General features: G+C 55.8%; 8 protein-coding genes and 1 non-coding gene across 38 annotated transcripts; 7 read left to right on the top strand and 2 right to left on the bottom strand.

Annotated features, from left to right (window-relative positions):
* Positions 1–41,504: 41,504 nt before the first annotated feature.
* On the top strand, positions 41,505–86,377 carry SFSWAP (splicing factor SWAP). 7 transcript variants are annotated; one of them, XM_055146745.1, is made up of 20 exons: positions 41,696–41,834; positions 42,118–42,254; positions 42,637–42,759; positions 43,389–43,520; positions 47,030–47,115; positions 51,823–52,048; positions 52,610–52,722; positions 53,433–53,616; positions 60,190–60,430; positions 60,934–61,065; positions 61,644–61,737; positions 62,874–63,045; positions 70,113–70,343; positions 71,208–71,398; positions 73,899–74,164; positions 79,624–79,767; positions 79,922–80,047; positions 85,310–85,465; positions 85,902–85,974; positions 86,134–86,377. In XM_055146745.1, exons 3-20 carry the CDS (start codon positions 42,750–42,752, stop codon positions 86,197–86,199), a joined length of 2,643 nt encoding a protein of 880 aa, XP_055002720.1. In that variant the 5' UTR covers positions 41,696–41,834; positions 42,118–42,254; positions 42,637–42,749; the 3' UTR covers positions 86,200–86,377. The 7 variants fall into 7 exon arrangements, with proteins under 7 accessions (XP_055002719.1, XP_055002715.1, XP_055002716.1 ...); XM_055146740.1 differs by lacking the exon at positions 42,118–42,254 and having other exon boundaries at positions 41,506–41,834; positions 42,637–42,806; positions 79,627–79,767; XM_055146741.1 differs by lacking the exon at positions 42,118–42,254 and having other exon boundaries at positions 41,506–41,834; positions 42,637–42,806; positions 85,313–85,465.
* Positions 86,378–88,949: 2,572 nt separating this feature from the next.
* On the top strand, positions 88,950–101,764 carry MMP17 (matrix metallopeptidase 17). 3 transcript variants are annotated; one of them, XM_055146766.1, is made up of 10 exons: positions 88,950–89,115; positions 93,211–93,343; positions 94,034–94,166; positions 94,621–94,904; positions 95,334–95,510; positions 95,857–95,971; positions 96,742–96,824; positions 96,914–97,066; positions 99,721–99,978; positions 100,067–101,764. In XM_055146766.1, the coding sequence occupies exons 1-10, from the start codon at positions 88,984–88,986 to the stop codon at positions 100,372–100,374; spliced, it is 1,776 nt and encodes a 591-aa protein (XP_055002741.1). In that variant the 5' UTR covers positions 88,950–88,983; the 3' UTR covers positions 100,375–101,764. The 3 variants fall into 3 exon arrangements, with proteins under 3 accessions (XP_055002741.1, XP_055002742.1, XP_055002743.1); XM_055146767.1 differs by having other exon boundaries at positions 88,952–89,115; positions 95,872–95,971; XM_055146768.1 differs by lacking the exon at positions 88,950–89,115 and adding an exon at positions 89,185–89,735.
* Positions 101,765–116,749: 14,985 nt separating this feature from the next.
* Positions 116,750–130,436, top strand: ULK1 (unc-51 like autophagy activating kinase 1). The gene is made up of 28 exons (XM_004611018.2): positions 116,750–117,200; positions 117,864–117,956; positions 118,040–118,081; positions 121,685–121,717; positions 121,842–121,878; positions 122,034–122,207; positions 122,297–122,370; positions 122,848–122,949; positions 124,063–124,121; positions 124,213–124,295; positions 124,415–124,465; positions 124,551–124,639; positions 125,072–125,222; positions 125,547–125,607; positions 125,726–125,815; positions 126,127–126,252; positions 126,359–126,507; positions 126,586–126,669; positions 126,735–127,003; positions 127,226–127,419; positions 127,513–127,622; positions 127,706–127,843; positions 128,057–128,244; positions 128,323–128,492; positions 128,564–128,682; positions 128,775–128,932; positions 129,029–129,164; positions 129,272–130,436. Exons 1-28 carry the CDS (start codon positions 117,093–117,095, stop codon positions 129,325–129,327), a joined length of 3,144 nt encoding a protein of 1,047 aa, XP_004611075.1. The 5' UTR covers positions 116,750–117,092; the 3' UTR covers positions 129,328–130,436.
* A 1,821-nt stretch (positions 130,437–132,257) lies between these two features.
* On the top strand, positions 132,258–136,302 carry PUS1 (pseudouridine synthase 1). Of its 2 annotated transcripts, XM_055147038.1 has the most exons (6): positions 132,258–132,312; positions 132,440–132,596; positions 133,210–133,347; positions 134,018–134,120; positions 134,563–135,236; positions 136,063–136,302. In XM_055147038.1, the coding sequence occupies exons 2-6, from the start codon at positions 132,450–132,452 to the stop codon at positions 136,108–136,110; spliced, it is 1,110 nt and encodes a 369-aa protein (XP_055003013.1). In that variant the 5' UTR covers positions 132,258–132,312; positions 132,440–132,449; the 3' UTR covers positions 136,111–136,302. The 2 variants fall into 2 exon arrangements, with proteins under 2 accessions (XP_055003013.1, XP_004611175.2); XM_004611118.2 differs by lacking the exon at positions 132,258–132,312 and having other exon boundaries at positions 132,319–132,596.
* A 4,826-nt stretch (positions 136,303–141,128) lies between these two features.
* On the top strand, positions 141,129–221,799 carry EP400 (E1A binding protein p400). 14 transcript variants are annotated; one of them, XM_055146690.1, is made up of 54 exons: positions 141,129–141,254; positions 154,157–155,494; positions 157,051–157,161; positions 167,620–167,713; positions 169,634–169,741; positions 170,270–170,649; positions 173,612–173,908; positions 174,635–174,820; positions 175,251–175,391; positions 176,246–176,324; positions 176,434–176,483; positions 176,887–176,944; positions 177,235–177,324; positions 178,368–178,475; positions 179,394–179,584; positions 179,684–179,861; positions 184,104–184,240; positions 185,400–185,569; positions 185,682–185,856; positions 185,940–186,076; positions 186,767–186,953; positions 188,684–188,850; positions 189,788–189,957; positions 190,611–190,850; positions 192,541–192,705; positions 194,790–194,939; positions 195,262–195,356; positions 196,219–196,433; positions 197,634–197,836; positions 197,929–198,098; positions 198,479–198,675; positions 200,245–200,356; positions 200,481–200,624; positions 201,657–201,785; positions 201,902–201,985; positions 202,232–202,366; positions 202,730–202,774; positions 202,851–203,004; positions 203,130–203,371; positions 203,457–203,630; positions 204,046–204,182; positions 204,275–204,331; positions 205,509–205,587; positions 205,672–205,929; positions 206,361–206,409; positions 206,476–206,585; positions 209,987–210,194; positions 210,315–210,526; positions 212,896–213,111; positions 214,283–214,478; positions 214,808–214,932; positions 215,670–215,816; positions 219,029–219,106; positions 219,840–221,799. In XM_055146690.1, the coding sequence occupies exons 2-54, from the start codon at positions 154,193–154,195 to the stop codon at positions 220,110–220,112; spliced, it is 9,315 nt and encodes a 3,104-aa protein (XP_055002665.1). In that variant the 5' UTR covers positions 141,129–141,254; positions 154,157–154,192; the 3' UTR covers positions 220,113–221,799. The 14 variants fall into 14 exon arrangements, with proteins under 14 accessions (XP_055002665.1, XP_055002666.1, XP_055002664.1 ...); XM_055146691.1 differs by having other exon boundaries at positions 167,617–167,713; positions 203,136–203,371; XM_055146689.1 differs by having other exon boundaries at positions 167,617–167,713; positions 206,364–206,409.
* On the top strand, positions 198,159–198,286 carry LOC129399033 (small nucleolar RNA SNORA49). The gene has a single exon (XR_008626880.1). It is a non-coding gene; the product is annotated as a small nucleolar RNA SNORA49 (small nucleolar RNA).
* Positions 221,800–222,238: 439 nt separating the features above from the next.
* On the bottom strand, positions 222,239–226,817 carry DDX51 (DEAD-box helicase 51). Its single transcript, XM_055146668.1, has 14 exons — positions 226,364–226,817; positions 226,105–226,255; positions 225,853–225,998; positions 225,692–225,763; positions 225,506–225,612; positions 225,321–225,429; positions 225,097–225,242; positions 224,827–225,019; positions 224,642–224,757; positions 224,437–224,553; positions 224,262–224,363; positions 224,124–224,187; positions 223,915–224,049; positions 222,239–223,831 (listed from the first exon to the last, which is right to left on the bottom strand). Exons 1-14 carry the CDS (start codon positions 226,772–226,774, stop codon positions 223,805–223,807), a joined length of 1,896 nt encoding a protein of 631 aa, XP_055002643.1. The 5' UTR covers positions 226,775–226,817; the 3' UTR covers positions 222,239–223,804.
* A 33-nt stretch (positions 226,818–226,850) lies between these two features.
* NOC4L (nucleolar complex associated 4 homolog) lies at positions 226,851–230,719 on the top strand. Of its 5 annotated transcripts, none has more exons than XM_055146673.1 (15): positions 226,852–227,042; positions 227,132–227,252; positions 227,625–227,731; positions 227,823–227,930; positions 228,020–228,169; positions 228,248–228,347; positions 228,426–228,460; positions 228,725–228,775; positions 228,848–228,959; positions 229,066–229,126; positions 229,235–229,345; positions 229,419–229,579; positions 229,649–229,731; positions 229,807–229,920; positions 229,999–230,719. In XM_055146673.1, exons 1-15 carry the CDS (start codon positions 226,926–226,928, stop codon positions 230,113–230,115), a joined length of 1,548 nt encoding a protein of 515 aa, XP_055002648.1. In that variant the 5' UTR covers positions 226,852–226,925; the 3' UTR covers positions 230,116–230,719. The 5 variants fall into 5 exon arrangements, with proteins under 5 accessions (XP_055002646.1, XP_055002645.1, XP_055002648.1 ...); XM_055146672.1 differs by having other exon boundaries at positions 228,245–228,347; XM_055146671.1 differs by having other exon boundaries at positions 226,851–227,042; positions 228,426–228,775.
* Positions 230,720–231,364: 645 nt separating this feature from the next.
* GALNT9 (polypeptide N-acetylgalactosaminyltransferase 9) lies at positions 231,365–261,565 on the bottom strand. Of its 4 annotated transcripts, XM_055146676.1 has the most exons (12): positions 261,215–261,305; positions 254,103–254,191; positions 251,642–251,822; positions 246,854–247,020; positions 244,906–245,080; positions 244,102–244,299; positions 241,134–241,251; positions 235,132–235,317; positions 234,185–234,322; positions 233,234–233,329; positions 232,050–232,217; positions 231,365–231,968 (listed from the first exon to the last, which is right to left on the bottom strand). In XM_055146676.1, the coding sequence occupies exons 4-12, from the start codon at positions 247,008–247,010 to the stop codon at positions 231,822–231,824; spliced, it is 1,383 nt and encodes a 460-aa protein (XP_055002651.1). In that variant the 5' UTR covers positions 247,011–247,020; positions 251,642–251,822; positions 254,103–254,191; positions 261,215–261,305; the 3' UTR covers positions 231,365–231,821. The 4 variants fall into 4 exon arrangements, with proteins under 4 accessions (XP_055002651.1, XP_004611074.1, XP_055002652.1 ...); XM_004611017.2 differs by lacking the exon at positions 254,103–254,191 and having other exon boundaries at positions 261,215–261,558; XM_055146677.1 differs by lacking the exons at positions 251,642–251,822; positions 254,103–254,191 and having other exon boundaries at positions 261,215–261,291.
* Between the last annotated feature and the right edge of the window lie 15,173 nt (positions 261,566–276,738).

Raw genomic sequence — 276,738 nt, 5'->3', positions numbered from 1 at the left:
CGGCCCCTCTCCCCAGACCCTGACGCCGTCCCCGGGGCTCGGGCTCAGGTGACAAGTGAAGGACACACTGGCTATGGGAGCTCCCCAGGACCTGGTGGGATGGGCCGGCGGCTGCTGTGTGCCCACTTGGCTTCACTCCCAGGGTGCCAAGAAAGGACCTAGACCTGCCTCAGGAGCCAGGAGCAGGGAGGGAGCGGCCGGGGGGGTGGGCCTGCCTCCCTGTCAGAACTGCTCACTTAACTGCAGGGCCGACAAGTAAGTGCCACCTGCTCCCCGCCGCAGGCTGCCTCTCCCGGGGTCTGGCTGAGGCGGCTCCTACCCGGCCTCCATTTCCCCCCGAGCCCCCAGCCTGGCCTTCAATGCTTCCCGAAGCCTCGGGGGCACCAGAAGCTGCATCACTGACCTGGGGTCCACCATTGTCCCCAGGCTGACCTGGGCCACTTCCCTCAGACCCGGCCCTGAGCCAGGACCAGGGTCACCGGGCAGTGGCCACAGCTGGGCCTTTAGGGTGGACACACAGAACAAAAGCCTCAGAGCCACACAAGGCAGCCTTGTTGGGAACTGACCCTGCAGGGAGGCTGACGGGAAGGGTCAGCGGGTGACAGGCTGTGGGATGAGGCAGTGCGGAGGCTGTTTCCGGCCCAGCAGAGCTGACAGAGCAGGAGACTCCACTGGGGCTGCCTGTGGCCAAGACCCCCTGGACGGGACTATCCTGGGGAGGCTGAGGGTCCAACTGGGGGGACGGTCCTGTGGGGACAGAGGGCCCAGCTCGGGGGACAATCCTGGGGCCATAGGCCCCCTGGAGACAATGTGGGACCACGGGTGCAGGGGACAGCTGAGGGCACCTTCAGTCCCAGATGCTGACAGGCGGTTCCTGTCCTCCCCTGACCCCAGGGAGTGCGTCAGAGGTGACTCTACAGGAGGGGCGCGCCACCCCTTCCCACCACATGGGGGCGCAGTCGTGCTTCCCCTCAGACCAATCCGTTTTCTGGGAGTCAGTTTTGCCCCCAACAGACCTTTGCCTTGTCTCCATCCAGACCCGCCCCTCCTCACTCCTGCTCCGGATATCGGCCAAGAGCATCCATATCTTCCCTAGGCCCTTGAACACACAGCTGTTTGGTCCCACACCCGCTCGTCCCTGGCCGGCCCCTGTGGTGTCCCCCAGCCCCACCTGAGCAAGTCCTTGTGGGGACACAGGAGGCGCCTGTCACCTGAACCCAAGCGTCAGTGGGGCTTGGGAACTGTCTGCGGACTCTTTCCCCGACAAGATCAGAGGAAATGACCGGGGACTTGTCTGTACTGCTAAAGAACACCCCAGCTGACCAAGCACAGCCAGACAGGTACAGCCCGGGGCAGATGGACAGAGGCTCGTCTGGAGGACAGGGACGCTCAGGCCACAGCAGAGGCCCCATTTGTGCGGCGTCCCTGAGCTCAGACTTCACAGCAGCTCTGGCGGGAGACAGACGGCTCCAGCCTCCCGAGTGCCTCGTGCAGTCCCCGAGGCTCTGTGGTTAGCGGAGGGTGGGGCCAGGCAGAGACACTCGTTTTGGTTGATTAGACAACAATTACCGGGGTGGCATGTGATTAAACAAACATCCGACTCTATTAGCCTGGAAGGGAGTTTGGTCGGGGCTGACTGGCATGAATATCCCTTTATTCCTCCAGGTTCCTCCAATGCAATTTCCTCCAAGGTAAGAAATGTACATGGGTCAAATGATAGCAGGCAGATGCCCCAAAAATAGGCCCTTCAAATCCTCTCCCAAGAATGAGTTGATAATGATGTGCCAAGGCTTGATATCACACAGGGAACCCACTGGAGAATGGCTGGCCAGCTGGAAATGGGTGGGATAGTGAGTGGACACGAGGCTGGACGGGTGGGTGGGTGTGTCGATGGATGGTAGAAGGATGGGTGGAGGGATGGATAGATGGGTGCGTGGGTGGGGGGATGGATGGCTGGATGATGAGTGGATGGATGGATGGGTGGATGGATGGGTGATGGGTGGATGTGTGATGGGTGGTTGGGTGGGTGGTGGATGGGTGGGTGGATGGGTGGATGATGGGTGGGTTGATGGATGGGTGGATGGTTCAACCAAACACTTCTTCACGAGTTCATCTTCCTGCCCTAGGAAGCAAAGACGGATACAGCTCAATTATAGTAAATGGGGACAGTTCCCCACCTTCCCACTCTTCCATCAGCACATCTGTTCGTCCATCCACCCTTCCTCCCATTTGGCCCTTACCTGGCCACAAAGCCAATCACCCACCCTTTTACAACCTATTCTTCCAGCCAGCCCTGAGTGCACCTATTAGCTGGCCTTCTCTGTATCCTAGAAAACTCACCTTCCGAGAACTGGTACCTGCTGCAGCTGAAACAAGAGAATCAAAGTACTTGATTTTATGCCAGCTTTCAGTAAATTTTAATTTTATTCTCTGTCACATCCAAAACCTTTTACTTCATAAATCTACTTCTAGAAGAAATTAGTCCTACAGATAGATTTCCAAATGAACTCCAATAATTATGCAAATGATGTTCGTTATAGCATTGTCACTTTTAGCAAAGCCTAGAAACTACCAAACATCTATCAAGAGGTGATGGATTACATAAATTATTGCGTGTCCGTGCACAAATCTCTGCACAGTCCCTGGGGAAAAGGAAGCTGCGTGCTGGAAAGAAGTTCCAGGCCCTCCAATGTCAAGACTGAGAAGAATCAGTTTTGTCATTTCTGTGTTTTTTTTTTGGCTGGGATGGGGGTGGGGTGCGGGGCGTCAGGAGCTTGGGAAGCTTGGCGGTTTTATTTCTTTGCTCCTCGCCACCGGGCCTGTGCTTAAGTATCGCCTCTTCAGAAATAAGGAGCTCTGGGCTCTGGTTTGCCCAGGGAGCGGGAGCCATCTTTGGAAATGGGTGTACAGAATCTCCCCAGCTGCAGCCGGGGCGGTGTGAAGCCCGTGACCCCGAGTGTCCCCGGGCAGGGAAGGCCCAGGAGTCGGAGGGTGGTGAGAAGGAGAGCGCCCAGTTCCCTTCCAGGACCGGCAGGAAGGTCCAGCGGCCTCTGCAGCACGTCCCTGTCTCCCGGGCTGGGAGGAGGGTGCACCCAGCAGGGTCTGGCATCTGCAGACCCCCCTCCCAGTCTTCCGCCACACTCCCACACCCCTGGGGCTGGACTTAGCAGCCGTCACCGCGAAAGGAGAAAGGGAGGAAGAGGAAGAGAACAAAGCACCGCATAGGGCCCTCTCCAAGGCCCTGGCTGGTCCTGCCCACAGAGCCCTGCCCTCTCCCGGCACCCTGTGGGCCGTCAGAGCCCTCCACAGGGGTGAGGCGTGCTGGGAAGAGGAGACAGGAAGAGACAGGGCAGGTCAGGGCACGGGAGAGGGTCCACCGCTCGGGCACTTCTGTCTGCTTGCGCCTTGGTGCTTCCTGGGGTTTGTCTGCCCCGTCTTCTCTCTGCTGGTTGGTGCTGGAGAGAAGCTGGGGGTGACCTTCCTCAGCGGAGTGCCCCTGCCTGCAGCCCACAGACCTTGGCCTGCGGGAGGAAGCCGGACGCTTCAGACCCACCGCTGGGGCCTCTGCAGCTTGACGACACCCACTAGGCCACACACGGCCGGGGCGAGCACGGCCCAGACCCCACCAGGACCCCGGGAGGGGGGAGCCTCTGGGCGGAACAGGCAGAGCAGAAGGCATGGAGACCCTCTCCCTGCACCCCGACCCGTCCAGCACTGCACCCGGAGACCCCCCAGGGCAGGGGGGGTGTCCCTGGGCTGTCCTGGGGCTGCTCCTGTGCTGGCAGCCCCTAGAGGGTGGGGGGGGGGGAAAGAGCTGAGGCAGCTTGTGACTGAAAGGGGCCCGGCCTGGTGGGGCCACACACTCCCCTCCCCCTCCCCCCTTCACTCTTCCTCACTCAGCCACCCTCGCCCACTCGCTGGCTCCCTCACCCCACCACAGTACTAACCACGGTGGGACCATGGGAGCTAAGAGGGGGCCTCGCTCATTCTCTCTCTCCCTCCCACTTCCTCTCCAGTTCACTCATTCATTCTCCCCCTCATCACTCACTTCCTCCCTATCCATTCACCGAGTCACTTGCCCATACATACCCTTCCTGGTCCGTTCACTTATCCCCTCCCCCCACTCACCCACACCCACTCCCTCACTCCACCCTTTCTCTTTCATTCCTTCCTTTACTCCTGCGTCCACACAATTCACTTCTTTCTTCCCTCCTCACTTTCTGCGTTAGCCACTCCCTCCACGCCTTCCTCTGCTCTCTCCTGAGCTGTGGCTTTAGCCTTTCTCTCCCCCTCATTTGTCCCTGGAGAGTGTGAAGTGATTACTCTGCATGATTTTGATTTACACTCGGTCGAGGACTAATGGTGTCGAAGATCTTTTTGAACTTATTGCCACTTGCATGTCTCTTTTTTGAGAACTATGTACACAAGATTTTTCATCATTTTTTAGGGCTGGAGCGATAGTATAGCAGGTAAGGCGCTTGCAGCAGCTGACCCAGGTTCGATCCCAGATGGTCTCCGGAGCCCTGCCAGAAGTAATTCCTGAGTGCAGATCCCTGAGCATTGCTAGGTGTGCCCCCCTAAAAAAAATAGAATTTTTCTCATTTTCTTAATTGGGTAGTTTGTCTTTCAGTTGTTGAAGTGTAGAACATATTCTTTTTATTCTGGATATTAATTCTTTACCAAAAATATGATGTGCAATTATCTTCTCCCATTCTGTGGGTTGACTTCATACTCTATTTATAAAACCCTTTTTTGTATGAAAGGTTTTAGCTTTTTAATTAATTTTAATATATCAAATTTTTTTGTTTCCTACACATTTGGTATTATATCTAAAGAAATCATTGCCAAACCCAAGATCAGATAGATTTTCCTTGGTTTTCTCCTAAGAGAAGACCATTTAGCCCTGAAAATTTAACCCCCTTTCCATTTATTTATATCTGTTCTGTGAGGTCAGGGTTGGCCCTCACCATTTTCTGCTGTCTCCACGAACCTATCCCACTCTGTCAACACAGTTTCTCAAAGACGGTTCTCTCACTGGTGGATGCGTCTCATAGCAGTTGACCATGGATTTCTGAGACAACTTTTTTTTTCCCCTCTTTTTGGGTCACACCTGACAGTGCTCTGGAGTTACTCCTGGCTCTGCACTTGGGAAATACTCCTAGTGATGCTCGAGGACCATATGGGATGAGGGGGAATGAAGCCAGGTCGGCTGCGTGAGACAGCTTCAAACTCAGTCCACCTCAGTGGGCAGTGGGCCAGCTGTCCTGCCCACCCGCACAGGATTTCTCTAGCTCTGCGGCAGATATGATATTGAAACTTTGATTCATCCAACTTCAGATTGATTGTTTTTGCCGACTATTCTGAGTTCCTAAATTGCCATAGAAATTTGTACACATTTTTGTTTCTTTATGGTGTCAGGAATCAAACCCAGGGCCTGACAGGTACAAGGCAAGCGCCTTACTGCTGAACCACCCAGCCCTTTCATGGGGATTTTAGAATCAGCTCGTACATTTCTGTGAAATAATATTTGAAAGATTGATAGGTAGTTTGCATCAAAGTTGCATTTTAACAGCTGCAGGCTCCAGAAGCAAGTAAGGTTCTCTCTGGTCATGAGCAGCTGAGGAACTGTTCCAGCAGTGGTGGTGTGACCTCACTTGAAATAAAGAATGGGTCGCTTGGGAGAAGTGGGGATTCAATTCAGGAGCATGCTTCATACAGATGGTGAGGCAGCTGGCTCTGAGTACCTATAAACTAAGGAAAAGTTTGGGATTAAAAAGGAACTCAAGTCCCTCCTATTCTCCAATCTCTTTCTGAACCTACTCATATGTTGAGACCATTGAAAGGGTCTAGGAAGTGCCTACGAGAGCACGGTCCTTAACTAGAAACCAGTAATCCCTAAGAATGGGGTACAAGGTGGGATGGGATGCAGAGAAATTCCAAGTTCTTGCTGTCGATGACAAGGTGCATGCTGAGATATCACTGTATCACTGTATCTCTGTCATCCTGTTGTTCTTCGATTTACTCAAGCGGGCACCAGTAATGTCTCTATTCCTCCCAGTCCTGAGATTTTAGCAGCTCTCCTTACTCGTCTTTCCCAATGATTGGAGGCTCTTTCAGGGTCAGAGGAATGAGACCTATCGTTACTGTTTTTAGCATATTGAATATGCCACGGGTAGCTTGCCAGGCTCTGCCTGTGCGGGCAGGATACTCTTGGTAGCTTGCCGGGCTCTACGAGAGGTATATATTATAATATAATGCTGAGATAATAATATTATGATATTAAGATAATAATAATAAGATAATAATAATATTATTGGGCTGGAGCGATAGCACAGCAGTTGGGCTTTCGCCTTTCACGCGGCCGACCCGTGTTCGATTCCTCCACCCCTCTCAGAGAGCTCAGCAAGCTACCGAGAGGGTGGAACCCACACAGTAGAGCCTGGCAAGCTACCTGTGTGTATTGGATATGCCAAAAACAGTAACAATAAGTCTCTCAATGAGAGATGTTACTGGTGCCCGCTCGGACAAATCAATGATCAATGGTATGTCAGTGACAGTGAATAATATTATTATGCTGAGATAATATTGATTATCAGACAAGGAAAATACAGCACAGATTAATCACAGTGCACGTGGATCAATCATAATGGCATATACAGGCACACAGAATGAGGCATGGATCGTCAGAATAGGGCAGAGGTCAGAATGCAGCATGGGCCGATCCCAACGGAGCAGATACTGATCAGAATGGAGCACAGTGAGAATTCACCCATTATGATGAACATGAACCAATCACAGTGGAGAGTGGGGCAGACATAGTGGGGTATGGACCAATCACAGTGGAGCATGGGTCATCACCTCGGAGCATGCGTCAGTCACATTGGAGTATGGGCCAAGTCCAAAGAAGCACAGACCAATCCGAATGGCGGAGCAGGTGAGGGGCTCAGAAGGGCCTCTCCTTCGCCCCATTTTCCTGCTGAATGCCCCCTGACTTAATCCATCTCAATTCCTTTCCTTCTAAGTCACATCTCCTGTCTAGGACGGAGCCCCCGCCCAGAATATAAGGACAGGTGCCATGAGCCACACCCACTTCCCTAACAGTATCACCTGCTGTGTGGCCCCAGTGAAGGGCAGGTGACACACCAGGCTGTATCCAGCCTGGTACTGCCCCCTGCCCCGAGGTTGCTGGTCAGGAGTCAGGTCTTGGGGCCAGCGCCTGCTCTGTGTGTTCTGGGGAAACCAGTTTGCTGAGGGCTTGAGTCCAGCGGTCGCTGGGGGCTTCAGCTTTGAAAACAGTTTGGCTTCGGCAAATTACTGTTTTGCACCAAATGCTAAGTGCTGAGAGCCGTGTGGCGGGAGGGTCACATCCAAGGAGACCTCCTGGAGAGGCGTGTGGCTGCACCTCCACGCCAGGAGGCGGAGGTTCCCCGCCCTCCACCGAGGGTCAGCACCATACGAGATCTACAGCCCTCACATCTCTAGGGCCCTCTCATGAGCAACTTACACACACACACACACACACACACACACGATCACACTCACATGTCACACACACATTCACACACAAGCTCGCTTACACACTCACATAGTCACACATATCCTCCACGGAGGGTCTCCAGGAAGCCCCTGGCCCCCGAGATTGGCCAGCAGGGAGGAGGCACCTCCAGCAGGACCTCAGGGCCCCTCGACCCCTACTGCTGAGCAGAACCCCAAGGGCCTTGTTGGTACCAGGGGGGCTGGAAGCTGTTCAGGTCTGCCAGACTGCAGGGGGGCTCTAGGGAGAGGCTGAGGGGACCCCTGGCAGCTGATGCTCTGGCCCTGCACCCCTGTTGGGACACTCCAGGATGCCATCTCAGGCAGGGGCCACCAGGGACAGGCCGGCACTGAGCGCCCACACACCTGTGCTGTACCTCCCCCTCAGAGGTGGGCTCTGGGCGCAGGATGTCCCAGACAGGGGCTGGGGACAGTATGCTTGGAGGCCTGGGGCCCACAGTCACCTGCACCTGAAGAGAATGCTGCCCCCTCCTCCGGGCACACACCTGGGTGTCACTGCATCTGTTACCATGGTGACGGACGCCATAGCAACCCGGTCCCAGGGGACTCAGGTGCTTCCTGCCTGAAGGTTGATCAAGGACACAGTCGCCCTGGAGACAAGGATCTGAGCCACTCTGAACACGGGCTGAGACTCCAGGGTGCTCTTGAGGACAGAGAGGAGCTGGGGTCCCAGGCGGCTCCTGGGGGGCAGAGAGGGGGCAGGGTGGGTGGGGGGCAATGTCCACCCTTAGGCCCCAACAGGCATCACTCATCTGTGAGCCAACAGAGGACGGCTCTCTGCCCCTGCCCCACCCTGTCCCCCAGCCGTTCCTGCTGTTCCCCACTGATGTGTGGGCAGCATGGCTGGGTGGGTGCTGGTGTCTCATTAGGCAGGGGAACACACCCTGTGCACCCTGGGGCTGGGAGGCAGAGCCGGAGCGGTCACACACACACACACACACACACACACACACACACACACACACACACACACACACATGCTCCAAGGCTGCAGGAGGGACCTGTTCCCCACAATGCTGCCAGTGAACAGAGCTGACAGCAGGGGGCGCGTCAGAAACAGAGTTCTGAGGAATGAGAAACACCAGGGCCCCACCCCCATCTCCCCCCACCCCGCATCTTCCTGTGCAGGCCCTGTGTGCCCACGTGGACCCTGTGTCCCCCCATGGCCCTGTGTCCCCCGTGGACCCCACTCTGCTCCTCTGCCCTGTGAGATTCATGCTGGGCCCCAGGAGACCACCCGCTCAGCAGACTTGCAGTGCTGGGACCCCTTCCTGCTCCCGCCTCAGGGTCGGCCTGAGCGTGTGCTGAGGACCGCAGGGATTTGTGACCCAGGCCTCCATCGGGGTGCAGCCACCAGCCACTTTGCTTAGGGCACAAGCAGCTTCCAGCTCTGCCCCAGCCCTGGCTCTGCCCTGCCCAGCCCTGGCCTTTGGCGGGAAAATGGGGCGGGCTGGGGGAGCAGAGCAGAGCTGTGGTGTACAGTGCGGGGTCCGCTTCGCTGGCTGCCCCCAGCCACACAGCCTTTGCCTGTTCTGGTCAGGCGCCAGATCACCAAGTCCCCAGACCAGCACAGGCGGCACCTTGGAGTGGTGCAGCCCCTTGAGGATGGACGCCCCACCCTGTCCTGTGTGGACAGATGAAGGGGGTTCAGGCGGCCTCCTAGTCCCCTCGGCCCCCTGCCTCTTGCACACCCTGATGTCAGGCCGAGGGGCTGCAGGTTTGCACGGGCTGCACCGTGGAGCTTGAAGGCCCGGAAGACAAGGAATGCAGCCCCTCGCCTCACGGCCGACACCCCTGAGGGCCGGGGAGCCGCAGTCTGCACGGCCGGAGGGTCTGTCTCAGGCTGTTTCACATGGGCCCACCCCACCCGGCTCCTGCTCGGCCTGTCCCCCTGCATCTCCCGCCATCACGTGTCCAGGACTGGGCCTTTTCTCTCCTCGGGGCCCAGGAAGGGGTGCAGGCAGCGTTCCGGCATGAGAAGAACATTCTGGGGGAGACTGACCCGCTGCTGAGGTGGACACACTGCCCAGAGCCATTCTCCCCTCGCCCTGCGTGGACGGACAAGGCCGGTGTGCAAGGTTTCTCCTCTCTGGGAGACCACTGCCGAGGAGTCCCCTCCACAGGCTGGCCAGAGGCCTGGACAGCAGCTGAAAGGACCGAGGGGCAGCCAGCAGAGGGCGGGGCTGAGGGCAGAGGAGGCAGGTGGGGGCTCCTGGGCTTATAGGACACAACATGTGGTGGAGCTCCTCGGCAACTTTGACCTCAGGGTCTCCCCCTGCCAGGCGCTCCAGGACCCCTGGGGAGGGACCCTGGCCCCCCTCAGCCCTCCCGGCCCCCTTGGGCCCCAGGCAGCGAGCACGCAGTGCAGAGCTGCCCACAGGCGGAACCCTGACTCAGCGCTGTGTCGGTCAGATGTGTTTGCCCAGCACGTCCTTCCAGAAACCCTACTGGATGCCGTCAGAGCTGCCTGCCAGATTTATTTATGATGGGGCAGAGCTGTTTGTGATGCTGGGAAATTGGAAAGAATCTAGTTAGTTAATATGAGGATGCATTCTATAAATTACCGCGTGGTATTCCAAAAGCATGCCCTGTGGGCAGAACACACCCGTAACGTGCACATAATGAATATCTGAGCAAAGACCAGGCTTTCTGCTATTTGTAATACGGGACGGAGATAAATGTCTGTGATCAGAACTAAACAAATGGCTGCAAGTGAGTTTTGGAAGTGATTGTGGAATAAAAAAGGGCGTGTGAGTGTGTGCGAGTGTGTGTTAGTAATTGCACAAGTGCCCTATGTATGAGCGCATACAGTGCCATGTGTGTGTTAGTGAGTTAGTGAGCGCATGTGAGTGTCGTGTGTAAGTGTAACCAGTGAATGTTCACAAGTGCTATGTGTTAGTGTGCACGAGTGCCATGTGTTCATGTTAGTGTGCTACTGCACAAGTGTCATGTATGTTAGTATGCACAAGTGTCATGTGTATGCATGTGTGCTAGTGCTCATATGTGTATGAGTGCACATGTTCATGTATGTACATCTCACTGCATGTGCTTGTGTGTAGGATCATAATGGTGCGTATGCGTGTGTAACCCAGGAAGTATATGTGTTCATGTGTGTGCACGTGAGTACATGTGTGTGCCCTTGGCATAGATGCTGGCAACACGGAATAGCCCTGCTGCAGAGGTGACTGGGTGGTGCTGGGGTCCCTGTGACAGGGAAGAAACTTTGTGTCCCCAACAGGTCTGCCTCAGACTTTGCAATTGCAGCATCTGTATCTGTGTCAAGGGCACATGTGTGTCATGTTAAAGTGTGCGCATGCATGCGTGTGTGAGTGTGAAGGACATATATGTGCCATGCGAGAGCGCAGGCAGCATGTGTGTGTGTGTGTGAGGGGCACACATGTACCGTGTGAGAGTGCAGGCATGCATGCGTGTGCCTTCCCTCGGGCCCCAGCCGGGCCGGGCTTTGCTGTGCTGAGGGAGACCTCAGGGTCCTCCTCAGTGTCTACAGAACAGCACAGAGAAGCCACGAACAAGCTCCTGCACGCCTAAGGGACAGGGACGGGCACAGGCCACGGACAGCCACAGGCACAGACACAGGTTGGCGAGCTCGTCCTGCAGGGCGTGCCAGCCCTGCTCCGTGTGCTGAGGACAGTGGGCCGTCACAGCAGTGGCCCTGGCCACAGCTGCCCCCTGCAGCCCATAGTCCAGGAGGGGAGCGGCAGAGAGAACAGCAAGGACCAAATAGGACCCAGCTTCCTCCAGTCTCCTGGGACCCAGCGTCCCCCCTCTCCCCAGGACCGCCCGGGACCCCGGCTCCTCTCTGTCCTCAGGAGCACCCTGGAGTCTCAGCCCGTGTTCAGAGTGGCTCAGATCATCGTCTCCAGGGCGATTGCGTCCTTGATCAACCCCAGGCAGGAAGAACCTGAGTTCCCTGGGACTGGTTGCCACAGCGTCCGTCACCATGGTAACAGATGCAGTGAAACCCAGGTGTGTGCCCGGAGGAGGGGGCAGCATTCTTGTCAGGTGCAGGTGACTGTGGGCCCCAGGCCTCCAAGCACACTGTCCCCAGCCCCTGCCCGGGACATCCCGCCCCCGAGCCCACCTCTGAGGGGGAGGTACAGCACAGGTTTGTGCACTCGTGTGTGGGTGCTCAGCACTGGCCTGTCCCTGGCGGAGCAGCACCCCTAGGTGCCCTCCCAGGAGTTCCCGCTCCTCTGCCCACTGTGGGGAGTGGGGGGAGGCCAGTGGTTTCCTCTGTCTGCAGGGAGCCCCGTCCACCAGCCACCTCCCTGCGCACCCAAGGTGGCCAGGTGGCCCCTGCTGAGAGCTGAGAGCCCTCCCAAACCCACACCTCTCTGAAGTTTGTCTCCCATAAATTAACTCCTGCCAAGGATTCTGAGCCCATAAGTATAGTCTAGCCCCATCAATGGTCTCTCAGAAGAAAAAGTTCAAGAAAATAAGGAAAAGGAACAAGTTTGGTCCCCGCCCGCAGCCCCAAGGGGCAGTGTCGGGAGGGGACCTCCCAAGGCAGGACCAGCACAGGCTGTGAAGTCCTGCTGCTGGGGCTCAGCTGGGCCAGGCCCCGTTCCCAGGCTGTGAGCCCCTCGCAGGCGTGACAGACCTCAGACCCCCCAGTCCAGCCCCGTTTCTCTGAAGAATACCCCTGACAGCTCTCCCTGGACCGCTGGGACCAACCCCAGTTAGCCGAGCACTAGACGGTGGCACAGAGCATGGCAGATGGACAGATGCAAAGGACAGGGACACACAAAGGACAGGAGAGGTCTCCATGTATTTGGCGTCCCGGAGCACAGACTTCTCCCATTCTGACGGGAGACAATGGCTCCAGCCTCCTGGTTCTCGTGTGCCTCATGCAGTCCCCCTGGTCTGGTGGTTAGCAGAGGGTGGGGCCAGGCAGGGACACTGGTTCTGGCTGATTAGGCAACAGTTAACAAGGTGGCATGTGATTAAACAAACATCTGATGCCATTAGCATGGAAGGCAAGTTCAGTGGGGCTGACCGGCATGGACTTTGCCTTCTCCATGGGCTGTTTCTGAGGGGTGCCCAGGGCAAATGTGAACAGACACCCACAAAACAGATGTACCAACTCTCTCCAGAGGAAGCCCCACAAGTCTTTTGGGGTTTGGTCACATGCAAATAAGTTGCTGGAGACCTGTGGTTGGTGATCATGGGCACGAATGGGCAGGTGGACCAGTGGGTAGACAGATGGATGTGTGGATGGATGGATGGATGGATGGATGGATGGATGGATGGATGGATGGATGACTGGCTGGGTAGATGATGGATGGATGGATGGATGGATGGATGAGTTGATGGATAGATGGATGGGTAGATAGATGGGTGGATGGATGGATGAGTTGGTGGAGTTGATGGATAGATGGATGGGTGGATGGATAGATGGGTGGATGGATGGATGGATGGATGGATGGATGGGTGGATGAGTAGAGATGGGTGGGTGGACAGATGGATGGATGGTTGAGTGGATGGATGGATGAATGAGTGGATGGACAGGTGAGTGGATAGATAAATGGGTGGATGGATGTGTGTGTGGGTAGGTGAATGGGTGGAGAGGTGAATGAATGAATTGATGAATGAGGGGTGGGTGGGTCATAATGAATGGGTAGATGGATGGGTGGGTGGGCCAATGGATGGGAGATTGCCTTATCCAACTTTGCCTCCTTTAAATACTGGAGAAATTTTAAGTTATTAAATATTCAGTTCCTTCTCAGAGAACCTTCATTTCCTTTATTTGAGGCATTTTTGGAATATGGTTCCATCCAGAGGATACCAGATTTCACATCAGCTATCAGTAAAGTTGACATACAAATAATATCACATCTCCTCAACTTAAAAATCACTGACTTCACCAACTACTTCTGGGAATTCATTCCACAGTTAGACTCCCAAGCGTACTCAGAGAATTATATCAAAGATGATCTCTAGAGCAATATTTGTGTTCTCAGCATCAAGAAACTGCTAACCCTCTGCAGTAGCTGTCTGACTGGGCCGTGCTGGGGGCTCTCTGACGGCCCCCGGAGCCCCTGAGCTGTGGGCTTGCTGGCCTGCTGTGGTGGCCACCCCAAGCCAGAGCCCAGCAGAGGCGGATGTGGGAGCAGGGCACTGCCCAGCGGTGGCTTTTCTTAACTGCCGCGTCCCACGCTGCTGGCCGACCACCTGGCTCCCTGGCAGGCATGGCTCTCCGTGGCTCTCCCTTGCTCCTCAGGAGGCCCTGGGTAGACTAGACGCCCGAGACTGCTCAGCGCTGTGTGACCTTGGCTGGAGTCACACAGTGCCGGACTGCCTGCTGCAGCCCTGGGGCCCTGGGCAGCTTGTCTGCCAGGCCGGCTGGAGACCCCAGACACGCCTACAGGACCCCGTGCTGCTGCTGTGGGCGGGAGGTCTGACGGGGGGGGGGGGACAGGTTCCCGACAAGAGAACAAGGAGGACAGGTAGCCACATGTCCCTTTGAGAAGTCTAGAACTTCCCAGGAAAGACAGTCCAGAGAGTTGACTCCTGCCTTGCACACAGCCAACCTGAGCTCCACCACATATGGTTGCCCACGCCCCAGCAGGGGTCATCCCCGAGGCCCTGAGACCAGAGCCAGGAGTAAGCTCTGAGCACCGCTAGTGTGGCCCAAAAAGCAGAACAAAACAAAATGCTTCGCTGCTCACTGCCTGGAAGGGACGTGCGATGTGCCACGTGCTCGCCAGGGGTCGCCTCCTGCCTCCGTGAAATGTGCTCGTATCCATACGTGAGTAAACACGACTATAAGGTTAACCATTTTCACGTTACAGATTTGATCTACTGACGTGGTTTTGAAGAATTGTCTGATACTTAAAAAGATGCAGTTATAACTCAACCTGGAAAAAAAATTTTATCATCTGGAGCTTTTTGATGCAAAATTTATTTTCTTTGCATTTCAAGCATAAATACCACAGAGACGCTAATGTAGCGATCAATCCGTGCTGCTGTGCTCCTGAGAAAGCGCCTGGATGGGGCTGAGCGTGGCAGGATGTAAATCTCCGCTGGGCTCTGCAGGGGACGCGGCCCCATGAGGCCGCTGCCAGCAGCAGGACCTGCAGCCCCACAAGCTCCATTCCACAGGCTTGTCCTCACGGCCTGAATTGCAAAGCTGGGCACTGAGTTTGAGGAAGACAAAGTGGACATGGCTGCGGACGTGGGAACGTGGAGACCCCAGTCTGCAGCACAGAGAGGCCCCGGCCACTCTTGCTCCCCTGGGGGACAGAAGCCCGGTCGGGAAGGGGAAGGTGCCCTCAGCTCGCCACACAGGGTCAAGGGCATGTGGCTACCAGGTGTGTGAATTGTGACCCACATCCCAGCTCCACGGTCCCCTGGGGGCAGGGAGGCGGTGGCTACTTGGCCACAAGCACCTGGTCAGGGGGACCCCCAAGTGCACATGGTCAGGGTGGGCCGGGAGCCATGTGATCAGTCTCCAGGTGGAACGGGACACAGGACACAGACTGTCACGGCGGGGGGGGGGGAACCACTGTCCTCCAGGGGCATCACTGCCTTTGAAGCCAAGAGGCCTCAGGAGACCCCTGAGCCATCAGCCGTGACAGGCCTGTGGACTCGAGAGCCAGCTGGGCTGCCTCCAGAACAGGAGGCCCCCTGGAGCTTCCAGACCCCTGAGGGAGCCCATGTCCTCCCAGTCTCTCCAGCCTGACCCTGAGCCGGGACCAGGGTCACTGGTGGTGACCCGGGTGGTGGCCACAGCGGGACCGTGGGGCAGCAGCACAGACAAAGGCCTCAGAGCCACACAAGGAGGCCTTGTTGGGAACTGACCCCCAGAGTCCGCCCCCCGGGGATGGCGGGCTGCCCGGAAGGTCAGGAGCTACACTGGGGGGGGGCTGTTTCCTGTCCAACAGGCTGATGTGGCTGGACACTCCCTTGGGGCTGCCCCAGGCCAAAAGCTCCAGGGAAGGGACAGTCCTGCGGGCAGACTGAGGGCCCAGCTTGGGGGAACAGGCCTGGGCCCTCAGAGAAAGAAGCAGGAAAGAAAGACAGTGAGGGGCTGGAACAGTAGCACAGCAGGGAGGGTGTTTGCCTTGCCCCAGGCCGACCCTCGTTCAATTCCCAGCATCCCATATGTTCCCCCGGGCACCGCCAGGAGTAATTCCTGAGTGCAAAGCCAGGAGCAACCCCTGTACATCGCCGGGTGTGACCCAAAAAGCAAAAAAAAAAGACAGTGAACACAGTTACACTGGGAAGTTACAACAATCACACAGTCACTCAGACACATACAGAGACAGATACACCCAAAGACACATGGAGACACACACAGAGGCACAGAGACACACACAGACACATAAAAATGTATAGAAACACACACAGACACACAGAGATGCATAGTGACACACAGACACACGGACACACAGACCCACAAACACGTACAGAGACACATGGACACACACAGATACACAGACACACAGACACACACAGAGACATACAAACACGTACAGAGATACACACATATACAGAGACACACAAACGCACACAGACACAGAGAGTTACACAGAGTCACACACACAGAGATACGCAGACACACTGGCACACACACAGACAAACATCCCTGAGTCCCCTCTGTTTGCAGAGGGGAGAGGGGGCAGTGGGGGGCAGGGCGGGCACCCCCTCCTGAAACTCTGAAGGGGCCAGGGGCAGGGGCTGCCCACGTGGGGCTGCGGGAAACCCCTTTTCTCAGCGTGAAGATGTGCAGGGCCTCAGCTCTGAGAAGGGGCTCCCCCCCATGCCACTCCCTGGCCTGGGGCCCTCGGGCCAGGGTCCAGCTGCCCACTAGGAATCTCGACGTGGCTCTGGTGTCTCTTCTCCGCCCTCCTAGGCATCCGCATGAAGCAGGGCACGTCCAAAGAAGCTCATGTTTTCTGTGGGCACTGGGGGCTCCTGAGGGCAGTTGGGTGCTCTGCAGCCCCCCCCACATGGGGAACCCTCAGGGCCCCTATTCCCTCCGCTCTGCACTGTGTTGGGGTGTAGGGACTGTGCCAGCTTCCGCCACCCGGCACTTCGCCCCATCACCTGGGGGCTCAGTGCACATGGACTGCAGCCCATGGCCACGAGGGCCCCTCTCAGCAAGGACAGGGCACGGCCTCACCGCTGACTCACCGCTTTGCCGTCACTCATGGGGACGCGGTAATTCACAGAGATGCGTCACTCAGAGAAATACGGTCACTCAGAGGAACGTGGTCACTCAGAGGGATGTGGTCTCTCACAGGGACGCGGTCCCTCAGAGGGATTCAGTCACTCACAGGGTTGCGGTTACTCACAGCAATGCAGTCACTCAGGGGGACACAGTCACTCACAAGGATGCGGCCACTCACAGGGACGCGGTCACTCAGAGGGATGTGGTCACTCACAGGGACGCGGTAACTCACAGGGATGCAGTAACTCAGGGGGACACAGTCACTCACAAGGATGCGGCCACTCACAGGGACGCGGTCACTCAGAGAGATGTGGTCATTCACAGGGACGCAGTCACTCACAGGGACGCAGTCACTCACAGGGAAACGGTCACTCACAGGGACACAGGAACAAACACCTGTGACCAGTTTCCCTGGATGTGGCTCACTGGGCGTCTCCAGGACCCGGCCAGTTCCGGAGATCCGGCTCCAGCTGTGAGACCACAGAGCAGCACCCAGAAGTGCTGGGGCATGTGGTGGGGGACACGGAATCAGGTCCCCACGTACAGAGCACACTGCCCTCCCTGGACTGAATTGTCTGCTGCCTCAGTTTACCCCTCAGGAAGGCCTCGAGGTCACACTGCTTGTCAAATGGCGCTCACGGGCCTGCGTCCCTGCTGCTCTGACTCCTTCGGCTGGCCGGCAGCGGGTCCTGGGCCTTCCCTCAGGGCCGTCCTGGACGGCGTGGCTCCAGGGCCCACGTATCCCTGAGCTAAGGCGGGTCCACTGGGAACTCACCACCAAGCCTCACGCCCTCCTTTTCAGCTGGGCTCTCCCCTCCAAGGACTGCTGAGGCTGTGGGCCTCCCTCTGTAATGCCCGTGCCCACTGCTGCATTTCCAGAACTGACCAGGCACCTCCACATCCTGCCCTCTGACCCTTGATGAGAGCCGGGTCACCTCTCGATTGACTTGCCAGGAGCACGAAGAGGAGGGTCCGGGCCGGTGGTGGGCTGAGCTGAGGCTGGGGGTCCTCTCCATGAGGTCCCGCAGAAATCCCCTCCACAAGGCCCGAAGATGCCATGCGTGCACAGACAGCCACCATGAAGAGAATGTGTTGCCAGGGGGGTGCTTCGGGGGGAGTGAGGACGTTCCTCGTTCATCTCTGCAAGGTCAAGGGCAAACGGAGCAGAGCCTTCAGCCGAGAGAGCTGCTTCAGAGCTGGAATGAATCACTGCCGCCTGGCCTGAGGCGACGATATTCAACTCTTTCTCACAGCCCTCTGCGGGTGCAGTGCCCGGGTCACGCTACCGTGAATGTGCATCATCTCCCAGCGAGCTTCTCCCTGGCCAGTTCCTCCCGAGTGCACGGCTAACTGTCTGGGGCGTTGCGGCTGCAACTCAAGGGGCAAAGCTCAGGTTTGCAAAGTGCCTATGACTAAAGTTATGGTTTCATCAAGATGGTTACTGAGGGGACGCCCCAGCATCAGGCAGACGCAATGACGCTAAGGAGCCTTTGCAGGGAACTCTGCTCCCACTCATTCCTCCGTCTAGTCCGCCTCATCCGTCCATACCTGACACCCATCATGTGGCTCTCCCTTCCTCTCCACCTGCTGTTTCTTTCTACCCACCTGTTCTCTCCCAGCCCACCCTTCCCACCCTTCTCCTCCAGCCATCTCGCCCTTCGCACTGGACTCTGTCCACTCCATCCAGTCCATCCCGTCTATTCCTCTCCTCCTGCCTCTCTCACTAGGGTTATTAAAACCCTCCCAGATGTCCAGCACGATATGCATGCAAGGCATCCCTTTCCATCTTCACAGTAATTACCTTTCCAGCCCCATCTCGAAAGGAACCACAGCTGTTGTTTTAGTCCTACTTCCTTCGAGATTGCTTAGGGACCTAAATAAAGAATAATTGTCACCCTGACTTTTCCAGCCTCCCTGTGGGCCCGTCTTGAGAAGAAAGCACCTTTCTTTCCCAGGGTGCTCATTTCAGCTCTTCCTCTTTTCCGCTAAAAAAAGCATTAGGCCTCATAAAATTGTTGGCAAAGGGTCTCCTTACCTTCTATTTCTGGAAAACATTACTTTAAATTGATGTTAATTTTTATTTAAACATTTGTGGAATAAGCTTGCCTAGAATTATTTTTCAGTAATTGCTAATTATGAATTCAATTTATTTATAATTTTGGGAGGTTGATCAAATTACCTAATTTTTTTGGGGGCGAATTGCAGAGATTTGTGCTTTTCAGGAGTCTGGTTCATGTAGTGCAGGCTGTGAAATTTCTGTGTGTGCTGCTTTGCACACATGCTTTTCCTCTCAGTCTGAAGCCTTCTCTTCTTACTTCCTGGAGCTTGGTGGGTGGAAGATACAATGTGAACAGAGTCTCGGTGCTGTAGCAGTGCCTGACAGGGAGATCCACCACAGAGCAGAGCAGTGCCTGGCAGGGGATCCACCATAGAGCAGAGCAGTGCCTGACAGGGAGATCCACCACAGAGCAGAGCAGTGCCTGACAGGGAGATCCATCATAGAGCAGAGCAGGCCTGGCAGGAGATCCACCAAAGAGCTGTGCCTGACAGGGAGACCCACCTGAGCAGAGCAGTGCCTGACAGGGGGATCCACCACAGAGCAGAGCAGTGCCTGACAGGGAGACCCACCTGAGCAGAGCAGTGCCTGGCAGGGAGACCCACCTGAGCAGAGCAGTGCCTGACAGGGGGATCCACCACAGAGCAGAGCAGTGCCTGACAGGGAGACCCACCTGAGCAGAGCAGTGCCTGACAGGGGGATCCACCACAGAGCAGAGCAGTGCCTGACAGGGAGACCCACCTGAGCAGAGCAGTGCCTGGCAGGGAGACCCACCTGAGCAGAGCAGTGCCTGACAGGGGGATCCACCACAGAGCAGAGCAGTGCCTGACAGGGAGACCCACCTGAGCAGAGCAGTGCCTGACAGGGGGATCCACCACAGAGCAGAGCAGTGCCTGACAGGGAGACCCACCTGAGCAGAGCAGTGCCTGGCAGGAGATCCACCACAGAGCAGAGCAGGCCTGGCAGGGGATCTACCAAAGAGCTGTGCCTGACAGGGAGACCCACCTGAGCAGAGCAGTGCCTGACAGGGGGATCCACCACAGAGCAGAGCAGTGCCTGACAGGGAGATCCATCATAGAGCAGAGCAGTGTCTGGCAGGGGATCCACCAAAGAGCAGTACCTGACAGGGAGACCCACCTGAGCAGAGCAGTGTCTGACAGGGGGATCCACCGTGAGCAGAGAGCAGTGCCTGTGGGGGGCCAGTGTGGGTGGGCTCTTGGGGTCTCTGATGGGGACTGTGGGCACCGCAGACTTTACCCAACGCTTCCCTCTTCCTGCTGTGCACTGTCATTTCCATGTGTGTGATGTGCATGCCTGTGTACATCTATGTACAGGCATGTGTATATGGGTGTATGCCCTGTGTGTATTGCAACTGTATTTATATGTACACGGGCATGGTATGTGTGCCTGGTGTATTGTGTGCACGTGAGTACAAGGATTTATATCATGGGGTTCCCTCTCCACCCTGGAGAAGCCCATGTTCTTTCTCTCCTAAGCATTCTCTCTCTCTCTCTCCGCCCCACCCCCACCCCCTCAAAAATTCCAAATGAAACCCATTTTAACCTCGGTGCTTGTCATCTCCTGAACTTTTCTCAGAGAAAGGCAAGAACAGACGCCTGGGTGAGGCCTAGGCCTGACTTTCCTTCCCTGCAGGAGAAAGGGCAGAGCTCACAGTCGTAGTGTCCCCAGCTGATTCCCTTCGTGAGGCTGCCTCTTCTCTCCTCCCCATTTCACACAAGTCATCCAGGGACCCCACTGGCATCAAGCATATCATTGTGTATGTGCATGTATATGTGTGCGTGTATGCGCCTGGCAGCATGTGTGCATGGGCATGTGTGTACATAAACATGTGTGCTGTGTACATGGATATGTCATTTGTGTACATGTGTATATGCATTGTATACATGCATGTGTGCCTGTGCAACTGTGCAAATGTGTACATGCACGTGCTGTGTACTTGAGCACACTATTGTGTGTATATGTGCATATGTGCATGTGCGTGTCTGTGAAGGCATATATGTATGTGCTTATGTGTGAGTGTCAGCATGCATGTCTGCATGCATAGGGATACATACATGTCTGTGTACATGTACCTGCATTTATGTACGTGTGTGCCTGTGTGGCACATGTGCATCGAGCTACTTTTCTTCAGACTTACTGTTTGAGGCAATCCTGCTTTCCCAATGTGCTTTCCAATTCCCAAATATTGGGGGTTTTCCAGACATCCCTTTCTGGTTCAATTCCACGTTGGTGCAAGAAAATTCTTTTGTGACCTACAGTCTCTTATTCCTACAGACGACGAGGTGTAACTGCCTGGGAAAGACACTTGTCCATGTCCCTGGGCAGACTGAACAGCCGGATTCTGCACCTCCCTCCCTCCAGGGGCTCTTCTGGGCAGGTGTCATTGTCCTTCCCCTCTTCCAATGGGCTCCACATCTTCCACGCTCCCTTGTTAAGGGCCCGGAATGGAGGTGATTGTTGCCCGAGTAGGTGCCCTTCATCTGCCACCTCTGTCCCTGGGCCCTCCGTCAGGAAGTCACTCGCCCCTCCCTCCCCCTCCCTCCTTCCCCTCCCTGCCCCCTCCCTCTCCTGCTCCCTCCCTCCTCTCTCCCCCATCCTTCCCTTCCTTCCCCTCCTTGTGTCCACGTCCTCCCTCCCTCTCCCTCTCCCTACCTCCCTCTCTCTTTTTCTCCTCCCCTCCCTCTCCTGCACTCAGGGCCCAGCTTGCTCTGTGAAGCCTGCACTGAGAGGAGGATGTGATGGTCATCCGCAGTCTGGCCTCATGTCTTCCTGCCCGAGTGCCAGTTGCTGCTTCCAGATGCACATTGTCTGGGTAACTCTGGGAAACCTGGAACTCGGCTCACTCACTCTTCAACCCAGCACTACTCTCCCTCCAGTGCTCTGCATACTCAGGACCAGACTTTAGGGTGGTCTGTGACTCGTGTGTGGGAGTGGGGCCCGTTCCTGCAGGTCGCCTGGTAGAATAAGACCGTGTGAGGCTGAATGGGGCTGTTTCCCCGTTAGCTTTTCCTTGGGTGGCATTGTTGGTTCTGAGAGAATCGCCTTGTCTGTGAGAGATGGTTCTGCTTCTCTCACTTCCACCTCAAGGCTCTGATGCTCCCTCGAACGCCGGCTGCTATGTAACGGGCGAGAGGGCTCTGCCGCCACATTCTGGCGGGGGTGGGGGGGGAGTGTCCACCCATTCACAGTAGCCTGTCCTGGGAGGGTGGGTGTGCACGTCCACCATCATCCAGTTCAGTAGCTTCCCCTGGCCAACGTGTGCGTCCGCCGACTGTAGTCATGTCAGCTATGGGTTCTGACTGTCCATGGGCTTGTCTAGTTCCGTCAGTTGCTGAGGCGTGTGGTATTTGTTGGTGTTGGTCACATGTGCTGGGCAAGATCACGCAGGCTTGGGCAACCTTGTACGCTTCGGGGTTGGGGGGGCAGCACACACAGGGCCCGAGTGTGGCCCCGTCACAGCACTGGACTGTCTGTCCACACAGCCTGGCCAGGGAACGGCCCCAGGACCCGCAGAGAGGACACTTAGTTCGCGTGTTCTGTGTCCGGGCTGTGGGTGGCTTTGCCTCGTGGTGGGGACGCTGGTTCCAGAACTGACCCTCACTCTGCTGCTTGCCTTCGGTCTGACGGGCTGTGCAGCAAGGGTCCCTTCCCCGCAGCCTCACTGGCCCACCCCAGCTGTCCCAGGCTCTCCCACTCGAGACAGCACCACCGGGCCTCGGAGTCACATTCTTTCCGTGACTGGAAAATTCCAGCATTAACATGGGGGAATTCTCGGGAGGTGGCTTTGCTGCAGGGGCGGCCTTGGAGGGGACGTTGGGTGGGCCCAGGCCCAATATTAATCACTTAGAACCCCCACAACCTGCCCCCCACTCCCTCGCTACTACCAGGCCTGGGCTCCCTTCCCTGCAGAGTGGGTGCGGCGGCCTCCTGCCAAGCCCAGACGGGCAGCAGGGGCCCTGCACCCCAGGAAGCCAGTCTCCCAGCAAAGGAGGCCCCCGAGAGAAGCAGAGCCCCACTCCCCACCAGCTCTCCAGGTTCATTACGATCCACAAACAGCTCCTGCAGTGCTGATATTATATTTTAATAAGATGATCACCTGCCTTGATGAGGTAATTAGCAAAAACACCATAATTACACACTTAGAGACTGAAGCACTTCACGCACGGCCTGTCAGCTGAGCATAGCTTATCATTTCCAGGCTCACGCCCGGGAGGCAGCTTCTAAATGGGAGTTTGCAGCTTTTGCGCTCCTGGAAAACAAGTGGAACTCTGGCTTCAGATCCTAGACAAATTGAAGCCCAGCTCTGCACCGTGGTCACAGAGCACAGGCCCACGGAGCCCCTGGGAGCCTTCCCTTTCGGGGGCGGGCAGGGGGCTTTGTGCAGGTTCCGGTGGGCGTGGTTGTGAGTGTTCAAGGGTTTCTGAGTGTTATGTGTGTCTGTGTGTGGATCTACTTGTGTTTGCATGTCAGTGTGTGCACACATGTGTTCATGTGTATGTTGATGTGTACATGCATGTCTGTGTGTATATTAGGGTGAGTGCCACCTATATCCATGTGTGTGTGCAAGTATTGGTGTGGGTCTGAGCCCATGTGTCAGTGTGTATGTAGTGTCACATGTGTATCAGTGAGTGTGAACCCAGTGTTTGTGTGTGTGTGCACGTGTACTCCAGCACAGAAAAGTGTGTGCACCTCTGCATCTGTGTGTGTGCATATTTGTCTGTGCAGATAGGTGTCAGTGAGTGTGCACATGTGTATCTCTGTGTGCATATATATCTATATGTGTTCCTGATTGTGCACACGTGTCTGTGTGTGCATGTGTACATCAGTGTGAATCAGTGTGTGCACGTATGAATCTATATATTTTGTGCACATGTGTATCTGTGTGTACACATATATGCCAGTGTGCACACATGCATCTGTGTGTGCATGTGTATCTGTGTGCATATGTTAGTGCATATGGCTCTGTGCATGCATGTATGAAGGCACTTGCAGTTTACACCTCTCCTGCAGGGTACAGTGGCCTCAGGGAGCTCAGGGGCACTAAGGGAGGAAGCAGGCCTGTGATGGGGAAGCAGGGCTCCTGGTTTGGGGGGGATGGGAACGAGGGTGAGCCCACAGGGGCGAGTCTACCCTGATTGTGGAGGGTACTGGCTGCCCCCGGGTCCCTCCCGAGTCCTGTCAGCTGAGCAGGGAGGGGCCTGCAAACCGTCCAGAACCAGACTCCAAGGGTACAGACCGTGAGGTGCTCAGCCCGGCTCAGCCTGCAGCAGGGGGTTAGGTGGGGTCCCCAGGTGGGGGGGCTGCTCTGCCTCTTGGGGTCCAGGCACCACCTGTGCTGTTGGGAGCTCCCAGCGAGGACAGCCCCAGGGTCCCTCTATAAGCCTGAGGGGAGCGAGCTGGGGTCAGCCCCCCGACTTTCCTACCCCCGCAGCCCCACAGCACAATAAGAAGGGGGCAGGCTTCAGGAGAGACCAGGGCCCCACCAGGAAGCAGAGCTGCCACCGGACACCACCTGCTGCCCCCCACGACCAGAGCTGGTCCCTCAGAAAGTCACCGCAGACCCTCGGGCGTCAGAAAGCTGCCCCCAGTCCCTGGATCCGCCTAGGAAGTTGCCCAGGGCCACGTGCGCCAGTCACGGAGAATCTGGGAACCCTAGCGTGACCTGCCTACATTTCCCGGATACACCAGGAGAGGCTCGTGTTTTACATAAAAATGTAATATTAATATAAAGGATTGTTAAAATTAAGACTATTTCTTAATAACTGAGTGGAATGAATTTAAATAATTCAGCAGGAAGCTTGGGAATCAGACTGGAAGTATTTCTACTTCAGGACAACACACTTAAAGTCTTATGGATTATTTATTCTCTCCTCCCCGCTCCAGTGCACACATAAATCCATATTATTAGAGTTTTAATGACTGCTAATACTGCAAGGCAATATGCAGATATTGATTCTCATCCCCCCTAAGTTTGTGGAGAGATAATTGACAGCGAACGCTGTGCACGTTTGAGAGGCATAAGGAGAAAGTGATTCCTGAAAGAAGGATGACGAGAACTTAGCCCGGGCCAGTGCCACTGACCATCCACGCCCTCCTCCCCAGGGGAGCGTCCTGCACCCCTCAACTGTAGGGGCTTGGTACTGTACCCACTGATCTCTGCACTGTCTTTTTTCATGTTATTTCTGCCCTGATTTTAGTTTTCTGTTTGCTCACCCTGGTCCCGGGCTGGAGCGATAGCACAGCAGTTGGGCTTTCGCCTTTCACGAGGCCAACACTGTGTTCGATTCTTCCGCCCCTCTCAGAGAGCCCGGCAAGCTACTGAGAGTATGGAGCCCGCATGGCAGAGCCTGGCAAGCTACCCGTGCATATTGGATATGCCAAAAACAGTAACAATAAGTCTCTCCATGAGAGACGTTATTGGTGCCCGCTCGAACAAATCGATGAGCGACGGGATGACAGTGACAGTGACACCCTGGTCCCATGTGTTCTTTTTTAGCCTCTGTAGGTACAGAGATTTTTACTTCAACTGTGGGTCGGGGGGCCATATCCCACGATGCTCTGGAGCTGCTCCTGACCGTATGTGGTTCTGGGGATTGAATGGGGCTGGCTGCTTGCAAGCCTAGTGCCCTGCCCATTTTACTCTCTCTCCAGCCCTGCTTTAGTTTTTTAGCTACATGTGAGTCCTCATTACATAACACATGTCTGTTGTTTCAAACCAATTAAAATCTGGGTTCATATTGTACTCAGCAATAAAGTAACAAAAACATTTTGATCAATCTTGCCCCCTGTTGCTTTGTTAGCAGTGGGCCGTGAACATCCCGACTTCCCCCCAGCCTGGGATGGACCACACAGGCGCTGCAGAGTCCGCTTCACACCAGGTGACTCCACACTCGCTGAGGCCCACAGTCAGAGCCTAGACCCACCAGAACTCAGGGGGTCTGGGTAGAGTGAACTCCCACCTGCTGGCTGAACTAAGGACTCCCCCTGGCCTTGCTATACTGAGGCCTGGCGCATCCCTGCCCTGGGGGTCCCGCCCCGTGCAGGTGCTATTGCTTTTAGAGCACAAAACAGAATTCAGCTGCACTACTCCCTGTGGGGCCAGTGGGCAACAGAACAGGACTGGGTTTGTAGGTTTGGATGCCCTACCCAGCCCTGGACCTGCAGGTACGGCTATCTGGACACGTTCATGCAAAACACATGCAGACACATGCAAGCACATATGCACACATGGGATCATGGGTGCACACACTTGAGTATACACACACACACACACGCACATGCACACACACACACACACACACACACACACACACACACACACACACACTGGGGGAGCCCTGTGGAGCTCTGCAAGAAGAACCTGCCAGCAGAGAACAGGTGAGAAGTGGGGATTGGTGCCTTTGGCAGGAAGAAGCAGAGGCGTGGTCATTTTTCCCTCTTAACATCATTGTTGCAGCCGTTGGTGAAGGATTGATCGGATCAGACCCCTAATGAGCAGTCAGGAGACTTCGCTTGAGTGAAAAGCCTCTGGCAGCGGAATTTAATTTTAGAAAGTGCCAGCTCTCAAGACCTGGCTTCCCGCAGGGGACAGCTGGTCCACGGGGAGAGAGGGCGAGGAGAGGTCCCAGGGCAGGGGAGCCTGAGGGGCAGACTCCAGGTACTGCAGGACCGGCCAGTGGTGGCTTCAATCCGGGCAGAGGGAGGCATGGGCTGCATCAGGGGCATGTCCCACGTGTGGCACCTCCCGTCCTGGCGAGCGCAGGAGCAGATAGGGCAGCAGCAGAGATGTGGCAAGCAGCCTCATGGGAACCAGGCTGGCGTAGGCCCTGGACAGTGACAGCAAATACTGGAGTTCAGAGTAGGGGGCCTAAGGGTGGCGGCTGCCACAGGGGAAGGCAGCCTGCTCCTCGGGCAGACTCCTGGCTTGGGAGGCCTCACCCTGACACACTCACAGAGCAGTGCCCCTCAGGCCTCACACACACACACACACACACACAGAGCAGTGCCCCTCAGCCCTCACACACACACACACACACACGCACACAGAGCAGTGCCCCTCAGGCCTCACACACACACACACACACAGAGCAGTGCCCCTCAGCCCTCACACACACACACACAGAGCAGTGCCCCTCAGCCCTCACACACACACACACACACATACACACACACAGAGCAGTGCCCCTCAGCCCTCACACACATACACACACAGAGCAGTGCCCCTCAGCCCTCACACACACACACACATACACACACACACAGAGCAGTGCCCCTCAGCCCTCACACACATACACACACACAGAGCAGTGCCCCTCAGCCCTCACACACACACACACGCACGCACATAGAGCAGTGCCCCTCAGCCCTGACACACACACACACCACACACACATGCACACACATGCATGCACACACACAGCAGTGCCCCTCAGTCCTGACACACACACGCACACATGTGTATGCACACACACAGCAGTGCCCCTCAGTCCTGACACACACACGCACACATGTGTATGCACACACACAGCAGTGCCCCTCAGTCCTGACACACACACGCACACATGTGTATGCACACACACAGCAGTGCCCCTCAGCCCTGACACACACATACACACACACGTGCACACACACACACAGAGCAGGTGTCCCTCCCCCTGACACACACACAGAGCAGGTGCCCATCAGCGGCATTCAGGTGACGTCACAGGGCTGCCCAGCCCTCAGAGCAGACGTGCCCCTGAGGACAGGTGACAGTGGGGGACAGGTCATTTCCGCTCCCCACTCACTCCTCACGCACCGCCACCCCATGAAGATCCAACAGACCCTCCCACTGGGCGACTGTCCAAGCCCTTCTCTGAGCACAGTCCAAGTCCACCTGTCACTGGAGTGGGGCCCCCAGAGGGTACCCCGCAGCCCCCAAACCTGCTGTGTCCCCAGATCCCACAGGAATCCCTGAAGCAAAGCTGCCGCTCATCTCCAGGAACGTTCCGGGCCCAGTGTGACCCTGCATGGGGGGTAGGGGGACGCGTCTCCTCGCCAAGGGCCACGGGAAGCTTGCAGTGGATGCTCCCTTGGCAGCTGCAGGCCTGGGGCTCTCCCGGGCTTTCCTGGTGGTGGTCCCTCGTGGACACAGGCACCAAGTGAACCCCAGTCAAGGTCGTGGGCGGCAGGACTGGGTGGCTCGGCTGGGTTCAGATCAGGAGCTCCTGCCCGAGCAGCATCCTTCAGGTCTGCTGACTACTGGCTTCTCCGCGGGATCCCAGGGTAGCCCGTCTGTAGCTGTATTTCCAGTCTCTTCTCAGGATAGAGAAATGGCTTGTGGGGCTGTGATGCTGCTGGGGATGGAGGGGATGGTCTCTGCTGGGCTGCCAGGAACGGGGAGAAATGACCACCTGCCCGGTCACACCAGCCCTGTGGTGGGCACGCCAGATGGCGCTGCAGATGAGGGACTCCATCCATCCATCCATCCATCCATCCATCCATCCATCCATCCATCCATCCCTCGAGGGAGTGACCTTCAGCCTGAGTCCCGTGACTGGACATGCCTTGTGGCAGGGTTAAAAACTGATTAAACAAATTCTCTAATAACTGCACCATGGAGCTGTCAGAGTCCTCTCATACTGGGGGTTCAAATTGTCCCATATAAAACGTACACCCCCCCTTGACACCATTAATGAAAAACTGACTCATAGCTTCATTAGACGAAATGAAACAATAAATATTCAGGCAGGAACTCAGGAGGTCCCAGACCTGCATCTCGGTGCAGAGGTAGGAGGAAGTTAAAGACAGGTCCGGGAGCACCACGGCGCCGGGATTTACATAACCTTGTCTTGCTATTCCTTCACCTCTAGTTTCTAATTCTGTGTTGAATTATAATAGAAAGTAAAAGACACAGATCTGAGATATCCGAGGCCAGCAGCTTGACAAACTGGGCAGAGCAGGATCAAGAGCAGAGGGAGGGGACTGTCCCCCAGGGGCTCCCCTGCCCCTACCTCCCCTCCCCTACCATCTACACACACATACACACACACACACACACACACGGGAGCCTCGCCTGCTTCTAAACCAGCTACACTCACACGCACGCGCGCGCGCGCGCACACACACACACAGGAGCCTCTCCTGCTTCTAAGCCAGCTACACACACACACACACACACACACACACACACACACACACAGGAGCCTCTCCTGCTTCTAAGACAGCTACACACACACACACACACACAGGAGCCTCTCCTGCTTCTAAGACAGCTACACACACACACACACACACAGGAGCCTCTCCTGCTTCTAAGACAGCCACACACACACACACACACACACACACAGGAGCCTCTCCTGCTTCTAAGCCAGCTACACTCACACACACACACACACACACACACACACACACACATGGGACCCTCGCCTGCTTCTAAGACAGCCGCCAGCAGGTGCGGGTGATGCCTCCTCTCGGCTTCCTTTCCTCCAGGGCAGACACACCTCCTGCCCACTGAGGACCCCTAGGACCCCTTCCCCGCACCCTGGGGTCTCACCCAAAGACCAGGAGGCTTCGAGCCCATTGTTGGCTGAGCCCTTCCCTTTCCTCCTGCGCCCAGCTGCTCGGCCCACCACCAGGCTGAGCCAGCAGGGGCAGCTGGACATCCTCTTTCCGGGTAGTGAACTACATTAACAATGACCACACAGCCTGGAGAGCTGAGTGCACATGGTCACTCAGAATAGTGACTCAGGCTACTGTGACCACACGCACATAGTGGAACAGCATCCTGTGGGCACACGCACGCATAAAATGGAACAACGTCCTGTGGGCACACATACACACACAAAATGGAACAGTGTCCTGTGGGTGCACATACACACACGCACACACATAGGAACAGAATCTTGTGGGCACACATACTCACACACACAAGAGCAGTGTCCTGTGGATGCGCGCACACACACACACACACACAAAAAATGAAACAGCATCCTGTGGGCCCACACACACACAGGAACACTATCCTGTGGGCACACACATACACAAAATGGAACAGTGTCCACGCTGCTCTCTTCCTTCTGTGCAGTTCTGGCGCAAAGTCATTTCTCATGTTGAGTTCTCGACCCAGGTACACATAGCTGCTGCATTCAGAGATGTTTGTTCCATTGAGGGCAAGTGGAACGTCAGGAACTAGTTTGTTTTTCATGAACATTGTCTTGGTGAGAATCAGCTGCAGCCCGACCTTTCCACACTTGCAGTCAAAGTAAGCAAGCATTTGTGCCGCTTGGCTAATGTTTGGTGTTATTAGAATGATGTCATCAGCGAAGCGGAGGTAGTGTAGTTGCCGACCGTCTATCTTCACTCCCGTTCCTTCCCATTCCAGTCATTGCATGATGTTCTCGAAGTGTGACACTGAAGAGTTTCGGTGAAATGGTATCACTCTGCCGAACCCCTCTCTTTACATCAATGATCACTTCCTTGTAGAATGGTGAGATCCTGGTGGTGAATCCATAATACAGCTCGAGGAGGATCTTGATGTATGTAATATAGCTGACGGAGGATCTTGAACGCCCTGTTTGGCTAGGGCTTCGATGACTGCCTCAGTCTCAACAAAATCAAAGGCCTTCTTTAAATCAGTGAACGTTAGATAAAGCTGTATCTTGAACTCTCTCGAAACTTCAATGAGCTTGGTCACTGTGTGGATATGGTCGATCGTGCTGAATCCTTTTCGGAACCTGGCTTGCTCGCATGGTTGTCCTTCTTCTAGTGTTCTGTCTATTTTTTTCAGGATGACTCGAGTGAACAACTTGTAGACAATGGACAATAGGCAGATTGGCCAATAGTTGCCGATGTCATGGATGTCTCCCTTCTTGTACAACAGAACAGTCCTGCTGATTTTCCACTGGGATGGAACCTTGCATTCAGACAAGTAGCGTGTGAAGAGCCGAGCCAGTGTATTGACAAGTACTGGCAGCAGATTCTTCAGGTGTTCGGGTCTGACCTTGTCTGGACTGGGTGCTGTATGCATCTTTACCGACAAAATGGCGTGTCGGATTTCGGAAGGGAGGACGTTGGGAACGACATATCCATCCTGTGGAGTTTGGTATGTGGGCAGGTAGACGTGGCTGCTGAAGAGATCCGAGTAGAAGTTGTGAATAATCTTCTTCATTGCCTTTTTTTTTCTTTTCTTTTTTTTTTTTTTTGCTTTTTGGGTCACACCTGGCGATGCACAGGGGTTATTCCTGGATCGTGCACTCAGGAATTACTCCTGGCGGTGCTCAGGGGACCATATGGGATGCTGGGGATCGAACCCAGGTCGGCCGCATGCAAGGCAAATACCCTACCCGCTGTGCTATCACTCCAGCCCCTCCATTGCCTTTTTGGAAGATGTGATAGATCCATTGGGACATCAGAGGGCAGTCATCTTGGTCTTGTAGTTGGCGAAGGACAGTTGAGCGTTGCGAATACTTTTCCCTGCTTCTGCTGCATTGGCCAATACTGATGCTCTTCTCTCTTTGAGGTCTTCCTTTATCGCTTCTCTGAACAGCTTTTTAAGCTCGGACATTAGCTTGTGGTTGTCTGAGACTCGTGCCAAACCACGTTGGCGAATGAGCTCGAGAGTTTCCGAAGACAGGCGTCTGTTTGTGGCTTTCCCACTCTCGGCACTTTTCTCGAAATCATGGAGGTGCTGAACCAGTTTATCGTATTTCTCCTCGATGTTGTCAATGGCGGCATCTTCCCATGTTGCCGCAATACTGCCAAAGAGCTCCCAGTTGGTGGTCATTCTGGGAGTTCTCTTCCTAAACTTTGCAGTCCTTTCTCCCTGCTCTGTAAAGTAGAATTTTGCACGAAGGAGATGGTGGTCCAACCCCGTTTGGAATTTTGGGACAACAGCGACATCAGTCAGGCAAAACCTTCGATTGAATATGATGTGGTCAATTTCACTGTGGAACTGTCCACTGGGAGACTCTCATGTCCACCGTTTATATTTGGGCTTCTGGAACTGTGAGTTACCATGGATGGTCTTGTTGACATGATGAACTCAGACAGTCTCTCACCCTGATTGTTCCATTCTAGGCCATGGGTCTCAATGTGGAGTTCTTCAGGCAACCCTCTCGATCCTATCTTGGCATTAAAATCACCGACAATGATCTTGTAGAAGGTGTGGTCTTCTTTACAGAACTTCTCCAGCTCCATGTAGAACTTCTCAATTTCTTCTTCATCGTAGTTGGATGTTGGTGCGTAGATGACGAAGATAGAAACTGCCGGCAGTGAGCCACATCTATTCAAGTGTAATCGTCCAATTCGAGTTGTTAGGCATTTGAATGAATCAATGCTCATGGCTAAGTTCGTGTTGACAAGGACACCGACGCCACCAACGCCTCTGTTGTGGCATGTTCTGAGGAACAGTTCTTCTCCAGTGTCAAAAATGGCGTGATGTGATTGATACCTTCTCGTTTCAGTCAGACCAATGATGTTATACTTGATCTTCTGTGCTTACACCATCAGGTCCTCGATGGATTCTTCTGATGCCAGTGTACGTGCATTGAAAGTACAAACAGTCATTTTAGTCTTTCTTCGTTTTGGCAGTCTAGTTCGTCCCTGAGATTTTATCAGCCTCTCCTTGCTCATTCTTCTTTTTTTTTTTTTCTTTTTTGCTTTTTGGATCACACCTGGCGATGCACAGGGGTTACTCCTAGCTTTGCACTCAGGAATTATTCCTGACGGTGTTCAGGGCACCATATGGGATGCTAGGGATCGAACCTGGGACAGCAGTATGCAAGGCAAAGACCCTACCCGCTGTGCTATCACTCCAGTCCCTTTGCTCATCCCTCTTAACACTGCCGTATTGGTGGCTCTTTCAGTGTCAGGCAAATGAGGCCCATTGTTGTAACTGTTTTTGGCATATTGAATACGCCACGGGTAGCTTGCCAGGCTCTGCCGTTAGGGCAGGGTACTCTCAGTAGCTTGCCGGGCTCTCCAAGAGGGATGGAGGCTTTTAGGGAGGCCTCCAATCACCCTTACAGGTGTCCCCATGGTTCATACCATATTTGAATCCCATCAATATGGTGTGAAAATTATGGAAAATGGGTATTAAGTGTCCTATGCTGGGTCCGGGTAGGGCCTGTAATGTGGCTGTGGGTGGGTAGTGGAGGTAGGTGAGATATTTATCTGGCTCCGGTAGGGTGGGTCATCTGGGTTTGATCCCTGGGGCGGGGTGACGGATATTGTAGGAGTTTCCGGGTCTCGTTGAGCCTGGATACAAGGTCGCAAAGTTCTGCTTTACCTGGTTCCGTGGGCTTCAATGTCTCTACAGCCCAGTGAGACAAAAATCTGAGCCCAGAGTGACTAAAAAGTCAGGAATGTGGGTTCAGGGTCAAGACAGACTCAAAGGCTGAGCAGATTATCTGCATGGCCTGGTCTGCATCGGATCCCTAGAGCTGCCTGATTCTCAGAGCACCACTGGGAGCTGCAGACACACAGAGCCAGAAGCAGGCCCAGAAAGGTGCCCCCCCCATAAAAAAGAAGGTACAGTTAAATTCCTAAATCAGATGCACACATTATCATGTAAGCTGGAATCTAGAAAACAGAGATAGAATACTAAAAGCCAGAAGAAGCAAAGATAAGAAACAAGGACAGGCGGGAGCCAGTCTACAGCAGGGAGAGCCCTGACCTTGCCCACGGCCAACCTGGGTTCAATCCCTGGGACCATATGGTTCCCCGAGTCCACCAGGAATAATGCTGAGTGCACAGCCAGGAGTAGCCCTGAGCGTCACTGGGAGCAGTCCAAAAAGGAGTGGAGAGAATCAGAACTGCCATAATCAGGCTGCCATAATCCAAACACACGAGAAATTGTTCAATAGGGATGGTCTAAACGAGGGTTTGTGGACCACGGCCAGGCTGGAGTAGACACTCTCCCCTGCTTGCATACTGTCTGTGGCACCTGGAGCAGGACCTGCAGAGCCAACGCGCTGTGCACGGCCTCAGAAAAGCCGCAGCCCTCACAGGAGCAACGGGAACGTGGCTAAAGAGTCTGGACTCACTATCTCTTAGTCTAGACATGAATAATGAGGTTTCAGGGAAGCATCTTTCCAAGTGCAGCAGCGCGCTGAGCCTCTTGAACGTGATTTTCCCCCCGGGAACTGGATGAGGCATGGGTCTGGCCTGGGCCTGAACTGTATTACAGCTGATCCTCTGCAGAAGTGGACGCTCCTGCTTCCTGCCACCTGTCCTGGCTGAAGCACAAGGGGATGTGCCACCCACGCGGTCGCACACCCTGTCATGACGGAAGCGATGGTGGTGGCAGAGGCTCTGACCCGCCGCTCAGCCCTCACCAGCATTCGTCGATCTGAGCCAGAGACCCTCCTGGGCAGGGGCAGACACGGAGCACTTCTCCAGGCTGGGCTCGGGACCACAGTGGCACGGGAGCACGGGGGTGCTGGGGCAGGCTGGCAGCACGGTTCTTCCCCGCAGTTCTAGAGACAGAGAATCTCCACCCGAGGAACTGGAGGGGCTCAGGGCCAAGCCTTGGCCAGGGCGGCTGAGTCTCCTGGTAGCACCGGGGAGAGCTGCGTCGTGCAGAGCACGGAGGAGTCTGGCAACGAGGAGCACCACCCATCGGAGCCTGGGCACGACAGGCTCTTCCCTCTCCCCGAGTCCAGGGCAGGTGGTTTAGGACATGCACACTCCGGGCCAGCTGCATGTTGATGGTTGACAGTTAAGCTGCTGATAGTTAAGCAGCAATTACTTAGCCTTTCGGGACATCTCTGCAGACCTGTGCCAGTTCCTGGTTTAGAGCTGTGTGGTCCAGGGCACAGCATCGCCCCCGGCATAAGAAAAGAGGGCTTCTCCTGGACGTCCGCGGTAGTTGCCTCCTCCTCTTGTTCCGACAAGGCCACTTGAGCTGCAGCCCTCACATCTGCGTTCCAGCCTCAGGTACTCCCCAGCCATCAATCATCCCTGACTCTGAGCTCTCCCAACTGGTAATTCCCTCAAGCTTGGGGATCAGCTTCCCAGGATCCACAGCACTGCAGCTGCAGCCTGGAAAGTAGGTCATTCTCCAAGGCGGGGCTGCCGGGGAGCATTTGTGCCCCCTCCCCCAAAGCGCCTGCTCTGTGTCCTCGTGTAGAGCCACCAGGGAGACAGCCCTGCTTGCCGTGAGGGCATCCCTCCAGCCCAGGGTAGAGAACAGCGGTTGGAGCCGTCTGCCAGCCCGGTGGCAAGCCCAGCTCCTGGCAGAGGAGCAGAGGAGGTCCGGGAGCATCCTGCTATGCCAGCCGGCAGGAGCTGGAATCCTCTAAGGTGCAGGGGGGAAGGAGAGAGCAGCCCTGGGCGCCCCACTGCCTCCTGCTCAGGCACCCTCGTCTCCACTTGCCTTCCCTCCCCCCGTTGCACCCTCTGCTCTGCCGCCTCGTGGCCTGCACCACCATATTCATGGGGGTCCTCCTCCTCCCTGTGGTCTCTCCCCCACCCGCCTCATCTCCAGTTCTGCTGGGACATGCAGATGGGCCCCACAGCTCCTGGGCACCATGCACAGTCCCAGACCAAACATCAGGCTCTCGCCACAGTGCCCAAAGGAGCTTCAGACACGAGACCTATAGGCAGTCTGGCCTCGCGGTCAGCCAGAGCTAAAGAAATGGCAGTGCTGGGGACAGACTCAAAAGTCCCTGTCGTGTGCACTTGGGACATGCAAGTGACAGCTGCCCAGAGCGGGAGGGGCAAGGGGCACCTGGGCAGAGGCGGGATCTCTTGGCCCGCAGCTGATGTCGTCTGTGCTGTGTCCCTGAGCCTAGACGTGAGCTCCCACTGCCCAGAGTGACCCTGACCTGGCAGAGCCAGCGGTCAGCCTGGCCTCTCACCCAGCCCTGTCCAGGGTCCAAACTCACACTGTTCACCAGAGCTGCTGCAGTCCCGTGCCCAGCCCTGTCCATGGGTCCTGCCCTGCTCGTGGCCCCATGAGCATCTTCCCACCCCAGGAGCAGCTCCAAAGTGTCTCCTGAGACAGGAGTCCGGCCGCCGAGACGGCTTGCCCTGGCCCCATGTCTGGAACTCGCTGCAGAATAATGATCTCATCGATTATGCTGAGGACACATTTACTGATTTTCCGCTCAGATCAGAGAAGACAGAGTGGAGCGAGCGGGACTTCTATCACGCCTGCGCCAGGGCACCAGAGGCGGGGCCACGAGGTGCTTGTCCCTTTCATTCTGGGGAAATGGCCATCCAGGGAAGAATTTGGGCGGCCCAGGGCCAGCCATCAGGGAGTTCCCTCTGTCCCCTTGCTCCATCCACCCCACGCCAGCACCAACCAGGACCGGGGGCCCTGGGAGCTCCCGGGGCTCCTCCGTGTCCCCTGTCCCGGAGCGAAGCGTCTCCCCCAGGAGAACCAACGCTCAGCTGCTACGTCTCCAGGGTCCAGGCCTGGCTGGTCGAGGCTGCAAGCCCCGTGCACCTCCGAGGGGCGGGGTGTGGGTAGTGCCCCTGGCCGGTGGCCCTGAGCCTCAGGTCCATGCTCATGGCACCTCCTTCACTCTGGGTCTGCTCCCCAGCTGGGCTGGCCCCCGAGTCCTTCCCCAGATTCATGCCTCGTCCCATGGGACCCATGACCGCCCACTCCCCACACCTGTCCCCATCTCTCATGGCCTGCCCGGAACCTTGGGGTCCTGATGCCCCTGGAGCCCAGCCGCTCTCCAGGGTCCTGAAGGGAGCTGACCAGGAGGCCTGGGGGTGTGACCGCCCCTCCCCCTGGGTCCTGCACTGACCTTCTCGTCCCGAGAGATCTGAAGCTCGGTCCCTGCCCATCCATCAGTGTGGGCACTGCCCCCGCGTGGGGGGAGGCCAGTGCGGCCTGGGCCCTTTGGAACAGTGACAGGCCAGAGGAGGTGCCCCCAGCAGAGCTGCTGCCCTCTCACACCAGGGCGAGGGCAATGGCGAAGCTGAAGGACAAGGTTCGGTGTCTCACAGAGCCAGGACAGGCCCCTTACTCCAGGGACAGTCCACGTGGGCCCTAGTCCCTTCCCGCCCCAGCAGCTGTGCCAGGGCCCTGCTCTAGGGCGGCCTGGTGTCACCACTGTCCCAGGTCACTCAGCAGGTCCCCCGGGCTCTCCCACCCCTGGTGGGACTCAGAAGTGAGTAATTCAACTCAGTCTCCAGAGCTCACCCGTTTCCCTCAGGCTTCCGGGACCCAGGGGAAGGGCACTCGTTACCCACATCTGGCCATGTCCACGCCCTGCTGAAGAAGTGTCCATTGGGCACCTCTCTGGTAGCTGCAGTGTGAGGCCAGTGGCCACAGGCAGCACCCAGGGGACCACAGTCCTGAGAGTCTGCCTGCAGAACTGCCCCATGGGCCTGCCCCGTGGACCCGTCCCAGGATCTGCTCCCAGGATCTGCCTTTGGATCTGCCCACACTCCTGCCCTGCCCGCAGGTGGAGGCTGGAGAGCACAAGCCCCTCTTGTGAGCCCACCCCCCCTGCGCAGGGCTGCCTCTTTGCCCTGCTCCAGAAACGGAGTTCCCTCACCAGCTCTCTCTCCCTGCTCTCCCGGGCACAGCCTCCCAGAAGCTGCACCACGTGATTGCTTGCTGGCGGGAACAGCTGAGCATGGCCGGACCCGCCCTTGGCCCCTTGCAGCCACCTCAGAGAGCCTGGTCCCGCCTGCGCTCCCTCCTCTGCTCCCCCCAGCCCTGCCTGGTGCCTGCACTCAGCTTGTCACTAACTCCTGCAGCCCCAGGCCCCTGCAGGCTTCTCTCTTCACTGGAGGCAGCCTAGGGGGTGAGGCGGACGGGTGGGGGCTCAGGACCCTGTGGGGTCGCGGGGTGAGGACCAGGCCCCTGAAGATGGAGGGCTCTTTCCCAGTACCGCAGACTGGACCCCAGGCCGGTCAGGGTCACTGGGGTGGAGGAGGGGCAGAGAGGGGGCTGGCAGTCGTTGCCATGACAGCAGAGTAGGCCCCGCCCCCAGCCTGTCTGCAAACTCAAGGACAAGCAGAGGACAGGACAGGGCGGTCATGCAGAGAGCCCAAGTTTCAAGTGAGGGCCACTCCAGACTCTGTGAGCAGTGTGACGTCACATCAGAGGCAGGACACCAGGGCCAGCCCCTGCAGAGGGCAACCGGGGGGCTTCCAGGTCAGGTGGAGGGGAGGACAGAGGTGATGGCTCACTGGATGGACACACAGCCAGTACAGTTGGAGGGGACAGCATAATGGTCACTTCCTGGCTCAGTCCTTGTGTGTCCACTGATGGTCGTTAGACAGAGAGCAGAGTGGGGCCCAGAGAGGAGCATTGGCAGGGGCCTGGGTGGGCAGGGGAGAGCAGAGCCTGAGGGCCTGGGGACTGGGGCCTGGCCCCCTGCTCACCCTGCATCCTAACCTGGCTGTACTGGGTGCTGGCCAGGCGAGCCTCATGAGCCTGTGTGGATGGGGTCCCTCTCGCTTACCGAGAAAAGATGCCCAGAGCAGGCCACGGGAAGGCCACCCCAGCTGTGGCTGCTTACGCTGCGCTGTCCTCAGCACAACCCACCCCTGTCCACTCCCCGATCAGCAGACGTGACTTGCTTCCTCAGAGACACCCACTGGGTGTCCGGCCCAGGGTGGCGGGGGTGGTCTTGGGAAAGACCCTCCTATCCCCACCCCTTAGGACTCTCTCTCAACCAGGTGCTGCTGCTACTGCCCCCGACTCACAAATTCAACTTCCTGCTGAGACCCTGCCGTCTGCCAGCCCCCGAAGCCCCTGAGCTCCCCCACCCAGGTCTCCATGCTGCCCTGTTGGCTGCACCCACCAGCACATGGCAGAGGGCAAAGACCCCGCACAGAGGAAGGCTCCCAGCGCAGAGCAGATGCCAATGCCAGGGCTGGGGGTACTCCAGGCAGGTCTGGGTGGTGCATGCCCACTGCATGCCCTGGAAAGGTGCAGAGGAGAGTGGGCAGAGGGGAGTGGGCAGAGGGGAGTGGGCAGAGGGGAGGTGGATAGAGGGGAGGCGGCAGAGGGGAGGTGAGCAGAGGCCCCAGGGTGGGACTGCTCCTGGCAGAGCCCATCAGCTGTGTGGAGGGGTCCCCCATGCCTGCTGCAGACCCTGGACTCGCTGACAGTAGCCAGGTCGCCATTGTGATTATGTGCCCTGGTGGGCACTGAGGGTGAGGGGCTGCAGGGGACGCACATGGCAGGGATGCCCTAGAGTCCTGCCTGATTCTACTGTGAACCAGAAAGTTCTCCACAAAGAAGCACGTGTGTGTGGATGTAAATCCATCCCCTCCTGCGCCCCCACACACACGGTGCCTGACACAGCCCTGGTTTCCGGGGCTGCTGTCTGCTCCAGCCGGTTTCCCTGGTTCCTGTAGCTCCCCGAGGAACCGTCTCTCCAGCACCAGCCTTTGCTCGCCCTGGCATCTGCTCAGACTCCTGGTCGCAGACCTCAGCCTGACTGCCTCTGCCACGGGCCACCCACAAACCTGTGTGTCAGAGAAACACCCTCCACTCTTCCCACGGGATACCCTGATAGCGCCAGGCTGTAAGCACCCCCGTAGCAACATCCTGCAGCCTCTCAGTGCTTCAACAGGACCCTGTGGAGGTGCGAACTTTGCCTGCTTGTTTATCATGGTACCCTTGGCCCCTGGTGCAGGTACAAAGCACCAATCCATCTGCCAGTAAATAGGGAAGGGTGCTGCCTTCTCCCCGTGGCACTGCTCCTGTCTCTGTGGCCACCCCAGCTGCACCCCCAAGGTCCCTTGGCCCCACTGCTCTGAGTGGGGGTCCCTCTGCAGCATCTGCCCAACCTACTGGAGCTTCCTGAGCAGTGGGAGGCTGAGATGGGGGCTGCAGGCAGTGTGGGACTTACGGGCCCTGGGCTCATGTCAGACCCTGCGCACATGCATGCACGCATGCACACACCCACCACATCCACACACACATATCCTGAGTCAGAACCAGGGTCACTGGCAGTGGCCACAGTCGGACCATGGGGGTGGCCACACAGAACAAAGTCCTCAGAGCCACGCAAGACAGCCTTGTTGGGAACTGACCCCCACAGTGAGTCACCCCGGGGGCACGAGCTGCACTTTGAGGTGGGGGTGTGCTGTTTCCCAAGGCAGGAGGGGGGTGGGGAGGGCTGTTTTTCCACCCAGCAGGAGTTACGAGGCAGGAGTCTCTGCTGGGGCTGCCTCTGGCCAGATCTCCTGGGAGGGGACTTCCTGGGGAGGCTGAGGGCCCAGCTGGGGGGACAGTCCTACAGGAACCAAGGGAGGGCCCAGGGAGGCTTGTGGCTGCAGAGCGGCTGCAGTTCTGCAGCTGCGGTGGGACTCCACGGCCTGAGACTTCCCCTCCTGATCCCTGAGGACAACCTGCTCCTCCTCCAGGGACCTGGTGGCTGTCTGGGCAGGAGGTGGTCACCACACCCTGCTCTCACCCCAGCTCCCCAAAGGGCTCAGCACCATGAGACCTACAGCCCCCACATCTCTAGGGCCCTCTCGTGAGCACCTTACACACACACACACACACACACACACACACGATCACACTCACATGTCACACATTCACACACAAGCTCGCTTACACACTCACATAGTCACACATACCCTCCACGGAGGGTCCCCAGGAAGCCCCTGACCCCTGAGATTGGCCAGCAGGGAGGAGGCACCTCCAACAGGACCTCAGGGCCCCTCGACCCCTACTGCTGAGCAGAACCCCAAGGGCCTTGTTGGTACAGGAGGGCTGGAAACTGTTCGGGTCTGCCAGACTGCAGGGGGGCTCTAGGGAGAGGCTGAGGGGACCCCTGGCAGCTGGTGCTCTGGCCCTGCACCCCTGTTGGGACTCTCCAGGATGCCATCTCAGGCAGGGGCCGCCAGGGACAAGTCGGCACTGAGCGCCCACACACAAGTGCTGCACCTCTCCCTCAGAGGTGGGCTCTGGGCTCAGGATGTTCCGGACAGGGGCTGGGGACAGTGTGCTTGGAGGCCTGGGGCCCACAGTCACCTGCACCTGAAGAGAATGCTGCCCCCTCCTCCGGGCACACACCTGGGTTTCACTGCATCTGTTACCATGGTGACGGACGCCATGGCAACCCGGTCCCAGGGGACTAAGGTGCTTCCTGCCTGGAGGTTGATCAAGGACACAGTCGCCCTGGAGACGAGGATCTGAGCCACTAAGTTTTTCAGTTGTTTTTAATGGTTTTTTTTTTTTTTAATTGAGGGGGTGAGCCACACCCAGCTGCACTCAGGGATCCCTCCTAGTGGGGCTCAGGGAACCATACGCTGCGCTGGGGGTCCTAGCCTGCTCTAGGAAGAGTCAAGAGGGAGAAGCTTGCAGAGCGAAGGGCCAGGGCGTGGCCCAGATCAGGAGACAAGCGCAGTGGCACCCGCCTGCCGCTCATCTGCAGAGCCCAGGGGCCCGGGGCGCGCGGCGGGCTCTCGTCCCCTCCCCCGAGGGCCGGGACCCCCGCTCCAGCGCGGCGGGGGTCTCGCCTCACGACGCCCTCCGCGGTCCACCCGGGGACCGTCGCAGGAAGGGGCAGGCAGGTCTGCGGCTCCCCGCCGCCGAGACCAGGGGCACTCGGCCCCGGCAGGCAGGGGGTCGCCATGGCAACGGCGGGGGCGGCGAGCCGAGCCCGGCGCGTCGGCGGGCGGGCGCGCGCGCCGGAAGTCGCGCGGCGGGCGCCGGAAGTCGCGCGGCGGGCGCCGGAAGTCGCGCCCCGCCGGAAGCCGCCCGGCCTCCATTTTGTTGCCCGCCATGGCGGCCGCGTCGCGGTGGGCCCGGGGCTGCGGCGCCTTGGACTGAGGGGGTTCGGCCGGGCGGAGCGGCGGGGACGCTGTCATGTACGGCGCGGGCGGCGGCCGCGCCAAGCCCGAGAGGAAGAGCGGCGCGAAGGAGGAGGCTGGGCCGGGCGGCGGCGGCGGCGGCGGCGCGGGCGCGGGGCCCCGGGTGGAGCTGCTGGTCTTCGGCTACGCCTGCAAGCTGTTCCGCGATGACGAGCGCGCGCTGGCGCAGGAGCAGGGACAACACCTCATCCCCTGGATGGGGGACCCCAAGATCCTCGTCGACAGGTCGGTGCCCCCGCCGCGCGCCCGGAGTGCCCAGGCGCGCGGGGCGCCGAGGGGCCGGGCCGGGCCGGGCCGGGCCGCGCGTGCCTTAAGGAGGTTCGCGGCCGACGAGCCCCGGGCCGGAGCCGCGGCGGGCGCCGGGCCGGACCCCGACCCGAAGGAAGCGCCCCGGCCGCACCCGCCGGCGTCCCGGCCGTCTCCGGCGAACCTCCTTAGGCTGCATGCCCATGTCACTGTTCCTATGTGTGTGTCTCTCTATCACGTAACCCAGCGCTTATTTCCTCAGCCAAGGGGCTAGGGGCCAGCCTAGCCAAGATTTTCCCTCCCATGGACGCACGTTTCTCTGAGGAAGATCTCTCCTGAGAGTGCGGGACTAGCAGAAAAGAAGCGAGGAAATTTCGACCGTTTGGTTCTTACGGATAGGTATTTATGTATTTGGTTTGTGTGAATGTAAGCTATGCTATTTGACTTTGCAGAACCACACGTAGTTTTTGCAAGTGGCATTCGAGTGGGTTCACTGAGCCGCGGCCGGCGTGAGCTGCCCGTGCGGTGGACACCGGCGCCGCTCTTAAATCGATGACTTTAGCTGTAAACTCTGTGGCATCGTAGACGTGAGTTTAGAATTTGTTGAGATAACTTGAGCTTAAAAGTAGGTGACCTGTGACTAGCCAAGTTAAATTCTAAGTCTGAGAAGTCTTTGCTTTAATTACTTTGTTTCTTTAATTGGTAAGTATGTGTATCAGACACCACACACAGCAGCCTAGGCGTTAACTTCTTCCCGCTGACCACTGTGTTCATATTACAGATACGATGGGCGTGGTCATCTGCATGACCTTTCTGAGTACGATGCTGAATACTCCACGTGGAACAGAGATTACCAACTCTCTGAAGAGGAGGCACGAATAGAGGCCCTGTGTGATGAAGAGAGGTATTTAGCCTTGCATACGGACTTGCTTGAGGAGGAGGCAAGGCAAGGTACTGCTCAAGAAAAACTTACTTAAGACACAAACTTTTTACAATTTTTTAAGTATTTTAAATTTACTCCCATTCATTTTTTTTATACTCACTCTTTCTGATGTTATCTTGACAGTACCCAGTGGATTGGAAAAACAGGAGTCTTTGCGTTCTGAGAGGACCTCAGGATAGTTTATATATAGAACCACAAAGAATTTTCCCAGCTTTTGAGGGCAGACTGGGATTTGAAAAAAACAAAAACCAAACTCTTTAACTGTTCTTCTTTAACAGTATCGTATAACTTGAAATTGATGTTCTTGTCATTGCCATAACAATCTTTAATACAGTTCTTAATCCCTAAATTTCTCAGCAGGAAGAAATTTTCCCCAAAAGACGTGTATTCTGCTGTTTGTGGGTAAACATGTACGGGCAAAAGTACATATTAATAGATGTGAAGTGTAAATTTTTGAAAATATTTGCCTCAAAAAGAGGTTGGAGAGAGTGTGTTGTATGCTTTACTGATAGCTACAACTTTAGAGACTTATGAAAAGAATTATCAGTAAATTTCTCTTTTTGTTAATAAAATTCTTGTTTTTATTCAAGAGGAAGAATACAAGAGATTGAGTGAAGCACTCGCTGAGGACGGCAGCTATAATGCAGTGGGGTTCACTTATGGCAGTGATTATTATGACCCATCAGAGCCAACGGAGGAAGAGGAGCCATCCAAACAGAGAGGTGAGAGCAGAGCAGCCTGGGAGAACTTGCTGAGGGCCCTGCCCTACTGGAGTAGTGGTGGGCAGGGGAGGGGGGACTTGAGGTTGTGTTTGGACACTATGTATCCTATCTCACAGTGACATAGAGTATAAGTGGTATCCTTCATGTGGTGAAACAGCTGGAAACTAGAAAGCAAGTATTCATAGAGCTGGAAGAGGCATTCACACTTGCCTTTACCATTAACTCTAGTGGCCTTTGCATCATTTCTCTCTGATTCGGCAACAGGAAGTCACCCACTCCAGTCTTTGTTTCTGGATAATTTTGTGCCGTCGTTGCCAGTGATCCCTTGGCATTGAAAGAATCGGCACTGGGTTCCATCCTGTCAGATGCACTTGTGTCCTAGAACAAGAGGCCAGGGGAAAGGTGTCTGTGGTTGGTCATTGCAGGCAAGGACTTCTTGCTAGGCTCAGAAGCCCAGGACACATAGGCTTACACATAGGATTTATTTATTGGGTCAGAGGAGCTCCCAGTTCGCTCAAGGGGCCCATGGCCAGTTCTCGGCTATCTGTGCCAGTGGCTTGATGCCAGGGCCCCGTAGTGTCTTGAGTTACCTGGACCAGCTTTGGTGGTACTTGAGAGCTTGGTTGATTCCAGGGCTGCACCCATCGATGCTCGGGACCTTTTTGTACTGGGGACTGAATAGTCCAGCCATGTGTAAGGCATGTGCCCTCATCTTTCTCAGCCCTGGTCCATTCTTCTCCCCCACCCTCACCCCCTGTATTTTAAGATATATATAAACCTTTAGAATTTTCCTGCATTGATGCTAGGAATTCTGAATGCTGAAGTCAGCACTAAGTAGTGGGAAGGTAAGAGTGATTGTCCTTAATGGCAGGCTGCAGCCTCTCCATTGCCATGGAAAGACAGACGCAGCTATAGGGTGTCATCAGCTCCACTGCCCAGACTCGTGCACACACACTGTTCAGGCCTCAGAGAGGACATCCAAATATTTGTTCTGACACCCATGTTGAATTATAACCTGAGTGTTTGATGGTGACTTGAACCTAACTGCACCTTAGGTGAGGGATGTACTGGGGAAGTTCTTGTAGGTCTAAAGGGTAAGCACTCGGGGGCTGGAGCGATAGCACAGCAGGTAGGGTGTTTGCCTTGCACGCGGCCAACTCAGGTTCGATTCCCAGCATCCCATATGGTCCCCTGAGCACTGCCAGGAGTAATTCCTGAGTGCAGAGCCAGGAGTGACCCCTGTGCATCGCTGGGTGTGACCATAAATAAAGAAGTAAGTAAGTAAGTAAATAAATAAATAAATAAATAAATAAATAAATAAATAAATAAATAAATGGTAAGCACTCACTGATCCCATGATCCAGACTAAACCAGTTACTGTTTCTGGAGAATTGTGTCCTGTCTGGATCCTGTGCGTTGTGTCCACTCCTCACACATGCATCTGATGACAGTGAAGCTGTGCCTGCTCTCACCATTTCACAGGTGAAGAATGAAATAGGCCAGAGGGGTTTTGCAAGGTCAAACAGCACTCTGGAAAAACCGTAAGGTTTGTTTCTTAACCTTCTAGATGAAGGGTGGAAAAATGATGCTCCCCAACTCAGTGGTGGGTTTTGTACCTTTGTTGGCATGCAGCTCATGCTATGTTCTCTCTCGTTGTACTGTTTTTGTACCCCAGTCAGAAATCTTTACTCTGGCCTTTTCAAGGGAAGAGTTTGCAGGATCGAACCCTTTTATTGTCATCAGTCAGTAGTGGAGCCTCACTGTGTCACTGTCATCCTGTTGCTTACTGATTTGCTCAAGCAGGCACCAGTAACGTCTCCATTGTGAGACTTGTTGCTACTGTTTTTGGCATATCAGATGTGCCATGGGTAGCTTCCCAGGCTCTTCCCTGCGGGCGGGGATACTCTCGGTAGCTTGCCGGGCTCTCATCATGACTTAATTTCTATGTTGCAGTGTGCTTATAGTGGCGTGTGTGCGCGTCTCGGTGTTTTAAAATGATTTTTCCTCTCTGTAGTTGTTTCTATATGCTGATGGGTATTTGGTCGGAAGATGGGGAGATTGAGGTCACACCCAGTAGTGCTCAGGTCTTACTCCTGTTTCTGCACTCAGGGACCACGTGTGGTAGTAGGGATTGAACTGAGGTTGGCCACATGCAAAGCAAGTGCCTTAACCTCTGTACTAGCTCTCTGGCACCTGTTGATTAATAGAGTTGGGCCAATATGTAACTTAAATTGGACTTTTTATGGTTTGCTTTTTGGGTCACTCCTGGTGGTGCTCAGGGGACCATATGGGATGCTGGAAATCGAACCTGGGTCGGCCGCGTGCAAGGCAAACGCCCTACCCACTGTATTATCGCTCCAGCCCTGGACTTTTTATGGTTTAGAGGCTCTAGTTTGCTTAGGGGCTGTTTCCAACTCTATGTTAAGACGCCAGTCCTGATGGTAGTCAAGACCCTATGCTCCTGGGGCTTGAAGCCAGGCCTCCCATGTACAGAGCTTCAGCTCAACCCTTTGCGCTCCCTATGGCCCACATCCAGGTATTGAATAGAATTCACTTTGATGCCTAGCACCATAAACAACCAAAGGTTATTTTTAGTAGTACATCATTGTCTTTTTCCTTTCGTGTGCCCTTCATAATGCTCCTTGTTCCTTGATTTCTTACTCTTCTCAATTACCGTGTCAGACTGGAGATTGCCCAAGTGGGCCGCATGCTGCTCTGAGTTGGGAGGCTTGGACCTGCCTCCTGTTGTTGCATGGTCCCAAGGACTAGCTCCACAAGCACCAGCATGTGTAGCCCCACAGCCAACAGGTTACTGCCTTGGGCTCACCTTTGCAGCATTTCACAGACTGAGTGATAGCTGGAAGTGTTTCAAAGAACCTTTCTTTCTTTGGGTGACGTCGCCATTCCTTTCTGACCATATCCAGTGGTGCTTGGGGCTTACTGCTGACTATGCTCTGGGATGACTCTTGGTGGGCCTCGGGGGACCATATCTGATGTCAGAGATTGAACATAGGTCAGCCGTGTGCAAGGCAAGTTCCAGGGCTTGAACTTGGGTAGCAGCTGGGACTGCTGATGGGGTCTCTGGCTCGTGCTGTGCTGGCCCCTGGGATGAAAGCTCTGGGAAGGAGGTATTTGCCATGGCAGTACCAGAGCACATAGACTAGGGAGCCTCAGGGTTGCTACAGCTTGGCGTGAGGACACACTCATGTCACTTATAAGCCCTCCTGGGCCCCAGAAAGAGATTCTGCCTGCCAGCGCTGTTCCAGTGGGGGCAGCCGATACCCAGCGGAGGTGCACTTGGCCCTGCTCTTGAGTTGCTGCCCTCTGGCCCCAGTGCACATGCCCCTGGACCCCAGCACATAGAACAAGAGACCTGGAGAGTTGTTTCCCCTTGAATGAGGGTAGAAAGATCAGGAAGCAAGTGGGCACTCATTGCCCTACCGCTTGTGGCTCTCTACTGTGGACTATTCCCTCTATCACTCTGATCTTCTGTCTTGTCTTTTATACAGAAAAAAATGAGGCTGAAAACTCTGAAGAAAATGAGGAACCTTTTGTTGCACCCTTAGGACTGAACGTGCCATCTGATGTGGAGCTGGTATGTGCGTTTCTCCCATAGTGCTGGGAATGATGATTGCTGGTTTTGTTGTTGTTGAGTACTGCTTGTGTGAAAACCCAAAATAGACATAACTACTCTGGGGTAGATGATGCTTTAAAACAGTTCCAGAACTACTCGAGAGAAACTGCGCCTGCTGTGTACCTTTGAGAAGTTGGGAGTAGGACCAGAAAGACTGCTCCCTGGGGTGATTATCAGCATGCAGGAGACCCATGGTCTTTGGTACCACATGGTCCCCCAAGCACCGCCAGGTGTAGTCCCCAGTCCAAATGAAGGAGAGAAATAGCAATTCCAGGAGAACAGGGGTGGGGTAGAGACAGAGACTGGCCCTCAGAAATCAGGGGGTTTGGTTTCCAGATTTTGTCCAAATGGGAAAACCAAGTAAGAATTAGTGAAGGCTAGGCTCTTAACCACATAGACAGGAAAATAGCCATGCTCAAGGCAGCGTGACCTCAAGGAGTGGTTGTGTTCTGGTTCTTTCTAGGGTAATTACTCTGGCACATAAGATATATACCATTGGGGTCTGAAAGATGGCTCTGGCTGAAGGCATTCGCTCTGGAGCCCTGTCCCCCACCTCATGTCCTTGAAGGGCAGCGCTCTTCCAGCTGTGGGAAGATAGGGCGCCTCGCAGTTTGCCTGTTGCGCACTGTCTGCAATCCACATTCTCTTGCAGAACCCCACGATGGAGCTACTGTCCTGGCCCCTGGTCTCTTACACCTGATCCCACAGATTATCAAAGGCAGCCATGGGATGGGGGTGCTGCTGGTTCATGCAGGCAAGGAGTCGAGCTTCCTGGGTGCCCTCACAAGAGAAGCCCAGGCTTTGTGGTGCTTTGGTGGCTGTTAGGTGGGTTTTTCTTTTCTTTTCTTTCTTTTTTTTTTTTTTTTGGCTTTTTGGGTCACACCTGGTGATGCTCAGGGGTTACTCCTGGCTCTGCACTCAGGAATGACTCCTGGCAGTGCTCAGGGAACCATATGGGATGCCGGGGATCAAACCCAAGGTAGGCTGCGTGCAAGGCAAACACCCTACCCACTGTGCTATGGCTCCGGCACCGGTGGCTGTTAGGCTTGACATCTAGCTGCATGCAGGTGTCATGAAAATCATTTTCTCTGGCACGTGCCCGCTGGCTCATAGGTGCCAGACATGGGAGTAGGTAGGTCCCAGTGCGTCACTGACTCCTGCGAGCATGCACTGCCCTAACAGAGCAGGCGCCTTGTGCTGCGAGGGGCAGCCTCACACTGACCCTTTCAGGCTGTGACATGACAGTAGAAACTGGGGACATGTGAGGGCAGTGTGGGCTGTTGGATCCCAACAAACCCTTCACGCAGCAGCGAAAGGGGCCCCCTTACTCCTGCCTCCTCCCCCAATCCTTGTTCTTTGTTTGCCTTTACCTCTTTGTTTAATAAATGTACGTGGACTTTCCAGCGTGGAATTCCTGTTTGCTTCCCTGTTTCCACATTGATAATGTTTGCTGTGGTAGAAGCTGGAAGGTTCATTGAAGATGTACCTAAAGCTTGTATGGAATCCATTTTCTATGTTTCATCATGCCTGGGGTTCTTGTTTATTCTGGAATGTGCTGTTTAGTCTGTACGGGAGGCTCTTGACAATTGGGGTGCACCTTTGCCTGTATTTCATGCTCAAGTAGGCGTGTGTGCCTGAGAGCCACATCAGCCAGGTGCTCGGGAGTTATTCCCAGCAGTGCTGGAATCAGGCCCATGCCTCCTGCGTGCAGAGACTCTGCTCGGCCTGTTGAGTCTCTCTCAGGCCCTTGATGCTTTTATTTCTGCTAGGTTAGAATTGATCTTAGTCTTTTATATTGAAGGTTAAACTTCCGTGTTGCTGTAAGCAAGGTGTGATAGTTTGTTACTTCCTCTCCTTCTCATGAAATGTGTTGCTGCTGAGTGTCCTTGGCCCCTTGGTTGCTAAGCTGTGGTTAAGCTTTGCCCTGGTGCTGAGAGTTGCCAGGGTTCAGCAGTGCTGCCTTGGGGTCCCACCAGCCTTCCTATGCGTGTCCTCACCCACGGCAGTTTCCTCTGGGAGTGCCTGCGGGTGGTCAGCGTGGTCGGGGCCTATCAGTGGCAGCTGTGTGCACTGCGGTGCCTCACAGGGAGGTGTCTGCGTGCAAAAGTGTGAGGCAGAGGACTTCGTCCTGCAGCTGGAGCAATAGCACAGCGGGTAGGGCAGCATTTGCCTTGCGTGCAATCAACCCGGGTTTGATTCCCAATATCCCATATGGTCCCCCGAGCACCGCCAGGAGTAATTCCTAAGTGCAGAGCAAGGAGTAACGCTTGAGCATTGCCAGGTGTTATCCAAAAAAAGGACTTCATGCTGAGCTTTGTTTTGGTTCCAGTAGCTGGCTGATGTCCAAAAGGATCAGCATTGCCTTGGTGGCTGGTGAGGGGCATAAGCACTTGATACACAAGTGGGGAGTCAGGAGTGGTGGCAAGTGGCCCTGTCCCTCTGATGGGCTCGCACAGCCTGTGGCTCAGCCCCTGAAGAGGCATCACACTCCTTTAGCTTTCATAGTGGTTGTCAGTATATATCACGGGAAGTGAGGGCCTCTTCCTTCAAAAATATGTGACTGGTCTTGTTCTTCTGAGGATCGAATGACCCTTCTCAGGGAATGGCATCATCTTGGTCACCACAAGCCCACAGTTGAGCTTTGCCAGGAGGGCTTAGCATGGGGCCTGCCCTTCCGTCAGAGGCTGGGAGTACACTGCCCAGCACACATGACTGTGCTTAGGCCCAGGGTCACCACCAACTGACCAGGGACTCAGGGCCCCAGGGAAAACAGGAGGGACTCAAGATAGAGTTGGCTTGGGGGTGTAGCCTTCGTTCTCAGTGCTCGAGTGGCATGTATAACTCCTCATAGTCCAGTGCTTGGTGACGGGACAGCGCCTTGATGGACAAATGATTGCACCTGCATGCCTGAGGGTCTTACTATATCTGGAGGTGTAGTCGAGCCTCTACAGCATCAGTTATCTGTGTGATGTCCCCACTGCAATGGCAGTCACCAGGAATACTTCTAGGGTCTATTAGGCCAGATTGGATGCAGGTCAATATATATTTCCTCTGGGGTTGCTGTTTCTACATTGATCAGACAACTAGTGCGTGTTTCCACAATCAGACTGGAGAGACACTGGAAAACTGTTTCAGGAGCTGTACTTCAAGCTCAGTGAGTCTTTAAGTGTAAGATAGTTTGGGATCAGTAAGGAACTACAGCAGTGGACATGTGTTCTTCTAAAGTGTAAAAGACATTATTAATTAGTTCAGGAATTTGAGGTACTTTTTTCTGTTTTATGAAGGATGCAGGCCTAAAAATTCCAATGAGCATGTTGAATTATTATTTGTGCTCGAGGCTTATTCTTGACCCTGAGCTTGGGAATCACTCCTGGCAAGACTCTGGAGACCATATGTGGTGCCAGGGATTGAGCCCAAGTTGGCCAGGTACATGGCAAACACTCTTACCTATTGAAGTATCTCTAGCCCTGTGAATTCTTAACTATCTGGTGATGGGGGTGCTGCAGGCACACCTAGTGGTGCTCAGGGATCACACTCTTGGCAGGACTCAGAGGACTCTTTGGGGTGCCAGAAATCAAACCCATGAAGGCTGTGTTCACGGCAAGTGCCTTACCCGTTGTACTATCATTCTGGCCCCTTATGTGTTCATTTTTAATGACAATTTAGGAATATTCTGGTGTTAACATCTTTGCCACTGTTGAAAAGTTTTGTCTAGCCAGGAAGGTGGTTCACAAGGTCCTGGGTTTTATCCCCTGGTCTCTCTACCCCCATCCCCCACAGCACCACTGGGCCTAACCCCTGTAGAAATAAAGTGTTTCAGATTCAAGGCCTCCAGCTTTCGATCTGGCCCCCTTCCTCTGCAGGGAGGGAGGGCTCGGTGTCATTTGGTGCAAGTCACTTGTCAGGACCTCTTGCCTTGATACCACTGGATCCACCTAAGTGAATCCCATATTTCTTGAGCCTTCTTGTTCTCACCAGGCTACACCCATGTGGGCTTTGGTTTGGGCCTCTGTACTGGTTTGTTTTGAGGTCATACCCGGCGGAGCTCAGAGCTTAATTCTCAAATCTCCACTTCTGGTGGTGATATGGGGTTCTGGAGAATGAAGCTGCTTCAGCCATGTGCAAAGCAAGTTCCCAGCCTGCTGTTCTACCCACTGTACTACTGCTCCGGCCCCTCATGTGGATCTCTGTACTTTAAATGGCAGCCACGAGCCACTTCTTCCTGGGAACAATGGGGAGGAGGGCAGACAGCGCGAATATATGGCTTCCTCGCTTTGTTCGGGACAATTTTCCAAGCTTTAAGACTGGTCTGGTTAAAGAAAGAAGCAGGAGGAGTGATGGTTGGTTCCTTGAGAGGTTTGAAGCATCTCTTTCTCCCTAGAGAAGTGCACATGTGCTTCATAGACTCACCTCATCATGGAGCCTGGGGAGTGAACCCCTGTGCCGTGGAACTTTGTCACTGCAGGACGGGAACAGCCTGCCTCGGTTCCTGGTTTTCTCTCCACAAAACATGTTAGGATGCAGGGTCGTGTCATCTGGCAGCACCAGGGGCCTGATGGCACTAGGCTTCTCCAGGGCTTTGTCCTGTGCACCAGGGTTCCCTCTATTTCAGTGGTGCTCATGGCTGGTGTAAAGGGGAAGATTGCTAATGTGACTCTGTTCTCCCAGCCACCGACAGCCAAGATGCACGCTATCATCGAGCGCACGGCCAACTTTGTGTGCAAGCAGGGGGCTCAGTTTGAGATCATGCTCAAGGCGAAGCAGGCCCGCAACTCACAGTTTGACTTCCTGCGCTTCGACCACTACCTCAACCCCTACTACAAGTTCATCCAGAGGGCCATGAAAGAAGGCCGCTATACGGTCCCAGCGGAGCGGAAAGGCGAGGAGAAGAGGAGTACGTGCTTGCTGCTCGGGGGATAGGGGTGGGGCTTGTGGTGCAGGATCAGTTTCCCCAGAGGCGCATACATAATTGGGTCTGACCTTAGATAGAGCCTGCTGGTCCCCCTCAAGTGCAGAACTGAGGTTCGTAGCTGAGTAGGATGGCATTGACCGTCCAAGCAGCCTGGCTGCACACAGCAGGTGTGGGTGTAGGACAGAGCAATAGTGATGGCCACGTTTTCCCCTCTGGAGCAGTATCCACACTGGGGGGAGGACAGTGGTCTCCTGAAGAACGAGCAGAGACAGCCATCTGTCCCTTCCGGGCCCAGCTGCTGAAGCCTGAGTCTCAGTGCTGGCCACATAACCATCTGCAGATCTCCACTTGTCTATGCTTTTGGTTTCTGAACTCTGTTGATGTTCTCCCGCCTTTTCCTAAAGCATTAAATCCCAGCATCTTGAGCCTCGTCGCCTGTGGGAGTCGACAGCAACCCCCAGGGGAGTTCCCAGGTGCTTTGGGGCCGCACATATTTATTGGTCACCCATCCCCAGAATTCTGAAGTGTGTGCTTTTCTCTCAGAGTCAGGGGCCAGCTCTGACCATGACGAGGATGATGATGAGGATGATGGGGACTACCTGCACCCATCTCTCTTTGCCTCCAAGAAATGCGACCGCCTGGAAGAGCTGGTGAAGGTATGTGCTTCCTCAGCTGCTCTGTCTGCACCCAAGAGCCCGAGCTGGCTGTCTTGGCCAAGTATTAACTAAGCCTCTTCTCTCGTGTTGGCTATGGCTCTCATTCTCGACATGTGCTGTGCCTTTCTCTTTGTAGCCTGTTGCACGGTCTCCCTTAGTTCTCCAGAGCTCATTTTGTAAGCGTCACAGTGCATTATTTTCGTCTTGTTCTAATCTCACCATTTGAGACATCTCTCGCCTGGGAGCAAATGTTTTTCTTCCGATCTTTTGCTGACCTGTTAGAAAGGACTTGCCCAGCCTTGCCAGGTGGTCCCACCATATCTCCTGCCACTGTGGCAGGGGGCAGTGGCCCCTTAGACCAGGCATGCCCATCAGCACCTGGTGTGTCTGGAGGACCTGGACTTGGTTCATGGGACTTGACGCCTCCTGGTGACAGAAGCTAGGCTATGACTGAGTTTTGAGCTTGGGTGCTCACACTTCATCCCAAGTCCTGCCCAACCCTTTCCTTGGTGACTTTTAAGGAGCACAGGAGGCAGCTCTTGACGCATAGCAGCACTCCCCCTGCAGTGGCTGCCTCTGTAGTGTGTGTGCGTGAACATGCATGTGTCTGGCATGTGTGCTTCTATAGTGGGGCCAGGCCTTCTTGCCACGGAAGAGCATCGCATCTCAAACGTGGAAGTGGCGTGACCATGTGTCTTCTTCGTCTGCAGCCTCTGAAGGTGGTGGACCCGGATCACCCTCTGGCTGTGCTCGTTCGCAAAGCCCAGGCCGACAGCCCCGCCCCCACCCCACCTGCTGTGGAAGGCGCTGGCACCGCCACCACCACCACCACCACCACTACCACCACCACCACCACCACTGCGCAGCCCTCCCAGGTGGAGTGCGCTGCTGACTGTGAGTACCTCGCTCCAGGGCCCAGGCCCTTCATGTCTCTGTCTGGCCCCTCCTGTGCTTGTTACCAGTGTTGGCAGGAAGGTTGTACAGGAGCAACATCTCTGCCTTGACAACACCGAGGTTGAGTCGAGACTGCAGTGGGCTGGATAGAACTTTGGTGCATCTGTGCAGTGCTCTCTGCCTTGGCCAGTTCTTTAGAAGACACACTTAGGATCGTGTCTTAGGTACCATAGAAGTTGCAGCTCTTCTTTCTCTTGTGGAAGTTCATCTATTTTATAGCCACTTAAAGGACTATTTGTGGACACATGTCTTGAACATTTATTCAGGAAGTCACCATAGCACAAGTGCAGCGGGAAAGATACTACCTTGCACACGGCCCACCTGGGTTTGATTCCCAGCACCACATAGAGTCCCATGAGCACTGTCAGATGTAGCCCTCAAACAAAACAGAACTCAAAAAAAACATTTAAAAGTACTTGTATTTCATTGTCAGGTGTTTTGTTGCCCTTCTGGTTTTGGGGCCATACCTAGTGGCAGTATGTGTGGTGGGGGGCATCCCTGTGACATGGGATGGACCCGGGCCTCCAGTGTAGAGCCTGTTCTCCAGCCCTGTCAGCTCCTGTTATGCCCGTGCCAAAGGTGCTAACGAGAGCAAGAGCACCAGCTCCACTGTCCGGTATGCTTCTGCAGAAACCTAGCTGGAGAGACTGGAGTAGAGGACAGCAGGGCACTTACTTGCACAGGGCTAACCCTGTATAATCCTCAGCACCCCCATACGGTCCCCAGGCACCACCAGGAGTAATCCCTGAGGACAGAGACAGTTAAACCCTGAGCATCACCAGGTGTGACATCCCCCCACCCCCCACACGCACACTAGCACCACCACCAGAAAGGGGAAAATAAATATCAGTTGTAAAGTGTCTTCTGAACTAGGGCTACGGACCTAGGAACGGTCTGTATGTGATCTGCTACTGTCCCAGTGATCCAGTCCTGGAGATCAGTCACTGTGGAACTTAACACACATAACTGCAGATCATTCCTAATAATGCAGATCTTTTCTGTAAAGGATCACATGAAATTGCACCAAATGCTTTACGTGTTGGAAGTCAGAGGGAATGTGGCATCTCCTTGGAGGCAGCTTTGGTAGGTTCTGCAGCTGGGATGTGAGTCCAGAACAAATGGACAGTCCCTGCTTGAGAGCTTGGGCCTTAGCCCTAGTGATGAAGAGGCCAGGACCCTGCCCAGTGAATGCTGTGAGCTCCACTTGGGGCCTCACACATGCCCGGCTCTGGCCACTCCTATAAGCTGTGCTCCCTCGCTACATCGCCTCAAGGGAAGGCAGTGCCTGTGTGTGTCCCCTATCCTCCTTGGTGAGCTGAGCTGTCCCAGCGGTCCTTACTCTGGGCTCAGTGCAGAGACCGCCAATGGTCTGCCCCTTTTTCGGGGCAGTAGCAGAGGGGCTGAGTAGAGGGGGCAGTTCTTCTCTGCGAGGTGGGAACCAGGTGCTATCTGTGGGAGGCCGGAGGGCCAGGCAGCTGCGGGCAGCTCATAACAGGGCACCTTGATCTTCTGCTGCTCCCGTTTCTCTAAACTTCTACCCCCCAGAGAACTCTTAACCTTGGCTGCACACCAGCCGCACTTCTCACCCCTGCCCCCGGTATGGCAGGTCTGCTGGCCCCACCACCAACTCTTGGTTGAAGAATGACCAAGTAGAACAGGGATTAAGGGCCCATCCAACACTGTGCCAGTGGACATAACATTTGACGTGTCAGTGATGGTGCCATCTATTGAAATGTCCCTGCGAACTGAGTCAGCAGGGGCAGGCTGAGCCCATGTGAACATCCCTGGCAGGACCTGGGGAGGGAAGACTGGTGTGCTTCCTGCCTACAGCTGCCCCTGGGTCACCATGACAGCCACAGGGAGGGAGCTGAAACTTTGGGTCCAGAAGCCAAGGAGCCCTTGGGCAGTCATCCCCGTGGTCAGGTGTGTGTCTGGGGCTCCATTCTCAGGTGTCTAGATCAGGAACCTGAGTCTCTGGGAAAGTGGCTAGGTGGCAGTTGACCCCCAAACCCTGCTGCGTGTCCACGACTGTGTGGGGACCACTCAGGTGCCTTCACTTGGAGAAGCAGTGAGCTGCTGGAGGGTGTTTGCATGTGTTTTATTTCAGTACCTAGTGACAGACGTCTTGCTGGGAAAATGGCTGAGAGAAAAACTCCGTCAGTAAGAGTGAACCAGCCTACCTGGAGAAGCAGCTCTGCCCTGTTTGAGGTTCTCACCTTAGGGGGGGCCCTGCTGCGTTGGATGCAGATGACAAGGGACAGGAAGGGCGTGGGGCGTGGCACCCAAGGAATAGGGGCCTGAAGAGCTTCCAGCGTGGAGGCTGGAAAGTCCTTGGAAATGCTAGCTCCCAAGTTGACCAAGAATTGCCACGCTCGAGCCAGTAGCCCACATTGTAGTCCACAAGTGGACAAAACTAAGCCTGTTGAAAATAAGAGACTGGCACACGGCGTGGCTTCTGCAGTGACGAGGCAATGGGAAGAAGTGCAGGGGGCCTTGCTCTCTTCGTGCCTGTGGAAGTGCACACGGCAGCCCCCTTGGCTCTGGGCTGTGGGGACTTGGGGACAGTTGTGTGCTTTGCCTGCCGCTGTGGTGCGAGTGGCACCATCTCAGCAGTCTCTGGGGCGAGGACAGGTGGCAGCCTCACTCTGTGGGGTGTCTACGGGCTGGGCTCTGCAGAGCCCCAGAGCGTGCCTCCTTGGAAGGACTGAACAGGTGCCCACCTGCACTTCTCTAGGGCTAATGCCAGCCACATGGAGGAAGGCCATGCAAGGCCCCTGTGAGGGATGGACGAGAGTTTGAATGCAGGCAACTGTCACTTGGAGAAGCAGGTGATGCACATATCAGAACTGCCGCACGCCCTGGTTGGCGCTCTGGGCTTCTGTGCTGCTAGATGTAGTTGGTGACAGTTGCTGACTCCTGTGTGCTCTCAGGGCCAGGGATGAGGAGGCACCCTTGTCACACAGGCTTGTCTCTGGCCGCTCACACTAGAAAGGGAGCTGCTGCCGCTTTTCTGGAGCTGGGCCGCCGTGCACGTTTCAGATGCCTCCTGAGTCACCACATGCCCAGCTGACTGCTCCTTTTCTCCTGGAGTGTAACAGCTGGTGCATGCTTTCGCTTTGCAGTTGTCATGACTTGTGCTATTGGGCCTCACAGTGTAGTCAGTTCCTTAGGAAGGAGCAGTAATACCTGCCTTTGCTCAGGTTTTCTGATAGTCTGTGACATTGTGTTGCTGGACTGGATAGTTTGTTGACTTTATCCTCACTTCTTAATGTGTTTTTCTGTTGTTAATATTCATGGCATAATTCCATCAGGAAAGGGACAGGCCCGAGTGACCCTTCATCTCACCTGGCCCAGGAACCGAGCTGGGCGGGGAGTGCCACCACCACGTTCCTCAGATCTCGGCTTACGAAAAAGCTACAGACTCGCAGGGCTGCCCTTGGCGTGGGTCAGCAAACTTCGCCTCCAGTTTTAACTTGAGATTAGGTCAGCTGGGGCCGAGGAGCGTGCAGCAGGTTGGGTATTTTCTTGCTCACAGAGGACCTGGGTTTCATCTTGGGCATCCTTTGTGCCCTGACCACAGCCAGGAGTGAGCCCTGAGCACCCCCAGGTGGGACTCAAAATTGAAAAAAAACGAGAAAAAATCTTGTCCCAGAGGCCTGAGAGGAGGCGTGGTGACAGTGGTCCTGCTTGCTGGCAGGGGTCTGAGTCCTTCCCTGGACTACATGGGCTCCTGAACACAAAGTTGGGAGGAGCCCCGAGACCCCCAAACCAAACAAGCAAATATCAGACGGGTGAGTTGCTCAGGGGAGGGCTTGGAGGGGTCACTGCCTTAGACACCCTCATTCCGGGGGTGTCAGCCCCAAAAAAGGCACTTTGGGGGCAAACATGTTCCCCCCCCCCCGCCCAGATCAAAACTGGACCACACTCAGACGTTAGGGTCTGGGCTCCCCTGGCCACGGAAGGGGCACATGGGCTGGGAAGGCACCCCAGGGCCAGGCTAGAACTGGCAGAATGCCGAGTTCTAGGCCTCGCTTGGGGGTGGGGACTAATTTATTGGTGGCAGGGGACAGAGGAAGGGGGAGGGGAGGGTCTGCTGTCCCCAAGATTCACTGTCCTGTTTGCACTGGGGTTGAAATAAATGGATGTGGGTCCATTAAAAAAAAAAACATATATATATATATTCATGGCATAATTCCATACTGTTTTACTGTGGGGGGAGGGCACACCTGGTGGTACCCAGGCACTGTTTATGACTCAGGAGTGACCCTGCTGAAGGGACCATTTGTGGTGCCAGGATTGAATAGGTTTGGCCCCTGAGTTCCTGGATTGAGTCCCATGTTGCCTGGAGGTGCTACAGCACCACATTCTTGGCCACATCATTGAACCATCCCCCTGTGTGGCTGAGAATCTTCAGAGGCCACCCCAAAATAGGAGCAATGTTGGCAGTATTTCTGTGAATTTAGGGTTGATTTGCCTTTCTCTCCTAGAGAGCTAGCTGTTGGTGCCCTGCTCTGGCAGGAAGCAGCTAGCATGGGTCCTTGAAGAATGTCTGGAAATGATCTTGAGTCTCAGAGGTGAAACCAGAAGTGTGTGTGGGTTGGGGGGGGGGCAGCACCTGGATGTGCTCAGTAATCTCTCTTATGTTCTAGGAATCGAACATAAGGTGCACTGCATGCAGTGCTAGTATCTTACTCACTGTACTGTCTCTCCAGCCTGAAGCCAGAAATCTGGAAGACAAAGTTTGTGATCAGTGGAGTTGGCGGGCAGGGTGGGCTTTGGAATCCCTGGGCCAGAGGGGTTGAGTGTACTGTTGGCTGTTGACTATTTTCTTAGGGAGAGGTGGGCACTATCTGCAGGTTCAGGCCATGGGAGCACCAGGGGCCAGAGTAGGGCTCTGGGGTCAGGGCGGAACCTCCCCCCCATCATTGTCACCCTGAGAAATCAGTGTGGTGGTAAGGCATGTCCAGGCAGCTTTAAGAAGAGGCTGACTTGGAAATTGCCCAGAGCCATGCTTTGGGATGAGAAGTGGCGAGGGGGCAAGGCTCTGGAGCCTAGCCTCAAGTGTCTCCCTCAATGGGCAGGCCTGCAACACCCCCAGAAACACCATGCTTGGCGATCAAGCACATTTTCTGCCATTGACAAGTGCAGGGCTGATTCTTTGTCACTTGATGCCTCCGTCTGGCCTCTTGGTCCTCAGAGACTCGCAAAGGACTCTGGTCTTCATAGGAAAGTCAATCAGCCTCTGCTGATGTCAGCGTTCTCGCTATCCTTCCTCCTCGTTATGTGATGGTCCTCCAGACTCAAACGACACCAGTGGCCAGCCTGGCCCACTGAGCCATTCAGTCTGCTAGTGCAAAGTGCCCCCACCCTCATGCAGCCCCTGTCACCCCTCAGGCTCTCGGCTCCACTGCTGAAGCTGCTTCTGTTTCTGAATGTCTGAGACTCACTTGTCGTGGCTGCAGTGTAGCATGGTTTTGGACAGGACACTTAACTGCTCCATATGTGGATCTTGGCTGCACTGGGCAGACCCCTCCCATGGGGAGGGGTTCCCTAGGGTGTTGCCCTCTGGCCTCCTGGAAGCAGCCAGCTCATTTGATTGTGCATCCTGTGAGTTCTGTATCCCGATGGCATCCTGTGTCTAGCTAAAGCAGGCATTTCTGGCACATGGTGCTGTGACAGTCGTGCTTGAACCTTGGGCTCAACTGGGCTGTGTGAGGTGTACTGGCCAGAGGGACCCCAGCCTGGCCCAGACTCACACACATGCTCCCGGCTGCCTTCTGCCGAGGTGGGGTTGATTGCTTTGTGCCAGCGCTCACGTACAGAAGATACTGAGGACTTTCATTTGGAAGATTGGGGGCTAGAGCATGGTAGCAGCTTGGAACTGCCCTGACAGTGGTGGCGGCTGGGGGCATGCTTGCCTGGCTGCCAAGACTCACTCCGCTATGAGAACAGGAATTCTAATGGAAAGCTTTCATCGTCTCTATTTCAGAAGAAATTCATTGAAAGTCAAAATAAAACGCTTTAATTAGGAGAACCGTTTCCCCAACCTCTACTGAAGTGAAATTGAAGCTATGTGGCCAGAGCCTGTTCCTTATCTAGAACAGAATCTTAATTGAATCATTGAATCTTCTGTAATTTGGTGGTTTTGATTATTTCCTCCCAAAAGATGAGTAAGCCTGCAGGCGTCGCTTGGTGATGCCTCAGCTGCTGCCCTCGGTCGACTCGCCTGCATGCCTGCAGCAGACAGGACGCTGTTTGCTCGTCCCCTCACGGGCCCTTCCCGCAAGTACAGCCCAGGGATCTGCCTTGGTGGCGTCCACACTGAGTGCTCAGAGGAGAGCCGAGTGAAGGCACCCCCCTAACGGGGCCACGCGGGCACCCGGTGCTGCTGGGTTTGCCCAGACAGCTTGTCGCCTGGGCAGTGTTCCCAGTGCCACACTGCAGCCGGCAGAGGGGCACTGTGTTGGGGCACTGTCCCTGCTGGCTGCTCTCACGCCCCCTGTGTCTCCACAGCGACCGTGGCGGCCATGTACTACAGTTACTACATGCTGCCCGATGGCACCTACTGCCTGGCCCCTCCGCCTCCTGGGGTGGATGTCGCCACCTACTACAGCACTCTGCCCGCCGGGGTGGCTGTGTCGAGCTCCACTGGGGTGACGGCCACTGCTCCACCCCCTCCCGGGACCACACCACCGCCACCTCCGACCACAGCAGAGACGAGCAGCGTGGTGACTGCCACCACCATCACCACAAGGTGAGCTCGGGGCTTTGTAGCAGGTGTATCCTGAGCAGGAGCTTGGGAGCAGGGTGAGCTGCGCTGAGTCCTGTCCAGAGGGCCTCTGAGCAGATTGGCTGGGAGTCAGGCATCCAGGACAGTCCCCACTCGGAACCACTGAGGCCGTTGGCTGTCACAGGGCGGGTGGAAGAGCTTGCAGACAGTTTTCCTTTTCTTTTCTTTTTTAATTTTTTTAATAAACTAAATAGTATTTGGTTTATCGTTGCTTGGTTTTATTCTTGAAAGGAAACATTAAGTAAAAAGTGAACAGTTGGCCTGACTTTGTAGCTGCCTTTCAGTGAACCTTCATTCTTAGTGCTTGGGGGGGGGGGTTTCCTGCTTTCAGTGGGTGACTGCTATTTGATTTCCCATGGGACAAGCCTTCCCCGGAGGAAAACCCACTGCCCGCATCTATTACAGGGCATGCTGCTTGAAGGAGGGGAGGGGAGGGCCTGCAGGCAGTGACCCAGCTCTCTTCACAGTGCCCTGGCCCCGGGGGCAGCCATCATTCCCCCACCGCCGGACATCCAGCCCGTCATTGACAAGCTGGCAGAATATGTGGCACGGAATGGCCTTAGATTTGAGACCAGCGTTCGGGCCAAGAATGACCAGAGGTGAGACGAAGGGTTCTATGTGAGTTAAACAGGTGACTCATGCAGCTCAGGCTGGAGCATGTGCTTGATGTGCGGGATTTTGGTTTTGTGCTTCTATTTTTTTTACTCTTTGGTTGGTTGGTTGGTTTGGTTTCCCAGCCATACTCGGTGGTACTGAGGTTTCACTCCTGACTGCACACTCAGGGATCACTCCTGGGAGCCTTGGGGGACCATGCAGGCTGTTGGGATTGAATCAGAATTGGCTCGTGTAAAGCAAGCACCGTACCTGCTGTGCCATCTCTACTCCCTTGTTTGTTTAAGGAAGAATTTTGGAGCTGCCAAAAATTAAAGGCTAGATAGGATTCATTCTTTTTAAGAATCTGCCGTGGAATTGTATGCACACACCTGGGTGTTGTTTATAACATTCCTTCCCTTGGGTGGCCAAACATAAGATATGGCTGCGTTTATAGTGTGGTCCTTGTGACCCTGAGCCGCCTCTGGGACCAGGATGCAGGTTTCAGAGCAGACCCACCCACTGCAGGCCAGGGGTCATTGTGTGCTCTGGTGGCTGTGTCATGCTTTCCCTTCTCCGTTTCCAGATTTGAGTTCCTGCAGCCGTGGCACCAGTATAATGCCTATTACGAGTTCAAGAAGCAATTCTTCCTCCAGAAAGAAGGCAGGGAGAGCACCCAGGTACGCACGCGCCTGGCGTGGTGTGAAGATTCGAGCATGGGTGGCCGCCGCGTCCTGCTGCCCTGTTCTCGGACAGGACTGTGCACTGTCTGGTGCTGCCCCTTCCTGGAGGCGCGATGGGGGGGGGGCTCCTGAGTGATAGTGATTTTCCTTTTTTTTTCCCCCCTGAGAGAGGGCGGAGTAAACCAGATAAGTTTGCCAGGCTGAAACATGTCATTAAATATGTGGAAACTTCTCTTTCACAATTTTTGATGATCTTTTGCCCAACATGTTTTAAACAGAAATTCCCTTTTTCCCTAAACTTGATGTTCTGATTGACTCTCCTTTGGGGGCTGAGGAGTGTGGGCCACTCATGACTCTGCAAAGGGGTCAGTCCTGGCTCGGGGCTCATTTCTGGCTCTCTGGAGCCATCTGTGTTGTTGGGATCACACCTTGGCTGGCATGTGGGTGCGAGGCAAATGCCTTACCTACCCTCTGTGCTCTGCTCCTGCCCTTGGCTCCCCTTTTCACAGCTTGGAGCAAAAGCTGTCTCTTCTCCATCTGTTGTCCTGCAGCCACCCAAACATTGCAGCAGTGTTTCCCGCCTTTTTCGCCCCGGGAAAGTGCAGACTTGGAGACCAGGAGTGAGCGCGTGATTTGTGCCCCTGGCTGTGGGTCATGTTCTATGCACTGCCATCTCATGCTGGAGCACTTACTCTGCCCCTCCTCTTTCTGGTGCTCTGGACACTCAATGGGGCTTGAGGGGAGAACCCCAGCCTTGCTTTGCAGTGGGGTTCTCCAGACTGGATCTCGGCTCACTGACCCTGGGTGACGTGGGCCCGCGTCTGCCGGCAACGGGGAACTTGGGGATTCTGAGCAGGTCTCGGTTCTTTGTCTCCAGAGCGAGGGTGGCTAATTGGTTCCCCAGGCAGAATCAGAGCTCATGGAGCTCAGTTTCCCCAGTAAGGAGACCCTCCTCCCTCGAAGCCTCACGGACCTTGGTTCCTCCAGTGGGGTGACCCTCCTCCTCTTCAGAGCCTCACAGAGCTTGGTTCCCCCAGTAGGGAGACCCTACCGCGCGGAGCTGAGTGCCTGCCACAGTGGCCAGGAGTGTCTTAAGTCCTGTGGGCAGAGCTCGCATCGTCTTCTCTGTCCAGGCTGCATCAGCCCCGGAGGAGGCCCCTGCGCAATCTGTGCCTGAGAATCCCAGTGAGGCTGGGGAGGATGGCGTGCCTGAGGACACCGTGGACGGGGGAGGAAGAGGAAGCTCCGGAGGGAGGAAGGAGGCAGCCTCCGGCAAGACCCTGGCCGACGGCAAGCTTGTGAAAGGTACAGAGTGGGCCTGAGCAGGAGCAGCTGGGGCCCTGAACACCGGAAGTCGGCAGCCTCCCTTCGGGCATGTTCTGAGTTACCTTCGCTCCAGGGCTACCAGGCTGCTTCCTCCTCAGTGGCCTGTGCAGCCTCTAGTGGAGGGACTGGGGCTTTGTTTAGGGAAGTCTGTTTTTCTGGGCCTCACTGGGTACACATTGGAGGGTCCTGGAGTTGCTGGTAGGTAGGAGAGCGCCGTGGTGACAGTCTGACAAGCGAGGGAAGCTTGATGGTTTGCACAGAAACATTGGCACCTCATCTCAGACTGCCTGGACTGGTAGCTTAATCGCTCTACCCCACCAGCCTCCTTTAAACATTTTTTTTTTCCTTTTGAATCACACCCAGCGGTGCTCAGGGGTTCCTCCTGGCTCTGCACCCAGGAATTACTCCAGGCAGCGCATGGGGGCCATATGGGATGCCGGGGACCAAACCCAGGTCAGCCGCATGCAAGGCAAACACCCCTCCGCTCTGTACTATCACTCCAGCCTTTCCTTTAGATTCTAGAGGACTGTGGTGATTGGAAAATGAAGTCATTACTGGGGCCAGGGAGGTGGCTCCGTGCCAGAGCACCGATCGCACATGTGTGAGGCCCTGGGTTCTATTTCCATTACAGCATGGTCCCCAGGCACCTCTGGAAATAGTGAGCACAGCCAGGTGTGGCCCAAAAACCAAGATAAGTTCTTTAATTAATTGCTGCAGAAAGGGGAGTTATTTCTGTGTCTCAGGAGGATATTGTGGCACTGGGTAGTGACCCAGAAGTAACTGGCAGCCCCAGAGATGGCAGGAGCCGTGTCCTGCCTCAGCCTGAGCTGTTGCACCCACACCTCCCAGCTCTCTGGAAACAGGCCACCTCCACCCGCCCGAGGAGTACCTGGGAGTGCTGGGCGTCTTGCGAATTGGAGCTGCCATCTGGGGAAGAGTGTGGAGAGATGGAGGATGCCTGCCTGCATGGGCAAGGCCACGTTTAAGGATCGAAGGCAGGTGTTGAGAGACATGGGGTGCTCTAAAAATCCATTCAGTTGAGAAGGTAGGGTCAGACTTTCTCAGGGCTGGGGATTGTTGCTCAGCAGTGGACACTTGGATGTGTGCGGCCCTGGGTGTGATCCTTACACTGCTAAGAAAGAGCAGATGGGGGCCGAGCCATAGTACAGTGAAGCCTTGCGTGTAATCAACCCAGGTTCGGTCGCCAGCACCACATACAGTCCTTCAAGCCTTCCAGGAGTGATCCCTGAGCACAACTCAGAACACCATAAAGCAAACCAGAAAACCCTACAAACCTCAATTTTCAAACTTTTCCTTTAGTCGCCAAGGAAAAGGGTAGAAGGCAGGCCTCCACACAGAAGGGGCCTCTCCTGCTGAGAAGAGGGCAGATGGGTGGAATCCAGCCTGCCTGGCAGATGGACACAGGCAGAGCATTGAGAAGATTTAGATTTACCTTACGGTAGTCAGGAAAAACTTTTTAAAGCATAGAAAGGCATAAACGGAAAGAGCAGGGAGTCCGAGTCAGTTAGACTCAAGGCAGGTGGGCCCAGGGTGCTTCCATGGCAGAGAACCTGCCTTGAGGTGGATTTGAGATGAGGTGAGGTCCCATTTTGGTGGTCCCAGGCACCTCTGCTGGCTGGGACCCCTGTGAGTACCACAGCTTGTGTGTGGCCCAAAAGCATCCATCAAAGAGGGCCACTGAGCCTGTGGGTGTCGGATGCGAGGAGCAGACAGAGGCCAGTGAAGCACAGTGACTAGTGTTTGGGGAAAAAATGAACATGCATAAGAGCTGAGAAATAGCGGTTTTAAATCAGAGAAGAATGAAACTCTACATTTGAGTGAATCTAAAATGGGTTGAGAAAATATGAATTGGCTAAAATTGCTTAAAGAGAAGATTGTATTCTGAACCTGAATGTTTTAGAAAGCATAGCTCCATCTCTCACCAGACAGTAGTCACCTCTGAAGAGAGAAGGATCCTCTTCTGAGCACCAGGGAGGAGGAGGAGGCCTGCAGAGCCCAGCTCTGGGGCTTGGGAGCTGCCGCTGTTAAAGAGAGCCACCAGGTGTTGACCTGGCCGGGACATACGAAGCTGCAGGTGCAGGCTGGGCTACATCCCCGGGAAGGGGCTGTTCATGTTCTAGAGTCACTGCTCACAAAGCCATAGTACATTGAGGGGACACCTCCTAGCGTCCCCCAAGCACCTCCAGGAGTGATTCCTGAGTAGTGAGGAGTATCAATTGAGTATTGCTGGGTGTAGCCCCAAAACAAAAGCGTGAATGTGCCTGAAGTTTGTTGGTGAAATTTTTGTGATATCACAGTTGTTTGAGGCTGGAGAGAGCACTGCAGGTAGAGGGCTTGCTTTGCACGAGACTGACCTGGGTTTGATCCTCAGCACGCAGTAGGGTCCCCAAGTCTTGCCAGGAATGATCTTGAGCACAGAGCCAGAAGTAAACCCTGGCACCACCAGGTATGACCCAAGAAAATAAAAACAGTTGTAGGAGAAGCCTCTTTGTTGTGGATTTAGGGGGAGAGGAGGGGGGGGAGAGAGAGAGAGAGGAGTTGGGGGTGGGGGCCGGAGTGGCAGGGGAGAATATAAAAAGACTTAAGCATATCTGGTATTTACTGGCCGAACGCATGTTTAAATGTGAAATATGTACCCAAGGACCTGAGAGATAGTGCAGGGTTAGGGCACCTGCCTTGCGTGCAGCTGGCCCTGCTTTGATCGCAGTACCACGTATTGTTCCCTGAGCACTGCCAGGACTCATCTCTGAGCACAGTGCCAGGAATAGCCATGGATACCACTGACTGTGGCCCAAAAACGAGTTAGAGTTTACTGAATAAAAGCAAAAGCAAGAAAGTGAGGACCAGAGAGACAGATGGAAGAGGGGTCACGGTGCGTGCATGCCTTGCTTAGGGCTGACCCCAGTTCAACCCTCAGCATACGTGGTTCTTCTGGAGCACCACTGGGAGCCACTCAGAGCACAGAGACAGGAGTGGCCTTCAAACACAATCAGCTGTGGCCCACTGTGAAATCTCCCCCCCCCCCCAAAAAATGTAAGAAATAAGGTCAGGAATGTGGTAGCTCCATAGAAGGCAGTGGTGCTAGGAAAATAGATGGACATGAGAAGATCATTCACAGAAGGGAAAAAACAGACACCAGTACATCCTTCCACCTAAGGTCTAGTGACCCCCTTTTTTTTTGGGGGGGTCACACCCGACGATGCACAGGGGTCACTCCTGGCTCTGCACTCAGGAATTACCCTGGCGTTGCTCAGGGGACCATATGGGATGCTGGGAATTGAACCCGGGTCGGCTGCGTGCAAGGTAAACACCCTACCCGCTGTGCTATCACTCCAGCCCCTAGTGACCCTTTCTTAAAGCTTGATGGAGTAGCTGGGTCTGGAGCAGTAGCACAGCGGGTAAGGCGTTGCCAGGTGTGACCCAAAAAGCAAAAAAAAAAAAAAAAAAAAAAAAGAAAGCTCGATGGAGTAGCACAGTAGGTGGGACACTGCCTCGCAAGCAGCTGGCCCAGGTTGACACCCCCCCCCCGCACCCCCCCCAGCACTGCACACAGTCCTCCCGAGTACTGTCTGGAATTATCCCTGAGCATCACTGGGGGTGGCACAAAATAAGCATATTTCCTTAATCCACCCCCAGGTTATCTCCTGCTACCTTCTCTTAACAGCATGCATATTAGATCCACCTGCCCTTCTCCCCCAATGTGGCCCACAAGTGAACCAAATAAAGAAAAAGAGCGTACTCAACATATTTTGCTTCTCAGGTGGATCATTAAAAATACGGCGTAGGGGGGCTGGAGAGATAGCACAGCGGGTAGGGCGTTTGCCTTGCACGCGGCCAACCCGGGTTCAAATCCCAGCATCCCATTTGGTCCCCTGAGCACGGCCAGGGGTAATTCCTGAGTGCAGAGCCAGGAGTAACCCCTGTGCATCGCCAGCTGTGACCCAAAAAGAAAATAAATAAATAAATAAGGCTTAGGGGTCAGAGCAATAGTGGATAGGGCACTTGCCTTCCATGAGGTTGACTGAGGTTTGATCCCTGGTACCCTGTTTGGTCTCTGAGCATTGCCAGCTGTGATCCCTGAGCACAAAGCCAGGAATAAGCTCTGAGCACCGTCAGATGTGGCTCCAAAATAAACACATTGAGACAGATATTTAAAATTGTATTTATTTTTCAAATGGGCTCGGTGCAGAGCTGGGCTAGCTGCTCCGGTGACCTCGCAAACCAGCTCTACCCTGCTGTGTCATCTTGGGTACCCACCTCCATGAGCATGTCTGTACTGGAGGGTGCTGAGGAAGTTGATCTGCTATCTTCCGTGTGACCTCCTTCACACAGGAAAGGCATCATGGGCGTGTGCCCAGGGACGCATTGCATCTGAGTTATGTTTTGGTGATGGTGTGTTCAGAGCCTTTGGTCTTGCTAAATGTTTTGCGACTCCACATTGAGTTTTGATGTGCACATTGTTTATGTGTGTATATCAGCAGACCACACAGCTTAGAAACTAAAGCTAAAAGTTGTACCTTTGGTTTTTTTTTTCCCTGGCTATTTTTGGGCCATACCCAGCAGTGTTCAGGGGTTACTCCTGGCTCTGTGCTCAGGGGTCACTCCTGCTGGGCTCAGGGGACCTTATGGAATGTCCGGGATCCAACCCGGATGGGCCGTGTGCAACGCAAGCATCCCACCCACTGTACTAGATTCTCCAGCCCTAAAAGTTCTACCTTTTGCAAACTGGGATGGGGGGAGTTTGGGGTGGGCACCGACAATGGTTGTGTTAGTGTGTATAAAACAAGACATCTGCAGCCTTTCTTTGGACTCTATGGTCATCTCCTGTTTCTCTTTTGGAGGTTGACCTGGTTTTTTGTTTGGGGGCCGTACCCAGCCTTGCTCCTGGCTTACACCTGGTTCTGTGTTCAGGGATTACTCCTAGAGGGACTCAGGTGGACTCTGATGTGCAGCAGATTGAAGCAGGGTCTGTCTCCCTCACAGCAAGAACCTTAACCCCTTTTGTTCATCGCCAAACCCCTGCTTTTCTTTTTGAAGCAAGTGGTGGCCTTTGATAATTACTCTTAAACTTTTGGGGTGTACAGCAGGGAGGTATTTGCCCTGATGCACCTGACCCAAGTTCAATCAATCCCTGTCCCCCGTATAGTCCCTCAAGTGGAGAGCCAGGAGTAAGTCCTGACCATCACCTAGTGTGTCACAAAAAGAAAAACAAAAAATGGGAAGGGGGATCATACTTTTGCTCCAAGTTAATTTGAGTGATTTTGATGAACATTTTAAGATTCTCTCTTTAAAAAACAAAATAAAAAGTTTTGTTTTTTGTTTTTGGTCACCGTGAGTTAGGAAGTTATTTGTGATTGGGTTTCAGCACCAGTTCCTTCACAAATGTCCACTTTTAGCTCATTCTCTCCTTTTTCAGATTGGATCACTGAGTATAGAAAGTTGGTTTGGTTTAGCTTTTTGGTCTTGGAGAAAGTTCAGGTACATCGGGGCCAGAGAAATAGAACAGCGGATAGGACACTTGGCTTACACACACCGAATGCTGGTTTGATCCCGGTATCCCATATGGTCCTCCAAGCACCGCCAGTAGTAAGCCGTGGATATTGCCAGGTGTGGCAAAAAACATGGGGGAAAACAGACGGTGCAGGCATGTAGAAAAGGCGTGTGTTGTTGCCTGCCTTTTAGAGCTCTGCCTGCACTTCCAGAGAACTGGGCTCTGGGTGTTTGGGGCTAGGAGAAAGCACAGCTACTCTGCGGGCAGCACCGTGCCCGTTGGCCTTGGAAAGTGACAGCTTTCCAGGCACCTCACAGAGGGGTGTGTGTTGTCTCCCTGGTGCCTACCACACATCCAGCTTGCATTGAGAACTGTGAAATGTGAAACCTGAAGATCTTCAGGTCAGCTGGTCAGTGCAGCTGCCATCTGGTCTCTGAGCAGGGCCAGGCCTTCTCAACCCTTGGCTGCCCAGAAACGACTTGGTTCTCTGGATTCGTAGTGTGCTGTGCTCTGGAAACCTCCCTCTTGGGCTGGAGCAGTAGGCACAAAGAGCACAATACTCGTGAACCTTGGTGCCGCCACATTCTCAGGAAAAGTAGAACCACATAAGCACACAGCCTGCCCGGTTTGATCCCTGGCACCCCCTATGGCCCCCTGAGCTCATCCGGAATAACTCCTGAGTAACCCCTGAGCATCGATCGGTGGTGGTCAAAAACAAAAACCAGAATCTCCTTGTTGGTTAACTTGAATAGCTCCATCAGCGACAAATGTGGCAACAAGTGGGGTACCCTATTCGGACCAGTCAGCCTCCATTCTCAGCCTGTGGCCTTCAAGTCCTGGTGAGAGCACAAGTACTGTTTGCTCTTGAACCTTTGTGCTGCCTGAAATTAGAAACCCAGACATTCTCGGGAGAAGTAGAGCCACATAAGCATTCGTGGACTAAGTTCACATTTTCACACAGGCTAGAGGTTCCCCAGCTGGCAGGCAGCAGGCACACAGTGTACAGCCTGGAAGGAGCCAGCGCTCTCTTGTGCTTTGCAAGATGGGCTACATCATGGAGCCAGAGAGGTAGTATAGCGGGTAGGACGCCTGCTTTGCATGCAGCTGACCCGACTTTGACTCCTGACATCTTGTTGTCCCCAGAGCACCACCTGAGCCCTCAGTAATTCCTGAGTGCAGAGCCAGGAGTAACCCCTGAGCATCACCGGATGTGGCCAAAAACCAAAAAAAGAAGAGGCTACTATAGACTCCTGGGGTCTCTCAAGACTCCTCTTCATGGGGGAGCCTGTCATCTGCCAGTGTCTGCAGATGCAGCTCTGCACTGAGCCCAGAAAAGAAAGCCAAGCAGGAAGTGGCTGTTTCAAGAGGCAGATGGCCAGCCTTGCACTCGGTGTGCTTGGCACGGTCAGAGAGGAGATGTGGTCGGGTGGGCTCCAGCCGAGCCCCTCTTCCTCGATGGCCCGCCAGGGAGCAGGGCCTGCAGGCTGCTGCTCAGGCCTTCTGCCTCCTAAAAGCGTCTCCCCTTTCTCCGTAGCCTCGTTTGCTCCGATCAGCTTTGCCATCAAGTCCAAGGAAAATGACTTACTTCCTCTGGAGAAGAACCGAGTGAAGCTGGATGATGACAGTGATGAGGACGCGGAGAGCAGGGAAGGGCAGGAGAGTGTGAGCAGCACCGCCACCCCACACCCTCCCGTCGCTCCGCCCTGTGTGGCTGTGGAGGAGAAGAGGCCTCAGCTCACTCAGGAGGAGCTGGAAGCCAAGCAAGGTCTGTCCACAGGGTGCGGCTCATGAACCATGTACTGAAAGCACAAGGAGCAGACTGAGTGGCCACACCGGGTGTCCAGCTGGGCTCTCAAGGAGCAGAGAATATTTGCCGCAGGGGCCTGGGGGCAGCCTGGGCGTGTGCATCCACCCAGGTGGGCTTCCCCTGCAGATCGTGGACCCGTTCGGGCCTGTGTCCATGGCCACAGCCAGCTTCCACCCTGCCCAGGAGTGCTTGTCTCATTGGCTTTGCGGTTGCTCTTGCTGTAGGCACAGCACATGGGGCAGCCTTTCGGAAAGGGTGCAGGGCAGGGCACTTGCTTACATGCGGCTGACCTCGGGTCAATCCCGGCACTCTGAATTGTCCCCTGAGAACACAGGGGGAAGCCCTGAGCACCACTGAGGCGCTGCTGGGCCAGGGAAATGGCATGGGCTGTGGCCTCATGCAGCTGACCCCAGTTCCATCCTTGGCACCACATACAGCCTCCTGAGCCCTTACAGGAGGGTTTTGTGTCCTTGTGCACCTGTCTGGCAAGCACACTGGGTGCTCTCAGGCTAGCTTGTCTTCCATCTGCACGGGACAGTGTTGCCAGGCAGTTTAGGGACCCTTCGGAGAACACCTCTTACCGTAGCTGTCACAGCTGGCAGGTTCTGGACTTGGGCCTGCAATGGCCACCTGGGGCCTATATTGTTCCAGCTCCCGCTGTGGAGTCCCAGCAGCTGAGTCCGTGGGAGCGTCCGGGGCAGCTCGCTCAGCTTGCAGGTTCATCTCCCTGAATGTCTGCGTCACCAGCTCAGATGCACAAGTAGCCAGAGATGGGGCTGTGGGCCCGAGGCTTCACCTTTACTGTCTCTCTCTGTCCTTCAGCAAAGCAGAAGCTGGAGGACCGGTTGGCAGCTGCCGCCAGGGAGAAGCTAGCCCAGGCATCCAAGGAGTCCAAGGAGAAGCAACTCCAAGCTGAGCGGAAGAGGAAGGCAGCTTTGTTCCTGCAGACCCTCCGGAACCCTGTGCCGGAAGCTGAGGCCAGCAGGACAGAGGAGAGTCCCTGCAGTGTAGAGGTGAGTGAAGGGTTCCCCTGCACGGGGACTGCTGTTCCTGGAGGGAGAGGGCACATGTCCTGGTCTCAGAACTTGGCCCCGGTGTCCTTGCATATCTCTGGCTGCTTGCCCCCTTGAGCCTCGAGCCCCGGGCCATTGTTGGAACGGCAGGTGGCTCAGTGTCTCTACTTGGCCCTTGGTCTGACTCACATGGTGCAGCCAGTGCCTTGCTGCTCACATATGACAGGCACAGCAGAAAGAAACCCTGGTTAGACGAGGATGTTGTCTGTAGGTCTGTAGCGTGGGTGCTATGTGGGGTCACGTGGCAGCAGTGGACGGTGTCTGACACACAGCACCAACCATTAAGAACTTGTGGTTTTCTGGGAGAAGAGGCTGCCAGAGGAAGTTCAGGGGCCCTTCTTGGAGGGGGCCAGTGTATGCAAGGAGGAGCAGCCGACTGCACCAGCACACCCCTTGCCGCCACCTGCTGGGCTGTCTGTACTGTCTGTTGGGGTGTCTTTGTGGGACCTCGGCATCCTCAGGACCTGCAGGTGACTGGCTGTGGGCACTCCCACCTCCCTTACGCATGTGCTTTGACTGTCTATTGTAAGCAGTGTGGTCATCAACTTACATGCTAGTAGATTGTAGCTGTTAAACTCTTCAACACAAACAGAATGTAAGTAGCAGAATAATTACACTGAAACAGTCTTGAATTGACAGTTTTCACAAATGAGATTCTCGTTTGGCAGTACTGCAGGTTGGTGACCCGGAACTGTCCTCTGAGTTGGTGGCAGTTCAGGTTAGCTGGACTGGCCCCCATGCCAGAGTCAGGAGAGGGGGCAGCCTACTTGGGAATGGAGTGATACCCCCCGCCCCCGCCCCCCAAGCAAAGGAAAGTTTGAAAGGTGGTCTTTTCCATCGAAATAATTGCATTTTATTGTATAGACAGCCTCACAACTGACCATTATCACCTTTGAGTTTTTCGTTGTGTGCGCTGCTGGGGTAGGAAGCCAGGGCCTGCCACTCTTCGAGTGCCAGGAGATTTTTGTAGCCCTGAGTCTCCTCCCTGGACCCTTCACATCTTCTAGATATGCAGCCGCCCTGTCGTCTTTCCAAACGCTCTGTGCAACTACCCTTCCACAGCCGCATGCCACCCTCTGCTTCTCTCTGTTCAGGGACTGCCTCTGGCTCTCCATCCCCTAGGCCAGGCTTGCAACCTCCTGCTGCGAGCGAGCACCATGCCAGGGTGGGCATCAGCCTCACTTCACTGCTCATGTGTCGGGGAAAGTCACCTTTTGGCACGTCACAGTGGCCCTGCCTGTGTGCTGTACAGTGTCGAGACTTGGGGAAGGTCTCGGGCGAAGGGCACTCTGTTCTGTCCACCTACCTTTCCACCGGTCCGCGCTGTGGGCTCGGGGAGCCCCCATGTGACTGTGGAGGCTGCGGGGGCAGCATGTGTGCACTGCTGGGGTGCATCCATGCCTGCTGTCCCCCAGCTTGTGAAGTGGTCTGGAGTGGTTCCACCCACGTTTCTGGTGCACTTCTGTCTTGAGGGCGCCCTTTGTTAGGTGCCTGTTGGACTCCGGCCTCTGTGAGGAGAGTGGGCTGCTTGAGGGGTTATCTTTAGCAGCCCGCATTTGGGTGGACGTCCTTTTCACCCGGAGTGAGAACTGCCGAGCACCTGCACGCAGGCGAGCCCTCTGACCCCAACCACACCAGGCACGCACAAACAGAACAGCTCAGAGTCTTGACACTGGCACCTTTCCGGCTTCCAGGAGTGCTGCCTTAATGATAAAGACTCCAGGACATTCTCCGTGTTCTAGTAGTTCCTTAAAGCTAATGATCTGCAGGTTTACTGCTCCTACGAGTTAGAAAGGGAAACGAAAATAAGAATCAACGCGTGTTTGTTGAACCTGTGAGAAATTTAAGTCGCTAAGCTGCATAGAATTGTGATTTCAGGGTCTGTTTCTTACCAGCTACCGTAATACAGAACCTGTGCTCTAGGCTTTCCCACCTATGGCCCCAGCAGCCAAGGCCTGGGCTACTCCTGGCAGAGCCTGCAACTGGGATGGCTACTCGGGGGGCTGCAGGCTTGTGGAGGACGCAGACGTGGAACCCCATGCCATGAAGGAGGACGTGGGCAGATGAGCAGATAAGAAATGCTCTTCAGAGTCTGGAATCCAGCTCTGTCACCAGGAGTTCTGGGTGGCGAGGCCTGTTTGAGGGGGAACGCGTCTGTTCACATTGCCATCTGCCTTGTGCTTGCAGGATGTCCTGGCCTGTTCCCACTGCAGGGTCTGGCTGCTGCTCTGAGCTGACGTTTCCCACATGGGCTCGGATTACTGTGAAATCCTCTCGGTGACTGGTGTTCTTTCACCCAGGTCCCCAGCCCCCCCACACCCCCCAGACCTAGGGTGCTGTCCTCGAGGGAAGCCTGGCTGCTGCACGTGCAGGCTCACTCCAAGACGGGTCTGTGTACCCGTAGGCCTGTGTGCTGAGGGTCTCGTCTCTCTGTCCCCAGGAAGCCTCTGCAGTACCCTGTCCTCTGCTTACTGGGGGGCGGTCTCTGCCGCCAGTGGACATGAAGTCCCCAGAAGGACCCTCGAGTAGAAGCAGAGACCCGCCCAGGGAGGAGGAGAAAGAGAAGAAGAAGAAGAAGCACAAAAAGCGTTCTCGGACACGGTCGCGCTCCCCCAAGTACCACTCCTCGGCCAAGTCCAGGTGCAGGTCCCACTCCAAGGCCCGGCACTGCCTCCCTAGTGCCTACCGGACGGCGCGGCGCTCCAGGTGGGGGCCGGTGTGGGGGAGGGGGTGTGAATGTGTGTGTGTGCTCGTGTGTGCGTGCATGTGTGTGTTTGTGCACTTGCAGGGCCACAGCCAGCGGTGCTCAGGGCTTACTCCTGGCTCTGTGCTCAAGCATCACTCCTGGTGGGGCTCAGGAAACCATTTGGGGTGCCAGGAATTGAACCTGGGTCGGCCGCATGCAAGGCAAGCGCCCCACCCACTCTGCACTGTCGTTCCAGCCCCCAGCTCCCAAGTTTTTTAAAGACAGATTTTTTAAGTTCTCGCAGATCTTGGAAGGAAGCCAACCATACACACTTCTGTGTGAAAATGGACGGGGTCGGGCTCTTGCTCTATGGGGGCAAAGGGCTGCTTCCCCACAGATGCCCTCCAGCCACCATGAAGAGTCTGGCTGAGGGCTCCACTCAGTCTTGCAACAGAAGGGATCAGAGTACAGCCTCGAAGGTCTCGCCAGAGAAGCAGCAGCTTCCGGCCTTGACGCCAGTGCCCTGCCTGGTGTCCCCAGTGCTGGTGGCAGCGGTTATGTGGCCATCCCCCTTGAGAGCCTGGTGCCACTCTTTGCTCCAGGTTAAAGGTGTGGGTTTGGAAGAGTCCTTTGAAGGGTACCCTTCCTCTGCCCAGACAGGCCTGCTGGGCCACCACACCTATGAGGCTGGTGTGCCTCGACAAAAGACACTCGTCTGGCTCTCTGCATTTTGGCTAGTTTCTTGGGTTCTGTCACCCTTAAATACACAGGCACACACAGTCTTGGTTTTCTAGTCAGACTGAACAACTTGACTGAAACATTTTTTATTTTGGAAGTCCCCACCAGTGTGTCTGGGGTTTGTTTTGTGGTGCCAGGGAACAGACCTAGGGCCTTTCACTTGCTCTCTGTCACTGAGCCACATCCAGCCTTGTTGTGGCTGTGCTGTACCCACGAGAAGGACACGCCCTCCCTGGTCTGGGTCCCTCAGGATTTCGCTGTGCTCAGCCTGGCCCCCGCAGCACATCTCTCGGTGGCATCTGCTCACACCTTGGCCAGGAGTCCCTCCAGCTTAAGGGTGCTCAATGCTTGGTGCCAGGTCACGTGTCCGCCCCTCTTCTATCCCACTGGAATCTGCAGAGGTGGAAGCGTGTTTCTGATGGGAAGCCTCTGGACCAGCGTTGCTGCTGGTGCATGCATGGGAGCGAATCCTCCCAGACTTACTGTTTTGGGTCTGGTTGGAAAAGCAGCTCACGCCACCTGCTCAGGAGCTGGTGGACAGTGCTGCTGGCTCAGGAGACCCCACCCGGGCCTGCAGCTGACTGGCAAAAGACAGAGTGCTTTCCTGGCTCTCCTAGCCTTTGAATCTCACTGACTGAATTGCTGTTTATGAGGTAATTTTAGTTCATTTTAGTTAGAACAGCTGACTTTGAGTTCACTCAGATTGTTAATGTTGGGTTTTGTGTTTAGGTGAAACATTAGAAAATGGTATTCTGGAACATTACCTTCAGAGCAGTTGGCCCCCAGTTTCACCCGTTAAAGCTGACCCTCTAATCCAGACTGAGAACTGAGAAGCTGGACTGTGGCCAGCTGGGACCCAGGGTAGGGTAATGATTGGGGTGTTGGAAGGTAGTAGTCTTGAACCCCGGGAGGGGTTCATAGTCTGGAGGTCCAGAATAGGAAAGAGTCTAGAACCTGGAGAAGATTAACGTTCTGTGTCTGGGGTGGCCTAAGGCTCCTGGAACTTGTGGACAGTCACAGCATGTCAGGCATTGGGTATTCCTTCTGGCATGGCGTCCTGATTTGTGAGCTACACCTGCTTTCCCATCCAGACACTGCCAGTGCTCACTGGTCCCAGGACGGACCTATCGCCTGAACAGAGAGTTATAGCAGACAGAGGTGAGGGGGCCAGAGAGAGAGCACGACATCGAGTCCAAGGGCGTTTGCCTTGCACGCAGCCAACCTAGGTTTGATCCCTGGTACCCCATACGATCCCCAGGAGTGATTCCTGAGTGCTGAGTCAGGAGTAAGGCCTGAGCACTGCCAGGTGTGGCCCAAAAAAAAACAGAAAGAAAGACACAGGTTAGGGGGGCGGAGGTTAGGAGAGATAGTACAGTGGGGCAGGTGCTTACCTTGCACATGGCTGACCTGGGTTCAGTCTCCAGCACCCCATATGGTTTCCCAGAGACCTGCCAGGAGAGAGCCCTGAGCACTGCTGGGTGTGGTCCAGAAACCAACTGAAAAGAGACAGAGGTTAATGTTCACAGTTCCATGAGTTGCTGGAATGTAAAGAATAAAATTCAACCAAAGTAATTGAAGTTGTCAGTGATATTGTCATGACTTTCTCATTGACTGCCTTCAGCTGGGAGAGCTCCTTAGAGTGACCCCTCTGGTCCCAAGGGTTTTTCTCATTCCTTCCATTGGGGCAGGGCAGGCAGCTGTTATGAACATGGTTCGTTCTTCTTAAGTGAGGATGGGGGCAGCATTTATGCTGATAGAACTAGTCACTGTGGCTGAAGTCTATTCTGCCACCACATCTGAATGACAAGTGACGCTACATCTCCCACGGTGAAAAAAAAAACTTTTTTTTTTTTTCAATTTATTGAATCACCTTGAGATACTAAGTTATGAAAGTGTTAATGATTGAGTGCTGTGAAAAATCTTTGGGGAAACGGGCTTGTTGCTTCTCCGGCAGCAGAATGGTTCCACACGCTAGTGTTGGCGCTAGGGTCCACCCCAGTGAGAACTGGAAACGTGGCTCCTGGTGGCAGTATTTATGTCTCCTTAAGGTCTCAGTGGCACGGGCAGTTGGTTGTCTGAGGTTAGAATTCACCTTGAGCAATTTAGTTATCTTACATGACGGAAGGTGAACTCTCTTACAAGATTTTCTTTGATGTTTGTTTCTGTGTCACTCTGTTTAAGAGGTGTCTGAATGAAAGAAGGTTCTAGACACCTTTGTGTTTCAACCCTCTATGTTGAGTGAGGAGGGGTGACAGTTGAGTATGGTTGACTTGGTTTTTAATAGTCTTGGGGTAGAGTACACCCACCCCATGGTGCTTAGGGGATCAGTCTGGAGCTCCCACACACAGCATGCGCTCCAGCCTTTCAAGCATCTCCTGACCCTTAACAGTTGTTCTTGTTTGTTTGAGACTCACTCCCGGCAGGCCTCAGGGACCATACTGGTGTCTGAGATCAAATTGGGGATGGCTGTGTGCAAGGCAAGCTTAACACTTAGAGTATAGCTGGTGAATTGAGGTTTCCCTTTCTCGTGTAACAAACCCCAAAGCAGACTGGTGCAGGAACTCTCTGGCCCCCTGTTCTGATGCCTTGAGGAGGAGGGCCGAGTGAGGTTCCTGTGTGGGAGTACCATCTGGGGCGTAGCAGGGCTGGAGGCTGCAGACCCTGAGGAAGCTTCATCCCAGTGTACATTTAGAAGGCTCAGCCGGGGAGCCTCACATCCTCAGGCCTTCTGCTCAGAGCTGAACCCTTGTTCGGCTCCCTGGGAAAGCAGGGAGGGGGTTGTGCATAGGGCCATGGCTGAGGATATGGGGTTGGGTGTGTGTTGTATTGGAAGCAGCTGTGGGGATTATTGGGAGAGGAGGGAGTACCAGAGCTGGGCTGTTGGATTGGAATGCTTTGGGGGTTGTTCTTCCCCCCCCCCATTTTGGTTTTTGGGCCACACCCAGTGGTATTCAGGGGTTACTCCTGGCTCTGCACTCAGGATTCCTCCTGGCAGTGCTGGGGGGACCATATGGGATGCCGGGATTGAACCCGGGTCAGCCGTGTGCAAGGCAAACGACCTACCTGCTGTCCTATAACTTCAGCGCCTGAGCTGGGTCTATTTTGATGCAGGCTGTTTCATCCTCATTTCACAAGATCTCTGGCCCCATCATACAGGTGGTTTGCTTAGAAAATGGGACTCTAGGCCGGAGAAATAGTACGGTGGGTAAAGTGCTTGCCTTGCACACTGCCAAGCTGGGTTCAATCCCTGGTACCCTGAGGATCCACGAGCACCACCAGGAGTGATACCTAAGCACAGAACCAGGAGTGAGCCCGAGCATCGCTGGGTGTGGCGGGGTGGGGGGGACACTTATTTCTCACCCTGTATCTTTGCAAGGATATTAAGAGCCTAATTAGTGGGGAAAGCAGAGAGCTTCTTGATAGAATAAAGCCAGAAGCGTTCACTCACTTAGCTGACAGCCCCAGTTCTGAAGTGGGCGTGTTTCCACAGAGAGCTGCCATCTGCTGGGAATAGCCTCTGCACTCTGCCGCAGTCTAGAACCAGCAGGCACTGCCATGCGACCCCGAACTCCAAAGTTGGGGGCTCTTGGGAGTCAGAACTGATTTTTCTTCCCATGTTTAGCTGCTTGTCGGATTTGTGTTGAGCATCCGTGAGTGTGGCAGCTCGACAGAGCAGACCGGCACTGGCTCATTCGAGTCTTCGGGTGACATGGGGACTTCCACATCCCTTTTCGAGCCAGGGAGCCCCATGGGGTCTGACATCTGGGGAGCCTCACTCCCATCACTGGTGACAAGTCTCAGGAAGAGTCTGGGGCACATCACGTCTTTTAAAGTTGACGGAGAAAACTCAGCACTGATTGCTTCACCCCAGGCAGCTCAGCCAGGCCACACCTGTTCCGGGGCCGACACGGGTAGGGGTGAGAGTAGAAGCTGATCTTGGAACAACGGTGATGTGACTGTTTCCAGTTTATTCATATTATCCAGGTAGTTTTCTTTCGGGCTGCTCTTGGTGTTTGCGGGTCTGGGTTCCACACTGGGGCCACAGCTCGGTCGTGAGCCCTCTGGCATAGTTGTAAAGAGCTGTCATCGAGGGGGTGGGGGTGAGGGTTGTCCAAGACCACTGCCAGCAGTACCTGGGCAATGCGTCGTGGCGCTGCTTGGGTCCTGCTATGCCAAGACTGGGGCTCATACCAAGCCATGCTCAGAAGCCTGTGCTGCCCAGCCGGGTCACCCTGATGACTGAGCTCTCCAGCTCCTGAGTGGGGTGCCGTAGAAACAGTTTAAAGGAACTGCGCGCCCCCTCTCATCCCCCAATGTTTCTGCTGTCTGTGGGTCTTCCTGAAATAGTGGCTTCATGCTGTAAATCTCAGACCTGCTCTGGGAGGTGCAGTTGGGAGTCCCACACTGAGCACCACCCCTGGTTGCTCGGGGGCGGGGGAGGGCTGCGTTCTGGCTAGGGGCTTATTGCCCCGAGGATCTTGGGGCCTTTCCCAGACATGTGAGAAGGGAGGAGGAAATACTCTTGGGTTTGTACCCCAGCATCTCCTAAGCCTGAATGGTTTAGCCTGAGCTCTGCCTGCTGTCTGGGACTCGTGGGCACGGCCCTTCGCTGTCCTCACGCCATCGCACGCTTCCTTCCAGCACCAGGTTCCGAGCAGGCGGAGACGCCCTCGAGTCTCGCCGGCTCTCCTTACCTGATTCTCACACAAGTTTTGCTGAGCTGAAATTTCTTTGGGTACAGTAGACGAGGCCAAGGCAAAGGGGAAAGAAGAGAACCCTCAGACCTGAGTTTGCCAAACGCACCGTCAGCCCTGGATCAGAGAGGCGTGGCCGCTGCTGGCCGAGGGACAGCGTCGCGGGGCTCTGGCCCCAGAAGCTGCTGTGGGTGCGGACTGGGCTGGGTGTCCTGGTCGGGGGGAGGCGCCCTGGGTCGGACGGGCAGCCATGGCCTGGGCCCACACTCAGACCCATGCTCTGCCGCCGTGCGGGTCCCCTGCTGGCCAGCAGCCTGTTGAGCCATCTCGTCCCCCTCTGCCCAGGTCCCGCTCCCGGTCACCACGGAGAAGAGCTCACTCCCCCGAGAGGAGGAGGGAAGAAAGGAGTGTCCCCACTGCCTACCGGATGAGTAACAGCCCTGGGGTCAGCAGGAAACGCACCCGATCCAGGTGAGAGGCACAGCTGCGGGCCAGAGGCAGCACTCTGCCACCCGAGAGCTGGCCTGTGCCACGCACTGCCCCTCTGGACCCACACCCATAGCCGCACCATCGTGGTATGCCAGGTGTATGTGAATCGGGTTTTTTAATCCCCCAGAGGATAACTCCTACTAAAGGGCCAAGATTAGCGGCCAGAGAGATAGGACAGGGCTAAGGCGCTTGCCTTTCATACGTTAACCATGTTTTGTCCTCAACGCTGCCGGCATGAACCCTGAGCACCACTGACGTGGCCCAGAAAATAAACACCACATCAAGATTGGTGGTAATCTTGGAGAGACCAGGCAGCCTGGAGCTCAGCGGCAGTGAGAGCCGCCCCACTCCAACAGTTCTGGAGAGCTGCTCCCACAGCTGGCTGGGCTCACCCTTCCTGACAGAAGCCCAGAGAAGCACTGCTGGGAGCCCAGCAAGGCCTTGGCAGACTTGCTCTGCGGCGCTGCTTTGTACCGCCTCAGTCACCGAGTAGAGGGGCTTGGGCAGTTGGAGCTTGTTTGCAGGAGGTACTCCTCAGTCTACGGGCGTGCTCTTCCTCACCTTGGATGTAGGTAATGGGCACAATCCAAATTACTTCCTGTAGCAACAGGTCTTTGGGCTCTTGTTTTGCCTAAGTGGAGTGTAGGGAGGGGGTGGTGGGACCTTGAGACTGGGACTGTCACTGGCACATGAGTGAGTCGGCCATCTGCCAAGCCTCTGTGCCCAGCTATGACCCTGAACACTGATCCCAGAGTCCAGGCTGGCTCGTGAGCCACTGTGAATCCAGTGGTGAGAGGTGGCAGCCGGCTCCCAGTGGGCAGGGTTTCTGTAGGTTGGTAATGGGGGTTGCGGCTCTGACTGGACTCAGAAACTTACATGTCTTGCCAGAGGCGAGGTCACAGGGCCACTCCCAGCATTGCACAGGGCTTGCTCCTATTCTCTGCTCAAGACAGTGCTGGGTGCTGGGGACCACGTCAGGACTAGCTGCATGTGAGGCAGGTGCCTTCACCCCTGTACTCTCTCCAGCCCCAGAATTTTTTCTTTGCTCAGTGTAGTCCTGGGATGGAACCCAGGGTCTCATACCCAGGCAGGACATGTACTCTGCTGCCTACATCCCTCGCCCTTCACGGTCATACTTGGGCTGGGACGCTTTGATTTGTAGGATCAAATCCTTAAGCTTGTGCTTTAAAAAATTGTGCTATGGGGGCTGGAGCGATAGCACAGCGGGTAGGGCTTGCACGCGGCCAACCGGGGTTCGATTCCCAGCATCCCATATGATCCTCCGAGCACTGCCAGGAGTCATTCCTGAGTGCAGAGCTAGGAGTAACCCCTGAGCATCACCAGGTCTGACCCAAAAAAAAAAAACAAAAAAAAAAACTGTGCTATGAGCTCCATCACAAAGGCTGTCTGACTGCTGGAGCCAGGCAGCCCTGGCTCTTAACCAGAAAGGACAGTGGGAAAAGGTCCTGTTGGCAGGTGTTGCCTTGGGCATTCAGCTCTGCAGAAGCAGGTATGGGGGCAGGACACCGTATCTGGTGCCTGCATCCACTCTTGAGTACTGAAGATACTTCCCTGTCTGTCCATCCTCTCTGGAGATGAGCCCCAGCCCTGGTCGTGGGTGGCCACAGAGACCAAAGGCTCAGTTCACACACTAGGCAAGAGCTGCTTCAAATGCAGGAAGCACAGACTGGTCTGAACAGGAGGTTTATATATGCCAGAGAGAGCCCCGGAAAGGCTCTCGCAAGGTCAGATCTGGGACTCCTAGCACAGAGCCAGGAGTAACCCCTGAGCATCACCAGGTGTGCCAGACACATAAAAGACCAAGACCGAGAGGTGAGAGAAGCCTGGTAACGACTCATGAAAGGGATGGTGGTATTGGCTGGACGTGTACCCTTCAGAATGAACAGCTCCCTGCAGTGACGGGGACAGACCATTAAGGCTTATCCCTGTGGATTTGCCAGAACAGATGAAAGTAACAGACCACCAAACAGCAAAAGAATAAGAAACTCAGTGGCTCCTGCCTGAAGCTAATTCAGAACATTCCCAGGTTCTGACACGCACAGGAAGGAAGGGGGAGCCAGTGGAATAGGCCTTCTGGGAAGGAGATAGAGCAGTCTCTTCCTAGCTCCTTGTAACCATTCGTGACTAACATACTGTGCACACCTATGATCTGGAACACAAGATCGGAGTGAGGGGAGGCATGTCTGTGCCATGTGAGGGTGTGGACTGGACCGTGTGCGTCCATAGACCACATTGCGGGCCCAGAAATAGGCTTTGAATGCACTTCACGGTGCCCTAATTCTGAATCTGGAATAGCTTCTGAGCACAACCAGGTGTGGCCCCCAACAAACTACAAAGAAAATTCTTAACAGTAGTGTTACTTACCAACTTCTTGAAAGAAGAGGGACTGGAGAGATAATGCAGTGGGTAGGGTGCTTGCCTTGCACGTGGCCGACCCAGGTTTGATCCCCAGGCCACCAGGAGTGATTTCTGAGTCTAGAGGCCCACAGTAACCCTGAGTACCACTGGATGTGACCCAACAACCCCTCCCCCCCCAAAAAAAAATGGGCCTAAGAGATAGCACATGCTTTGCATGTAGGAATTAGTTTGACCGTGGCACTGCATGGTCCAGTGAACACTGAGCCAGGAGTAATCCCTGAGCACTGGCATATGTGGCTAGAAGGAAAACAAAGCAAAAATAGTTATGACTGGGTGGCTAGATCTCAAGAATGCAAAAGGTTCTCTAGCCATTTACACAGTCCTTAGGCCAGAGAATATAGTGGGTAAGGTGGATGCCTTGCATGTGACTGGCATTGGTTAAATTCTCAGCATCCCATGTGATCCCCTTGAGCCCTGCCAGGAGTAGTCCCTGAGTACAGAGTCAGCGTAAGCTCTGAGTACCACCGGATACAGCTCAAAAACCAAAAAAGAAATGGGGTTGGAGTGATAGCACAGCGGGTAGGGCATTTGCCTTGCACGCAGCCGACCCGAGTTCAATTCCCAGCATCCCATATGGTCCCCCAAGCACTGCCAGGAGTGATTCCTGAGTGCAAATCGAGGAGTAACCCCTGAGCATCGCTGGGTGTGACCCATAAAAAAGAAAAAAAAGAAAAGAAAAAGAAAAACCTTCAATCATTTAATTCAATGTACTTAGAGAATAAATGGAAAACTTTCAGTAGGTGCAGACACAATCCATTACCCTTACATTAAAGAAAAGGAAGGATGTACAGATCATGGGGCCTAAATTTAAATTTTCAGTTAAAAAGTCATATAAAAACTAAAGGGCCGGAAAGAGGAAAGGGCATTTTGGCACTCTAGGACACTCCCAGTGGGGTCCAGAACATCTCTGAGATCCCACTCCTCACCCAAGATGTGTTCCCTGCCAGAACAAGGCAAGGGACTGAACTGCCAGACCGGAAGTCCCACAGCAGAGAGGCAGAAGGGAGTAAAGCCTCCTTTCTGTGTGCGCCAGCGAGATCATACAGCTAAAAGGGCACTCACCTTGCGTACGGCCCACTAGGATTTTACCTTCTATCTCTGGCATCATATATGGTCCCCCTTACCATCAGGTGTAATTTCTGAGTGCAGAGCCAGGTGAGGCACAAAAACAAAACTTCCAACATACCTGGGCAGCAATCTTAAGGAATCTGTAAGCTTATTTCTGATCAAACCTGGCTTTTTTTCATGTGCGGGGTCAGAGACTTAAGGCCACACCCAGTGTACTTGGACTATTCCTGCCTCTATGCAGGATCTTCTCTGGTGTTGCTCTTGGAACTATTTGCAGTGCCAGGGATCAAACCAGGGTAGGCTGCCTGTAAGACAAGCGACAAGCAATGTCAGGGTCATTGTTGAGCACTGGAGATTGTGGGCTAAAAATCACAGTATCACATCATCAGATTCCTAGGGGAGCTCCGGGGACTATACTGGTTGACAGGGATCGAGGCTGGGTTGGCCATGTGCAAGGGGAAGGCCCCAGCTGCTGTACTGCCGCTGCGGCCCCCATACCATCTGTATTTTCTAACAGGAAATACAGCTGCAAAGCTGCCACAAGTAAGGCCTGAGCTTGGCCAGCTGTGGCCCCAAAACCCAAAAAAACAAAGGAAGGTGAAGTTTAAGCAGCAGTATCACAGCATCAACTGAACCGCCTGCGGGACAAGATAGGTACAAGGTCTTTATGCCCAGGAATGATGAGAACTTACATTACACGCTCTGGAGGAGCCTCGAGAGGGGAGAGGTGGCACAGCAGGGAAGGCACTTGCTTTTCCCTCGCTCCTCGGGCTGCCAGGAGTGAGTCCTGGGCACCACTGGTGCGGCCACAAGGAACAGAGAGCTGATTAATGATGGACTAGAAGGTTCAGGACCCTTCAGGTTTCTGGTTTGCTCCCCAGATTCATCTACTGGTCAGCTGCTGTTCCACTCAACTCGTAGGGCTTTTCTAGAGAAAACCATCAGAAAGTCTTTTGGTGTGGAATCCCCCAGGCTGGAGTCACTGATGGTGCAGGAAACTTCCCTGCCCACCCTTCCAGGCACCCTTGGGTGGGAAGCAGCAGGAATCCCACCGGGACTGGAAGTGGTACGGTAGGCCATCTGTGCCAAGGGGAGGGGCACAGTGGTGTGAACATGAGGATGTGGACGGAGCAGTGGGCAGGGACAGGTTTCTGAGAAACAGCCACAGCTCATGGCTTCAGGAATTGAAGCCAGCAGAAGGGAAAGTGGCTCAGTGGGCGTGATGACATGAAGCAGTGGTGACCAGAGCTCACTGGAGGAAAGTGCCTCAGGCCCCAGGGGGCCTCTGGGTTGAGGAGATGCCCCGCCCCACCCGTGACGCCATCACATTGGCTCAGAAGAGCAGCCTGTGACCTGTTTAGCAGATGGCAGCTCAGTCGGGCAGCACATGTGTCGCCAGCCCTCCTCCAGCCCCCAGACTGCACTCCCAGTCAGAAGGGCCCTTGTGAGGGGCCTCGGCTCTTTTGATGAGCACAAGCTGGGCACTGTGTCCTGCTGGTGAGCAGGCATTTCAGGGGGCTGCTGTGGGCAGCGATCTAAGTGACCTGGGAATCACTGTGTGGCCACGTAGTGTCTTGATGGGCCCCACACAGTGCAGACAGGGCAGGCGTCAGCCCTCCTGCTCTGCCCTGCACCCATTGAGCCAGCCCCATATCCACCTGCTGCCTTGTGTCAGGTGGCTTCCCTGAGGTCCTGAGCCCTTGCCTCAGTGCCTGTCTAAACATGCTCTCCTTCCAGAAGCCCCCACGAGAAGAAGAAGAAGAGGCGCTCCCGGTCAAGGACCAAGTCCAAGGCCAGATCACGGTCCCCATCCCCAAGTAAGCCGGCGCCACGCCGGCACTCGGCCAGCATCTCTCCCGTGGAGAGTCGGGGTTCCAGCCAGGAACGCTCCAGGTAACCCCCTTGGGCACATCCTGTCCCTGTGAAATGTCTGCTCTGGACCTGGCAAGCCCCTAAGGAATGAGGGCCAGCTCTGTGGGACCCAAAACCCCATCAGCACATGCCTCGAAGCTACAAATGGCAAGGCTAAACCAGAACTTCTCCAGCTCAAAATGTCCATCCAAGTGGAGTGTCCCCTGGTCACACCCTGTCGGCATCATAGCCATGGGCCAGGCCAAGTGACAGTTCTTTGTTGATGGCTGTCGGGAGGCACAGCTATACCCGGATGTTCTGGAAGCAGAACATCCAGGGTTGCCCCCTAGCGTTGAGATGGGGCCATTTGCACTTCCTGTCAGCATACTGCTATGCGTTCCCGGGAACTTGCTTGAGTTGGGATACTTTGACAAGAGGGTTCGATGTCTGCCCAGACTGACCTACACACTTTCTGCAGGGGGGTCTCTCAGGAAAAGGACGGACAGATCTCCTCGGCGATCGTGTCCTCTGTGCAGAGCAAAATCACTCAGGTGAGGCAAGCTGGCCGGACCTCACCATGACCACTCCTGTCCCTCCCTCAGGGCCTCCCTGCTTCCACAGTGGGGTGAGGGGTGGGGCCCTCTCCAGAGCTGAACCTGCCCGTGGGTGTGTTCTGTCCCCCTCACAGAACATCCTCTCTCTTGGCACAGGACCTCATGGCCAAAGTCAGAGCAATGCTCGCAGCTTCCAAAAACATGCAGACCAGTGCCTCCTGAGACACGGCGCAGGGGACCCTCACACTCTCAGACTCGGCGGTTTTGTAAAGTCACTTTTGATGACATTTTCAGTTTAAGGTTTTTGACCAGCAGTCTCTTCGCCTGTATATTTGTAAATACTATCATGTTTCTGTGAAAATGTATTATCAAATAAAATGGGAGAAAAACACTTTTTCTAGCTAGCAGTTTGGGGTGGTTTCCTCCTTGTCTGCTTCAGTGTTTTTCTGTCACCTTTGCCCCACCCCCGGGGCTGATGGCGTTATCTCCGGCAGTGGCCTGCTGGTGTCCCGGGGCCTTCCTCTCCTGCACAGAGCCAGGACTGTGGCCCAGATGGATCCATATGTGCCCCTTCCACTCTGAGGCCGTCTCTGTTGCAGCAGAACCCCGGCGCATCCTTTCAGGGCTACCTGCAGAGTGACTCACTCCTTCCTGGACACACATCTCAGGATCATGGGTGGAGACCTGGTGCCCCCCAAGCTATCCTGGGGTGCTGAGAGACAGGTCTGGGTGAGCATGGTGCGAGTCCACAGCAGGCCATAGCAGAGGACGAGCGCCATCGCTCCCATGGCCTGCAGGATGCCCACCCACATTCCCCAGTTCCTTCCCTGATTGCACCACCCGAATGGCCAACAGCATGCATAGACCTGCTGTGGGGTGGGAGGAAGGTCACTGCAGCTGTGTCCTTGTCCCCATACACGCAAGACCTTGGTGTCCCCTGGAGTGGGTGCTGGCACAGGTGCAGTCTCATTTTCATCTCATCCACTTGTTTCCTGTTTTCACTTGGGGGCCCTACCCAGTGCTGCTCGCACTGCTGGCTCTGCTCCAGGCCAGCTCCTAACAGTGCTCTGGGACCAGGCTATGCGGCAGTGCTCCTGGCCACGTCCCTTACAGCCACATGCTCTCTGTTCCTCACTGCCAAGTGGGGTGCCAGCTTCCACCGGGAGCTGCTCCTCCTGCATTGTTCCCCAGATTGTCATGGTGCAGTTCATGCACACTTCTGGTCCCTCTCTCCGTGGCTTCTGGGCTGGCTTCAGAAGTCATGTGCCAAAAGCACTTTTCTTTCTTTGCAAGTGTTTTCCCCCATCCTGGAAGGGTCCTGAGGTTACCAGCCAGAAGCAGAGTGTGGATGAGAGATTGGGGGACAGAGGGGTTTATCTCTGGGTCAGTCACCAGGGTGCATCCTTGAAGTGGCTGTGCAGCCCAACCAAATGGGGGATGTTTCTGTTTATGTCAGCGCACCGGGCAGGGCCCCTGGGAAGGGCTGGAAGGCTGATGTGATCCCGTGACTGCTTTATTCTAGAAAGGAATCGCCCCCACCATCAGCCCAGGGCAGCCCCTTTGAAAGACATGCAGGTGGTGAGCAGGGGCCCCCACTAACAAGCAGGCCATGGAGAGAACTGTTGCCTCTGCAGCCTCCCCTTGCCAAGATGTGTGGTTTCCCCAAGACATGGTGAGGACACAGGAAATGCACTTTGAAGCTTCAGCTGGTAGAGGCTTTCCAACACCAGCCCTACAACCCCCGCTTGGCCGCAGCACCCTTCACATGCCAAGTCCAGCCTGTGCCATGCGTCTGACCCGCAGCAGAGGGTCACGTGTCCCTGTGTGCCCAAGACACTCAGCCATCTGGCATCTCTGCCTCTCCCAAGGCCCCCAAACACCACCCTGCAGATCCAGCTTCCCTCTGAGCCCCCTCCCTCTGATGGTGGCACCCTAGGTTTCTCTGGAAAGCCCCCTCGCTGCCTGGGACCTTCCGTCCCACCACAGCTGCAGCCCTCGTGGCTCAAGGGTCCAGCAGCCGGGAGCGGGAAGGGTGGCGTGCCCCTTCTGCCAGCCCTGGCAGCCTTCCGGGGAACCCTTCTGAGCAGAACTGCGCCTGATGGAGAGAGGAAGGTTCTGAAGGCCCCCCCCACCTGCTCCATGCAACTGAACACCCCGGGGTCCCTGTGCTCTGGGCCGCGCATTTAATGAACCCGCCAAGCTTTTGCCCTGCTGGGCCCAGTTTGTCTGGGTTTCGGCCAACTTGTCCTGATGCAACATGCGCATTTGAGCAGAACCACAGTTGGAGTACCTGGACAGAGTGCCCCACTCCCGGCCGCCTCGCCAGGGGCGCTCTGCACTTGGCAACGCGCGGCTCTTGCGCACAGAGCTCGCGTCCAGCCGGGAGCAGCTGCGGTGCACACGCGGCCAGGTGGCGGCGGTGCGGAGGGACGCGCCCCCGCGCGCACACCCTCCTCCCGCGGTGCAAGGGCTCCGCCGAGCGAGCCTGAACCGCCGGGCCCGCCAAACGAACGCAGGGCGGGTGGGAAGCAGGTCGGGGGCGTCGCGAGGGTGCCATCGGGCGGGCACCCCGGGGAGCGAAGTGCATGGCCCCTTTAAGGCAGGCGGGCCCACGTTAAAAGCCTTTGGTACATTGGTATTTATTAGCATAGCCCGCCCCGCGCGCGTCTCTATTAGCATATATTAGCATGCCCGCCCCGCTGCTTCGCGGTTCGTTGGCATATATTATCAGGCCCCGCCCCGCGCGGTGTCGTCATTAGCATATATTAATATGTCCCGCCCTGTGGCTTTGCGGGTCGTTAGCATATATTAGCATGTCCCGCCCCCGCGCGCGGCGTCCATAGCCGATATTAGCGTGCCCCGCCCCGCACGGCTCGTTAGCAAACATTTGCATGCCCCGCCCCGCGCGGCGTCATTAGCATATATTAGCGTGCCCCGCCCCGCGGAGGTGCGCGGCTCAGTCGGCGCGGAGCGCGGGAGGCGCCGGACGGACACTCGGGCGGCGCGATGGGGCGTGGGAGCCCCGGCCCCGGCCCCCGGCCCGCGCCGCTGCCGCTGCTGCTGCCGCTGGTGGCGCTGGCGGCCCGCGGGGTCTGCGCCGCGCCCGCGCCCCGCGCCGAGGACCTCCGCCTGGGAGTGGTGAGTGCGCGCGGGGCCGGGGCCGGCGGGGGCGTCCCCGCGCGGGCCGCAGGCCGGTGCCCGCTGCCCCCGAGCGCCGCAGTCGCCCGAGGAGGGGACGGTCGCGCGGCGCGGGGCAGGGCGCCCCGGTGCGTGGCGGCAGGGGAGGGCGCACGGGGACTGCGCGGCGTGGGCGCCCCGGAGGCCAGTGGCTCCCGAGTTGGGGGGACCCCGCTGCCCGCCCGCAGGGCCCCGGGCCACCCCGCGCCCCCACCGCGCCCTCTATTCTGGGGCCGCGGGGGCTGAGTTGGGGACCCCCTTCTCGCGGCCTCCGCGGGCAGGTCCCCGCCCGCAGCCGCCCGGCGCTGCCCGGGACCCCCACCCCGCCGCCCGTGGCCATCTCCCGGGGTGCCCCGGCCGGCGCGCCGCCCGCACCGCCTGCTCCGGCAGTCGTCGGGGGAGGCTGGGGCCACTCGAGTGCCCGGCTCGGGCAGCCTGGCGGCGTGTGTCCACTTCCCCGGGCCCTTCGCAGCTGCTGTTTCTGGGTCCCTTCGGGGTGAATACCGGGGCAGAGAGCAGTGTGCCCAGGTCGGACGAGGGCAGCGTCCATCGCATCTTCCAGCTGCCGGGCGCTCCCCGGGGTGAGGGACTAGCCGGGTGATGGAGAGCTGGCCGGGGCCACGGTGGTCCGGCCCGGCCGGGGTGATCGGGGGCAGGTCCGGTCGGGGTGATGGGGGTCCAGGACGGTCAGGGTGATGGGGATCCGCTCGGGTTGGTGGGGTCCGGCCCGGAGTGATGGGGGTCCGGCCGGGGCGGTGGGATCCAGCTCGGGGTAATGGGGGTCTGGCCCTCCCGGAGTGAAGGGGGTCCGCCCGGGGCGGTGAGGGTAGTCGGGGTCCGCCCGGGGTACAGGGGGTCCTCCAGGGTTAACGGGGGTCCGGCGGGGCGGTGGGGTCCGCCCGAGGTAACGGGGGTCCGGCCGGGGTAACGGGGGTCCGGCGGAGCGGTGGGGTCCGGCCGAGATAACGGGGGTCCGGCTGGGGTAACAGGGGTCCGGCGGGGCGGTGGGGTCCGGCCGGCCGGGTCCCGGCTCGCAGCCAGGTCGAGTGAGGCCGCGCGGTCCGGAGTCGCACTGACCGCCGCCCTCGGGGCTCCCCGGGGCGCCCAGCCCGGAGCACGCAGCCCGCAGGGCCGTGGCGCGGGGCCCGCGGGAGGGGGACGCCGGGGGGACGCGGCCGGGCCTGCCGCCGGCTGTGTCTGGTCCGAGGGCGCTCCCTGGCGGCCGCCGGGGGGACGGCACGTCCGCGGCTCCAGGCGCCCGGGCGAGGAGAAGGGCCCCTTTGTGCGCGCCACCCGGGCCGGGCCGCCGCGAGGGGCCCCGCGGACCCACCCCCGCTTTACGGGAGAACAAAGCACTGGATTGAGCCCGTCGGGACCAGCCATGGGCTTCCAGGGGGAGGCAGGGACAAAAGGGGGCTGCCCAACGTGCCCTGGGGCAAGGCCTGGAGCTGCTCCTGGTGTGTGTAGAAGGGAAATGCCCACCGCCCCCCAGAGCTGCCCTCAATGCCCTCCGAGATGCCCACTGTGTCCCCCAACTGCTCACTGTGTCCCCTTAGCTGCCCACTGTGCCCCCCTCAGGTGCCCACTGTGCCCCCCTCAGATGCCCACTGTGTCCCCCTTAGCTGCCAACTGTGTCCCCCAGCTGCCCACTGTGCCCCTGAGATGCCCACTGTCCCCCTCAGATGCCCACTGTGTCCCTCAGATGCCCACTGTGTCTCCCAGCTTCCCACTGTGCCCCTGAGATGCCCGCTGTCTCCCTCAGATGCCCACTGTGTTCCCCAGCTGCCCACTGTGCCCCTCAGATGCCCACTGTATCCCCTACTTGCCCACTGTGTCTCCCAGCTGCCCACTGTGCCCCCGTCAGATGCCCACTGTATCCCCCTACTTGCCCACTGTGTCCCCCAGCTGCCCACTGTGCCCCCGTCAGATGCCCACTGTATCCCCCTACTTGCCCACTGTGTCTCCCAGCTGCCCACTGTGCCCCCGTCAGATGCCCACTGTATCCCCCTACTTGCCCACTGTGTCCCCCCAGCTGCCCACTGTGCCCCTGCTATGCCCACTGTGTCCCCTCAGCTGCCCACTGTGCAAGGCAATGCCATGTGCCCTCAGGCCTGGGTTCTGTCTGAACCCAGGCGGTGACCCCAGAGCAGTGCCGTGGCCCATGTTCCCTCCAGCTTGGTGAGGCCTCACCCCTCCTTCTGGGGCTGTGGCCAGCCTGTGCCACACCCCTGCATCTGTATCTTCATAGTAGCGTCCGCTGGGTGATGCTTGGCTTCAGGGACATCACATCGCCATCTGGGGCTCTGATGCTCCTTCCCAAAAGGCCCCTCCCCTGGCAGGGGCAGGATGCAGGGAGAGGATGGTGGGCAGGATGGGAGGATGGTGGGAGAGATGGCAGACGGAGGGTGAGGGCAGGATGGAGGCAGGCGGGGGAAGGATGTTGGGTATAATGGGGGTGGGTGATGGGCAGGATAGCAGGGGTGGGGGCTGGGTGGGGAGGGCAGGTGCCAACCTATCCCCCAACCTCTTGCTGGGATTTCTGTCCCCACCCAGCTGTCCCTGTGGTCAGCGGCTGGGTGACAGTGGTTTGTGGCTGAGCCTGGTGGGGTGAGGGAGACCCGGCCTGAGCACCAAGCCCCAAGGGGCCAGTGGGGTGCCTCCTCCCCAGCCATCTCCTCCAGGGGCCCCGGGGTCCCTGCCCTGCGTGCCAGCCGTGAGGAGGGGGCCGTAGGCAGCAAGGCTGTGGGCAGCTCAGCGGGCTGGGGTGGGGTGTGGGCAGCAGGGCAGAAACCTGGGCCCGAGGCCCCCGCGGTGTCACCTCCTCCTCGTGCCCCCCGTCGGCCAGAGCGGGGGGTGTCTTGGAGCCCAGCTCTGTGCTCCTGCACCCCGGCCGGCAGTGCAGAGAAGGGACAGAGCCCCGAGCCCGCGGCCTGGGAGCTGTGCGTGGGACCAGGGTGCCCGTGCAGTGCCAGCCCCGAGGCGCTGGGTCGTCCGGGAAGCAGGCCTGCAGTCAGTGGGGCAGCAGAGGCAACGCTTGCTCGTGGACACGGCTGTCCTGTCCTGCCTCTGCAGGCCCTGGGGCCTGGCCCCCACTGCCCAGCCCACACCTGGCAGACCCTGGGGCTTCAGTGACGGTCAGCGGTCAGCGAAGGTCAGAGGGACGCGGGCCAGGCAGCTGCCCAGCCTTCCTGTTGTGGGTCCAGCATGGTCCTCGGGGTTGTGGGGGGGGGCAGGGGGTTCTCCTGGTGGGCCCCGCCCCTCGCTGGCCTTCTGGAAGGTTCCCCAGAAGCTCTGGCAGCGCCCTCCCTTAGCAGCCCGTTGCCCAGGAGACGCGGTCGCTGTGGCAACAGCGGGAGGACGGGTGGGCGGGCCCAGGGCGGGGTCTGCCCGCGAACGCCCCTGCCTGGCCGCCCCGCCCCAGCCACCCCTGCTGGTGGGCACCGTGGCCTCACCACCCGCTGCCTCTCCATCGCCCCTGCCTAGTCACCCCGGAACTGGCCACTCCCTTCCTAGCTGCCCCCTGCACTGCATGGTCACCCTCGCCCCTCCAGCAGATGGACACGGGCCTCCACCGCGGCCAGACAGGGATCCCCGCGCACTTGGCGCGGCGGGGAGGGGAGAGCAGAGGGGTGGAGAACCGGAGAGGACCCCCAGCTCCAGGGAAGGGGGACCTCGGCAACTCTGCAAGTCGCTCGGAGACCCCGCCCCGCCCATCAGTTGGAGGCCCGGGAAGAGGGTGCAGGGAACCCGAGTGCTGGGACAGCCTTGAGGGTCAGGGAAAGCCAGGACCGGGGCACGGCCCGGAGGCTGTGCAGGTCCACACTAAAGGGTGGCCTCCAGGGGCTGCCAAGGTGCCACAGCAGGGAAACGGTGACTCCATCGAAGCTGGGTACCCGCCTGCCCCTGCACCCAGTAGCCAGCACCCCCGGGCCTGCTCCGCCAGCACTGCGCCCCCGGCGAGGGAGCTGCCCGGTGGGCACTGCCCTCGGCAGACAGGCTGGCTGAGGGGTGTGGAGGGCGCCCACTCCCCAGCCCTCACTCACTCTCCACACCCAGGAGTGGCTGCGCAGGTTCGGCTACCTGCCCCCAGCAGACCCCGAGACCCAGCCGCTGCAGACGCCCGAAGAGCTGTCCAGCGCCATCTCCTCCATGCAGCAGTTTGGAGGCCTGGAGGCCACGGGGCTGCTGGGTCAGTTCTTCCAGGAGCAGAAGACCCCATGGGGGCCCTCCGTGTCCCCCCACCCCCAGGCTGGGCACAGAGGTGGTGTGACATGGCCCCGTTGTAGACGCAGAGCCAGGCTCTCACTTCCCAACTTTGGGCCTGAGTCCAGTTACGTTGGTTTGCTTTGATTTGGGGTCAGCAAGGCTCCGTGCCCCGCTCACCCCGCAGTGCTCTGGGGGTTGAACCTGTGCCTTCCAAGGGCAGAGCATGTGCTCAGGCCTCACTGGGCCCAGGGTATGGCCCGCAGCTGAGTGTCATCCTGCCAATGGGGCCGTGGGGCTGCCCTGCAGGAGGACAGGGGCACTGCACCCTAGTAGCTGCCGTGACCCCTGATCGGGCTGCTGTGCCCGAGACCCAGATTGGGCTGCTGTGCCCGAGACCCAGATTGGGCTGTTCTGCCCGAGACCCCCGATTGGGCTGTTCTGCCCGAGACCCCCAATTGGGCAGACGTGCCATGACCCCTCTGACGAGGCTGGCTCTACCACAGATCACTGAGTGCTGCATGTGGGTCCAGGCGGGAGGACGTGGTGGCCAGTGGTGAAGGCCTGTCCTGCAGAACGCCTCTGGTGGGCAGCCTGGCACCCACTCCACCAGCTGCCCAGAGTGGCGGGCTGGGGGAGGGACACCAGCTAACCCCTCACTCGCTCGTGCCTGCAGATGAGGCCACGCTGGCCCTGATGAGGACCCCGCGCTGTTCCCTCCCCGACATCCCGGCAGAGGCCGCTTCAGCCCGAAAGAGGCGCCAGGCTCCAGCCCCTGCCAGGTGGAACAAGAGGAGCCTGTCCTGGAGGTGTGTGGCAGCCCCCACCCCGTCCTGGTGTTCAGACACATCCCCTCCCTGAGGACAGGGGTGTGCCCACCCCACCCCAGCCCTTGGTGGCTCCCCGTGAACCCCTCTCAGCCTCTCGAGTGGCCCCAGCCCCCAGGCCCTTGTTGGGTTCCTGGTGTTCTTGAGGAGACCAAGCCGCCCACCCGGGGAGTCCCAGACCCATTTCTGCAGCACGTGAGTGCGCGTGTATGTGTGTCTGGGGGGGGGGGTGGGTGCGGGGTCCCAACCAGCTTAGAGGTTCCCGTTCGGTGGGGCAGGCAGGGAACAGCTGCCGGGGACCTGGGCTGCGGCTTCACTGACTTGTGCGTGTATGGAAGGTTCTCCACCACCTGGACGCCCTCCTTCTTGTCCATCCGCCCCCAGGGAGCCCCGAGTCCCCCAGGGAGGGAGGTGACCGTGTGCACCCCCCCCCCAGGGTCCGCACGTTCCCCCGGGACTCACAGCTGGGCCGGGACACGGTGCGCGCACTCATGTACTACGCGCTCAAGGTCTGGAGTGACATCGCGCCCCTCGACTTCCACGAGGTGGCCGGCAGCGCGGCCGACATCCAGGTGGACTTCTCCCGGGCGGCACACGATGACCGCTTCCCGTTCGACGGCCCGGGGGGAGCCCTGGCACACGCCTTCCTGCCCGGGGACCACCGCACCGCGGGGGACGCGCACTTTGACGACGATGAGGTCTGGACCTTCCGTTCCTCCGGTAGGTGCCCGGTGGCAGCTCCACAGCAGGACATCCCACCGGCCTGGGGTCCCCACTGTGGGCCCGGCAGGCAGCCTCGCCCAGGAGTCGGGGCAGGGCGGTGTTGGCGGGGTGAGTGCCCGGGTGCTGAGGAGTCTGGGCCGCCCTCCTCCCTGTGAGGGAGAGCGTCTCTGAGCCCACAGGGCTTCACTCGAGTCGGACAGACCGTGGGGCCTGCCCCTGGTGTGGGGTGCGTGGCTCACAGGGCGGCACGGGGAGTGGACCTGCACTCAGAACCCTGAAGCCCCGGAGCAGCCGGCCTGTCTGCAGACCCCAGATGACCAGGACTGGGGTCCTGCTAGCAGGACAGTGCATGGCCCCGGGGCTGAGTGTCCTTGTTCCTCAGCACGGCCAGCGGCGTCCCCGGCTCACTGTGCCTTCTGTTCCCAGATGCCCACGGGATGGACCTGTTTGCTGTGGCTGTCCATGAGTTTGGCCACGCCATCGGCCTGAGCCATGTGGCTGCTGCGCGCTCCATCATGCAGCCCTACTATCTGGGCCCCGTGGGCGACCCGCTGCGCTACCAGCTCCCCTACGAAGACCGGGTGCGCGTCTGGCAGCTCTACGGTGAGTCGGCCTAGCGCCGTGGACACTCCCGCACACCTGCTTCCCCTCCAGGGCTTCCCGTGCGTGCCCTGGCTGTGTAGGTGCCCAGGGCTCGTCCGCTGCCCATCCCCCGTTCTGTAGGTACCGAGCGCGACTCCATCCCCTGCTCTCTGGGTGCCCAGGGTCTGTCTGTCCCTTACCCTGACCAGCACTGTGTCCTCACAGGCCATCTTGTCTGGGTATCTGTCTCCAGCTCTTCTGGGTCTACCCACAGTGGGGGTGGGGTGGACCGGGGGCTCCTGAGTGCGCCCCCCCCTCCCGGGGCTGCAGGAAGGGGCAGGGGGCTAAGGGATCTTGGTCCACACAGCCTTTGTCTCCACAGGCGTGCGGGAGTCTGTGTCCCCCACGGCACAGCCAGATGCCCCAGACCCTCAGGACCTCCCCCTCTTGCCAGATGCCCCCAGCAACCGGTCCAGCACCCTGTAAGTCAAGGACTCGTGGTCCCCCCGAGCACTGACACCCGAGACTGGGAGTCCTGAGAGTCTAGAACAGGGGAGAAACCCAGCTTGCCCCTCTTGTCCAGGCATCCCCTGTGCTGGGCTGGTACCACTCATGGCGCCGGTCACTGCCCCTCAGAAATAGGGATTCAGATACCCCTTCTAAGGTTCTGCCCCGGGACAGGCCGGCAGTGCGGGGGTGTCGGCTAGAGACTGGGGTCCCAGGGCATCGTGGCCCCAGTGTGGCAGCTGGCCTGGGAGTGGCCGTGGCCCACCACCCTCTAGAGCAGAGACAGGGACACACAGAAGCTGCGTTGCAGGCCCAGCTGGGGAGGACATTCAGCCCATCCCAGGGGCCAAAGCCCTGTAGGACAGGTGCCCCAGAATCTGCTGTGGGCAGTTGTGACCCCCTTTCCACCTTGCTGTGAGAAACACAAAGCCAACCTGGAGGTGAGCTGTGGCTCTGTGGCTAGGGAGTGGGCTAACCTCACTCCAGACACCCCAGGCAGTGCCCAGACAGATCTCGACACCTCACTCAGACCCCAGACAGAACCCAGACAGTCCCCAAACATCCCGCCACCTCAGTCAGACCCCCAGACAGAACCCAGACAGACCCCAGACAGGGACTGAACCTTCCTCGCCTCTTCTCATGGCCTCTTGTTCTGCACATGGGTTCTGGGAACACTGCGGGCCTGCGGGTGGGGGGCTCAGGCCCAGCTCCCCCCACCCACTTGGTTCTCTCCACACCACTCCAGACCCAGGACGGATGCACCTCAGAGGTGCCACACCCACTTTGATGCAGTGGCCCAGATCCGCGGCGAGGCTTTCTTCTTCAAAGGTAGTCCTCGAGGTCCCTGTGCCACAGCCCCCTGCAGCCTCTCCCACTGCAGCCCGACCCCCCATGGCAGCCTCTGCCCTCCCCCCCAGGCAGGTACTTCTGGAGGCTGACACGGGACCGGCACCTGGTGTCACTGCAGCCTGCACACCTGCACCGCTTCTGGCGGGGGCTCCCGCTGCATCTGGACAGCGTGGACGCCGTGTACGAGCGCCCCCTTGACCACAAGATTGTCTTCTTCAAAGGTGGGTCCCGCTGGGGCTGGAGGGATGGTACAGCGAGTTGGGCATTGGCCTTGCACGAAACTGATCCAGCGTCCCGTGTGGTTCCTGAGCGTAGAGCTAGGAGGGACCCCCGAGCAGTGCTGGGTGTGGCCCAGAAACAAAACAAGAAGATGGGGAGCCAGAGCAATAGTACAATGGGCAGGCACTGGCCTTAAACACAACACACTGGGTTCGATTCCTGGCACGCAGTATGGTCCCCTGAGCACTGCCCAGAGTGATCCTGGAACACTTGACCCAAGAATATAATAATAATAGTAATAATTAATGCAAGCAAGCCGGGTTCTGAAGGGGATTCAGCATGATAGACCATATATCCATACAGTGACCAAACTCACTGAAGTTTCTCAAGAGTTCAAGATGCTGCTCTGTCTAACATTCATTGACTTAAAGAAGGCCTTCGATTCTGTTGAGACTGAAGCGGTCATCGAAGCCCTAGCCAAACAGGGTGTTCAAACTCAGTTTTTGAGTTTCAAACTCAAAATCCTCCGAGAGCTGTGTTGTGGATTAACCACCAGGATCTCACCATTCTACAAGGAAGTGATCATTGATGTAAAGAGAGGGGTGCGGCAGGGTGATACCATTTCACCGAAACTCTTCAGTGCCACCCTCGAGAACATCATGCAACGACTAGAATGGGAAGGAATGGCAGTGAAGATAGACGGTCGGCAACTACACCACCTCCGCTTCGCTGATGACATCGTTCTCATAACACCAAACATTAGCCAAGCGGCACACATGCTGACCGACTTCGACCACGAGTGTGGAAAGGTCGGTTTGCAGCTGAATCTCCACAAGATGATGCTCATGAAAAACGAACTAGTCCCCGAAGCTCCATTTGCTCTCAATGGAACGAACATCTCCGAATGTAGCAGCTATGTGTACCTGGGTCGAGAACACAACATGAGGAACGACTTGGTGCCAGAACTGCACAGGAGGAAGAGAGCAGCGTGGAACGCCTTCAAGAGTGTCGAAGAAGTGGTTAAGAGAATGAAGAACCTCAGACTCTGGGCACATCTTTTCGATTCCACCATTCTTCCTGCACTAACATATGCCTCAGAGACCTGGGCCCTACGCAAACAGGATGAGAATTCTATTAGGGTATCCCAAAGAGGAATCGAAAGAGCTATGCTAGGAGTATCACGTCTCACTCAAGTGAGAGAAGGAATCCGGAGTTCTGACTTCTGTCGACGGTCAAGAATCAAGGATGCTGTCTCCTTTGCCAAGACATCAAAAATCAGATGGGCCAGTCATGTAATTCGATTCAGAGACGACCACTGGACTAGAGCTGTTACCAACTGGATTCCACAGGACGTCAGAAGACCTCGTGGCCACCCACCAACTAGATGGTCAGATTTCTTCGTCAAATCCCTGAATGAACGGTTTGAGGCTCTTCCTGTGCCTGGAGCAATCAGATATCACTGGGCTGCACTAGCACACGACAGGGACAAACGGAGGCATTACTGGTGCCCGCTTGAGCAAATCGAAGATCAACGGGATGACAAGTGATACAAGTGAATAATTAATGTGGCTAGAACTGTGGCTAAAGCGTTAGTACTGGCTTAGATTCCCCGGCATCCCCCAAGCACCCAGGGCAATTCCTGAGTGCAGAGCCAGGACTGGCCTCTGAGCATCACCAGGTGTGGGGCCCGCTGGGCCCAGAGCGTGTGTCCCGAGCAGCACCCCATACTTCCCACAGAGGAGCCCTGCAGGAAGGCTGTGGGGACAGCTGAGGCCCTGCCCGCCTTGGGCCAGGGGGCCGCCCAATCATGTCCCGCCCTGATGGTAGCTGGTGGCACGGTGGCCCCATCCATCTCCCGGGCTGCCCCTGGTCCCTGGACCCTGCACACAGCGCCTGTAAGTGACCGTGAGCCTGTCCAGGGGCCAGCTGGGCGGGGGGGGGGGGGTTGGGGGCAGGGCCTTGCAGTCTCCCCCGAGCCTCCTTGAGGTCACACCATGTCAGGCGCATGGGGTGGCGTGTATTTGGAGCCTGCCCTGGACACGTGTGTGCTCAGCCACTCAGGCCCAGCTTCCCCTGCAGGCTGCCCCCTCCTCTCACAGGCACCAAACCTGCCCCGCTCCCGTCTGGGCGCCACAGACGGCTCAGGGTAGACCAGCGCGGCACGGGCACTGCCCCTGCCACGTCCCTGCACCGCCGCTGCCCGTCTGTGGCGGGTGGGGTGTGGGCCCCCGGCTCCTTCACTCAGTGTGACCCCTTCAGTCACCCAGTCTGTGACCTGGGGATTCGCACGAGTTGGCCGGCGGGTCTCGGGGAGGGGTGCCAGGTTCGGGCTCTGTCCGGCAGCGCCACCTGCGGGCTGCTCTGAGCCTCGGCACTGGGCCCACTGGGCGTTCTCTTCCCTGGCCTCCTGGGTCCCGTGGGAGGCTCTCTCCTGTGCTTCCTTGCGTCTTGCTGTCCAGTGCCCGCACGGGCGAGAGTCTGTGCCTGCACAGTCTGCGGGACCTGTGACGGGGCCGGGGGTGTGAGCACCTCGGGCTCCTGGGCAGCTGGGCAGCTCGGTGACATGTCCACTGGGTCTTAAGGGGGCAAGGGGCACTCCAGCAGCGGACAGCAGGCTGCCGGCGGGGGCACCCGCCCACACGCTCTCTCTCCCCAGGCGGCAGGTACTGGGTGTTCAAGGACAACCACGTGGAGGAAGGCTACCCGCGGCTGGTCTCCGACTTCGGCCTCCCCCCGGGCGGCGTCGACGCTGCGTTCTCCTGGGCGCACAGTGACAAGACTTATTTCTTTAAGGACCAGCTGTACTGGCGCTATGACGAGCACACACGGCGCATGGACCCCGGCCACCCCGCCCCCAGCCCCCCCTGGACGGGGCTCCCCAGCACGCTGGACGCAGCCATGCGCTGGTCCGACGGTGAGTGGCAGGGCAAGCCGAGACACACTGACCGCCCGCGGGCCTCCCTCCCCGGCCAGCTGGGTCACTCAGCTCCCCTCCCACCCAGGTGCCTCCTACTTCTTCCGCGGGAATGACTACTGGAAGGTGCTGGACGGAGAGCTGCAGGTGGCACCCGGGTGCCCCCGCCCCACGGCCCACGACTGGCTGGTTTGTGGAGAGCTGCCGGCCCGCCCCGAGGGCACGGCCAGGGGGCCTGAAGAGGCTGGGCCTCCCGCACTGCCCGGCCGGCAGGGACACAGCCGCTCCGAGGACGGCTACGAGGTGTGCTCCTGCACCTCCCAGGGCCCCCCGGCCCCGCTGCTGGCTGCCCCCCTGCTGCTGCTGTGCATCACCAGCTGGGGCCTGCTGCTGTGACCGCTGGGGTGGGGGCGTGGCACAGGCCCCCAGCTGTCCACGGAGCCTTAGGGCCGACTCTGGAGAGGACAGCCTACAACGCTGCCTGCCAGCCTGGCCAGGAGACTGAGGCCAGACGCTGCCCAGGGTCCCCAGTGACCGAGTGACCACAATGAACCACTGAGCTGGGGCAGGACCACCTCCCCCAGCTGCTCTGTCCTGGACTGGGCCCTGGGCTCCGAGCCGTGGACAAGCCGTACAGGAGGCCTGTGGTTTCTGTGTTGTGCTGGGGCCCCCACTGACAGGATGCCCACGGGAGCGCTGTCCATGGCAGGAGGTACCCAGCCAGTGTGGCCCCCGCACCTCACTGGGAGGGCAGCTGGGCGCCCCCTCAGCCTGAGTTTGGGCTGTGACCACCTTCAGTGATGCTCTGCAGGTTTGTTGGTGAGGAAGGAGAGAAACTGAGGAAGAAGTGAGTCATCGCAGACAAGACCAGGCCACCACCTGCCTGTGGGTCCCTCCGAGGCGCAGGCTGTGGGCAGAGCAGAGGGCACTTACCTTCGCATTCACGCCTCCTCGATCAGGTGTCCCCCAGCCTGTGTGAGCTGACCGGGCCACAGCGCTCCGTCCCACAGGCGCAGGGAGGCCCTTTATGGGGCACCGCTCTAGACCCCTGGTCGCAGAGATTCACCTCGGGACTGGGTCCTGACGTCTAGACCCTGAGTCCACTGCCTGCCCCCCCACCCGCCTCTGGGTGGACACGACCTGCCCTCACCCCTGCTCACTCTTAGGGCACCCATGGGTGGGTCGGGATCCTCGGAGGCTCCCGAGGTGGGGCGGGACTGCTGCTCCGTGTGCCCAGCTGAAGTGCCCCAGCCATGGGCACAGGGAGCGGTTCGAGCTGCCAGACTCCCAGAGGCTCAGCCACCTCCGGACACTCGCCCCACACAGCCCACGGGTGTCGGGAGCACGGCGGCTGGTGCAGGGACAGGGTCAGAGATGCCACCCCGTCTGGGGGTCCTTTCAGAGGCCGCAGACTGCGTGCTGCTCTGCAGAGAGCTGGGGGAGGCACAGGCAGAGGGGGGTGCGGCAAGGGGGCTGGCGGGCTCACGGGCAGCAGGGGACTGGACCCCGTCCCGGGCATGCGATGGCCTCCAAAGAAGCTGTAGCATGTGGACCTAGTGAGCCTGCTGGAACCCTCTCGGCCCCGGCCCCAGCCTCAGGCCCTCGCCGCTGTGGACTTGGAGTGTGACGGGGTCCCCCAACCTGCCCGCGTTGGGCTGTGAAGGTCAGTGTCCACCATGGACTGGACCGTCTTGTCCCTCTTGGTGGCAGCTCACACCTCTCGGTTTTCTCTTCTTTTTTACTGGATCACCGCGAATTACAAAGTTACAAAGATATTTATGATTGAGCTGCCGGCATCCATCGTTCCAAGGCCAGTCCCTTCACCGCTGCCCCGTCCCCCACAGTGTCCCCAGCCCGACTGTGGCAGGCCTCCTTTTATTTCTGCTGTTGTGTTTGGACCACATCCCGCCCAGTGCTCAGGGATCCATGTGCATTGTGGGATCACACGGTCTGAAATCCACGTGTCCTGGGCGAAGGGCTGGCAGGGGCAACCCACTCCCCCAGTCCATACTTGTCACCCAGAGGCCACTCCTGCCCCCGCTCTCCCCCACCCCCTCCCTCCCTCCCGTTTGCCCCTTTCAACTCTGGGAGGCTCCAGCTCCCAATGGTGCTGGGAAACCATGGGTGCCAGACCCCAGCCCTGCAGTGAGCTCTCTGGGGCCCCTTCCCCATGTGTGGAGAGGGCCTGGGACACACCCCTCGCTCCTGGTACTGAGTTTCTAAGAGCAGAGTTACCCTTGGGTCCTGCCCGGTGCTCCCCCGAGTGTCTCCTCACTCAGCCGGCGTGGGGAGAGGGGGCTGGCATCTGGGGAAGGCGCCCTTATCAGCGGCCCGACACCGTCCCCTCCCTAATGCTTTGCTTCCTGCTGACCCCCCCACCCCACCCAGTTGGTCACCCCTTCATCCTGGTTGGGTGCTGTCTCTCTCAGGTGTGACTGGAAATATGAGAGTTGCCTAAAGGTTGCAAGTGCCCCTTGAACACCCCCCCCCCACGCTTTTAGGGGCAAGGCCTCCACAGTGGAGCTCTAGGGACACTCCATCAGCCTGTCTGTCTTTGGGCCACACCTGGCAGCACTCAAGGGTTACTCCTGGCCCTGCACTCAGGATCTACTCCTGGTGGTGCCCGGGAGACCACTTGGGATGCCGGAGATTGAACCTGGGCCAGCTGTATGCAAGGCCAGCTCGCTCCCGATGGTACAGCTCAGGACCCCCTGGGGAGCCTGAGGCCTGCAGGTTCCCAGCCGCGCTTGGGGAATCAGGTGGGACCACAGTCAGCGACCTGCAAAGCCTGTTCTTCACCCCGCGCTTGCTCTCTGCCTCCTGCCCCCAGTTTTACACAATGTTGCCTCAGTTCCTATTTTTGCTGCTCTTGGGCCACGCCCAGCTGTATCCAGGAGACTCTGTGGGATGGACCAAGCCCAGAGCCCCGGCCAGGGTTGCTGTGGTCTGGTTTTGGGGCCACACCTAGCGGTGCTCAGGGCTTCCTCCTGGCTCTGTGCTCAGGGATCACTCCAGGTGGTGCATGGAGAGCTGTATAGTGGTCCTGTGTGTCCAACCCGGGTCAGCCACGTGCACAGCAAGTGCCCTGCCTGCTGTGCTGTCTCGGTGCGCCCCCACCTGACAGTGCTCAGGGCTTACTCCTGGCTCTGTGCTCAGGGGACCATATGAGATGCTGGTGGTCAAACCCAGGCTGGCCACACACAAGGCAAGCGCCCTACCTGCTATACTATCGCACCAGCCCATAGTTTTGGGTGTGGTGGGGAGGAGGAGAGTTTTTCCTTTGTTTTGCTTTTGGACCACACCCAGCCATACTCAAGGGTGACTCCTGGCTCTGCACTCAGGAATCACTCCTGGTGGTGCTCAGCGGCCATATGGGATGCCAGGGATCAAACCTGAATTGGCCATGTGCAAGGCAAGTGCCCTTCCTCTCTGTTATCTCTCCGGCCCAAGCTCAGTAGTCTTTTTGTGTGTTTTGTTTTATTTTTGTTTTTGTTTTGCTTTTTGAGTCACACCCAGCAATGCACAGGGGTTACTCCTGGCTCTGCACTCAGGAATTACTCCTGGTGGTGCTCAGGGGACCATATGAGATGCTGGGATTCGAACCCGGGTCAGCCGCATACAAGGCAAACGCCCTCCCTGCTGTGCTATCGCTCCAGCCCCTCAGTAGTTATTTTGAAGATGTTCGGATTGTGAATTTTTGGTGCTGGTGTGAGAGTTGAGCCTTACCCTGGACCAGAAGCAAGTGACTCACCCACACAGGGGTCTGTCTTGGTTGACCAAGACCTTCCTCAGCACTCCTGGTGTCTTCCACTATCACCTGTGGCTTGTCCACACGGGCACCTTTTGTTGTGTCCAACAGGGCCCTGGGGAGTGTTCTCCCGTACACACTTAGGGCACTTTGAGCCCTGTTTATGCCACACCAAACGAAAGGGGAGAAGGGTCACGTCTGAGAGGGCTTGCAGGGGGCCTGGAGAGGGGCCAGGGCCAGACCAGGCTGCCTCTGGTTTGGAAAAAGGGAACGCATGGCGCCAGGGCAGGCGTGGGGTGAGGGACTCGGTCTGGGCAGCCCTGGAGGTTTTCTGAGGGCACAGTCTCCAGGGAGATGCACTTGCAGAACGTTCAAGCTGTGCCCGAAAGTGCCATGCAGCAAGGCCGGCGCTTGGCCCCGCTCAGGCTGGGAGGGAGCAGGGCGGGCGGTCGTGGGGGTCTGCATCTCCACCAGGCTCTGAGTATCAGCAGGGTGGGCGCCAAACCAGGTCCGGAAACCTGAGTGCTTTGTTGGTTTGGAGTTTGGGCCACACCCAGTGATGCTCAGGGCCTACTCCTGGCTCTGCACTCAGGACTCACTCCCGGCAGTGCTCGGGAGATCATGTGGGGTACCGTGTGTACGGCAAGCACTCTCCCCGCTGTGCTGTCGCCCCAGAGCCTGAGTGCTTTCTCGGGACCTTGCACCGTCTCCTGTCGAGAGCCGAAGAGCACGCGGGGCACTGGGGACACTGGGCGGCCACTGCCGTCCCCTCTGCTGCAGGAACAGTCGTGGGCAGCCACAGGCCCTCCCACCCCACACGGCCAGACTTTATTTATATGCACTCCGAGAGGGACTTGATTGATGCCTCAGCAACGCCACATTCGCACGTCATGGAACTGGCCCTGACAGGCCTGGACCCGCCCAGATGCCACCTGACCGGCAGGCACCAGCAGCTCCCGCCCGCACTGCTGGAGGGACAGGCACAGGCCCTTGGAGCTGTAGCTGGGGTCACTGGGCCCAGCTCCGGGCCCCCGGGGACTCCTGCAGTGGGCTGAGACCGGGAGGGGCAGGGGGCAGTGCCTCCTAGTGCCACTCCATTCCCAATGCCCCATGCCTGGGAGTGGGCAGCTGCTGGCACCCCAGGGCCCTGGAAAGGGTGGGTATGTGGAGCACAGAGCACTGGCTCAGCACCCGCACTCGTGACCACGCCCAGAGCACCCAGGTCCCAAGGGGGAGCTGCCAGCAGCCCCGAGGCGTAAGGCTTCACTTTCAGGAAGGAACGTGGGGATTCCCGAGATGGCAAGGAGGTGGCAGCTCCTGGCCCCAGAGGAATGCTGGTACCCAGGATGAGGCTGTCTGTCCCGCACCCAAGGCCTGTCGGCAGGCAGCCAGGGAGGCATCCCCAACAGCTGCCAGTCACCGCTCATGACCATCAGCAAAGCCTCGAGGCTCCCACCGCCCACCTGTGTGATGGGGAGCAAGACGCTCCCTGGGTCTGGAAGCCTCCAGTCAGTGCTCCCCGGGGAGGAGGGGCAGGCCCACGTGGACCCGGTCCTGTCTGTCTGCCCAACACCCCTTGGGACTTGTTGCTCCCAAGTCTGTCACTGGCCACGGCCCGTGGCCCCTCTGGCCATGTGTGTGTGCCTGAGGACCTTGCAGTTTCCTGCCTGAGCCCCACCTCAGCCCTACTGTCATCCCACTGTCCATCAGACCGCTGCCTTTGGGCACAGGATTCGAAAGGACCATCAAGTCACCAGACCACTCGACACCCTTTCATTTTGCTTCCACCAAAACACCCCAGCTAGTGATTCGGGGTTCCCAAGCAATGAGCTCGGAGTAGCCCCTGAGCCGCGCCAAATATGGCACAAAAACACAGGTGGGCCCGAGAGCCAGGCAGGAGTGGGGTGTTTGTCCGCATGGGGTGACTTGGGCTTTATCCCACGTCCTGTGTGGTCCCTGAGCTCACCAGGACTGATCCCTGAGCACAGAGCTAGGAGTAACCCCTTAGCACCACCAGATGTGGCCCCCAAAAACCAAAAACACAAAAAGATAAGAGGGCCAGGGCCGGAGTGATAGCACAGGGGGTGGGCCCTTGCCCTGCACGTGTCCAGCTCCTCTGTTAGCACTCCGCGTGCTCCTCAAGCACCACCAGGAAGGATTCCGAGCACAACCGGGTGTAGCCCAAAACAAAATGAAATATAAGAGGAGCTCGGGAGATAAGGGAAGGCAGTATGGGAGGGTAGTGTGGGGACAGGACAGGGGGAAATAGTGAGAGGGAGGAAAGTGGGGAGAGAGAAAACAAAGGAGACAGTCGGGGGATGGTGCAGAGGGGACGGTGGGGGTTATGGCCCCAGTCCCGTGCGGGCTGTGACCCGGGTCCCTAACCCACAGAGCCCCAGAAGTGTCCCTGGCCCTAGCATGGAGTCGCTGGGCCCATGACAAGAACCCCTGAGAGTGATCTCAGGGACCCCTGAGCACCGCCGGGGAGACCCCCCAAAGAGGGAAGGGGAAAGTTGAAGCTAAGCAAAATGGGGGGTTCTAGAAGGGGAGTGGGGGCACCTTTCCACACCCCACGCTGGGGCTGCAGGTGGGGTAAGCAGCAAGGCAGTGGGGAGGCTCCCTGTGGCCTGGGGGTGGGGTTGGCCATGCTCAGTGCAGGGAGGGTCTTGAGACACAGGACAGGCGGGGGAGGGCAGGGGTGTGCAGGGAGGATCCTAGTCTAGGAGGACAGAGGCAGGAGGACAGAGGAAGAACAGTGGAGGGGCCTGAGTGACATCAGAGGATGCCAGGGAGGGTGACAGGTCCAGCTCGGACCCTGTGGCACCTGGGTGGGGGTGGCTGAGTCACCCCAAGGATGAGGAGGCCTGGGGTGCCACGCAGGTGTCCCTGCAGAAACCTGTCTGGCCAGCCGCGGGCTCCACGCCAGCGCGGGCCTCACCCAGCAGCTGCTGGAGATCAAAGCCTGTCACCCCCGGGCAGAGCCGGGGTCTGGGACCCTGCGGACGCTCTCCCTCCCACCTCACCAGCTCTGGGCACCCAGGGGGCAGGCAGTCTCCCTCCCTGGGGCGGCCCCCCCAAGCACCTTCCCGAGCTGCTTCCCACACGCCTGCTTCTGCCCTTCTGGGCCTGAGAGAGGCGGAGGATTAAAGCCAACACCTGAGCTGAAGGGAAGGACGAGAAGGCACTTCGCTTGCATGTGGGCTCCCGGTCCCATCCCCAGCACCACGACGCTGGCTGTAGCCCAGCTGCCCTCCAAAAGAGTCGACAAAACAACAGTGCTTTGCATGCAGCTGGCTCTGGTGTGACCCTCAACAGCACATTGAGGTCCTCCAGAACCCACCAGGAGTCATTCCCGAGTCCCACCAGGTGTGTCCCAAAACGCCCCAAAATAAAACCAAAACATAAGGGGCCAAAGCAATACCATAGTGGGGAGGGCGTTTGCTTTGCACAAGGGCAAACTGGGATCAATCCCCAGGACCCTGTAGGGTCCCCTGAGCCCACCAAAGCCAGGAGTAACGCCTAACACCACCAAGAGTGGCCTAGAAACAAAACTGCCAAGCCAGGAGGCAGGATAGCAGCAGGGGGCGGGCGCAGCGCCCCGCCTCGTCCCAGGTCTGTGAGGCTCACTGAGAGGGGCAGCATGCATGCGCGTGGCATTGGAAAGTTGGCTTTGCGGATGTTCACACCCTCCAACATGCTCCAGGCTCACTTCTGGTGGGGTTCAGGCTGGCGATGCCGTGCAGGGGTCCCCCCAGGCCTGTGCTGTGCACATCAGCGCCCTAACCCCACCCTATCTCTGGGGTCCAGAAACACTCACTCTGGGGTGGAAATCACACAAGAGTGAAACCCACATCTGCCAGGATTGTTCAGACAAGTAGTGAATCCACGTGGTCACTCTGCCACTCCCGACAGGACATTCCCGCCCCCTCTGGTGCTGCCCTCAGCCCCACATGCCCTGGGAACTCTGTGGGGGGTGGTCTGGGGGCCTTCGCAGCCTTGGCTTGAAGGTGTCAGGGCTTTCCCAGTGTTGTGGGGCCCCAGAGGGTCCCAGTGGGGGAGGAAGGGGCCAGGGAAAGGGGGACACACTCCAGGGGCTTCTGTGTTTGGCCTCTAGCAGGGCGCACGAGTACCTGGAGGAGATTGAGCGGGGTGCGGGGTGCGGGGCTGGAGGGTGGGGCCCTCCTCCAGCTCCCTGGGGACCCGGGAGGCAGCAGGAGATCCCAGCCAGCCCAGCCCAGCTCAGAGGGCCCCGCCCCTGCTTTTGTTTGGAAGAATCTAGGCACCAGGGCCCTGAGGAACTTGGCCGCAAGGCCCCCCAAAGGGCAAAGACCTTTCCGGAAGGGCGCAGCTGCACTTGGGAGGCCCAGCCGTGGGGCCGGAGCTGCGGGCTTGCGGGCGGGCGGGAGCCACATTGTTTCCCACAACTCCTCTGAAGTGGCTGGCCCGAGCTGGCTGCTGCTTCCCGTCTCCTGCTGGTCCTCCCTCAGCTCCCAGAGGCTCCTCCGGATGGGCGCCCCACCCCCACCGGGTTCAGGTGGAAGATGGCGCTTGGGAAGATGGGGGTGCCCGAGAGCCCAGCACCCACACACAGGGGCGCCGTCCCCTCCATCGTCAGGAACCCTGGGCTCTCCAGGCCTTGGAAGAAAATAAAACAGTGTACAGCCTGCTTGGGTTTTATCAAGACTTTATTCACCAGCACAAGCAATTCAATTCCAGAACAGATGAAGAACTACAATGTAAACAGCACCAACTGAAGAAAGAACTCGAATAGCCATCTCTCCGGAGAAGATGATCAAATGGTCAAAAAAGGAAATGTGCCCACTCACAGGAAGATGTGCAGGAGTGTGGTGGGTGTGAGTGGGGGGGACAAGGGACAAGAAGGAGTGTGTGGGTGTGAGAGTGGGTGTGAGGGACTGTGTGGGCCTGAGAATGTGTGGGAAGAGAGGGGAGTGTATTGTGTGATGTGAGGGAGTGTGAGTGTGAGTGTGTATGGAGTGAGAAGGAGTGTGTCAGTGTGTGGAATGAGAGGGAGTGTGTGTGTGTGTGTGTGTGTGTGTGTGGAGTGAGAGGGAGTGTGTGTGTGGAATAAGAGTGTGTAGGTGTGTGGAATGAGAGGAATTGTGTGGGTGTGAGGGAATGTGTGTGTGGAATGAGAGGGGAGTGTGGGCATGAGGGAGTGTATGAGTGTGAGGGTATGTGGAATGAGACAGAGTGTGTGAAATGAGAGGGCGTGTGGGGTGTGAAGGTATATGAGACAAGAGGGAATTTGTGGAAAGAGAAGGAGTGTGAGGGTGTGCGTGCGATGTGTGGGAGAGGGGGAGCATGAAGGTGTGTGGGTGTGTGGGAGAGGAGGAATGTGAGGGTGTGCGGGTGTGTGGGAGAGGGAGAAAGTAAGGGGGTGAGGGTGTTTGGGTGAGAGGCTGTGGGAGAGGGGGAGTGTGAGGGTGTGTGGAATGAGAAGGAGTGTGATGATGTGCAGGTGTGGGAGAGGGGGGTGTGAGGATATGTGCAGGTGTGTGGGATGAGAGGGAGTGTGAAGATGTGTGGTTATGTGGGAGATGGGGAGTGTGAGGGTGTGTGGGAGAGGGGAGTGTGAGGGTGTGAGGGTGTGTGGGAGAGGGGGAGTGTGAGGGTTTGTGGGTGTGTGGGAGAGGGGAAGTGTGAGGATGTGTGGGAGAGGGGAGGTGTGAGGGTGTGAGGGTGTGTGGGAGGGGAGGGTGTAAGGGTGTGTGGGAGAGGGGAGTGTGAGGGTGTGTGGGAGAGGGGGTGTGAGGGTTTGAGGGTGTGTGGGAGAGGAGGGTGTGAGGGTGTGTGGGAGAGGGGGTGTGAGGGTTTGAGGGTGTGTGGGAGAGGGGGGTGTGAGGGTGTGTGGGAAGGAGGGTGTGAGGGTGTGTGGGAGAGGGGAAGTGTGAGGGTGTGTGGGAGAGGGGGATGTGAGGGTGTGTGGAAGAGGAGGGTGTGAGGGTGTGTGGGAGAGGGGGTGTGAGGGTGTGTGGGAGAGGGGGTGTGAGGGTGTGGGGGTGTGTGGAAGAGGGGGGTGTGAGGGTGTGTGGGAGAGGAGGAGTGTGAGAGTGTGGGAGAGGAGGGTGTGAGGGTGTGTGGGAGAGGAGGTGTGAGGGCATGCGGGTGTGTGGAAGAGGGGGGTGTGAGGGTGTGTGTGTGCAGGTGTGTGAGAGGGGTATGTGAGGTGTGCAAGTGTGTGGGATGAGAGGGTGTGTGTGCAGACAGGAAGGAGCAGTTCTGTCCAGACTGGGCTTTCTTCTGAGAGAGCAGAACCCCAGAGACTCAGCAACCCCACTTCCCGATTCACACCCTAATAGTATGGAGCAGGGTCTAGTGGAGACAGCTCCCCCCGCCCCCCCACCCAAGCTCATAGTAGCCAAGACAAGATGGGTCATGACCCTGAAGTCACTGGGAATGAATGGACAATCAGGGTAGTCTGTCCTGCAAGGAGTAGGTTTTGGCCCATGGAAAGGGTCAAAGATTTGTCACATGAGGATGGACACTCCCAGTGATGTAGGCAGGTAGACAGGGAAAGGCCCTCGGCAACAAAACTTAGGTCAACAGAACTTCTGGGAGGAAAATCCTAAAACTGATCCACCCTGTGGATACACAAAACAGACCTGATAAGACCTTCAGCCTAGCCTGAGGAGTTTGGACCCCTCCCCATGAAGCTCTTCAAACCCTCTGACCTCTTCCTTAATCTGATTAAAATATGATCTAGCCCTGAGAAGACTCCAGAAGTCTGGATCAAGACAACTCATGAAGAGGGGCTGGAGCAATAGCGCAGCGGGTAGAGCATTTGCCTTGCACGCGACCAACCAGGGTTCAAATCCCAGCATCCCATATGGTCCCCTGAGCACCACCAGGAGTAATTCCTGAGTGCAGAGCCAGGAGTAACCCCTGTGCATTGCCGGGTGTGACCCAAAAAGCAAAAAAAAAAAAAAAAAAAAAGACAACTCGTGAAGAACCTATAAAAGACACCTCGAACAAAGGAAGGGTACGCTGATGCTGCCTGAGTGTATGCTGCTTGTGCCCACATGGCCAAGCACATGTTTCACCCGCATCTCCCCTCTTGAGATGTGTACTTTCATGCTTTCATGTCTAACACTAGGACTTGTGTAGGGGCTCTCTGCCCTTGGAGAAGCCGTGTTCTCTCTTGAGTGCATCTCTCTCTCTCTCTCTCTCTCTCTCTCTCTCTCTCTCTCTCTCTCTCTCTCTCTCTCTCTCTCCCTCCACACCTTAAAAATCCTCCAAATAAAATCTATTTATTCACTGTTTGTCTACTCCTGAAATTCCTTTCTGCGAGGCGAGACAAGAACCCAGTAACCCTGGATCCCAGGTGGCAGAGGCGGTTGGGGAAAAAGTGACCGTCTTTCTCCTCCCCACTTCACATAAGTCACCTGTAGGGCCCACCAACATCACCAGGAGCCCCAGAAGGTGCCAGATTCACAGACTCAAGAGTTGGTGGACTGTCAGTACCCATCAACAGGGGACAGGCTGGGAAGGTGAATACTGGAGAAGGTGGCAGGGCCAGCTGCACCACCTGGGAACGGATGTCAAGCTCTTGGCTTTCTCAGGTGCCGGTGGTGCTGGGCAGAGCACCTGGCAATGCTGGAGCCACATCCTAGTCCAGGGTGCAAGTTCTCTGTTATTCTGTCTTGGGGCTACACCGTGTGGCGCTGGGGTTGGGGCCTACACCTAGCTCAGGGGTGGCTCCTGGTGGCGCTCAGGGAACCATGCCCTGCCAGTGATTGAACCCAGTTCTCTGCATACAAGGCCTGTATACTGGCCATTGATCTTCCAGCCCGAGATGGCCAATTTTTAGTGTGTATTTATTTGACCCAGCTGGAACAATAGCATAGAGGTAGGGCTTTTGCCTTGCACGCAGCTGGCCTGGGCTTGATTCCTCCGCCCCTCTCAGAGAGCCCAGCAAACACTACCAAGAGTATCTCGCACGCACGGTAAAGTCTGGCAAGCTACTCGTGACGTATTCGATATGCCAAAAACAGTGAAAAAAAGTCTCATGGAGACATTACTGGTGTCCACTCAAGCAAATCGATGAGCAACGGGATGACAGTGATAGTGACAGTGATTTATTTGACCACAATTCTTAAAAGCAGAGAACTGATCTTCCACTCTTAGACCTGCTCTGGGAGTCCCCCCCCCTCACCCCACACACCATACTAGAGTTACTAGAGTTACTAGTTCATTATTCTATTTGCTTGTTTTTTCAGGCCTCACCCAGCAATGCTTAGGGATTACTCCTGTGCTGCGCTCAGGAATTACTTCTTACAGTGATCAGGGACCATATGGGTGCTGGGGATCAGACCCGACCTCCTGCAATCAAACGTCCTAGCTGCTGTACTGCCTCTACCTTTCTGTTTACTATTGATCATACAACTGTTAGTGCCACACTAATTTTGGAGGGCTTGCTGACAACAGGGGAAATGACTCTCTAAGGCAGAAAAGATGCTAAATTCTAAGATATTTTGTCTCCACTACTCAGCCACTGCCATGCTCCAGTCCACTTTCCGGACTCAGCAATAAGACACTTAATACCCATTTTCCGTAATTTTTGCACCACATTTGATGGGCTTCAAATATGGTGTGAACCATGGGAACACCTGTAAGGACGATTGGAGACCGCCCTAAAAGTCTCCATCCCTCTTGGAAAGCCAGCAAGTTACCGAGAGTATCCTGCCCACATGGCAAGCTGCCCGTGGCCGTATTCGATATGCCAAAAACAGTAACAACAATGGGCCTCATTTGCCTGACACCAAAATAGCCCCCAAAACAGCAGCGTTAAGAAGGATGAGCAAGGAGAGGCTGATAAAATCTCAGGGATGAACTAGATTTCCAAAAAGAAGAAAGACTAAAATGACTGTCTGTACTTTCAATGCACATATGCTGGCATCAGAAGAATCCATCGAGGACCTGATGGTGTAAGCGCAGAGATCAAGTATGACATCATTGGTCTGACTGAAACGAGAAGGTATCAATCACATCATGTCGTTTTCGACACTGGAGAAGAACTGTTCCTCAGAAAATGTGACAAGGCATCAGTGACATTGGTGTCCTTATCAACATGAACTTGGCCATGAGCATTGATTCATTCGAATGCCTAACAACCCAAATCGGATGATTATGCTTGAATAGATGTGGCTCACTGCTGGCAGTTTCTATCTTCGTCGTCTACACACCAACATCCAACAACGATGAAGAAGAAATTGAGAAGTTCTACATGGAGCTGGAAAAATTCTATAAAGAAGACCACACCTTCTACAAGATCATTGTCGGTGATTTTAATGCCAAGATAGGACCAATAAGGTCGCCTGAAGAACTCCACATTGGGACCCATGGCCTAGAATGGAACAATCAGGGTGAGAGACTGTCTGAGTTCATCATGTTGACCAAGACCATCCATGGTAACTCACAGTTCCAGAAGGCCAAGTATAAACAGTGGTCATGGGAGTCTCCCAGTGGACAGTTCCACAACAAAATTGAACACATCATATTCAATCGAAGGTTTTGCCTGAACGATGTTGCTGTTGTCCCAAAATTCCAAACAGGATCGGACCACCATCTCCTTTGTGAAAAATTCTACTTCACAGAGCTGTGAGAAAGGTCTGCAAAGTTTAAGTTTAAGAAGAGAACTCCCAGAATTACCACCAAGTGGGAGCTCTTTGGCAGTATTGCGGCAACATGGGAAGATGCCGTCATTGACAACATCGACGAGGAATACGATCGACTGGTTCAGCATCTCCATGACTGCGCGAAGAATGCCAAGAGTGGGAAAGCCACAGACGCCTGTCTTCGGAAACTCTCGAGCTCATTTGCCAACGTGGTTTGGCACGAGCCTCAGGCAACCACAAGCTGACGTCCGAGCTTGCAGAGCTGTGCAGAGAAGTGATAAAGGAGGACATCAAAGAGAGAAGAGCAGCACGATTGGCTGATGTGGCAGAAGCAGGGAAAAGTATTCGAAACACTCGCCTGTCCTTCGCCAACTACAAGACCAAGATGACTGCCCTCTGACGTCCCAATGGATCTATCACATCTTCCAAAAAGGCAATGGAGAAGATTATTCACAACTTCTACTCGGATCTCTTCAGCAGCCACGTCCACCTGCCCACATACCAAATTCCACAGGATGGATATGTCGTTCCCAACGTCCTCCCTTCCGAAATCCAACATGCCATTTCGTCGGTAAAGATGCATACAGCACCTGGTCCAGACAAGGTCAGACCCGAACACCTGAAGAATCTGCTGCCAGTACTCGTCAATACACTGGCTCGGCTCTTCACACGCTACCTGTCTGAATGCAAGGTTCCATCCCAGTGGAAAATCAGCAGGACTGTTCTGTTGTACAAGAAGGGAGACATCCATGACATCGGTAACTATTGGCCAATCTGCCTATTGTCCATTGTCTACAAGTTGTTCACTCGAGACATCCTGAATAAAATAGACAGAACACTAGAAGAAGGACAACCATGCGAGCAAGCCAGGTTCCGAAAAGGATTCAGCACAATCGACCATATCCACACAGTGACCAAGCTTATTGAAGTTTCACAAGAGTTCAAGATGCCACTCTGTTTAACGTTCACTGATTTAACGTTTATATTAAAGAAGGCCTTTGATCCTATTGAGACTGAAGCGGTCGTCGAAGCCCTAGCCAAACAGGGTGTTCAAACTCAGTACATCAAGATCCTCCGAGAGCTGTATTACGGATTCACCACCAGGATCTCACCATTCTACAAGGAAGTGATCATTGACGTAAAGAGAGGGGTTCGGCAGGGTGATACCATTTCACCAAAACTCTTCAGTGCCACCCTGGAGATTGTCATGCGATGACTAGAATGGGAAGGAATGGGAGTGAAGATAGAGGGTCAGCAACTACACCACCTCCACTTCGCTGATGAAATTGTTCTCATAACACAAACATTAGCCAAGCAGCACAAATGCTGGCCGACTTTGACTGCGAGTATGGAAAAGTTGGACTGCAGCTGAATCTCAGCAAAACAATGTTCACAAAAGATGAACTAGTCCCTGACATTCCATTTGCTTTCAAAAGAACAAATATCTCTGAATGCAGAAGCTGTGTGTACCTGGGTCGAGAACTCAACATGAGGAATGACTTGGCGCCAGAACTGAGCAGGAGGAAGAGAGCAGCGTGGAACGCCTTCAAGAGCATCGAAGAAGTGGTTAAGAGGATGAAGAACCTCCAGCTCCAGGCACATCTTTTCAACTCCGTCATTCTTCCTGCACTAATATATGCCTCAGAGACCTGGGTCCTACACAAACAGGATGAGAATGCTATTAGGGTATCCCAAAGAGGAATCGAAAGAGCTATGGTTAGAGTATCACATTTTACTCAAGTGAAAGAAGGAATCCGGAGTTCCAACCTCTGTCAGTGGTCAAGAATAAGAGACGCTGTCTCGTTTGCTAAGGTGTGAAAAATCAGATGGGCCAGACATGTAATGCGATTCAGAGATGACTGCTGGACTAGAGCTGTTACCGACTGGATTCCACAGGATGTCAAAAGACCACATGGCTGCCCACCAACGAGATGGTCAGACTCCTTAGTCAAAACCCTGAATGAACGGTTTGCGGCTCTTTGTGTTCCTGGAGCAAGCAGATATCATTGGGCTGCACTAGCACGCGACAGGGATGAATGGAGACATTACTGGCACCTGCTTGAGCAAATCGAAGATCAATGGATGACAAGTGCAGGTGACATAATTTTGTCCTGAAGACCAAGGTTCTGTCTCTGACACTTTTTATAAATATCAGAGTAACAAATTCCTCTCAAGTTCACCCTCACACTGGCTCCCCTAGCTGTTCCAGCCCAGAGAGTTTATGTTCTTGTGAAAATTAGTTTCTGTTTGAAAAGCACATAGGACACCCTTAAGTTTGGAGAGCAAGCCTGAACCTCTCTCTGCTGAGACCCCAATGCCGCTGCTTAAGCCAGGCTCTTAGACAAAGGTCATAACTAAGGTCTCTGCACTAGTCATGGTCTGGCTGGGGAGACCTCAGGGATCAGGAGTTTTTTTGTTTTGGTTATTTTGGACTGGAGCAATAGCACAGCAGGTAGGGTGTTTGCCTTGCATGCGGCTGACCCGGGTTCGATTCTTTCGTCCCTCTCGGAGAGCCCGGCAAGCTACCGAGAGTATCCCGCCCACATGGCAGAGCCTGGCAAGCTCCCCGTGGCGTATTCGATATGCCCAAAACAGTAACAAGTCTCACAATGAAGACGTTACTGGTGCACACTTGAGCAAATAGATGAATGATGGGATGACAGTGCGACAGTGCTACAATGCCATTTTGGGCCATCCAGTTGTGTTCAGGGCTCACTGGGGACCACTTGTGGCTTCGCCATTATGCTGTCTCCAGCCCTCCCTCCCAGCCTCAGAAGTGTTTTGTTGTTGTTGTTTAGTTTTGGGGTCACACTCGGCGATGCTCAGGGGTTTACTTCTGGCTCTACATTCATGAATCACTCCTGGCAGGCTTGGGACGCCATTTGGGAGTCCAAGGATCAAACCCGGTTGTCTACGTGCAGGGCAAGCACCCTACCCTCTGTGCCACTACTCTGGCTTGCCCTCCCAAACCCCCAGGAGTGGTTTTTGTGGAACCAAATACCCTCATCGAGCAAAGATGGAGCAAGAGAGCAGGCAAATTTGCAAATCAGAGCCCAAAAGACAGCAGAGCAGATAGGATTCTTTTCTTGCACGTGGCAGACCCTGGTTCTATTCCCGGCATCCCTTATGGTCCCCCAGCACCGCCAGGAGTAATTTCTGAATGCAAAGCCGACGGGTGTGGCCCCCCAAACCAAACCAAAGGAACAAAATACAAATGAGGGGTCTGAATCACGGGGCTGATTGCCCAGCCAGTCTGGGGACAACCAGGCCCCGCCCCTCCGGCATCCGGCCCCGCCCCCTCCGACCGCAGCCCCGCCCCTCCCGTCCGGCCGCAGACCCCGCCCCGCCGGTCTCCAGGCCCCGCCCCGTGAGCACTGCGCGTGCGCCGGCGTCTCAGGCTCCGGGGCCCGGCGGCCGCCGCTCTTTTGTTTCCCCGCCGGAGCCCGGGCCGGAGCCGGAGCCGGAGCCGGGCCGGGGTCGGGGTCGCGGTCGCGGTCGGAGCCGGAGCCCGGGTCGGAGCTGGGGCCGGGATCGCGGCCGAGCGGAGCCGGGCCGGAGCTGGAGCTCGGCGCGGGCCGAGTCGGACCGGGTCGCAGCCGAGCGGGATCGGTGGCAGCCGAGCGAGGCCCCGGCCGGAACCGAGGCCGGAGCCGGGCGGGACCGGGCCGGGCCGAGGCGGGCCCCCGCCATGCGCCCCGGGCCGCCGGCCCCGCGCCCCGCCTGAGCCCACCATGGAGCCCCGCGGCGGCCTGGAGGCCGTGGGCAAGTTCGAGTTCTCGCGCAAGGACCTCATCGGCCACGGCGCCTTCGCGGTGGTCTTCAAGGGGCGCCACCGCGAGGTGAGGCGCGGGCCCGGCGCTGCCTCCTGGTCTCCTCACCGGGTCCCCTCAGAGGGTCCCCTCAGCGGGGTCTCCTCACAGGGTCTCCTCACCGGGTCTCCTCAGCGGGTCTCCTCAGCGGGGTCTTCCCGGGTCTCCTCACCGGGTCCCCTCACCGGTTTTCCTCACCGGAGTCTCCTCACCGGGTTTCCTTACCTGGTCGCCTCACCGGGGTCTCCTCACCGGGTCTCCTCACCGAGGCCTCCTCACGGGCTCTCTGTTGGGGTCCTCCCTTCACCTCCTTCCCAGGATCTCCAGGGTCCTCCTTAGATTTCCCTGATCTCTTCCAAGGGTTCTACTCCGGGGTCTTTCCGGAATCTCCTTTGGGGTCCTTCGTGGACCTCCTCCCCGGGATTTCCGCAGGCTTCACCTTTGATCCTTACTGGCTTCTTGCCTTGAAACCCACACTCTGGTCCTCACCAGGGTTCTCAGGGGGGATCCCCTCACCTGACTCCTCACAGGGAGTCTCACTTAGGAATGGAGCCTGACCCTTCCCCTGGGCTCTGGAACTTCTCATTTCCGGGCCCCCTCACCTCCTGAGCTGCCAGATGCTTTCCCAGCTCGGGGTCGCCCTGGGGTGCTGCCGGCTCCCAGCCCCTGAGCTTGGTCGCGCTTGCTTTCTAGAAGCATGACCTGGAGGTCGCCGTCAAGTGCATTAACAAGAAGAACCTTGCCAAGTCCCAGACGCTTCTGGGGAAGGAAATCAAAATCCTCAAGGTGAGCGCTGGTGGCGGAGAGCAGAGCGCCGGCGGTGCTCCAGCTCGTGCTCGTGCTCACGGGCGCATGCATTTCTGTCCTAGGAACTGAAACATGAAAACATCGTGGCTCTCTATGACTTCCAGGTACGTGGGGGCTGGCGCGGGAGATACGGGTAGGTTGGGTGCTGGAAACCAGAGTCAGGGGTTCCCACCTCCAGGGAACCCATCTGTCTTGCTCTGCCTAACTGCAGTAGGGGTGCAGGGCCACAGGTTAGGGGTGGCCCTGGGGAGGGGAACAGTCTCTGGCCAAGTAAGGCCTGGCTCCAGCCTGGCACTCTGGGGGTATCTGACCCAGTGGCCCTGACCTCAAGTCCTGTCCCAGCGCGGCCTGCCTGCGGAGGGCGCCGGCCCACCTGTCTGGGCTGCGCCTGTTTGTTGACACTGCTCGGGCCCTGGCATTGGCCACCAGCTCTTGCGTCATGGGAGGGAGGGGCCAGTCGCCTTCTTGCTGGGGCCCGTCCCAGCCACCAGCCACCGTGAGCCTGACTGCCCCCCTCCCCCCTGAAAGCTGGAGCCGCTTCCTTCCCCGCAGTAACCGCTCTTTTTCCTGTCCGCTCTTTTTCCTGCCCGTGCCCCTCGCCGGTCTCTGGTGGTGCCTCGTAAGCCTGGTGTGGGGACTGGACCGGCAGCAGGTCCTTGAGTGCTGACTAATGGTTTTGAAAGCTGTTTACCTTGGCTGAGGGGGAAGCTCCTGGCCGCGCCTCCTGCAGTGACAGGAGGTGGCATGGGGCGGGCTCGGGTCTAGAGTGGCACACCTGGAGCCCGTCTGGAGCTGCAGTGTCCCTGGGAAGCTGATGTGCCTATACTGCTGCCCTCCCCCCTCTGTTGGCCGCACACCTGGTGTGGCAGGGCCACCTGCTGTGTTTGCTCCCCAGGCTGGCACCCAGGAGGAGCAACTCGGAAGTGGGGATGTGTTGCCCAAAGACAAAGGGGCAGCCTGACCCCAACACCACCCCTTGGACCTGGACCTAGTAGAGCCTGGCTCTGGGGACAGGCTGGGCCCCCTAGGCACTCCGTGCCCATTCACGGTCCCTCACCGCAGCCTTTTGCTCATGTCTGTGTTTGTTTTTTTGGTGTTTTTTTTTTTTTTCTTTTTGGGTCACACCCAGTGATGCACAGGGGTTACTCCTGGCTCTGCACTCAGGAATTACTCCTGGCGGTGCTCAGGGAACCATATAGGATGCTGAGAATCGAACCTGGGTTGGCCGTGTGTAAGGCAAACGCCCTACCGGCTGTGCGATCGCTCCAGCTCCTCATGTCTGTGTCTTGGATGAGGTTCTGTGTTGTGCCTTCACTGTCCTTCACTGTCCTGGTCTGTGTTTGCAAGGGACTCACCCCTCAGGGGCTTAAGCTGGCTTAGTGCTTCAGAATCTACACTCAGACCAGACCATTGGGGACAAGTGTCCTACCTTCTCAGCCTTCTCAGTGTCTTTTTGTGAAAGTGGCCAGGGAAACATTAGGATGTAGGGCCCCCACGCTGGCATCCCTGGCGGTCTCGTGGTAGCCCCAGTGTGGCCATGTTTCTGTTCCCTTCCCTGGTAAGAAACTGAGGTCAAGGGGCTGTGTGTGGCCATCTGACAGTGGCCGCTTGAGTGTCCCTGCAGTTTTCACCCAGGTGGCCTTGTTAGTGGAAGTGGTACCTCACCAATTCGTTTTCAGACAGGAGTGGGTCTTGGGTGCCTGAGTGTGTGTGTGGCTGCAGTGGTAGGTGGTTTCCAGCAGCTCAGTTCTCTCTGTGTGGTCCACATTGTGCACTTGGTTGCCTCAGTCATGCACTCTGGTGACTGCGCCCTCCTCTCCTCCAGAGACCTTGTGGAGCCTGTGAGTGGAGGAGAAGCTTCCACTGCCCTGACTGGGAGGGTGGAAAGGTCGGGAACAGCTGGTAACTGTGTGCCCATCTGCATTCTGCACCGTGGCTTCCCCTAACTAGAATGCCCTGGGTCTGATGGCAGACCCTTCCTCCCTGCCAAGTATCACCTTGGTGGTTGAGGAGGCTCTCTGGCTGCTTCTGAGGGCAGAGCTCAGGCCTGCCTGCAGGGAGCAAGAGCGGGGGTGGGCCTGTTAGGCTGCTCCTGCTCCTCAAGTCACCACAGCTGGATGTTACTCCTGCACTGAAGTCCATTTGCTCTGGCCCAGTGGGAATAGCACACACTCGATCTTCCCCCTGCCTTGGCCATACCCCCCGATTATTGGAGATGGGCATCGGGGAGCTTCCCCACCTGCCCAGGGCCTGTACCTCTTGGTGTTGCCATGACTAGTCCAAGGGTCTTGGCAGTTGTGGAAAGTGCCTGCCAAGCAGTAGTTGGCTCTTATTATCTGTCCTTTGAACTTTATATAAGATGCAGGTTGTCAGTGCTACATGTTTTTGTTTTGTTTTGGTTTTGGGCTACGCCAGTCCAGTGATGCTCTGGTCTTAACTCTGGCTCTACACTCAAGAATTAATCCTAGCTCAGAAAACCATATGGGGTGTGGGGATCAAACTTGGGTCAGCTGTGCGCAAGGCAAGTGCCCTACTGGCTGTACTATCGCTCTCACCCTGTTATTTCTGTCTTAATGTCTGATTCTAAGACCTCATCTCTTTATACAGGCAGCTGGGTGTAGGCAGGGCAGGTCGCTCTGTCCCTGAGGCCCTGCCCAATGGACAGTGCTGCCCTGTGGGCCTGCAGGAACCTCCTATCTGTTCTGTGCAGCTGGCCCCAGAACAGGCAGTTGGGTGCAGGCAGGGCGAGGCCACTCTGTACTCTGATGGGACTCAGGCGGGCGGACTTGGAGACCGCCTCTGAGGTTCTGTTGGGGGTGGGGGCACTCCATGAAAGGCAGATGGGGTGGCACAGGTTGTTCTCATATTCATGACCTCTTCGAGGACTCCCTGAAGCATTTGGGGTACCTGCTCCTGGTGAGCAGAGAAATGCCCTTTTAGTTCAGAAGGATCTGGGGCCGCAGAGGGAGTGGTGGTTGGGACCTGCTGGCTTGCTGACTGTGACAAGGGCTTCTAGGGCCTGTGTCCATTCTTACTGGGCAGTACCCTGCCCAGCAGCATAAGCAGCAGTTATGCTGAAGTCTCAGGCCCCCATGAACCCTATGGAAGCCTCATGAGACCCCCCTGCAGTTGAGCCAGATCTCCAAATGGGGTCCTTTCTTGGAACCACACTCATAAACACGAGTCTCTGAACTGGGGAGATGACTCCAAGGGCTGGAGCACAGGCTTTGCATGTGGGGGACTGAGGTGGTGGGTGCATGGTACCTAGTGCTGGACTGGGTGTGACTTTAAAAAAAAAACATAGGTATTGCAAGTAAGGTGTTTGCCATGCACATGGCTGACCTGGGTTCGATCCCTGGCACCCCATGTGATCCCCAAGTTTGTTAGGAATGGTCCCTGAGCACCGCTGGGTGTGGCCTAAAAACCAATAAAAAGAACAGACGGCTGGAGTGATAGAACAGCAGGTAGGGCATTTGCCTTGCATGCAGCCGACCCGGGTTTGATTCCCAGCATCCCATGTGGTACCCTGAACACTGCCAGGAGTAATTCCTGAGTGCAGAGCCAGGAGTAACCCCTGTGCATTGTCAGGTGTAACCCAAAAAGCAAAAAAAAAAAAAAAAAAACAACCCAAAACAATAGACAGAAATCCAGAAACGAGTTGGAGGCAGGAGGTCCTCCACCCTCAGTGCCTCTTCTGTGTCCTGCAGGAAATGGCCAATAATGTCTACCTGGTTATGGAGGTGAGTCCCACCGGGCCCTTTACCCTTGCCAAGCCGTTCAGGGGGCCTCCTGGGCGGGAGCGCGTGGTGCCGGGTGGTGGTGGTGATTCTCCTACTGCTGATACTCTGCGCTGGTTCTCTGCAGTACTGTAACGGCGGGGACCTGGCTGACTACCTGCACAGTGAGTGGCTACAAATGCTTACAGTGGGTAGCCCTGTGTCCCTGCTGGGAAGATTCAGGATGGGGTGGGGGAGGGGGTTGCCTGCGGAGGAGCGGGACAGTGCTGAGGGGGATGTGGGCTGGGCCGGAGCGTCTCCTGAGCTCGTCTCCCCACAGCCATGCGCACATTGAGCGAGGACACCATCAGGCTCTTCCTGCAGCAGATCGCAGGTGCCATGCGGCTGCTGCACAGCAAAGGCATCATCCACCGCGACCTGAAACCCCAGAACATCCTGCTGTCCAACCCTGGGGGCCGCCGTGCCAACCCCAACAACATCCGCGTCAAGATCGGTGGGGCTAGTAGGAGGCTTGGGCTTGGCTGGGCTCGGGTCTGGGAGTAAGAGGAGGTGCCTTCTCACCTTCTCCCTCTTGCATTGCAGCTGATTTTGGCTTTGCCCGCTACCTGCAGAGCAACATGATGGCAGCCACGCTCTGCGGCTCCCCCATGTATATGGTAGGTATGGACCTCGTGGTCATGTCCTTGGTTCTATTCATGGTGGCTGGCCACCTCTCTGCCTGCCTGGCAGGGGCCTAGAAGCTGTGTGTTCTGATTGGCTGGTAGCTACAAGTCTATGTCCTGATTGGCAGGGCCTGGCAAGTGTATGTTCTGATTGGCTGGTTACTGACAGGCTAGTGCTCTTATTGGCAGGGCCTGGCAAGTGTGTGTTTCAATTGTTGTTTTGTTTTGGGCCTACATCCAGTGATGCTTGGGGTTACTTCTGGCTCTGCACTCAGGAATTACTGCTGGCATTGCTCAGGAGACCATATGGGTTGCCGGGGATTGAACCAATGACGGTCACATTTAAGGCAAATACCATCCCCACTTTGTGTTTTGATTGGCTAGTAGCTGGCAGCTGGATGCTGATCTGATTGCAGTGCAGACAAGGGTGGTATGTGGCTGGTTCAGATCTGTGTCTCTGATGTCCCTCAGGCCCCTGAGGTCATTATGTCCCAGCACTACGATGGGAAAGCAGACCTTTGGAGCATTGGCACCATCGTGTACCAGTGCTTGACTGGAAAGGCGCCCTTTCAGGTAAGTGGGCCAGTTCCTTCCTTTGTGCTGGAATCCAGCCTTTCTCCAGCCCCACCCATTGCTGTGTGACCCATACTGGACTATGTCGGGACCCTGAGCACTCGGGTACAGCCCACAGCTGGGACACAGTGAAGGGTTCTGGCTCTGTGCCCAACCTGCAGGTGTGCCCACCCATGACTGTGCTGTGTTTTGCACAGGCAGGGTTCTGTGGGGGGAGGTGCAGAGCAGCTAGTCAGGTAGCCTCTGCTGTGGGCAGCATAAGGACAAGCCTGTTCTGGGACCCAGTTCTGAGTGGGGTGTGTGAACTGGTCTCCCGTGGTGATCCCCTCACCCCTCCTCTTTGTGAAACAAGATAGCTTTTATTAAAACTTCAGGAAGTTGAGAGGAGTGAAAGAGAAGCACCTGTTTGACAGAACACAGGCTTCTCCAAAGTGGAAATAAGCAAGCAAAGAAACACACAGGGAAGCGAGATGCGTGTTTAAGGGAGAACATGGGCTTGAGGAGTGAGCCTGAGCTGAGTGTCTTGCATGGACGCACATGTTCGACCCACAGGGCTCTGGCCCTGGTCTTCACTTTTTTTTGGATGGAGGAGTGCTGGCCCCTGCAGTGAGAGGGATAGGACGAGGCTCCTGCATGTACTCTTTTTTTTTTTTCCCCCTTTTTGGGTCACATCCAGCGATGTTCAGGGGTTCTCCTGGCTCTGCACTCAGGAATTACTCCTGGCGGTGCTCAGGGTACCATATGGGATGTTGGGAATCGAATCGTGGTTGGCTGCATGCAAGGCAAATGCCCTACGTGCTGAACCTGCATGTACTCTCATACCGAGCATCTCTGGCTCCCGGGCTTCTCCTTTCAGAGGCAGAGCGCTATTTTGCATCTGAAGCCCAGATGCGCTAGCCAGCAGAGCTGTGGGGAGAGAGACCACCATGTCTCTGGTTGCGCGGTCCTTCTGGCCACCTTGTGCAGCTCTCTGGGCACCATCGCCTGGAAGTGGGAAGGAAGGGCTAGCCCAGGGGTTGAAGGCATGTAAGGGCTAAGGTGGGATGGGCCCGAGCACCTGAACTGGTAGTCAGGATTAGGCAAGCAGGGGCCTGACGATGTCGTCCCCTGCAGGCCAGCAGCCCTCAGGATCTACGCCTGTTCTATGAGAAGAACAAGACGCTGGTCCCCGTGTGAGTGGCCCCTCCTGACCCTGTCCTGTCCCTTAGCCCCTGCCCCCCGCCAGGCAGCTGTTAACCTGGTCATTGTGCCCTGTGCCCCTAGCATCCCCCGGGAGACGTCCACCCCGCTGAGGCAGCTGCTCCTGGCCCTGCTGCAGCGCAACCACCGAGACCGCATGGATTTCGGTGCGTGTGGGCAGCCCCGGCCCAGCCCCTGCCACAGCTATTCCCGGGCAGCACCTATGCCGATGACCAATCTTCCACTGGGTGCCAGCCTCTCTTGCCTTCCCTGCTTCTTCCCACAGATGAGTTTTTCCACCACCCCTTCCTGGATGCCAGTGCTGCTGTGAAGAAGTGTAAGCCCTGGGGGTGTTGGGGGATGGGGGTGTGGGTTGTCCTGGCATGGGAACGCACTTGGATTTCACCTTGGCCCACCTGCAGCCCCACCAGTGCCTGTACCGTCCTACCCGAGCTCGGGCTCCGGCAGCAGCTCCAGTAGCAGTTCCACGTCACACTTGGCCTCACCCCCGGTGAGTTGCTATCCTGGGACCTCGGGTTGAGGGAAACCTGCTCGGACCCCTGGCCTCAGGGGACCATAGGGTGCAGAAAGAAGGCATCTGCTTCTGAGGCCTGGGGTCAAGGTAGACAAAGACTATTCTCTCTGTGCCCTCACCGTCCTGTACCATCCTCCGGGTTTTATGACTTGCTGCAGTGTTTGGGGGGCTGCCTGCTAGGGCTGATGCCTCTCAGGCCACTCAGACCTCTACAGAGCAGTGGGCAAGCTCCCCAGTGTTGGGTCTTCTGGGAGGGCAATAGGGCAGCCTCATCCTCCCATCCCCACCGAGATCAGGCCGTGGGGAGTGGGGAGCACTGGGACAGCTGGGGAATGTTGTGCCCCAAAAAAAGGTGGAAACATGGGGTCTAGGGAAGGTGGTCTGAGCAGAGTCCCTTTCTGGCTGTAGTCCCTTGGGGAGGCGCAGCAGCTGCAGAAGACACTCACATCCCCAGCAGAGGCTGCTGGCTTCCTGCACGGCTCCCGCGACTCGGGCGGCAGCAGCAAAGCCTCCTCTTGTGACACGGACGACTTTGTCATGGTCCCAGCCCAGTTTGCAGGTCAGTACCCCCAGGCCACCCTTGTCTGTCTCCCACAGGTCACTCCCTCGGGGTTGGGGTGCAGGTGGAGTCCCTGACTCCTCATGGTCTTGCTCTCCATTGCCACTTTGAGGAACAGGTGGGTCACACAGAGCCAAGGAGGTACCAGCAGACTCAGGTTCCATTAGAAGGTTCCTTGAAGTTGTAGGAAGGGTTGGGGAAGGGGAGGAAAGAAGCCAGGGTACTTGGGGCCCCTTGACATCGAGGGTTGCTGTCGGCTGCAGTGGTGGGTAGCCCCATGGCAGAGATAAGAGTTCAGGCCAGCTTTCCTGTTCCTGTCTGCAGGTGACTTGGTAGCTGAGGTGGCTGGGGCCAAGGCACCGCCGGATAGCCTGATGTGCAGTGGGTAAGGCGCTATGGGGGTCGGCTGTGACACTGCTCAGGGCCCAAGGGATTCAGCTTGCCTTAAGGTGGAGGTCCTGACCCCGCCTGACCCCACCTGTCTGCCTGTTCTTGCTCCCCAGAAGCTCACTGGTGGCCTCAGCTGGTCTGGAGAGCCGTGGCCGGACACCATCTCCTTCCCCTCCATGCAGCAGCTCCCCCAGCCCCTCTGGGTGAGCAGAGCAGGCGGGCAATTGGGCTTCCCTTCAGATGTCTCTGTCCAGGCTGGAACGATTGGGGACCCCCCCTGGACCGGCACTGCCCCCTCCCCAAGCCTTGCGGGGCCCAGTAGCCATGAGCTCACGTCCAGTCCCCTACCTCCCTCCCCCCAGCACATACTGTATGTGTCCATGGCTGATCTTGAGTTGGAGCCCCTGGTGGGGATAGGGTTTGAGGTGGAATGGAGTAGCCAGCCCCACTCTTACCTGGGCTGTGTGGCTGGGTTCCACTGGACCCATATCCAGGCTCCTCCCCTCCCCCACAGCCGGGCTGGCCCGTTCTGCAGCAGCCGGTGTGGTGCCTCTGTGCCCATCCCAGTGCCCACCCAGGTGCAGAACTACCAGCGCATCGAGCAGAACCTGCAGTCCCCTCCCCACTATCAGCCTCCCCGGTGAGTAGCTGTTTCGTGGCCTGCCCTGGGAGACTGATGGGCACCATGAATGGGGGCAGGTGGCCCTCCTCAGTGGGTGCCGTGACCTCTGCTGGCCTGTCCTTAGGTCCTCCGCCATTCGCCGGTCAGGCAGCAGCAGCCCCCTGGGCTTCGCCCGGGCCAGCCCGTCTCCCCCGGCCCATATTGAGCACGGAGCTGCTATAACCCGGAAATTGTCTCTGGGTGGTGGCCGGCCCTACACGCCATCCCCACAAGGTGAGCCTGTCCCAAGGGAGGGCATCGTCTGGGGCGAGGGGACGCTGTCCAGGCTCTGACTCAGGTCCCTTTTCCCAGTGGGGACTATCCCAGAGCAGCCAGGCTGGAGCGAGGCCCCCACCTCACACACAGCCGACCGGGCTGGCAGATCTCCACGGGCAGGTAGGTGGGGGTCAGCGGGCAGGGGTAAGCAGCCCTGAACAGCAGTGACCAGCCCATCGTTGCAGGCTCCTCTGCGCCCGAGCACTCACCCCGTACCACTGGGCTGGGCTGCCGTCTGCACAGCGCCCCCAACCTGTCTGACCTGCATGTCGTCCGCCCCAAGCTACCCAAGCCTCCCACAGACCCACTGGGAGTGGCATTCAGCCCCCCGCAGGCCAGCCCACCCCAGCCATCTCACGGACTGCCTTCCTGTCGGCCCCTGCGCGGCTCACCCAAGCTGCCTGACTTCCTGCAGCGGAACCCCCTGCCCCCCATCCTGGGCTCCCCTACTAAGGTATCGTCCCTGCACACGGCTCCCCGCACAGATGCGTGTGGGACAAGGGGCACTTTGGGGAAGGTCCAGAGGGCCTGTGAGGGGTTGGGACCCCTGGAACAGTGGCACAGCCATCAGCAGCAAGTCCTGGAGGCCAGGTCCCCTGACCAAGTGGACTCCCACCAGGTAAACTGTCAGGGTCATGGACCTGGCACCTGACCCAGCGCTGCCCACCCCTCCTAGGCTGTGCCTGCCTTTGACTTTCCGAAGACCCCCAGCTCCCAGAATCTGCTGGCCCTATTGGCGCGCCAGGGCGTGGTGGTGGCACCACCCCGGAACCGCACGCTGCCCGACCTCTCAGAGGCTGCTCCCTTCCAGGGCCCACAGCTGGGTTCTGGCCTACGCCCCCCTGAGGACACCAAGGGCCCCTTTGGCAGGTGCGTGGGGTCAGAGCGTGGGCAGCCACAAATAGGGCCCTTGCCCTTGGCTAGATCTCGGCTCTTGACGCTTGGTGCCTTCCGTGTCTGCAGGTCCCTCAGCACCGGCCGCCTCACCGACCTGCTCCTGAAGGCTGCATTTGGGGCGCAGGCCCCTGACTCGGGTAGCACGGACAGCCTGCAGGAGAAGCCCATGGAGATCGGTGCGGGGAGGCTGGACTGGGGGTGTGGGAGGTGGGGGAACTGACCACAGGCCCTGAAGCCCATATCTTATTTTGCCTCCAAGCACCCTCTGCTGGCTTCGGAGGGAGCCTGTACCCGGGAGCACGTGCAGGCGCCAGCCCCTCACCTGTGGTCTTCACAGTGGGGTCCCCGCCCAGTGGGACCACGCCACCCCCTGGCCCCCGATCCAGGATGTTCTCAGGTGAGGCCTCCAAGGCCCCATGGCTGCCCATGAGGCCTGGGGCGCTGAGTGTGCTGCCCTTCAGGGGCCCTGAAATGCCAGCTACAGGGCCTGGAGGGCGAGTGGGGCCTGGGTGTTGGCTGAGGTGGTCAGGGTGGGGAGCAGCTGTGAAGGACGCAGGGCACTGCCTCACCAGCCTGTCTGGGATGCGCCTCCCCTTGCGGCCCCCTGCAGTGGGCTCCTCTAGCTCCCTGAGCTCGGCCGGCTCCGCCTCTGCCCGTCACCTGGCCCCTGGTGTCTGCAGTGAGGCCCCCACCGAGGGCCCTGGTCACTGCTGCAGCTATGCTGACCCCGTCACCGCCAACCTGGAGGGGGCTGTGACCTTCGAGGCCCCTGACCTCCCCGAGGAGACCCTCATGGAGGTGAGGCTTCTTGGGAGCAGACTGGGCCGGAACGAGAGTCTGGCACTGTCCACTGCTCACGTGCTTCTGCTCCCCTAGCAAGAGCACACGGAGATCCTGCACCGGCTGCGCTTCACCCTCGTCTTTGTGCAGCATGTCCTGGAGATCGCGGCCCTGAAGGGCAATGCCGGTGAGGCAGCTGGGGGCCCTGAGCAGCTGCAGGAGAGTGCGGTAGCCGACCAGATCAGCCTGCTGAGCCGCGAGTGGGGGTAGGTGCTGGCCAGTGGGGACGGGGTGGCTCCTAGTTGCCCCCAGCTCCCTGACGTGCTGCTGCCCACAGCTTTGCGGAGCAGCTGGTGCTGTACTTGAAGGTGGCCGAGCTCCTCTCCGTGGGCCTGCACACGGCTATCGAGCAGATCCGCGCCGGCAAGCTTTGCCTGTCGTCCACCGTGAAGCAGGGTGAGTGAGGCAGGCGGGGGACAGGAGGCCAGCATTGAGGGGAGGCCGCTGGGGCCAGGCCTGGTGTCCTGAACTTCAGGCTCCCCCTGCAGTGGTGCGAAAGCTGAATGAGCTGTATAAGGCGAGCGTGGTGTCCTGCCAAGGCCTGAGCCTACGGCTGCAGCGCTTCTTCTTGGACAAGCAGCGGCTGCTGGACCGCATCCAGAGCGTCAGTGCCGAGAAGCTCATCTTCAGCCACGCCGTGCAGACGGTGCGGGGGCGGCCAGGCGTGGGGGTGCAAGCAGGTGCCGGTACGGGCGTGACGTGGACCCGTTAAGGACTGGCCAGCTTTCTCTTGCCCCTGCAGGTGCAGTCTGCTGCCCTGGACGAGATGTTCCATCGCCGGGAAGACTGTGTCCAGCGCTACCACAAGGCCCTTCTGCTCATGGAGGGGCTGCAGCACATCCTCAGCGACCAGGCAGATGTGGAGAACATCGCTAAGTGTGAGTGGGGAAGGCGGGTGTTGTGAGCGCGTGTGGGAGTATGGGCATACCAGGGTTGATGTAGGGATGTAGCCGCGTATGAGACTGACCAAGCCTTCCCCCTGCAGGCAAGGTGTGCATCGAGCGGAGACTCTCGGCTCTGCTGACTGGCCTCTGTGCTTGACCCAGACAGAGGCTTGGACCCTGTGCCCAGCTCTTGAGGTGGAGTCAGCACGCTGGTGGGCTCCAGCTGACAAGCCTGAAGCATGGGTACTGCCCAGAGGACCAGCTCTGCTGGTGGGCAAGGACCCCGGCTCTGCCAGCGGGACTTCAGGGTATTGGGGGGGCCTGCACAGGACTGCACCCCAGGCCACCTCCCATGGTAGGTGGGCACACCTGGGTGTTCCCCAGCCCTGCAGGCCCCGCTCCCAGGACACACAGGGCCCTGGGACAGTGCTGCCTTCTCAAGCCAAAGCCGCAGGCCTGCCCAGGGTCCACCCCGGAAAAGGCCCCTCTCCTGCCCACACTACCCACCCGCCCAGCTTTGTGAATCACCGAGCACTTTACCAGGCAGACTGACTGGCTCTCGCCAGGCCAGCGGCTGCCTCCGCGTGTACATGCCATATCCTAGGGATGCGTGCCAGAGCCCGGGAGAGCCAGACACAGTGGCTCTGGTGTCTCTGGGACAGTCAGTGTGAAGCAGCGGCGCCCCAGCCCGGGACAGGCGTCCCTCACACTCTACTCCTCAGATCAGATGTGTCTTAATTCTCCGCAGCTCCTCGCATTAGAAAGGAGCCCGTGGTCAGGCTTTGTCTTGCACAGCTGGCAGAGCAGGCTCAGGAGGCAGCACCCTGGCAGTGAGGGGAGTGTGGTGCAGAGACCTCGCACCCACCCTCCCCGCATCTGAGCCCCTATGGCTGCCATGGTGGGGCCAGTCAGGTTGAGGGGCCTCCTGGGCCCACCCGGGTGGCCCTGCGGAGTGCAGAAGACGCCCAGGAAGCCTGGCTCTCAGCACAGACGTGGGGTCTGTGTTTGTTTGCGACACCTCAACACTTGCAGTCCTGGAAGAAAACTGGGGACATGCCTTTTGGGTCCGGTGACTGTTCTGGCTGCACAGATTGGGGTCGTATTCATTGCTTTACAGCAACTGGATTCCAGGGCTGGGCACTGCAGGGGGGCAGGGCCGGGCCTGGGCCCTCATGTCTGCGTTAAAAGGAATTTGTGTGATTTCCTCCCTCTTTTGTGTTGAATTGTGTAATACCCATTTACGGAAATAAACTTCTGGAGTTGTCAGTGGTGTTCTTTCTCACTCATGCAGTCACCAGCTGGTGAAGCAGGCCATGTCCTGAGGGCACGAGACCTTCCTGGGCCCAACTTAGGCAAGACCAGAGCTTGTTCTGGTGTGCGTGTGTGCGTCCTCATGAGCGCGCATGTCGGGGGAGCTGGTTAAGCCAGAGCCTTTGGGGTGTGTGCGTGTGTGTGTGTAGTGGTGCTTGCCATCACCTTGGGGTGGATAGGGGTTGGATAGGAACCAGCACAGGTTGCTTAGTTCCTGTCCCCACACTGCCAAGTACTAGTGGTCTGTCCCCTTTGTTCCTATATTGAGTCTGGGCTTCTGGGCTTCCCTGATGAGCCCTAGCATCTTTTCCCTTGAGGTTGGTGCATTTCTATGTTCATTGTTGGGTCAATTATTTGTTTCCTATTTTGCTTTTGGGTCACACACAACAGTGCTCAGGGCTTACTCCTGGCTCTGTTCAAGATCACTGGCTGTGCTTGGGGGCCCTATGCAGTACTGGGGATTAGACCCAGGTCAGCTGTGTGCAAGGCAAGTGTCTTATCTCTGTACTGTCACTGGCTGTGGTTTTTTGATTATGCGTTAGGGTTGTTTTCAAGAATTGAACTGTTTTAGGGCCAGAGAAATAAATAGTACAAAGAAAGGGTCTTGTTTGCTGCTGACCCAGGTTCAAGCTTCTGCCGGGATTGAGCCCTGAATCTCAGAGCCAGCAGTAACATGAGCTGTGGTGGGTGTGCGCCCCCCTCTCCCAGTTTCACCCTTTTTGAGTTACCATCCAAGTCGAAGGGGAGCATTTCTCTGCAATTACCGGGTCATGTATCTGGTTGGTTGACTCCAAAGAGGCCTGACGTCTGTTGGGCAGCTTTGCACTTGACACCCAGTCTGTTGGGCAGCTTTGCACTTGACACCCAGTCTGTTGGGCAGCTTTGCACTTGACACCCAACGCGGCACCCGGCTCACCCAAATGAGGGGTACCTCAGCGGCTGTGGTTGGGACAGGTCCGAGGAAGCGGCTGTGAGGGTCTCACAGAAGCCACTGGGCACGGGCAGGGCAGACCCACAGCATCAGTGCCCCGGTTGGTGGGGCTCGGTTCTTCCCCGATGGGTTCGCTCCTCCACTCTGCCTCCAGGACCCCAAGTCCAACGCAGGGGCTGAGGGCAGGCAGCGGGTGACTCAAGTGCAGAGTGCAGGGGCAGTGCAGGGCGGGAGTGGAGGTGGCCGTCGCCCTCCTCCCCTCCCCGCTCCCTGCACTGGCTTGGCCGGGGCTTTGTTTGGTATTTGGGTCACGCAGCCTTATGCAGGGTCGCACCCCAGCGGTGCTGGGGGCCAAGCGGTTCCAGGCACGCAGCCCCGCAGACGCTGCTCCGTCACTATCTGGTGCGTGAGGGCGCTCGTCCGGTCACTGCTCACTGGCCGGTCAAGAACAGAGGCTTGGGGGAGGGCCGCAGCTTCCTCCCGCGCACCGAGAGCACTATGGGGCCTGCCGGTCGTCCGGGGACGAGCGGCGCGGTCCCCGGATGACAGGCAGGTCCCTTCATCCCCATCCCCAGCCCGCGGGGCCGAGCAGTGGACGCAACAGCCAGCGGCCGGGTGACCTCGGGCCGCAGGCTAGCCTTTGCCCTGCGCGCCTGCCGGTCGGCACGTCCCACGCGGCGGGGACGGGGTGACTGTTGACACACTGCGCGGCCAGTGACGGCGCGCGCGTGCAGCCCCGGGACGCGGGCCAGGCGCCGCGCCTGCGCAGTGGGGCCCGGCGGCGGCGCGGCGGCAGGCCCCGCCCCGTCCCCGTCCCGCCCCCGGCAGCGGGGTGTTTTGTCCGCTCCCGGCCACCGTCGCGCTGCTGCACTTCCGCCTCTCGCCCAGCCGTCGTCCGTCGTGAGTGGGGGGTCCCCGGCGCTCCGCTGGCCGTGGGGTCGCGCATGCGGGTGCCCGGCTTGCGCGCGGCGTTCGCGGCCCTAGCGGGCGTGCGCGGAACCGCATCCACTCCCGCGCTCTCTTGCAGGGCGCCGTTCATGGCCGGCCGCGCCGCGCGGGCCTGGGAGGAGCCGCCGCCGCCGGCCAAGAGGCCCCGGAGCGGCGGCGAGCAGGCCCCGAAGCTGCCCAAGCGCAAGATCGTGCTGCTCATGGCCTACTCGGGCAAGGGCTACCACGGCATGCAGGTGAGCGCGCGGCGGGCTCGAGCCCGGCCCACGCGGCGGAGAGCTATGGGTCCCATGCCCCGCGCTGCACGTGGGAGGGGGACGATGGGCCCCGGCCGATGGTGAGCTTGTGCGTCGCCCCTGCTCTTCTTTCCCCGGGTGCTTGAGGGATTCTGGTTTGTCCCTTTGATTTTGGGCTCCTCCAGGCTCTGTGCTTGGGGTTACTCCTGAAGTTGCCCAGGGGGCCCCTGTGGTGCTGGAGATTGAAGGGGGTCTCCTGTGTGCAAAGCCTGTGTCCAACCCATTGAGCTCTGCTCCCTGCACACTCAGCTTGTTGCTTTTGTGTTTAGCCGAAGGGGTGGGGATTAAGGTCGTCCCTGGCTTTGCTTGGGAATGGCGGTGCTGGAGGTGATGGTGGGCTGGCCCCTCCAAGACAAACACCCTGCCTCCTATGTTGTCTCCGGTTGGCTCCCCGGGGAGCGCGATGGGACCCTGGGCGGCCACTGGTGCTTGTGGGTGTTGGGCTTGCAGTCCAGTGTCCTCTCTCTCCAGCTGCGGTCTTTGCAGGTCCCCCACTCCCAACGCATGGGTCTCGCCTGCAGCCCGGAGAGCTCTGGCTTTCTCTCTTCCCCAGAGGAACGTGGGCTCCTCCCAGTTCAAGACCATCGAAGATGACCTGGTGTCAGCCCTGGTGCAGTCGGGCTGCATCCCAGAGAACCACGGCCAGGACATGAGGAAGATGTCCTTCCAGCGCTGTGCCCGCACGGACAAGGTCAGTGGCTCTTGTGGGCACCCCTGGCCAGAGTGGGGTGTCACTGTGTGTCTCTGCCGTCATAAGCATGTCCGGCTCAGGTGCCAAGGTTGCTTGAGTGGGCAGGAAGCAGGTTGGGGTCACGGGGTCTGCAGTTGGGGCCCTGCCACGGGACTTGAACAGAGATGGGCTGCCATGTCGGAGGGTGTCATGGTCTTGACCCTTTCGTCCATTTTTGTGTGCTTGGGGGCCATGTGTGACAGTGCCCAGGGTTTTCTCCTGGTCCTGTGCACAGGGATCAGTCCTGGCAGGGCCCAGGAGACCTTGTGGTGTGCCGGGATCTAAGTATAGAGCTGGCTGCGTGCAGGGCAAGTGCCTTAAACTCTCTACCGTCTCCTAGGAGATATTTAGTTACCCAAGCAGTACTCGGAGGACCTGGGGGCCACTTCTGGTTGTCCTCGACTCTGGGCTGGACGGTTCAGTGCTTAGGCCCAGCAGTGCCTGATGGTTGTCAGGGAGGCCTTTCTTTCCTGCCTGTGGAGCGGCCCCAGTCCAGGTTTCCTGTCAGGTTTCGGAGCCGTCAGAGGCGTGTGCTCTGCCCTTGTCCCCATCCAAGAGACCTGGGGAGCCCCGGGTCCTCCCTTCAGCTGCAGGTTCCTGCTGCCACCTGCTTGTCCTGCTCTCCTCACAGGGGGTGTCTGCGGCTGGCCAGGTGGTGTCCCTCAAGGTATGGCTCATCGATGACATTCTAGAAAAGATCAACAAGCATCTTCCGGCTCACATCCGGATCTTGGGTAAGCCACGCTCAGGACGAGGTGGTCCTTTGCGGCCAGCTCTGGGCCCAGCCCCCTGCCAGCCACACCGCAGGGCGTGAGCTGCTCTTCAGTGCTTTCTGTGGGTACGCCGCCGCCATGCCTGCAGACACATCTCAGATGGACTTGCTGCATGATTCCCGCCTTCACTCAAAACCAGAGTCACTGGCCAGTCTGGGTGGTGGCAGGGGTGCCCTCTTGCTCCGGAAAGCCTCCAGCACAGTTGGGTGTTGTTCCAGGCTGCCTCAGTGTTTGCCTGCCAGAAGTCTACCCTAGGCATCGCAGCGGTGACCCTGGGAGCCGTGGGAGCTCCATCCAGATCTGTGCCCGCCTGGTTGGTGGCCATGGTCTGAGTGGCCTTGGCACTGGCTGCTCGCGGGGCCAGGAGCAGGACTCCACTCCTCACTCAATTCCTCTCTCCCAGGGCTGAAGAGGGTCACGGGTGGCTTCAACTCCAAGAACAGGTGTGACGCCCGGACGTACCTGTACATGCTGCCCACGTTTGCCTTCGCCCACAAGGACCGCGATGCTCAGGACGAGACGTACCGCCTGAGCCCTGAGACACTGCAGCACGTGAACAGGCTGCTGGGCGCCTACAAGGGCACCCACAGCTTCCACAACTTCACCTCGCAGAAGGGGCCCCGCGAGCCCAGCGCCCGGCGCTACATCCTGGACATCTTCTGCGAGGAGCCCTTCGTGCGTGAGGGCATGGAGTTTGCGGTCATCAAGGTCAAGGGGCAAAGCTTCATGACGCACCAGATCCGGAAGATGGTGGGGCTGGTGGTGGCCATTGTCAAGGGCTATGCCCCTGAGAGCATCCTGGAGCGCAGCTGGGGCGAGGCCCGGGTGGACGTGCCCAAAGCGCCCGGGCTGGGCCTGGTGCTGGAGCGGGTGCACTTCGAAAAGTACAACGAGCGCTTCGGTGGCGACGGGCTGCATGAGCCGCTCGACTGGGCCCGTGAGGAGGCGGAGGCCGCGGCCTTCAAGGAGCAACACATCTACCCTACCATCGTCAGCACCGAGCGGCACGAGCGCTCCATGGCGCAGTGGCTGGCTACGCTGCCCGTGCACGACTTCAGCGCCTCGGCCCTGGCCAAGGTGGGCCGCGTGGAGGAAGCAGGGTGATAGGAAGCTGAGAACCCTAAAACTGGGCTTCTGGGCCTGGGCCTGCCGTTAGGAGGGGACATGTGGCTCATGGGGTCCCTGGGTCCATGTGCCACAGGTGTGGCCTTGCTCCCCAACACCCTGCCCCGGACAGGATGCCAGGGAAGCAGGAAGGGGCTGAGGGCAAAGGGCCATGCCGGGCAACCTGGCGGGCTGGCAGGAGGCAGTCACGTGGTCAGACTGGAAGGTGGACAGGTGTGGCTCAGCATGGCTGTCTGAGCATTTGTTGCCTTCTTGATACTGGGGGTCGACCCGGGGCTGTCCTGGGGCAGCTCCTGGGTGGTTTTTGTTTCTGGGCCACACCCAGCTCGTGTCCTTCTACTGGCTCTGCACTTGGGGATCATTCATGGTGGGTCTCGGGAATCATATCCGGTTTGCTGCATGCAGGGAAAGTAGCCCCGCACCCCGGGTTTATCACCCCTCTCTAGAACTGCTCCAGGCTGCGGGGGGTGAGTGGTGCTGGGTGGGCTTATGCCGCTGGGAGTGGACTCGGCCTCCACCCGCTGTCTCTGACACTTGAGGTAGCCTGGCCCCAAGAGCAGCCCTGTCTCTGTTTGTCTCTGTCCCTGGATCATTGCAGTCCTGGGGAGGGAACAGACCCTTCTGCCAGCCCCTCTTGTCCCAGGCCCTGGCTTTGCCTATCGTGCCTGGCTGCTCTGTGGAGGGAAGAGGAGGGTCGGGGGAGCAGACACTCCTGGTCCCTGGTTTCTGGGTATGGGCCAGACTGTGCCCTCGCCCAGCTCATCTCTGCTCTCTGTAGGACCCTGGCCGCCTGGAGGATAGCGATGGGGATGGAGACAGCAGCTGAGGCTACCCTCGCCTTGTGGACAGCTGGACACAGCCTAGTTGCTCTGGATCTTGGGATCTGTCATCCTGCGTCTTCCTCACCCGGAGAAGCTGCTATGAGTCCATTTTTGGCTCAGGCACGAACTCTGCACACAAAGATATTATTTTCTTAAGAGGCGACTTTCTTATTAAATATGCACCTGGGCTGCTCACACGCCTGCATCCTGGTCTTCTCCTGCCCTCTGCTTTGAGTCTGAAGGAGTGTTCCCATGGGCCTCTGCGAGGGTGGCTGGGACCTTGCAGGACTTTTGCACAGAGAGGGAGGGTGCTGATGAGTGTGGTGTGGGTGTATGTTCCCTGTGTGCAGTATGTGGTGTGCTTCTTGTGTGTGCACCATGTGACTTGGTTGTGTACGTGTGGGTGTGGCCTGTGTATGGTTGGCTGGTGTTGGGCATGTTCCCATGAGCAGGAGGCAAGGGGCAAGGCACTCGGTCTTGAGGAACTGTGTGAGGCTGGTGCCAGCTGGAGGTGGGCTCAGGCAGAGCAGCCAGAGTTTTTTTTGTTGTTGTTTTTTGATGTTTTGTTTTGTTTTTTTTTTGCGTCACACCCGGCGATGCACAGGGGTTACTCCTGGCTCTGCACTCAGGAATTACTCCTGGCGGTGCTCAGTGGACCATGACCATATGGGATGCTGGGAGTCGAAGCCAGGTTGGCTGAGTGCAAGGCAAACACCCTACCCGCTGTGCTATTGTGCTAGTCCCCTGCCCCGAGTTTTTTTTTTTTTGGGGGGGTCACACCCAGCGACGCTCAGGGGTTACTCCTGGCTTTGCACTCAGGAATTACTCCTGGCAGTGCTTGGGGGACCATATGGGATGCCGGGGATCGAACCCGGGTCAGCCTCGTGCAAGGCAAACGCCCTACCTGCTGTGCTATCGCTCCGGCCCCCCGAGTTGTTTTTAAGTGTATTAATTGCACCTGTAATAGGCATAACTTTGTAATTTCAAAAAAATAAGTTTTTTTTTTCTTTTTGGGTCACACCCGGCAATGCACAGGGGTTTCTCCTGGCTCTGCACCCAATTACCCCTGGCGGTGCTCAGGGGACTACATGGGATGCTGGGAATCGAACCTAGGTCAGCCGTGTGCAAGGCAGACACCCTATCCGCTGTGCTATCGCTCCAGCCCTCCCAAAAAATATTTTTAGGAGGCCAGAGAGAATACATGGACAGGGATTAGGGCCCTTGCCTTGCCTTTGACTAATCCCATTTCAAATCCTGGGCACCAATCCCACTAGGAGTGTTTCCTGAGCACAGAGCTTAGAGCAAGTCCTTAGAGTGTGCAGAAAGAAGGAGCAATGGTCAGGAAGCCCTTCCACTCCCCTCCCACCCCTGGAGGGAGGTGGGCAGCCCCTTCATGCTCCAGAGGTCAGGTGCAATCACCAGTAGGGGGTCAGCTGACTGAGAGCCAACCACCTGGGCAGTGCAGTGCTAGTGGCCACCATAGCTCAGCTGTGGAAGCTCCTGTTCTGCAAGTGAGGCGACAAGTCAAATCCTCTGTGCTGGCCACGTGTGCTGAGCGTGGTCTCCATGGATCCACCGTCTGGGGTCCGCCCCTCCGCCCCATCCTATAAGAGGGTGTTCTCCAGCCCACAGTTGAGGTGTGAACCCCAGCGGGCAGCAGTTCCCGACTCCCGAGAGCACATGGTGAGTGCCTTAGCCGCCTGCAACCGCACATGCACACATGACTCACTTAGACAAGCAGGAAGAAGGGGAAGAACAAACCATGGAACGGAGGAGGCGGGAATGGGGCTTTGGGCATAGTGTAGACTTTAGGGTCCTGAGTTCCACCCCTAGACCCCAACTTCCACCCCAAGTGCTACTGAAAGAACTAGTTCAGGGGCTGGAGCTATAGCACAGCGGTAGGGCGTTTGCCTCGCACGGGGCTGACCCAGGTTTGATCCCCAGCATCCTATATGGTCTCTGAGCACCGCCAGGCGTGACCCAAAACAAAACAAAAACAAAACTAGTTCATTCTGAATTATTTGAGAGCTGAGAATGAAGTTCAAACCACAGATGTATTCTTTGGTTGTTTTTGTTTTTTTTTTTTCTCTTTGGGTCACACCTGGCGATGCACAAGGTTATTACTCCTGGCTCTGCACTCAGGAATTGCTCCTGGAGGTGTTTGGGGGGACCATATGGGATGCTGGGAATCCAATCTGGGTCGGCCGAGTACAAGGCAAACGCCCTACCCACTGCGCTATTGCTCCAGCCCCCACAGATGTATTCTTGTCACAGCCCGGGCTTGCAAAGGTGCTAGTGTACAGTATACCAAAGTACAAAACAAGAAAAACAACCCACTAAAGACAGAAGAAAAAAACTAATGAACAGCTTGTCATCAGAATGAGGTTTCCCCTGGGGTTGAGTGATAGTACAAAGGGTAGGGCGATTACCTTGCTTGTGGCTAGTGCAGGTTCCAGCCTCACTGGGAGTGGATCTGAGCACCACCGGGTGTGCCCCAAAAGCAAAAGCAAAAGCAAGTTGCCTATCAAACCAACACAATCTGAAGAGTTCACCAAACCCATCATTACTTTCAACTGAACTTGCCGGTTGGCGCTTGGGGAAAGGAGCAGGCGGAGCTCGTGGGCGGGAGCGCCTGCTGCGTGCAGCCGCCAGGGGGCAGCACCGCAGTGCTCTATCCTGCGCTGTGTCCACCCTCTCAGCCTCTCGCCCCTTATTTCTTCCCCTCACTCTGGACAACTCCAATATTCTACAGCCCGGTGCTTCAAGGACTCTGAGCAGTTGGAAATTGCTGCTTTGGCCAGGCCCTGCCCCTGTATCTGCCTGCCACGGCCATTTGCAAACTGGGACCTTAGGTGAGGAAGTCAAGACCCAGCCCACTGTCCTGTGTCACCCAACCATGGACATTTCCTGGTAGGCTGATGTGCAGCTTGTCCCGTCCCCCAGCCTACAGGTCTCCACTGCCTGCACCTCACCTCTTCAAAGTGCCTCCATGTCCTCAAACCACTGGGACCAACTGCCTTGACTGCACCAGCTCAGCTCCCTTTCCCCTGAGAACAGGCTGGGAACAGCCTCCCCACCTTCATAGTCCTGGAACAGCCCGAGACTCCCGTCCACCCCCAAACAGCCTCCTCCATGCCCAGAGACCAGATTCTCACAGAGGCTTCACCCCCATGTCAGTCTTGGTGTCTGCCTCTTATCCCAGAAGTTCATCCCTTCCGGCAGCCACTGTCCATTCAGGCCATGTCTCCTGCTCATTTGTTCTCACAAGAGCAGCATCCAGGAGCAAGGCATTTGTACTTGTTTTTGACATTGTTAGCGGGGTGTGTGTGTGTGTGTGTGTGTGTGTGTGTGTGTGTGTGTGTGGCTTGGACACACCCAGTGGTGCTCAGTACCTTTGGCTCTATGCTTAGGGGTCTCTCAGTAGCCAAAGAGAGCTACCGAGAGTATCCCACCTGCACAGCAGAGCCTGGCAAGCTACCCGTGGTGTATTCAGTAACAAGTCTCAAAATGGAGATGTTACTGGTGCCCGCTCAAGCAAATCGATGAGCAACGGGATGACAGTGATACAGTGACAGTGCTTAGGGATCACTTCTGGTACCAGTCAGGGAAGAGATCCAACGGGGTTTGAGGGCCAAACCCGGCAGTGATCAGGGTTTACTCCTGGCTCTGGAATTAGTTCTGTTGGTGTTCAGGGGACCTTATAGGATGCCAGGGATTGAACCCAGGCTGGCCACATGCAAAGCAAGCACCCTCCCTGCTATACTATTGCTCTAGCCCTCCTCATCCTCTTTTTAAACATTTTATTGCGTGACATGCGTTATTCTTGCCTGGTAATTACCTGGGAATGTGTCCACTCTAAATGGCAAAGTGGATGCTTCATCTTCAATTCCCAGTACGGGCGCAGGTGAGGGGTCTAGTTTCTTTGTGACTTCTGCTTATATTTTCTGACCTTTGATTCTAACCCTTCCTGTGGATAAGGTAATGTCAGCTGCCAGCTCATGGTGGGTTTAATTGGGGTGGGTGGGTAGGTCCTGGGACCTCAGTGTCTTTGGGCCTCCCCAGCTTGAGGTTTTGGCTCCTGCTTCTCAGATGCCTGATCACCTTGTCCACTTTACTCTGCACTTACTTGGACCCTCTGGGTCGTTCCCATTCAAACTGCTCCAATGTTTAAAAACTTGTTTGTGGGGGCTGGAGTGATAGCACAGCGGGTGGGGCGTTTGCCTTGCACGCAGCCGACCCGGGTTCAAATCCCAGCATCCCATATGGTCCCTTGAGCACAGCCAGGGGTAATTCCTGAGTGCATGAGCCAGGAATGACCCCTGTGCATCGCCAGGTGTGACGCAAAAAATAAATAAATAATTTTTTTAAAAAAATAATAATAAAAAAAACTTGTTTGAAGACCATACCTGGTGGTGTTCAGGATTTAGTCATATCTCTCCACTTAAGGATCAGTGCGGCCTAGGGGATCATGTGGGGCCTGGGGGAGCAAACCCGGGTTGATCTGTGCCAGGCAAGTGCTTTACATGCTCTACAATTTCCAGCCCGCTCGCAAACGTGTGTGTCACACCCAACGGTGCAGTGCTCCTGGCTCTGCACTCAGGATTACTCCTGGAGGTGAGGGGACCCTGTAGAAGCGGGGTTACACTTTCGTTGTGGGATACTTGGGGACCCATGTGATGCCTGGAGTCAAACCTATGCTAGGAACGACTCTACCAGCTGACCCTCATGCCTGGCGCTAAAATTCATTTATTTCCCCTCCCCTAAACTCTATTAGTCTTTTCACTGTTCAGTCGTAAATCTGTCCCTTTTTTCCTGGATAAAAGATCCTGCTCTACCGTGGTTCACAAAGCCGGGCGTCCTGCGCGTCCTCCCGGGTCGGCCCGGCCCGCGGGGGCTGCACCGGGCGGGCGTCCGCTTGTCCGCGCGGCGGCAGCCGAGCCCGCCCGGGCCGCTCTGGCCGGCCGGGGCCGCTCTGGCCCGCCCCGCGTCTCGGCGCCTCCCGCCCCGCCGACGTCACGGCGCCGCGAGCGCGCAGCTGCGGCGCGGGCGCGCGCGTCCTTCCTGCTCGCCGTAGCGGCGCCGCTTCCTCCCGCCGCCCGGACGCCCCCGGAGCGGCCGCCTCGCGCCCGGCCTCGGCGCACGGACCCGGGTAGGCGCGGGCGGGCGGGACGGGCGGCTCGGGCCGGGGCGGCCTCGCTTTGTTCCCGCCGGCCTGTCGGGGCGGCTCGCGGCCTCGCCGGGTCGGGCGGGCGCCGCGTCGGGTGTGGGTCCCGCCGCCCGAGAGCCCGGGCCAGGGCAACCGCCGCCCCTCAGGGCAACCGCCGCCGCGGACGCCTCCCGCGGCCCCTCACAGCACCCCGGAGTCTCTCCCGTCGCTCCTCAGACCCCTCAGACTCCTTCCGCCGCCCCTCAGAACCCCCCGGGGCCTCTTCCCGTCCCCCTCAGAGGCTCTTCCGCGGCCCCTCACAGTCCCCCCGGAGCCTCCTCCCTTCGCTCCTCAGAGCCCCTCGGACCCCTCCCGCTGCCTCTCACAGCAACCGCCGCCCCTCAGAGCCCCCCCGCCTCCTCCGTCGCCCCTCAGAGTGTCTTCCGCGGGCCCTCAGAGCCCCCCGGGCCCCTCCCGTCGCCCCTCAGAGCCCCCCCGGACCTCTCCCGTCCCCCTCAGAGCCCCTCCCGCGGCCCTTCAGAGCAACCGCCGCCCCCTGGGCCCCCTCCCGCGCGCCCCAGAGACCTCCAGAGAGCCCCCGCCGCTTCTCCCCCCCCCCAGCGCCCCCCTCGTCCCCCGCCCCCGGCCCTGCTGGAGCATCCTCCTCCTAGGTGCAGCGTGGGCCCCGCCCCCTCGGGTCACTGGGGTCCGGCCTGCCACTGCCGCACCCAGTTAACGAGACCCCCCCACGCGGCTGTCGCCCTCGCCGGCTTCTCGCCGAGGGGAGGCCTTCAGCAGCCCTGCTGGACGCAGCCGGAGGTGTGGGTGAGGGCGAGGGTGGGGGGCGGCCCCTTGTGCTGAGCTGAGCCCACCCAGGCCTCTCTCCAAGCTCTCGGGGACCCCGGGCCTCTTCCACTCCCTAAACGTCACCGGCTCTGGGCTGACCTCTCTCTCACAGGGCACCCCAGTGACAGACCTGCCTCGCTGGAGCCTCTGCCCCAGACCCCGCAGCAGCGTGCCCCTGCCTCCCTTTTGAACCCTTGCCTCCTTGCGCACCCCGCTCTTTGGGCATGGGGAGTCTGCTTCAGGGTGGGCTTTGCGCGCTCCCTCCCGCCCCATGGCCTCCCTCTGGGTCTGTTGGGGCTGTGCCTGGGGCCTGCGCAAGGTCGAGCTGCTTCCTGCCGGAGACTGTGTCCTCGGCCTTCCCCAGCCCAGCCCAGTGCTCCGAGGCTGTGGGGTTGACCTCCCCTCCCAGCGCAGGACTTGATGCGCCCTGCTCCTCTGGTGGCATCCTTGGAAACGTGGCCCTCGGGGCCTGCCGTGTGGTGGGGCCGCTCTCCTCCTTGGCCCTGCCCTGCAGCCCCGTTGACCCTCCCGTCACCCGAGAGTCGGGAATGGAGGGAGGGACTTGTCTCCATAGCCTTGGGATTTGAAATCCTGGATAGAACGTTTTGGGGCCTCTGATCTCAGCCCGGACCCCTTGGTGGTTTCTGCCTTTTTCCTGGTCAGTAGAAACTCTTACTTTGTGCGTTTCCAGTTTTTTCCTTCGGTGCTGCTGCTCAGGCATACTGGGAAGTGCTGGGGATCTGGCCAGGTGCTCCCGCAGGGTTCCCAGGCTTGTCCTCTATCTCCGAGTTCTGTGCATTTTTATACTGGAGAAGTATGTTTTTAAACCTCTCATATTCTGAGTGGAAGAGTGGAAGGGAAGATCTTTGGGTATTAACCCCCTCTTACTTATTTATCTATTTATTTATTTTGTTTTGGGGCCATACACAGTCGTGCTTAGGGGTTACTCCTAGCTCTGCACTCAGGAGTTACTCCTGGTGGTGCTCAGAGGACCTTATATGGGGTACTGAGCGTCAAACCTGGGTCAGCCATGTGCAAGGCAAGTGCCCTGCCCTGCTGTGCTATTGTTTCAGTCCCTCACCCCCTATTTTATTTTTGTATCAGCTTTGGTGTAAGCACATTAGACAGCATGCCATGTGTATGATTAAAGTTTGTATTTTCAATTAGAACTGTCACTGTCATCCCGTTGCTCATTGATTTGCTCGAGCGGGCTCCAGTAATGTCTCCATTGTGAGACTTGTTACTGTTTTTTTGGCATATTGGATACATCACGGGTAGCTTGCCAGGCTCTGTCGTGTGGGCGAGATACTCTCTGTAGCTTGCCGGGCTCTCCGAGAGGGGTGAAAGAATCAAATCTGGGTTGACTGTGTGCAAGGCAAATGCCCTACCCGCTGTGCTATCGCTCCACCCCTTTCAATTAGAAAGTTAATTTTATTGAAAGCCAGCTATTTAGAGGCCAGAGCAATGGTACAGCCATTAAGGTGTTTGCCTTCCACTTGGCCAACCCAGGTTCAGTACTCGATACCCCGTGTGGTCCCTAGAGCACTGCTGGTAGCTATTCCTGAGTGCAGAGCCAGGAGTGCGCCCTAAGCACTGCTGGTGTGGCCCAAAATCCAAAAAGAAAAAAAAAAAGCCAGATATTTAATATGTATTCCTTTTACAATTCAGTCTTTTCATTTAAGAGGCACAAATCTTCAGCAGGCAGATTTTTTCTGTTTTCTGTTGAAAAATTGCAAATGTAATTAGCACATCTGTTACTGTATTCCCTTCTTGATCTATCAGTTAATATATTGTGCAGTATTTGTTACTTGCTGTTTATTCTCTTTTTCAGGGGTCAGGGGAGGTGACACCCAGCAGTGCTCGGGGGCTAGTACTGACTGCTCAGGAGTCACTCCTGGCAATGCTCAGGGGCCATATGTGGTGCTGGGGATTGAATGAGGATCTTTGGGATATAATGCCTTGTCCTCTGTACTCTTTCTCTAGCGTTTTCTGTTATCTACTTAGAGTAAGTTGTAGGTGACTAATAATTTTTCATTATCGAATACATTTGTGTGTACAGGGAGACAGACATTATATATAGAAATTTAGTATTGAGTCTTTTATCTAGTTCAGTTTTCTTCAGCTACCAGTCCACAGACAGGTGACAGTCTGTTGCTGTAGAAAGCTTAAGAAACACTGGTCTCCAAACTTGGTTATAAGTGCCTGTTCATGGGCCAGTTAGCAGGTCAGGTGCTGACCCACAGGTGTAGGAAGATGGAAGAGCTCTGATAATCACTCCGCATTGACTCCAGTGTACCATATTGCAACACTGTCCCATGTCTAGAACATCTTTCCTGACCCTGTTCTGCTCAGGAGCAGATGTAGGCAGGGACCACACCTCCATGCTGTTGTCCATCACCACCTTTTCCACTGATTTGGGCACAAGGACTTTGCTGAGGGGTACAGGTAAGCGGTTTTGTGTGCCCCCTCTCAGCAGTCTGCAGCTTATTACTCCCTCGACCCCCCACCTTGGGCTCCTGATGCTCCCTTTGGTCCTACATCTGGTCCCCCATCTACTCCCATTCTGAGGAGACATTTGAAATAATTTTTTTTTTTTTTTGCTTTATGGGTCATACCTTGCAATGCACAGGGGTTACCCCTGGCTCTGCACTCAGGAATCACCCCTGGCGGTGCTCAGAGGACCATATGGGATGCCGGGAATTGAACCCGGGTCAGCCGCGTGCAAGGCAAACACCCTACCCACCGTACTATTGCTCCAGCCCCGACATTTGAAAGAATTTGCCAGCAGTTTTTTAATTTTTATTTTTTCCCTTTTGGTCTTGGGCCACATCCTAGTGGTGCTCAGGATTTACTCCTGGCTGCTCAGTGGTCATTCCTGGCTGGACTTGGATGACTAGATGGGCACCAGGGATTTAACATGGGTCGCTGTGTGCAGGGCAAAATGCTGTACCTACTGTACTGTTATTCCAGGTCTAGCCAGCAGTTTTGATACATAATTTTACCTGTGTCTATAAAATGTTCTGTTCCTCAGTTGACTTCTATCAGTGACTTTTGTACAAGTTAGTTTCATCATAATGAAGATTTTCTAGTGATTATTTCCATTTTAGTCATTGAAATTCCCTGCTCTCGCCATTATCCTCCCAATTAATCATGGTAGTGTAGATTTCTAGCTTATTTCTTATTTGATGTCTTGTAGCCTATAAATACCATAGTTTTTCTGCTAGCAAAGTTGTCTGACAACCAATAGAAACCCTTTTACCAGTTTTATTTTTTTTGTTCTTCACCCTCAACCCAGCAATGTTCTGAGTCTTTTTTTTTTTTTTTGCTTACACCCAGTGATGCTCAGGGGTTACTCCTGGCTCTGTACTCAGGATTTACTCCTGGCGGTGCCCGGGGGACCATATGGGATGCTGGGAATCGAACCCGGGTCGGCCGCATGCAAGGCAAATGCCCTACCCGCTGTGTTATCGCTCCAGCCCCAAGCAATGTTCTGGGTCTTATGGTGAAGGGTGTTAGTCTTGGCAATGCTGGTGGTGGGGTGGGAGGCTTTTACCAGCCTTTTGCCTAGGTTTTCTCATGTCCTCATTTTTTTATAGGTGGGATGGAGAGTGAGCACTTTACGGCGGACTGAGGGACCCACTCTTGGTATTGCTCAGCTCTGTGATCCTGAGCTCTGACAGCTCATTGTTCAGTTCTCTAGATTCGAGACTATAGGGCCTGGAGATGCTGGGGGTGCCCAGTGTAGCTTAGTAGTGCTGGAACTAGATACACCATCTTTGGGCTATTTTCTTGGTGCCCTTTGAATTTCTTTTAGCCTATCTTGTTCATTTTGCACTGCAGCCCCAGGCTCAAACATTTTTCAGAGGAGCCCTGCCTCCTTTTATTAAAAAAAAAAAAAAAGGAAAAGAAAGAAAAACTTGTGGTTTTTTTGTTTGTTGTTGTTTTTTATTGTTTGTTTGGGGGCCACACTTGGCGAAGCCCAGGGGTTGCTTCTGGCTCTGTACTCAGGAGTTACTCGTGGTGCTCAGGGAACTACATGATAGGATGCTGGGAATCAAACTTGAGTTGGCTGCATACAAAGAAGCTCTCCCCACCCCACCCCCGACCAAATGTTTTTTGAGGGGAGTATTTGGGCCACACCTGGCGGTACTTAGGAAGCTCTATGGTTCTGTGGTCAGGGGTCTTTTGGGGGCTCCTAAAGGGTGTAGGGGGTCAAATCCTGGCCAGCTGTGGGTAAGGCAAGTGCCTTTCCTGCGGCAGTCTTTCCTGCACTGCCTCCCTTTGGAGAGATTTGCGTGGTTTGATGTGGGAACTGAGGCGTCTCTGTTCCTCCCTCACAGTGTTGCCCAAAGTCGGGGCTGGGAAGACCCAGGGTCAGGAGGAGCCTGGGGAGACTTTGTGTTCTTGCTGAAAGGCATTTTCCTAGGGATGCATGGAAAGGGGTGTGTCAACCAAGAAATTGGGAACTTTGGCTCGCTTTGTATTTGCTTTTGGCAGCTAGAATCAAATGTGTCTTCTGACAGATTTGTCTTCAGAGGCTAGGGGGACCTTGAGTAAATGGTCCTATTCTCCTATTTCCTCCCTGTCATCTGGGGGTTCCCTTTTCTGTAGACTAGTTTGTGTTTGCATTTTATCATGGCATACGTCATTCTTATTGATTTAATGTTTAGTTTTTGAGAACGAAACATTTTAAGTGATTCTAAAAGTGAAAATGACTCTCGATCCCACAGGGTTCAAGCAGTATGGCATCCTTGTGCCCTTGCATTGAACCTGTGTCCAGCCTGGCTGACCAAGAATCTTCTGGATTGACTCCTGGGGCCCCCTGCAAAAAAAAAAAAAAGTAAAAATGATGCACAATATGGTTTACTCAGTGTTACTTTTTTTTTTTTTTTTTTTTTGCTTTTTTGGGTCACACCCAGCGATGCACAGGGGTCACTCCTGGCTCGTGCACTCAGGAATTACTCCTGGCGGTGCTCGGGGGACCATATGGGATGCTGGGATTCGAACCCGGGTCGGCCGCGTGCAAGGCAAACGCCCTACCCGCTGTGCTATCACTCCAGCCCCTACTCAGTGTTACTTTTAACAGTGCAATGGGCAGGGCACACACCAATCAGGGTTTAATTCCTGGTGCTGCATATACTGCTGCCATGGCATCATGCGTCTACCCTCTTTCTTTCTTAAAGGAAACTTTATTGGTGGGGGGAGGAGTTGGGACCACACCCAGCACTACTTGGAGGCTACTTCTGCTCTGAGCTCAGGGGTACTCTTGGTGATACTCAGTAGACAGTATGCAGTGCTGGCGATCAAACTGCAGTTGTCCATGTGCAAGGCAAACACCTTACCCCTGTGTTCTCTCTTTAATTCTTTTTTTTTTTTTAATTTTTTTTTTTTTTTTTTTTTTTTGGTTTTTGGGTCACACCCGGTGAATGCACAGGGGTTACTCCTGGCTCTTCACTCAGGAATTACCCCTGGCGGTGCTCAGGGGACCATATGGGATGCTGGGATTAGAACCCGGGTTGGCCGCGTACAAGGCAAACACCCTACCCGCTGTGCTATTGCTCCAGCCCCTCTCTCTTTAATTCTTCTTGAATCTTTTTTTTTCTATTTGGGTCACACCCAGCAATGCTGGCATTTCTTCTGGTTCTGCACTCAGGAATTACACCTGGTGGTGCTCAGGGGACCATATGAAATGCTGTGATCAAACCCAGTTTGGCCATGTGTAAGGCAAACACTCTACCTACTGTACTATCACTCTAGTCCCGTGTATTCATTTTTTTTTTCTTTTGCTTTTTGGGTCACACCCAGCGATGCTCAGGGATTACTCCTGGCGGTGCTTGGGGGAGCACATGGGATGCCGGGGATTGAACCCGGGTTGGCCGCGTGCAAGGCAAACGCCCTATCCGCTGTGCTATCACTCCGGCCCCCTGTGTATTCATTTTTTTAAAAAAAAAATTTTCAGCTGCAAGCTTATGGGGTGTTTTTTTTTGTCTTTTTGTGTATAAACTAGGACCTATGCATAAATATATGAATGTTTATTATTGAAATGTCACCTCTAGATAGCAATCTGGGATTGATCCCCGGGCTTCACAAATGCAAGTTATGTACTTCTTTTGTTTTCAATTTTTGGGTCACACCCGGCAATACACAGGGGTAACTCCTGGCTGTGCACTCAGGTTTAAAACTGAGTGGCAGCTTTGGGGTATGGATGTGACTGCTGAGGCTTCCAGATATAGAGGGAGGTGGGGGAACTGAGAAAACCTGGAAATTTCAGTCACAAAACCTGCATACCCAAATTTTCAGTGGATTCTGTCTCAGTGAGGTCCATCTTGAGACACTGGAGTCCAGCTGGGGGCATGACAGGGATTTTGGATTGTGGGAGCAAGTGGCTATGGGGAGCTCTATTTGGGCAGGCACCAGGTTGACCTCCCTCCCCCCATTTATCCCCATTTATCGAACCTGGGTCGGCCGCATGCAACCCTGATCTGCTCAGCCTTGTGTCGGTCCGAGATTAACTGTGGCTTTGATCTCTTTGGAGATTTATTTGAGTCTCTGAAGCAATGCCAATAAATGAGCTTATATAGTTAAACTGGAGGTGGATTGTGGCCATGGCTCCCACATACCTAACTTTTGGCCATTTAATTTCTTGGGTAATTGGTCCCGAGTTGCTGAAGTTTGTCCAGAGGCACAGCAGCAATTTTGGCATACCAGGAAGCTTGAAGGCACAGTCAGACTGCTGGGTACAGTTGATCTGCTAGAGGTCAACTCCCCATCTTTTTTTTTTTTTTTTTTTTTCTTTTTGGGTTGCACCTGGCGATGCACAGGGGTTACTCCTGGCTCTGCACCTAGGAATCACCCCTGGTGGTGCTCAGGGGACCATATGGGATGCTGGGAATCGAACCCGAGTCGGCCGAGTGCAAGGCAAACTCCCTACCCACTGTGCTATCGCTCCAGCCCCCAACTCCCTATGTTTTATTTTTTTGTTTATGGACCACAACCAGCAGTGCTCAGCATTTACTTCTGGCTATGTGCTCAGGGATCACTCCTAGTGGGCTCAGGAAACCATATGGGGTGCTGAGAATTATACCTGGGTCAGCCATGTGAGGGGCAAGTGCGCTAGCTACTGTACTATCACTCTTGCTCCAGGGTTGACTTCATTCTTGATGGCTTGCCATCTTAGCCAACAAGGCCAGCCTGGGTTCTGGTTGGAGCCTCGTGCATTTTCACACAGCAGATGTGCTGGGCTTTTGGAGCTTTGTGGTCCTTGTGTGGCTGCACCTGTGTCTCCTAGGAGAGAAGAGTTCGGTGGGGATATTTTAGTTTGCATTTTTATGTTTTTTTTTTTTTTTTTTTTTTTTTGCTTTTTGGGTCACACCTGGCAATGCACAGGGGTTACTCCTGGCTCTGCACTCAGAAATTACCCCTGGCGGTGCTCAGGGGACCATATGGAATGCTGGGATTCGAACCCGGGTCGGCCGCATGCAAGGCAAACGCCCTACCCGCTGTGCTATCGCTCCAGCCCCAGTTTGCATTTTTAAAGTAGTAGATGTTATGTTGGACACATGATACCTTGTATTTTTCACTTCATAATTCTTTATACTTTTAACTGTATTATTCAGCAGTGAATATTTTGTGTGCAGGTTTGTTTTTGTTTTTTGTTTTTGGGTCACACCTGGTGATGCACAGGGATTACTCCTGGCTCTGCACTCAGGAATTACTCCTGGCAGTGCTCAGGGGACCACATAGGATTCTGGGAATCAAACCTGGGTCAGCCGCGTGCAAGGCAACCACCCTATCCACTGTGCTTTCATCCTGCCCATTTGTGTGCAGTTTTTTTAAAAAATGTGATACATTCTTAGAGATATTTGAAGGTGGGGTTACTTGCTCAAAGGTAACAGGGTGTGATGGTTCTTTTCTGTTCCCCCCTGTTGGTGATCTGGCCTCTGAGTCCTGTGACATCCCAGTTGCACCTTTCCCTGCTTCCTGCTAGCTTCCCCTGCAACCTTTCTGAGTAATCTGCTGGCATCTGGGCGGAATGGTTCTGTGTAGTAGGTGAGACTGGCCCCTTCCACCAGAGTGGTTAAGTAGATATTTTTATCAATGAGTCTTCTTGTTCTTTATTTGTTTGCTTACTGGGATTTCTATTCGCATGCCTGCTCTTATATTACTAGTGCTAGTTCTTTGACATAATTACTTTGATATTCTTCCCAAGGTATTTTGATTTTGATTTTAATGATTTACTTTTGAGTTTAAAACATGTTAAAATTGTGTGTCTTCAGTCCATCATCTGTCTTTTTCAGATACTGAATTCCCTTCAGAGCATTAGTAAGTATTCACTTTGTTGTTCTGTAAGTTTTTCTGCTTTTGCAGTTAGTATAAAACTTGGAATGCTAGTTTATAAAAATGCTTTATTTTGGTGAATAATTTTATGAGAACTTAGGCAGAATCATGCTCAGTTGGGTGTCAGTGGAACCTTTTCTCTTAGTTTATGGCTTATTACGCCTGAGTGTCTTCCTGATCTTCATCTCTCTCACTGATGGCTGGAGATCTGTTCATGTAATCTAAGGAAATGACCCTGAATGTGATGTCAGGTATCTGTTCTATTTTTCTACCTTGCCACATGTATTCCCTAATATGTTTTAAAAGATCTGGGAAATCTTAAGTATTCCACATCCAGTATGAGTCTGTGTTCATGCTGACCCCATGTGTGTGCTTGGGGGGCAAGGTGGGAGTGGGCTGTTGGCAACGTGTACCCGTGGCTTCCAGGTCAGCTGTGGCTGCCTCATGGTCTGACTCTGTGGTCAGAGAGAACCGGCAGAGCAGAGGTATCTCTGCCCTTTCCAGTGTACATCTCTTGTTTAGCTTTCCTCTCAGAATTACAGAGCTTGATTTCCTATAAATATGTGTTTCAGTCAGGTCTTGGGCTGGGACTATTTTATCTATACACATTTATTTTGGGGATGGGATTGTGGAATGTTTTTTTTTTGTTTTTTTTTTTTTTTGCTTTTTGGGTCACACCCAGCGATGCTCAGGGGTTACTCCTGGCTTTGCACTCAGGAATTACTCCTGGCGGTGCTTGGGGGACCATATGGGATGCCGGGGATCGAACCCGGGTCGGCCTCGTGCAAGGCAAATGCCCTACCCACTGTGCTATCGCTCCGGCCCCAGGAATGTTTTATATATGTGTGTGAGACACTGTATTTGTTCCCCCAAGCAGCGAAACAGAGTAGAATGGATTCTGTACCAAGCTCAAAGTCTGTTTTTTTAATTTTTTTCCATTGTAGCTTGTCAGAAATCCATTCCACTCTGAGGGCATAATTACAAATTCAAACTAGTTGCCATTTGTTTATTGGTTTTGGGCCACACCTGGCAGTGCTTAGAACTTACTCCTGGCCCTGTGCTCAAGGATTATTCTTGGTGGAGCAGGCTAAAAATCTGTCTTCCCCCACCTCCTCCCTCAGAGAGCATGTGTGGATGGGGTATGTGTGATACACCTGCTGAGGGTGTCCTGTTGGTGTCTCAACCACCATGTGAGGTGGGGGGTGGGGGGTAGGGCCCACCTATGCTTCCTAAGCTGCCAGGGCAGGCTTTGACCACCTGTGCCCATGAGCTGGGATCACTGGACTAAAGAGTGAATGACTGAACATATCAAAATCAGCTTCATGTGTGAGTTTTTGAGTCTTGTTCCTTTTTGGTTTTAGGGCCATGTTAAATAGCTTTCTGGGGCTGCTCCCGGCTCAGTGCTTAGGGAATCATACAGTGCCAGGGATCAAATCTGGGCCTCCTGCGCTCAGCTTGTGGTGAGCTCTCTGGCTGCAGAGTGTTTGTGAGTCTTTGTTTAACAGTTTACTGTTGGGGCTGGACCAATAGTATAGCAGGTAGGGTTTTTGCTTTGCATGCAGTCTGTTGACAGTGCTCCCTTAGCACTGTCACTGTCATCCCGTTGCTCATCGATTCGTTCGAGCGGGCACCAGTAACTTCTCTCATTGTGAGACTTATTTGTTACTGGTTTTGGCATATCCAATACACCACGGGTAGCTTGCCAGGCTCTGCCGTACGGGCGCATACTCTCGGTAGCTTGCTGGGCTCTCCGAGAGGGGCAGAGGAATCGAACACGGGTCGACCGCATGAAAGGCAGATCCCCTACCGCTGTGCTATCGCTCAACCCTGCCAGGAGTGATTCCTGAGTACAGAGCCCAGTTGTGACCTAAAAAGCAAGAAAGGGGGGGGGGGATGGATAGAAGTTTACTGATGTTTTTATTTTATTTATTTTTGGGTCACACCCGGCGATGCACAGGGGTTACTGTACACTCAGGAATCACTCCTGGCAGTGCTCAGGGGAACCATATGGGATGCTGGGAATCGAACCTGGGTCGGCCACGTGCAAGGCAAACACCCTACCTGCTATGCTATTGCTCCAGCCCCTTACTGATATTTTTAACCAGAAATGAGCAGTTAGATTAGTTATCATGGTCAGTTGTCTGGTCTGTTACCAGGCTGCCATCCCCAAGAAGCTGTGTGTTTCTGCTGTGTGTGCTTTGGAACTTACGCCGATGGAGAGAAGCTGTGCTGCCTGCAGGTGAAATGCACTACTGCTCTCTGATGCCTGCCTAGCCAGCGCAGTGTGTGTGTGAGGGGTATACAAAGAAATGGGCACCTTACATCTCACTTCAGACTACTCCTTAGTGCTAGGGGTCAAGGTCTCACAGGGGGAAGTCCTCTATTACTAGACCCAAGACTTGGGAATTTTTTTTAGGGGGGGAGGTAGGGGGTGCACACCCTGTGTTGCTCAGGGGTCACTTCTAGCTCTGTGGTCAGTGCTTGTGGGACCACATGTAGTGCTGACATTTGAACCATTGTAGCCACCTGCAAGTCAAGTGCCCTGCTTGCTATACTAGCTCTTCAGCCAGGACATGGGACTTTCCATGGTGGACCTGTCTGGATGACTTTTATGGGGACAGCCAGTATCCTTGGTGCCAGGTCTGCTCTCTTGGTACAAGGCCTCGGGTGCTTACCTGTGCTGATGTTGGCTGTGTGGGCCGGGACTGAGGGATGCTGTGCTCCCCTGACTCCAAAGGCACTCCTTGCTCTTTGTTTTGTTGTGTTTTGGGAACACTCCCGATGATGCTCAGGGCTTACTCTTGACTCTGTCCTCAGGGATCAACCATTTGGGGTGACGTGGAAAGACCCCAGGTCAGTGATATGCAGGGCTTTTGTCTTTCTCTCCCACTGTCCTTTCTCTTGGACCCCACTGTCTTTCTGGCTTTGCCTTCCTCCACATTCTCTAGTCCTGGGGCTCTTGCAGTTTGGGGTAGGAGCTCCTTTGTTTGAAGCAGTGGTGACTCTCCAGGGACCCTCTGAGGGTTTGTTTCTGGCTGTTTCTCTTCTTTCCCCATGAGATCTTGAGATCCCTGGATACATACAAAGGATGCCAGTGAGCAGCCACTTGCCACTGCAGCTCTTCACCTGCTTTCCTCCCTGGGGAGGCAGACCATCTCACCCATGCCTGTGTTCCTCCTTTGCAGCATGATTGCCAAGTGATGAGCTCAAGAGTTGATTTGATTTGCACAGGGTTTCTGTAGCCGGTGTAGCCAGGTGTTTCTCAGAACTGCAGGCTGCTGAGGAATGTGAGGTTCTGCTTTGAAGATACCTGGCCGCGTCGGCACTGCTTCCTGGTACCGTACTTCAGCTGTGATAGGCAGACAGCAGCCCCTCCGCATCCCAGAACATAGATAAATGAAGAGGAGCTGCATTGTGTTGCTGGTGCCAAGGCCCTGTGTGGCTCTTGAATCCAGTAGCATGAGGTCACTGTGCACTAGCGGAGCCCTTTGGCCAGGCTGCGTCCTGCTCCCGGGCCAGCAGTGGCCATGAGGGCCATGAGGTTCAGTCTTCCAAGGAGATAGCTCATGGGTTGTCTCCTCCCTGGCATACCAGGTGTTAACCGAATGTATTTGAAGTAATGCCAGTGGAAAAACGTGCCTTCAGATAACCTCTCGAGGGCAGTGAGAATCGAAAGCTTATATTTGCCTTTAAGTAACTTGATCTTAACTTTGATTTTTCAGGAGAACATTTAAGTTGGATTAAAAAGGGGGGCAATAATGCACCATGGCAGCGGCCCTCAGAGTGTCCCTCATCAGCTGCAGAGGGCCAGGACCTTCGCGGGCAGTGAGGAAGAGCAGCAGGCCCATCCAATGCCAGCCCAGTCCCCCGCCACACCTTTTGCACCATCAGCGAGCCCCTCCGCACCCCAGTCCCCCACGTACCAAGTCCAGCAGCTGATGAACAGAAGCCCCGTGGCTGGGCAGAATGTGAATATCACCCTTCAGAACGTTGGCCCGGTTGTGGGCGGAAACCCCCAGATTGCACTCGCTCCCCTGCCTCTTCCCAACCCCACTTCTCCAGGGTTTCAGTTCAGCGGGCAGCAGAAGCGCTTTGAGCATGGATCACCGTCATATATCCAGGTCACTTCGCCACTGCCCCAGCAGGTGCAGACTCAGAGCCCCACCCAGCCTGCTCCCGGGCCCGGCCCGGGCCTTCAGAGTGTGCGGGCTGGGGCCCCAGGCCCGGGCCTGGGCCTGTGCAGCAGCAGCCCGACTGGGGGCTTTGTGGACGCCAGTGTGCTGGTGAGACAGATCAGCCTGAGCCCATCTGGCAGCGGGCACTTTGTGTTCCAGGAGGGCTCAGGCCGTGCCCAGGTGACTCAGGGAGCCCAGGTCCAGCTGCAGCACACAGGGACTTCCATTGCGGTCAGGGAACGGAGACTCTCCCAACCCCACGCCCAGTCTGGAGGGACTGTCCATCATCTGGGACCCCAAAGCCCTGCTGCTGGTGGTGGGGCCACACTGCAGCCCCTGGCCAGCCCCAGCCACATCACCACCGCCAGCCTGCCGCCTCAAATCAGCAGCATCATCCAGGGGCAGCTGATTCAGCAGCAGCAGGTGCTGCAGGGACCATCGTTGACCAGACCGCTGATGCCTGGGGTCGGGGGCGCTGCTGCATTTGGGATGACGTCCCCCCCACCCCCCACCAGCCCTTCCCGGACTACGGTGCCTCCAGGCCTTTGCAGTCTCCCTCTCACATCTGCGGGGAGTGCAGGGGCAAGAAAGGCTCCTAAGAAACTAGAGGAGATCCCCCCAGCCTCCCAGGAGCTGGCTCAGATGAGGAAGCAGTGTCTGGACTATCACCACAAGGAGATGGAGCTACTCAGGGAGGCCTTCAAGGAGTACCTGATCGAACTCTTCTTCCTGCAACACCTGCAAGGGAACATGATGGATTTCTTAGCATTCAAGAAGAAGCATTATGCCCCACTCCAAGCTTATCTTAGGCAGAATGATTTGGACCTGGAGGAGGAAGAGGAGGAGGAAGAAGAGGAAGAAAAGGCTGAGGTCATCAATGATGAGGTGAGCAGCGGTGGCTGAAACCTGTGTTCCACAGATCTGAGTAGAGGCTGTGGTAAATAAAAGTCATCTGCCAGTTTTTGTGGTTGTTACAGTCTGGATGTGGCTTCATAAAGATTTAATTCAGAAGTAAAACTGAAGATGTACTTTGCTTTTTTCCTTCATGGAAGGGGAAGAGCTGTTCCAGGTGTTGGGAGGAAGGTCCCGAAGGATCTGTGAGTAATGCTGATCCAGAACCACGTGCTTCTATTTAGAACAGGGTTTTTCTGGGCTTCAGAGGACTCCCTGGCGTGACCCTGCCCTGCCCACAGGTTGGGTATTGGGAATGTGGGTTCTAGCTGAAACCAAAAGGCCTGCGCCAGCCACGGTGCTGCATGCCGTGTGGCTGGTTTTCCAGTTGCTCCCTCTCTTAGGGCCCTAGCCATGGTGCGCTCTCTGCAGTTTCTGAGCAAGGGGTTTGAGTCTTTAGCCTTTAATGCTGTACCAGTCATGATTACAAGTCACTCGATAAATTTATACGGTATTGTCATGATTAAAATGCAGCTGTGATAAAACGTTTTCATTTTTTCCTAGATGTTGTCTTATATTGGTGATCATATTTTAAACTCAAGCTTTTGTAGTTAACTCTTAAATGATCTTTAGGATAGCATCTTCTCTTTTTTTTTTTTTTTTTTTTAAGATAGTGAAGTTTTGGGGCTGCCTACCTGGAATGGGTGCTTAAATCCCTTAACCATTTCTCAGTACCATGGTGGTTCCAAGAGACTTGGGTCTGTGTTTCTCCGAGCCCGCTTGCCCAGCTGCGGAGGGAGTCACACTGTGATGCCCTGTGCTGTGTGCCTCTGTGTTGTGTGGTGTGCACGGTGTTGGTGCAGCTTACTGTGTTCTATGATGCAGCTCAGTCAGCTCTTCTCCTACAAAGACATCAGCCTTTGGAGAACAAAAGCTGGTCTCTGCCCAAGCAGTCCTCACTGATGTTTATGGACGTGTCTGTGTGGCTTTGCCATTTTGTGTTTTCTTTAACACCCTTTCCAGGATATTCCCCACACCCCCATCCCCAAAGATGTATATGATTATTTAGAGAATTTCTCCTTTGTTGCCACGAAATAGTGAAGTTCAGTTCTCTTTGTACACCTATATTGTCTACGGGTTCAGGGCCCCTCTCTCCTGCACACCCACCCCCCAAAAAAAATAAAACTTATAAAGGCTGATTAGTTCCTTTCATAACTTCCCATTGAAACAGGCTATTTTGACCCTCAGGTAATAGGAAATAGGAAGAGGTTAGGGCTTTGGCACTTGAAGTGCATCAACCATTCCCATTTTTAATGTTTCATATGGCAAAATCTGAAAATGTTCTGCTTGTGACATATTCCTGCATACTCTGTAGTTGAGTTAGGTGGTTAAACTCCAGGTCAGTACCAGGTCCTCGCACAGGATTTGGTGGAAAAGTGTTCCATTTTAAATGATCAGATATCAATGAGTGATCAGCAGTAAAATTCTAACAAAATTTTGAGCAGTCTTAAAACTATCTTGCCTTTTTTTCTCAAAATATTTTCTCTCAGGTAAAGGTTGTGACAGGAAAGGATGGGCAGACTGGTACTCCTGTTGCTATAGCAACCCAGCTTCCACCAAATGTTTCTGCTGCTTTTTCATCCCAGCAGCAACCATTTCAGGTACTTTTCGATGGTTCTCAAATGTAGTCTCATCCCAAACTTCTCCTTCATCCAGATATTTTAACCTTCAATTTACTATTGCTCTTTGGCATTTTTTTCCAGAGCCCATTCCTTATTTTTAAAAAGTAAAAGTCTTCTTGCATATAAAGTGATAAAATTAAATTGCATGAGTGAATGACAACACAGATGTTAATGCATCATTGTCCATATTGACCTGTAATGCAGTATAGCTGTAGTATGCATGTCCTCTGATACTTAAAAGTTCTGTTGAATGTATGCCCAGGATTCCTTGTGTGCTGTGTTTTAAATGTTGGCTCTTTCTTGTGTCTTCTATCTGTGTTTTTGAGAACAGTGCAAAACAGAAAAAGGGGCGGAGGGAAAGATGTAAGCTGATGGTGACTTGCTGTTTTCGGTAGTTAGAAGGAGCCTGGAGTGAAGCTGCTCTGGAACACCAGTACCTCAGGCTTCTAACTGGATGTTCATGGACTCAGCAAACTGATGATTTTTAATTTTTGAAAATTCTATATTATATCAAGAATCTTAAATTACAGGCCAGATTCCTCTTTTTTGGAAGTAGATCATGCTGGGTTTTAAAAGTAGAATCTTTGTGATGATTTGGAGGGGGTGGGTGTGACATTTAATTTTTTTGTAATTTCAAAGGTATATAAAAGTCTCAGTAATAGTACAAAGAATTTCCCTTTATATCCTTTACCCAGATTCACTAATTTTTGCCCCATTTACATTATTTTCATTCTCTCTTTCTCTAATTACACACACACACACACAGAAACAGACAGACACACACACACACACACACACACACAGTTTCCCCTCGTGAATTGAGAGTAAATTGAAGGTGACACATCTCATACTTTCACATGTATTAATTTGTAAAGCATCATTTCACTTGACCCAGTAGAATCACCAAATGGGGAACTTGTGCACTACTGTAGCATTGTAATCTAAGACACAGTTCACGTGCCAGTGCTGTCTCTGGTACCTTTCTTTAGGGTTATTCTCAATGTGGGATCACCCTGTGCTTTAGTTCCCTTACCTTTCAGTAAACCTTTGAATCTGGGTTTACTCTCCAGTCTACCCTTCGTGGCTTTCATATGCTCGAGTGCAGACCAGCTATTTTCTAACATGTCTTGTTCCATGTCCTCGGGGGTCACACTCAGGAGGCTGTGTGCATGCAGATGCTCTCTCCAACCCCATGAGCCATCCTTAGAATGTCTTTGCATGTGCAGTTGTCTCCTGTTTCCTTGTGTCTGATTTGGGTCCTGGATCTCTGAGAGGAATGTCATAGTGACCCCATCCTTTGTGTCACAGCCTGAGGCTATAATGTGCAGTGCCCTGTCACTGATGCTCCTTACAACCCTATGGTAAAGATACTTCCACCAGACTAATCCACTGGAAGGTTGTTTTCCTTTTGTAAGTGATAACTGATTGGAGAAAATACTTAAAGGCTGTCTAAACATCATCTGTCGAATTCAGCATCTATTGGAAAGTCTTGGCTTGAGTCATTGTTTCTTTAAAGATGGCAAAACAGTTATTCTCACTTTGTTATTCTAATGTCTCATTGATTATCATGCTACTGTAATGATGAGCTTTCCTTTTTCCTGCATTTCTGTATTCATGTAAATGTACTTATTTTAGAACTGTTTTAATGTCAGAACCCAGTCTGACTGAGTTCAATGTCAGGAACTATATTTCATTTATTTCATGGGGACTGAGAGAGTACAAAGGATTGGTGCTCATGCTTTGCGCACATCTTATACCCAGCACCCCAGGGTTCTCTGAGCACCACTAGGATAGCCAAACTGAAAGTGGTACCTAAGGACTGGTAGGTGTGGCCCAAACTTCTCCCAAATTATTGAATTTAGTGTAATTAGCCAACTCCCCAACTTACAGAATTCGTCTTTTTTCGTATTGTGTGAGTTTTGATAGATGCATAGAATTTTGTAACCACATAGGGATGGAGCAATAATCTAGAGGGTGGGGTGCTTAAGCGCTTGCACACAGCTGACCTGGATTTGATCTAGCAACCTATATAGTCCCCAGAACCCCACTAGGAGTGATTTCTGAGTGCAGAGCCAAGAGTAATCCTTGAGCATCTCTGAATTTGGTTCTAAAACCAAAGGGGAAAAAAGAATTTTGTAACCACAACTGAGAAACAGCAGCTCAAAAATCCCCTGAATGTTCCTTTGTGATCAAACTCAAACCTTTCTTTTCTCCATCTTTGTGATGGATTTTTCTAAAATTAAATTTAAATGTAATTATGACAGTGTGTTGCTTTTCCAGCTGGTTATAGTACATTTGATCCTTAGCTGTGTTGTTGCAGCTACCTATGATTGTTGGGTTGGTCCATGTCTGCAGAGAATGTCATTTTGTCTTTTGTAGAACCCCTGGGTATTTCCAAGTGGGGTTGAGGAATGACGGTTCTGTGGATGTCAGATGTAGCTTTTGTGTGGTTCTTACACCTGAGTGTTGGTGCCGTTTGGGTAGATACTTAGGGGTTGGATTGCTGACTGTGGTAAAGGGGTGCTCAGCTTTGGCTTTTTTGTTTTTATTTTTTGTTTGGGGGCCACACCCTGCTGTGGTCAGGGTTTACTCTTGGCTCTGTGCTCAGAAGTCACTCCTAGCAGGGCTTGGGGGGGGGCGGACTATATGGAATGCCAGGGACCAAACCCAAGTTGGCAGCATGGAAGGTTAAGGCCTATCTGCTGTACTATTGCTCTCGCTTCATACTATCATTCTGGCTCCGGTATTCAGCTTTGTAACGAACGGGCTTTGAGATTTTTCCACCGTCGCTGACCCCTTTGCATTAACATCAGTATAAGGACTGGTGGTGTTCCCATCTCCCTACTACTACTACTTTGTTGTTACTAATATGGATGGAGTGATTTTCATTTGTGGATCTAGAAACTGAGGGTATGGGCCATCTTACCCTGTGTGCCAGTGAAGCATGGCTTACCTGATGAGCAAAGTGTCTTGATGTGTCCTTCACCCATTGTTCCATGGGCATAAAGCTTTTTTTGTTGGATAGATACAACAAATACTTTTTTCCATGGTTTATCTTTTCTTTCTTTTGGTAATCTTTCACAGAACAAAATTTTGATGCAGTGTAACTCAGAAATTCTGAAGTTACACTCTCAGAAATTTAATGCCTTGTACTCTTTTGCTTTTGTTTTGTTTGGGGGGCCACACCTGGCCGCGCTCAAGCTCATACAAGGCTCTGTGCGCTGGGTTAGAGAAAGTGCCATGCCTGGTGGTGTTCCATTGTGTAGACACAGTTTCTTTATCCAGTCATTTGTTGTTGACCAACCACTTATGTTGTTTCCAGAGTTTGGCATTTGTCAAGCACTATTTTTTCCTTTTTTGTTTGTTTTTTGGCCATACCCTGCTGTGCTCAGGGGTCTCTTCTGGTGTGTTTGGGGGACCGACATGGGATGCTGGGGATTGAACCTGGGTTGGGTGCATGTAAGGCAAGAACCCTACCCTCTGTATTGTCTCTCCAGCCCACTAATACTATCTTTTTGTCTGTTCACTTTATCCTGTGAGTCTTTTCCCATTGTCTGTAAAGTGAACCACAGTATAATTGGTTATTTATCGTTTATGAACAGGGAATATCCAAGCTTGAAGGATCTTAGTCTATGGGGTTGGGCAAGTGCCACATAGCTCAGATGCCTGTCAGAATGTTGCTTTCTGTCATTTCAGACATACCTCGAGCCACCTGCTGCCCAGCTCCTTCCCACAGATGGCCCCTGGTTCTTTTAGGGGCCTTAGCTGGTTGTACCCAAAGCACATATTGCTGTACATCAAACCCAGGGACAAACATGCCAGGCATGTGCTCTATCACTTGAGCCACACTCCCTGATCCCAGTTCCACTTTTGATCCACTTCTGATGGACTCAGGAGACCATATGGGGTGGTGAGGATCGAACCCAGGTCATCTGTGTGCAAAACAAGTGCCCTACCCACTATACTATTTTCCCAGAGCTCAAAAAAGATTTTTTAAATTGAAGATTGTCTCAGGAAGTTTCTTCAGTGAGGGTCCTGTTATTGCTTAATGCCTCATTGACAGGTGTTTGTCAGGAGCATATATACACTTGGAAAAGTTCATTCTGTCTGAACAGATATGCCAGTTAGGTCACTGATTCACTCTTGCCACATTGCAAAGTTCAGAGTGCTCAGAAACCACTCTTGATATAAACCCAGGGCCTTCTTAGCCACTTTGGTTGGGAGTGTAGCTGGAAACATTCACAGGATTTGAAGATGTCTAGCACCATTCCCTAGAGATAACTTGTACTTGTGCACACACTGCCTGTATGGTGGTGGTTCCAGTAGAACTGTTGTTCGACTTCACCAGAGACACCCCCCCCCAGCAGCCTCTCTGTGGTGATGCAGGGCACATGGATGAGAGTGCACCCACTCTGGAGCCCCCGGCCTCCGCATCGTTTGGTGGGACCGAAGCTTCCAGGAGGGCCCAGGTCTCATGCTCCTAGTCAGAGGGCAAGTGAGCAGAGCCAGGGCCAGTCTGAGGAGCTGCATGTGATGAGCGTATGGGAGTCTTACTCTCTTGTTTAATTTTTTATTTTGATTTTGGTCTTTGGGCTACAATCAGTGGTGCTCAAAGATTACTCTGCTCAGGGACCACTCTGGTGAGGCTTGGGAGAATACGGGTGCTGGAGATCAAACTTGGTTTGACACGAGCAAGGCAGCTGCCTTAACCCTGCCTGATCTCTCCTGCTCAAAGTCTTACTCTTAGATGGCATGTGCACATTCTTTAATTCCTTTCTCAGTGTTTTATTGGGAACAATTTCAGCAAATTGAGTGGGTTGTTTGGTGAACACCCATACTCATGATGTGAATTCTGTGGTTGATTTTACTGTGCTTTAAAAATCACACAGTCTATAATTGCCATTGTATAATAGTTAAGCTGGAAGAGGGAAGGAAAGTTGTCTATTTTGAGTTTCACTGTTCAAATTTGAAACATACTAGCAGATGTCTAAGGAAGTAGGGACATGGAGTCTGTCAGAAAGAATTACAGTAAAAGTATGTCCTTGGTTTTCTCTGGGAAAAAAATTCAAGTATGTGTTTCATTAAAGTTAGTTGTAGAATACATTAACTTTGTCTAAAGAGCAAGAGTCCTGTGTATTACATATGTGTTAATTTCTGTCCACTTCCAGAGGATTTTGAGGCATTGGGTGCAGAAGTGTTATCTATAAAATAAAACTTGGACACGTGCACATATGTGCATATCTTTACAAATAGAATCATCCCTAGGACTGGGACATGGCTCAGGCTCCGAGTGCAGGAGTCCCAGGTTCAAGGTCCATGAGTTATTACCAGTTGTGGCCCAGAAACAAAAAAGAAGATCACTTCTAGTTCACTTATAGTTTTACCAGATGCAGGCTATGGAGACGTGGTTAGTCCCTGAGCTACATTCCAACTCAGAAGAACTGAGCGGCTTTCACTGAGTTTTCTGTTTGGAAAAAAAATAGTTGTGACTTAAGAGGTAGTACAGCAGATAGGACTCTTGCCTTGCACATGGCTGACTCAGGTTCTGTCCCCAGCATCCCACAGGATTCCCCGAGCATTGCCAGGAGTAATCCCTAGGTCCAGAGCCAGGGGTAAACCCTGAACATTGTTGGGTGTGGCCCAGAAACTAAACAAAAAGAGAACCCAAACAAATAAATTCATCCTTCTAACAGTTCTTAAAATACTACATATAGGGGCCAGAGCGATAGCACAATGGGTAGGGCATTTGCCTTACATGCGGCCGACCCGGGTTCGATCCTCGGCATCCTATATGGTCCCCCAAGCACTGCCAGGAGTAATTCCTGAGTGCAAAGCCAGGAGTAACCCCTGAGCATCACTGGGTGTGACCCAAAAGAAAAAAAAAACAAATAAAATACTACATATATATACACCATCATGGTTCAGTATAGTCATTATTTTTCTTTTTCTTCTTTTTTTTTTTTTGCATTTTGGGTCACACCCGGCGGCGATGCTTAGGGGTTACTCCTGGCTCTGCACTCAGGAATTACTCCTGGTGGTGCTCGGGGGACTGTATGGGATGCTGGGAATCGAACCTGGGTTGGCCGCATGCAAGGCAAACGCCCTACCCACTGTGCTATCGCTCCAGCCCCATTATTTTTCTTCTTCTTAACTTTATTTTCATTTTTAGTAGCTCCTGATCTCTCATTTTGAGAAACATGTATCCAACTATATTTTCTTTTCTTTTTTTTTTTTTTTGCTTTTTTGGGTCACACCCGGTGATGCACAGGGGTTACTCCTGGCTCTGCACTCAGAAATTACTCCTGGCAGTGCTCAGGGGACCATATGGGATGCTGGGAATCAAACCCGGGTCGGCCGCGTGCAAGGCAACTACCCGCTGTGCTATTGCTCCAGCCCCTATCCAACTATATTTTCTAATTAGATCTGTTTTACTTAGAAACAGTACTTAGGGATGGCCTTAGTTAGAGTCATAGTATCTTTATATGGTGTTCAATCTAAAATCATCTTTTTTCCCCCCTTTAGTTAAAAGTGATACTGGAATAGGTGAGTGGTGTTTGGTTTGGTTTTTTTTTTTTTTCTTTTTGGGTCACACCCAGCGATGCACAGGGGTTACTCCTGATTCATGCACTCAGGAATTACTCCTGGCAGTGCTCGGGGGACCATATGGGATGCTGGAAATTGAACCTGGGTCGGCCACGTGCAAGGCAAATTCCCTGCCCGCTGTGCTATCACTCCAGCCCCATGAGTGGTCTTTGTTTTACTGTAGTCTTGTCAGTTTTGCTAAGTATTCTATTAAGAGGTTAAGACCTTCCAGGATGGATTTTCTTGTTTGCCACCAATTTTAGGATTCTCACAATCTGTTGCTAATTTTATAAATTGGGACCTCTCTATGATAAATGTAATGATTTCTGCTTACAAGAGGGTTTGAGAAGGCATTCTAAAATACAGTTACTGTAGACAAAATAATATCATTTTATTATTTATGTATTAAAAACCTGTTATGTTAGAACAGTAGAGTTCTTTGGCGCTACCCAAGCTGCTCTTTTCATTCTACATGTGTGTTCTTCTTTTTCAGAGAGCTCTTTTAGAACCCCTTAATTCCCAGATGCGCCCTGTCTTCCACCCACCTCTGCTCTGGGTCATCTCCCCCTTTTAAATTGTCAATTGAATCGGGTTTCTTTCCATTTCCGTTACTGGCCTTAGTTTTTTTCCTCCAGAATAAGAAGTCTGTTCTTTCACCTGAAATATTTTTCAGTTGTCTTTTCTAGGTGCATACCTGGTTCATGTCCGCTATTCTTTCTCCTTGCAATTTTTAGACTTTCCATAAACTGTCTCCTACGGATTAATTCTATTTTGGCATTGTTTTGTTAAAATGAACCAGAATTCAGTGAAATTCAACTTAACTGGGAATTAGTTCTCATCAAAGAGGGTCTGAATTTTTCTCTCAGTCTTTTTAAAAAGGAATTCCAATAAATGCTTCAGTAACTGCTATAAAAATGTAATTAAAGTTAATTTTGTTTGTTTTGGGGCCACACCCAGTGGTGCTCAGGACTTAGTCCTTGTTCTGTGCTCAAGGATCACTCCTGGTGGGTTTAGGGGAACATATGCAGCGTGGGCCCAAATCTGGGCGGGCCATATGCAAGGCAAGCATCCTGCATACTGTGCTATCACTCTTACCTCTAAAATTACATTTGAAGACAGTAGTGTATCTTCATGGAGGCAGTATAAGTTGAAACTGAAAATCAAGAGTTGGCACTGAAAAGGTGAAGAACAGGAATTGGTCTTTCTGTGAGTCTGGACTCTTCCTGGGTGACGGCTCCTCCGTGTTTGCCTGTGACATGAGTCAGGAGCACCTACTTGGTGACCAGACTGTCATTTCTTGTGAGAGTCACTGAAATGACACAGTCACTTGGGAGTGTGCCTGTGTCCTTTTTTTTTTTTTTTTTCATTTCTTTTTGGGTCACACCCAGCGATGCACAGGGGTTACCTCCTGGCTTTGCACTCAGGAATTACTCCTGGTGGTGCTCAGGGGACCATATGGGATGCTGGGAATCGAACTCGGGTCGGCCGCGTGCAAGGCAAACACCCTACCTGCTGTACTATTGCTCCAGCCCCGTGCCTGTGTCCTTGAGGGAGTTTCTTTCCTTCGTGGTTCACCATCCCTTCCAGTGCAGAGGGTCCCCTTCGAGCTTTCCCGTGCTCCTATCTTATCCCACTGCCTCCACCCCAGCTCCACTGCACAGCCTTTCTGGTCTGGATTCTCGGCTCTCTGTAATTACTCTTTCTGTCGAGAATACCCCTTACCATGTATTAAACCCTATTTAAAAGAGCGTTTGGGCATACAGATTAAAGCCACTGTGAAAACTTTGCTGTTTCTGTGGGTGCCGGGAGCTCTTCTAGGACTGGTGTTCTTGTTTTCTGAGGATGATTTGTGTCCTCAGAATAATTTGAAGTTGGCCTTTGGATGTGGCTAATGAAAGGCTCTAGAGAATCTGGGTTCTGTTAAGTCTGTTGCAGAGGTGATTATTATTATTATTATTATTATTATTATTATTGGGGTGGGGTCACATCTGGCAATGCACAGAGGTTATTCCTGCCTCTGCCCTCAGGAATTACCCCTGGCAGTGCTCAGGGGACCATATGGGAAGTTGGGAATCGAACCCGGGTCGGCCACGTGCAAGGCCAACACCCTCCCCCCTGGACTGTCGCTCTGGCCCCCAGAGGTTGTTATTTTGCTTTCACCTTTAATTGAGTTGAAGTAACAGAATTTCAGTTCCCTATGTCTTAGTGGCACCTGAAGTCTGTGGTTGTGTTGGCATGTGCTGGGTGTGTTTATGTGTGTGTATGTGGCCTATGGAGAGAATGTTGGCTGCCTCCTGGGGTTCCCACTTCCTCATGTACGAGGTGATTTTCTGCTCTTGGTCCTAGTGGTCCTCATGCCAGTGATAGAGCTTCTGTATTTCTGGATCTGAGATAGTCCTCAGGCCAAACGACTTAACCCAAAACCTCCCTCGTTCCGATCTCCTTCCCTTCCAGTTCTCTATGATAGTATTGGTATTACTGTCCTGCATCTGCCTTCCTTTTTGAATTTTTAAAATTCCACCTAGAGTTTCCTATCTTTATTCAGTAGGAAGTACTTAATCATCACTGGGCATAGAATGTCTTATCAGTGTCTTTGTTTTAAAAAAAAAAAACCCTTCCAGTTCCAGAAGTGATACATGTTCATTATAGAAAGATTTTAGTGCACACACACAAATGAAAGTCACCTGTAGTCCAGTTCTCATAGATGACCACCGTTCACATACTCTATCAGAGTCATTCTTTCTTTCCTTTCTCCCTCTCTTCTCTTTGTTCATCCCTTCCTCCCTTCTTCCTCACCCCTTTTGTTAAATGTAAATGGAGGTGTTTATTCTCCTTTCAGTCACTTTGGAGCCTTTCCCCAGTATCCCCCCTTCCAGGGCAGGCCGCATAGAAGTGGATTATCTATCCCTGGAACTGCGTGGGCAAACGGCCTCTCCTGGAGCAGTCACTGGGGTTAGGCATTAGTAATGTTTGCATTAAAAATATCTGGCTAAGTAGAGTAGGTACATGGGATTGTTTACAAAATCAGCAACTGAAATGTTAAATATCATCCTTAGCATTTATTGTAATGGCAAGGATGATGGATGGATGGGAAAACTGAACTCCAGGCATAGCCAGTTTTTGCCTCAGCTAATAGCGTTTCATTTAAACATTAAATGTGATATATGTATATGTATATATGTATACACACACGCACATACATGTATCTCAGTTTTCTCTGTGCCAGGTAGGTGCTGGCTACAGAAATCGTGCCTTGAAGAGCCCAAGTCAGTCAGATTGTCTCTGGCTCGGACTGTGGTGGCATTGTCCAGGGGGAAGCATTCTACCTCTCTGGTCTGGGTTTCCGGGAGACTGGCCAGAGGCTGTGCTGCCGGTGCTGCCGCGCTCCGTACAGAGCAGGGAGGGGCTGAGGATCTAGGTCTGAGCGCAGTTCCACTCAAAACCAGAAAACTGGCTTTTGTAATTCTTTTTTTCCCTCAAAAGGTAAGTCAGAACTTTCCGGGTTTTTTCTGGTATATATATATTTAAATAGATTGGGTATTTAAATATGTCTTCTGAAAAAAGGAGTGAGGTTAATCTTGGGAGTAATTATGAGACTCTTTCCCCCCCACCCCCCTTGCTTTTGGAGCCTTACCAGACAGTGCTCAGGGGCTGTTACTGGGTCTGTGCTGTCCCTGGCAGTGCTCAGGGGTTTCTTGAGGTGCCAGGGATAGAACTGGGGTTGGCTGCATGCAAGCAAGCGCCTTAACCCCTGTGCTCTCTCTCTGACCCCCAGTTAGAAGAATTTCGACTTATAGTCATTCTTGTAATTCACTTGAACATCAAAGTCTCATTTGCTCTCTCTTTTTCTAGCAGCAGACCCTGACAGGAACCCTGGTGTCAGGGGCTGGAAGTGCAGCAGCAGCGGAGACGGATCCCTTTAAGCGGCAGCAGGCAGGACCCCCAGCAGGTATGTCTAGGAGCACAGACCCATGTGGGGATCATTTTACTGTGGGAATCATTGCATGGCATGTGTAGCTCTGTGCCACACACTGCTCACATCTAGTGGGGTGCCTGTTCTGTCCTACTTGGAGAGCGAAGCCAAAATGCTGTGACTGCTTCTGCTAGAAGTCCGACAGATGAATAGATGATCTCATTTTGATTTTGTGTGCATTTGAAGATTCTTTCATGATGTGGTTTAGTGTAAAGCCACATGATTTTGCAAATTGTCATTCATTTTTCAGACTGGATTGTTTTCCCCTATAAATTGTTGATGTGCACACATTTTATGTAAACAAGACAGTTCAGATGCTGTAGTATGTCTGCTTCTGGCTTGGTATTGCCTGCACCCAGAGGTAACTGCCATTCATGTGATTTTTCTTTTTCTTTTTTTTTTGTTTGTTTTGGGGCCACACCTGGCAATCTTCAGGGGTCACTCTAGCCTCTGCACTCAGGAATTATTCCTGGTAGTGCTCAGGGGCCCATTTGGGGTGCCGGGGATTGAACCCAGTTCAGCTCTTTGCAGAGCAAATGCCTTACCCACTGTACTATCACTCTGGCCCTTCAGGTTATGATTTTTCATGCATACCTTTTTTTTGGGGGCAGTGACCACACCCAGCAGTGCTATGGGGTCATTTCTGGTGGTGCTCAGGGGACCAGGTAATGCTGGGAATTGAACCTGGGGCACCCAAAGCAAAGCCTGCATGTTCCAGCCCTTTGAACCATTTCTCTGGCCCTCACAGACATCTTTGACCATGTAGAAGCATTACCACCTGGGTGCTTTTCTGGAAAAAAATGACGTGATCATAGTGGCTTAAGCACTGGGGCTCTAGGTCAGGTGACAGAGCACGTGTAAGTCATCCTGAATTCTGTCTCAGTACTGCATGGCCTTCTGCCTGAATGTTGTCAGATGTGGCCTCAGTGACCCAGACTAAAAATGAGTGACTTACAAGACCGCCTCTCCTAGCCTATTCCTAAGCCTCATTTGTTTCGTTGGCTGCCTATTATCTCATTTTATGGTAGTTTGTTTATATGACTCTTGTGTTCTTTAGTTATTACAACTTTTTTTTTTTCTGCTAAAATCAAGATAGGATTAGATAACAAGTTACACTTCCCCCCATACAAATGATTCTGAAGTTTGTCAACACATTTCTACAAGGAAAAACTTAGAGAATTGCAAGTAGGCAGATCAGAAGCCCACATGCAGTTATTATTATTTTTTTTTTTTTTTGGTTTTTGGGTCACACCCAGTGATGCTCAGGGGTTACTTCTGGCTCTTCACTCAGGAATTACCCCTGGCGGTGCTCAGGGGACCATATGGGATGCTGGGATTAGAACCCGGGTCGGCCGCGTGCAAGGCAAACGCCCTGCCCACTGTGCTATCGCTCCAGCCCCCCACATGCAGTTACATGTTGGTGATCCTAGCTGCTTTTTAGAAGAATAGGCAAAGGCAGTTTTCATGCCTGCCAACAGTTTCTGGGCATTTTATGAAGTATGAGTCTTTGAGTCTTCATGGATGGGATAGTAACCATTTGTGACCCTGTTCTTGTGCTAGCTTTTTGCTCTGCTCATTTTATCTATCTGGTTGCTAAGATCTCATTTTAATTTGTAAGAGCTTTCTGAATGTTGAATAAATCAGCCTTCTGCTCATTGTGTTATGTGGCAAATATTAGATTGTCGCTTGTTCTTTTCCTTTTTATGATGCTTTCTCTTATGTTTGCAAATTTTTAATGTAAAAATATATTTACCAACCTTATCTTTTATGGCTTCTGGATTTTAGTTCATGCATACAGAGATCTTCCTGTTCAAAGATTATAAAACACACGTTTTATCTACTACTATGTGGTTTTATTTTTACACCAAACTGCACCTTTTCTGAAAATTATTCTAGAGCAGTCTAAGAGACCTCGGCTTGAAGTGGGTCACCAAGGGGTAGTTTTCCAGCACCCAGGGGTGAATACAGGAGTCCCTCTTCAGCAGTTAATGCCGACAGTCCAAGGTAAGACCCGGCACCAGAACTCGGCCCTTTAGCTCAGCAGAGGGAGTGCAGAGAGGGTCACAGCCCATGTCGCTGAACTGGGTGGTCCAGGTAGTGTGCGTGCAGGACCCTTTCTGCAAAGGGGGGTTTCTCTGAGCCCTATAGCGCAGCATGGCCTGTCCTAGAGATCGCTCTGTGTCACTGCACTGGCCACACTCCTGTTCTTGAGCCCCTCCAGCTTGGACTTATGTGGTCTGCATCCTGCTGCCGCAGCAGGAGACCTGTGCCTGTCCTCCACTGTCTTGCTTCATGCTGACTTGCAAAGGTCAACCACCTCTCTTTCCTTCTGCGTGTGCTCATTTACAACTGGAGATCTGATCTAATATAAATTTCCCACCAGTTAAGTGTGTGCGTGTATATGTGTGTGTGAGAGAAAGAGTGTTGCTAATGACTGACAAGCATCAGGATGTGAAGTCTGTGCCCTTTCACGTTGGCACGCTATTTCCCGGCTCTGGGGTCAGTACAGGTGGGCTGTTTGCTCTTTTGCAGGAGGAATGCCTCCTGCTCCTCAGGCCACTCAGCTGGCAGGACAGAAGCAAAGTCAGCAGCAGTATGACCCCTCCACTGGGCCTCCGGTGCAGAATGCAGCCAGCTTGCACACACCGCCACCGCAACTCCCTGGCAGGCTGCCCCCTACTGGTCTCCCTGCTACGCCTCTCTCATCCACACTACAGTTCTCACAGCAGATGGCAGAGCCACAGACCCAGCTCCAAGTCCCAGCAAAGACTCAACAACCAAATACACTGGTCCCTGCACCACCTCCCAGCCAGCTCTCTACAGCGCCTCCACCTCCTGCCCAGCCAGCCCTGCATGTGCCATTGCCCGGGAAGGCACACATGCAGATCCCGCAGCTTGCCCCCCAGCCTCAGGTACGCAGGGCATGGGAGGTTCTGAGAGGTGAAAGGAGAAGAGGAGCTGTGTTTGCCTCTGTCTCAGCTGTGAGGGACTCCTCAGAGCAGAGGTTCTTGGTGGGCTGCATACTGGACTCACCTCAGCAGACTTCAGCAGCCTGAAGTTGAGACTCTGAGCACTTGAGTCACTTGCTTCACTTGCTGGAGGCCCCTGGTTGGATCCCTAGATTACTGCCAGGGAATTTCCAGGTACTGCCAGGCCCCAACACAACCTCCATAGCTGAGTCCCACCTGCAGCTCTGGCGCTCAGGCTTGCCAGTCAGGCCTGATAAAGTGCCTGAGGAGCTGAAGGATGGTGCAGTGGCTATGCATATGCTTCACACTGAGAAGGCCCAGGTTGGAGCCTCAGCACTGCTGGGTGTGATCTGAAAGAGTGAACACAAAATCTTCAGAATTTGGGGGGCAAGAGATAGTACAGTTTAGTGCTTGCCTTGCCATTTTGATCCCTAGTATTGCATGGTCATTCACGAAACAGTGGGACCATATCAGCTGATCTTGCCATCCATCCCCCAAGTGCACAAACAGGAATAGCCCCCAGTGCTGCTGGGTATAGCCCAAAGAAACACACTTCCCCAACTCCAAAAAATACTCCAAAAGATATTATTTTACTTAAAATTTTTTTGTCTTTTTTTTTTTTTTTGGAGCTACACTTGGTTGTTCTCAGGGCTTACCCCTGGCAAGGCTCAGGGATGTGAACATGTGTGCTATTAGGGATCAAACCCTGGTCAGCTGTGTACAAGGCAAGTGCCTAACCCACTGTACTCCTTCCAGCCCAAAGACATTAGGAGTTATTAAAGCTCTCCAGGTGATTGCTTTAAAGAGGCATGCTTAGCCCAAGTTTACTAAGTAGCTGGAGCTGAGTCTCACTGCCTCTAATGTAATGTGTTACTAACGTAACATCTCAGAACACTGCTCATGCTGCTCTCAGGGATGGGAGCTGTGCAAATTTCCCCATTGTCCACCTGACGACAGAATGGACAGTTTCTGCTGTGGTGAGTTTTGGGGAAGTGAGAACAGGTTTGGAGATGTGTCCTCTGGGCCACCTGATCTGGGAGTCAGTTGGGCTTGGCTAGGGTGTCTCGTCACCCACAGATGCTCTCTAAAGGAACCTAGCCTACAGCACGCTCCCCAGTGATACCTCGGATGTGATGGGAGTGATGCAGGATTCATGTCAGCTAACACCTCCACTCCTGCTAACTGGCTTTACCCAGATACCTTTGCTGACACTTAGTGAACTGCTTTAGGCCCTCAGGAATTGTGGATCCTTGAGCCAGCATCATTGCCATAAGGACGTCAGTCATGTCAGATCGACCTCATCTTGAAAAGCAGCCTTGCTCCCCTGGGATTCTGTGGGATCATTCCAGGGGCTTCGAGGGCAAGTACCTTCTGGCTAGTGGAGACTCAGTGGACTGTTTGGTTGAAATAATAGCAGTGAGATGAAAGCTCCTTTACTCAGTGTCTGTCAGGCTTCAGGTGCCTATGATGGACATGTCCTTGAGGGTCTTTTTTTTTTTTTTTTTTTTCTTTTTTGGGTCACATCCAGCGATGCTCAGGGGTTAGTTACTCCTGGCTTTGCACTCAGGAATTATTCCTGGCGGTGCTTGGGGGACCATATGGGATGCCGGGGATCGAACCCGGGTCGGCTGCGTGCAAGGCAAACGCCCTACCCGCTGTGCTATCGCTCCGGCCCCGAGGGTCATTTTTTCTTGCTGCCTGAGGGTAGTGGTGGAGCCTTGTCTCTGTCCATACGGATATGGCAGGCAACCTGTGCTCAGCACATGAGGCTGTGGGGAGAGGAGAGGCTGTTGTTTGGCAGCAGGGCTTCAAGGCCTGTGCTCTGTCTTGGAGCTGCCCTGAGGTTGCTGTGAAGGAAGTGACAGGCCCGCTCTGCTGTGGTCTCAGCGCTGCTCCTGAGGAAGCCGTGCAGCTTGTTCCTAGAAGCCTGGGCTGGGCTGGCATGCTTCCTGGAAATGAGCACAAAGGGAGGTCTCCCATGCTCTCGGCTATGTGTACACTATAGTCTTCGATGCCATTCCTAAGCCACACCCCATGTGAAAAGCAGTCACAACCAGCATGCCAGCTGGTGCTGTGGTATGACTGGATGACAGGAGAACTTCCTTTCTCTGCCCTGGAGGAGGAGGACAGCATTCCAGGTAGAGGCAGGCTGCATCCTCTCCAGGCTTAGGCCCCTCTAGTCTTGCAGGCTTCTGTCCAAGAGCAGTACAGGAGGAGGGTTTGCATCTTGCAGCACCCCTGCCCTGGGCAGTGTACAGAAAATGTGTATGCCTGCTAGAGAGAGGTGCGAGGTGAGCACTGGGAAGTTTCCAAAAGACAAAAACTATAGTTAGACATTTAGAAAGAGCCAAAGTTGTGGTTTAAGTGGAAGAGTACAGGTCTTGGTTTGTTTTTTTTTTGGTTTGGATTTTGGGCCACACCCAGCGATGCTCAGAGGTTACTCCAGCTCTGCACTCAGGAATCACTCCTGACAGTATCTTGAGGGCCATTTGGGATGCCAGGGATTGAACCCAGGTCAGTCGTGTGCAAGCAAGCTCCCTAACCCCACTCTACTATTGTTCTGGCCCATAAGAGCACAGCCTTGGCTGTGGGAAATCCTGGGTGCAGTCCCAGTACCACATGCTGGCCCTCATCCCCCACTTACAGTGATGGTCTTAAATAGCAACAGCATGAGAGAAAAAGAAAAAAAAAAAAAAAAGGCTTGCATAGGGTAAGGGACCAAGTGCTGTACCGCTCCTCTTTGGTCTTGTGGGAAGTAGGATCTGTTACTGTTCTTGTACACAGGCTCAGTGTGCGTTCATCATGGTCTGTTTGCTTGTGTCCATGTGGGGCATGCTCAGGTGGTGATACCATCTCTGGCATTCATTACTGGGTACTGAGCCGTGTTTCCTTTTCTCCTTGCCAGACGGTGGTGCCAACACGGCCAGCTGTGGACTCTGCCCAGCCCTGTCAGCGCCCCCTGCCGGCCTCCTCTGCTCCTTTGTCCATTGCTCCTAGCAGCGTCTCCGGCCCAGGACCCTCACCTGCGAGGGCCTCTCCTGTGAATAGACCTTCTGCAGCAACCAGCAAGTCATTGTCTCCAGTTACCTCCCGGTCTCCAGGGGCAGCTCTCTCTGCTCCCCCAAAGCCACAGAGCCCAGCTCAGAATACCGGCCCACCCCCAGATACTTCTCAGGATAAGCTGGCAGAACAGATTGCACTGGTAAACATACTTCGAAAACCATTTTTAAGTGCTTGAGAAGAATGTAAACATGTGTTCCAACTTACGGCTCACATTTGGTTTTAGTGCCCAAGGGGGTCAGAGTTAATAATTGAACAGTAAGGACAGTGGACTGCTTTGTGGTCAGTGGGCCAAAGTCACAGGTCACTCTTGAAGCTGCCCTGGTGGAGTTGGCATCGGGCAGTGGCTGGGAACAGGCAGGCGTCCAGCTCAGGTGAGGCTCCCCTGCCAGTATAGCAGGCTCTCAGCCTGAAGGGTTCACAAAAAACTAGACATTCATTCTATAGAGCTTTGTGGGGGTATAGCTGGTTAGGATTGTCCCGAACCCAGTATTGTCTTTAGCCAGTCGCACCATGCCCATGTGCCTGTGTTGTTGGTCTGATCCTCGCCCTACTCAGCTGCTTATTTCTTTTCCCCACTCTGAGTCACCTCAGGCCCTGCTTAGATCCACGTGGTGATGGGGATTCCGCATGCCTCTTCAAGCCACCTCCCCAGCCATTTCTGGTAGTCTGAAAGTGAACTCCAGGCACTGCCTCTCTCCCTGCCCCCCACCCAGTGAATATTGTGGGGTGTTGTGAGGGCTGCAGGCTCTTTACTTTCCTCTGAGATGAGGTGCAAAAGTCCTTTAGCCTGCGCTTACAGGGAGAGTCCCCTGAGGAACATTGTGACCTATGTTGGGGAGACACAAGTAGTTTCATGTGCCCTTAGGAAAACCAGATTCATCAGCGAATTGCAGACTTAAGGAAAGAAGGCTTGTGGTCACTCCGGCGGCTGCCAAAGCTACAGGAGGCCCCCCGCCCCAAGTCACACTGGGATTACCTGCTGGAGGAGATGCAGTGGATGGCTGCAGACTTCGCCCAGGAGCGCCGGTGGAAGATGGCCGCGGCCAAGAAGGTGGGTGTGCTAGGGCCGTCCTGCCCACTGCTGTCTCCCAGTCCAGCTCCTGTGTCATAGAGCACTGGGCATGACCTCCCTGGCGCTGGTTCTCAATGGGGTTTGAGGACCTTTTCTTGCCAGTCTTTCCTGGAAGTTGGGGTGACCACATCTGCAGCCTGTGTGTCCTCCCCAGGGGCGAAGTGTGGCTTCCCTTTGACAGTCGAGGTGGCGCCCATTACAAATGGGATCTTTGTTAACTGGAGAGATGATGGTGTGAGAGGGATGTGGTACAGTGCAGCAAGGTGCTTTTTCTAGAACAGGCTGGCACTCATGTGGGTGGCAGTTTATGCTAGTATCTGAGCTTTTCCTGAGCACCATAGAGAATTTCTAAGAAACTCTTAGAAATCTGACATGGTACCAAGTCAATTCTGGAACTTGTATTTCCCAGCTGGTCAGAACTGTTGCCCGTCATCATGAGGAAAAGAAGCTTCGTGAAGAGAGAGGGAAGAAAGAGGAGCAGAACCGTTTAAGACGCATTGCAGCCTCCACCGCTAGAGAAATAGAATATTTCTGGTCAAATATTGAGCAGGTAATTGTGAGCTTATCACAGGCTCCAGGAGAGGAATGCTTGAAAGCCTTCTTGAAGGCTCTTTTCTCAGTCACCCCCTTGATTCCAGTCACTTCCTACTACCTCTTGTTCTAGTCACTTTCTGCTACCTCTTGTTCTGTTCTGTTTTGTTTTTGTGGGCCACACCTGGTGGTGCTTGGGGATGGAAATGGGGTGTAAGGCGGGCACCTTGATGCCTGTGCTCTCTCTCCTGCCCTGCCTGTTTCTTTACTAACATTCTCATATTGAGCTGGTTGGGGGATCTCCATAGTTGCACACCAGCCTCTCAGATATGAGGCCCTGGCTTCTATCACTGGCCCTCCAGAAATCCTTCACTGCTTCACAGAATCAGGTAAAATGCAGTTAGATACAAAAGATGAAAAGGTTTCCAACTAAGGGGGCTGAGTGATAGGACAGCAGGTAGGGTGTTTGCCTTGCATGCGGCGGACCTGGATTCGATCCCCAGCATCCCATGTGGTCCCCTGAGCATCGCCAGGAGTGATTTCTGAGTGCAGAGCCAGGAGAAACCCCTGAGCATCGCTGGGTGTGACCCAAAAAAGCAAAAAAAAAAAAGTAGTTCCCAACTGAAAATTTCTTTTTGACCTAATTTTGACTTGACATTTGGTTTGGTTTTAGGGTCAAGCCTTGTAGTCCTCCAGGGCTGTCCTGTTCTAGGGGTCAGTCTTAGAATTCCCACATGCAGAGCATGCACTCAGTCCTGTGAACCCCCTTCTCCGACCCTGGATTTATTGTGTGTTTCAGTGTTTCCAGCTATGAAGCTTCTAAGACCTGCATCCTTAACATGTGTGTTCAGTTCACTCTTTATGTGTATACAGGTTGTGGAAATAAAACTACAAGTGGAATTAGAAGAAAAACGGAAGAAAGCCTTAAATCTGCAGAAAGGCTGCAGGAGAGGTAGGAGGCGAGCATGGGCTGCTGAGGTTCTGATTCCCTCTTGGGCTCCAGAGCGCCGTCCAGGGCTCCTCTGTAGCTTTCCTGGAAATGAATCTCGTTCCTTTCTCAGGGAAAGACTTGAGACCAAAGGGACTTGAGGCATTGCCGGAGAATTTTCTGGTAAGTTGGGACTGAGAGAGAACAGGAGTGAGGTGACTGACAGGCTTCTGATGCTCTAGAGATTCTTGCCTTTGGAGATGCTGGGGGGTGCCCTATCATTGTGCAGTCCTTCTGCTGGGAGGGTCAAACCTGCTTCTGGTTGGCATGTGCCTAACTGATGCATTGGCTTTGTGGCTGAGCATAGTGACAGAGCCTGAGCCTGGTCTGGGGGCCTGGTACAGCAGATCTGTGTGTACCCCTCTCTCTTTCAGGGGTTGCTCACAGATTGTGCTCAGGGTTCCCTGGCACTCTTCCCGGAAGTGCTCGGCCAGCTGTGTTGAGGCCTCTGTGTTGGAATAGAGGGGTAGACGGTATGGGGCTGCTTCTGCCGTAGGCTCCTCTGTGATTTCCATCTGTGTTTCAGGGTTCAGGGCCGTCGGTGAGGAAAAGGAAGGCCAGCGCTTCCTTAACTGATGATGAAGGTCGGTCTCTAGGACACCACATTGTGGCCCCTGAGGGTGGTGTATGTCAGCAGAGGCTTGGCAGGTGGCTTCTTTCCGGGGTTCCACATGGCAGCCTGGGTGGGTTTGTCACCCTAAGGGGGCACCGGAGCGAGTGGTCCCCTGTTTGCCATGCCCGCTGGTCCCAGGGTAATGAAAACGAAAGGGATTAGTTGTGAGTGTGCTCTAGCTGGGCACAGCAGCTTCTGGGGTCTCCCGGAGGATTATAAAAGACAAGCCTGTCTTACTGACGCGCAATGGTGACCTTGCAGTGGAAGATGAGGAGGAGACCATCGAAGAGCAAGAGGCCAACGAGGGGGCTGTGGACCACCAGTCTGAGCTGTCCAACTTAGCCACAGAAGGTGGGCTGGGGCCCTTCCTTAGGCTGCCCAGATGCTGAAGTGAAGAGACTTAGGAGTGGGGACGGATGTGGGAGCTGGGGCCCCTTTGCCTTTGCCCATCCAGCAGTCTGCAGCCTGCGCTGCTCCTGGCTGTCTCTGACATGCTGCTGTTGGCCATGTGTGCAGATGTCGACTCCGCAGCGGTTCCCGCTTCCCTGTCATGCTGTGCACTGTTCCTCACTGCATCTCCCTTGCTGTGTTCATTCCCAGCTGTGGAGCATGCGCCTGGGGGCAGCATGTTACCCTTTCTCCCCTCATAGTTGATCCTCCCATGAGTTTCTGACATAGTAGCTGGATGGGCTTTACCCACCAGAAATATCTTCTATCTCTTCCCACCCCCAGCTCTCCCAATTGCCACCATAGTTTCCATCCAGTGCAACTCTAGGTGTATGGATCTTTAGTTTGGGAGGGAGGAGGAGTTGGGCCACCCTCCTTTCTGAATTTGGAGGACTTTATGGGAGTCAACTGCAGACCCTCACACCTTAAAGACAAGTGCTCTCTACCCTGAATCTCCTCTCCAGCCCCAGCGAGTTTGGATTCTTTGTGGGGTCATTTTTGACTTCTCCATGTAAGTGCAACCATCGGTGGGGAATCATCTCTCCTTTCTGATTGACATCATTGGGCAGTATCCCCTTAAGCGCCATCCATGTTGTACTATCACTCCGACCCCTGACCCTTGATATCTTTATTAATCTTCTCAGGTATTTTCCATCAAGAGCAGTTTTACTATTATCGTGAGTTTATAAACTTTAATATACACTTAACATAGGTTCCAGAAAATAATGTTTATGGATCAACATTGAGTTACTTCATTCTATAGACCTCCATCTTTCTAAAGTAGTTGAGATCCTGTGTTGGTCATGGGCACTTGTTCATCCTTGGGAAACATGATAGACTGTGCTTAGGGAGATGGCACACCCCACTGAGGGAACTGGAGTAGAGGTCTGTCAGTCCGTCCCTGTTGTGCCGCTCAGCATGCTCACAGCCTCTCCTGCACCCTGCAGCGGAGCTGCCGTTGGTGGATCTGGTGAAGCTGTATGAAGGCGCCTTCCTGCCTACCTTCCAGTGGCCCCAGCCTGCTCCCGACAGTGAGGACTCGAGCGAGGAGGAAGGTGTGCAGCGGCTTCCCAAGTGACTCGGCTCGGGGGCTGGGGTTGCAGAGGGGAGGGCTCAGGGAGCAGCTGAGTGGTGTCTCTATTGCCTGCTGCTGCAGCCTGCTGGCCAGGATGGTTGAGACAGTACTGCACAGTGCAGTCTGAGTAGTGTCTTTAGTCTGTACTTACAGAGCTCCTGTTAAGGAAATATTTTTCTCTGGACTTACGAAAGTCATTATTTTTTAATTATTTTGTTTGTTTTCTAGATCCCCAAGCCCCACCCCACACCCAGGCTGTCATTTTAACACACCAGTTTTAAGGAATTTATTTTACCTTTTATGGGGGAGAGGGGAAATGTCTCGCTAGCAGTGTTTGGCAGGTGGGGCACTCCTGGTGATTCTTGGCTCTGCAGTGGCAGCCCTGACAGGCCTGATAGTCTAAGGGCGATGTTCAGTCGTGCCAGGTAGCATGTAGTGGGGTCTAGCATCGAAGGCATTTGCTCCAACTCTTTTGAATGATTTTCCTGAATCTAGGGTTGTAGACTTTATTTTTTTTAATCTTCCAGATGTGTAGACCACACACTTTCTCTGAGTATTAGACCCTGGCCCTGGGTGCATGAGTGGGGAAGGTCCCAGAGACCACAGTACAGTGGGATTGAGGAGAAGCTGGTGACTCCTGCTTCCCTGTTGTGGGTGATGCTTCTAACCTACCTCCTACTGGGGCAGGATGCCAGGCAGTGTTGGGAGGGGACATTGATGCCCCGCGGTCACCGAGGCTTGCACTTGATAGTTCTGCAGTGAGTTTATAAAGTGCATTAGAAACAAAATTCCTGTGGAAATGTGACTCCTCAGGAGAGTGCTTGCATGAGGCCTTGGGTTTGTGCCCTGGCACCACCAAGACCCGACAATTGCTGTTGTGGTCTGTTGTCGTTGGTAGATGTGGAAGACTACCCTGGGGACCGGGAGGGCCGCAAGGACGTGGTCCTCATTGACTCGCTGTTCATCATGGACCAGTTTAAAGCCGCAGAGAGAATGCACATCGGGAAACCACACACGAAGGACATTGCTGAAGTGACGGCTGTGGCAGAAGCCATCCTGCCCAAAGGCAGTGCTCGCATCAGCAGCTCGGTGAGGCTGGGGTCTGGGCTCAGGGCAAGCCTCTCTTCCTCTGGGCTTCCCCTGCCTCCACTCAGACTTAGGTAGCTCAGCAATGGCCTTTCCCCACAGGTGAAGGTTAGTGTCCCATCTCTGCTTTATGGCGTGCTCCGAGAGTACCAGAAGATCGGCCTCGACTGGCTGGCCAAGCTCTATCGGAAGAACCTCAATGGCATCCTGGCAGATGAAGCTGGACTTGGTAAAACAGTGCAGATCATCGCCTTCTTTGCCCACCTGGCTTGCAATGAAGGTAAGAAGTTGTTTGAGGGGCCAGTGAGGGGGCTATGGGCTTAGACCCGGCGACACTCAGGGCTTACTCCTGGCAGGGCTTAGAAGACCGTGTGTGGGGCCAGGAATGGAACCTGAGGTCAGCTGCATTCTCTCTCTCTCTCCCTTCTCCCCCCCCTCTGCCCCTCCCCCGACCTGGTTGACATGTCTTCGGTTGTCCTGAACCTAGAGTAGGGAGGGAGTCTCCTCCACCCCTTTCTCTGCTCTGATCCAGGGCATGAGCAGAGCATGGCTCCTGAGGTCTCACTGTGTACCCCCATGTAAGGCTTGTGCTAGCCTGAGGTGCTCACTGTCACTCAAAACTCAGTGTCCTGAGAGCCCTCACTGGGACTGGAGGTGCTGCAGCAGTCATAGCATGTGGACAGCAGAGCTTGCATGTCGCTTGCGTGCCCTCATTCAGCCAGGCTCGACCAGGGTTCTCGCCCCCTTTTCCCTTGGGTTCCCACTCCTGCTCTTGCCACAGACTGTGCCCTCCACTGCTCCTTCCTGCCTGACTCTCCATGCTTTGGTCTGGTCTCAGCAATGAGATGTTTTAGTACCTACCCCGTTCACTGACTCGGTGAGCCTCATGTTCCTGATCTAGCAGCTTCGGGAGCTCGTGGAGAAAACTGCTCACAATATCTTATCACACTGCTGCTTCATAGAGAAGGCAGGGATTGTTGAGCTGAGGAGGGACTTGGTGATAGAAGGAGACATGTGGGCGGGAGTAGCCCTGTGGAGTGGCAGGAAAAGCATTTTTCCTTCAGCTCCTGAGAGGGCTGCAGTGATAGAGCAGAGGGGAGGCTGACCTGGGTTCAGTCCTTGGCATCCCACATGGTCCCCAAAGCCTGCCAGGAATAATTCCCGAGTGCGCAGCCAGAAGTCAGTCCTGAGCACTGCCAAATGTGGGCCAAAACCAGATAAGTAAATGTAGGATAACATAGCCTCAGGTAGTTTAGGTTTATTGGGTTACTTCCATCACAGTGCTCCCATCCCTCTGTGTTCATTTGTAACTTCTTTCTTTGTGTTCTGTTGACTTGTAAATATTGTTTTTTCTCTTCTCCTTGAGTCCTTTGCATAGTTTATTCAGAGCCATGTCCTTTTGTATGGACACAAGAAGACTATAGCAAATGCTATCCTTTTGTAACCTGGGAATCATTTGACTCTACATAATATTTTCTTCCTGGGCATCTGTTCTAGACCTAAGCCTCAGCTGCCCTTACTTCCTAGCACCCCAAAAGCAGGGTCCCGACGAGGGATGAGACGGACCCAGGGCAAGCGGTGAGTTGTATGCTACCCTGGCATTGAGATGGGCCTGGCCAAAGTGCCTAAAGCTTAACTATAAGTTAAGAGCTTGGTCATGGACAAATGCTGTCATGATCCAAAAAGTAATAACTAGATTCGGACCCTGCTAGGGTTAGGAATGATTAATCTGGCCTGAGTGCTGTAGTCTGAGTCTGTGGCAAGATGTTGCCTTGCAAGCCTCAATGTATCTCTTGCTATGTCCATACAAAAATAACTAGTATTAAGATGTTAATGAGTGTTTGGACTAAGGAAAGGAGAAAAACCCCTTGAGAGGTATTTTGCCTACTGGCAGTTAGGAAGGGCTTTGGAATACCCCTAGGTTGTATTCACTTTGAACCTGGCAGCCCTCAGGAAGGGCTTTCTTAAGTTGATTTTGCTACCAGGCTGTGTGTAGCCTAGGGGCAAGGGGGAAAGAGGTGGCTGCAGTAGATCCAGAGGGAGGACGGAGCTAGGAGTGCAGGAGATGAGAAAGATGGAAGATTGAATGAATGGTAACTAATCAGCAACCAGCTTGGTCCTCGTTCTTCCTTCACCTGTCCTTGGCCAACAGCCATCCTGATCCAGCCCATTCCAGAGCACCGAACACGGGCGGTGAGACAGAGCCGCCTGGAGAGCCTACTAGTGCACACGCCCATCGGTGTGCATAGTTTTTGACAAGTAAATAAACAATTAAGGGGGGGGCAATCCTGCCACCTTGTTGGGTGTGTTCACTCTGCATTGTCAGTAAATCTTTGTCTTTCGTTTGGTAAGCAAACAACCTCATAATCATAATCACATATTCACACCAATTATAGGCATCAACTTCTGGGCCCTTTCTTTAATTTGTTCCTGTGTTTTGGCCCAATATTACAAAATTCAAAATGTATTTCAGTATATTTTTATGTGCATGTTACTGTTTTTTTTTGTTTGTTTGATTTTTTGTTTTGGTGGAGGGGGGCGGGACATACCTGGCCATGCACAAGGGCCACGCATGCAGGTCCTTCATGCACCATATATGTTGTCATGATTCAAACCAGGTTGTGGCCACAGATGCATGTTAGGAAAGCACCTTAACCTTCGTACTGTCTCTCTGGCACTGTACATAAACCAGTTTGCTTTATTTACTAATTCATTATTGAGTTGGGAAAGGAAATTATTCGCCTGTGTGTATGTGTTATGTACATATTCAAAGCATTCGTAGACGTATGTGTATGTGAGCAAGGGTGGTGGTGATTGGGTCACACTGTCAGTGCTCAGGGGCTACTTCCAGCTCAGTGCTGGGGGGGGGTCACGCCTAGTAGCATGTAACCAGGAAGTGAACCTAGGCCTTCTGCATACAAAACACATACTCAGCCTTGTGAGCCATCACTGTGCCCTATATTTGTTTCATTTCTTTATTTTCACTCTATCTTTATTTTTCTTGATGCTCAGGAATCACTCCTGGTAGGGCTCATGGGACCACACAGGATGCGGGGGATTGAATCTGGATTGACTGCATGCAAGGCAAGCACCCTATGTGCTGTCTCTCAGGTCCCCGTATTTTATTTCATATTTTTAACTACTTTATTTTTTCTGGTTTTAGTCCAACTCTGTGGTGCTTAGTATTCCTGGATCTATGTTCAGGGGTCACTTTTTTTTTGGGGGGGTGCCATTCCCAGCGATGCTCAGGAATTACTCCTGCTGGTACTTGGGGACTATATGGAATGCTAGGGATTGAACCCAGGTTGGCTGCTGGCAAGGCCAGTGCCCTCCCTATTATACTATCGCTCTGGCCCCTTCAGGGGTCACTTCTGCTAGCTCAACAATTCCTGCCTTTTTTTCCGAAGCGGCATAGTGATAAGATACTGTGAACAGTTTTCTCCATGAGTTCCAGAAGCTGCTAGATCAGATGCCTTCAGGGGTCACAGTGCTTGGGGAGCTGTAAGTGGTGCCAGGGATTGAACATAGGTAGGCCATATGCAAGGCTAGCACCATCACCCTAGTATTTTGTCTCTGACCTACGTTCTTTTTGTTTTTGGACCACATCCGGTAGCTCAGAACTTATTCCTGGCTTTGTGCTCAATGATTGCTCCTGGCGGTGCTTGGGGTACTGACTATATGCAGTGCTGGGGATTGAACCCAGGTCTGTCCCATATACAGGGCAAGGACCTTACCTGCTGTAATATCTCTGGCCCATGGCCCCCTTTCTAATATTTTATAATACCTTTTAAAGGAAAGAGTCTATGTCCACTTGTGTTACTCATTTGTGAGGTTTCATTTTCCATTGAGTGATGGTGGGACTGGCCTTTGGTGAATAGTGGTTTTCCGTGGCCACCATTTGTTTTAGCCTAGTGTTTGGTTGGCTGGTTTGTTGGGAGGGGGGGTTCCATCTCATACGGTGCTCAGGGGCTGTGTGTAAGCCCTGTGCTTGCCCTATGATCCTCTCCCTATGTGACAGGGAGAGAGGACCTTAGGGTATCCCTTATTTCCCAGGAGGATGGTGTGTCTTGGGTGGTTCAGGTGTGTTCCAGGTTAGTGCCCACTTTGTATCCTTTCTCCCCGTGCCTTGGGACCCGGTCTGCAGGCTCAGGGCCCAGGCCCCAGCAGAGGCTTAGAGGAGATCTCGTTTTACATGGGTGTCACTCAGCAGGGCCCGTGTCCCCCAAGGCCAATGCTGGATGGGCCCTGGATATCTGCTTTGTCACACATTGACTCCCACATGGCCTGCACGCTCCTGTGCCAGGTGGACAAAGGTGGATTAGTGTATTTGTATTTTCTTGTTTGGGGGCCACTCTGGCAGTGCCCAGGGGTTCCTGCAGCTTGGTGCTTGGGAATGGTGGTGCTTGGGGGTCGTGTGATACTGGTGCTCCAACACATGCCTTCTGCTTGATGCTCTGACCCCCCCCCCCCCACAGGTGTTCTGAAGAAAATTCTATATCCTCTTTTCCTTTTTTCCTTGCAGGCAATTGGGGCCCTCACCTTGTGGTGGTGAGAAGCTGTAACCTGCTCAAATGGGAGCTTGAGCTGAAACGCTGGTGTCCTGGGCTCAAGACTCTCCTCTATGTTGGCAGCCAGAGAGAACTCAGAGCAAAGAGACAGGTAGGTACTCTTTACCATGATGTAAAGCAAGGGAAAACGCTCCCAGTTTCTCTCTCTCTCTCCCTCCCTTCCTTCCTTCCTCCCTTCCTTCCTTCCTTCCTTTCCTTTCTTTTTTTCATATCCAGCTGTTCTCAGGGCTTATTCCTGGCTTAAAGCTCAGGAATCACAATCACTACCAGGGGCTGGAGTAATAGCACAGAGGGCAGGGCATTTACCTTGCACGTGGCTGACCCCAGTTCAATTCCCAGCATCCCATATGGTCCCCTGGGCACTGCCAGGAGTAATTCCTGAGTGCAGAGCCAGGGGTAATCCCTGTGCATTGCCGGGTGTGACCCAAAAAGCAAAAAGCAAAAAAAAAAAAACCCAGGAATCACTATCAGAGGGGCTTGGGGGACCATATGGTGTGCAGGGATTGAACTCAGGTTGACTGCATGCAAGGTAATGCCCTACCCACTGTAGTATTATTCTGACCCAAAAGTGCTCCCAGTTTCTTTTGACAAGAAATTTTACAATGTAAAGTCACTTTTACTTGTTTAATTGGTATTGGTGATGTACTTAGGAGGTGCTGATCTTCCCATTATGCCGACATCCTGAACCCTTGAAGGCGCAGGTGGCACTTGGTCGCACCCTCAGTACCCACAAGGTTGCTCCAGGTGTGGTTTGCTTATCTCCTTAGAAGACCAGGGAGTTTTCTTCCGGAACTGACATGCCCTGGGGAAAGGCTGCTGCTCCTTGAGATCATAGGCCCCTGGATTCTTGTCACCATGCTTGAAGGAGCACAGTGCCTTGTGGTTGCTGTGACTCCAGAGGTAATGACTGGAGACACTTGATGTGGCTCCTGCTTGCCTTTGCCTACCCAGTAGTTTCCAGGGCGAGGGTCTCAGGGATAGGTTAGAGATCCAGTTCTTCCCTGAGGGAAAAGTGTCCGTGTACCCTAGCATACATCACGCTTGATAGTCCTCAGGAAAAATGTCTTTCACATACAAAGTGTTTTCAGAGCTGGTGCTCAGCAGCAGAGACCCTTTCCTTCTGAGCAGCACCTTCACACTCCAGTTCTGTGTTCTGTGGCTGTCCGTGTCTCACAGGCACGCAGCTGTCCCTGCTTGTGAGTGTGGGGTACGGGCGCGATGCCCAGCACTGACCTGTGTGCTGCCCACAGGACTGGGCCGCGCCCGGCCGTTGCAATGTCTGCCTCACGTCCTACAAGCAGTTCTTCCGGGGCTACGGTGCCTTCACGCGGGCACGCTGGCGGTGCCTGGTCATCGATGAGATGCAGCGTGTGAAGGGCATGAGTGAGAGGCACTGGGAGGCTGTGTTCACGCTGCGCAGGTCAGTGTTCTGCACCCTTCCCCCGTGAAGGGTGCTGGGAGATGATTGGTCTTTCACGTGGTCCTTCTGTGCCCTTCCCAGTGACTCACTGGTCTGTCCCTTTTCTCCACAGCCAGCAGCGGCTGCTGCTCATCGATGCACCCCTGCACAACACCTTCCTGGAGCTATGGACCATGGTCCACTTCCTAATTCCTGGCATCTCCAGGCCATACCCGCACTTCCCTCTGAAGGCCCCCAGTGAGGAGAACCAGGATTACTACCACAAAGTGGTCATCCGGCTGCATAGGGTCCGTGAAGCGTGTCTGCATGATTCTTGCTGTCTATGCCTGCACCTCACTTTATGAAGAAGTCACAGTAGTGCTTGTTTCAGGTGACGCAGCCGTTTATTTTGAGGAGGACGAAGAGAGATGTGGAGAAGCAGCTAACGAAGAAGTATGAGCATGTGCTGAAGTGCCGCCTCTCCAGCCGACAGAAAGCTCTCTATGAGGATGTCATTTTGCAGCCCGGGTGAGTTGGCATGCTCCTGCTCCTTGAACCTGCCTTCCTTCTTTTCTTTTTCTTCCTTTTTGGCTCACACTCGGTGGTGCTCAGGGCTTACTCCTGGCTCTGCACTTGGGAATTAATCCTGGTGGTGCTTGAAGGGACCATATAGGATGCTGGGGATGGGACCCGGCTCAGCTGCATGCAAGGCCCTCCCCACTGTACTATCGCTCTGGCCTCTGTACTGTTCTTTGTGGCCTCCCGGCACAGGCCGTCGTCACAGCTTCCTGTGTCAGAGACACTGCACTGGGTTGCTGACACATGCAGCCTGGACATGGCTCCCCCATCACCATGTGGATTGCTGTTGAGGTGGGGGCAGAAGACACGTTGTTATGGCCCAGCTTGCACCATATTCCAGGGGCCCAAGGCCCAGATGGCTGCCCAGACAGGGACTCGGTCGGAAACTGAAGCCAGAAGCAGACCCGTGGCAGCCACCCCTCCCTGAGCCAGGGGTTCTGGCTACCTGTTGGCACGGCCTGCCCTTTTCCCTGCTGCACCATAGGGCCTCTCTTGCTGCAGTGAGTTCAGGAGCTCTCCGACCAGTCGGGGATTCAGATGGACACCCATCTTCACTATCAGCCAGGTCCAGGGCGGGGGTGCGTGCTGCCATGTGTGGGCTCGGCCCCGCCCCAGCGCCTGGCTTGTCTCCCTGCACAGCACCCAGGAGGCTCTGAAGAGCGGGCACTTTGTGGATGTGCTGAGCATCCTCCTGAGGCTGCAACGCATCTGCAACCACCCAGGACTGGTGGAGCCCAGGCTCCCAGAGTCATCCTACACGGCAGGGCCACTGCAGCTCCGCTCGGCCTCGCTGGTCCTGAAGGCACTGGATGGAAATTCCTGGGAGGTGAGGAGGAGCGAGGGGTATGGGAGGGGTGGGGCCTTCGGGAAACAGCATAGTTTGCTTTGAAGGATTGAGAAAGTGTGCTTTCGCTCCTCTGGACCCAGGCACGACTCTGCTACTTATGCGTGCATGTAGTGGGCTGCCACGTGCTGTGGTAGGTCTGGAGACCTCGAAGGACCTGCTTTTTCTCTGGGTGTGGGGCTGGCTCCTGGGAGCGGGACCGTGCTTACTTTGCTGAGTGCTTCTTGGTGCCTGGTTGCTCTTGGGCCCATTGCTCCTGCCTAGGACCACAGTGAATGGGGCAGCTCCGAGCTTGCTTCCTTGGGGCTCCTGCCGCTTGAGGTTTCTTTTGTCTGTCTTTGTCTTCAGTTTGCTTTCATCTTTTGCTTCTGGCAATGCCCAGAGATTGCATCTGGCTTGTCCTTGGGGGGGCACTCAGGGTGTTTAGTGACCAGGTGGTACTGGGGTCAAACCCATACCTCCTGCTACGTGCATGTGCTCAGACCATTGAGCTTTTTTCCTTTTTCGTAATCATATTTATATGTAAGGTCAGATCCATTAAAATGGTAGATTTATCCTTGAATGATGAAAATTTGATGTTTTTTATTTTTTGTTTAATTTGATGAGTTTTTAAACAAAAGAAACCACAGCCTTCGGTTGTATTGGTTTTGGTATTGGATTTTGGGCCATTTCCCACAGTGCTTAGGGCTTACTTCTGACTGCGTGGGGTCAAACCCCAGCGGGACTTAGGGGATCATATGTGGTGCCAGGAATGGAGCCTGTCAGTCATGGGCAAAGAAAGCAGCTTACCTGCTCACTGTCCCATTGCTCCAGTCTTTCGGCAGTTACTTGCATAAAGCGCGTTCCTGTTGGAGTGACCAAAAGGACAGTGCACTAGGATCCTGGGTTCACAGTGTTATGGGCCACCTGAGTCTGTGTGTGGCCTCCAGGGTGAGGGGGACACAGTTGCCATATGCCCTGCTCCCACCATGCTCAGCAACTCACTGGCCGAGTGGTCTGTTGGGAGACACAGGAGCTGAGTGTGTGTCCAGCAGGGGCCCTGCACATATAAGCAGATGCCATCTTCTACCGCCCAGGACGTGGGGCTAGGCGTGGAGGCCAGGAGCTGCTGTCTGCATGGTCAGCTGTGGTTCTCCACCCTCTGGCACAGCAGCATTGGGGATGTCACCCTGCCAGCTTAGTCATCTCATAGAGGGCCTAGTCTGGGTGTCTAGCGGTACTGCAAAGAGACTTCTTCCCACTCTGCTCAGGAGTGACCCTTGGTGTCACTGGGGGGGGAGCCATCTGTGTGCTGGGGGTCAGACTGAGGTCAGCCACATGGAAGGCAAGCACCTTACCCTCCACACACATACACCCATACTCTGTCCAACCCCCTGGGCACCTGCTTTCGATGAGTTAGAGGAATGTTAAGCCACACGAGAAGTCAGGTTACCAGAAGGAATTAGACGTGAGCTGTGTCTCTCATATCCTAGTTTCTGTCGTAAAGTCATTTTATTAAGAGAATCCAAGCCCTTCTGTTTGCTAAGGCTGCAGGATATCAGCCTCCGTGTGCATGGGGTTATGCGCGCCATAGCTCCTTCCTTCAGTGCGCACGGGGCTAGACGCTCCTCGTCGCTCTTTCCTTCTGCCTCGCCTTCCTTGCATGCACTGCAAGTGACTTTGTCATCCTTTGAGGCATTCCTCTTTATGCAGCCACATCTCTTTCCACCTAGGAGGCTGACCTTTCCATTTTCGACCTCATCGGCTTAGAGAATAAAATGACCCGCCACGAGGCCGAGTTGTTGTGCAGGAAAAAGGCAACCCGGAAACTCATTGAGGAGCTCTCCACTACACCGCCCCCCACACCCCGGCTGGCTGCTGTCAGACTGAAGCCCAGCAGGTGTGTGAACAGGCCAGCACTTCTGCTCCCTGCTCCCCCCAAAGGGCCCTGGATGCCCAGAATATGAACCAGGCACCTAGCCAGAGGCTCAGGAGCTGTGTGGTCTCCCCCTCACCAGAGATGGTGCCATATCTCTGGTTTCTGTGAGAAAGCCGCCTCTGATAGCCGCAGTGAGTGTGTGATCCCACCTCCACCCCAAGGTGGGCTCTTGTTTGCTGTCCCAGCAACCTTTGGGGTTAGAAAATGTGTGATCTGTGCACGGTGACCTCTACCATCTCCAGGGGGCTTGGGGCACCCCTAAAGGACATATTAGGTGATGAAGGGAAGTGAATGATTGAAGATTGGCCCAAGTTGGACATAATCCTGAACTCTGAACTCAGGAAAAAACAAGAAGGCAAAAATAAGTCAGGGCAGACTGCAGATGTCAGCTTTCCCTGGGACACACTTGCCTTGTCAGCATAACAGGCTCCTGTCCAACGTGTGCTCATGGGCATTTGCCACTCGGAGTTTTGGGAGGGGCTGTCTATCTGCTGTTGGACCCTCATGGGCCTGCCATGAGGGCATCAGGAACATCTTTGAAAGGGGCACACTGCAGCATTATTATGAAGAGGCTGCCCATGCCAATGTGTTGGCCCTCCCCACCCCAGCCCAGCGCTTCCCCTTCCACACCCTCTGCTGCGATTTGCCCATGTGCATGTACTGGAGGGCACTTCTGACCCTGCCACTGTGCCGTTGACAGTGCGCCTGGGCTGGTGGTTGTACTCTTTATGCGGGTGTTCTGGGTACTGTCACCAATCCCCAAGGACTCGGGGGAGTAAGGCACCTTATCCCCACCTCACTGTAGGCCATTTGGGAGTGAGACCTCAGTTCTGCCCTCTCCTGGTCGATGCATGAGCCTCTAACTCTTTCTTGTCTTCTACACCAATGACACATCTAGGTTGTTTCAGCCTGTACAGTACGGCCAGAAGCCTGAGGGGCGCACAGTGGCTTTCCCTAGCACACACCCACCCCGGACTGCCCCCTCCACCACAGCTCCTGCCGTGCCCCAGGGCCATGTGCGAGGTCGGCCACCGATTGCCACGTTCTCTGCGAATCCAGATGCAAAGGGTAAGCTTCCCGTGGTGGTGTGCTGCTGCACTGCTGCACCTGGTGGGGGCTTTCTGGGGAGAGCAGTGACTGTCAGAACTGTGACGGAACAGGGGCACAGCCAGCTGCTGCCCAGTTCTCTTCCTCCTCTCTCCTGGGCTTTTTCCCGGAGCCAGAACTGTACATTGAGTTAGCTGTGGCTATGGTGAGGAAGATGTGCCTGGCTGGCAGATTCGTTCTCTTTCACGTAGGTAAAGGTCAGTTGTTTGGAAACTCCTGATGATGTCTGCTCTGTTGTGCTTTGTTTCCTCACCCCAACTCCACTGGTCATTCCCTTGCAGAAGGAGAAGGCTAAGGGCAGACCAAGCAGCATACTGTTCTGACGCATCCAGTGCCTCTCAGGCGTGTGTACAGAGGCAGGCATGGTGCCTGTGTGCTGTGTCCCAGTGAAGAGGGCCTCGCCTCATCTCCCACATGCCGTGTGCCACTCAGGGGCAGCTCTTGGCCAGTGAAGACAGGCCTGGTGGCTGCCTTACCTCCTCCTTCTGCGACGGCGTCTGTTGGGAAACAGTGTGAAATAACGTCTGTTTCGTTTCTTTAGAGTTTGGGTTTAAGCACTGCGTCTGATTAAGCACTTCTAACAGCTTTGCACAAACAACCCTTATCGATTACAGCGGCAGCCGCCCCGTTTCAGACCTCTCAGGCTTCCACCAGTGCTCCAAGACACCAGCCCGCCTCGACCTTCAGCACAGCACCTAGCCCAGCCCATCATGTGAAACTCCGGGCTCAGACCACTGCCCCGGCCTCCAGCCCGGGCCCACCCCAGCCCCAGCCCCAGGTCCCTCACCCAGCCGGGCAGAGCACCCTGCTGCAGGGGCTGGTGCACACCTCGCAGGCCCAGGCGCGCCTGCCGAGTAAGTGGCCTTGCAGTGCATCCCGCACCTCTTCCCCAGACAAGCTGTGTTCAGACCAGCTATGTGTGAAGAGCCTTTGCTGTCCACTTCCTTTCTCTTCTCCCCCACCCAAGTGCTGCCTGAGTCTGAGGCCAGCATCCAGGCCTGCCTGTCCTCTCGGGGTCCTTTCTCCGCCCCCGCGTGTCCACTCTGCTCGTCTCCTGCACTCGCACACGCACGCTCTCTGGTCGCGCATGTGTTCGTCAGCCCCAGGGCTCACTTTGGAAGCAAGGCACAATCAGGTGAAAGCCATGCCTGTGTAAACTAGCCTTGGAGCTCTCAAACCCTGACATCGTCTCCAGTGACTGCCTGTAGCCAAGCTATCTGGGCGGCTCGCTTAGAGGCGTCATGTGGCAGCACGGTTGCTAAAACATGTCAGTTTTATGGCAGTGCCCAGATGGCAATGAGGCCTTTGGAAGAAAGACCCAGAGTGAGCTTCCGTGACTCGCCCTTCTGCATGGAGGGCATGATGTCTCTCTGATGCCCTTTGAGCACTTACTCATGGCTGACGAGCTATGCTGTGGCTTCCGGGGGCTGTGGGGTGGGCTAGAGGGCGTGTTGAACATCAGGGGCCACTGAGTCAGGACATTTCTTTCCTGTTGCCAGGAGAGAGGATGAGTCTCATGCAGAGGAACAGCCCAAGGGTAGACGGGTGGCCGTGGCCTTCTGCTCGGGTGGGAATCTGTCTTGATGGGTCTGTGCGTGGGGGCTCTCAACATGCCAGGGGCCTTCTCCCTCGGGAGCAGGGCTGCATTCCTGCACACACACATCCCTACACCGGTTTTTTCTTCCTTCCCTGGGGGACAAGATGTCATGGAATCTTTTTCTAGTCTTTTCTAACCTTTCCTTTTCTTATATCACTAATGATTCTGGCATGGATTTCCTGGGGAGAAACAGAGACTCGAATATCAACCCTAAGGTTCATCTCTGTGAGACATCTCCGTCACACCTGCAGCCTGTGCTTTTCTGGCTAGGGTGCATATGGCTCAATCCAAGTGAAGTTTAAGAAAACTGGTTTAAACACTTTTTTACATTTTGCATTCTTCGCATAATCATTGTAGATTACTTAGTGTCTGGGTCAAGTTACTATGAAACTTGGTGTCTTTGTGTGACGTGTATTTGTGTTTTAACACCTTGATTTCTGCAATAATGAACCATATTCAATGTGAGCCATTGGTGACCAGTGCCAGTGTCAGTTTTTAAATACATTTCCAAATTTTGAAGAGGTTCTGGGTATGATTGGACCTAGTTTGTTATTCCATGTGTGGTGGTACCATCTCGTTCACATAGGAGCGAAATTGGGTATATGCTTTAAACATTTGGAAAGTTGTCTACGAGGTTGATATGAGAGTTTCGAGTATTATTAGTCTATCTCTGCTCTTTCTGGTCTTTGCTCCCTTTTTTTATTGGCTGGAGAGAAAAGTGAAATGTTCCTTAAGTTTAATTCCTATCTAGTATCTGAAATCCTACCAGCGTTGTCTAAGTCAACCTTTACAATCCTCTGTTCACTAGGATTGTTGTTCTTTTGTGTAAATATTTCCTGAAAGTGGTAGGAAGCACTTCAACAGTGTTTCTTGCGCTCCCGCTGACCAGAAACGAGCGGTGGCTCACACACACTCTTGCCATCGTCCTTTTCTCTGCCTTCCCTCAGGTGGCGAGGTCGTCAAGATAGCCCAGTTAGCTTCCCTCTCGGGCCCACCAAGTCGAGTCGCACAGCCGGAGACCCCTGTGACGCTGCAGTTCCAAGGGAACAAGTTCACTCTGTCCCACAGCCAGCTCCGGCAGCTCACTGCTGGCCAGCCGCTGCAGCTGCAAGGTGAGCAGCACAGGACAGCCTGATGCCTGGCCCGTGAGCAGCTTGCAATAAGCCTTGCCCACTGGAGGTTGTCAGTTTTGTTTCTGGTGACCTTTTCTGTTCTGGAGGGACACACCCAGTGGTGCTGGAGGCTGTCCTGGCTGGGGCTTGTTCCCAGAGATGGAGAGGCTGTATGCACAGGCTGCACACGTCTCCTGGGGGTGTGGGGGAGATGTCGGTTCTTTCCTTCTCGCTCTGTTTTGGGAGGCTATGCTTAGAGGCTAGTGCTGGCTAATGTTCAGGGGGCCCTAGAGGGTGCTGGGGATCTGACCGGGGTTGGCCACATGCATAGCAAGTGCTTACCCCTCTATACTTTCCAACTACCAGCCAATTCTTTAATGGTTTCTGCTTTTTGAGAAGAGTTTTCTCCTTAAAATTGAAGTAGAGGACTGGAATAATAGTACAGTGGGTAATACAATTCTTTTTGCACCCAACCAGCCTTGAGTTTGATCCCCAGTACTACATAACTTTTCTCCGAGCCCATCTAGGAGTAAACCCTGAGCACTGCCAGGTATGGCCCCCAAACAAAACAAATAAGAAAACCCACCAAAACCCCAAAATTGAAGTAGTTACTACTTTCTCATTTAGTGCTCTGATTTGTCTCGACAATACCAAAAAAACCTGACTTTTTCTAGGTAGAAGTGTTTGTTTCTGCACTGATCTTAGGATTCCAACATTAAGGACTTTGTGTAGAACGTGTATCTAGGTTCAGAAGAGAACAAGGGATGTGTTTCATGACCACCTTCCAAAGGGTCCCAACCCAATTACAGAGTCACCATGTTCCTTATTTAATTGTCATTTAGACAAGGAATTGTCCTGTGTTTTTCTCCAGGTGCTTTTTTTTTTTTTTTTTTTTGATTGATCGGGTTTTTTATTTTGGACCACACCTGCAGTGCTCAGGGCTTACTCCTGGGTTGAACTTCACTCAGCCACATGCAAGACAGAGTGCCTTAACTCACTCTCCAGCCCCATCCCCAGGCTTTTAAATCAGTCTTTACATTTTTTTTATTTGGGGGCTGCGCCTGACGGTGCTTGGTGGCTCATCCTAGCTTGGTACCTGTGTTGCTCCCTGTGGTACTTTGGGGAGGACTACGCAGTGCTGGGATTTACCTAGACTGCGCGTGGAACGGCTATGCTCAGCTCACTGAACTCTGCTTCTGGCCCACTTGCCATGCTCTCAGTCTGACTCAGAGGAGCTGTCTTTCATGTCTTGGCCTCTGAGCAGTTGCAGAACATGTTTCTGTCTCGGCAAGGTGGGGGATGTCTGGGGTTCATAGAGCCCAGAGAGGAGAGTGAAGCACTCCTGTGCTTTGTCCAGCTTTCCGACCCAGGAATGAGACCTTCGTGACAATCTCTATTCGAATGGGCTTTTATTTTATTTTATTTTTTAATGTCTTTGTTTGGGGGCCACACCCTGCCGTGCTCAGGGCTGAAGTGACCATATGTGGTACCAGGGAAGAAACCAGCCTCTGCAGGGCAAACACCTTAACCCCAAAAGCTATCTCTCCAGCCCCTGAGCTTTTATTTACTTGTGGTGACCATGCGGCGGGCCTGCGATGAACCAGAGAAGTTCTCCTTTTCTGAGCTGAAATGCCAGGAGGAATCCACCCTGAAGGCTGGAAAGGCCATGATCCTTCCACAACCCCTACAGAACCTCCATTGTGGGTGCTAAGAGCCATGCTTGTAAATGTCTTTTCTTCCTTATAGCTCAGGTAGGCCAGTATACAGTGCATGGCTAGGAGCTGGGACTGACTTCTCCCTCCAGCCCTCGAACCCATGGACCTCTTTAGTGGGTGGGGTGGTCATCCCCTGCCTAGAATGAGAAACCAAGGAAGATAAGGTGGCATTGAGCAGAGCTTAGTAAGTTGCTTCAGTTCCTCATTGACTGAATTTTTTATTTTCCTCCGAGTGATGGAGCTTTGGGCTGGCTGGTTGGATTCCTGCTGACCCTGGAGCTTCTGTCTCTTGCCTTGTTCTGGATGTGGGGGTGAGTGTGGCTGCAGCTTCCATACCCCGCCTGATGGTACCCATGACTGTTCTTGCAGGCAGTGTCCTCCAGATAGTGTCTGCCCCGGGCCAGACCTACTTGCGCCCACCAGGACCTGTGGTGATGCAGACAGTGTCCCAGGCGGGGGCCCTGAACGCCCTTGGAAGCAAGCCCCCAGCCACCGGCCCTGCACCCTTGAACTCGCAAGGTAGGGTATTTGAATTAGGAAGTCCAGCAGAAGCTTCTCTGGCTGGTGGCATCCCTCTTCAGTGCTCACCCAAAGTTACTGGCTGGTTATTAGTAGGCTTCTCTCACCCTCATTGTTTTCCCTTTAAATGAAGCTCTTGAAATAAAAAAAGTCAATAGAGCCATTTTGGGAGTCACACCCACCTTAGGGGTCAGACGGGAGGTCAGGCTTCAGCATAGGGGTGGAGACCGGCACTCTTTGGAAGGTGCATGTGGGTGAGGACAGTGGGCAGCATTGGGGGTAAGGGGCTCTACACTTCAATTGGTGACATTCACTTTTGTAGTTGGGGTTCCTGGTCGAGCGACAGCTAACCCCCTGGCTGCAGGAGAACCCGGAATGGCCCCTAAGCCAGCTTCACCCATCGGAGGGCCCAGCCAGGTAAAGTACAGCTTCTGACAGCTGCTATTTTACAAGGGGTGGTTGTTGCTTTTTTCCCTTCAAAAATGTCCTGGTGGCGCGGAGCAATAATACGGTGGGAAGGCCGTTTGCCTTGCACAGGTCCAACCCAGGTTGAATCACAGCACCCCGTATGGTCCCCTCAGGGTTTCTGGTGTGGCTCAAAAAAGAACAGGGAAAAAAATATGTCACTTTTAAATTTTGTTATTTTTGTTTGTTTTTTTTTTTTCCATATTTTTGGATGAAGGATCACCCCTTGGCAGTGCTCTGGGGTCTGTGTGGTATTGGGGTCAGTCCCAGAGTCCAGTGTACAAAGCCTGGACTGTCCGTTGAGCTGTTTCCTGGGCCCAGAAATTATGAAGACATTTTTCTAATGAAAGGAAGCAGCTTTGGGGGCCAGGAGATAGGGCAGCGGTCAGGCCACAACCTAGCAGGCCCGGGCCAGGTTCAGTCCCAGCATGCCATGGTCTCGTGAGGTTCACTGGGTGTGACTCTTAAGTCCCCAGCCTCTCAACCTCATGCCCTTGCGCTGGACCCAGTTCAGGGCCCAGTTGCCTGAGGCGGAGGAGGGCGTGGCCATCATGGAGCCCTGTTTGGGAGATTACCCTGCCCCAACAGAAGGTAGGCATCTGGTTGGAATTGCAGAGTTCTCAAGCTTGTGTCTTGGCTCCCTCCTTCCCTCAGTGCCCCGGCACCCCAACAGGCAGTGCCACATCAGCCCTTGATGCTATATCCCCCAGTGCAGGGTGGTACCTGTGCTCTGCACTCTGGAGCCTGGTGCGGGCGGTCTGCTGACAGAATGTAGCTGTGCTAGTAACCATTTCCCTCCCTCTGCCTGTGGAAGGAGGAGAAGAGCCGGCTTCTCAAAGAGCGCCTGGACCAGATCTACCTTGTGAATGAGCGGCGCTGCTCCCGAGCCCCAATCTACGGCCGGGACGTGCTGGGCCTCTGCTCCCTGGCAGGGCCCACGCGCTCTGCTACTCCCCCTTTGCAGAGCCAGACAGAGTTGATCCTCACACTGGCCCAGCGGCGAGAGAGTCTCCAGGACATCATGGACAGGTATGGGCCTGTAGACACTTGCTCTTGCAGTCACACACGCTACCCCGACTGTGTTCTGTAGCTACTCATGTCTCCATTCTCAGCTCTGGAGGGTCATGTGGTCTGGGGTCTCCGTACCCTACAGCCCGAGCTCTTCTCTGTCCAGGTTAGGGCCACCTTGAAGTGAATAGTGGGGCCCCTGTGGGGAGCAGAGTGCTGTGCTGTGTTTTCTCCGGTTCACTTTGGGGGTAACTAAGTCCTGGTGCTTGTGCTCAGGTGTCGGGTGACTGTGCAGAACCTGTCCACTGGCCCCCTGAACCATCATCTTCACCTGCTGGGGGTCATTTTCAAAATGGTGGCTTGTTTCTGTTGTTCAGAGTTAGAGGTTTGCTCTCGGTTCGTGACATTATGCCTTGGTCAGAGACAGTCTTTGATTTTAGGCAAGTCCAGCTCACTGATTGTTCCTTTCATGGATCATGCTTTTGGTGGTGTATCAAAAAAGTTGTCACCATAGTCAAAGGTTTTTCCTGTTGGCTGGTCCATGTTTCTGCATTTTAAGGTTTGTTTCTGGTGACTTGGTGAGAGGGTATATGGGCAACCACGCTGACACTGATGGCGGAACCTCAGAGAAAGCCTGGAAGTTGGACGGTGTCAGGCCTGGCCTGGCTGCCTGGCTCTCCTCCAGTATTGAGCTGGCTGTTCTGGGTGTTCTGCCTCCCCATGGGGACACCAGCTCTCTCTGGCCTCTTTGCACTGCCACTCTCTGGGATTCGATGGAATCACACTGAATTGATTCATGAAGCTGGGAAGAACTGCCTTGAAACAGTGCCTCGTCCTCCTGTGCATGGACATGGATAGACCCCCCTCCCACGCCCTTCCTTCCCTCCCCCTGTCCAATTGTGCCCTGGGCTGTGTAGTCTGGCATGTGGTGGGTGGTAGCCAGTCAGGGAAAACCGTCTGTCTTTCCTCCTAGTGGCCCAGGGCCACAGCAGCTTCTAGTGCACAGCTTCCCCGGCCCTCCAGGAGACAGCAGCAATATTTAGTGGACACACCATATCTTGTACTGTGGCTTCAGGTGGTTTCTGTGTAGGCCAGTGGTCCTGTTGCCTCTATGTCACTGGCGTTGGGTCCCCTTGGTCGTCTTTCCTCTCCTCCAGGACAGAGATGTTGCATAGTGTGAGGCGTGTGGTTGGGTGACAGGGCTTGTGTTCTCTTCCTCAGGGTGCTGTGCGTGATCCCTGCAGTGGTTGCCGCACCCCCGTCCTTATGGGTGGCAAGGCCGCCCTCCCTCTACAGCCACAGAATGAGGCTCTTTCAGCACCGCCTGAAGGAGCACACAGCACCCTATGCCCAGCAGCTGCAGCAGATCACAGCCCTGCGCTCACTGCAGTTCCCCGAGCTGCGCCTGGTCCAGTTTGACTCAGGTGGGAGATCAGCCCCACCACAGCCCCGCCTGCTCACTCAGTGTGGGGCCCTGTTGCAGTCCTGAGGCACCTCTGGCTCCCTTGCTCCCCAGGAAAGCTGGAGGCGCTGGCCCTTCTGCTGCAGAAGCTGAAGTCAGAAGGGCGCCGGGTGCTGATCCTGTCTCAGATGGTCCTCATGTTGGACATCTTGGAGACCTTCCTCAACTTCCATTACCTCACCTATATACGAATTGATGAGAATGCCAACAGTGAGCAGCGGCAGGTATGGAGGAAGCTTGGGGGCCACGCTGGCACCCTGAGGTCCAGCCCGGCTTGTCTCCTGCTCCCTCAGCCTTACTCCAGGGGCTTTTGCCTGTAGAGTGCCCTGGCATTGCCTGAGGGTACAGGAAAAGCGCACTTCCCTCCCCAGGAAGACTGTGTCCACTGGGGCCTACAAGGTGAGCTGACAGCCACTGTTGGGTAGGATCTGACCTCGGCTTCCTCTGAGCAGTGAGGAGAGATGTTGGGGTCAGTGAGAGCCAGAATTAGAAATGACATTGCAGTTTAGTTTGGGAAGAATTCCTAGCTGATGAGAACCAAAAAGCATCAGAGTTTTCCAGCTCTTGTCAGGAAGACTCACGGCTCCATGTGGCCTCTCCTCAGGAGCTCATGAGGAACTTCAACAGAGACCGGCGGATCTTCTGCGCCATCCTCTCCACCCACAGCCGTGCCACTGGCGTCAGCCTGGTGGAAGCAGACGCAGTGGTATTCTATGACAATGACCTCAACCCTGTGATGGACGCCAAGGCCCAGGAGTGGTGTGACCGAATCGGGAGGCGCAAGGACGTGCACATCTATAGGTGAGGGGCCGAGGGCCACTTGCTGCGTTTGCTGTAGCTGTGGAGCCCTGGCCGGGGTATGTGCTCACAGTACCAGAGCACTCTGGAGAACTGTCCCCTCTTCTACCCAGGCTTGTCTGTCCTGTCCCTGAGCATTGCCCTTGAGGTTGTGGTGTGGTTCAGTTGGGCTCCGAGGTAGGGAAGCCTCTGTACTGTCAGCTTTACAAGAGAAGTTTCAGGTCAGAGAGAGAGGCTGTGGGAGGTGGTTCACCCAGATTTGATCCCTGCTTCTCCCGAGCACCCCGGGAGTAGGGCCTGAGTACCGCCAGCTGTGGCCCAGTTGCCTTCTTCCTCTCCCCTGCCAAAAAAAGAGAAGGACTCCTATTTCAGGTTGTACAGATTTACAAATGTACATCTGTCAGTAAAGTGGCTACTGAAGAATTTAAATCTGTATTTGTCACTGACGTGTGGATTGGGAAGGGCCCTACTCTGACCCTCTGGGGAGGCAGGTGTGTGCCTCCACCCCTGGTGCTTCTCTCTGGGCACCTCTGCTCAGCACCAAACCTCCCTGTGTAGTGTGGGCCACACCCGCTGATGCTCAGGGGTTACTCCTGGCTCTGCACACAGAAATTACACTTATATGGGATACTTGAACCCGAGTCAGCCATGTGCAAAACAAACACCCTCCCCACTGTACTGTCATTCTGGCCTCCTCTTCCTGTGCTGTTTTGCTTATGCTTTTCACCAGACGCTTGGTGTCACTTAGCCCCAGTGCTGTGTCACAGCACCTTCAGCACTCATAAACAGTCCTTACTAGAGGCAGCCATTAGTCACATGAGGTCTGTGTTCCTGTTAGGTCTTCCGAACTATCCCACCACAAGACACCCCACAGCCCCTGAGCACATTAGCTCTTTTCCTCTCCGTCTGCCCAGTGTGTATCTGCATCACTAGCTGTACCCAGTGGAGCAGGCATCCTCACTATGAGCCGTTTCCTCATACTCGCCCTCTTTGAAGGCTCATGAGAAACGGGGAACTATTTCCCTCTCAGAAGAGAGCCCTCCACTTCAGACAGAGTCATCCAGGAGGACAGTGCTCTGAGCTTTTGACAATGTGACTCAGTCTCGGGATAGTCTGAGAGGTCACACCCAGTGAAATAAAGCTCTGAGTGTAGTAGAAAGAACCTAGAAGCCAAGGTGTTTACGCCAGCTGGGGCTAGGAAACGGGCTGCATCTCTCCCAAATAGCAGTGAGATATGACCTTTGTTGTAAGTGCCACACTGAGACCAGCAGTCCAGGCCAAGTGGGTAGCTAAAGTCCCCCAAATTCACCGCCTCACCTGCTGCCTGCCTGCTTCCTGGGAGCAGTGTGAGGGTCTCCCGCATACAACCTGCTGTGGTGTTGCTGGTGACCTGTCAGCCACGATTGAGGCTCCTGAAATCCTCTGTTCTCACAGGCGAGCTGGGACCGTGTCCAGAGAAGATGGGCAGCGGCTGTGGGGAGGTCAGAGCCTCTGGGCCTAGAGTCCCACGTAGGGTTCTACTTGGGGTTCTACAAGCTCCCAGGGACCCACACATGTATGTGTGCTTTGCAGGCTGGTGAGTGGCAATTCCATTGAAGAAAAACTCTTGAAAAATGGAACCAAAGATCTAATTCGTGAAGTGGCTGCTCAGGGCAACGACTACTCCATGGCGTTCCTCACACAGGTGCTGCCCTTCCCTGGGAGGTGGGGTCCAAGGACACATGGGTCCCTGATTGGGAGACACCCTCCCCAGCAGGGGTTACCCAGACTGTGGGCAGGTGTGAGCAGTGGGCCTCTTGTGTGTCCAGCGGACGATCCAGGAGCTGTTTGAGGTTTATTCTCCTGTGGATGACACTGGCTTCCCTGTGAAAGCCGAGGAGTTTGTCGTCCTTTCCCAGGAGCCATCAGTCACAGAGACCATCGCACCCAAAATTGCCAGACCCTTCATCGAGGTGAGTCCTACCCAGTCCCACCGGTTTCCTGCCCTCTGAGTTACAATAAAGGGACCATGGCCTCCGAGCCACTGTAAGGCCCAGCCTGCAGCGAGGAGCCCACCCCAGGCTGCCACCCCCTTGTCTGTGCTTTTTCCCACTGTCCTTTACACTTTGCTTTGGGGGTTGGGGGTTGGGGAAGAACAGCCTTGCAAATGATACTTACAGACCAGGGGCCTGTTCTGGCAGTTCCCAACCAGTGGGGTCAGCAGGTTAGTGTTAGGACCCGAGACTGGCATGCCAGCCACCTTGAGGTTTGGGTCAGCATATGGTAGCCCATCTGCAGAGATTTAAGAGGTGTTTGAGTCTTGTCGAGCAGTGTTCCAGGCCTAGGTACAGTGGCTCCTGTACCTGCTTATGAGGACGGGCCTAAAGGATCATGCTGGGTCACAAAGGAACAAGTGTGGGACCAGTTTCGTGTCAGGACAGCAGGAAAGTATGTGTGACCCGGGTACAGGGCATGAGCCTGATGAGGGGCACGGGGTTCTTTGAGGCTGTGGGTGAGGGTGCCAGGCCAGCACAGGAACGTGGCATGGAGAAAGGGGGTAGGAACAGAGGCAACATCGCTCCCACAGGGGGACAGTGGTGCCAGAAAAGGTTCCTTGTTGACGTGGTGTCATGAGGACACATGGGGGGTGCCCATCACCCCCTAAGTGAGTCCCACCTACATCTGCCCCAGTAGATACCGCTGGTGGCAGGGTGGCATGTCCCATGCAGGCTAGCAGCACTAGTAGACTCGTTTTGGCTGCCCCATATGGTTTACTCCTGTTTGGGGGACAGGCTGAGCAGGATGCTGGCCGCCTTCTCTCTCAGACCACACATGTACCAGTGCCTTGGGAGTGCGGCCTACCAGCCTGAGAAGAAGGTTCTGTGGTCATTTCTGTCCTGTGGTTACTGCTGTCAGGCCCAGGCGGCCCTGGTGTGAGGCTGACAGCAACTAACAGGAGCTCGTGAGCTAAGGATAGCCTCACGGCAGTCTGCATGATCCCCCAGGCCCTTAAGAGCATCGAGTACTTGGAAGAAGACACGCAGAGACCCCTGGAGGAGCCAGAGCCCGGGGACCCTGGCAGGTGGAACGAGGAGCCCTCGCATTGGGGGGAGCTCGCGGACTTCATGGAGCAGGTAGGTTCCCCACTCCTCACACTGGGCTGTGGGTGACCTTCTTTCTAGTGGCGTAGAAAGAAATGAAACTTAGTCACTTGCTGGTCACCCATTTCAAAAAATCTGTTTCAAAACAGCTTACTCCAATAGAAAAGTATGCTTTGAATTACCTGGAATTCTTCCACACCTCCATCGAGGACGAGAAGGAGAGGAGCAGGGAGGTGAGAAACTTGAGGGAGTCCAGGCATTGCCTGCTCTGTGCTCTGTGCTTGTGGGACATGAGGGACACCAGCCACGCTTGCTGGTATAGACCCGCTAAGACTAAGTGCTGTCCCGGGTAGCAGGCAGCAGGCTCTCGGTTTGTCTTGGCCTGCCTCTATGCTGCTGACCAGTGCTCAGGGAGGCAGCGGGGCCAGGCACAGGCCTTGGCTGAGACTTCCCCCACCCACCCTGGGCTCTCACTGCAGGATGCTGTGCTCGCTGCGATGCAGGAGTGGGAGGCCCGGAATGCCAGGAGCCTGCAGGAGCAGGAGGCCAGGGCACAGCAGGAGCAGGAACAGGACGAACTGCTCACCTATACCCGGGAAGACGCCTACAGTGCGGTACGGGAGGGCAGGGGACTGGCCGGACTGTACGTGTCTGGCCCCTTGAGGTGTGGTGGTCTGCTGCATCACCCAGTCTTGATTCACTGTCTCTGCGTGCGTGGACTTGCTTGCTCTGAATATGATGCAAGAGTGTGTAGGTTCTAGAGTGATGTTGATAGCAGGTACGGTGCTGGCCTTGCACATGCCCAACCAGGGTTCACTCCCCGGCACCCCGTACAGTCCCCTGAGCACCACCAAGAGTCATTTCAGAGCACAGAACCAGGAGTAACCCTTGAGCATCACTAGGTGTCACCCGACCCACCCACGCACAAAAAAATGTGACGGTGTCATCAACTCCAGCTGAACCCCTTTTCCCCCTAGGAATACGTCTGTGAGGGTGCTGATGGACAGACGGAAGTCATGCCGGTGAGTATCATAGCTCTGGGCCAGGTCAATTCACCTGCAGGGGAGTGGCAACTCACTGCTCTCTCTCCTCTCCCAGCTCTGGACCCCGCCCACGCCACCCCAGGATGACAATGACATCTATATTGACTCGGTCATGTGTCTTATGTATGAGACCACACCCATCCCTGAGTCCAAGCTGCCTCCCGTGTATGTGAGGAAAGAGCGCAAGCGGCACAAAACGGACCCGTCAGGTATGTGCTGTGTCCGTTACCTCTGTTCGGGAGCAGAAATGGGGCACTGTCCCCCAGTGCCTGGCTTCCTGAGTGCTCTGCCTAACTTCTCCCTGCTATGGCTTAATGGAGACGCCTGTACTCAGCTGCAGGGAGGAAGAAGAAGCAGCGCCATGGGGAAGCCGTCGTGCCCCCTCGGTCCCTGTTTGACCGTGCCACACCAGGCATGTTGAAGATCCGTCGAGAAGGGAAGGAGCAGAAGAAGAACATTCTGTTGAAGCAGCAAACACAGTTTGCCAAGCCGTTGCCTACTTTTGCCAAACCTACAGCAGAGTCTGGTGCAGACAACCCTGAGTGGCTCATCAGCGAGGACTGGGCGCTCCTACAGGTGGGCCTGGGAGGGGGACTTGGCTTGGGTCACACTGACAGTGTGCAGGGCCTGCTGATCCGCTATGCCTGAAACTTGTCCTCAGGCTGTAAAGCAACTTCTTGAGCTGCCACTGAATCTCACAATTGTGTCACCGGCTCACACACCCAACTGGGACCTGGTCAGTGATGTCGTCAACTCCTGTAGCCGCATCTACCGCTCTTCTAAGCAGTGCCGCAATCGTTATGAAAATGTGCTCATCCCCAGGGAGGAGGGCAAGGTACGCACAGAGGCCCGCTTGCTGGCTCCAGCTTCCAGCCCTGGGGAGAACCCTGGGGCCCGTCTCACCAGATCCCGAGACCAGCGCTGATAAAGATGCAAAGTGGTTAGGAGGGTTCTTAAGTGCTGAAGGACCCTGGGTGTAGTACTGGAAGAAAGCTGGCAATTGAGTGGCTGTGATGAGTGGTCCAAAGTAGCCTGTGTTCTGGTCCCTTCACCTTTAGCCACTGGCAGAGTCCCTGGGAATGGGTGTAGGTGGCTCCAGTGACTGTCCTCTAGCTGGAATATGGGCCTGCGGGAAACTGACTCAGGAGGCCTGTCCTGGGCCACAGGTGCTGGTCAGTAGGGTCGAATTCCTCAGGGTGCTTTTGCTGGGGGAACAGGGAGGCCCGACTGCTCTCACCACTTTGTTTCAGAGCAAGAACAATCGCCCTCTGCGCACGGGCCAGATGTACGCCCAGGATGAGAACGCCACACACACCCAGCTCTACACCAGCCACTTCGACCTCATGAAAATGACGGCTGGGAAGAGAAGCCCCCCTATCAAACCTTTGTATGCATCCCAAACTCTGGATGGGTGTACGGAGGTGGGGGCTGGTGTCCCCTACCTCCCTGCTTCATGACTCTTGCTCTTCTGATCTGCAGGCTTGGCATGAATCCCTTTCAGAAGAACCCCAAGCATGCCTCCGTGCTGGCAGAGAGGTGCGTGCTCACACACATGGATGGGGGCTACAGGGGTGCTGCGCCTCACTCCGCCCAGAGACATCAAATTCTGGGCTGCTCTGCTCACTTGGCCGTTTAGCAGAGGAGGGAAGGGGTGACTGTGAGGGGTAATCAGACTCAGTCAGGGCTTGGGAGTACAGGGGCATGCCTGCAAGTCGGCCCCACTTCCTAGAATCCTGGCATGTCACAGTAAAACGTGGGGAATGGTAGGAGGAAGGTGCTGCTCTGCCCCCAGTCTCACTGTCATTTGAGCGAGGCCCGGTCACTCAGTCTGCCTGACCCTGGCAGGGTGGCTGAGCGGTGTTATTTGAAACCTGCCTTCTGTCCCTTCCTCTCGAGACTTAGCCCACTGGTCCCTGTGGGTGCAGGCCCTGTTCCCCTTCATGTGGGGTCAGGAATAAGAGTCTAGCCTCAGAGAACTGGTGGGCTCTGTCCCCTGCAACACCTGTAGGGTTCGTGTAGAGAAGTCAGAGGAAGCGAGGCTTCTGCCCGTGGTAGTGTGGAAAGCATGGTCTGGGCTGTTGTGCCTACAGGCAGTTATCCGCGTAGTTGCAGGAGACTTCCGTTGCCAGCAGAGCCACAGCACGGGGGCCCTTATGCAGTGCGGCTGAAAGGCAGGCCTAGGTGAAGCCAAGAGGGTTGTAGGGAGGCTGGGGTGGCTGCCATGCACCTGGGCCAGGCAGAGAGACAGACCCCATGTTAGTGCAGGTAGATCTGTGGCTCAGGAGCTAAGCGGCTCTGCAGTCGGGCCCGTGGCAGAAGTAGCTACCAGCCCAGGCTGAGGCGCACTGGAGGCAGGTGTGGTTCTGTTGGGCCCAGAGTAGGCTTTCCTCAACACCAGCAGGCTGAGCACCAGGTAGGATGGGGAACTGGACCATCACAAGGGTAGTAGTCAGTGCAGGGTGACCAAGGTCAGGTGGATCAGGGCCTGGCAAGAGGACACAGAGCAGGAGGAGGGGTCAGCCTCTGTGATGGAGGGTGCGTGCTGGGGTCCTGGACAGAGAGTGGATTTCGAGCCAGGGGCCACCAGGGCCCTGGGAGCATCCATGTTGCTTTAGGCCTGCACACCATTCTCAGATTCCCAGACCCTGGGGCAGGCAAAGGAGGGGGGGGGGCTGGGCTGCCATTCTCAGCTTCTTTCTGCCTGACTTTTCAGTGGCATCAACTATGATAAGCCGCTGCCTCCCATTCAAGTGGCCTCTCTTCGTGCTGAGCGCATCGCCAAAGAGAAAAAGGTATGGTCACTAGGTCTGAGTTGGTGGGGGTTATGGTTGGGGGGCTTGGCTCCTGCCTACAGTCCATTCCTTCCCATTTCACAGGCTCTGGCTGATCAGCAGAAGGCACAGCAGCCCCCTGTGGCACAGCCCCCCCCACCCCCACCACCTCAACCCCAGCCCCCACCCCCCCAGCAGCCTCCCCCACCTCTTCCGCAGCCTCAGACCACAAATAGCCAGCAGCCCACAGGGCCACCGGCCGGTCAGCAGCAGCAGGCCCAGGCCCAGCCCCCAGGGCCACCCTCACAGCCCCCAGCCAAGGGCCCACCTGCCATTACCACGGTGGGCAGCGCCGCTGTGCTGGTGAGCACCTGGGGAGTGGGGGCGGAGGTGGGTGGGGAGCACTTCTGAGGCAGGCTAGGAGCAAGCACATTCCATGACCAGCACATTTCAGTGTGTGCCATGCGGCTTGTCAGTGCCACACACTGAAGTGACTTGAGACTGGGGGGCCGCTGTGTCATGTAGATCCCCGTCATGGAATATGTGTCAGGCCTGAGGAATGCATGAGCACTGGCCCTATAGAGGGGCAGGCAGAATTCGCGCAGACGTGGTGTGTGGTACCTGAACTGGGAGTATGTGAACTTGAGGCTAGTTTGACCAAGAGATGACAACAGGGGCCTGGCAGAGGAATGAGAGCTGGACTGGGCCTCTCTCTGCTTGGAGGGCGACAAGGGAGATCTTCAGGACATATGCAGGGGAGAGCTTGGCTGGAAATTTAAAGTAATTCTCTCTAGCAGGCAGGTGCCTTGAAGACGTCGGTCACAGGGACGAGCATGCCCACTGGTAAGAGGCGGTGGCCAGCCTTGGGGGACCCTTGACCTCGCCTGGCCTCATACTCTCCCTCCACAGGTACCGTGAGTGGGAATGTGATCGTAAACACCATCTCAGGTGTCCCCGCAGCTACCTTCCAATCCATCAATAAGCGGCTTGCCTCACCTGTGGCGCCTGGGGCCCTGACTGTGAGTGTCCAGCCCCTGGAGGCTCTTTACTGGCTTGAGTGCCCTGCATGTACTCCACGGGTGGTCAGCAGCTTCCTAGAGAGCCTGCTTCAGAAGCAGTGCAGGCTGGGCTGAGTGGGCATGAGGGAGGGAGCGAGAGTGAGTCTGCTCCCATGTGTAGCAGGAATGGAGTACAGGGGCTCCAGGGACGGCTCGAGACCCTAAAAGGAGGGGGAGAAGTCAGGCAGGATGGATGAAGCTCCCTAGGACCCCTGGGTGTGTTACCAGAGGGAGTGGGGTGCCACACAGGGGAACCTTACAATGAGGGTCCAGCTCATCCTTGGTGCTTGATTGTGAGAAGCAGAGACAGTTGTGAGCCTCAAAAAGGTTTGACCCTGGGGGCTGGAGCGATAGCACAGTGGGTAGGGCGTTTGCCTTGCACGCGGCCAACCCGGGTTCTAATCCCAGCGTCCCATATGGTCCCCAGAGCACTGCCAGGGGTAATTCCTGAGTGAAGAGCCAGAAGTAACCCCTGAGCATCACTGGGTCAGGAGTAACCCTTGTGCATCGCCGGGTGTAACCCAAAAACACACACAAAAAAAAGGTTTGACCCTGTTGCCAGTGTAGTCACCAGCCCACAGATGAGGGATCTCCACAGTCAGGGTTGGGTACAGGACAAGGTTTGTGCTGCTGCTGTCATTGAGATGGCTGTGGGCCAGAGTCTAGACACAGAGCCATGTGTGTAGTCAGGCTACCCTCACCTTTGCCACCTTACTTCAGGCAGATTTCTCAGGAAATCAGATGCTTGTGAATTGTAGAAGGAAAATCAGATGATGCTTTCTCAAAATTATGAATATCTGTTCTTTGAAAATTGTTGCTAAGAAAATGAAAGATCTGGAATGGATTTGCAGAACAAGCGTAACAAGCAACTTGACTGTCGAGTCTGGCGTCGTCTATTAGTAACAAGCTGTTCCTAGGTGGGGAGGGTCCCCACCCAGCAGTGTTTAGGAGTCACACTTAGGGGAGATAGGAGACCATGAGTGCAGGTTAGTCAGCTTCTGGCCCCCTGCACACAGAGCATGTGCTCTAGTCCTCTGAGCATTTCAGGTTACAAACCACCTTGTTAAAGCAGACAGGAGTATGGAGCAGTCACTGGGGAAAGACGCAGAGGCAGGGGTAGAGACTCAAGCCACATCACCTCAGGCCAGGACTATGGGGAAGAGGGAAGGCGTCTTGAGGTAGTTTTAGAAGCTGCCGCAAGGAAGCAGGCAAGCGAGAGGCTCATCAGGGACAGATCTTACCTGTGTGTGCAGGATTAGTGAGACTGGCATCAGGGTGCAGTAGTTTTGCAGTACAGCTGGGCACCCTGTGGCCTTAAGGCTGCTTGGATTGGAATTGGGGTATCAAGCCCCAAAATGGGTTTGTTAGCAATCTTTTTTGCTGAGGGATCAAAAAGGGGGGGTGGGTGGGCGGTCACACCTGGCGATGCTCAGGGTTTACTCCTGGCTCTGCACTCAGGAATTAGTCCTGGCAGTGCTTGGGGGACCATATGGGATACCGGGGATCGAGCCTGGGTCCACCACGTGCAAGGCAAACACGTGTGCTATCACTCCAGCCCCATGTGCTATCACTCCAGCCCCCAGCCCTCAGCAATCTTTGTGTTCACCTGTATCCCAGTGAAGTGCCGTGACAGTTTGTGGGAGTAGATTGGCTGGGAAGAGTGTCAGGAAACCAGGGGAGAAAGGTCTTTCATACATGCTCTCAGGGATAGTAATTCTGAGTATGGCACAGATGGGGCTGGAGCGATAGCACAGCGGGGAGAGCGTTTGCCTTGCACGCGGCCAACCCAGGTTCAATTCCCAGCATCCCGTATGGTCCCCTGAGCACCGCCAGGGGTAATTCCTGAGTGCAGAGCCAGGAGTAACCCCTAAGCATCGCCGGGTGTGACCCCCCCCCAAAAAATAAAAAGTATGGGACAGAAATAATCCGAACCTTAAAATACTTAATACCATAGAGCCAGTATTCACTGGCCCAAATCTAAAGGAAGCAAAAACCCAGAGAGGGGGCTGTGAAGCTGTGTGCTCCCTGGAGAATGCAATGAATTCTCCTGGTTTGGTTGTTCTGAACCACATTTGCTGTGCTGAGGGCATATTCCCTCCTGGTGGAGCTCAGGGAACCACAGGGCGTGCCAGTGAGTACCAGCAAGGTACCAGCAAGGCAGGTGCTATACCCACTAGACTATCTCTCTAACCCCAGGTTTGTGTTTGGGCCACACCAGTGGTGCCCAGGGCGTATACTCCTGGGTCTGCATTCAGGAATCACTCCTGGTGGGACTTGGTACATGGGGTGCTAGGGATCAAACCCAGATCAACCGCATGTAAGGCAAGTGCTTTCCCTGCTCTCCTGTCCTCCAGACCCTTGGATGTATTCCCCTTTTGGATGGGGAGACTTCAGTTCACACCCCAGTCATAGATCAGAATACAGCAGACATAGTGACCCTGAGTGGAACAGAGGGAGATGCCCAGTGTCCAGCCAGGATTCAGGAACCATAAGAAATCGAGCTGGAGGGTGTAGAACTTGCTGTCAACATTCCAGACAGAAGCAGGCAGGCAGTGTGTGGAGACTTTTACAGAACTGACGGATGATGTTGGTCTGCCAGTAGAAAAGCCAGACTCCTCTTGATCAGGGATAAAGGCATCCACCCTTACAGATGGCGAATAATGTGATCTGGAAGCAGTGGGAAAAGGCAAGCTTCAGAGGCAGTGCAGCTGCTCAGGGGTATAAAGCCATGAGGCGAGGCAGTGAATAGTGAGAGCATTCCTCTCTGTGAATACCTTGACAGGGAGGTGAAGATGTAAAGCGTTCAGGAGTCTGGGCCGTAGCCCAGCGGGTGGGTGCCTGCAACCATAAGTTCCATCTTCTGTGCCACCCCTGGCCGTTGTAGAAACACCAAGGGAAGAGAAAGGGGAGATCAGACATGTTCTAGCAGAACCTGACAGCTGATTGCTAGTAGATCTTTCCTGAGGAATGTGCTTCATCCTGAGGAAAGGTTTCCAGACCAAGGGTTTGACATACAAGCTAATGAAAAGCTAACTGGACTAAGAGACGCATCTGGTTAAAACCACGTTAATAGCCTAGACAAGCACAGCTTCCTAGTGGGCCAAGAGAGCAGGAGACCTAGATTCCAAGCACTGGTGCATGTGACTCAGAAACCAAGAGAAAATAGCATTCTGTTGGTCTGTGGGACCAAAAGGTATCGCGAATGAGGACAGGGCTGGATGTCTTGGGCAGGACTGGGGCATGTTGAGGCTGTTCCGCTCTGTGGCTGACTAACCCTCCACTTGAGTTATTCTGATGACCACAGTCTGGGAGGTGCTTCCTTCCTCCACTTGAGTGTCTGACACCTCCTTTTTCTCCTCCAGACCTCTGGAGGCTCTGCACCTGCCCAGGTGGTCCACACCCAGCCACGAGCTGTTGGTTCCTCGGCCACGCCCACACCTGACCTGGTGTCCCTGGCACCGACTCAAGGTGTTCGAGCAGTCACCTCTGTGACGGCCTCAGCTGTGGTCACTACCAGCCTGACTCCCGTGCAGACCCCAACCAGGTCTTTGGTGACTCAGGTGTCCCAAGGTAAGGGCAACTGTGGTGTCCCCCCACCCCATCCGCTTTGGAGGCCAGATTGGACTCCAGCTTGCTTTTGGGGGTCGGGGGGGTCTCAGGGGCGCAGGTCTAACACACGGCTCCCTCTAGCCACAGGGGTGCAGCTTCCTGGGAAGACCATCACCCCCGCACACTTCCAGCTCCTTCGGCAGCAGCAGCAGCAGCAGCAACAACAGCAGCAGCAGCAGCAGCAGCAGCAACAACAGCAGCAGCAGCAGCAAACATCACAGGTGCAGGTTCCTCAGATCCAGGGCCAGGCCCAGTCTCCTGCACAGATCAAAGCTGTCAGCAAGCTGACCCCGGTGAGCACCTTCCTGGAGAAGCAGTTGCACGTATCTGGGGGTGTGGTGGGGTGTCAGCTGGCGTCCAGCTTCTCATCATTGCCACACTCTCTGTGTGAGGGTGGGAGCCTGATCATGCTTCCAGTCCCATCTTCCCACTTTTTTGCATTTCATACCACAGCTGAGGGGCCAGAGAGAACAGTGGGGCCACTAGGTCCTGGCCCTAACACGAGAAGCCACTGGCGCGTCTTCTCAAAAGTCGTAGGCAGCCTTGGTTTTGGCAGCTCTACTGCCCGAGTCTTCGGGTCTGCACCTCCCATGCTGTTACGTTTGGACATCTGTTCATTTTATGTGGTTCGTCTGGGTGGCAGATGGAACTCCACCTCACACCTGTAAAGGTGCACTTTCCCCCCGAGCCCCAGGCCTGGCAAAAGGAAGTAACTTTCGTGCCATAAATGGAGAAGCATAAAAGTTGCCATAGAAAGTTCCCAGAATGGCTCACTCTGGCCTCTTCTGGGTTCCAGAGGGAGGAGAGGGCAGTCAGGTTGGGGGTGTGCTCCTCACTGTCACAGCTGCAGGGTCCAGCATATACCTCATTCCCTTTGGAACACAAGGAATCAGAAGCATGTCTTCTGATGACTAACCACTGGCCACCTGTGGGTGTTCACCTTCACTCAGCCTTAGCCCATGCCAACCACATTCAAGAGCTCAGTGGCTATACATTGAATAACCCAGATTTAGAACATTCCTCTTAGTGCAAAAGTTCTGTTGCTGGGGCTGAATCAGAGGCCGGGTTGAACCAGAAAAAGGCAAGGCTAAGTCCATGTTCCAAGCCCAGCAGAGGTGAGTTGTCGAGTGGACCGAGCTGGTCTGCCTCCTCCTGTTCTTCCTCCTCACCCTGCTCTGTATTCTCGAGCCCTTCTCAGCTCCTCAGCTATTCAGAAGCCCCGCCCCACCCTCCTGGTTTCCTGTAATGCTACCCTCCAAATCTCTTAAATTCATTTAAAAACTAATTTAAAAACAAATCTTTTTTACTTTAAAAGAGGGAAGATGGTCAGGCATAACTGATTTCTAAAGGCCAGCATGTTTATTTCTTTGTTCCTAATGATGCTATGTGGTGCTGGGATTGACCCAGGGCCTTGCATCGCACCTGAGTGCCCCACACAGGGACACGTGCCTGGTCCCACGTCTTCAAGTATTTTAAAAACTATTTTGTTGTCTTGATGCTTTGATTATTTTTTTCTTTTTGGGACACACCCGGCGATGCACAGGGGTTACTCCCGGCTCTGCACTCAGGAATTACTCCTGGTGGTGCTTGGAAGACCATATGAGATGCTGGGAATCAAACCCGGGTTGGCCGCGTGCAAGACAAATGCCCTACTTGCTGTGCTATTGCTCCAGCCCCCATGCTTTGTTTTTTCAATGTGACATTTGGGCCAGAGACCTGCTGAAGTAGTAGAGTCACTGGCCTTGCCTGCATGAGGCTCAAGTCAGATCCTTGGCCATCCCCCCTGCCCAGTGTGGTCCCTGGCTCTGGCCGTATGACCCTCAGTACTTTCACCTACTGTACCAGCCCAGCGCCACAGCCACAGAAACGAGGGCATGGGGAAGTATGTGGGACAGGGTTATTAATCAGATTTTATTTGGAAACAGTTGTAGTAGAAAATTGAAAGCTGGTATTGTTATCTTGTAATTTCAATTTTCCAAAGGGGAATATGATTTTAAAGTTTTAAAAACATTTGCTGTACAACACTCTAGATTTATATTAACTGTTTGGCTAGCCTAGAGGGGGACCAGGTAGATAGCTCGGGTGGTAGGGCACATGCCTCCTGTGGTTGAGGCCCTAAATTCAATCCCCGGGACCACATGTCCAAAAGTGATTCATCAGGAATGGCCCCGGCTGCCTACCCACACCCTGCCCTGAACCACTGGGGGCAATGTACATTTAATTTCAAAATGAAGCAAGAAGTATTCTGTGGCTCTACTGATCTGTCCCCAGTTTCCACCAACATTGTGCTAACTTTTCATCAAGAATATTTTTATAGGGGTTGGAGCAATAGCACAGCGGGTAGGGCGTTTGCTCTGGACGAGGCCGACCCGGGTTCAATTCCCAGCATCCCATATGGTCCCCTGATCACCACCAGGGGTGAATCTGAGTGCAGAGCCAGGAGTAAGCCCTGTGCATGGCCAGGTGTGACCCAAAAAAAAAAAAAAAAAAAGAATATTTTTATAATGTTGGAAAGGCCCTAAGGAGGATTTGCAAACTCTCTATTAGCAACTGCTAACCTTGAAATTTTAGCGTTTATTTGGTCAGTAAATGAAACCAAGCTATTTGATGTCAAATATTGTGTAATCACTATTGATGAGAAGCTACTTTATTTGGGTTTTAGGAACATCTGATCAAAATGCAGAAGCAGAAACTGCAACTGCCCCAGCAGGCCCCCCCACCGCAGGCTCCACCAGGGCCCCCACCGCCGACGGCTCAAGTGCAGGTGCAGCCCCCGCAGCCCCCGCAGCAGCAGACCCCCCAGCTGACCGCGGTCACGGCCCCGAGGCCTGGAGCCCTGCTCACAAGCACCGTGGCCAACCTCCAGGTGGCCCGGCTTGTAAGTTCCCACTGATGCACTTGTTTCTCCAGGCAGAGTCTGTCCCATGTCAGGGGACTGCCAGCACTCAGGGTGGCACAGTTGGGCTACACTGAGGACATGCTCCTCTCCCTGCACTAGCAAGCTCCTGGGAGAGGAGGAGGCACCGCCCAGGGGAGGCCTCCCGGGCGTGGCTTACAAAGCTGAAGTGGCTGAGCATCAGGGGAGAGGGAAGCTTCTGTTGGAGGACAGGGTGAGCAGGTGTGGGGGGCTGTGGGGGACACAGGCATCGGGAGGTGCAGACTGACAGCCAGAGGGCTGAGTCTAAGAAAGTGCTGGGAGCAGAGTGGAGCAGGTCTGTCTAAGGCAGACACTGGCACCGTAGACCAGGCTCTGCCCTAGACGGGGCTTGATGCCACTGGGCCAGCGCATTCTGCCACCAGAGCAGGTACCAGGGCTTGGCATTTGGCAGGGGATTTGGGGAACCAGAAACTCAGGCCCTGTACCCCGTAGTCTGCGGAAGAGGATGGAAGTGGTACAAAACTACAGATAAAGGCATGGTTGCAGCAGCGTTGCCACCAAGGCAGGAGAGTTGGGGCTATGTGTCAAGGGGTGAGATGTCTCAGGCCTGCTCTGGGAGTGTGTGCCAGATAGCCCCAGAAAAGTGCCCGGGGAGGGGGGTCACGTACTTTGTCTGCACTCGTGGTCTACACTTGTGGCCTGCCGAGACAGAGCATTCCCGTGCCTAGCTAGTTAGGAGCTTCGGGAGCTGCCCAGTACAGCGCGGAATAGAGCTCTCTAATGCGTCTTCCCAATGTGCGCCAGGCGTGGCTCAGCTGGGGCAGAGCTGGTTTGCACATACAGATACGGGTGTTTCAAGGCTGTGGACGCATTTTACTAAGATCTTGTAAGTTTCTGTGACAGTGACCTATTCCATTTCCTTGGCATTGAAACTGCACCTTAGCTTTGGTGCATGGTGCTGAGCCACAGGAGGTGGGTTTGCCAGGGCTTGCGGTGTCCCGGGATGTCAACAGGGTAGCACCAAGGTGGGTGGGGGTAGGGATCCTGAGCTAGCCACACAGGGTGGCCAGCCTGGGCAGAAACATTTGCGTCCTGATTCTTGCTGCTGCGCCTCCCGAGGAGAGAAGACATGAAAACAGCTGCTCTGACATACCTGTCTCTCTGCCCTCAGACCCGGCTTCCCACCTCCCAGCTGCAGGCCCAAGGGCAGATGCAAGCCCCAGCTCCCCAGCCCGCCCAGGTGGCCTTGGCGAAGCCTCCCGTGGTGTCCGTCCCTGCAGCAGTGGTGTCCTCGCCGGGTGTCACGACCCTTCCCATGAATGTTGCTGGGATCAGCGTGGCCATCGGGCAGCCACAGAAAGCCACAGGTGCTTGTCCGCCAAGTCCTGTAGCCCTGCTGGCTCAGGGCCAGAACCCCCTTGTTAAGTGTGTGCCAGGCTTTAGCCAACATGTCTCCCGCTCCCCGTTTGGTCTCTGGAGTTACCAGGAACATTCTGAAGTCAGTGAGTCAGTGTGTGTGGTGGTGGTGGCAGGGAGGGGGTATGCTTCAGCCATAGTGGTCGCAGTGTTGCCCCTTTTTGTGCAGAAGACACTCTGAACCCCTCTGTGGCTGGTGGGGTGCAGGGAACTCGGCCTGAGCTGGGAGGTTCTTGTCCTGCCCCGGGTCCAGGACTCAGCTGCACTCGGTGTTTTACAGGTCAGACTGTCGTGGCCCAGCCTGTGCATGTCCAGCAGCTACTGAAGCTCAAGCAACAAGCGGTGCAGCAGCAAAAGGCCATCCAGCCGCAGGCCGCACCTGGCCCCACTACCGTCCAGCAGAAGGTGCTGCCTGCAGTCAGGCGTGCCGCCCGAGACCCTGTGGCCCCGCACCTGGGCTGCACAGCTTGCGGGTCTAGGGGCAGTGTGAAGGGGGCAGGAGTAGAATGACAAGGTCAGGGGAGTAGAGAGAAGCCTGCCAGGAGCCATGCTTCTATATACGTGCCTCCTAAGCCCTTTCCTGAAGGCACAGCTCGCAGGGCTTGGGCTAAGTCTGGGCCAAGTGTTCATAGCCAGAAGTGACCTGCTGGGGCAGAGAATACAGTGGGGAGGGGGGTACCGGGGGGAGGTAGTAAAGAGTCGGAAATGGGGGCCAGGAGGGAGAACAAGAGGTGAGGCCTTGGCATGTGGTATCTTTGGCTGTGACCTGGGTTCCATCCCTGACACCACCAGGACTAAACCCTAAGCATAGTTGCGAAAGATCCAGAAAACCCAAAGAAAGCTCAGAGTACTTGTGTCGGCTTGCTCTTCCTTATAAGCCATAGATTTGGGTTTTGTGAAGTTTTCCAAATCAGCTGTGAGGAACTGTGCCTATATGTTTGCTCACTCACACGAGTGTACACAAAGCAGGTATTGTGGGGCGGTTTGCACGGTTGGACCCCACCACTGGGCTTGGAGGGGATTTCTGAGAGAGGAAGAGACCACGTGCCAGGTCTGGGCTGTCTGGGAGAAGTTGGGGTGCCCAGATGAGGTGCTGCTGGCTCTGAGAAGGTGTCTGCCTCTCACCAAGTTCTTTCCCTCAGATCACAGCACAGCAGATTGCGGCTCAGGGCCAGCCCCAGAAGGTTACATATGCCACCCAGCCTGCTTTGAAAACCCAGTTTCTCACCACACCCATCTCCCAGGCCCAGAAACTGGCTAGTTCTCCACAGGTGCAAACCCAGATCCAGGTGAGTGAGTGGGGTATGGTTGGGAGGGCCATGGGCCACACAGACTGGGCAGTGGCAGTGCCACGTCTCTGTCACCACTGCTCAGGATCCTCTACCTGCTCCTTCTCTGGCCCCCCACATGAGTGGGTGCCTCCACTCCTTTATACCACCCCAGACTTCGCCACGAGTTTGGCTTTGCTGTTTCTCTGTCCTCTGGAGCCCATGGGACAGAGCCTGCAGGCAGGACTTGGCAAACATCCTACCCACTGTGCTATCACTCCAGCCCCTGAATGGAAGAGATTCTTCCCAGGCATGCATTCTTTACCTGTCATTCAGTAAAAGCCGGTCATTTCACCCTTACCTTAAACTCCTAGCGGTCAGTCCTAGCCTGGTTGTTTGCAAATAGAAATACAGGAATCAGGGCCAGAGCTGAGACTGTGGAAAGGTGCTTACATGAAGCTGACCCAGGTTTGAGCCCTGGCTTCCCACATGGTCCCCAGAACCCTACCAGGTGTACCTAGTGTGGGCCCCCAAAAACAGATACAGGGGTTGAGGCTGGCGATTCGGTTCTTCGCTTGCAGGTGGCCTGGGTTAAGACCCTAGGGCCACAAGATAAACAGTAAACCTAGGAGTTCTGGTGACAAAGGACTCAGGCCTCAGGACTGTGTGTCTGCAGGCACAGCAGATCTCCTTATGTGGTAGAACAACTGCTATTCCGTTTGTCTGCACTTTTGTGCTCATTTGAGTCAGCTTCGTCTATGGACCTAAATCTTAACTGCTGAGCTTTGGTTAAAGTCACCAGCACCAGAACAGTTGGCAGCAGGGTTCAGCTCTGACCCCATGTCTCTTTAGTGCCTTTCACATTTCCTTCATAACCACCACTCAATGGAACCACGTGCATGCTGCCAGGAAGTATGATTGTGGGCTTCACATTCCTGCTTGGATCTGTAACTTCCCTTTGGCCACCCTGAATTAGGTGGGGCTACTTCCTGGGGACATATCTGTCACCTGTGCACAGCAAGGTGGCACCTTCTTTCACCTTCCTGCAGGCAGGCCCCTACCATCCCTAGGGACTGGCCTCCTGGGCCTTCACTGTCCTAGACCGTCTTTGTGGAAAGTCCCTTCTGCGTCCTTGGAGTTTCCTATAGGGGTTGCATACACCCTCATTTCACTGTTGTACTCTGGTGTGGAGTTAGCTCCTTCCTCAGCAGCCAGTCACAGAACTCCTGTCTCTCGGCTTACCTCAGCTCTTGGTGCCACTTGCTTGGAAATAGTTTCTCTGTCTCTCCTGCTGCATGCTGGCTTGGCTTGGCTTCACATGCCATGTGGTCCTTACTTCCTCTGTCCATATAGGAAGTGAGTCTGGATCACTCATTTCCCTGTCCCTCTGCCAGGCCTCCCTTCTCCAAGTCTCTCCAACCCCTCTAATGCTTTCTGCCTTTGTCCCCAGCTGTGTTCTCAGGCGACTGCTGCTGATCTCCCACACCACACGCTTTGATGATGTTCTCTGGGTTCTTGGCAGTTTTATGCTGTGCTGAGCTGAGTCCTGCCCTTTGAGGCAGCCAACACATTTCCAGCCAGGCAGACTCACTGTCCTCTTAAGAGTCTTTTATTGCCAGTCCTAAGATCATTCATGATTGCCTTCAGTAACCTCTGGTGCCCAGAGCCAGGAGGAGCCTGTGTTGGAGCCCTTTGCAAATGCATCGAGGACAGAAGGGGCTGTGCTGGTGAGCATCCAGGCAACAGTGGTCCTCCCTGCACTGCCCATGCACATGACTCTTGGGTGCGAGCTCAGCAGGCCTTTTAAAAAAATTTTTTTCATAAAGTAGTTCAAAATATTTGATTACATTTAATATTTGAACAGACTGGAGCGATAGCACAGTGGGTAGTGCGTTTGCCTTGCACACAGCCGACCCGTGTTCGATTCCTCCTCCCCTCTCGGAGAGCCCGGCAAGCTACTGAGAGTACCTCACCTGCATGGCAGAGTCTGGCAAGCTACCCGTGGCATATTCGATATGCCCAAAACAGTAACAAGTCTCACAATGGAGACGTTACTGGTGCCCGCTCGAGCAAATCGATGAGCAACGGGATGACAGTGACACACACATATATCTATATCTATGTATCTGATAGATAGATAGATAGATAGATAGATAGATAGATAGATAGATAGATAGATAGATAGATAGATAGTTCGTTCCCTCTATTGGTTGCCTCCTACTTTAAACCCCATTAGATGTGGTGCAGTACTCTTGGAGTATGGGTGGTATGAGGCATGAATTGTCACCCAGCATGTGGAGAGCAGCCGTGAGCATGGTGGCGGTTGAGTTCTGGAGGTTTTTAGCTGCCACGGCTGGGTCTCTTGGGATGGGGAGGGGCCTCTCCACCCCACTCCAGGGAGTCCGGAATGAAACAGCCTTGCATGAATTCCGGCAGATGGTTATGGTGTGTGTGGTATTATGCTCCCTACCAGGAGAGGACAATGATACTGGATCATGTCTGATGATGAAATTATATGGCGCCAGCCAGAGGTGGTGACTGCCGAGTTGCCAGAAATGGGGAAGGGGGGAGACAGACAGAGGACACCCGTTCCTGGTTTCGTTGAACCCAGAGTTTTCAGTCACAGACTCGCACATACCTGGACTTTCTGCAGATTCACTCGAGCAGCCCTTTGTTTAAAGGGGACCGATCAGGGCAAGAGCAACTCTTGACTTGCACTTGGCCGACCCACGCTCCATCCCCAGCACCCCAATGGTTCCCAGAGCCCCACCAAGAGTGATCCCTGAGTGAAAAGCCAGGAGAAAGCCCTGAGCACCACTGGGTGTGGCCCCAAAACAAAGAACCAAAAAGACAACCAAGTATTTGAAATAGAAGAGAAGCACGCCTTTCCTGTCCCCGGAGCTGTCCGTGGTACTGAAAGTGGACCGGGTTTTTGGCTCTGGCAGAGTACTATAGTACCTATTTTGAGACTGCTCTCAAGTGTCGTCAAGTCTTTGTTGGTTTTGGTTTTTTGTTTTCGTTTGTTTTTCACCTGGCAATGCTTAGAGCTTACTCCTGGCTCTGAGCCCAGGGATCATCCCTGGCAGTGCTTGGGGCACCATATGGTTAGCCGCATGCAAAGTAAGCGCCCTCCCCGCTGTCATCTCTGACCCCGAGCCAACCTTTTTTAATTGAATGGTCTGCTTCTGAGCACATGTTTGACTTTGCATTTTGGCTTTTGTGTTTTGTCAAAGGTTGCAAAACTCCCTCAGGTTGTCCAGCAGCCGAGTCCTGTGGCCAGCATCCAGCAGGTGGCCTCTGCCTCACAGCAGGTAGGGCGTGGGGTGGCACAGTGCCTGGCTTTGCAGGCAACTGCAGGGCTCTGTGCTGAACGAGTCCTTGGTGGGCGCCCAAGGAGGTGGAACCAAACTCTTACAATCCCCTCTTGGGATATGCCTGTTGCCTGTAGCCTAGTAGAGCTGGTGTGAAAGTGTCTTGACTCTGGCACCTGCCCTATAGGAGCCCGGCTGTGTACATTTCTGGGCAGTCAGCTAAAGGCTCCAATATATCTGCCAAGTCCCCTAGTTCATGGACTCTGGGGAAGGGAAGGGAGAGGGCCGCTGCCTGTGGGAAACAGGAAAGCAGGAAGCAGGCTGGCAGGGGGCGGGGGCGCTACTGCTGCCTGTCCTATAGAGGCACCCAGGTATGTTCCTTCCTGCTTCTGCTGCAGCAGGTGGCCTAGAACGTGCTTTGTCTTTGTGGTACTGTCTGGACCTGGGACCTCACCCAGATTTGCTTGTGCCCTACCACAAGGCTCTGTTTGCCCTGGCCCCATAAAAGTTTTACTCTGTTCAAAGCATACAGATTTCAAGGAACCAGAACGTATCCGACAATAGCCCCACCAGTCCCAGAGCCCATTCCAGCTAGAGTAGAGGCCAGTTTATGGCAAGAGGTTTCTCAGCCCACAGAAGCCTTCATGCCAACAGGCCCTCCCTGTACCCCTCACACCTGTGTGGCCACGCCACTTCTCTCAGTGATGTCTGTTCTCTGACTGTCTGGGTTCAGGCTTCCCCGCAGACTGTGACACTCACGCAGGCGACAGCGGCCGGCCAGCAAGTGCAGGTGATCCCCGCGGTGACGGCCACTGCACAGGTGGTCCAGCAGAAGCTCATGCAGCAGCAGGTTGTCACAACGGCAGCAGCCCAGCTCCAAAGCCCTGGGGTCCCTGCCCCCACACCGGTGCCAGCCCCCTCCGACAGCCCCAGCCAGCAGCCCAAGTTGCAGATGAGAGTGCCTGCTGTCAGACTCAAGACCCCCACCAAGCCTCCGTGTCCATAGGCAGTGCAGCCACCTCTACGTGGGAACAGCTGCCCTGTGCCCCCCACGACCTTTCCAAAGCAGCAGTGTGGTCTTGTGAAAGCCACTTAAGACAGCCTGTGTCACTGCTGCAGACCCTGGAAGGGCCCTGACCCAGACAGTGGGCGCTGGGTGCCTGGCAGCAACTGCTCTGTAGGCCCCTCCTCATCACTGGGGAGCCCCCTGGCCCAGAGGAAGGACTTCTTCCAGGAAATTACTCCAGTGGGAAAGCCACCGTGGCTTTACTTGCCTGCCTGCAACGTGATTTATCTCAACTCTTAAATGAAATCTTTAGCAGTGACACCCAATGAACCTCCTGTTCCAGGCTTATGTTGAGGGGAAACTGATTTTTTCATTCCAAAGAGTAGCCAGGGCCCAGGACACACCTTGGGAGCTCCCATGCGAGGCCCCAGCATTGCGTCATGCACACATAGCTGCAGCAGCAAGGCACCACAGAACATTAAGCGCCCCAGGTCCTTGCTAGGTTCCCTGCTGAGGGCTCCTGGCTTGGGCTGGTTTGGGGCCACCTGTGCTTCTGCCCAGTGCACGATGAGGGCTCAGAGAGCAGTGCTGAGCTGACATGCTGTTTCCTGTCAGTTGCTGCTTGCCACCCTTGCAGGTAGTACTGGCAGAAACAGGCACAGACCAGTACCAGCACAGCTGTGCAGCTGGCTTCCTGTGACCTTGCATCAAGCCAAAAAGCATGTGTGTTTGGGACCGGTCTAGGAATAAACTTGGGTACCATCAAGGGAGGAAGCACCATGTTTGCTTCTGTTGTCCAGATTGACGTTGTTACAGTGGACTCGCAAGTTATCCCCTGGTACCTCAGGTCCATGACCTGGCAGGAAGGAGCACCTCCTCCCCCCCAGTTTGCAGGAGGAAGGCTACCAAAAGGAGTTCACTGCTGTCCAGCTGGTGAGGAAGCTGGAGAAAAGCTAGTATGAGGGCTTGAAGATGGATAATAGCATTGCTCGGGCCCGGGGGGGGGGGCGCATGCAGGGTCAGGATTCGCACAAGGCCTGTGTCAGGACCCCAGAGCTATCCCACGGCCCCTCTGAACGTGTCTTTCAGAACACCTTAGAGGCGTGCAGGACACGGCCCATGACCCTGCGGGGCTGGATGCACTTTAGAAACATCCCTGGTGCTTCCAGGGAGCAGGACTGGGCTTAGCACACAGCTCCTGTCCACGAAAAAGAACTTTGTCTCAGCCATGCTGCTTAGTCCCTATTGAGAACACGGAAGAGGAAGTATTTCCTGTGTCATTCCTAGCGACATGTCCTCAGCAGAGCCCTCTCTATCCACACCCTCCTCCTGCGATGTCCAAGATTGTGGTCACTGCACCTCCTGTGTCGCTCTGGTGGTTTATCAGGATCGAAGGCAGGTTGACAACATAAAGGTGACAGTCTACAGTCTGACATGGCCTGGCCTCTGAAGTGGACTGCATGACTGAGACGCATGTTCTCAAGCGGCCAGGTTGCCACACCTCCTCCCCAAATTTAGTATTTTTGTTTCCTGTTGTAAGAAGCTGTTGTGTTTTAAAGTATAGAGGAACCAGACTAAATTGTAAATACTTTGTAAACAATCATTCATTTGTACTTGAATAGTAAGGTTTTGAAGCGCACTGATAGCCTACCAGCCAAAAGGTGTAATAAAACAACCTTTTTGTAGAGTCGCTGGTTCTGTCTTCTATAAAAACCAGCGTTCAAGTTACAATATTGGTTGTATTTGTTTTGTGTGAAGAAACAAAAGGGGACATGGGTGTGGGAAGCAGGTTCATTCCCAAGGAACTAGAGGGCACTAGTGCATTTCAGTCTGTTAGGAGGCCAGGTAGACCTGAGGAAGTTCTTTGAGCATACAAGCTTCCCCATGCACTTTTCCAGTGACTGAGCAGCCTGTACAGTGGCTGCATCAGAGGTGATTTAACACGGCACAAAAGGCATTTATGGGCTACAGTGGCGATTTACATGGCACAAAAGCTGTGTGCGCACGCGCACACACACCTGAGCCACGCAGGGCCTCCTGGGGCCCTTGGCCACTCTACAGCCCCAAGCAAGCAATGCCAGTTGCGCTCCAACCATCATCCCCTATGAAATTTTCACCATAGCCACTAACGTGATTAATTTACTTTTATTGAAATGTGTATTTCAAGTTACCCAGGTCAGCCATCCAAAGCTCAGAGCACGTAAAAGAAACAAGCTACAGAAGACTTGCAAGAACAGGGCTAGAGTTACAGTACAGCAGTTCAGGCACTTGCATGCAGCCAAACCAGGTTCAATCCCTGGCCTCTACAGGGTCCCCCAACCCTCACCTGTGAATCCTCATGAGGGATCGCTGGATATGGCCCCAAAGAAAACTCCAAAAGGAAAACTAAAAGGCCAATCAAGCAGTATGTGAAGAAACTTGTGTTTTTCTTCTGCTGAAATTAAGCCAATGTCAACTCAATTGCTGGGTTTTAGGGGTACTTAATTGCTGGTAAGTGCTCAGGAGTCACTCCTGGCAGTGTTGGGGATCAAGCCAGGGCATGCTGCATGCAGGGCAACTGCTTTAGCCTTGAGCTAAGCTTTAAAAACCTGCTTGTTTAGACAGTGTTTTTTGTCTTTTAAAAAGTGTCAGGCCGGTTGAGCGTGGGTTGAATGAAGCACTTGCAGTTGGAGCTGCTTCAATTAGGGTGTGCCCCATCCCACTAGATGCGTCCTGCTTATCCTTGGAGCCACACTGGTGGAGCTGGGGCTACTCCTGGCTCTGTCCTCAGGGGCCCACAGAGTGCTGGGGCACGTAACCAGAGCTCAGCCCAGTTTCTTTCCAGATTATTCACTTTGAACTGTGTTGTCCGCTAAGCCCATTTAAAAGCTCTTCCAACATCTCTCTTTGTGGGCGGGGGGGGTGGGGGCTATGAACCAAGCCACCTGCCAGCCTGCACGCTCGTTCCCAACAGCCTCTCTGGCCCCAGGACACTGGTCCTTGTGAGACTGGTGTAAACAAATCATAAGGCCAAAGTAGTCTCATTATCTCGGGACTGAAGAACCTCAAGCCTGCTCCTGCGGCATCATTGCGTGCCCCCACAGAGCCACCTGCCCTGAACATCCTGATCCCAAGGACATGCTGCCCCTGGGCTTGCCTGTGTCTGCCATCAACTCCCCCTGTGCCACCACAACCATGCTGCTGCCCCTACTAGCAAAAGTGGGGACTGCACCCCTTTCTGCCACCCCAAGAACAGCAGTGGCAAGTTTACGGCCTGCGGGGTGGGGAGCACTCTTCCAGGTGCTCCACCACCGGCAGGGACACGCACATTTCGTATGGTGTGTCCAGGCCCTACTTCATGGCTGCTCCCGCTTCCATCCTCAGATCCCCTCACAGCAGTGCAGCCTAGGAAGTGACAGAACTGAGAGATTCTCTGGAGTGAGGAGACCCATTTCACAGATGATCTTAAAGTTATCCCCAAGTAGTAGCCAAACCAGAATAGACACCTTATTGCCAGTCCAATTTTAACTCATTTCTAGAAAGACCACCCCAATGAGAGACTGAGGGGCCCAGAGCTAGGGACAAGCTCCTTTCCACTGTGAATCCCTCACAGCCAGCTTAGACATCAGTCAACGCTCTTGGGAGGGAGGCGGGGCGAGACAACAGGAAGCTTCAGGATGCAGAGGGCCCTCGGCTGGCCCCCAAAGTCCCACCTACACCGCCTTCTGGGCTCGCTCTTCCTGCAGAGAAGTGGAGAGAAACTCAACTCCAGGTGGCCCCACGGGCAGTGGCCCAGCCCCAAGAACATGCATGCAGCCCTCACCTTGACAGCCTGCTCCAGCTGCGCCAGGGCCGCCTCATACTGTGGGACCAAGGGCTGCATGTCGCCATCCGGAGTCTCGTGCCGCTGCAGCTCAGGCACTCCAGCCTCGGCCAACATTCGGAGGAACCTCCTCTCCTGCAGGAGGCCACAGTGAGAGGGAGCTCGGCAGTGGCCCCAGGCCGCCCCCACCAGCAGCACCCCCACCTCACCTGCACTCGGAGCAGCAGTGTGAATGCCTGACCCCTCCTGCCAGCGCGGGCTGTTCTCCCCACCCTGGAACCAAGCACAGAGTCTTCAGGAGCCTCTTTCCTCCCAGGGGGCCCCTCAACCCCCAGGCCGGCCCTCACCGGTGCACGTAGGTCCGCAGGTACTGAGGCGCGTCATAGTTGACCACCATCTGCACGCCCTCCACGTCGATACCACGAGCTGTGGCATCTGTGCTGATGAGTCTGAGGGCAGGGGTGGACACCAGGGCTGTGGTCCTGTCTCCACCCTCAGCACTACCCCCAGCCCTGCACTTACAGCTGGATCTTGCCCTGCTCAAACTGCTTCAGGATGGCTCTCCTCTGGCCGGGCCCGTAGCGAGAGGAGAACTCAGCCACTGTCACTCCCCCGAAGGCTTGGACAAGCAAGAAGAGCCTAGAGTGCAAAGGGGACAAGGGGCTCAGTGGGTGGGGCCAGAGTGGGGACCCGCCCCTTCCACCTGGCGGGGCATGAAAGCCCTCACCTGTGCGAGTTCTCACGAGAGTTCGTGAAGCAGAGCACCCTGGAGAGGTTCTGGCCCTGAAGCATGGCCAGCAGGGTCAGCGGCTTGGAGCGCAGCCTGCAGGGCACATAATGATGCTGGGGGCATGGGGTTGGCCATCAGTCCACACCCCCCGCAGCCCTGCCCCACACCAGAGGTGCCCTCACCGTCAGACCCACGGGGAAGGCATACTTCCCCTCACAGCCCCCATCCCCATCAGAGTCTTCGAGACCACTAGGCGCTAGCCCCGCGGAGAAGAGCCGAGGCTGGTAGAGGCCAAGCTGCTGAAGCTTCTCAGGGTTCTGGGTCAGAGTGGCCGAGAAGAGCAGCTTCTGCAGCGGCATATGGGGTTGGCAGGTGCTGGAACGGGTAGGAGAGCAGTCAGGGCTGAAGCGTGGGCAAAGGGCAGAGGAGGAAGCCAGAGGAGGAGCCTGTACCTGGCAGCAGTCATGGCCTGGAGCTGCCTGCGCTGAAGCAGACCCAATGTGTCCTTGGAGCCCCCACTCGGGAAGGCTGCTGCCACCACCCGGGGCAGCCAGGACTGGTGCATGCTGTCCATCATCCGGTCTGCTTCATCAATGACCTGGGGAGGCCAGGAGTTGGGGTCTGTAGGAGGGAGACCCAGGCCCAGGCCCAGCCCCACCCCAAGGGGACCACCTACCAGGAACCGGAGGTGCTGAAGGCTGAAACCTGGGGTCTGGTCAATGTGGTCCACCAGGCGGCCGGGGGTGGCCACCACGATATCAGCCAGGCAGCGGAAGCCGTCCACTCTGTAGAGCAGCATGCACTCAGCAGAGCTCCACACCACAGCTCTGTTCTCCACCCCCAGGGTGGGGCAGGACCTACGTTTTCTGGACCAGGCTCTCCTGCTCCTTGGCCAGCGCCCTCTGGCCAGTGACCAGGGCCACCCGCAGTGGGGTGGCGTCTGTGTAGATGTTGAAGACTTTGCTCACCTGGAGAAGAGGCAGCCATCAGGGCACAGCCCCTGCCCAGCCCCCAGCCCCATACACCTAAGTCCAGTGCAGCCCGTACCTGCTGTGCCAGTTCCTTGGTCGGTAGCACCACCAGAGCCCGAACCCGGCATATAACACGGCTAAGTAGTGCCTGCATGGGGTGGATCAGGTGAGTCAGACAAAGGCCAGCCACTCCCAGCCACAAACCGTGGGGGCTAGGGCAAGCACGAAAACACGCACTTGCACCACCGGAATGACAAACGCCAGCGTCTTCCCACTGCCCGTGGGCGCCGACACGCACATGTCGCTAGGCTGGAAACCGCCTCTGCCCACCAGAAAACCGTTGGCCGTGCTGTGCAGAAGGGCGGGGATCACCGCTGCCTGAACTGCAAAGAAAGGGGGGTGGGTACGATCCAGTGTCAGGGCCAACAAGGTTGCCTAGACTGCAGGGGGCCGGACCCCGCCCCCACCCTGCCTGTCTGTGGCGGGCACCTGGGAAGTAGGCCGAGATGCCGTGTGCACGAAGCTTCCGCTGCAGCTCGGGGTGGACCTCAGGAAGGGCCTCCAGAGGCACTAGGTGCTCCGTGACGTTCTTCCCCACGGAGCTGGGTTCTGCCAGCCACGCCGGCAGGAACGGCTGCACCTGCCCAGGTGCAGGCACGTGAGTGGGCTAGGGCACATCCGGACCCGCCCCCACACCCGGGCCAACTCCGGCTCGCAGCCCCGGCCTGGGGACCGCCAGCCCGCTCACCTTGGGTGTCTTGGTCCTCGGGCGGCCCCCGAGCAGCGGGCCGAGCGCGGGGGGCGGTGCGGCCTCGCCGTCCTCCTTCCGCCGCTTGCTAGGCGGCGCCGCGGCCCCGCCGTCCTCCTTCCGCCGCTTGCTGGGCGGCGCTCGCGGGCTCCCCGGGATCCCGCCGCCCGCGCCGCCCCGCGACCGGCGCGGCCGCCGCCGCCGCCGCCGCCCCGCGGGCTCCGAGCTCTGCGCGGGCTCCTGCCGCTGCTCCTGCCGCTGCTCCTGTCGCCGCTCCTGCTGCCGCTCCCGAGCCCGGCACTGCAGCCGCTCCAGCAGCGCGCGGGCCCGCGCCTCCGCGCCCGCCTCGGTCCCCGCCTCCGCCCCGGCGCCCTCGGGGCCCGGGTACCGCTCCACGTGGAAGAGCGCCATGCCTGAGGCCGACGCGCTCCGGCCCGGCGCGCCCCGATGACGAAAGTCGCGGCCGTGACGTCAGCGGCGCGCCCGGCGGCGGCGGCTTCTCGGCGCGGGCGGTGACGTCGGCGGCGCGCCCGGCGGCTGCTTCTCCGCGTGGCCCTACGGGATGGAGCCGGCTCCAAGCTCCGGGAACGCGCGCGGAGCGCTGGGCCGGCAGGTGGAGGCGGTGCTGGCGAGCCGCGGCGAGGCCAACGCCGTGTTTGACGTCCTGGCTGTGCTGCAGGTGGGCGCGGCGGGGTCTAGAGGCGGGGGGGTGGTGCTCGCGTGGGGGTCCCGAGGCCCCCGCGAGCTCCCGCCCGGCTTGTCCCGCAGTCCGAGCACCCGGCGGAGGTCCAGGACGCGGTGCGCGCGTGCAGCCACCTCTTCGGGGCCCTGCTGCAGCGCGGGGAGCTGTTCGTGGGCCAGCTGCCCCCCGAGGAGATGGTCATGGCAGGTGAGCCTCCCGCGCGGCGAGGGCCGGGACCCTGCCGCGAACCCCCAGCTGCATCCCAGGGTCGGGGTCGGGGACGAGCCAGGCCCGGCGAGGGGTGGGAAGGAGCCCCGGGCCACGCGGCTGCCGGCCCGCGGACAGAGCTGTGTCCCCCGCCCTCCGCGTCCTCGCCTGCTCCGTAGCCTCCTTGCCCCGACTTGGGGGCGTCGCTCAGCCCCGGAGAGAAGCGGAGGAGCGGGAGCTGTTTCCCACTGTGGGGAAATAGCCCCATTCGGGATGAGCTCAGGTCTGGGTCGCCGGCACCTGCCTCTCTCCACACCCCCTTTCCTGGGGGAGGTGGACTGAGCTGTGGAGTCGCCACCCACCTCTTCGCAGGCCCCCAGGGCGCCACCCGGAAGTACAAGGTGTGGATGAGGCACCGCTACCAGAGCTGCTGCACCCGTCTGGGTGAGCTGCTGGCCCACCCCTCCTTCGAGGTCAAGGTGAGTCTGGGAATACTGCTCTCCTTAGGTCGCTGGGGGACAGGGCTCCGGGCTGCCGGCAGGGGTCATGGCAGCATCTGGCCCGCTCCAGGAATCGGCCCTCACTTCACTCATGAAGTTTGTGAGGCTGGAAGGTGCCCACCCGCTAGAGAAGCCCAAGTGGGAAGGCAACTACCTGTTCCCCCGGGAGCTGCTGAAGGTGAGCCGGTGCTAGGGGAACGCTGGCGATGGCACCTCTGCGGTGGAGAACTCTGGCTGAGCGGGTGCCTTGCCCCTCCCTGTGCCCAGCTGGTGGTGCAGGGTCTGCTGTCCCCCGAGGAGGACCGCACGCTGCTGCTGTCGCATTTCCGTTCCTACCTGGAGCACGACGACATCCGCTACCATACCATGCAGGCAGCCACAGAGGCAGTAGCCAGGGCCACCGATGGTCACCCTGAGGTGAGGGGAGGCAGGGTCCTTCGTGGGGCAGGGTTGGGCAGGTGGCAGGGGCACCGGGGCTCAGCCAGACTCTAGCAGGTGCCGCTCGCCTTCTGGAACAATGTCTTCTCACTGCTGTCTGCTGTGAGCCTGCCACGCCAAGAGGGCGCCAACGTCAGCCTCTACGTGCCACATGCTAGTGAGTGCCAGGCAGTGACACCCAAGGGCAGGGGCATGTGAGTGCCCGGTGACATGTTGCTTCCATCCCTTTTATCAGAGATATCAGACAAGTGGAAGGTCGCTCACTTGAAGGTGAGACTGGAGGGGCAGGGGCTGACAGCCTGGGGGACACAAGAAAGGGCTCTGCACAAGTGCAGCTCCCTGGGCCTGGCCTGGGTGCCCCTGCAGCCCCTCCCCACATGGGCACCCCTGCATCCCCGTCCCTCCCCCATGGCAGACCTTGCAGCCCGCCCCTTCCCCATGGGCACCCCTGCGGCCCCACCCTTCCCCCATGGGTACTCCTGCAGCCCTGCCCCTCCCCGCATGGGCGCCCCTGCAGCCACCTCCTTTCCCCAGGAGCACCGGAAAGTCTTCCAGCACATGTGGCTCAGCTTCCTCAAGCACAAGGTAGACTGGGCAGGTGGGGGCTGCCCCGTGCTGGTGGGGGCCTGGCTGCCCCTGACGTGTTCCTGTCCCCAGCTGCCCCTGAGCCTTTGCAAGAAGGTGCTGGTGATCATGCACGACGCCATCCTACCCAGCCTGGCCCAGCCCAGCCTCATGATCGACTTCCTCAGCCGAGCCTATGACGCCGGTGGGCGGGGCCTCCCAGGCGGGGGGGGGGGGTCTCCCGGCGGGGGGTGGGGGGGCGCGGGGCGCTCTGCCAGGGATGCTGGGCTCACACCACGCTTTGCCTGCAGGAGGTGCCATCAGCCTCTTGGCCTTAAACGGCCTTTTCATCCTGATCCACAAGCACAACCTGTGAGTGTCCCCTGGGTCCCTCCCATGCCTGCTTCTCCCGGTCAGCCTGAGACTGGGCCTGGGAAAGGGTCGGGGAGGGGACTCAGACCCTGCCCCCCGGGCCCCCAGGGAGTACCCTGACTTCTACCGGAAGCTCTATGGCCTCCTGGACCCGTCCATCTTCCACGTCAAGTACCGTGCCCGCTTCTTCCACCTGGCGGACCTCTTCCTGTCGTCCTCGTGAGTCTCCGCCACGCCCCTCGGTAGAGCCCACTCTGCCGCACGCGGTCCCTCACTGCCCTCCCCTGCCCAGACACCTGCCCGCCTACCTGGTGGCGGCCTTCGCCAAGCGGCTGGCCCGCCTGGCCCTGACGGCGCCCCCCGAAGCCCTGCTCATGGTGCTGCCCTTCATCTGCAACCTGCTGCGCCGGCACCCGGCCTGCCGCGTCCTGGTGCACCGCCCGAGAGGCCCTGGTGAGTCCGCGCCACGGAGGCCTCCCGGCGCTGACGCGAGCAGGCAGCAGACAGTCTGGTCTCTCCTAGAGCTGGATGCTGATCCCTACGACCCCCAAGAAGAGGACCCGGCCAGGAGCCGAGCCCTGGAGAGCTCCCTGTGGGAGCTGCAGGTGGGGCACGGAGGGTCCCGGCTTGCCCTGGTCTGCCGTGGGGCGTGGGGCGCTGCTGACCCTGTCCTCCCGCAGGCCCTGCAGCAGCACTACCACCCCGAGGTGGCCACAGCCGCCAGCGCCATCAACCACGCCCTGGCTGTGCCCGAGGTCAGCATCGCGCCGCTTCTGGAACTCAGTGCCTTTGAGGTGAGGTGGGGACAGGGCGGTGTCCACTGGGTGGGGGCGCACAAGCCAGTGGGACAGCTCTGTCCTCCTGTCCCACAGATCTTCGAGCGGGATCTGAAGAAGGCACCTGAATCGGTGCCACTGGAGTTTCTCCCAGCCCAGGGTCTGCTGGGCCGCCGTGACCAGCTCTGTGCCCAGGTCTTCACGCTGGGCTGACGCTGCACCCCCGCCCCCAGACACCATACTCCTCCTCACCGGGCCTCGTGGCAGGCTGGGCACAGCCTGAGGAGCCTACCTGGGTGGTCATGGGCTGCAGGGGACAGACCACCTGGTCACAACTAAATTGTCCCCTCCAAGCTGCGCTCAGCCCACACCCACGTCCACTTCAGCACGGCTGGTGGCCAGCTCTGAGGAACCCAGGCTCAGTGATGGCCATCCTGGGCCCTACCATGAGCATTTTGGGTTTTGGTTTTTTATCTTTTGGGGTCACCCAGCAATGCCCTGGGTTCCTCCTGGCTCTGCACTCAGGAATTACTCCTGGTGGTGCTCAGGAGACCATATGGGATGCCAGGGATCGAACCTGGGTTGGCCATGTACCAGCAAACATCCTCCCTGCTGTGCTATCGCTCTAGCCCCCAGCATGAGTGTTTTTGTAAGACAACTGGCACCTCATCTGTCATCACTCTGTCCCAAGTAGTGCAGAGGGAGGAAGCCCAGGGCTCATGCTCCAATTGCAAAGAGCCATTTCAAGTGACCTGCAGTGTCCGCGTATAGCTAATGGGGCCAGCCATGGATCTTTATTAAATTCTATTTGCTTATACCTATTCTGTCAAGTCCAGAATATTGGGGGGTGAGTTTTGTTTTGAGGCCACACCAGCAATGCTCAAGGGTTATACCTGGTGGGGTAGGGAGACCATATGGAGTGCTGGGGGTCAAAACCAGGTCCCCACTGCACTCGGTCCCAGCCAGCCACTGACTTGAGATTCCCTCATCCTGATGGGGAGCAACTACAACCCAGGCACGAAGTTGGGAAGGAGGTGCAGGAAGCTGGGGGGGGGGGGTACTGGAAGCAGGAGGGGCCAGGCATAGAAGGGCCAACTCTCCAGGAGGGGAAGGGTGCGCCTCAGCACAGCTCCTGACTCCAGGGAGCCTGTGCTGCCTGTCCCCTGCTGCTGCAGGGGGTGGGGATAGCCAAGCCCTGCGCTTGGCTTCGGAGGCTGGGCATTGAGCTGCTGCCCTCACTGCTGGGAAGCAAAGCCTTCCTGCATAGCATCGGGCATCTGTGGCCAGGCAGAGCCCCACCCTGGTTCCTCGCAGCCCTGCTATGCTACTTGGGGACCAAGACGTGTGGCCACCCAGCCTAGGAGGACCCCCACTGCCTGGGCTGCGGCTGCCAGTGAACTCTGTTCTGCAGGCCCTCCTCACAATCCTGGGGAAGTTGCCAAGGGTCCAGGACTGGAACGGGCTGTGTGTGTGTGGTCTGTGCCAGTAAAACTTTATTTATAAAAACAGGCATGGGGCTGGATATCATTTTGCTGACCTGTGTGAGAGGAAGGACACAAGGGCAGCTGGCCTGTGGAGCAGCCAGCTCCCAGGGGCCAAGTTCTCCAGTCCTTTCTCTAGCCTCAGTCCCAGCAACACCGGGTCTCATCCAAGCCCTGCCCGCAGGGGTCTGGAACCACAGCTGTCCATGCCCGTGCACTTCCCCTCCCTGGCCTCCAGATGGGGCTCCAGGAGGACATGAGTGGCCTGGCCAGGTGGGGCCAGAATTCGTATCTGTGTCCGCGGGGGTTGTCTGCGCTGTGGATGGGCGTTAGCACATGCAGCTGCGGCCAAGTGTGTCCCTGAAAGGCACATGGTTCAGCCACAGGTGCCGCCATGGAGGGCTCGGGCCAGCCGGGCGTCTGCAGGGTGCTTGGGGCTCAGGGCCGCCCATGCTTGATCCAGTTCCTGATGGTCCACTTCTGCCCGGAGCAGCGCTGCACCACCAGCCTCAGTCCGAAGTGTGCATCCTTGGACATCTCCACCTCCAGGCACCTGCCCGTGTCCCGGCTCACGATGGGGCCGCTCTGTCGGGGTCACCGGGTCAGCCCAGGCCATCCCCCCCAGCCCCGTCCTGCCCATTGGCCCCCACCCTGGCCCACGCTCACCTGGGTGAAGTCCCACAGCCTCTGCGTGGGCCGGGCCACATCCTCACACTTCTTCAGCGCAGGCGCCCGGCCCCTGCCCTCGTCCACCAGGCACTTGGAGTCAGGCAGGAAGGCGGTGGACCCCAGGGGGCCCAGCTGCAGCAGCCCCTCGGCACTGTAGCGCACCAGCTGTGGGAGCAGGAGGCGCCTCAGCAGGAGGGGCAGCCCCCAGCCCACTCCTTCCAGCAAGCAAAGATGATCATGTGCCCCCACCCAGGCTCCCTGGGAGATGCTTCCCAAGACCGGAAGTGTGTGCCCACCTCTTGCCCGGGGGCCCTAGGCAAGCCACATCCCCCCAGGCCTTGTTTTTGCCATCTGTAAGTGGGCCTGTTACATGTGTAAGCAATCTTCCCTCCCTCAGGGGCTCTCATCTGTGTATGAGCGTTAACACTTCACATGCCCACAGCACATGCACGTACCCACACCTAAGTACACATGTGCACACCTACAAGCACCACCCACACTTGCACACATGTAGATGACCCACACATGTACACACTGCCCAGAGATGCACACACCCACGTGCAGACATACCCATACATATCCACACCTAACATCCACATGTGCATGCCTCCACATGGACACCCCCACTACACACGTGTACACATACACAGCTATCCACATCCACACATGTATGCCCACACACTGCACACATGCAGTCATCCACATACATACATGCACACACGTACACAGCCACACGTTTGCACACATGCCCACCCATACACGTGCACTCTCATGTTGGTGCCTCTCTGGGCCCAGGGCTGCTGAGGGTGTCAGACTGCAGTAGGAGGGACCAGGGGCATGACTTCTGCTCGGCTCACTGGTTTCCACACACAGGACAGTGGGGCGGCCAGAAAACGAGCACCACTGAAGAGTCCACAGCTGCGGCACCCACGCCACCCTGCAGCCCTGTGGCACCCTGGGCTTCAAGAACTCAGGTTTCACCACCTCCAAGAGATTGCGGGGTGGAGCCAGGCAGAGGCTCGCAGGCTCAGTGCAAGTGGCAAGCTGCTCTGCTGCTCTCCCTGTGTCTGCACTGCTCATGTCCCACCTGGTCCACTGGAGGGGGGAAACTGAGGCACAGTGTTCCATGACTTGGCCAAGGCCCTGCCCTTGCTCTCCCCACAGCCCAGCTCATCACCCACCTGGGAGGCCATGCCGTGGCAGGGGTAGAGGATGGCCCGGTCATCGTCCTCCGCTCCCTGGTCCAAGCAGTAGCCACTGGCTTTGCTGTTCCTCACCTGGACCAGACACCAGAGGCTGCATGAGGGTCAAGCGGGCCCAGCTGGTCAGGGCCACGGGTGCTCTGGGCCAGTTGTTGGGGTGTGGGGCAGCCTGGCGGGGAGAAGAGGCACAGCCACACTGGGGATGCCATAATTCTGTGCCCAACGTGCCAGGAGCAAGTCTGGCCCTGGCCCTGAGTTCTGCCCAGCAGGCCCACCCACCTCGGTGGCACACCAGCCTAGACACCGGGGTCCCTGTGCTCACTGAGCCAGGCCGGACCCTCCCTGCTGCCCACACCGCAGCCCTGAGTCCTGGGTCCATCAGCGTGAAGGGACGGCCACAGGGATGGGGAGGCACAGCTCCACCGGCCCACTGTGAGCTCAGAGCCCAGCCCTGGGCCTGCACTGCTCCCGGTGCAAGTGCTGAGGGCTGTGTGTGCGCGGGGTGGCCGCCCAAATGCATGGGTGCTGGGGCCTGCGTGAATCAGTGTGCAAGTGTGCGAGTCTACGCATGCCAGTGGGAACCTATGTGTGTCTGCATGTGTGTCTGCATAAATCTATGCATGTGTTAGTCTGTTTGTGCATGTGAGCATGAGTCTGTGTGAGTGCATGCATGTCTGTTAGAGCCTGCATGAATCTGTGTGTCTATACATATGCGTGCACGCGTGTCCTTATCTTTGTGTGCAAGTGGACATGCAGGCAGCACTTTCTTATGTGCTCACCCAAACCACAGCTGACACACACATGCACCCAAGTGCAAACAGGGACACGTGATCGGTTATTTCCCTAGACACACATGTGGCATGTATTCTCATGTGAGGGTATGTGTATGAGCCTGCACACATGTGGTACGCATGTGTTCGGAGGCGATACCTCTCCGTACGTGAGCGTGTTGTTGTAGGTCCGCATCTCTGGGTACACGTTCTCCAGGTACCACTTGAAGCTGCGACATTTCAGCCTCTGGCGCAGGGCCAGTCTCTCGGACACGTCCCCAAAATCCACGCCTGGGTTCTGCAAGGCAGACACAATGCAGACGTGAGGTAGGAAGGGCCTGGGGCCCCAGGACCAGCCCTCAGGCCTGGCCATGCCCCAGCCACCCCACCTGCCAGGCACAGAGTTGCTGAGGGAGGGGCTGCTTGGGCTGAAGGCCTGTTGCCGATCCCTAAAGCCACCAAAAGGGCCACGGGAGGCTCCTGCAACAGTGTCAGGCAGCTCTGTGCAGTCCCCACGGGTGTCCGGCAGACCCTCAAGAACTGAGCACTGTGTGGCAGCCCCTCCTGCATATGGACCGCTGTGTCCCCCACGCCCCTTTTGCTGCTAATGGGCCTCGTCCACTTACACCTCCAGAGTCCATGCTCACTGGGGAGAAGGCTAAGAGATGCGGGGGTCCCCAGAGGGCTCATCTGACCGATGGTCCAGCCTCACCCCACGCCGGGCACAGCTGGGCACGTGTGACTCCGGGGGTCTGCTGTCACATGCAGGAGTGGGACAAGCTCTTGCTTCACAGGAGGGGTGTCCACAGGCTGTTCCCTGGACAGCCGGTGCCAGGAGGGAGAAGGCTGGGCCCCTCTGCCATCACTGGAGCAGCTACTCCTCAGCACACGCACAGCTACAGGCACCCAGCAGCACACACACTCACACACGTGTGTATGCACCAAGTTACAGGCCATGACTCCTGTTCCCGGGCCTCCTGCCCCTCCCACGTGAGCTGGCAGCACGTGGCCAGGCCCAGGCTGTGGAAGGGGCCCTGGGGGGCTGGCAGTGGCTGCTGCCTGTGTGGTGATTCTGGGGGACCCCCTAGCCCAGCCTTGCCAGCTCACAGTCATGGGGATGTTCCAGGCCATGTACACGTGGGACTTGAAGCTGTCCATCCACACCTCGGCTGCACGCAGGGCGTTGCGCTTTGCATAGTAGTCGATGTCGTTGTTGTAGGGCTTCCGGGTGCGCTCGATGTGGGCCACGCGGGAGCAGGGCAGCACCTCCATGCTGCCCCCACACTGCCACACCTGCAGCAAGAAGGAGCACCCTCAGCAGCATCCAGGGAAGCACTGCATCTCACCCAGCCCCACCCGTGCCACAGACCGTTCAGCATCACCACCAGCCCCTCTGCCCCAGAACAAGCCCTTCTGTCAATAAACGGCAGCCAGGCAGGGGGAGCCACACACAGCACCAGCTCAGCCAGGAGCACGTCAGGGGTGCCCAGTCCCCGTCCCTCCAGGCCTGGATGGGAGCAGACAGGGAGGACAGACCCCAGCACTTCAACCTTGCCCCAGCACGGGCAGCTGGGAGCAGGCAGGCCCCAGTGCCCAGAGCCCGTCTCCCCAGATCCACACCAGAGAAGTGCTGTCACTCTGCCTGTGCAGTACCAGAGCCTCCGTCACCTTCCTTGACCACCACCCACACAGTGACCACGGGAGGGCAGGGGACAGTCTGCAGGGAGCTGCACAGATGGAAGGAGATAGGACCACAGGTGACACTGTCCTTAAAGGTATCCCTATACTCACAGCTAACACAGTCCTCACAGGTGACTCTGCCCTCACAGGTGACACTGTCCTCACAGGTGACACTGTCCTCAGATGACCCCATTCTCACAGGTGACACTGTCCTCGCAGGTGACAGTCCTCAGAGGTGACCCCATTCTCACAGGTGACACGGTCCTCGCAGGTGACAGTCCTTAGAGGTGACCCCATTCTCACAGGTGACACTGTCCTTAGAGGTGACCCCATTCTCACAGGTGACACTATTCTCACAGGTGACCCCATTCTCACAGGTGACACTGTCCTCAGAGGTGACCCCATTCTCACAGGTGACACTGTCCTCAGAGGTGACCCCATTCTCACAGGTGACCCCATTCTCACAGGTGACACTGTTCTCACAGGTGACCCCATTCTCACAGGTGACACTGTCCTCACAGGTGACACTTTCCTTAAAGTCTACACTGTCCTCACAAGTATTCCCATATCCTCACTCAGAGGCTGCTGTCACAGGTAACCCCATTAAAGCAAGTGCCCTACCTGTTGGCCTATCTTTTGGGCCCTTGTCCTTAGTATTTTCAAAGGGAAAACCAGTTTTCATCATTTTCTGCACTGCAGCTGGACCCGAGCACTCGCCGGAAAGACCAGTGCCGTCCTGGTTCCCGGCCATCAGGACATGCAGGGCAAGGACATGTGGGCCTGGGCTGCGCCCACAGCTGCTGGGAGGCAGCCTGGAAGCAGTTCTCAGAGCCAAGCTTAGAGGCAGCCTCTTCTCTTTCACTGTCCCACCGCCTTCTGGCCGCCCCAGGACGCAGGTGGCACTTTGCCACCTGGCCCCACAGCACTGCCTCCTGCCCTGCCCTGAGCTCCTCTCAGTTAACCACAGCCTCAGCCCCAGTGCGTCTGAGAGCTTCCGCGGGTGGAACCTGGACTGCATCTCCAGGAGCTCAGTCTGGGCCTGACCTGTCCCATCAGAAGATGAGAGAAACTGACTTTCACCTTGAAAATACTAAGAATGAGAAACCAGAGAGATAGGCTAACAGTAGGGCACTTGTCTTACATGCAGCCATCCCAGATTCGATCCTCAGCACCCCATATTGTCCCCCCAGCGCCTCCAGGAGTGATCCCTGAGCACAGAGCCAGAAGTAAACCCTGAGCACTTCCTGGTACAGCCCCCCAAAACAAAACAAATACAAAGGCTGGAATGCCGCCAGCCCTCAAACTACTGTTAGTCCTCGAGCTGACCCTCCTCCGTGACTCCAGATACTAGAAATGGGGCCACCACCTTTCCACCATTGACAGACCCATGAATCCTTCTCATCCCCACCTACTTCTCCTCCCCTTCCCCAATCCACCCAGTCATCATCCCTACCCCTCATCCACCCACCCAGCCACCGTCACCGTCGCTGCCTCCATCAATGTTCCCTCACTCCCACGAGGACCCTGGTGGCCCCACGCCCAGCCACACCCATCAGGAGCTGGGCTCACAGTAGGCCCAGCAAGCTCGATGTGCGCCTGGGTGACCAGGTTAGGCTGCGGCTGACAGGAAAGCAGCGTCCTGTCCTGCAGGCCATCTCACCTGGTCCAAACTCAGGAGCCACCCAACCATCATCTTCCTTTTGGCTGCTCAGAATCTGCCCCTTTGATAAAACAAAACAATAGGGATTCGTTTTCAGTCTCGAGAAAACCCTGTGAGTCAGTCTGAGACGTTTCACAGTTGAGCACTGAATTTCACCCCGGATTTCCAATGCACTTAGCGCTGCCTACTGCCCCGTGCTGCCTGGTGTCCTGGGCAGCCTCAAGCTGACACCCAGGGTGCCACTGGTTCCCAGCTGTGGCAGGACTGTCCCTTTACACACAACCTGACTGGGTTTACCTCAGGAAGGGAGAGGTGTTGGGCCTCTGAGCGCAGACCTGCCTTCCCAGACACCCCATGCGAGACAGCCTCCAACCAAGAAAATGAGTTTCCCTCCTCTGCCCCGGGCCCCTCCATGCAGTCTCAGAAGCCCAGGAGCAAGGGAGGCCCCCAGTGTGGTCACAGGCCCAGTGCCCATTTCAGGGATGGAGAATACTCGTGACGGGGTAGAGCTGGCCTCTGTGGGCAGTGGCCAGGGCACACTCGCTAGCTCAGATAATGCTCGGCTCCACCCACAGGCCTCACAAAATGGCTTCCAAAAAGCAGGACTCAGGGCACACAGGAGCCAGAGCCTGAGAAAGACACGTCGGGCAGAGCCGCGGAAAGTCCCTGATACAAGAGGAGCCCCCGGGTCAGCTGAAAAACGCAGACAGGCTGCCAAGGAGGACAGACAAATGCAGAAAATGTTTGTGCTCATGACTAACGGGAGAAACTCAAAACTGCCGACAGGGGCAGGAGCTTCACTCCTGCTGTGTCTGTAAGAAGTGAAATGGGGACAGGAAAGTGCCTCCCTCAGGACCACTGAGGATACACAGACACACACGACATGAACACACATGACTCATGAACACATGGAACTATGTATGAACACACAAGGCATACAATACACATGGACACATGAGAACATGAACATGGCATACTATGAACACAGGAGGGCCTGAAGACCAAACAAGAACATATGAACCCAGAGAATATGAACACACGAGGACATGCATGAATACAAGACAACATGTGTGAACACAACACACGCCTTGAGGGGACAGAAGGATTTGGTAAATTGTATCAAAAGCCATTAAATGTAGAATGCTAGTTCATTTCTAGAAATGTGACTTCAGGGGCAGGAGGAGGCTTGCCTTGTACAGGCCAATCTGGACTCAGTCCCTGGCACCACACATGGTCGCCTGAACCCCATCAGGAGTGATCCCTGAGCACTGCTGGCTGTGGCTCAAAACCCAAACAGAAGCATGTCTTCAGAAAACAAGAGATGTGAAGAAGGGTCAGACTCAAGTCCTCTTATTTCCAAGATGCACAAAACTACAAAACATGATAACAGCCTGGAGCCATGGCCTGGAGCCCAGGGGACCGACCCCTGGAATGCTGTCACTGCCTGGGACGGATCTAGCACCAGGACAGATGGCCCCACCTGACAAAAGCAGCTGCCACCGAGGGACAAGAGGGGGCATGGAAGCTCCACCGCATACACGGTACATACAATCCTTGTGTATAGGAACACACATGTGGAGGTCATGTGTGTGAAACATGCTGTATGCATAGAACACATGACCCGTGTCTGTCTATAGGAAACACACATGTGGAGGTCATGTATGTAAGACCTGCATATGCATGGAACACAAGAGTTCTGTGTATAGGAACACATATGTGGAGGTCACGTGTGTAAAACCTGCCATATACATGGAGCACAGGACCCGTGTCTATGTATAAGGATACACATGTGGAGTTCACATGTGTAAGACCTGTTGTCTGCATGGAACACTGGACCTTGTTGAGTGCAGGTGCATGAGTGTAGGTCATGTTTAAGTCCTGTCACATGCATGAAACACAAGAGCCACGTCTGGGTGCAGTCACACACATGGAGGTCAAGGCTGCACGTGTCCAATGCTGCAAGGGTGCCCCTGGGGAACCTGCCACATGTCCTAACAAAGTGGTTTGTGTGCAAAAAAAAAAAAGAGGGCCACAGAGACTCGAGGCCCAGCATCAGGGGCGCGGGGCAGCCCTCAAGCTTCACTGGCCGCGGCCACAAAAGAAAACAAAGTTAACAAAAAGCAAAAACAAAATCAAGGAAAAAAAACCAAATTCCATGACACCTGCATTCACCAAGCACTAAGCTGTGACGGGTGGGGAGGCAGCCTGAGAGCATGCGGGGGCCCGTCCAGGGGCTGGGCACAGGGAACAGGATTAGCCACCTCCCCCGACGCGGGTGCTGCCCCCTGAGGAGCACCAGAGCGAGCCCTTCGGCAGACAGCTCGCTGGGGACAGCATCCCGTGAACCCGTGCAGCTCTGCTCCCCTCACGGGCCCTCCCAGACTGGCCAGGAGAGAGAAACAGGCCCGGGCGCCCCTCTGAGGTGAGGTCGCCCTGGACGAGGACGGGCAGGTCTGACCTTCCAGAGAAGAGCCAGTGATTGCCGGGCTGAATCCGATGGCCACCTGCACCAATGTCCTCACTGGTCCCCACACTCTAGTTAGCAGACATGTGGCCTCACTGCCAGTCAGGCCCACTCAGCCCTGTGCAGGCTCAGTCTTCTGACCGGGGGCATCTCTACGAGTCAGAGGCAGGGTGGCCTCAGGGCCCTGAAGGTAGGAGTGTCCCCCCCCACTGCACCCCACCTGTAGCACCCACACACACTGACAAGCACTAGCACCCTGCTCCCTCCCACATACACATACTGCACCCCCTGCTCCCTCTCACCCACACACATACTGCACCCCCTGCTGCCTCCCCCTCACTGTACCCACCTGCTCCCTCCCACACACACCCCGCACCCTCTTTCCCCCACAATGCACCCCACCCATTCACACACACAATGCACCGCCTGTCCCTTACACACACACACACACACACACTCTGCACCCCCTGCTCCCTCACTCCCTCACACACACTCTCTGCACCCCCTGCTCTCACACACACACACACACACACACACTCTGCACCCCCTGCTCCCTCACTCCCTCACACACACTCTCTGCACCCCCTGCTCTCACACACACACACACACACACACACTCTTCTCTCTGCAACCCCTGCTCTCTCTCTCTCTCTCTCTCTCTCTCTCTCTCTCTCTCTCTCTCACACACACACACACACACACACAATGCACCCCCTGCTCCCTCCCTCACACACTGCATTGGGCCCTGGAGACAGCAGTTCACATATCAAGTCCAGCTGCCTTTCTCTACCCACATTCATGACCCCGACCAGACCACCCCGCCTCAGCCTGAGCCCCCACTTTTCTCCTGTGCCTGGTCCTTGCCGGGGCCCTGCCCCTAACCCATCAGTCCTCGGAAGCCGCCCCTGTGAGTGCTGGGACTGGCCACAGCAGCAGCCCAGCTGCTTCAGATGGACCCCTGAGATATGCCACTCAGATGCCACACGGACACAGGGAGAGCCCCTGGGCGGGGACAGGAGAGCTCAGGCCCCGGGTCTTCAGCCATGAGCACCTTGAGGGGACAGCTGTGAGCCCTCCTCATGCCCACTCCCCAGCTACGGGGGCACCAAGGTGCACACACGACCCTAATGGGCACCAGGCCTGGCGGCCTCTCCCGGGCACTTCTCGTGGTGTGGGATCAGTGGTGATGAAGACGACGGGCTCCGGGCTCAATCCCCACACCCCTCACCTCGCAGCCCACCCACCAGTTTCCACTGACCAGCTGCTGGCCCCTCTGCATCCTGGCAGCTCGGGGCCCAGCCTCACCCTCATGCCCAGCTCGATGTTCTCGCCGCCGTACACCTCCATCCCAGGGTCCAGCAGGCCAATGTCCCTGAAGTACTCCCTGTCCACCACAAATGAGCAGCCGATCATAGCTGGGGTCCTGAGGGAGCAGAATCATCATCTGCCTGCAGGGAGAGCAGGCAGCCCGCCAGGATGCCCACCTCCTCCGTCCCCACCACAGGGACACCTGTCACCTAGCCCCATGAACCAGACCACCCAGAGCCCGCAGAGCAGAGGACAGGACAGTGGTCATGTGCTCCCCGAGGTCAGCAGCAGGGGACAGACTGGGCAGAACTGAGCCCCAGGAACTCAGCCGTGTGGGCACCCACACACCCACTCACGTTCCCGCCACCTCCCACGCTGCCCAGCTCTGCCGCCTCTCCAGCGCCCGAGGGCAGTCCAGGAGCCAGGGTCCAGCTTTTCTGTGTGCTCAGCCAGGCCGTGCCGCGCACAGAAGCCAGTCAGGGCGACTGTGTGGCCATGTGCCCACGGTGCTCACGTGCTGTCTGGTGGCACCAATGACCCATAGCCTTGTCCCCCTGAGAAACTATCTCTGGCAGGAACCACCACCCCCAGAGACCAGCGAGGGCTGAGGCACCTGTCAGGGACAAGCCTGGGGCAGCTGGGCAGGGCCAGGTGGGGACAGGAGAGGGAGGGAGGGAGGGGCCAGCAGAAAGGTGTTACCTCCAAAGCCCTTCATCAAGAGGCAGGAAAAGGCCTGCCCCCGGGGTCCTGGCACACCTGCTCCATGAGTGCCTTCTGCACCTCCCCACCGCGCTCCTTGCACTCACACAGTGCTCCCCGAACTCCCCCACAGTGCTCCCTGCACACCTACCCCACACACAGATCCCAAGAGGCACTGGATCTCTCCAATAAAGCAACAGGGAAAGCTTGACCTCTGTTCCCATGCAAAAGTGAGGTCAGGAGTAATATGTGGTTCGACCGGTAGCGGTGGGAGCATTAGGCGTGCTTATCTCTTTATTTGCTCAAAGGTTCAATTTTTTTTTTTTTTGCTTTTTTTAGGTCACACCAGCGATGCACAGGGGTTACTCGTGCTCTGCACTCAGGAATTACTCCTGGCGGTGCTTGGGGGACCATATGGGTTGCTGGGAATCAAAGCCGGGTTGGCCACATGAAGGCAAACGCCCTACCCACTGTACAATCGCTCCAGCACCTCAAAGGTTCAATTTGTCCCGCCGTTAGAATCTGGCCTGAACACAGCAGTACGGAAAGTCTAATGCTGTTGTTGGCTTAATGCAAGCATTTGATGATTAAGTTATAGTTATAGTGTACAACAGGCAGTTCTCTTAACAAGAATAGAAAGTCTGAGTGATCTCTGAAGAACTGAAACGCCCAACTCCCTGCTGGGTCTACAGCTGGTGATTTCCCAGTGCCGCTTCGAGCTTCAAACCACGCTCAGACCAGCTCAGGAGACACGGCCAAGGGCTGCTGCACTGGGCTGGTCACAGGAAACGGCCAGGGCCCAGGAGAGCGTCAGAGCTGACACATGCGTGAGGGGGGGATTCCCCAAGGCCAGCTCCAGACCATGGGCCTGCAGTGCGGCCAGCCCTGCCTCTGCTGTTGTTTCAGCATCAAAAGCAGAAACAACCCTAAAAGGGAAGTGGGGAGGGAGGCTGCTGAGAGGCGAGGGAGAGGCCTTGGGAGAGATCACCAGGCACGGCTATGGGTTTCCTCTGCATCTTCTGCCCAAGATGGACAGTGAGATCAGGATGAGAGGGAGTGTCTGAGAGGGTCCCCAGTGGCCAGCAGGGGGTCTTTCAGGCCATCAGCTTCCTGACACTGCCCTCAGTCCATGATGTGGTCTGTCCTCAAATACCGTTCTGGAAACCTTTTTTGTTCTTTTCGTCTGGGGACCACAGCCAGCACTGCTAGGGCTTACTCAGAGGTTACTCCTGGCGGGCCTGGGAGACCTTACAGAGTGCTGGGATCAAACCCGGGTTGGTTACACACCCGCTGTGCTATTGCTCCAGCCCCAGAAAACAGAACTCTTGTGGGGCCAGAGAGATAGCACAGGGGTTAACCTTGACCACGGTCAACCCCAGTTCCCTCTCCAGCACCTCAGACGGTCCAAGGCCCACAAGGGGTTATCCCTGAGCACAGAGCCAGGAGTAGATGCTGAGCAGCACTGGGTGTAGACCCCGCCCCCAAATTAATTCCTCCATTAAAATAAAAGCTATTTTTTTCTTTTCTGACCATACCCAGCGATGCACAGGGGTTACTCCTGGCTCTACACTCAGGAATTACTCCTGGCAGTGCTGGGGGACCATATGGGATGCTGGGAATCGAACCCGGGTCGGCCACATGCAAGGCAAACGCCCTACCCACTGTGCTATCACTCCAGCCCCTAAAATAAAAGCTTTTATGAAGGGCCAGAGCTCAGAAGGCTGAGCATGTGCATGAAGCCTCTGCCTGCAGGGACCTGGGCCCCGACCCTGCTGCCAATGGTCCCCAAGTCCTGCTGTGGCCACCCCCAAGCACTGCCAAGGAGTAGCCCTTAAGCACAAACAATCCAAAACAACCTCCTGGAGGAGCTCCCAAGCAGAGCTCAGGGGGTCGAGGACCATGCACTACCCCCCCGACTGGGCCCAGCGGTGTGGCCCTGTGGGTCAGCACTGGGCCCAGGGTGCAGAGCCAGTCAAAGCTGGGCTGGAAACCCTCCTCCAGTGCTGGAAGAACCAGCTGAGGGCAGGGTGGGAGGGCGACTCCGCAGCCCATTGACGCTGGGACCTGGCCTGTGTGAGCCCTCGTGGCTGCCGCCTCCATCCGCCTGTCTGCCTCTGTCCATCTGCCCATCCCTTCTCAGTCTCTTCATCCTTCTCTCTCCTCACAGGATGTTTGCGAACCAGCACCCCAGCTGCAATGCCCCTTCCTGCCCATCTGCCGCAAAGGCAGAGCTGGACATCCGCAGGGACCTGTCGCCCTGACTCACCTGATGGGGGCCGCCTCGTCACCGCGGTCCAGCCAATCCCGGGGGGGCACGATGTACATGCACCAGAGGCCCCAGTTGTAGCCGTGGGCGGCGCTGGCATACTGCTGCACCTCAAAGGTGTCGAACTTGATGTTGTCGATGGCCGGCAGCACGATGCGTCTCCGGTCCTCACGGATGCGCATCAGAGCGGGCTCGGCCCTGCAGGGCAGTGTGAGGGACGAGAGGGACGCCACTGCCTCTCCCTGGGGCTGTCCAGGGACGTAGCGCTTCCGAGAGGTCATCCTCTCCTCCCACTCCCAACACAGTCCCCCAGCCCACCAGGGGGAGCCCAGGACTCTGGGAGCCACCACACTGCGGAAGTGTGTGTGCAGCTGGGCCACCCGTCACACCTGTGTGCGTGTGTGTGTGCTATGCGTGCACGCGTGCATGTGTGGTGCTGGACTGTGCACACCTCCGTGTGTGTGTGCATGGCCTCCCCCACTGACCCGTCATCCTGGGCGTGGTTCCTCAGCGGGACAGAGAGCTGGTTCTTTCCTGGGGTCCTCCAGACACTTTCAGGGACACCGTGGGCCAATGGCCAGAGTGCTCCAGCCCTGGGCTGCCTGGGGTCCCCTCTATGGTCCTGCTCCTCAGTCCACTACATGGACTCATCTAGAAGGTTCCACAGGGCTGGGGGCTTGCTCACACCACCAGGAGCGGACCCGGCCCCACAGACTCGCCTCTCCCGCTGACGGGGCTTGCGTCCACTCGCGGGGGACAAGGTGGGCCTGGGGCGTCCGTCACCGCGGGGAGCGCGGCCCTTACCAGCCGGTGCTGAACTCCACATGGGCGTCAAAGAAGCCGACCACGGGGGCCGTGGCCACCCGCCAGCCCTGCAGCCGCGCCCGGATCAGGCCTTCCCGCCGGCTGTTGCGCACGACCTTCACGAGCCCGGGGTACCGCTTGTTCACGTACTGGTCCAGGTTGAACTTGAGCTCCGCTGCGGAGACACACACTCAGCTTGGAGCCAGCCTGGACGGACCGGGACTCAGGCCCGCACAGACCACACATCTGGGGCGGGGCCTGGGGTGGGCCCACACATCCGGGGCGGGGCCTGAGAGGTGGAACCACACATCCGGGGTGGGGCCTGAGGGTGGGACCACACATCCGGGGCGGGGCCTGAGGGAGTGGGCCACACATCCGGGGCGGGGCCTGAGGGAGTGGGCCACACATGGGGCAGGGTTTCATGCTGGGAAGTGAGAAGACACACCTGGGGCGGGGACTGAGGGAGTGGGACCACACATCCAGGAAGGGGCCTCAGGATGGGGCGGGGCCTCAGGAGGGGAATCACAGGTCCGGGGCGGGGCCTCCACTAGGGGCGGGGCCACAGCCTGAATAGGACCTCGCCCCCATGGGCAGGGTCTGAACCCAGGGATGGAGTCACACAGCTGGCGAAGTCTCAGGTCTTGGGTGGGGCCCCTGCCAGTGGGGGCCACAACTCGAGACCAGGCCACACATGGGGGTGGGCTGCTCATGCGACTGGGGTCACGGACGTATGAAAGCAGACGACACGGAGATGGCATGTGCAGCGGGGGCTGCAGTGAAACCAGCTCGGAGAGTCCAGGTTGACCGGTGAGCCCAGTGCATCCCCAGTCCCTGGTGCGGTTTGCCAACAAGGAGGGATCCGGACGCAGCCACCAGGGCCCCGCCTTATGGAGGAACTCGGTAGGGACCCTGATGCCTGGGCCCCCAGGAGGCACATTTGGATAGGAAGTGGGTGGGGGTGGGGGGTCAGTGCTGATGGGCTGGTGTCCATTTGGGGACGGGAGGACATTCTGAGGCTGATAATGGCCCTTCACACCGAGGACTTAATGCCACCAGGAGGGCACTAAGGTGGCTCCACGGATCCACATGTACATCATCATAGTTGGAAAGGAACAGAGAAGGTGTTGAACCCTTTGGAGAGGAATCCAGGAGCTGTCCCAAGGGTTTTGGCCAGGGGGGACTATTCTAGGGCTGATGAGAGTATCCAGGAGAGATGAACACTGCAATAGCCATCAGGGTGTCAGGATGGTGACACCATAAAATGGTGTTAGGATGCAGGGGCAGGTCTGAGGTGGCAGGGAAGAGACGGGGATGGGCATACATGTGTGTTGGGCAAAGGTGACCTTTGAGCTGTGATTCAGATGTCAGGGTGTGTGGAGGAGGCAGCACACGAGATGGTCCCAGGATGCAGATAGTGGAGCGGGGCTGTGGATGGTTGCAGGGTTGTGGCGGGCTGTGCAGGTTATGGATGGCTTGCAGGGGTGTGGAGGGCTGTGTAGGAGTGTGGAGGGCTTGCAGGAGTGTAGAGTGTGCAGGGCTGTGGACGGCTGTGCAGGGGTGTAGGCTTTACACTCCCATTTCTTGCCAGGTGCCTACAGCTGTTCACCCTGTCACAGGCCACCTGCCACTCTCCCCGGGATCCCCTGCCTGAGCTGCCCCACTGCAGTGTAGACACCAGGGCCTGCTGCTCCCTGGAGGGTGGGAGATGCCTCCTGGGTCCAGAGCAAGGGAGGCGGCCCCACACGGGTGCCAGTCGCAGCTCGGTGAAAGGCTGCAGTGAGGTCCCGACTCCCCTCTGCTCCTGGGACCCCGCTTAGAGGCTAAGTTTAATCCTCCCAGGTTTAGGGGTTTGAACCCAAAAACATGTCCTCAGCGGGAAGAGGGGCTGTGTGGGAGGTGGGGGGGGGACAGCAGGCCAAGAGGGTCCTCCCTTGGCATGGGCGCTCACCATGGTCGCTGCTGTCGTCCACCAGGATGACCTCCTTGAGCAGCTGCGGGGGAGTGTGGTTGACCACGCTGTGCACAGAGCGCAGAACCACTGACAGGGCCTCATTGACGAAGATGAAGACCACAGACACCTGCGGCAGCGCCTGCGGGTAGCTCATCTGGCGGCACCTGCAGCGGCATCATGGGGGTCTCAGGAGGGCTCCAGATCACAGTGCCGAGGGGTGAGCACCAGTGCTGGCAAGAGGTGGCCAACTGTTCATCTGAGATGCCTCTTTCGGGGGAGCAGTGGGATCACCAGCTCCAAGGCCACAGCACCCGTATGGGGCAGCCTCTGCCATTGGTCCTGTTCTTCCCCTTCACTGGGTCACCAGGTGACCCATCTCCAAGTCAGCCTGAGGCCCTGGGCTGGCATCTGGGCACATTTATAGGCTCACGTACCCCAGGACCGTGATGCCATCCTGTGCCTGGTGAAAGAGGGTCTTAAAGAGTCCCTGGAGGGCTGGAGCGATAGCACAGTGAGTGGGTAGGGCATTTGCCTCGCACGCAGCTGACCCAGGTTCGATTCCCAGCATCCCATATGGTCCCCTGAGCACCGCCAGGAGTGATTCCTGAGTGCAGAGCCAGGAGTAACCCCTGAGCATCGCCAGGTGTGACCAAAAAAGCAAAAAAAAAAAAAAGAAAAAAAAGAGTCCCTGGAGTTCTCAGCAGCCAAGAGGCACAGCTGCCTAGAAGTAAACCAGTGACCAATCCTAATGGTGATCAATACTAACAACCACGGGAGTGATAATTGATCCTGAGGGTGATCAATACTAACAACCACGGGAGTGATAATCGATCCTGAGGGTGATCAATACTAACAACCACGGGAGTGATAATCGATCCTGAGGGTGATCGATACTAATAACCATCAATAATAATGACCAATCCTAGTGGTGATCAATAACCAACAACAGCTAATATTACAATTATGAATTGAATGGTAATAGTGACAAATGATAACAAATATTAATAACAACTGGACATTATAATTAAACTGATGATAATCTTTACTCTGACCAGTAAAGGCAGTAAGCAATCATAATGACCAGTACTGCCTATGGCTGATATGACATGAGCAACCCCAAAGCCCTGCTCCTCCAGCACCCCAACAAACCAACATCTTGTTGGATGGACCAGGAGCTCGAGCCCAGGGGGTTGCAGAAGCTGCCTCTGTCGACACGGGCTGCTGGTATTCACTGGACCATTTCATTGATGATAAAAATGCTTTCTTATAAGACTTCATTCCATTTCTGAAGAGAAAAAACTGGAATGCACAGTGTTCATGAACTTGCAAATTGTGTAAAACAGAAAAAAAAGTTTCAAAAAAGGAAATACACTTAGGAAACACTTCAGGGTAATGGTAGTAAAGGAGCAATTTCAGGAAGAGGCCCCAGAAACCTGTGTGTGGGTCCTATAGCCCTCAGTTGGTGTGTGGTCCTTAAGTCACTCCCATTGGACAGATTCATCCAGTCACCAGAGCACCTAAGAACTATGGAGTCACCTCACACCTGAGGCCCATGGAATCACCTCATACCTGTTGCCCATGGAATCACCTCACACCTGCTGCCTATAAAGTTACCTCATATCTGCCTCCCATGAAGTTACCTCACACCTGAGGCTATTGGAGTCAACTCACACCTGCTGCCCATGGCGTTACCTCACACCTGAGACCCACGGAGTCACCTCACACCCTCTGTCCAGGGAGTCAACAGCCTGCCTTGAGGCTCAGGCTGCATCCTGGAAGGAGCCCAACATTTGTGCTCACAGATGCTTGGTGCCTATGGTAGGGATTGGCAGCACCTCTAGGCTTCTGAGCACTCCCTCTCATTACTCTCCGGCTCCCGTCTGAGTCTGTCAGACCCCGACTAAAATGTGGGATACCCTGCCAACAGCCGTGGTTTTGGGGGCCCATGCACCAATCTGGCCAACCTGTCCCATCAGTGGCCACATACGGGTCTCCAAGGGTGCAGGTGCGGTGTGCAGGGTGTGCTGTGGCATCAGACGGGTCAGCACCGTCCCATCGCAGCTGAGCTGTGCGCACTTGGCGACAACCCCTTGAAGCTGTGCTGAGTGGAGGGGCCAGGCTGCCAGAGGGAGTCACTTCCGCAGCCAGGGAGACACGGTCACAGGAGTGACTCTGGGAATGGTGGGGCGGCCCGGCTGCCACAGGACAAAGAAGGCAGAGCTAACTCCCGTGGGGCCAGGAGGGAGGACACCGGCTCCCTGCCTGACGTTGGAGGTGGCTCCAGCCCATGACATGCTAAGGGATAGTGGGGGAGAGGAGCCCAAGTGGGGAACCTGCTCCAAGGACACCCGCACCCATAGCCTGTCCCAAAGACAAAGCCTCCTCAGGGGTCCGTTCTCCCTGCTCAGCGCTGTCAGCACCATTCCCTCATGGAACATGACAAGTGCATCACATGCTGAACAAGGCACCTCATGGCACCTCCCCACACAGACCCTCCAGCAGAATGACAGAGGGACCCCAAGGGGCTGGGACTGGGTTCCTGGCACTCACCCCACACTGAATCTGCATGCATCGGTGCTGAGAGCCGGGCAGCCGCAACAATTAATATGCATGAAAACCCACAGACATGTAACAGGGGATATTGCTTTACTGGAATGAAGAACGGGGTCTCCGAAAAGCCCATCCATCTTTATGATTTTGTTTAACTTGTATTTACCCATCTTCCATTCATTATCCCCTGGGCAAGTCTTAATAACCAAGATCTGTGTTATGTGCTTTGTGGCATAATTAAAGCCACTGGTTAATCAGAAAAGTCATCTACCCAGACAAAGGGAAATCAATAATGGATGTAATGGGAGACAGGCAGTGTGAACTCAGTTACAGCAGACAGAGACTGAATGGGGTGGGTACGTGTGCGCACACGCACACGCACACTGCCCAACAGACATGCACATATGTGCATGTAGACACGTGCATGCACACATGCACACGTGGGCATTCATGTGATCGCAGGCACACACAAGCACATAGGCACATATACATGAGTGTACTGGCACATGTGTGCACTCACATAGACATACACATCTGTGCATGTGCCAGGACAGATGAGCGTATAGGCAAATACATATGCACCTAGGCACATGTCTGCCGTCTCACATATGCAGTGTGCTCACACACATGCACACATGTACACAGGCATGTGCATGCAACTTTGTGTGTACACCACATGCAGGCACACATGGACATACGTGCATGCAAATAAGCACACATACATGTGAGCACGTGGGTACAGACATGCACAGGGACTGTGCATCGCACCTATCTGGGCACACACCATGTTTGCCCGGGTGCAGACACAGCTGTCAGGTGTCCTTACACACACATGTGTGTTCCAACATCCACATGTGTCTCTAAGCAACCATGGGGGGTGGGGGGAAGGCCTGGAAGCTCCAAATGGGTAGGCCCAGGCTCACTTTTCCATTTCGATTCCTGAGTTGCCTAATGTGGGTGTGGCTGCATGGGGTCCCGCTGTTTGGGGGATGGTGGAAACACACTGCTCCCAGCTCCCAGAGCCTTCCAGTTTGTTCTGGTGTCTGATCAGCTGCCCGCACAGCTCACATTTGCTGGTTTTCTCAGGCACCAGGCGCCTCAGGAGGCGTCTGGGTCAGGGGAACAGGATGCAGCACAGAGAAGGGACTGGGGGTTGGTACTGCCACTCAAAGACAGACCCAGGGAGGGCCACAGCCCACAGCTTGTGGGTACACAGTTCTCCAGCAAGACCAGACATGACGAGAGGCCGCTGAGATTTGTGTCACTGTGTCCTTGGTACTGCCAGTAGCATCGGCAAGGGTAGCTCCCGCCTCTCCCTCTCTTGAGGGGGTGAGCACCCGCTAGACCCCTGTGCCATAGATATGAGACATGGTGCAGGTGTGATGGAATGCAGGTGTGATGGTATGGGTGTGATGGCATGCAGGTGTGATGTGCGGGTGTGCCAGTGCAGGTGTGACTATAGGTGTGATGGTGTGGGTGTGATATAATATAGGAGTGGTAGTAGAGGTATAACAGGTGTGACAGTGCAGGTGTGATGGTGCAGATGTGACGGTGCAGGTGAGATGGTGCAGGTATGAAGGTGCAGATGTGATGGTACAGGTGTGATGGTACAGGTGTGAAGGTGCAGGTGTGACGATGCAGGTGTGATGGTGCAGGTGTGGTGATGCAGGGGTGATGGTGCAGGTGTGATGGTGCAGGGGTGACACTGCACGTGTGATGGTGCAGGTGTGATGATGTAGATGGGATAGTGCCGGTGTGACAGTGCAGGTGGGATGGTGCAGGTGGGACGGTGCAGATGTGATAGTGCAGGTGTGACGGTGCAGGTGTAACAGTGCAGGTGTGACAGTGCAGGTGTGACGGTGCAGGTGTGATGGGACAGGTATGAAGGGACAAGTGTGAAGGTGCAAGTGTGACAATGCAGGTGTGGCGTGCAGGTGTGATGGTGCAGGTGTGATGGTGCAGGTGTGATGGTGCAGGTGTGGTGTAGGTGTGGTGGTGCAGGTGAGATGGTGCAGGTGTGACAGTGCAGGTGTGACAGTGCAGATGGGAGGGTGCAGGTGAGATGGTGCAGGTGTGACAGTGCAGGTGTGACAGTGCAGATGGGAGGGTGCAGGTGGGATGGTGCAGGTGTGGCAGTGCAGGTGAGATGGTGCAGGTGGGATGTAATTTAGGTGTGACGGTGCACAGGGGTGACACGGAGGCATGCCCAGGTCATGCAGCTGCAGACTGTCTCACCGTTTGGGCCTGTAATCGGGAATGGTGCGGTCCAGGGAGATGCGGTCGCTGAGCTGTGCATTGTAGCCATACTCCTCATACTTGCTTTCTGTCTCCTGGTTGTCCTCATGCAACGTGGCCGCCACACCACCCTGACCCAAGCCTCCTGGCCCCTCCACCAGGCCGATGGGTTTGGCGAGGCCTGGCAGGACAAGGGAAGATGGTGAGGGGCCCTGTACCATGTGTCCTAGCTACCCCAGACCCTCCCCCTCCCACCTGCTCTGCAATCTTCTGCCCGAGACCCCTGGAGCTTGCAGCAAGGCCAGACTGCAGCATATGGAGGCTGCATACCACATCCAGAGACTCCAACACACAGGGGCTAAGTGAGAGTCTGCATGAGCCTTGTCTGAGTGACAACTGACCTTGCATCCCGGGTGACGACCGACCCCGTGCCCGGGTGACGACCAATCTCATGTTCTGGGTGATGACCAATCTCATATCTCAGGTGACAACTGACCCCACATTCCAGGTGACAACCCCACATCCTGGGTGACAACCAACATGTCCCAGGTGGCAATGGGCCCTGCATCCCAGGTGATGACCAACGCTATGTTCTGGGTAACAAATGAGCCTCTATCCAGGTGACAATTGAGCACGTATCCTGGATGACAACCGCTAGCAATATTTTCAAGGGGAAACTGCCAAATAAATGGGATCTGACGCTGTGTCTCAGGTGATGACCAGCACTGTCCTGGGTAATAACTGAGCCTGTGTCCGGGTGACTGCTGAACCTGTGCTAGCACTGGCTCTCTGATCCCATAAGAACCCCTGTCTCCGGCTGTTTGAGTCTCTTCTGTAGCCTCATGCCATCCAGTTCCCCGAGTGGTGTCAAGTGTTCACTTGGAAATACAAGACAACTGGACCCATCACTGTGCTCTGGTCTCTGCTGCTGTGTCCAGCAGAACAGATGTAGGTGTGTCCCAACACCGGTGGACTCTGGTGTGGATCAAGGCACAGAGCCTTGGACATGCTCTGTTGAATGAGCCTAATGATCTCACCCCCTTTCAGAAAGAACAAATAGTCTCTCACGGTTGCGTGCAGTTTCTTTTCATTGTCTTAGTCCAGACTTTCTCAAACCTATCACAGCCCCTCCCACCCCTGCTTGGCCCATTTCAGGGAGAGCTCTGTTAAATTCTTCCTTAACTCTCTCTACAGTTGTGTTCCGTTTCCTGAACACTTAGCGTCTTTCACTCCCCACCAAGCTCTTCGTCTAAAAGCCCCCTTTCAGGCTGCCTTTCTGGGGCACCGTTTCCCCGTCAGTTCGTACCCCTTTTCACCTGAACCGTGTGTGAGGGTTCCTGTTCCCTCCCACATGCTCTGGCTGATCCGCCAGGACAGGCTCAGCCAGGGACAGGTGCCCTGCTTGGGAGGCCCCTGCCTTCACCCTGGACGCCCTTTCTCTGTGCTGAGTCCTGACAAGCTTCCTCCTTCCTGCTGCTCCCTCGCAGCCCTGAGTAAAGCATCGTTTCTGCTGCTCAGATTTCTCTTAGCACACGTGTGCTCGGCCGAGCAGCACCTCGCCAAGCGGCCCAGCTGTCTCCTCTGAGCCCTGCAGAGACCAGAGGCTCTTCCAGCCCACCCTGCGTGTCCTTGGGCCAACTTGGCCCCTGCTGGGTCAGGACACGGCAAGCTTATCTCTAGACTGCTTTGTGCAGGGGCTGCCACACTCACAATCACACCCACACCCACAATCACCACTCTCTTATTTACACCCACACTCACACTAACCCACACTCACACTCACACCATTCTCATATTTACACCCATACTCATACCCACATCCACACTCACACCCATACTGGCCCCACCCATACTGACCCCACACTCAGATCCCAGCCCCACTCATACTCACACCCACACTCACACCCGCACTCACACACCTACACCCACACCCCCCACACCCACACTCACACCTCTACACCCACACCCCCACTCACACCTCCCACTCACATCCGCATTCACACTTACACCCCTACTCATACCCCCCACCCACACTCACACCCCTACTCACACCCACACACCCACTCACACCCGCACTCACACACCCCTACTCACACCCACACTCACATTCACACTCACACCCGCACTAACACCCACACTCATACTCACCCCCACTTACACCTTTACCCACACTTACACTCACACTGACACCCACACTCATATACTCACATCCCCACCCACACCCACATTCATATTCATACCCTTACTCATACCCCCACTCGTACTCACACCTACATCCCCACTCACACTCTAACCCACACTCACACCCTCACTCATTCTCGCACCCACACTCACACCCGCACTCACAGCACACTGACACCCACATTCGCACCCATACTCAGACAGCCTACTCATACACACCTGCACACTCACACTTGCACACTCTTCCACACACCTGCTGCCCCCAGGCCCCTACACCTACCTCCTGAAGTCTAGGGTTCCTTTCTGACATTCACCCACAAAGTAGGAACTTCCGGCACAAACTCACTTGCAGGCTCTGAATTCTCCCCCCTAGAGAAGAAGCAGGGGTGCAGGTTAGAAATAGGGTCAGTCTGGAGCAGCAGACGTGGCTACCAGCAGGTTTCCTGAGGCCAGTGAGCTTCTGCCCAGCACAGTGCTTCCCAGGGCTGCCCCACCTTCCTGCTTGCTCGTGTGGGCGGCCGTGATTCTTCCATTCGGAGGGAAGTGTGGCTTTCACACTCCCAGCTTCTCTCGAGCCCTGGCTTCCATCTGTCACAGCCACTTCCGCCAAGATTCTGCCGGAAACAACCCAAACGGAGGGGCTGTGAATCACGGACAGTCTTCGAGAGAGAAGGGACTTGGAGGTAGCCATCCAGGTCAGTGTCTGTGTGAGTGCCCAGACCCTTCGCCATGGACACACAGGCTCAGCATCTTCCGGGTGCCCCAGGCAACTCGCCACCCACGTGGATCCCAGTAAGCCTAGAAATCGGTGTACCTACAATTTTCATAGGTTTGGCATCTCTGAAGAGATTAGTTGTGAAGCAATGAAATCGGACGATAGGGTTGGTGCTGCTGTAGGGCCTGGATGCAGCTGGCGGGGCTTCAGCAGAGCAGGGACTCTGCCCACCCCCCTCCTGAGGGTGCTCCAGAGTTTTCAGCCAGGAGACTTGCACTCATGAATTTTCACAGCTCGATTTGCCTCTCTCTCTTCTGAGATTTAATTCAGTGTCTGTAAGGCTGGGCTGATGGATGAGCTTATGTGGGTTGTGGGTGTGGCTTCTGGGGCTTCCAGAAATACAGCAGGGTGGGGGGCAATGGAGGCTGGCCTCCCCAGCTCCGAGAAGACCCAAGAGTTCTCAACACAAGCAGAATGGATTACAAAGCACAGTCATTTCTATTTCCAAAAAAATACAAACACTTGACAATATGACAAGAAGTGGGGCCGGAGTGATAGTACAGCAGGTAGGGCTTTGCCTTGCATGCAGCCAACCCAGGTTCATTCCTTGGAACCCTGTGTGGTTCCCCAGGCACTGCCAGGAGTAGCACCTGAGTGCAGAGCTAGGACTATCCCCTAATCATTGCTGAATGTGACCCAGAAATAAACCCCCAAATGACAGGAAGTTATTATTTGAAGGACCAGAGATGAGCACAGACTTGAGAGTTCCTAAAATTGTCCTTGACTTTCAGAAAGGGGTCACAGGCCAGGTGCCTGAGTGTGGGCACTCAGTCTCAAGCAGGTTCCTGACTGGCACATAGCCCCCATGGTGCCACCTGCAGTCTGTCTACCTGAGTGATGTGGACACAGGAGCAGTGCTCAGGATGATGGAAAGCGGCAGAGCCAGCCTCCAGGGGACGCTGTGCTCGTGGCGAGTCCTCCAACCATGCTCCATCTCCTTGCCTTGTGTCCCATTCACAGATGGACTCCCCCAGGCCCTGGCCAGGCCACCACCTTGGCCCTGCATGTGTGCAGGTGAGGAGAGCAGGGTGCAGAGCGGAGCAGCCCTGCTGCCACTGTTTGCTCCCCCCTGTTAGAACAGACCCTGAGTCAGCATGCTAGAGAGTCACTCTGCTGACCCCAATGTGGAGATAAAGTGAGAGTCCAGTGTCCCTCTGTGCCACCCTCACTCAGCCACACTCCAAAAACAATGGCTAATTCCATTATTGACAGATCTTTGAAGACTCTCCCAGGACCCAGAAGATCATACTGCCAACAGCACAAGGACTGACTCCCAAAACTCTGCGGTCATGAACATTCTATAGGACATAGAGACACTCTGAAGTATTTTCTCACTGAGAATAATACGGGTTTGGTGAATTTCCACATATCATGTGTGTGCTCACTTGATCTGAGTATTTATAGTACCAAAGGACAGAAAATAATAAACTACTAGAAAAGGTAGGTAGAATGGATTTCCAGCTCTTTCTCTCTCTTTGTAATGTATGCAAGGGCATGGATGGCATAAAGTCTCTCCTCTCTGGGGTAAAAATACCACCTTGCCTCACACTAGTGCACAGATGGCTTCCCTACCTACCACCTACCCATCTAACCATCTATCCACCTTTCATCCACCCATTAATCCATCCACCTGCCCATCCACTCACCTAACCATCCATTCATTCACCCATGCACCCACCCACCCATCCACCCATCCATCCATCCATCCATCCATCCATCCATCCATCCATCCATCCATCCATCATTCATCAACCACCAGCCATCCATTCATTATCTACCCACCCAGCCACTTTTTGATCCATCCCCCCGTCCATCTGTCCATCACCCACCCACCCATCCTATGAACATGTGTCTGTCAGTAATCTATGACGTGTCAGACTGTCCATCTGTCCATTCCAACATTTTCCTTTTCCTTTGCTCACATTTTTGTGGCTCAATTTTGTTTGGGGAATTCTGCTAAGAACCTCGCACCAAAAATTATTTATTTTTTGCTTTTTGGGTCATACCCTGTGCTGCTCAGGGGTCATTCCTGGTGCTGCACTCAGGAATTACTTCTGATGATGCTCGGGGATCTCTATGGGATGCCGGGGATCAAGCAGCAGTCAACCCACGTACAAGGCAAATTCCCTGCCCACTGTACTATCATTCCTGTTCTCACAACATTTTTTTGTCTAGTGTTCTGAAACTATATCATGAGAAGATGATAAGCTCTCCCATTTTACAGATACGATCATTGAGGCTTAGAGAGGGGAGGAGGCCAGTAGGGATTTAGGACCAGCATTTGCCCAACTCCAGCATCACCACTTCCAGGAAGCTTCCTGCTGGCCTGTACTGGCTCAGTGCTCTGTGCTGTGCTGGAGCTTGTGTCACTGAGCACCCACTCACTCAAGAATGGCCATGTGTGCCTTGCTCCCCTCCTGCTCTGAGCCTGCACAGTCTCCTGCCGTGGCTCTGTGAGCCGCCCGGGAAAGGGACTGAACCATCTCCCCATCTCCCCCACGTCTCACGGCCACAGGAGGGTGGGCCCTGTGTCCTGGCAGGGGCTCTGGGGACTGCCCCAGGGGGGTCAGGCTGGCTGGCCTGCAAGCGGAGCTCAGCAATCATTCCAGCAGCTCCTATGGACGTGGCTCCTGGCTCGGGCTTCTCAAGGGTCACACAAGAGTCCCAAGAACCAGAGCTTTGCTCCATGTTCCAGTGGAGAACTGAAGGGGCACCTCCTGGTGAGAGGCTGCAAAGCGTCGGGCACATGGTGAGGCTGGATGCCTCGGGCACACAGAAGGCCACGGCCTCTTGGAAGCCCCTTCAGAGGCCCGGGCAGCGGGTCTCTACTCTGCCAGCAGCCTTTCGGTACCAATGGACAAGAAGCCCCGCTTGCTGATGCCTCCCCCGACACCGCACTGCTCTGGGAGGGATGGACCAAACAAGGCCAAGCTGCCTCCCATCAGAGTGTCTCCTGCAGGACGTGGATATGGAAATGTGGGCCGACTTATCTTCCTCTCGTTTCCAGCCAAGGAAGGATAAATGTCCTTTTGGAAAACAGTGCTGAGCCTTTCAAATATGCAGATTGCTGAGCTGAATGGTAAATGCAATCACTTAAGCTGGCACCACCCCCAGCAGAGATCACGGCCACATGAATTATTTCTTCAAGTGCCCGGGGGTCTGTGCCCTACATCCCCCATGGGGGGGGTCACAAAATCACAGGAGGGCATCAATGGGCAGAGCTCACTGTCCTGGCTGCACAGAGGTGACCACGTCCGGAAGGCAGCCACAGCTGCCCTGATTCCCAGGCCGCAGACTCAGCTGCAGCCCCACAGATAGGGGAGAGAAGAAGCACGCCAGCCCCAGGCTCTTCCCTTCTCTGAGTGAGAAAGGGCGAACACAGGCTGTCTGTTACAGAGGCCGGGGTAGGGGGCAGGAAGGTGGTGCCGGGCCAGCTTCCTGCGGAACACAGGGCCTGAACATCCAAGGGACACGCTCACCTCGTTCCTGTCTCGCAGTCTGTTGGCACCATGGGGATCTGTGAATGGCATAGGGCCAGAGGCCAGCAGGTCAGAGGTCTGGGCAACTGGACCCCATCACTGCCACCATGTCCAGCTGCAGGTCCAGTTTTCTGATATATGGTGATGATTCAATTCTCTGGCCTTGTGCCTTTAACTGCTGGGACCAGCAACACTGAGGCTTTTAGCTCAGAGCAGGTCCAGGAGGAAGGAAAGGGGTGAGCTTGAGCTGGACAGGGCTCTGGATCCAGTGGGCAGTGCCTCTGGAATTAAAACTCAGGCATACAGAAGAGGTTCTCTGCTGTCAAGAGCTTTCCCGCACGTGGAAGACCTCCTACTCTGAGCAGGAGCTGCCCATCCTGCTGTGGGAGATGGCTGGAGGCACCGGGGGTCAGGGAAAGTCCCATGGTTGAGTCACACCCCTGCCTGCCCCTTCCTGCAGGCCTTGAGCTCTGGCAGCCCCTTCCACTTCTTCCAGTGCCTCCTTCACCCTCATTAGGCTGCTGCTCGGCCACAGACCGGAGAGACCCGAAGTGGGGTCAGGGGGCTGGAGCGATAGCACAGCGGGGAGGGCGTTTGCCTTGCACGCAGCCGACCCGGGTTTGAATCCCAGCATCCCATATGGTCCCCTGAGCACTGTCAGGGGTGATTCCTGAGTGCACAGCCAGGAGTAATCCCTGTGCATCGCCAGGTGCAACCCAAAAAACAAAAAAACAACAACAAAAAAATTCGAAGTGGGGTCAGAATCCTGGGAGGGCAAAGCAGGCACGCAGGCCTGGGGCAGACATGGATGAGACTCCTGCAACAGTGACTGTCTGATGTCCTGAGCCCTGGTGACACCTGAAGGCCCTTCAGGGGAAGGCTGGGGTCCTGCAGGCTTCCATCGACTCGCTGGATACCCCTGCCCTAGGCACGTCCTGACCTGCACCCAGCTCTTAACTGGCTTTCTTTGAAGTCAGAACCCTGAAATGTCCAGTGGGAACTGTGGAGCTGACTGAAGCCCAGCCCTGGAGCTGAGCACAGAACAAGCTTCCTCTCCATTGACACGCGGGTGACGCACAAAATCCGTGTGCACAGTCTGCCACAGAGAGCCAGGTGGGTGGGGATCGTCCCCTAACAGCCCATAGCCACACCTCGGGGGGGTCCTACCGGCAATCACTACAGGACAGACAGTCTGGTGCAAAAGTTGCTCCTGCAGCCCCCCCACCCCCAATGCCCCTGGCAAGCTGGCCACACCGCCCCCCGGCACACCCCTCAGAAGCCAGAAAGGCGCCCAAATAAGCTCTTCAAGCCTACTGTCCCACCCGGTCCATAGTCACACTCCTGAGGGCCCGTGGAAAGGTGCTCAGAGTCTTGGGGATGGCTGCGTCTGTTCCCTGCTGTGAGACACAGCCAGTCATCACACAGAGCTCTGACCAGGAAGCTGGGCGGCAGCCCTGCCACCTGGGGCTGGCAGAGGGTTCGAGGACCCCCACTGCTGAGCTGAACCCTGTCGTCACCAAATGCAAAGGCTCTCTGCTCAGCGGACATGAGTCAGAGGCACCCCAGAACCCGGTGCAGCGTGCTGAGGGCTGCGTGTCCAGAGGCCAGCTGCTGTCCCCACAAGCTCATCTCCAGACAGGTGTGCTGAGGTGAGGCACTGCCAGGCGTGCAGGGGTGCTGTGCCCCGTCCTTAGAGGACGCTTTCTCCTGGGCCTACGGGGGAACCACACACGGCAGCTTGTGAGGTCAACAGGGTCCCCAGGGAGAGAATCAGTCATGGAGCTGCACTGCCCCCACTAGCTAAGCTCTCTAGGACACCTCCGGGCTCCTGCACACCAGGACACGATCAGGGCAGAGAAACTTGAGTCGTGGAGCAGTTTGCTTTCTGGGGAAGTTTCACAATTCCTGCTGCTGAATGAGATGCCTCCATTGGGGGCTGAAGCCTGCGGGCAGCGCCTGGGTGCTCCTCCGAGTTTCTCTAGCGTGGGGACCCTGCAACCTCTCGGAGCCCCCATTACTACCATCTCACAGCTGCCCACCTACCCCTGCGCAGGTGTGACCTTTGCTTCCGCTGCCCCTCTGGGGGGTGGTCTTGTCACTCCCAGCAGCAAATCCTGAGAGATTCCCAGGTCAGACCTGCGCTAGGCATGGGCTCCCCGAGAGGGAGGTCACAGCCTCACCCAAGGAGGGGAGGACACAGACAAAGGACCAACAAGAGGTGGGCAGGGCATGGGGACCAGAGGGAAAGGCAAGGAAAATGCAAGGGGAGCGAAGAGCAGGAGGAAGAGGAGTGGGAGGCAGAGAAGGAGCCTACAGTGGATGTGGGGTTCCCTCCTTGCTCCTGATGCCCTTGCTGTCCTGTGTACAGTGAGGAGGAGATGGGCCTTGGAGCTGAGCTGCTATCACATGACGTCCCCCCCAACCCCGCCAAGCACTGCCAATGTTTTATATAACCCCCAGCTCCCCGGAACAGACCGAGACTCACACCACAGCATCCTGTGGGGACGCGCCCTGTTCCAGAGAGACAGGCCCGTGGGGCAGGCAGCATCTCAACTGGACTTCCCCCAGGGGCCTCAGACAAAGGGAGGCGAGGGACTGGAGCCTCTCAGGCACAGCCCTGTGGCACAGGCTCTCCCTGCTGTGACATCCCCTCACCCACGCTGTCCCCTCCTGAGGACACCTCAGCACCCCTTGGAGACTATCCCCAACACCTGCCGGGAGCATGTGGGAGAAGCTGGAGGAGGGAACGTTTGTCCTCTTGTGTGTCAGGTCAGCCCAGCAGGCAGCCCAGAAAGCAGGAGCCCCCTGCCAGGGCTGGGTTCTTTGTGGCAGTTCCCAGCCCTGGGCTCAGCCCACTTACTGTCCCCTGAGCCCCGGCTACTGCTCCCAGCGGACGTCCGGTCAGGGGTGACGGCCACAGCAGCTATCTCCTGGAGGGCCCCCTCTGGACCACCCCACCGGCCCCCCTGACAGGGGCTCTGTCAGGGACAAGCAGGGGTCACTTGTGGTGCCCAGTGGCCAGTGGGGAGTGAGTGGTGACATCCTGGCAGGTGAGTCCTCGCAGCCCCCCCCCCCAAGTCCCTTCTCCCGATCCGCCTCCGAAGACGGGGGCGAGGCTGCCGACCCCCGCGCGCTCACCGTTCAGCTGGTTGTACACCACGTCCTCCAGGTGGTCCAGGCGCTGCAGGATGGCCTCGTGGTCCCTGGCCGCGCGCGCCCCGCCCGGCCGGCCGCGCCCCCCGCGCTCGGGCGGCCCCTCGGAGCGGCCCTGCAGGCGGCAGTACGCGGAGAAGAGGACGATGCCCACGAACACCAGGATGTTGACGGTCAGCAAAGTTTTGACCCTCCTGGCCACGGCCATGAAGGCGGCGGGGGCGGGGCGCTCACCCGCGGGCCATGCCGCGGGCCCGGGGCGCGGCCGGCCGGGCGGGGCTGCGCGGCCCGGGAGCTGTCCCTTCAGCACCGCGGCCTGGGCCGGACACCGGCCCCGCTGCCCAGCGCGGCCGCCCGCCCCGCTACGCGCCGGCGCCGGGCGGAGTGACGCGGCCGCGCGTCTGCAGGCACGGGGCCGCCTCGCCGGGACCGCCCTGCCCGCCGGAGGCCCGCCCCAAGGACGCCCGCCCTGCCCACCGGCCCGGGCCAGCCCGCCGGACCTGGCCGGGCAGCGGCGACCGCGGGGAGGGACAGGGCACGCGTCCTGCCTGCAGGCTCAAGTCGAAGTGGGCCCGCGGCCGCTCGGGGCGGGGGCTTGGAGAGCAGAGCCCAAGGACAGGTGGACAGGCCTCAGTGGCCCAAGGGCAGCCACCAGCCAGGGCGGCGCCCCGCCTGCCCCCACCCCCTCCCACCTGCTCTGAGCCGTTGGAGCCCTGATTCACACACCCACAAAACCACTTCTGCTCCCCGTGGTCAACCGCAAGTCCCACAAGAGCACGAAAACTCCCAGGACTGAGGCGTCCCTCTCTCTGGGCCCCACACAGCCCAAGGCCCCGCTGCTGCCCTCTCGGTGACTGAGCAACAGCCGAACCTTGTCCCAAGCTGGTTCTGGGCAGGGACCTGGAGACAAAGAGATGAACAAGACAAGGTCTCCAGACAACATGCATGTCTGTGTGTATATGCCCATGTATGTGTGCCTGTGTGCTTGTGCTGTGTGTCCATGTGTGCCTATGTACGTGTATGTATATGTCTGTATATGCATATGCACGTGTCTGTGTGCACATGTGCGTTTGCACGTGTTTTGTGCGCCTGTGTATGTGTGCACATGTATTGCATGCCTGTGTTTGCCTGTGCATGTAGAATCTGCCAACTCCGAATTCTTTCCTCTCAGACCCTGACCCCAAGCATACCAGCCTTTGCAGCACGGGCATCATCACGTGCGCCTTGGTGGCATCTGATGAGAACTGAGGGACCCAAATCTCCTCACTCATTTTGTTCTCAGGAATTTCCTCGCCAGGAAGGACCCTGTGATTGGGTCTTGAGAACAGCTGTCCTCAGTGTATTTAGCATATGAATTGCTTGTTCTGAGAAGAGTCTGGAGTTTTCCGCTTTTAATTATTGCTCAGAAGGAGTTCTACAATGCATCAAGTGTGAGAGCCTGGTCTGCCTTTGATAAATAGCTGTCCCCATGCTCCTTCCCAGGAAATACTGTGTTTCTGTATAAAGTGCCAGCCCAGGCCTTCCAAACAGCAGCAGTTACGCAGTGTTTTGCCAGACAGTGCTCCAGGTCTCTCCTCAGCTGTTATCTGATGAGGAGTGTCAGAAACCTCATCACGAAGCCAGCAGGGTGATCTCGTTTACCTCAGCTTCTTGTGGAAACTGAGGCAGTGAGAAGCAGAAAGCCTGGCCCAAGGTCATATGGATGGCAGAGTATGGATCTGGGATGCTATCCCGGACAATTTGGCTCCAGAATCAAATTTATTAGCCACTACACTGAAGGAAAAGAATCAACCAGTTTTCAGTACACGTTTATTGAAAGTGATGCTCAAGTGGTTTTGCAGGAGAAAATGTTGTCCTGCTCACGTAAATACAATATACTGCAGTGAGATGGGTCTGAGCTGTGGGAGAAACAAATCCTCTCATGGCACCCCAGTGGCTAGCACCCCATGTGCCTTCCCCAAGAGAGCCCCAGACAGCTGTCTGGGTCTGAGAGATGCCAGCAGTGCCCTGTGCTGGTCACCAAGACGAGGTCCTATTGAATCAGACAGTACCCAGGAAGCCACACCACTCAGGGGGCCCTGGCCAACTGCATAGTGAGGCCCCCTCAGTGTCCGTGAGAGCAGAGAGTAGCCTGCACTCACTTGGACCCCCCCTTCCCTGACCAGACACAGAGACCCAGAGTCACTCAAGCCCATCCTGCTTGTCAGTCTGCCAGATGCCACCTCGCCTCCCTGGCGGGCAAGTCAGGATGGGGGTCCCGGTGCACAGCAGGGGGTCTCTGTGCCCACCCTGTCCCCACCTGACATGCCTGCTCAGCCCCCACCTGACTGCTTTCCTCTCCTAACCCACTAGCAGAGACGTACCTGAGGGCAGAGAGCAGGAGGGCCCCTGGTGACTTGCTCTCAACAGCAGCCATCCACTGTCAGGGTTCTCTTCCAGACCCTCCCACACCCCCAATTTACAGGCCCACAGACCAACATGTTAGTTTGATGCAGCCACTTACAGAGGACACAGGGCAAAAAGTGACAGCACTAAATTCTGGTTTAGACTGAATCCACAGAGGAACTGGGCCCCGGCCTCTGCTCCTCTCCCCATCCAAGAGCCTCTGAGAGCTGCACGTGGGAATGGCCAATTCTGAAGAGCCTGGAGGGAGGCAGTGCAGCCAAGGTGTGGTTCTGTGGGCACTGGCCTACTGCTCCAGCTCCTGTCCAGAGAAGAGGGCAGCTCACAGCCCCCAGGACCCCAAGTCTGACCTTTAGGCAACACCTATTGGTGGCTTTCACGTCAGACAGCTGGAGCTCTGTGTGTAGGTTAACTGCGGGTGCCACTTGTGATGCTCCGTGTGACAGTAGGTGGCCCACAGCGCATTAGCCCTCAGATGACGAGAGCTTACAGCATACACGGGAGCAGCAACAGGAGAGTCTGCATGTATGGACCCAGCACCACCTATTTCCAGCAGCTAAGGGATCCCAGACTCTGTGCAAGAGGGTGGGGAGACACAGAAAGAGGACAGGGAGAGATTGAGTGTGTGTGAGTGTGTATATGTGTGTGCAAGAGGGCAGGGAGACATAGAAAGAGGGACAGAGAGAGACTGAGTGTGTGTGTGTGTGTGTGTGTGTGTGTGTGTGTGTGCAGGAGGGTGGGGAGAGATAGGAACAGAGGGACAGAGAGAGAGACAGAGACACACACATACACACAGAGTGTGCGTGCTTGCAGAAGGATAGGAAGAGACAAGGGGGTGAGGGAGAGTCAGAGAGTGTCAAAGAGACAGAGACAGAGAGACAAAGACAGAGTCAGAAAGTGACAGGTTGGGGTCCTAGGACACAGAACCCAGGACGTTGTCTGTGCGTGGCAGATGCCTCCATCTCTGACACCCCTTCCTCTCCATGGTCTCTTTCACTGTTTCCTTGGTGGAAGGACCCCAGTCAGGCCCTGGAGCACAGCCAGGGTGCAGGCGGGAGAGCACCATCACACAGCCTGTGCCACCTTGTCATCTGGTTCAGTGGGAAGGAGCAAGCCGTTCCCAATCCACAGCCACACGCTACTTCTCCAATCGCCCAGGTCCACAGGGACACAGGTGCCAGCCCCAGCCACCTGAAGAAACCAAGGGCACCTTACCGCACCCCAGAGCCAGGGGTGCTCTTTGTGCAGGGGACCCACTCGAGTGCAGAAGGCCTTGGCGCACTCCACTGGGGCCACTGCAGAGTCAGCCCGGTGGCTAGTGCTGAACGCAGGAGCCAGGGGCAGTGTCCCTCCCAGAGCCAGTGCCCCTCCCAGAGCCCGTGCTGCTGGGTCAGGACGTGGGGCGGCAGCTCCCCAGCAGGCTGCTCCCACTCCCCCAGGAGACGCTCACCAAACCCTGCAGGGGGACCAGACGTCGGAACTAAATGGAGAGTTGCCCTGAGCACCCCCAACAGCACCAGGCCCCCCTCCGGAAATCAAAGTGCTTTTCTATGGCAGTTCCTCCTGCCCACATGAGCACCTGCACCTGCACACACACATATACTTGTATGACCATCTGCATACCAACACGCACATGTACCTGCATGTACACATGCATGTGTGAACATGTGCACATCAGCACACATATGCACCTAGGTCACACGTGAGCACACATATGCACCAGTGAACACTGCATATCACCATACACATGCACCTGCACGCACATACATGCACATGCAGAACGTTAGCACATACATCACATGAGCACAAGCATACTATACATGTACCTGTATGCACACCAGCACATGCCAGCACACATGAGCACATGAGCAATAGAGCACACACCACACATGAAGATGCAATCATACCACACATGAAGATGCAATCACATGTCAGCACATATGAGCATGTGTGCACAAGCCAGCACAATAAACATGGGCACCTATAGCATGCATCATGCATGAACACATAAGCACATGCCTGCACATATTAATATTTGAATACATGAACACTAAGTAAATCTAGCTTGAACACCTGAACTCACGAAGCACACAGCACACACAAACACGTGAGCACATGTTAGCACATATGAACAAGTGAGCACATACAGTACAGCACCCACATGAGCACTAAATACGTACAAAGGAGAGCCATACTTGCATGCACACACATGCACACACACCACACACAAATGTCTCCGCTGCCTTAAGCACTGCCCTCTGACCCACTGCTGAGTGTTTGCTGCTCTGCATCAGGGGCCACAGGAGAGGCCCCTGGGACGAGGTTGACGTGGCACAGGGTCCTGTGGACAGAGGTTTGGACACAGCCTCCTGGCGTGTCCCTCAGCTCTGGTCTCTGGACCTAGAGAGGGGGAGCACGAAAGAGCTCTGGGCCACGCGTGGTGCCTGGCGTCAGTGGTGGCGTGCAGAGCTGCCTGAGGCTGTTCCTGGACATGGACGCCAGGGTGGGCATCACCAGCTGTAAGAGATCACAGACAAGGCTCCTCACTGCAGCCTCATTTACAATGATCTGCGTGGCTCCAGGCGGCTCCATCCTCGAGCATGACTGGGGTTTTGCCAACTCTCACTACTATATAATTTAATCTAATTGATCAATTAAATCCAAATAATTTTTAACCAAGCTGTAATAACAGTTATCTCATTTCAGCGCTACATATAATTTTCTTAACGATTTGATCAAAGGAAATTCCCTTGAGACTGGTGTCTTTGGGGGGACTTGGCTTTGCCTCCATGCCGGGGTGGGGAGCAGCGGCCGTCAGCTCTGACCCGGCAGAGACGGTCTGGTGCTCTGGGACAGTGCTTCCAAGCCTCTCTGGGTGGTGCTGTTCCTGGCTACTGAGTGTCACAGTGGTCTTCTGTGCTGCTATCTCCCACTTTCGTGGCTCCCTCCGTATGCTGTCATGTCTGTTCGGGGCCAGACAGTTCCAGACATGGCTACTGACCACGCGTCTGTCTGTTGGGGTTTCATGTGGCTGCCTCAAGCTGGCCAGCATGTCCTACCTGCATGCTCACCTGGGCACACCCAGAAGCCTCAGCACCCTGAGGTGCCATGTGGAGGGCGGGTGCAGGGCTAGGGTCGTAGACACTACCACCCACACAAAGGTCTTGGGTTGCAGCCTCAGAGACAGACCCGGCATGGGGGGTGGGGAGGGGATCAGGCTAAGCCCTTTGCCCTCCTGCAGATCCCACCAGGAACCCACGTGATGACAAAACCTGCCCAGAGAGACAGGGAGCTGGTACAGCATGGCGGGTGCTTGCTCTGCACACAGCCAACCCTGGCATCCCATATGGTCCCTGAACCCTGCCAGGTGATTCCAGGGCACAGAGCCAGGAGTCAGCCCTGAGCACCACTGGGTATGGCCCCAAAACAAAAGCAAAAAAAAAAAACCGCCCAGTGGACAAACCTTCCAGGGTGAGCAAATCAGCTTTTTGTAAAAATGAACCCACACCAGGCTCTGGGTCCTGCGGATTTCTTTCTCAAGAGCCAAAAAAGCTGGGCCTGCCTCAAGGCTTCACCCCCACAGCAGACTAGCTGTGTGGCCCCACGCCCCGTAGAACCAGCTCCTCTGTGTGGCTCACGCAGCTTTGCCCTGAGCCTGTGGTGGCAGCTAGCTGGTCACTGCTGACCGATCCGGGCTGAGCTGCAACCTGCAGAACTTGAATATTGCAGCCTGGCCCTCAGATCGCAAGTGTGGCCTCACCTGGCCGTCTCAGAAATGCAACTCAGTAGTGTGAGGTCTCGGGGAGGTTCTGGAACACCCCAAACTGAACAGCTGAGGAGACAGGCTGGGGCGAACTCTGCGCTCGGCCCGCAGAGACTAAAGCAGGGGATAACGTGGAAAGGCCAGTCGGAGGAAGGGCTGCTGTGGACGCTGCCTCTCCAGAGGAGGACTTGGAGGTCTCCCATGCAGGGCAAGACTGGAGAGGGTATCAGCTACTCTGCAGGCCTGGGTGGCCTGGGGGTGGGTGTCCCTTCTTCCAGGGGCCCTGAGGACCCTCCTGGCAAATCTGCTGAGGTGACCCCAGCTGCTTCTCCATGCACTATCCCTAAAGCTCCATCACTGGTTCCTGAGTGTTCTGAGTGTTCCCGGGGCTCTGATGCTCTGACAATGGTGTGGGCAGTGAAGTGGCCACCCTCTCACTCAGGAGCCAGCTCAGTACTCCGGATGCGGGATGCCAGTGGAGGGAGGAGACGGTGGAGCCACGGAAGACTGTGCCTGCCGGGCCAGGGCTGTGATGCCAGCGTCAGCCTCTGGCACGACTCTCCCCTCACCATGACCCCAGTTCCAGGAGCACGGTCATCTCAGTGGATTCCGTGCCTGGGGTCCAGCCTGCTGCATGCTGCAATTATCTGCTGGTCAGAGCACCTCACACTGGAGGTCCCACCTTCCCTGGCAGGTGAGAGAAACGTGACATCATAGAGCTTCTTTCTTCATGAAAAGGGCACTGAGCACATGCCCTGTGGCCTGGCGAAGCCCTGTAAACCCACCTCCTTCCTCCCACCCGAGTCTGCACCTGAGCCCCAGCAGAAGGGACGCTGGAGTGGCTGACAGAACAAGTCCTGTGTTTCTCCATGGATGGATTTAAATCTCCCCACTTCCTGCCAGCAGGTTTGCATTTGACTCGTCCAGAGTCACAAGTCTGAGCTTTAAGTCTCCTTCCCTGCCTTCCCCCACGCAGGAGAGAAGCTGAAGGCGAGATAGGAAGAGGACAACTAGAGCTGACAGAAGTGCCCATGCCAGGAGTGGCCAGACTCTCAGAGCCCTGTGCTGACTTCTGTGGACCAGCCCGCGGGAGGACAGCTCACTTGCCTGCTGGGCAACAGCTGCCAAGCACTGGAAAGGTCCAGGGTAGCTGGCCCGCCCCTCCCCCAGCTCACCCTATGGAGGCTGCCTGGGACCCACTTGAAAGGGCCGATGCCCCTTGTGCAGTCCCTCTCGCCTGTGCCCCTCCACTGCAGCCCACCTCAGCTGCACTCACCTCGGCTGTCACGTCTGCAGGAGGACCACCTTGGCCCCGGCAGGGAGTCAAGGGACCTGGCGTACGTGTCCCCTACACCCACGCTTCTCAGCCGCTCTCCCAGCAGGCAGAGCTGCTCACACAGCGTCTGCTGGCGGGGAACGTCCCAGCTTCCGCCACTTCAGCCCCACCATCTGGACCCTGCGCCTGGGATCCTTGGATGTCTGCTTGCTAAGACTGCCTTGCTGGGTCCTGAGACTGGGAGCAACTGTGTGTGCAAAATACGCGCTTCCTTTCATATGCTCTGGAGACACAGAACAGCTTGCTTCAAACAACACGAACAAAAAAAGAAAGGAGGAGAACAGCTTCTGCCAAGAGCACCCCCACGGGCCACCTGGAGCTTCTGGAGGGACAGAAAGAAAGTACCCACAGCATGGGGCCATCTCCCTGCAGGTCAGCTGTGGGGTGCAGGTCTGGGGGGTGGCAAGCAAGGGAGTACAAAGGCTCAGTGCAGCAGATGTCAGAGCCCGAAGGAACCTGGGAGCCCTGCCTTGGAGCACAGCCGTGCTTGCATTTGTAAGCCACACAGGGCTGGGGCTGCAGAGGGTCCCCCTGGTGAGGCCTGGCAGGAAGTGAGGGATGTTGGCAAGACAGGCCCCCTGGTTGTTTGGCTGCAGTGATGGCAAGACAGGCCCCCTGGTTGTTTGGCTGCAGTGAGTGGGGAGCATACAAGAAGCCCCCTTCCTGTATGGGGACGGGAGCTCGGGGTGGGGGGGTGCCTGGTGCCTGGGCTTGGGAACCAGCGTCTGTCTTCCACCTGTCTCCTCTCTCTGTTTCCTCTGTTCACAGGTCCCAGGCCATGGTCTCTGGGGTAAAGTCTGAGCTGTCACCACCCCACATCCCCATCCTCCTAGGTGGCTCACAAGGCAGAGAATTCAAGGGCAGAAAGACTACATTTCCCAGATTGCCGAGCAGCAGTAGCCGTGGAACACGTCCCCAGCATCCAGCAGTGAGTGGGGACGTGCCCTGCCCCCAGGCTGGTCCCAGTGTGTGGTGACCCCCTTCTGGGGAGGCGGGCCCTAGGACAAGAGCGGGGAAGCCATGGCTGCCCAAGGAAGCCGCGCTGGGCAGAGGGGCTCCTCGACATCCAACAGTCAGTGTCTACTGGGTGGCGGCCATGACCCTGCTGACTGTCACCCCCTCACTGAAGACCTGAGAGCCTACTGGGGCCACAGGCAGGAAGGACGCAGAGGCAGGTGTCCCCCTGCAGCCTCCGCCTGCGTCCAGACGCCTTGGGCTCTCTGTCCCCGACCTCCTCCTCCTCCAGCTTTGGGAAGGGCAAGGTGGCGGGGCCGGGGTGTGGGGGGACCGCCCGGCCATTTGTTCTGGGCACAAGCCCAGGGTGGCGAGGAACGAGACCCCGAGAGAGCAGAGCCCAGGGCCCAGGAAGGCATGGCTGTCGGGAGCTGGGAAACTGCTCCCCTTTCTGCTCTCTCCCCAGCTCCCTCGCATGGGCCAAGGGCCCCTGTCCCAGCACCCTGGAGTGTTGTAGCTGCTGACTCAGAGATGAGACCCCTACTGAGACCCTGCATGCGGGGACCTACGGGGACACTCCCTTTTGGTCCCAGTGTGGGGGCAGGTGCTGAGGTACCATCCCCTGGCCAGGCCTCCTGTCCACTACCCCAGACTCTCTGGGGTCAGAGCTCAGCTGCCTCAGTTTCCTCTTCTGTAGCACAGGCACCACAGTGAGGTGTGGACACACATGGGGGGTTTTCAGTGACACTTTTGTTTTTTGTCCATGAACCTGACATGATACCGTGAGTCACAGCCCAGGAAGGCCCTCACAGAAGCTGAATCCAAGTGTTTACACCAACATTGACCATTATCCCGGTTTTCTGTAAAAATGCTTCTAAAAACTTCTATTGGTGTTTAAAACTAAATCCCTAAAGTCCAGTTCTCACTTCCCCCTGGCAGCACCTGTCTGCCTGTGTCTCACTGGCCCCGAGCTTCAGGGAACGCTGCTCCGTGCCCACCACTTGGGCAGCCAGCCCGAAGACTCACAGGGTCAGACCCACCAGGGACTGGTCGCCACCTCTCCCTGCATGTCGCGATTGTCTAAGGCCTGAACAAAAGTGGGGTTTGGTTTGCCAGGAGGTTGCCCAGGCAACCAGCAGGACCAGCCACCTCTCTGGCAGCCATTGTGCTCCTGGCTGGACATGGCCTCAAAGAGTCAGAGCAAGAAAGGACATGAAAATAAGTGTCCACTTCCTCTTAGAGGAACCCAGCCCAGGAGAGTGTCCACTTCCTCTCAGAGGGTCCCAGCTTGGCACAAGTGTCTACTTCCTCTTAGAGAGGCCCTTCCCAGGAAAGTGTCCACTTCCTCTTGAGGGGGCATCCATTCTGGGGCACCTCACCCCAGATGTCCATCTGCACCAGCTCCCCAGGCTGAGCCTCTGCCTTCTCACCTGATAGCAGGGGTGAGACCCAGGGTGGGTTTACTTACCAAATACCTGCTGGTAGCACACACACACAGCTGCAAGCAGACAAACACAAGCCACATGCCCGCAATGTAGACATTCAGACACTCACACACACAGAGATATGCACACCATACACATGTGCACAGACACACATGCATGCAAACAAGTACATACCACATGCCCGAAATGTACACAACACAGCACATATGTGCACACAGGCATTTAAACACCACATGCGTACACACATGCATGCAAAAAAGCACATGCCACATGCCTGTAAGGTATACACATCACATGTGTGTGCAGACACACATACAAAGCACACAGACATGCACCCTACACATGTGCCAGACACATACACACCACACATGTGCACAGACACACCAGGTGTGCATAGAGACAGCACATGTGTGCACTGACACTTGCCACTGACAGTCACATCCAGTCCCTCAGAAGACACAGCTAGTTTATATTTATAATTATACATATAATTACATTTCTGAACCCATTAGCATGACTTCTGTGAGCACGTGATTCCCAAGTGGCAAACGGAGATGAGCTTGATGATCGCAGATGAGCAGCACTGGGAATTTTAATTTTTATGTTACTTGAAATTCACCACCCAATAATAACAGCGCTACTTGGACGGAGCAGACTTCCACATTCAATTAGAAGCAGAGCCACGGCTCCGGCTGAGCCACGAGGCAGCGGCACTGCCAGGAGGAGGGGACGGGCCCAGCGGGCGGCTGTGCCAGATCTGGGCTGGGCCCCGCTGTGTCTGCCATGCCTTGGGCAGCAGCCCCACAGGTAAGAGCGGGAGGCTCTGCAGAAAGAGCCGTGGGCAGCCTGACCAGCCCCGGCATCTGCGGCTCTTTGTCCACTGATAGCAATTTGATCACTGTTTAATCAGTGAATCCGGCTCCTTCTCCTCTCACCTCTTTCGTTTGTTTGTTTTGGGGCCACACCAGGCAGTGCTCAGGGATGGCTCCTGGCTCCACTCAGAAACCACTCCTAGGGGTACTTGGGGAGCCATGCGGGGTGCCGGGGATCAAACCGTGCATGCAGCTGACCCAGGCTCGATCCCTGCTATACTATCTCTCCAGCCCCTCTTCTCATCTCTTTACAGCTCCAGAGACTTGGACTTCCCATAGCTCAGTTCAGAACCAAGCAAGGGACTAGGGGGTCCTCTGGCCCTGGGGTCAGGAAGGAAGGCCAGCTCCCAACCCTGCCAGCACCTCCATGGAGAGGAGGGGACTGGGTCCTCTGGCATCGACCCCCTTGGAGCTGGGTGTGGGCCCTGTGAAGCACCTGCCATGAGGAGAAGGTGCATTACCCGTGGCCATTCCCTTGCACAGCGCTGGCCTATCTGGCCCCTGGTACAGAGCACCTGCCACGCACACCGGCTGCGCCTCTGCTGGCCTGGGGCCTCACATCTGGTTGCTTCTGCGCTTCTGTGGGTTAGGGAGGACACAGAAGCTGCTGCTCCCCAGTTGGAGCCCCAGCCCTGGAAGCTCCATCTTTGACTACCCAGGATGGGTGAGTGTGAGGTCATATTCCCTGCAAGGAGGCATCCCCGCCCTGGGCACAGGGCCAGGACAGAGTTGGTACTGACCTATCAGAATCCTATGAGTCCCGATGAAGGGGACATGACCAGGAGGGGCTCAGTACAGCGTTGTCAGCGGCAGAGGGGATAACGAACCCCCAAGTGCAGCCCCTTGATCTGGCCTCTGCCTTCTCCCTAGCCTAGGGCACTGCTGCCACCTGGTGGGCAGAGCAGTTCTGCAGCGCACGCACACACACACACACACACACACACACACACACACACACACACGGGCTGTGGCCCCAAAATGCCACGGAGGCAGAATTTACACACACACACACACACACACACACACACACACACGGGCTGTGGCCCCAAAATGCCACGGAGGCAGAATTTCTGCAGAAGATGGAACATAGGATCAATGGTGGAGATGCGGCTGGTCTGGGCTCTTTGCTCCGACTGACCAGATGCCTCGGGAACCAGGCCCCGGGGACGGATGACCCAGCCCAGCACCCACAGGCCCTAGCTAAGGATCCACATTCTGGCACTGATGCAGGGGTCAGGCACACCCCTGACCCTAACCTCCATGACCTCACTGAGCCATCCCTGGCCCTTCCCCAGAGAGAACCCACAAAACCAGGACTTCCTCACACCAGAGAGGAAGGGGTGTGGGGCTGGGGCTGAGTCTGGGGGTGCTCATGGCAGGGTGCCAGGATTGCCCAGAACACCACTAGGTGGCAGTGTGGGATCATCATGTGAGGCACTCCAGAACAAAGCCAGAGAAGTCTGAGGCCCAGGAGGGGCTGGAGAGGGTCCCTCTGCAGCCCAGCCAGCTCCCAAGGCATCAGCCGATCAGCACCACTGTAAGCTGAGCACCTGGAGTCTAGCATCTGGCACACCTGCACATACCTGGGTGACCTCTGATCACGCGCCTGTGCGCGCCTAAGCACTCTAGTGCACACACCTATGACACCCAGCACACCCTGTGCTTGGCATCTCAGCATGCCTGTCCCTACCTGCATACCTGGGCACACCTCTGCCCCTCGCCTGCAGTTTCACTGGATCAGGTCTGCTCCTGAGGGACTGAGCAACCGTCTTGCCTGCTGGTCCCCTGGCTCCTCGCCTGTGACTCAGGACACGGAGAGCCGAGGCCCGCAGCAGCATGGACAGCCTGAGGGCCGGTTGTCAGCATTCTGTCCCTTTCCCAAAGCCAGCCACCAGCCGCAGGCCCGGAGAGGCCCCCGGGGCCACGCCATAGTTCTCCAGCCCCAAAGATGAGGCACGAGCACTGTAAAGCAGTGTTAGGAGTTCAGGAGCTGCTGGGAGCACTAATATTGGAGCCCCGCTGCTCAGGGCTACCCTAGGCATGCGGTGCTGAGGTCACCCAGAGAAGCTGGAATTCCACACAGGGGCCCAAGTCGGCAGGGGCGCATGGCCTGAGCCAGGTCTGTCCCCACCCAAGCTGTGCACAGAAGCTTCCAGCCCCTTGCCTGGGCTCCTCCATGTTCTCACTTGGCAGGACTCGGCAGGACTCAGGAGGACTCAAGAGGACTCGGCAGCACCCGGCAGCACTCAGAAGGACTCAGGAGGACTTGGGAGGACTCGGCTGCACTTGGCAGTACTCGGCAGTTCTCGGGAGAAGTCGGCAGCACTCGGCAGAACTCAGCAGAACTCGACAGGACTCAGCAGCACTCAGCAAGCCTTGGCAGCACCTGGCCGCCCCATGCCGCCGAGCCCAGGAAGACGGGCTTGGGTGCTCCTCCTGCTTCAGGAAAGGAGCATCACTCACGCCCTTGTGGAACCCGTGGGCTGCAGGCGCCTGTCTGAGCTGCAGACAAGCCTGGCTACCTGCTGGACAAGCGCATGCTGAGCCCGTGTCCAGGCTGCCAGTCCAACGGAGCAGACGCCACCCTGGGAGCCTGGCAGTGGGGGCTGGCCTGCAGCAGGGCACCTGCACGTCGTCCTGTGGGGTGCTTCCGTGTGCAAGTGAGGGGGGCGTGAAGGACCCCTCCACATGGGCACAGCAGCCCAAGCTGCAGCCTCCCACCCCACCCCACCCCCCTGTCCCAGACCACCACCTCCTGTCCCGTCCCCTGTCCCTCTCACCCCATCCCAGGCCACGACGTCCTGTCTCTGCAAATCTCCAAGTGTGATGAGTTAAAAGGCGACTGCATGGGGCTGGGGCGGCTCACAGTGCCAGGCACACGCTTTGCCTGCATGAGACCCCGAGTTTGACCTTTACTTTTTTTTTTTTTTTGGGTCACGCCTGGCAATGCACAGGGGTTACTCCTGGCTCTGCACTCAGGAATTACCCCTGGCCGTGCTCAGGGGACCATATGGGATGCTGGGAATCGAACCCGGGTCGGCCGCGTGCAAGGCAAACGCCCTACCCGCTGTGCTATCTCTCCAGCCCCGAGTTTGACCTTTATACTGCATGTCTCCCAGACCACTGCATCCTCGGGCCTCACACTGAACTACCCCCGGTAGCCTGCCCCAGACACCCACAATTAATAAAAGATATGGGCCTCCCCGGGTGCAGGACCTGAAGCTGGCTCCCCCAGACACCAGGATGCAATGGTGCCTAAAGCAGACACAAGAGTTCAGCACTGTGTCCCTGCAGCACCAGGAGCTGGAAGAGGCTGAAGACCCTCCCACCCCCCGGGCTGTGGGGGAACTCAGCCTGCCACGGAGAGGTCCTGGGCTTCTGGCCCTGTAGCAAGGATCCAGCACACAGCCAGGCCCCCCGCAGCCATAATCTGGGCTAGCAGCCCCCTCCTGGCCAGACCCCCCTCCCAGCCATACTCCGGGCTAGCTGCCAGCACCCCCCACACACACACACAGGCCCCCTCCCAGCCACCCTGTGCTCCAGGCCAACACTACCACTCACCGCTCAGGATGCAGCTGGGAACTTCAACTCACTGCAGGTTCCCCGCTCCTCACAGGGCTCTCGGGATGGAATCTTCTAGAAAGCACATTCCTCCTGGAGACAAAGGCTTTTGTCACAGGGGCTTGCCTGAAGTGTGGGTGGGGAGCATGTCTCAGAGGGCACAGTGTGACGAGTGAGTGCAGCCACAGGCACCGTTGCCTTGGTGGTGCCCTGCATGGAGAGAGCCTGGGTAGACCTGGGGGGCTGTCCGGAGACCCCACTGCCTGCCCCCTGCAGCTGCGGAACCGTCACCCCCCTCACTGCCTCTCTTTCTCCCCTGTAGGCTGGGGTGCAGCTGCCCGCGGCCTTCAGGACATGTTCCGGCCCCCTCCACAGCCTCCAGTCCTCCCCAGTAGGAACCGTGCCAAGACTCCAGTGTGGACTCAGCCTGGCCTCCCAGAACAGAGCCTGCTTGTTCTGGCCTCGCCGCACAGAGGCCTGCACAGAGAACCAGGCCACTGTCCAGCTGTGCGCGTATGTGCACACATGTCAGTAGGCACACAGGCATGGCAGCACGGGGCACAGCGGGGCACCTGTATGCGGAGGGGCACAGTGCAGGGGCAGGCGGGACAGGGGCTGGATGAGACGGGCTTCTCCTGCACTCCCTCGAGGCAGCGCCTCGCCAGGCCTGGCCTGCTTCTCCAAGAGGGCAGATGGCTGGTGGGGCCGGGGGCAGCCCCGGAGCTCCTGGCTCTGGGGCTCAGCACTGCACAGGTATCCCTAACAGCCCTGGGCACCTGTCCCCGAACCGCAGGCTGGAGAAGAAGCCCAGAGAATTGGAGCAGGGCCAGCTCGAGAGGTGCCCAGGCTCTGCCACCCCTGTCCCGCTCACGCTGCTCGTCCTGCTCACCCCCATCCCCCTCTGTCCCCTGCCATGTCTGTTCTGTTCATACCCCCTGTCCCCCTCCCACCCCGTCCCCGCCCCCTCTTACCTCCTTCCCACTTACTGCCCCCCATCCACCTCCCACTCCCCTGTCCTACTGGGCTGGGCAGCAGTGCCCTGCACACTGCCCCCAGGTTCCCCGTGGTACCTTTTCTGGCCCTTATCACCTACAGCAGTGATCTTCATGTCCCTGTGGCCTCTGGAGGAGCCGCTGACCAGCCGAGGCTGTGAGGGCCACCCAGATTGAGACTGA

The sequence above is a fragment of the Sorex araneus genome, chromosome 9 (genome assembly GCF_027595985.1).
Source record: "Sorex araneus isolate mSorAra2 chromosome 9, mSorAra2.pri, whole genome shotgun sequence".
NCBI lineage: Eukaryota > Metazoa > Chordata > Mammalia > Eulipotyphla > Soricidae > Sorex > Sorex araneus.
Note: the sequence above shows the minus strand (reverse complement) of the source record. Positions and strands in the feature narration are given on the sequence as shown.

Bases quoted from the DNA above. Each gene is read 5' to 3' on its own strand.
- SFSWAP (XM_055146739.1), top strand. From the start codon at position 41,605: ATGTACGGCGCGGGCGGCGGCCGCGCCAAGCCCGAGAGGAAGAGCGGC. The intron at 63,046-70,112 runs GTACAGAGTGGG...CTTTCTCCGTAG, and splicing joins CGACGGCAAGCTTGTGAAAG to CCTCGTTTGCTCCGATCAGC. The intron at 71,399-73,898 runs GTGAGTGAAGGG...CTCTGTCCCCAG, and splicing joins AGAGTCCCTGCAGTGTAGAG to GAAGCCTCTGCAGTACCCTG.
- MMP17 (XM_055146766.1), top strand. From the start codon at position 88,984: ATGGGGCGTGGGAGCCCCGGCCCCGGCCCCCGGCCCGCGCCGCTGCCG. The intron at 89,116-93,210 runs GTGAGTGCGCGC...CTCCACACCCAG, and splicing joins AGGACCTCCGCCTGGGAGTG to GAGTGGCTGCGCAGGTTCGG. The intron at 94,905-95,333 runs GTAGGTGCCCGG...TTCTGTTCCCAG, and splicing joins CTGGACCTTCCGTTCCTCCG to ATGCCCACGGGATGGACCTG.
- ULK1 (XM_004611018.2), top strand. From the start codon at position 117,093: ATGGAGCCCCGCGGCGGCCTGGAGGCCGTGGGCAAGTTCGAGTTCTCG. The intron at 122,371-122,847 runs GTAGGTATGGAC...GATGTCCCTCAG, and splicing joins GCGGCTCCCCCATGTATATG to GCCCCTGAGGTCATTATGTC. The intron at 126,253-126,358 runs GTGAGTAGCTGT...GCCTGTCCTTAG, and splicing joins CCCCACTATCAGCCTCCCCG to GTCCTCCGCCATTCGCCGGT.
- PUS1 (XM_004611118.2), top strand. From the start codon at position 132,357: ATGCGGGTGCCCGGCTTGCGCGCGGCGTTCGCGGCCCTAGCGGGCGTG. The intron at 132,597-133,209 runs GTGAGCGCGCGG...TCTCTTCCCCAG, and splicing joins AGGGCTACCACGGCATGCAG to AGGAACGTGGGCTCCTCCCA. The intron at 134,121-134,562 runs GTAAGCCACGCT...CCTCTCTCCCAG, and splicing joins GGCTCACATCCGGATCTTGG to GGCTGAAGAGGGTCACGGGT.
- EP400 (XM_055146688.1), top strand. From the start codon at position 154,193: ATGCACCATGGCAGCGGCCCTCAGAGTGTCCCTCATCAGCTGCAGAGG. The intron at 201,786-201,901 runs GTAGGTTCCCCA...GTTTCAAAACAG, and splicing joins TCGCGGACTTCATGGAGCAG to CTTACTCCAATAGAAAAGTA. The intron at 215,817-219,028 runs GTGAGTGAGTGG...GTTTTGTCAAAG, and splicing joins AGGTGCAAACCCAGATCCAG to GTTGCAAAACTCCCTCAGGT.
- DDX51 (XM_055146668.1), bottom strand. From the start codon at position 226,774: ATGGCGCTCTTCCACGTGGAGCGGTACCCGGGCCCCGAGGGCGCCGGG. The intron at 225,020-225,096 runs GTACAGGCTCCT...TACCCGTTCCAG, and splicing joins CAGGCCATGACTGCTGCCAG to CACCTGCCAACCCCATATGC. The intron at 224,554-224,641 runs GTGAGGGCTTTC...TTTGCACTCTAG, and splicing joins TCTCGTGAGAACTCGCACAG to GCTCTTCTTGCTTGTCCAAG.
- NOC4L (XM_055146670.1), top strand. From the start codon at position 226,926: ATGGAGCCGGCTCCAAGCTCCGGGAACGCGCGCGGAGCGCTGGGCCGG. The intron at 228,170-228,244 runs GTGAGGGGAGGC...GCCAGACTCTAG, and splicing joins CCACCGATGGTCACCCTGAG to CAGGTGCCGCTCGCCTTCTG. The intron at 228,776-228,847 runs GTAGACTGGGCA...TCCTGTCCCCAG, and splicing joins TCAGCTTCCTCAAGCACAAG to CTGCCCCTGAGCCTTTGCAA.
- GALNT9 (XM_004611017.2), bottom strand. From the start codon at position 261,437: ATGGCCGTGGCCAGGAGGGTCAAAACTTTGCTGACCGTCAACATCCTG. The intron at 245,081-246,853 runs GTGAGCGCCCAT...GTGTCTCCGCAG, and splicing joins GGACGACAGCAGCGACCATG to CGGAGCTCAAGTTCAACCTG. The intron at 241,252-244,101 runs GTGAGTCAGGGC...CTGCTCCCTCAG, and splicing joins GACGAGGCGGCCCCCATCAG to GACCCCAGCTATGATCGGCT.